The sequence below is a fragment of the Acomys russatus genome, chromosome 5 (genome assembly GCF_903995435.1).
Source record: "Acomys russatus chromosome 5, mAcoRus1.1, whole genome shotgun sequence".
NCBI lineage: Eukaryota > Metazoa > Chordata > Mammalia > Rodentia > Muridae > Acomys > Acomys russatus.
Window position 1 is genome coordinate 64,407,203 of NC_067141.1, and position 285,794 is coordinate 64,692,996.

The 285,794-nt window shown below is 47.0% G+C and overlaps 7 protein-coding genes and 1 long non-coding RNA gene across 22 annotated transcripts in view; 3 read left to right on the top strand and 5 right to left on the bottom strand.

The window, feature by feature from the left end:
* The window catches only part of Btrc (beta-transducin repeat containing E3 ubiquitin protein ligase), a 170,183-nt gene extending 103,498 nt beyond the window's left edge, over positions 1 to 66,685 (top strand). For all 6 annotated transcript variants that reach the window (XM_051146661.1, XM_051146663.1, XM_051146664.1 and 3 more), the window contains 12 exons: positions 2,828 to 2,917; positions 40,956 to 41,187; positions 45,952 to 46,138; positions 51,279 to 51,375; positions 52,199 to 52,336; positions 52,790 to 52,908; positions 54,675 to 54,924; positions 56,242 to 56,360; positions 57,791 to 57,901; positions 58,415 to 58,493; positions 64,320 to 64,512; positions 66,438 to 66,685. In XM_051146661.1, coding sequence (XP_051002618.1) covers positions 2,828 to 2,917; positions 40,956 to 41,187; positions 45,952 to 46,138; positions 51,279 to 51,375; positions 52,199 to 52,336; positions 52,790 to 52,908; positions 54,675 to 54,924; positions 56,242 to 56,360; positions 57,791 to 57,901; positions 58,415 to 58,493; positions 64,320 to 64,481 — 1,584 coding nt within the window. In that variant the 3' untranslated portion in view covers positions 64,482 to 64,512; positions 66,438 to 66,685. The remainder of the gene's footprint in view (positions 1 to 2,827; positions 2,918 to 40,955; positions 41,188 to 45,951; positions 46,139 to 51,278; positions 51,376 to 52,198; positions 52,337 to 52,789; positions 52,909 to 54,674; positions 54,925 to 56,241; positions 56,361 to 57,790; positions 57,902 to 58,414; positions 58,494 to 64,319; positions 64,513 to 66,437) is intronic.
* Positions 66,686 to 89,709: 23,024 nt separating this feature from the next.
* Positions 89,710 to 96,488, bottom strand: Poll (DNA polymerase lambda). The gene is made up of 8 exons (XM_051146668.1): positions 96,255 to 96,488; positions 95,012 to 95,306; positions 94,694 to 94,853; positions 94,068 to 94,385; positions 92,836 to 93,009; positions 92,024 to 92,152; positions 90,470 to 90,638; positions 89,710 to 90,114 (listed from the first exon to the last, which is right to left on the bottom strand). The coding sequence occupies exons 1-8, from the start codon at positions 96,364 to 96,366 to the stop codon at positions 89,750 to 89,752; spliced, it is 1,722 nt and encodes a 573-aa protein (XP_051002625.1). The 5' UTR covers positions 96,367 to 96,488; the 3' UTR covers positions 89,710 to 89,749.
* Positions 96,489 to 97,240: 752 nt separating this feature from the next.
* On the top strand, positions 97,241 to 114,464 carry Dpcd (deleted in primary ciliary dyskinesia homolog (mouse)). 2 transcript variants are annotated; one of them, XM_051146669.1, is made up of 6 exons: positions 97,241 to 97,377; positions 101,243 to 101,323; positions 108,287 to 108,411; positions 108,832 to 108,965; positions 113,900 to 114,002; positions 114,309 to 114,464. In XM_051146669.1, the coding sequence occupies exons 1-6, from the start codon at positions 97,314 to 97,316 to the stop codon at positions 114,411 to 114,413; spliced, it is 612 nt and encodes a 203-aa protein (XP_051002626.1). In that variant the 5' UTR covers positions 97,241 to 97,313; the 3' UTR covers positions 114,414 to 114,464. The 2 variants fall into 2 exon arrangements, with proteins under 2 accessions (XP_051002626.1, XP_051002627.1); XM_051146670.1 differs by having other exon boundaries at positions 97,310 to 97,377; positions 108,287 to 108,400.
* Positions 114,465 to 114,675: 211 nt separating this feature from the next.
* On the top strand, positions 114,676 to 116,407 carry LOC127190100 (uncharacterized). Of its 2 annotated transcripts, none has more exons than XR_007830686.1 (3): positions 114,676 to 114,913; positions 115,256 to 115,530; positions 116,105 to 116,407. It is a non-coding gene; the product is annotated as an uncharacterized LOC127190100 (long non-coding RNA). The 2 variants fall into 2 exon arrangements; XR_007830687.1 differs by having other exon boundaries at positions 115,256 to 115,495; positions 116,140 to 116,407.
* A 621-nt stretch (positions 116,408 to 117,028) lies between these two features.
* Fbxw4 (F-box and WD repeat domain containing 4) lies at positions 117,029 to 197,655 on the bottom strand. The gene is made up of 9 exons (XM_051146671.1): positions 196,960 to 197,655; positions 179,526 to 179,621; positions 176,935 to 177,120; positions 176,187 to 176,319; positions 171,662 to 171,756; positions 129,541 to 129,606; positions 117,953 to 118,093; positions 117,402 to 117,543; positions 117,029 to 117,191 (listed from the first exon to the last, which is right to left on the bottom strand). Exons 1-9 carry the CDS (start codon positions 197,613 to 197,615, stop codon positions 117,072 to 117,074), a joined length of 1,635 nt encoding a protein of 544 aa, XP_051002628.1. The 5' UTR covers positions 197,616 to 197,655; the 3' UTR covers positions 117,029 to 117,071.
* A 68,218-nt stretch (positions 197,656 to 265,873) lies between these two features.
* Fgf8 (fibroblast growth factor 8) lies at positions 265,874 to 271,737 on the bottom strand. 8 transcript variants are annotated; one of them, XM_051147144.1, is made up of 6 exons: positions 271,706 to 271,737; positions 271,570 to 271,606; positions 270,954 to 271,040; positions 270,542 to 270,689; positions 267,015 to 267,121; positions 265,874 to 266,164 (listed from the first exon to the last, which is right to left on the bottom strand). In XM_051147144.1, the coding sequence occupies exons 1-6, from the start codon at positions 271,735 to 271,737 to the stop codon at positions 265,874 to 265,876; spliced, it is 702 nt and encodes a 233-aa protein (XP_051003101.1). The 8 variants fall into 8 exon arrangements, with proteins under 8 accessions (XP_051003101.1, XP_051003100.1, XP_051003096.1 ...); XM_051147143.1 differs by having other exon boundaries at positions 270,542 to 270,722; XM_051147139.1 differs by having other exon boundaries at positions 271,378 to 271,606.
* A 5,266-nt stretch (positions 271,738 to 277,003) lies between these two features.
* Positions 277,004 to 278,886, bottom strand: Npm3 (nucleophosmin/nucleoplasmin 3). Its single transcript, XM_051147147.1, has 6 exons — positions 278,728 to 278,886; positions 278,373 to 278,458; positions 278,041 to 278,160; positions 277,832 to 277,925; positions 277,357 to 277,484; positions 277,004 to 277,255 (listed from the first exon to the last, which is right to left on the bottom strand). The coding sequence occupies exons 1-5, from the start codon at positions 278,846 to 278,848 to the stop codon at positions 277,372 to 277,374; spliced, it is 534 nt and encodes a 177-aa protein (XP_051003104.1). The 5' UTR covers positions 278,849 to 278,886; the 3' UTR covers positions 277,004 to 277,255; positions 277,357 to 277,371.
* Positions 278,887 to 280,391: 1,505 nt separating this feature from the next.
* Positions 280,392 to 285,794, bottom strand: part of Oga (O-GlcNAcase) — a 36,521-nt gene continuing 31,118 nt past the window's right edge. Inside the window, exons 16-17 of the mRNA XM_051146672.1 lie at positions 284,128 to 284,287; positions 280,392 to 281,739 (exon numbers count right to left, since the gene is read on the bottom strand). Coding sequence (XP_051002629.1) covers positions 281,603 to 281,739; positions 284,128 to 284,287 — 297 coding nt within the window. The 3' untranslated portion in view covers positions 280,392 to 281,602. The remainder of the gene's footprint in view (positions 281,740 to 284,127; positions 284,288 to 285,794) is intronic.

Consider the following 285,794-nt stretch of genomic DNA (forward strand, 5'->3'; position numbering starts at 1 on the left):
AAAAGAGAAAACCTAAAACAGCAATGAAAGGCTAAAGAGTACATTATAGTTTTCTCATATATTAATCACTTTTTCTTTTATAAAATTTTTTATTAATTTATTCAGAATTACATCTCAATTGTTATCCCTTCACTTGTATCCTCCCGTTCCTCCCTCCCTCCCTCTTTCACCCTATTTCCCTCCCCTAGGTTTGTGACAGAAGGGGACATCCTCCTCCACACAGCCTATCAGGTCTCATCTTGGTAGCCTGCTTATCCTTTCTCTGAGTGCCACCAGGCCTCCCCACCAAGGGGAAGAGGTCAAATACGGGACACCAGAGTTCATGTCAGAGTCACACCCCGCTCTCCACACAGCTATGGAGAATGTCCTGTCCATTGGGTAGATCCGAGTAGGGGTTCAATGCTTATTGCATGTATTGTCTGTCCTTGGTTGGTGTAGTAGTTTAAGTAGATGCCCCTGGGTCCAGATCTGCTCATCATGATGTTCTTCTTGTAGGTTTCTAGGACCCTCTGGGTCCTTCTATTTCCCCATTCTCCCATACTTCTCTCACCTAGAATCCCAATAGGAGGTTCTCGCTTCTATCCCAACTCCTGGTAAGTGAAGACTTTCATGGGATATCCCTTTTGGGCTAGTGTCCAATTATAAGTGAGTATATACCATGTGAGTCTTTCTGGGTCTGGGTTAACTCACTCAGTATGATCATTTCTAGTTCTATCCATTTATCTGCAAATTTCAGGACTTCCTTGTTTTTAATATCTGAGTAGTGTAAATGTACCATAGTTTCTCTATCCATTCTTCGACTGAGGAACATTTAGGTTGTTTCCAGGTTCTGGCTATTACGAATAAGGCTGCTATGAACATGGCTGAGCATATGTCCTTGTTGCGTGGTGTAGCATTTTCTGGGTATATTCCAAGGAATGGAATAGCTGGATCTTGAGGTAGCTCTATTCCGAGAAAGCGCCAGATTGATTTCCAAAGTGGTTGTATAAGTTTGCACTCCCACCAACAATGGAGGAGTGTTCCCTTTTCTCCATATCCTCATCAGTATATACTGTCATTTGAGTTTTTGATCTTAGCCATTCTGATGGGTGTAAGATGGAATCTCAGAGTTGTTTGGATTTGCATTTCTCTGATGACTGAGGATGTTGAGCATTTCTTTAAGTGTTTCTCAGCCATTCAGTGTTCCTCTGTTGAGAATTCTGTTTAATTCTGAGCCCCATTTCTTAGTTGGGTTATTTGGTTTGGTGGAGTTTAATTTCTTGAGCTCTTTATATATTTTGGATATTAGACCTTTGTCAGATGTGGGGTTGGTGAAGATCTTTTTCCAATCGGTAGGCTGTCACTTTGTTCTGTTGACAGTGTCTCCTGCCTTACAGAAGCTTCTCAGCCTCATGAAGTCCCATTTATTAGTTGTTGACCTTAGAGCCTGGGCTGTTGGAGTTCTGTTCCGGAAGTTGTCTCCTGTGTCAATGAGTCCCAGGCTCTTCCCCACTTTTTCTTCTAACAGATTTAGTGTGTCTGGTTTTATGTTGAAGTCTTTAATCCACTTGGACTTGAGTTTATTAACCACTTATTGATAATGTCTTTCTGGGGCTGGAGAAATGGCGTAGTGTTTAAGAACACTGCTACTCTTCCAGAGGACCTGCGTTTGACTCACAGCTCCCATAGGATGCTCCACAATTATTTATAACTCCAGTCCAAGGGGCATCTGACACCCTCTTCAGGTCTCTGTGAGCATTGCATTCATATGGTACACAGACAGTATACAAGCAGAACACTCAAACACATAAAATAGTTTCTATTTTAGTTCTTAAAAAGAGTGCATTTTAGCCATGTGTGGATTGTGCAAGCCTTTAATCCCAGCACTCAAGAGACAGAGGCAGGTTGGATCTCTGAGTTCCAGGACAGCCAGGGCTACACAGACAAGCCCTGGCTGGGGAGTGAAAAAAGCACTCATCTGTCATAAAGGAAGACTAGTACAACCAATATGATATCCATTTCCTAGAGTTCTCTTTTTAATTGTCTTCTAATTAGGCTCCCAAGTATACTTCAGACCTACTGTTTCTTTCATTCTCTTTTCTGTTGTGGTGGTGGTAGTGGTTGTGGTTGAAAACAAGGTCCAACTATGTGATGCAGGCCTGGGTCTGGTTGTGTAGCCTGGTCTGGCTGTGTAGCCTGGTCTGGCTGTGTAGCCTGGTCTGGCTGTGTAGCCTGGTCTGGCTGTGTAGCCTGGTCTGGTTGTGTAGCCTGGTCTGGCTGTGTAGCCTGGTCTGGCTGTGTAGCCTGGTCTGGCTGTGTAGCCTGGTCTGGCTGTGTAGCCTGGTCTGGCTGTGTAGCCTGGTCTGGCTTCAGTTCGCAGTCCTCCCAGTGACTGGTTTACAGGTGCGTGCCACCATGTCTAGCTGATAATTGCCTTTTTAAATAAAATGTGACTTCTTAAGGTTTACTTTTTTTTTTTAATACAGTATCACTGTAGTTTCAGACTTAAATGCTTCCAACTTTGGCCTCTATAGTGCTGGGGTTATACCATATCTGGTTAAAGTTCGAATTTTAAAATATTTTGTATATCCAATCCTTATCTCCGATTCATACCATGAGTTCACTGCTCACATACTTGCTCATGGGTACACCATTGGCTGTTATGGGCTCTGTCCTTTTCTCCTTCTCTCTACTTGGTCCCTCAACAACTACAAATCTCAGATTTACAAATAGAAGTGCATGTGGATTTAGTGACATAGAAGAGAATTTGACATCTATGTATGTCAGTATTTCAGTATCTCTAAGAAACAAATGGTTTTTTTTTTTTTTCTTGAAATTATCTCTACAGACCTACAACAGCTGTGCCAGGCTCTGCATAAACCAAGAGACAGTATGTCTAACAAGCGCTGCTATGAAGACTGAAAATTGTGTGGCCAAAGTAAGTAATGGTGTTTGCCAGTTAATATTATAGCACATTGCAACACTGCTGCAACTGTAGGATCTCTACCCAGTGCTGTCACTACGGATGATCAGAAGATCATCTATTTATGAAAAGAATGCAAGCAGGCACCACTTTCTACAGAGTGAACTGAAAGTTGGGGTTTCTTTCTCTTCAGCTGCAACAGAGTCTTATTATCCATCACACTGATAAGTAAGATTTGTGTAAAATAATGAACAGTTGTTTTGTAACTTCCTCCTGTCTTGTTTTTGTTGTTCTTTTGGTTGGTTGGTTAGTTTTTGGTTTTGAGACAGGGTCTCTACCTGCCTGTGGCTGTCCTGGAACTCACAATATAGACTGGGCTGGCCTAGAACACAGAAATCTGCTTGCCTCAGCCTCCTGAGTTAAGGACCACCTCCTTTAAGTGCAAGTGCAGTGCACCAGAAATAGACTGATGGTGGCAGTTTGAACAGTGTAAGATCCAGGTCATGTTATACCACTGTTACTTAAGAAATTTCGCATTTGGCCAGGCATGGTGGCACATGGCTTTATATCCAGCACTTGGGAGACAGAGGCTGGCCTGGTCTACAAAGCCAGTTATAGGACAACCAGGGCTACATAGAGAAACCCTATCTCTAAAACCCAAAGCAGAAACCAAAAGAAAAGTCACATTTAGTGATTTGGAATGGAAAAGTGTTTTAAATCTGTCCGTATGGACTAAGTCTTTTCATGTATATATGGGTGTTGTATCTCTATATGCAAAAATAATATTTAAAATTAGAAATCTTCAGAGCTAAAGAGATGGCTTAAGAGCACTGCCTGATCTTGTTACAAGATGCAGGTTCAATTCCCAGCACCCATCTGTGCACCATCAATTCCCTTACAACCATCTGTATCTCCAGTTCCAGGAAAACCAGTGCCCTCTTCTAGCCTTTGTGAGCGCTGCATGCACATGGTGCACAGACATACCTACAGGCAAAACACCCATACGTAGAAAATAAGCCTTACAAAGAAAGAAATTTATTTAGAAATCTTAAATTTTTTTCTTTCAATTTTCTGGATTGAGGGGGGGCTTTGTTTTTTTAATTAGCTTTACCTTCTCAGGGGTAACGTTCAGTATAGGCTGTACCACTAGAGTTTGTCTTCATTTTCCTGAAAGGAAAATAACCTTTATTACCACTTAGGATTTTCTTGTGTTACAATTTTCCCAACTTTCAGCTTAAATCTATTGTCTTTTATTTACCATTGGAAATAGGACTTTGTATCATGTAGACTCCAGCTTATAGAATTCAAGAAGAGCTGCCTTATTTTTGGAGGGGTTATTACAACAAAATATAAACAATAGTTTATGAATAATTTCTTTTTATAGTTCCAGAGGCTGAGAAGATAGTTCTGATAATCAATTCAATGTCTAGTTGAAAGTTTGCTCTTCTTCGTGGAGCCTTGCTATAGCCAAGCTCTCTGGGGTCTCCTACTAATCCACTCCCTTGTCTCTTTACTGCTGAGGACTCTTAAGTTTGTCCTCACACATTAGGTGGTCAGGGAAGAATACAATCATTCAGGACATGGGAGCAATAGTAGTTTTTGTTCTATTTCCTAAAACATATGGTTAACATCTGACCCTGCTTTATTAGCTGAAAACATATTAGAATTAGCCATATGAGAAATATTTTAAATTATAGCTGCAAAAGGTAGGTCCATCAATTGTGTCTTAAGTTCACATCATAATTTGCTAAAAAAAAAAAAAATGAGGATTAATATAAGTTAAATTTAATTTTCAGTTACTTAGGAACAACTTGCAAGTGCCACTTGACCCTGTTTTATATCTAGCATTGGTGTGTGGAGACAGAGGTGTAAAAAGTGTTCTTTTGCTGCTTTTTCTGACATGCTGCTCTCACTTTCATCACACGTGAGTTACTCCTGACTAAACGCGGCATAGTCTTAGCATGAGAACCAGTCCAAGGACAGGGCGATAGTTTTAATGAGTTTCATTGAGAGCTGGCCAACTGAGCATCTGTCCTTTTCTTTTTCTGTACTTGGTACTTGGTAAGCTACACTCTCTAAACTCCTTAGCCATGTTGCTGTGTCTGTACAGTGTGGGGGTGAGTTTCTTTCTTTCTTTTTCCACCCTCTACTTCAGTGGTGCACAGTTAGAGATCTTCTGGCATCTGCACAGTAGTGTAATTTCTCCCATGCTCTTGGGTGAGGAAATAAGTTTGCTCATTGCTGCTCATCAGTCTACTTCACTTGCTCCCAGGTGGTGACCTTTCTCGTCCTGTTCCCGCTTGTTTTAACATTATTCTGACACCTGTTTTCTTTCATTGTCCCCTTAACCACTCTGATTGAATAATGATTTCTATAATTTCCAGTTGGAATACAACCAACTTCCTGGTTCTTTTTATTGGCCCACATCCTGTCTTCTAGTTCATAGCTTCACATTTGAGCCAAATCATCAATTGAAAATATGTAACTGAATAACTGTTTACTGCAGTAGCTTCCACAAGCATGACAACAACAAGAGTTTCCCTTTCTTGTTGCTAAACATATTATATCCGTCTCATGATTTCATGTCTTTCCTGGCCTCATTTACTACTTGACCTTTGGCAGAAATGACTCAAAGTTATTTTTGTGGATCTGGAGGCGTTTCTCTGTTTCTTTCTCCTTACCTTTATTCTTAACAGTAGTTGTATCTGCTGTGCTGCTGTGGCTGTGATGGCTTCTGGTACCAGTGTCTGATACTAATTCAGATTGTGCTCTAGTGTGGCCTGCATGTCCAACTGTCTTCATGTGAGAGCCATTGTAATGCAGTGAAGCCAGCCTCTTTCTTTCCCCTTATAACTGAAAGCAACTGAATTCCAATCAGAGTAATTTTAGTGTGGGTGTTAAGTACTAATTATAGTCTTAGATCATTTTATTAAATATTATTTGTTTGCATTTTACATAAGGCATTGGTCCCCTCTCAAAAGCAGGAGTGACCCTTGTCACTTGTGCTTTGTATGTAGCTCTCCTCTGCCAGTTACAGTAGTCTTGCAGTTCCTCTATGGAGAGGACACTGCCTTTAATTTGCAATAAAATGTAAGAAAGCACAGCTGTTTCATAAGCTACCTGAGGTTGACAGCAGGCTCCTGAATCTTTAGCTTGAAGGAAAGAGATTCAAGAAAACATTTAAAAATAAAGGTGGGCAGGGGGTCCAGGTAATATTTGAAGCCTAAAGTAAGTGTCTTGTACATAGTTTGCCCTTTTGTTTTGTCTGTTTGTCTCATATGTGGACCAGGCTGGCCTTGAACTCACAGAAATCCACCTGCCTCTACCTCTCATGTGCTGGGATTGAAAGGCATGTGCCACCACCCGGCTAGTTTAAAGCATTTCACCTGCTTACTGCGTATGAGACTTGCTTGGGGATGATGAGCTCTATATTTATTGTAGCTTTAAACGGACCGTCATTACTGACTGTCAACTTAGTCTTTGAAATCCATAATCACATTGTACCTAATTGTCAACCTTCATGTTTTTTTAATTATGAAAGAAAACTGAGAACATTAATTTTATGTTGTCTTTTTTATTGACTTTATTGAAATACCACAGAAAAATTTGGTTTGAGGCTTTCCATAATTTACCGTTACACCCCCACACCCCTCCCATAAACATTTACAGTTAAAACTGAGTTGTCCAGATACCTTTGTGTTGATTTCCTGACCTAGACAGAGCAAGTTCTGCCTTTGTTTGGGATAAGCCTATTCAGTGGTCTTATGTGCATTCTGTATTTTTGTTGTTTGTTATTACTGTTTTTTACTTGAGACTAATAATCTGTTTGAAACTGAGACAGAAAAATGTGATGTTCCTTTCCACTCACTCCAGATTTTGATAGAAGACTTGTTTTATTTATTTCCAAAATTATATCCGCAGGAAACAAGCTGTTTAAATTCAGATTATGCTGAAGCAAAATGGTCCTGGTATGAGAAGCAACGTGCTGTTTTACGAGCACAGAGTCCCTTTTCTCATAACTGATTGATAGTAAATATTTTCCTGAAGAATTATTGCCAGCCATGAACAGTGCAACTGTTTCACTTTTTTTCCGTGCTACTTGCTGTACCAGCCATTGTCGGTAATTAAGATCTACAATTCACAATGCAGACGTTTGCACTTCCTCTGGGTCTGTGCTATTTATAAGGCATTTCAGCTGTTCAGAGTTTCTTCTGAGTTTTAAACTACATGTTAACAGGCTTCTTTAATATACTGTTCCACAAGTAGCGAGTCAGATGTCTGTTGTTCACACAGGCCTCTGACAGATCTGCAGTTAGCTTTGTGGTGAACACAGCAAGATGCGATTGTATCTTCAAGGCCAGGGCGATTGGGAAAGCGCAGAAGAATATAATATTGTGTACAGAGGCCAGGAATGAAATTCCAAACTAATCTATTTTCTTTCATTTTTAATACTTCTATGAACTTAATATGTTAATGATTATCAAGGTTTTAAGAAGTACACAATAACGTGACATGTTGGCTAGAATTTGTATATTTGTCAAATAATGTGAAAATATATTCCCTCTAGTTGTGCATGACGTTTTGTCTCAAAAGACTTGGGAGGAAATGGATTAACAGATGGATAACAGATTTATCATATGACAGAGACCTGAAATGGCACATACCACTGAGAAGGAGAATATGTCAACAGAGATCTTGGTCTGTGTTAAAATTCATCAGAATCAAATTGTTCTAAATCCAAAAGAGAATTGATTTTTAAAACGTCCAGAACCATCTAAGAATTTTCATGAATGATGCCCTAGACTCAAGTAACTGTGTAGTCATTTTGCTACAGGCACTCATTGTTAAACATACAAGGAAAAGAAACAAGAAACTGAAAGCTGTCAACAAAATGTGTTTAAAACTTTGCCTGGAGTGGAACTCAGCCTGGTTGTTGTGAAGCCTGGAGTCCAGCTGCATTGATTGTGTGTACTGGCTGCTGGCATCTTCCAGCCACGTAGACGTGTGCAGAAAGGCAGGACAGAGTGCTGCCTCTTGATGGCTTCAGAGGAAGGCGTTCCAAGGCAGTTTGCTTAAAACCCAAAACTTTCTGCCATGCTTTTGAACTCCAGTGCTTGTGTAAATGTCTCTTTCTCAGTGAACTCTCTATGAACGCTTTTTGAGACAGTGTGATTTCAGCTGTTGGGAGCCTCTGATCTATCTGACTGAGGCACTTCAAGATGCTAGAAAGCCCCTGTTCACATTTCTGTCTGGCCAGGGAGCCAATAAGATTGAGTTTGTCTTTGTGAATTGATCTAGATCAGCATGAGATGAGCCCAGTCAGTGTCTTCCTCAGTGAAAAAGGAAAGGTTACAGGGGGAGAGGGGTGAAAGAAGAAAGTTCTTCATCAAGAATTGACTGCAGTATTGCCTACTGATGCATGTCGGATCGCCTGCACAGAGAGATCACATGCCTTCTCCAAAAGTCAAACGATCAATTCGCCTCGTTTTGGCTCTGTACTTAATGCACAAACAGTGCGATCTGCGGGGCTGTAATTGCATTGTTAGGGCCAAGGAACAAGCCTGTGCCTTTTCAGCAGACAGCTGGCAGGGAGAGAGGCATGTTGTTAGGAAAGAGAGAGGCAAGGCAAATAAAATTACTGCTAACGCTCGGAGATCGGCAGGAGTCCTACTTGCCTAATCTTACCGGTGGGAGCAAGCGGCTGTTGTAATCCAATTATAGCAGCATAAGCAATTTGTTAGACACTCCGCATAATGTAACAATTTCCCAATAAACTCTGACTTGTAATAACGTCGGCAAGAGTCCGCATAAATCTGCCCGAATGGTGGGGGCTGGAGCATTCGGCTGGGGGCTTGTAATTGGCGCCATCAGCACGTTTTGCGGAGTGCAGTATGGTGCAGTCTTTTAGTGCAGGAATTTTAAGGAGAAAGGCACGGCACATGTTTCTTAGAAAAAGAAAAGTGGCCATTAAAAGGGGAGCAGCAAGAAGGGCACACTCTTGCTTCACATTACCTAGGAATCTCAGTATAGAAAGAAAGTAGGAGGAAGCCATGTTTCCTGCTAGTTCTAAAGAGGCGACTATATGGATTAGTGAGATTCTTTATTTAAAGGTGTTGGTTTCTATTATTTATACCCACTCTCTGGCTCCTAAAAATGCTATTTGGGTGGCATTAACTAAATGTTCTTAGTTAGGGAAGCCTAGAAATGCCAAATTTAAATGCACTTTCTTTGGAAGTTTAGCATTTTCTTTATAATATGAATATATTATATATTCATATAGTGTGTGTGTGTGTGTGTGTGTGTGTGTGTGTGTGTGTGTGTACGCGCGCCAAGGTAAATCTCTTCAGTGCTATCTTACCGAATAACAATAACCTTTCTGTAGAGTTTGGCCTTTTGTCATAATGAACCATTGCTTACTAAAATGGCTTAAGCTCAGCTTGTTTGCTTGGCTTACTATACTAGACTGTCTATGTAGTATCAAATTCTAAAATGCATCGGGGATATCTGTAATATTAGGACTACCAATTAAGTTTGTTGAAAACTTACATTGATTAAAAGTATAATGGTACTTAAAATATACTTTTATGATTCTTCCAGAAATAGCTCTGGTTCCTAGGTAATAGTATTTCTGTTTTACAAAAATATTATAGCACATATTTGGGCTACACTTACTTATTGATGGGTGTAGTCACAGACTGAGGTTTTTATTTGTACAAGGTAAGGGAGATAAAGAATGCTTTACAGATGTCAGTTAATAGATGCGTTTTCATGCTCCTGAATATATTAAATGTTTCCTACTTCCTTATGCCAACCCATCCCTTCATTGCTACATGATTTGTGTCAAAACCACACTTTCAAAATAGGCCCAGGATTCTCTGGAATACCCTGTTGCTGTGGGTATTATCACAATAAATATTTACTTTCTGTATAAACACTTCCTTCTATTGAAGCAAATGCTGCCCTGTTTGACTGGAGCTACATTAATAAACTGCAGTGCCTCTAATAAAGCCACTCAGTGTCTGGGTTTAACTAATGGCTGATTTTCATGACTTTGACAGTGAGCTGTGTGCGTTATTTTCTCCTGATATTGTAAAAATAATGAGAGCAAATTAGAACAATCAGTTTACACAGATAGCTCCTGATTGGAGGCGATGGGCAATATGGCAGCAGGTAATCCATCTTCGGGCTCCTGTCACATTAACTTCAGCAGTGTGAAAAGATCAGGTGGGTAAGCAGGGATCCTGCCCAATCGGAACACCGAAATTAATGAGAAGAGCATTGTTCTGTGATCAACCTTTTAATTAGCAAGACCAGAAACAGAGGGCGTGATGAAGACGGCACCTCAGCTGCACAGTGCCAGGCACAGTTCTGAGGGGGAGAGGAGGAGAGCTGGAGTTGCCGCCTCTTTCCTGTTGTGCATAGGCATTGTGATTCCTCTCCAGAGCTCTCTCACAGATTTTAAGAAATGCGCCCTCCTTTCCAAAGTAGTGCCACAAATGCAGTCAATGTATTAATAATCTGTGGGTTCTGATTCTGTCAGGGTCATTTAGGATCTGGATTGTACTTACTTTGGTGTTGTATTCTGGGTTTTATATTTTGATTAAAACAAACAAACACAATGAGTAACCATAAGAATGTAGCTCTGTGAATTTCTGCCCTGTCAGCCCCACTACCTCATCCCTTCATTGTGGAGGTTTATGGTTTGGAGTATCCTGTCACGTTGAGTTATGTAAAAGAGGAGCAAACTCCAGGCAGCAAGCCGTGGCAGATTGAAATTGGGTTCCTTTCCTGGTTCTCTTTATTAGGGAATTTGCTGTTTTGTTTATATATTTCTTGTCCCATTGGCTTCTCAACGTTGGCACTGTGTTATTTCAATTTATGTAATTGAGAGTTGAATATCAATCAAGTATAATGTTTATGGAAGGAAGAAGTGGATTTAAAAAAAAAAAAATCTATGAACCTAAAGGCTGATTCATTCATTTAAAGCTCAGTTATACTACCTACCATTGCATTTTTTTGGGGGGGGGTGGAGAGTGGGGTGGGGTGCAAGACAGAGTTTCTCTCTGTAGCCTTGTCTGTCCTGGACTTGCTTTGTAGACCAGGCTGGCCTTGAACTCACAAAGATCCCTCCTGCCTCTGCCTCTCTGAGTGCTGGAATTACAGGCATGTGCCGAGCATGGCTAACATTGTAACCTTGTTAATCATCCTTGTAATAGAAAAGTTGTGTAACACAATGGAAGGTATTGAGAGACAATTTTTAGCCAAATGAGCATACTTTCTTTTTTCTTTTCTCTTTTTTTTTATATTTCTTTTTATTTTATGAGTATTTTCCTACATGTATGTACATGTACCCTGTGTGTGCCTGGTACCCTTGGAGGTTAGAAGGGGGCAGCGGATCTCTTGGAACTGAAGTTATGGATGGTTGTGAATTACCATGTGGCCACTGGAACCAAACCCACCACTGATCCATCTCTCTAGCCCAAGCATGTGCTTTAACTTTGGAAAAGTCTAGGATAACATCACACTTCGCAATGTTGTTGTCTTCATCTTTTAAACATGATGCCATTCAGTGCATGCTATGTGATGGATTCAAATGTATAAAAATTAAACTTTATTTCTTGATATGAACAGTTCATTGGCACAGATATTATTAAATGGATTAATACAATTTGACTCTCATGTACCTGAGTTTAGAATTGGTAAGCAAAAACCTAAACTATAGTATGAAATATACAGTGTAGAAGACAATCTTTTCTCATCATAGCTAATAGGACTTGTTTAATCATTTATAACTAATAACTAACTAGTATAGATTATACCTATCATAATTTACATAACACTCTAGGCCTGTAGCTGTAAGATATATTGATGACTTAAGTTCCCTAGAATTATGCTTTTGTGTAAAACACAAAGCAAAAGCACTTCATGTCTGATCTCCCTGCTCCCTCAGAAAACTTGATGCTTGTCGGAGCTAAATTTTAATTAATGGTAAGCCTTGCCTGAAATTTGTATAAATTAATTTTAGGGTCAATGGCATGATACCAGATAGGGCCCCGGAGTCCACCAGCACATACTTATTGGTACATACATATTGAAGCTAATGTTCATGTTAGTATTCTTAAAGCTGTTGCAGGTTCTTGTGTTTGTCGGCAGTTTCAGAAGCCTGGGTTCATAGGCCCTCTGTGAATAATATGCTCTTGGTCACATGGTGGAAGAAGATCACTTACAAAGCTTATGAAACCCGAGCCCTTCTTTTGAACCTTCCCATGCCCATGAGCTCAGGATCCACACGTAAACTTTTATTCTTGTGTTGTGACTTCAGCTCGTAACTGCTTCCCCAGTCTAGAGAGAGGTTTCTTTAAGAACCTGACACTGTCATCCTCCTTTCTTGAGAATCTGGAGTTCATCTGCCCTGTGGCCATGCCGATATTCTTGTTGTGGGGGCCCTTTTCCAGAAAGATTACTTCTGTGATCAGAGCTAGGGTTCTGGCTTGGGGTTTTTTTTTTACTGTTCATACATTTCATAAATGTACAGTTCTAAATCAATAAGAAGCTCCCTTTGACTTCCTAGAAGAGCAGAGTACCAAGGCAATTCTGCTCACCTGAGCATAAGCCATGGGCTCAGCTTTGAGAAACTGTTCGCAGTTCTTAGGGATTTACCCAGGTCATGCTTGTTTCAGGTTCTTGTGTGGGAGATGGTGGGACCTGTGAGGCTCCCCACACACAGCAGCTCCCTTCATTCCTAGATAAAGTTGGGGTTCTGTTTTCGAAGCTCTCTGGCTATACAGTCCAGGCTAGCTTGGAACTCAGAATCGCCCTTCCTTGGCTTCCAGAGTGCTGGTATCACAGATGTGCACCCCTCATCAAGCACCATGTAAAGAGTTAAGTGTCCGCTTTGTTTCTTGTGCACTTTCAGATGGAGGAAGCCTGTCCCCACCTCCAGTGACCGAGACCTAACTCAGCATGTGCTCGGCAAAGGGCCACCCTCAAAATCTAATGGATTTTGTTTTGTTTCGTTTAATTTCAGTTTTCTACTCAAAAGTGTGAGGAAAAGCAAATCTGCTTTTGAGGCTTTGCATTTAAGTACTGTGTTATCGGTTTCAATGCAAACTTTGAGATGGGCTGTTACCCTTTTCTTGCATGAGCCCTGAAGCTTAGGAGTGCCCCTCCTCCCTTCTTTAAGCTATGGAATCAAGGTTTGAATTGAGATCTCTCTGATCTCAAAATCCTTGCTCACTAGAATGCCTTTCAGTTAGATTTTGGGGACCCCTGTACTCTCCAGCCAATCTGCTCCCCTCTTAAGAGTTTTTTAAAAACCATTTGATTTCTGTAGTGCTTTGACATCTGGTGAAGGTTATTTTCTTGCCTTCCTGCCCCCCCTACCCTTGACTGCTTAAGTATCTATATTCAGAAAAGCTAACCCTTCCAGGTTACCCATTCAGTAACTCTACTGCTTAGTCAGTAGTAATTAATAATCACTTACCCAACAAACAGGATACAGGACTCTTTAAAGGGTCTAGATAGAAAATGAGTGGGACATCGTAAACAGATGGCTCAAATTGGTGACTCATATCTTAGTACTTGTTTTAAAAGTTGTTCTGGGGCTGGAGAGGTGGCACAGTGGTTAAGAGCAGTTGTTCTTGCAGAGGATCCAGGGTCAGTTCCCAGACTCCACATGATGGATCACAACTGTCCACAGCCCCAGGGGATCTGATGCCCACTTCTGACCTCCAAGGGCCTCAGACATGGATGTGGTACCAGACATGCATGCAAGCCCACTTGCTCATATATGCAAACGTAAGATAAATCCTTTCAAAAGTTGTTCTAGAATATAGCTCTTTATAAGCATGCATTGACAGTTATTTTATACCAAAAACTATTTCCCCACTTAAATGTAGTTATTAATTTTGACAATTGAAAACATAACCTGGGCTGCCAAGATGGCTCACCAAGTAAAGAGAGGTGCTTGCTGCCAAGCCTGACAACCTGAGCTGGGTGCCCAGGACGCATATAGGAAAGGAGAGAACTGAGGCTTGTCAATTCTTTTCTGACCTCCACATACAGGCTGTGGCATATTCACACATGGACATGTAAGTGCATGCTTGTTTGTACATGTATACTAAATAAGCTAATATAAAAAGAAGACCAAAAACCAATGCCCTTTAAGGTTTCAAAGCTCTGGATTTTTCCATATTGTTTTTAGTAAGTATTTTTGTTTCTATTCAGGCGTCTAGATTACAAAGGTTGCTGGTTATGTATACATAGTCAGGGCATCAGAATTTAGTTAGACTTTGAAATCTTCTATCTCAAAGAGGAGGTTGGGGTAAAGATGAGTAGTTATAGAGACCATGAAAGGAAACAAAAACAAAAACAAAAAACAAATGACAATCCTAAGACTGTGTGCATGACTATCTGGGCATTCATTCTCTGGGAAAGAATAGAAGCTTTCGACAGGTAATTGTTATATGAATTTCCTGCACAGATTTATAAAACCATGTTAAGACATTCTTGCTCACAAAGGAATTAAGATGATGAGACACAGTGATACTAAAATATTTCTAGAAGATGGAGCATAAATTTAACCATGTTCTATCCTTCTTCAAATATCACTTCAAATTTAAGCCACATGTTCTAGAAATATCTACGAGCATAAGAAATTTAATTATACTATTTTTTTTTCCTTAGACATAGGAGGGAGCCAAAAGGGAAATATAGAGAGGAAGCCATGTTTAAAAAGTAATGTTTCCTACAGTGTTAACTATGGAGTCTGTAGCGTGACTCTGTAATGGAATATCATGGCAGGGGGTATAATACTGTAAATAAGATGAATGTTGCCACTTGTGGATTAATGGGCAACCTAAAGAGTAGCTTTATTTACATCTATGCATGAGCTTCATTTTCAGTTTGGTTCCCCCCCTTCACTCTTGTATTTGGGGTTATTATAAACTTAACAGTTTAATTATAGAATTGAAAAAAAAAAAAATCAGTTTCCTTGGTATTACTGGCATTGCCCATCATACCCCTTACTCCTCCTCCTCCCTCCTTTTTGTTTTTGTTTTCTTTCTGTCTTTCTTTCGTGTGTGTACATGTGCGTGAGTGTGTGTGTGTGTGTGTGTGTGTGGTTTTGGTTTTTGAAGGCAGGGTTTCTCTGTGTAGCTTTGCCTATCCTGGACTCACTTTGTAGACCAGGCTGGCCTCAACTTGTTTTTGTTTCTTTATAACAGATTTCACTCTGTAGCTCAGGCTAGCCTAGATCTTGAAGTGCCTGACTCAGCCTCCCTGATGTGGAGACAGTTTTTGCTTCTGGGGATGTGAACTTGCTTTACTATTCACCCTGTGGTACTAGTGTGTTCTCTTTTGTCACTATTCACTTTGTGGTACTAGCGTGTTCTTTTTGTGTCTTGTTGGTTTGGGTTGGGCTGGGCTTTTGTTTTTATTTTTAGGATTTTGGTTTTTTCCCTGGGTTTCATGCCCCATCACTACCAGGTGGTAGCTTTTTTCCTTCTGTTCATTAGTGCTTTTCAAATTCTTAGTGACCTGCTTGAATTTTTAGATTTTTGAGTGGCAAATTGATAATAAAATGAAAATCTTGGATAAGGAAAAAAAGTTTTCTTTAACTTTGTGTTACATTGTTTCTAAAATTTTATTTTGTGTCATTTTATACTTTAAAACTGATAGATGAGAGAAATTGTCTCTGTATAATAACTTAAGGCAAAAAAAATTATTTCTAAAATATATTAATTCCAGGATGTCGTGGACCGTCTCAGTCGGGCATAGGTGTTTGGGGTCAGGAGTTTTTGAAGTGTTGGTGGGTAAGAGACAGGCGAGTGACACTAAGGCTCACACTTCCCCTGAGTTTGTCTCTGTCACTCGCCTGTCTGAGTGTCATTCGCCTGTCTCTTGCCCACCAACACTTCAAAAACCTCCAACCCCAAAGACCTATACCCAACTGAGACGGTCCATGACACCAGGAGATCTAGCTTTCACTTTATATTTGTTCTGATAAGTCCATATTACAATATTCCATTTGCAGTGATATTCTTTCTTTTTCTTTTTTCTTTTTGAGGCAGGGTTTTTTTCTGTGTAGCGTGGCTGTTTTGGACTTGTTTTGTAAACCAGGCTATCCTCAAACTCACAGAGATCCGCCTGCCTTTGCCTCCCCTGTGCTGGAATTGCAAGCATGCACCACCATGACCGGCAGTTTTCTATATTAAATGAATTTTATTATTACAACCTTTTAGTTGACTGTTTAATTGCCATTATTTAGTGCTCTTGAAACTTGAAAAGTTTGAGACTTACACTGTTAGCTACTCCCTACTTTGCCTCAATTAAAAATGAATAAAACGAGTTATTTCGTTTATGTAATCAGCCTCTCATTTATTATTTTAGTTTTTGTTTGCTTGTTTAAACAAAGTCTCACTCTGTACCCAGGCTGTCTTGGAATTTGCTGTGTAGTCTAGGCTGGACTCAAACTCTGAACACTGTGCCTCTCTCAGCCTCCTGAGTTCTGGGATTGCAAGCATCAGCCATGTGCCCAGCTTCATCTATATTACTTATAGAAGTCTACATAAGGCAAACCATGTACCTTACTTACGGTTATTTTTTAATTGTGCAAAGTAGAATCTTGCATTATTTGTTGAGTTTGATTGACTTGAAATAAAATATCATGAATTATGTTTTTTATATGTGCTTACTCTGTGTTTATTTACACAGAGTATGTTCAGGTATGCATCTGCATTCCTGTGTGTGAAGGTCAGAGAACAGCTTACAGGAATGGGTTGCTCTCTTTCCACGCAGTGGCCCCTGAGACCACACCTGGCTCATGAGGCTTAGCAGCAAGTGCCTTTACCTGCTGAACCACCATGCCATCCTGAAATAGATTTTTAAAGAACTAAATTGGATAACCTTTTATTATTTTTTTTTATTGAACATATAATATATCACACTTTTAATTAAAGATTGTATATACTCGGGGGCTGGAGAGATGGCTCAGTGGTTACGAGCGATGCCTGCTCTTCCAAAGGACCCGGGTTCAATTCCCAGCACCCACATGGCAGCTCACAACTGTCTGTAACTCTAAGATCTGACACCCTCACACCAATGCACATACATTTAAAAAATTTTTTTTTAATTGTATATACTTCCTTTGTCTCTGTTGTACCCAGGTCAACTTTCACTCTGATCAGGCATATAAGGCACTACAGAAATTCAGTCTGGTCCAATCCCATGGCCCTGTGCTTTTGACCACTGCATAGAAAATGAGAGCAGATGCTGCATATAGGAGAATCATCTAAAAAGTTGCCTGTGGTGCCTGTTAAATGTTAACGTAACTGTTGAAACAACAGCATGGAGATCATGGCAGGATGTGAACTGCTTTTAGAAAATCGCTGTAAAGAAATACATCTTAGGTTTCTTATTCTCTGACACTCAGTGTTTCCCTTTTCAGCATCCTGTATCGGATGATAAAAATTTTAAATCCCTCAATTAGCAACCACGAAAAACCACAAGTGTTTATTGAACCTTGTAATCTCCTCTTGTTGTCAGTTAGGATTTTCTTTCAGGCTTTGATTGTGTGTAATAAAACTGTTGCTTAATTAATGCCAGGGTTCTGAAGGCTTTGGTTGCTGCAAAAGAGAAAGAAATGGCTAAACCAAGAGGCCACATCCAGTAGCTTTTCTGTCATGTTAATTTAGACCTGTCATTCTTGTTCTAGCTCATGATACACAGCTCCCAACAGACAGCAGGTGAACTGAAAGAGAAGCTGTACTGAATCCTGTCTGAGGAAGACGCACTCATGAGTGAGGCTCTCAGTAGGTTAATGAAGACCTGTTTCACACCATATTTCACTCCTAGTTTAAGCTGCCCTTGCAACTATTGTTGCCATGTTAACGTGACCAAACTAAGGTGGCAAATTCACAATCTAAGCTTTATGGAATGTGCAAAAAAGACTGATATCTACCATCTACTGTCTTTGGTGCTGGCCCATAACCAGAACATGAGTGAGACATCATTCAGAGTGCTATTCATCTTTTCAAATAATAAAAATAAAATGGTAAAAATGTATTTTAAAAATTGCTGAACTTGGGCTGTGTGAGAGACAGCTCAGTGGTTAAGCGCACCGCCTGCTCTTCCAAAGGTCCTGAGTTCAATTCCTAGCAACCACATGGTGGTTCACAACCATCTATAATGTGATCTGGTGCCCTCTTCTGGCATGCAAGAGTACATGCAAGCAGAACACTGTATACATAATAATAAATAAATCTTTTTAAAAAAAATTGCTGAACTTCCTTAATTACAAATGTACTACTCTCTTACACACACACATACACAAAATACACTTCCTCCAGTTTCCTTACCTGTCCCCGTCCCCACCCATCCCATTCTTTTCTGCCAGGTTCTCAGTGTGTAAGCCTGAGTAGTCTATAAACTGACCAATTTCCTTCCTCAGCCCCCTGAGTGCTGGGATTATATATACAGGGTTATACCACCACATTAGCAGATTATATATACAGATTATACCATCACATTAGCTTAAGTTTCTTTCTTTTTTCCTTTCTGAGACAGGGCTTCTCTTTGTAGCCTTGGCTATCCTTGTAGACCAGGCTAGCTTTGAACTCACAGAAATCCATCTGCCTCTGCTTCCCGAGATCTGGGATTAAAGGCGTGCGCCACCACGCCTGGCAGGTTATTTACTTTCTTTACTCAGTGGGTAAAGAATTTGCCACATAGGCTTGAGGGCTGAAGTTCAGATCCTCAAGACCCACATAAATTCTGGGTGGGTGTGGGGAGCCCACCTGTAATGTGCTAGGAAACAAAGATGGGGTTCTTTGGAGCTAGCTCGGTTTTCCTAGCCAAAGAGGTGAGCTCTGGATTCAAATGAGAGACCCTGCCTCGTAAGTAAGGTGTAAAGTGATAAAAAAAAAAAAGACACCAACATCACCTTCCAGCTTCCACCCACATGTACCTGAATACTTTCACAGGCAGAGAGGGGCAAAAGATTGGGGGGCTGGTGAGATGGCTTTGCAGGTACAGGTACTTGATACAACACCTAATGACCTAAGTCACGTGCCCAGATCCCACATCACAGGAGAGAACTGGCTTCCACAGGTGGCCCTCTGACCTCCATATATGCCCTCTCACACACACAGCAAACAAAGAAGCAAGTTTAAAAGGTCATCTTAATGGCTAAAGCATGTTTCACATTATTATCCTAAAAGCACTGTCTTAATTTCAGAATGTAAGCTACTGAATACTCCCCGCTAGGCTTCCTTCCTTAATGAATTTGCTTTTAAGAAAACTTTTTTTTTTTTTTTCCTTTTCACGTTGAGAGAGGGAAAAAAGGTTTTCTTTTCTGTTTTTTCATTCTTCATGATTTAAGGAATTTATCATCTCATTATATGTGTACTGATTTTAACAAGAATTTTAGTAAGCAGTGTTTTCCTTCAGAATATGTGCGGTTGAAATCCAGCAGTGAACAGTGAAACCCCTTACTTCTGGCTGCTGTCCCAGAATGGTTATATATGTACTGCGATTGTTGAACTTGCAGCATCTGCTCAGGTTCTGTGTAGATGGTGGAGGATTACATATTGTGTCTGAATTATCCTTTGTGGTGACACCCAACCACGAAGTAGACATTGTTGGGCAGAATCATTGGTATAGCCATAGTTTTCAGTAGCTGAGGTACCAGTGAAAAAAAGAGTTGGCAAAGGCATGAGAAAGAATCTAGACTTCAAGTTCAATAGCCATTGTTGTCCAGGGGGTCACTAAATGCTAGCGAATACCTGTCTTGGAATGGGTGGAACTGGGTTAAATGTTTGCAGCCAATCCTTCCAGTGTCCTCCGCCAAAGAGCAAGGTTCTCCCAGCACTGACCTACTTTGCTCCTGCAGCACTGTGGGTGCAGTGGCTCTGCAGCCAGCAGAGAAAGGAGATGACACAAGAAGATGTTCTTAGTAGGAAATTCTTTTAGTAGCATGCTTCTTTGTTGGTAGAACATAATGTTGCTACAAATCATGAATAAATATTCCAAATTCTCTCATATTATAGCAGTTATAACCATTTTTAAGCCTCCTTTGTAAGTAGATATTTCTCTCCTGGCTTTCTGTACTGTGAACTTTACAAAACTGGCATAAGCAGCCTATTAATTATTCATATCATAGCAACAATTAAAGCAAATTAAAAATAAAAATCACCATATTGCATTTAACCGTGGGCAGCACCAAATTGTGTCAACTCTGTAAGAGCCTGTGGTGTTTCCTTAGTTAAAAGTGCTAGAGGGAGCTCTAACCTTGCTCAGAGCAGTAACGTGTGGGAACAATTGTCTGTGTGTGGCCGCAGGGTCACAATAGGAGATAGAATCTCAGGCTCTTTTGTAGTAAAATTTAATTTTTTTTTTTAATTTAATGACTCTTTCCTTTATATCAGAAAATAAAGGTTAGGACAGCTTATCAGTAACCAGACAGATTTCTCTCCTTGTTCTCCCTTGTGTGAATATGATCTAGCAGTGTTAGGAGTTTCTGGATTTTGTAAATTTCCTTAAAGTGACCAGGCCTGTATAACAACAGTCTAGCTATTTAAAAGGGAGAGAGAAAGGGCACATCACAGAGCCCACTCCGGCCCCCATTCAGCCACTGCCCTCTCGGGTAACAGTTGCCCTCACTTCCAGCTCCTTGTGTTAGTTCTGCCTGGTTCTGAACTCATGTAATTAGAACTGTACAGCATTCAGCCCTTATGTATGATGTCATTTGGGCAGAATATATTTAAGAATCATTCACATTGTTGCACATAGTTGCAATCTGCACGTCCTCGTTGGTAATGTTGTCTTACCATTTATACATTTCACTGTGGAGGCAAACATTTGGGTTTCTTTCAGCTTTTGATAATTAAAAAAAACTCACAAGTGTTTTTTCATGAATATGTAGATGAAATGCATTCACATGTATATGAAACTAGGGGGAAAACTGGAAACTGTTGGCCTCAGAAATTCTTTTGTTCCTTTACCCTGCCAGTCAGTGCTTGGTGTTGCCTGGCCTTTTTACTGTACTGTACTGTAGTCTGGTAGAGAATAGCAGCATCCCCTGTCATGTCGTGTAGCTGAGAGAACTGGGGTTTTTATGGTGTTTCTTCGTCCCACACACACCCTTCCACCCCCAACCCAGTGCCTGGGGTTAAATCTAGGATGTTGAGAACATTACCCAAGCATCTACCACTGAGCTATGTGTTATTAGTTTTGGTTTGGTTTGGTTTTGGTTTTTTGTTTTTCAAGACAGGGTTTCTCTGTGTAGCCTTGGCTGTCCTGGAGTCACTTTGTAGACCAGGCTGGCCTTGAACTCAGAAATCTGCCTCCCAAGTGCTGGGATTAAAGGCGTGTACCACCACTGCCTGGCCTAGTTTTGTTTTTATATTGTGTCTCCCCCAACCTTTGTTTGCCTCAAGAAGAATCTTAGAGACTATATAACCATTTCTAAGTATGGAGGTCAGTAACAGTAAGGGCATTAATATTGTTATTCATTTTGTTTTATTTTTAATTTTCATCAGTAGCTACCTTGGTTAAGAATGTATGTACTGTGCCCTGTTCTAAATTTGTTGTTATTAACAACCCTTGGGAACAAACGGTTTTAAGTGTTTGAGGTTAAAAAAGAAGAAAAGGGGGGAGGGAAATGCCTAAGGAAAATAGTGTGTGAGGTGCCGGCCTTGTAGGTGACGCTGGACCTGGTCCTGAGCTGCTGCTGACTCTGATGCTCTTCAGTTCTCCCTTTCAGATGTCCAATCTTTTGCTTCCTCTGTAGTGCACCGTTTCCGTGATGTTATTCTTAAGATTGTCTCCAAACTGTCTTGATCTTTTTTTTTTTTTTTTTTTTTGCTTGGGGTTTTTTGTTTGTTTGCTTGCTTTCTTTTGTTTGTTTGAGCCAGGCAGTCCTGGAACTTGCAGCAATCCTCCTGTCTCAGTCTTCCAGGTGCTGAGATTATAGGCATGAGCCACCATATGTATCTTGATCCTTTGTACTTCCTTAACTGCTGTTCTCATTGCTGCTGTCTGGTCAGCCCACTGCTCAGTCTTTCTTACTTAAAACACAGGCCCAAGGGATCATTAACTACCAAAAAACAGCGTGGTGCTAACCTCTAATTGCCAGCACTCAGGAGGCAGAGGCAGGAGCATGTCTTACGAGTTCAGGACTGCCAAGGATATGTACAGAGACCCTGTCCCAAAATGGTAATAATAGTTTTAAATGCTACTGTTATAAGAAGCAGGTACCACAGATTCAACTTCTGATGTCCAATGAAACTTAATTCTTCCAAACAGAAACCCAGGCCCAGTACTTGTTTGTTTGTTATAGTAGCCAGTATGCCATCTCAACTGTGAGTATTTTGACAGCCTTTGGAATCTGAAAGAAAAAAAAAAAAAAGAAACATCTAATATAGCAAGCTATTACAGGGACAAAGAACAGTAGCTCTCTGACAGGAAGTGTACTCTTTTTTTTTTTTTTTTTTTTTTTTCCCCAAGACAGTTTCTCTGGGTAGCCTTGGCTGTCGTGGACTCGCTTTGTAGACCAGGCTAGCCTTGAACTCACAGCAATCCACCTGCCTCTTCCTCACACGTGATGGGATTAAAGGCGTGAGCCACCACGCCCGGCACAAAGTGTACTCTTGATAATAAAGCGTTTTAGGGGGATTTCAGTAAGATTTCATGCCTGTTTGTAGACTCTGTGTAGTCCTACTATTTGGATTTGGCCAATAAATAAAACCAGTTGGTGTATAGCGTTTCTTTTGTGTGAAGTGAGGGGATTTTTAGTAGAGAAAAACATTCATTTACTGATAGTTTTCTAGAAAACTTTTCCTTAAATCCTGGCAAGAAGAAAGAGGGTGGTACAAAAATACCACAAATACAGTGTAGAAGTGGGGCAAAGTGAAGAGGCAAATTTCACAAAGGCAGTGTAAGGCGGAGCTCCATCCTGAGACCTTCCATAGTGTTGAGTTTTAGGGAAATGTGAAGCTAACATCAGGTATCCTTCTTTTTTGTTGAGTTTAGATTTTTTTTACTTCAGACATTTTTTTTTTTTAAGCTTAAAAAATTACTTTGCTTGTCTTTTTTGAGACAAGTTTTACTATTCAGTCCAGGTGGGTCTCAGACACATTATGTAGCCTAGCCTGGCCTTGAACTCAAATCTTCCTGCATCCACTTCCTAAGTGTTGGAATTATAGGCCTTGAGCCATCATGCCCAGCTGATTGCAATGCTTTAAATATATTACATGCAAATGTTGAAGCCAGTCTTAGAAAGTGGGTTAAGAGCACCAGTTTTTCCTATGGACAAAGCATCAGTATGTGGATAGTGGTAACATTGGCAGCTGCGAAGGGTGTTTCAACTATTTTTGTACCAGTGTGCCCTCAAAAGACAATTACCACTCCTTATATTAGTTTGGATTAAAAATTGGAATTGGGCTTACCACATTTTTTTTTTCTATTGTTATTTTGTTGTAGTTTTTTTATTTGTTTGTTTGTTTGTTTTTCCCCCAAGACAGGGTTTCTCTATGTAGTCTTGGCTATCCTAGACTAACTTTGTAGACTCACTTTGAGGCTGGCCTCAAACTCACAAAGATCCACCTGCCTCTGCCTCATGAGTGCTATTACCACATACTTTTGTGCTGTTACTATGTAGATTCAAAAGCTTTATCTCTGACCTTCAAGGCTTAAAGTCTGCTTTAAAAGTAAAACTTTCTGAATATAGTTGAGAAATCAAAAGAGTCCATTAATAAAGTGGTAAGCTAATTATCACCAACAGTGCATGGGTGGGTTGCTGTCCTTTCAAATTAAAGCTGATTACCGTTAGTCCTTCCTGGGGTCTCACTCCAAGTGCTTCTATGTATGTTACCTCACTTTTATCTTCATGTTAATACTTCCTATGAAGTCCAGAGTGTCAGCATTATAGATGAGGAATTTGAGGCCCAGAAAGGTTAACAGATTTACCCAAGATTATATACCTACTAAGTGGGAGTGAAAGGGGGGTCAGATCAAGGCATAATGGTTGTCTGGTTGTATTTACAACATTCTGATACATAAACATAACTTGTACAGAGGGCCATTGGGACTGGCTTCAGGTGGTGCTCATGGTCGTGGTGTGTATGTAGACCTCTTGGCTACACAAAGACATCTGCAGAGCAGGACTGGTCTCCAGCCCTCCGCCCGGTTATTTACTTGGAGGAGGGGGAAAAGGAGGAGGAAGAGGAAGAGAAAGAGAACTGTGTTCTAGAAACACCACACAGCTTATATAACAACTGCATTTTGAAATTTAGTCTGAACTTTGCTAATTTATGTGAGTCTAAGCAAGTTACTCTGATCACCTCTCCTAAAAAAAAAAGAAAAGAAAAAAAAATGCTGCCTCCAAACTAAGCCTTTCCTGGATAAATTAAGAAAACAATTACCCAAGTATTCCAGAGAGAAATGTGTTTAGTCCCTCGATGCTCCAAGGGTTATTAAAGTTTTACCTGCAGATAACCAAGACTTCCAGAAGTTACAAGTCATTTACCTCATTCACTGCAGCTGAGAGAGGCCTGCACCCTGCCTCATAGGATTATTTCTTGCTGCATTTAACATGCATTAACAAGCGTTAGGAAAGAGTTGAATTTCTTCTAGAAAGCTGAGTTGGCTTCTTGAGAGTCTGTGTTCCCCCCACACATACCCAAAGCCAGGCTTTATATTAAGCTTTCTCTAAGAGCAGGTTAGACCAAGTCACAGGCTTTCATAGATGGAAAAACCCAGATAACCACAGCACACAGATGACAGTCCTCCTGCTTCGTCTGCACTTACTGTGCTTTCTCTGTGGGCTTTTAGATGTGTTTTAAGTGTCTCTGCTTCTTGTGGCCAGCTCACTTCCCTCATTCCACAGAACTTAACCTTCTGATGCTAAATAAGGCAGGGATGTGGGGGTGACGTTGCAAAGAAGACTCCTAGTTTTAAATTTCCAGCATCACCAAGGTTGTATGATATTTGGTGATATTAACATCATTTTACATCCTAAGGAGCAACCTACACCTCAGGAAGTTACGGAGAAGAATCAACCAGATTCCAGACAATTAAACTTTATTACTCTGCCTGAGACATTGAATACCAGTATTCAAAACAAATAGTTCTTCATCTCTCCCTCCTGATGTTTGTTGTTTATTGTGTGGGAGAGGACTTGTTTGTCCACCGAATGTACCGCCTCTCTCGGAACAGGAGTTGGTTATGCTAGATCATTGTACACGGGATTGGACCCATTTTTTCTCCTCATCTGCTTTTATCTCCCTGTCTCCATTTGATCTCTCCCCAAGCTGTTTTCCCTATTTTCCCTGTTTATCACTTCTCTCTCCCTACTCCTCAGGGCTCCTCTCTACCATTCTCTGGTCTCTCACATGTGCACACCCACCCATGCCTTCCAATGACTTGTCACCCCTAGCGCGCGCGCACGCGCGCACACGCGCGCACACACACACACACACACACACCAGTTCTACAGTCCTTTCTCAGCTCTTTCCCTTCGTGCTGCTTCCCTTCTCATTTTCCTCCTTCTTCCCCTCCCCTTCCTGTCATCCACTTCCCTTTTCCCCTCTTCCTTCCCACAGTCACATGACCTATTCTATATATTCCAAGGCCAGATCTAAGGTTGAACTTGTAAGGGTTCAACAAAGGAAATGCATTTTGCTTGTTCTAGTTGGTTTGTTGCTAAGGAGAAAGCATCCTAGATTTCAAAAAACACCCTCCCTTCCTCACTCACTTACATCAAATAATTGACTAACAACTTTTTTTTTTTTAAAGATATGTATTGTGTTTTGCTTACATGCATGTCTGTGCACCATGTGCTTGCATGCTGGTGCCTGCAGGAGTCAGAAGAGAATATCAGAAGCCCTGGAACTGAAATTATGTTGGTTGTAAAACCTCTATGTGGTGATGGGAACCAAACCCAGGTCCTCTGCAAGAGCAGCAAGTGCTGCTACCTGCTGAACCATTGCTGCAGCTCCTAATGTAGACACTGAAATGTAAACATTGTGTATTGATAGTGAAAATCCTGGGCTTTTAAAAACTCTGTGTGTAGGTGCACATGGGTATGCTCATCCTTTGGAGGTCTTGAGGTGTAATCCTCAAGAATGACACTCAGGTCTCTCGTTGGTTTGGATTTAGCCAATTGGCTAGGCCATCTGGCCAAGGAGCTGCAGGAATTTTCCTTTTTCTGCACACTCCCTTCACCCACAGTGATTGGGACTACAAGCACACATGATGCCTGGCTTTTGGTTGGTTGGTTGGTTGGTTGGTGAGTTCTGAAGTCCAGGTCCTCATGGTCACACAGCAGCACTGGGCCGCCTGCTCTTCCCTTTTATTCCTACATAGATTATGTAGTGACAGTGAAAACACAGCAGAAGGAGTAGATTCGGTCCTCTAGCAACGAGGAATTTTGTTTGCTAGTCTAATGTTTGGTTTTCTGGAGCCTGTCAACTTTCAAAATGGTGGGCTTTTGGATTGCAGCATTAAGCCTTCAGTGTATTGGTCTGTTGTAGCACATAATTGGGAGCTAAATACAATTGCAAACATGAGGATTAACCTCTGTCAGTCCTTTGAGACCTTTCCTGATTATCTCCTTCCCAAATTTAGTTCATACTGTTCCCTTTACTGCTTCTATGTTATGAGTGGCCTTGACAATTTATATGCAGGTGTCCTTTCATCCTGTTATTAGGAGGCAGGAACGGACATTAGTGAGTGGTAATTCTGTTGTTTGTTTGCTTGATTTTTTTTTTTTTTTTTTTTTTTTTTTTAAATAGAGTCTGACTCTTAGCACAGGCTGTCCTCAGACTTGCAGTGATTCTCCAGTCTTTGCCTCTCTAGTGCTGGGATTACAGGCCTGAGCCACCACACCTAGTTGCAGTGTTCCCTGACTACTCCTCGTTGTTAGCCCTTGCCTGTTGTCCTTACTAATGCTGGCTGTAGAAACTGTGACTTCTGCTGTGTACCAGCCCTGCCTCAGTCGAACACTAAAGTCCCAAGCTCATACTCAGATTCACTCTAATGTTCATCTAACGGGTCTTCCTGGACTGGCTTGGTGTTGGTGTGGAAGGTGAAGGTAAGCCTAGATGAGAGGCGCAGAGCAGCGATTCCCAGCTGTCCCTCACTCAGAGTTCCCGAGAGTAGCTGGTGTAGTTAGGGAGTGCTTTTCTAGCTGCAGGGGGTTTTGAAGAGATGGAGGGATTCTGTGGTTAATTGAATTCTTCAGGCATGGACCCATGGTCATCGAAAACATGTGAGTGAGTAAAATCCCTGTGCTTTGCTCCTATGGCTCCTATGGTGTTCAGAAGGCCAGAATTATTTTTAAAAGGATTGATTATTCTGCCTGTTTATGCTGCTTGAGCATTTTATATGATAAACATGACATTTACACAATCTATTAAGTCCCTCATCTATTTGGCCATCTCTCTCTCTCTGTCTCTCTCTTTTTTTTTTTTTTTTCCTTCCCTCACTTCCCTAAGTCTGCAACACTTGTGCTGTTTTCCCATCTCATGAGCAAAGTTTTAACAGTACGCAGAAAGTTAACTGCCTGGAGTCTTTTAAATATAAGTAACACGCAACCAGTAATAAGCTGTCGGTTGTTTTTTTGCTGCCTGCAAAGAAACATAAACACAGCGCTCATTTCTGGCAGGTTTTTACTGTCAGAGTTTCTCCTATTATATTTATCTTACAATTTGCCAGGGGGTGAAGTTATTAAGTTTTAGCAGCAGCCATCGATCAAGTTCACAAGTTAACACGATAAAGGCTCTGTGCCGCTCCGATCCGGGGAAATGATGATCCTCACTCGGTAATTAACTAAATGAGAAAGTTAAATCTTACTTGAGAGCTGGGAGAGATGAAAGAGAGGTGTTTGTCAGTTTCTCAGTGGAAATTAGAAGCAGTTTTCTGCAATTCCCTAAGCTGCTGCTCTGTCATATTTTACATAAGCACTGGGAAAACGTCTTGTAATTAGTGCTGTCATGGAGGATTTTTTTTTTCTTTTTTTTTGCTGAAGGATGTTGGAATAATTCATTAGATTATCAAGAAAGGCTTGTGTCCTGAAATGATTAGCACAGTGAAATTTAAACCATTAACGATAACAAGTTTAGAGCTTGCTGCAGTGCAGAGGCACCCGGGGTATGTCTGTGCCTATTTCAATCATTTCTTATAATTAAACATTATGTCCTTTTTCCCCCTCACTAGGACCCATCCAAAAATCCTTTTAAGGTGGCACTGTCTACTTGGAGGTGTGTATTAGCTGTAATAATGATACAGCAGTAAATGAAGCTGCAGTGAGTTCTTTGGGTTAGAACAAAAGAACCTTATCACCCTGGAAGCTACAAAGTCTTATGCCAGAGCCCACCAAAGAAGCAAGAGTCAGGTTTTAAATCTGAAAATATTAAATGGCTGTCTTGTCCCTTTAACTACAGTGAAAACCAGGAAAGCATCAAAATGGCTTTGCTTTGACTTGGGTGAATGTTATGTATGGCCTTTCCTATCATCAGTAAATAGAAGATTGGCAAATGTCTAGACTTTAAATAATCATATATACTGAGACACTGTGAGTTCATTTCCTAGTGAGTTTTATTTAAAAGTGTTAGAATGATCGCAAGCTTTGTCTTGCTGGTTATTAGAAATCAGTCAGATTCATAACGTGAACTTCCTCTCTGCTGACAAATCTGCCCCTTCCTGTCTTCCACATTCACTAATCAGATCTGACATATTTATGAGTTCACCTAATATGTAATCGTATTTAGTAGAAGCTGTTAAAATATTAATATACTAACCCCACTGCGAGATGTGATGTTTACTTCTGTTGGGCTGCATGCCCCATTCTGTACACTCAGCTCTGTGCTGTCATGTGGACTCCCATTCCCAACCCCAATAAAAGAGAAAGGATTATATTTTGGTCACTGAAAATCCTTAAGTCTTTTTAAGAATGTTGAAACGTGTGGCCCTACTTTGTTTGTTTGGTTGGTGTTTTTTGTTTGTTTGTTTGTTTGTTTTTGGGTTTTTTTTTCTGTTTGTTTGTTTGTTTGTTTGTGACAGGGTTTCTCTGTGTAGCCTTAGCTGTCCTGGACTCTGTAGACCAGGCTGGCATCGAACTCACAGCGATCTGCCTGTCTGTGCTTCCCAGAGTGCTGGGATTCGAGGCGTGCTCCACTGAGCCCAGCTGGTGTTCCTACTTTTGAGCATTTGTTACCTTTTCTCTACTTGTTCAATTTGTGCCCAGCTACTTCCAGTTTCTCATGACTTCCCTTCTAGAAACTTGCCCTAATGCTTGGGCTCCTTTCTCTTGCTCCCCATCCGTCCCGCTGGGGCTCGAGAGCTGCTTTGAGCCCCTGTTCCACTGTCTCCTTTCCTAAGAGTGCTCACTTGTCCCTGTCTCTGCAGCCTAATCAAGATGTAGACAGTTCCATTTCCTCCCAATTCAACCAAGACAACACTGACTTTTTTCTAAAAGGTGCTTTAGGAGAAAGCAAGTGAGAGACATTAGGAGTAGAGAAAAATCATTGTTTTTAGATTCTTATTTAACAAAAACCTGGCAGTAGCCTGTAGAGACCATAGTGTGGGCCTCCAAAAAGCTTTTGCCTTTCTCCCTATAACGCTGACAAGCCAGACGTGGTACTGCATGCCTGTATTCCCAGTACTCTGGCAGCTAAGGCAAGAGGATCACAAGTTTAAGTCCAGCTTGGGCTACATAACAAAAGCACAAAAACAGAACAAATAAAAATTCTGGCAAATTTCACTGAGTGTGGTGGCACATGCCTTTAATCCTAGCACTCAGGAGGCAGAGGCAGGTGGATCACCTCGAGTTTGAGGCCACCCTGGTCTACAAAATGAGTCTAGGACAGCCACGGCCACACAGAGAGACCCTGTCTCAAAAAACAAAAAACGAAACAAAAAGCTGGCAAGTTTCTATTTGCTTCTCCTGGCCAGAGGAGCAAAAACCCTGTAGCCCTGGTTCCAATTCTATCCAGGGTAATGTATAAGTTCTTCCTTCAGGGAAGAAATAAATGATTGATATATTCACAGTATTATGTGTGGCTTGTAGTGGTGGCACATTCCTTTAATTCAGACATTTGAGAGGCAGAGGCAAGTGGATCTCTGTGAACTCAAGGCCAGCCTGGTCTACATATTGAGTTCCAGGCTAGCCAGAGCTGCATAGACCCTCTCTTGAGTGAGTGAGTGAGTGAGTGAGTGAGTGAGTGAGTGAGTGAGTGAGTGAGTGAATAATCAATGAATGTTCTAACCTAAACTTCTTTCCTTTTCCCTTTCCCCCTCACCTTCTTTTTCTTTTCTCCCTCTCCTCTTCCTACTTCTGTTCCTCCTCCCCAGCTCCCACCTTCCTTGACCTTCCTATATCTACTTCCTAAGTGCTGTGATGACAGTTCCTGGCCATCACACCCACCCTTCAGACTGGAGACCTCCATTTGTTCTTTGCTCTTTCTCTCTGTGAGAATAAAACACTTTCCCAACACTTCCTAGACAGCCCCTTCCAACCCTAACAATAATCAACCTCTTGCTTGGATTGTTGGGCTTCCTTCCTTCTCACGTCACCTGATCTGTTCTCTAGACTGGAACTTTGTATTTCCAAGGCACATCAGATGGCATCACCCATGTCTGACTACTTCAGAGCCACCCCACACTCTCCTTTACACTTGAATGGATAGCCAGACTCTTTGCCATGACCCAGAGGCCCTTGTGCCAGGCTACCTCATTTGTCACCACTTTACCCTTGGTTGGTAACTCTGCTCCTGCCTGGAGGGCCTTTCACTCTCCACGTCTAGCTTTGCAAATATCCCTCCCTCCTTTTGTTTTAAGATTTTCCTCCAGGTCCAGGAAGGTTTAGTCTTATGCAAATCTCAGTTAGATGCCATCTCCTGCAGTGACTTTCTTACCTCCCTGGCCACTCAACTGCTGTGCCTTGTTCTTACTTCTCTAAATAACCCAAAGCAGTTTCTGAGGTTAGTGTGTTTCTTTTGTTCTGTCCTCACCTTTTCCCTGGTAAGGCAATGTCTGCCCTATGCCTGCCCTTCACAGAGTGGTACTTGACAGCATTCAGGTTCCAGCCTTAATCAGAATTCTTGTTGTCTCTTAGGAGGTTCTAATCCCCAGCACAGCTTTTGCTTACTTCGTTCTTAACTCAGTGCCCTATCTGAATCCTGAGTTCCCTCCACACAGCGTGTCCCCAGTGCCAGACAGGATCCTTAGCTGACTGTCACCATTTGCATCTCACTAGTCACCCGCAGTCTCTTCATTTGCTCTTGTTCACAGTCCTTTATGGTGTCTTTGTCTAAAACGCTCTTTCTCTACTTACCCTGCTCTCCCTGTCGTTTGGTTACAGCAGGGCTTGCATGGAAACTGGAAATGTGTCATTTCAGAGTCCTGTTCTGCCAGTCCATTATGTTATTTTTAAACTCATACATGATACAGTTAGTAAAGTCAACATGTGTCATGTTATTGGGTAGGCCAGTTGATGTCTGAAAGAATATATTTTCTCTTCCTGGCCCAGGCAGCAGCTGGAGTGAAATTCATGGTTATTTTGAGAGTGGTACATGCAATGTGTTTTCAGAGGTGAGGCCCTTAGCCTTTTAGGCCTAAACCGGAAGACAGTGCCACAAACACTTAGCTCCTTTCATTTTGTGTGCTTGTCACCTGACAGCATCATTCGGACTTTGTTTGGAGACAGTTGTTCATTGCAAACAGAAAGGCAGAAGAGATGTGCAGGGCGACAGGAAGTTAGTGTTGTCATTAAGCTGAGGCTGTTTGTCAGCTTTCCTGGACATTTGAACAGGATGGTTGAGTCATCAGGCTTTTGTTGGGAAAGCTGAATCAATTCTACAGCCACCATAACCATTATCATCTCTCTCCCCTGTCGCTCCAATACACAACCTTCTGGTTGTTTTAATAATTGAACTTTTTCACTGTACCCTTGTGGATTTTTCAGAGTTTCTCAAATTGAAATTTTACTTCATTTACTTCAGACATTTGTAGACAAATCTGTATGGGAGAATGGTCAGAGAAGAGACTGAACAGCAAAGACCTTCAGGGTTCTTTGTAAGTGTAGTGTGTTAGTTACAAATAAAATTAATATCACAGTGGCATTAAGTACTATGGGTCAATAAATTTTTGTCAGTTGTATGCTGTATAACAAGATGAAGAAGATTTCCACAGCCATAGTGAATCCCTCGTGCCTTTCTCTAGCTAGTTTCACTCCTACTCTCTACTCAAAGAAACCACTGATCTGTTTTTATAAATAAAATTTAGATTTGTTGTTCCTAGAGTGGCATGTAAGTGGACTCACGGACTGTGTGCTCTCACCCCTGGCTTCTGTAACGTGTGTTCTGGAATCCCGCCTTGTCGTCCTGTGTCCTTCCCTCCCACTGTTACTAAGTGTTCCATTGTGTGCTTACGTTACAATTTATTGTTTATAATTCTTTTCTTGATGGACCTGTGTCTTACTCTACCAAGGGATTATTATGAAAACAGAAACAATGAATAGTAATGTATAGAATTATTTTGTGCTTGGGAGGTAAATATCTACATCATGGTAAAGTCTGTTTTTACCTCTGTAAAACACTGTCTACTTGTTTTCCGAAGTAATTATATCATTCTGCACTACAGCTGTGATGTATGAGAGGCCCGTTGTTCCACATAGTCTTTTCACATTTTAGCCCATGTGTAGTAATGTCGCGTGCTGTAATTTACATTTCCATAATAACTTGAAATGTTGACATCTTGGTTTTGATGGTGTATCCCATCTTTTGCTAGTTTGAAAAGACAAAAACGAAACAAAACAGGTATTTTCTTAGTTAAGAAACAAATAGCATTATTCATTTCCTATCGAGTCCTAAGAGTTCTACATATATTCTAAAGTCTTTTGTTAAAAAAAAATACACACACACACACACACACACACACACACACACACACACACACACACACACCCGGGCCTGGTGGTGTACACCTTTAATCCTAGCACTTGAGAAATGCCAAATATTTCTCCCAGCTTCTTTTTTTTGGGGGGGGGGGGTTGGTTTTTGGTTTTTGGTTTTGGTTTTTTGTTTGTTTGTTTGTTTGGTTGTTGGTTTTTTTTTGTTTTTGTTTGTTTGTTTTTTGAGACAGGGTTTCTCTGTGTAGCCTTGGCTGTCCTGGAGTCACTTTGTAGACCAGGCTGGCCTCAAACTCACAGCGATCCGCCTGCCTCTGCCTCCCGAGTGCTGGGTTAAAGGCATGCGCCACTACTGCCCGGCTCTTCCAGCTTCTTAATGACATGACCCAGCAGATAAAGGTGCTTGCTGCTAACCTTGAAAACCCAAATTAGCTCTTCCAGGAACGGTGCTTAGGGGCACTCAGAATGGTCCAGCGCTTGACATACTGTCACAGGCTCTCCTATAATACAACTTCTAACAAAACTAGGCTGCCTTGAACCCCTGGCAACAGGGTTGTTTACCTACATACCAACAAGGTGGGAAAACACCTAAATCCAAGTTGGTGTGTGCCCAGGCTGACTGCAAGGGATTCTGTGCTGTGAGGCCCAAAGTCCTTATGAGATTGTCTAAGACACACGTAGCAGGCCCTGTGGTGGCTCCATGTGTGCCAAGTGTGTCTGCAACAGGATCAAGCGGCTTTCCTTATTGAGGAGCAGAAAACCATGGTGAAAGAGTTGAAGGCACAAGCACAGGGTCAGAAAGCGAAAGAAAGAGCAGCTGGGGGGAAGCAGAAAAGGCAAAGCGGGTGGGCTACGAAAGAAAGAAAGAAACCAAATTCCATCTCCAAGACTCATGCAGTGGAAGGAAAGAACCAACGCCAAAGCGGGCCGGGACGGCCAGAAACACCAGGCCAAGGACAGTAGACACACAGACAGCAGACACACACACACACACCACCACACACACACACACACAGCAGACCACCCACAGCACACACACACACACAGCAGACACACACACACACAGCACACACACACAGCAGACACACAGCAGACACCCACCACACAGCAGACACACACCACACACACAGCAGACACACACACACACACCACAGCAGACACACACAGCAGACACACCACACAGCAGACACACCACACAGCAGACACACACACACCAGCACCACACACACAGCACACACACACACAGCACACAACACAGCACACACACACACAGCACACACACACAGCAGACACACACACACAGCAGACACACACACACAGCACACACACACACAGCACACACACAGCACACACACACAGCACCACACACACACAGCAGACACACACACACAGCACACACCACACAGCAGACACACACACACACAGCACACACCACACAGCAGACACACACACACACAGCAGACATCACACCACAGCACCACCCACACACACAGCAGACACACCCCACACAGCAGACACACACACCGCAGACCACACACACACACAGCACACACACACACAGCACACACACACACACACAGCACACACACAACGCAGACACACACACACACAGCACACACCAACAAGCAGACACACACACACAGCAGACACACACACAGCACCCCCCACAGCAGCACACACACACACAAGACACACACACACACAGCACACACACAGCACACACAGCAGACACACACACAGCACACACACAAGCCGACACCACCACAGCACACACACAGCACACACACCACACAGCAGACACACCCACCACACAGCCACACACACAGCAGACACACACAGACACACACCACACAGCACACACACACCCACACAGCACACACACCACAGCACACACACACACAGCAGACACACCACACACAGCACACACCACAGCAGACACAACAGCACACACACCACAGCACACAACACAGCACACAACCACACACACCACAGCAGACACACACACACACAGCACACACACCACACACACACACCAGCACACACAGCAGACACACCCACACACACAGCAGACACAACACACACACATCACAACACACATCACACAGCAGACACACACACACAGCCCAAAAGCACACCACACACAGCAGACACACACAGCACACACACACACAGCACACAACACACACAGCACACACATCAGACACACACAGCACACACCACACACACACAGGACACACAGCACACACCACATCACCACACACACATCAGCACACACACACAGACACACACACACACAGCAGACACACCACATCACACACACACATCAGACACACACACACACCACACACACACACACACATCATACAACACCACCCAACATCACACCACACATCACACACCCATACACACACCAACACCCACACACACACCTCACACACACACACATCAACACACACACACACCCACACACACACACACACATATACACACACCACAATCAGACACACACACACACACACACACACACAACACACCACACACACCGCACACACACAATCACACACACACACACATCAGTACACACACAACATCATACACACACAACATCACACACACACCCACACCAACACACATCACACACACACATCATACACACACACACACACCACACACACACACATCACACACACACACACACATCATACACACACACACATCACACACACATCACACACACATCACACACATCACACACACACACATCACACCCCACACATCACACACACACACACACATCACACACACACACACATCACACACACACACACATCATACACACACACACATCACACACACATCACACACACATCATACACACATCACACACACATCACACACACACACACACATCATACACACACACATCACACACACACACACATCACACACATCATACACACACACATCACACACACACACATCACACACACACACACATCACACACACACACAGATTTATTACATTACTTTCTTTTATTAAGTTTGTTGCTTTTGCAACCTCTCTGAAATGTTTTCTCAGCCCAAGGGTACAAAACTACTTTTACACTCTCTTCTAGAAGTTTTACAGTTTATAGTTTTAACTTGAACGAACAAATCCATGATCCACCTTAGTTGATCTTGGATGTGGTGTGTGGTAAGGAACAATGGTCTTGTTTTCCAGTATGAATATTCAGTTGATTAGCGTCACTGCTTTAAAAAGCTGTCCTTGGGGCTAGAGAGATGGCTTGCAGTTAGGAGTACTTACTGCTCTTACAGAGGACCTGGCTTTAGTTCCCAGCTCTTACACCAGGGGTCTCACAACCATCGACACCACCAGTTCCAGGGCCTCTGCTACCACCTTCTGATCTCTGTGGATACCTGCAAGCATTTGGTGTAGATAAACTCTAGAACACACACATGCAGAAAATAAAATATCTAGATCTTTTTTCTGATTTTTATTTATTTTCTCATACAATACAATCACGACCACATCTTCCCCTCCTTCCACTTCTCCCCTCCACTCCCCCCCCCCCCCCAGATCCAATACCACTTACCCCAGTCTCACCCCAGAAAAGAGCAGGCCTCCCAGTGACATCAACCAAGTATGACACAACAAGATAGAATAAGACCAGTCACAAACCTTCACATCAAGGCTGGGTGAGGCAAGCTATTAGGAAGAAAAGGGTCCCAAAAGCAGGCAAAAGAATCAGAGATACCCCCATTCCATTCTCAATGTCAAGAGTTCTCCCAAAAAGCCAAGCCAACAATCATAACATATATGCAGAGGATCTGCCAGACCAAGCCAACAATCATAACATATATGCAGAGGATCTGCCAGACCAAGCCAACAATCATAACATATATGCAGAGGATCTGCCAGACCCATGCAGACTCCATAGCTGCTGCTTCAGTCTCTGAGCCCCACATTTACATTAAAAAAAAAAAAAGAATCCCACTGGGCATAGTGGCACACTATGTGGCGAACTTTAATTCCGGCTCTTAGGAGGCAGAGGCAGGCGGATCTCTTTGAGTTTGAGGCCAGCCTGGTCTACAGAGTGAGTACCAAGACAGCCAGTGCTGCATAGTAAGATCCTGTTTCAAAATAAACAAATATTCCTTTTTAGTTTATAGGTATTATATATTTGTCAACTTTCTTTTTCTAAATGTTGTGTGGGGTTTTCTCATTTTTACTTTTATGTTTTTTAATGCTGTGATAAGTTACTTAAGTGCATGATATTCAAAAATTGTATTTTAGTTGGGTGTGGTGGCATACCATATAATCCCAACAGTCTTGAGACTGAGGCAGAAGGATTGACAGATTTGACGCTAGCCTCAGCTCCATAATTAGATCCTGTCCCAAAAGTGAAACGAAACCAGATATTTACTCTTAGGATGGCAAATGACTGCAAAGGGACACGCAGAGGCTTGTGATTCTCTTGGTGACCTGGTCTGTGGTCTGGGGTTGTCCTGGACATCTGTAACAATGCAGTGCTCTGTGCACTTAGTGCATAATATGCATATCATATTTACCACATCTAAACTCAGAAAGGAAGGTGTGTTTCTAGAAGTAGGAGGGGAAGCCCAGCTCTCACTGTGTTGTCTTAAGCCAGTGTGGAGGAACTTGGTTCGATCATCAGCATGGGGAGTGGGGGGAAGGGCTGCCTCCCTATGTGTGATTTATAAGCAAGCTTGTCGTGGCTTTTTTTTTTTTTTTTTTTTTCCCTCTCACAAAAATCCAGTGAAATGGTTCTTGTTCTTACTCCATTTTATAAATGAGGGAAACAGTTGGGGAAGCTAGTAAGTCTTGTAATTCCAGGGTCACAGCCTTAAGACAGTATAGAGTGGGGTGATGCTCAGGATTGATACCATCTGAAGTAATAGCAGGTCTCAGGTACGTGTGTGCTTCATAAGGAAATAAATAAGTTAGTGACAGGTGGTGACCACAAATTAGGAGCCTCCCCTCCCCAGCAGTCGCCCAAAGCAGCAGGTAAATACGCAGATGTTCACCTCACTCTTCTGTTTCCAACAGCCCAATGTTTTAAGACCTGCTTAGGATTTGATCACTGAAAGCATAAGAAAGCCTTGACTGGAGCTTAGCTCCAACAGGAAGATTACCAGATCCCCTCAGTTCTTAGGTGGCTGTGTCTGATAGCCTGACAGCTGCAGCAGCAAGCAAGGCTCCCTGTGGTTATGGGTATGCTGGTCTAGGCAAAGCAGAGACAGCCATTCCGTCTGCTTGAACTGAGCTTTAAGCAGAAGACTGGTCTAGCCCCCAACTCAGTTTTTTTAAGGGGGAGGGGGAGCTGCCTTATTTGATTTGTTGGTTTTGTAAGATGCAATCTCATTTAGTCCAGGTTGGCCTCCAACTTGCTATGTAAATGTGGATAGCCTTAAATTTTTGCTCTTCCTGTACCATAGCAGCTGTTTTATAGGTGGAACCCAGAGCATAGTCCATATTAAGCAAGTGCTGTAATCATATCCACTCTGTGTGCGAACAATGGTGTCAACACTAGAACCCCCAGCTCTGCGCGCCATACTTGCTGCTTACAGGTATCACTCTTTTGTGTGGACGGGTGCCCTCATGCCTGCTACTCTTGGAAATCCACTGACAACAGCTGCCAATAGGGTGCCTGTAAAACGTGTGAGAAAATAAGACAGGCCCTGCCTTAATGCAGAAGTAGAGTATTGTATCCAAGTGGGGACAGTGTTATGCCACACTCAGCATATGTAAGCATGATGAATTCTATAGCAACATGGGTCTCCATGCCTCATTAGGGTCACCTGAGGCAAATTCACCCATTGTCCATCAAATTACTGTGAAAGGTCTCCAGTTGTGCTCACTTGTGTCATCCGCTATAAAAGTCACTCTCCTCAGAGTAGCTGTCTGCTGCTGTCTGAATCTTCTCCCACTGCTCTGCAACTTCAAGCTGCATCTCCTTTCTCCTGCCCACACCCAGGTCCAATGAGATCTTCTCTGCCCTCAAAATACTAATTCTTTATCTCCACTTCCATAGCCACCACTACAGTTGCCCACTCCTGACCTCCTAGGGCACGCTCCATACAATCAGGAGCATTGTGTGCATGTCACTCTCATACCTGAGTGCTTGTCCCTTCAGCCTCTCATCCTCCATTTCTCTCTTCAGCATGGTGCCTCAGGCTCTAAGAGTAGGTGGAAGTTATCCGGCTTAGCGCATTGGATGTGACTCTTCACACCCCGTTAGCTGGAGTTCTCATGGGAGAGGGAAGGTGGGAGCTGATGAGGACACGTGCATGTTAGTTGTCATCACCTAAATGGGCTGAGTGGCATGGCTCAGACTACTTCTCCAGGGTTCTCTTTGCCTACTCATTTGGAGTCCTTGAGCATGCCGGACAGAATGCGGCCTCTGCTCTTACAATTCCCACCACCTAGGTTACTCTTACCGTATGTAACAGTTGTTCAGCTGTCACCCCCATGAGGAGATCTGTATGGCCAAGTAGAGTTAAGTAATTACGGTTTGTTTGGTTTTTTGTTTTTTTGTTTTTTTAAGTTGCTGTGTTATCATAGACATGGCAGGTTCCAACACACCTCTTTGTTAGTTCATGGCTCTAGAGCTGGGAAGTAGGACCCAGCATGGCTGTATCTTCGGTCCAGGTGTCACAAGGCTCAATTCAGTATGTTGACCAGCCACGTTCTTACCTGGGAAGTGCTCACACCTTACTCTTGGTGGCAGGCCATTCCTTGTCATTACAGTAAAACTCAAGAGTCATGATTTCCTTGATGATTATCAGTGACAGGCCACCTTTCTCTTCTGCACCCATGTGGGGGGGAAAAACAAAACTCTGAAGACCTCATATATTACTGAAAAAATGTATAATTTTTGTATATGGCCAGCTCTTAAATGTGCAGTTCTGCCTGCTGGAATTACAGGTGTGCACTGCCATTTTCAATTTAGTAATTTCTTTTAAGGTCAACTGATTGTGTCCTTATTTTAAGCATAACAGCACCTGCAATAATGTCTGATCTAAGGGAAGGGATGTGTATAAAAGGATTCTTTTCTAAGACCAGGTCTGACTATGTACACTTGGCGGGCCTGAAACTCACTATGGAGATCTGCAAGGCCTGCACAACCTTTAGTGGGGGTCTTCATGACACCATTTTAGAATTTTGCCTGCCATGATAACATACTCCCCCTCTCTGTCCTTTTTACAGTTTTATTTTTATGTTTATTTATGTTGTATGTGTGCAAGTGCACACATATCCACAGAGTATGTGTGGAGGTCAGAGGACAACTTGTAGGTGTCAGTTCACTTCTTCCACCATGTGGGCTCCAGGGCTTAGACTCAAGTCACTAGGCTTGATGGCAAGAGCTGTTAGCTGCTAAGTCATTTCTCCAGTTCTTTTCTATTATTTTATCCTGCTTTTCTCAGCATTACTATTTACATTTTAAGTGATATGTGCCTCTTAAATTAGAGAATATATTCTTGATGATACTCTGCTGTTTTGTTCATTACTGTATTCCTAGCATCTAGACAGCGTTAGATACATTATAGACACTCAGTAAGTACATATTAAGTGACAGTTACTAAAAAGGAGAGCCTTTAATTTTTTGATAACTACAAAGATGGAATTCTTGGAAAGGTAACTTGAGCATATGAGTTATTAGGCTTTATCTGCAAAGATACTACAAGGTCTCTAAATAGTCATTGGTCTTTCTTTGCCTGGAAGACCTCGTATTTGACTATTAAGAAGTAAGTGCGAACAAGTAATTATCTAAATGTCTGATAACTGCTACATACAAGAAAGAACAAATTAACTTTTTTGCTTGCTAGTAGTAAGTATGTACTTCTGGCTTTCAGTTTCTATCTGTATCGCCATAGATTAAGAATGTCTGTGAACTTTCAGAAATGGATGTTTGGTCTTCCCATAGTATACCTGATTTACCACCTTACTCTGGTTTTTTTAGGCTTTCAACATAATTATGGTTCACAAATACTCAATTACAGTACATCTAACAAGAATAACTCAGTTGTAAAGATACAAGGTAGCGTGCCAGACCAGAAAATTAGACTATTTCCCTCATTTTCAGTGCTTACTGTTAAATGTTTCTTTTAATCCCTCCCTTCCTATAGACAAAACTTGCCAATGGCACTTCCAGTATGATTGTGCCCAAGCAGCGGAAACTCTCAGCAAGCTATGAGAAGGAAAAGGAGCTGTGTGTCAAGTATTTTGAGCAGTGGTCAGAGTCTGATCAAGTGGAATTTGTAGAGCACCTTATATCCCAAATGTGTCATTACCAGCATGGGCACATCAACTCCTATCTAAAGCCTATGCTGCAGAGGGATTTCATAACTGCTCTGCCAGGTATGTGTGTGTCCTTGTAAAGTCCTAGTTAATTTGCTATATCAGTAATGGAACTGGATCTTCAGCCTTACTCTCTCCTAACCCCCGTTCCTCCTACATAACCCCTGAAACCCCAAGGTAGCCTCAGATTCACTGTGAAGCTAAGACGTGCCTCAAGCTCAGCAGTCCTTCTGCCTTGGCACTGAAAGTGCTGGGACTACAAAGGTAACACTCCTGGCTAATTTTTTTTTTTTTTTAATTTTGTTTGAGGCCAGGCATGGTAGCACACACCTTTAATCCCAACACTTGGGAGGCAGAAGCAGGCAGATCGCTGTGAGTTTGAGGCCGCCCTGGTCTGCAAAGCAACTCCAGGACAGCCAAGGCTACACAGAGAAACCCTGTCTCAAATAAATAAATAAACAAACAAACAAACATAAAAATAAATAAAAAAAAATTTTAAAATAAAATTTGTTTGGGGACTGGAGAGATGGCCCAGTAGTTAAGAGTACTGGCTGTTCTTCCAGAGGACCTGAACTCAGTTCTCAGCACCCACATGGCCGCTCACAACTGTTTGTAACTCCGGTTTCAGGAGATCCGACACTCCACACAGACATACATGGAGGCAAAACAACAACAACACAAAATAAATAAATTTTTAAAAATCTCCTTTGGTTTGATAGTTATACACCAAGTCTCTAATTACACCTTCAACAAAATAAAAGAAAAGCCAAAGTGCAATATTAAATTCCATTTTACAGGGAGGGCATGGTGGCACACGCCTTTAACCTGAGCACTTGGGAGGCAGGCAGGCAGAGATCTCTGTGAATTCCCAGCCAGCCTCTTCTACAAATTGAGTCCAGGACAGCCAAGAGAAACCCTGTATACAGAGAAACCCTGTCTCAAAAAACCAAACCAAACAAATAAAAAACATTTTACTTTGTTTCCTTGTTTTAAGTCCTTCTGCTCAGCCTTTTTTTGTCTAACCTATCTGCAGTTCCAAATCATTTTTCCCCTTAAGTGTTACCTGATTTGAGGCATGACTTTTATAATATGTTTTACTTTCACTTTCTTTCATGTACTTGGATTTGAAATGGGAATTTTAGCAACAAAAATGTATGTTTATTTGTTTGTTTGAGACAGAGTCTCTCTGCCTAGCTCAGGCTGGCTAAAAAACCACGGCCCCCTGCATCAGCTTCTACTATAACCCATAACAAAATACTTAAATAGTAAGAATTAGTTTAAAAAACATTCCTTAGTATTTTAGAAAGGATATCTCAATCTTTGATGCATGTGTGTCACACATGCACACATGCCTACATGAGAGACACTTGAAAGAATACTATGGTTTTTCTGCGGATCAAACTGGGGTCTTGTTTGTAGAGGGCAGAGCACACTGCTACTGGTGTGCATCCCCAATCCCTGGAGGAGGGAAGTTTGTGTAGACATGAAGTCAACCCTGAATCTTGTATAAACTAGGTAAATACTCTACCACTAAGTAACATCTCCAGAGCATCTGCCCCCTCCCCCCTCTTTAGTGGTGAACCCTGCAAAGCACAGGAAATAGGAAGTTGTTGTATGGGCCTCACATTCCTAGGGTTAACTAGGCTGTCAGGGCTTGTTTGGGGATGTTTTTCTGTTTTGACTGGTTTTGATGGTTCTATAAAATTTGAGGAAATTCAAATATATATGGACTGGAAAGAAAGTATTTGCCATGCTAGCTGAGGGCATGAGTTTGATCCCCTAGGTCCACATAAAAAAGCTGAAGAGGGGGTGCATGATTTGCAGTCCCATCCCTGGGGAGGCATATGTAGACAGATCCCTGGGGCTCAGTGGCTTCCATTCACACATATGTAAACACACATACACACAAAATATAAAATACAAAATTACAGGTGCCCGGAACTCTACCACCCAGAGAGCTCTTTGTCACAGTGTATCTAGTTTTTCTTATAAAGTTCTGATTATATGTTTATTTCCCTATAGATCTGGAGTCTGTTTTTTACAACTTTTTTTGTTTGTTTATATTTTTGTTTTTTGAGACAGGGTTTCTCTGTCTGGCGGTGGCTGTCCTAGACCAGGCAGGCCTCGAACTCACAGCAATCTACCTGCCTCTTCTTCCCTGAGTGCTGGGATTTATAGTGTGCACCACCACACCTGGCTTGAAACTTTTAAAAAATATATCTTCCCAGTATATTTTTATTAAATATGTTAAGATATCTTTTCCTAAGTGTGTGTTCTTTTAAAAGATTTTAGTTCCTATAGTACTTTTTGCAATGGTGAACACTTATTTAACCCCTTCATTAATTTTTCTTCCTTGTAAGTTAAACCATGATGGGCATTTTTATGTATTAATCTTATAGACAGCCTCAGAAGAAAAACACCCAAAGTAGAACTGCTATATTAAGGAGTATGAGAAGACGTTTCAGCGTGGCATGATTTGTTTGTTGGTTGTTGGTTTTGTTTGTTGTTTTATGGGTGCTTTGGTTTTGGTGTTGTATAAGCACTCTGCCACTACCCTCAGCTGCTGCCCTAAAGCATGGGCTGTTTGGCTGTGTAACATAGCTGGCCTTAGACTGTCAGCATCCCCCCTGCCGCATCCCCCAGGGATTGCAACTGTGCACCTCCACAACCAGTGTCACTTTGAAAGGGCATTGGGACATGCTGACAGGCTCCCCTCTGAGAATATGCACTAGCTGATAGCCACTTCAGAACTGCCTCCACTGCCTTTCTTCATCCTTACCAGCTATTTCTTAAAATTTTTGTTTTTCTAAAATTAAAATTATCTTTTAAAATTAAATGTTTATTTGCATGTTCTGAATAACCACTTTAAAAACTGAATTGTGCTGACGTGGTGGGCACGCCTTTAATCCCAGCACTCAGGAGGCAGAGGCAGGCAGATCGCTGTGAGTTCAAGGCCAGCCTGGTCTACAAAGTGAGTCCTGGACAGCAAAGGATACACAGAGAAACCCTGTTGGGGGCGGGAGACCTGAATTGTGCCTATATTCGTTGCTAAATAAAATAGATTTTTGCTCCCTTGTAACATACTGGATTTTTTTTCTAGCCATAGGCAAGCAGTTTTCTTTGTCTAAACCTATTGTTGTTTTCTTCCAGTCGTTGAGACCTGCTACTGTCTCAATCTTAGACACTAAGAATCGAACCGGGGTTGATTGGACCAGTGTATTTTGCCTAATACTGATCCCTAGTGCATATCTGCTGACCAGGCTATGTGGTATTTAATCATGTCTAATGCTTAACAGCCATTTAAATTTCTAAACCTACACCATCTGGCTGCATTTAGTAAACCAAACTACTTCAAAAATTGCCTATAATCCATTAATGTAATGGTTTTGTTAGGAGTGCTAGGTGAAATTACTTCCAGCGACTTATTACTGGTACATTGTAAAGATCAGGAGCAATTTGATGGCAGCCATTAAAAATGTAAGAATGCCTTTTGGAAACTTTAGGTGTTGTAGAAAGTTTAAATATAAAAGATTTAGGAAACGCATCATCATTGTATTTTGTATAAAGAACTGTTTATTATCGTTAATTGGCTTATAGTCATATTCCTTTAATAAGAGTTAGGTGATGGATGCCTCCATCTGCTTATGCTTAAATATGAACATGTGATGCCAGCCAAACAAGATCCATTTAAAGCTTCCTTTCCCAAGTCTGCTGGAAAATGTGACAGATATCCGTACAATTTTTATAATTAGAATAATGTTTAATAAGCATATTTGGATTGTTGCTAATGGCATCCAAGTGTGTCTCCATATGATTCAGGGGAAATACACAAAGTAAAATGCATGTTGTTGGTCCTTTTCAGTTCATGCCTGCAGAAGACAGACTGAATGAATCCTTCTCAACTTTTGAGCCTCCAGAAAACCTCAAAGATAACTAATTTTGAAGGGTTTTCTCTGACCTGTGAACTTAGAACAGCAATGGCAGACGTGCCGTTAGGGTGGCCATCCTGCTTGACAGGCTCTTTTCCACTGAGGCTCTGATGTTTATTTGGTAGTAGAGAGCTTTAACTGGGGGGCACATTGCTTTGCATCACCCAGGAGCCGCTTGCTGGGTTTTCCTTTGAAATGCTACCTTTGTTATTTATTGGTAAGATTTTTTTTTTCCATTTTTGGTCAACTGTCACTTAGGTTTTATAGCAGTAAAATAGTTTTGTTTTAACACGTGCAACCAAACTCATCTTTGAACCTTAATATCCCTGTGTGTCTCTCCTCACAGGATGTTTCTGCACCATATGTTTACTTCTCTACTGTCTGCATGCCCACACTCCATGTCCCAGAACGGCCTGACTTGCAGCCTCTCCCCAGTACATTTAAAGGATATTTCTTTCATTGAATAGCTTTGGAACTACAGCAGTAATAGAACAGAATGAGAAATGGACCTAATATCAGGATTTCGGGGGGTCTGAATCACTGAGTTTGAGATGCCATCCGTAGAACATCCCCTAGTGTGGAAATCCATATAGATAGATGTGAACTGTTTTCTGGACTCCTTTTTATTTTTAATGTCTTGGGAGGTTTGCTAGTTGTTAGCTTTAACTTCCTTATCTAACAGGAGATGGAAAATACTGTTCATTTCTGCAACCTTATGGAAAAATCGTTGACACTCACTTTACCCAAGTCTCTGTCTGAGAAAGAGGCTGAACCACACTAGGGAAGTGGTGTGCCTTCATCTAACAGCATGTGCTGCGCTTTTAGAGGGCTTTCTGTGAAAAATTGCTCAGCACCCCGCTCTGTTCTTTTTCTGTGCTTCCTCCCCTCACCGAAGCACGGGGTCTGGACCATATTGCTGAGAGCATTCTGTCATATTTGGACGCCAAATCACTGTGCGCTGCTGAGCTTGTATGCAAGGAATGGTACCGCGTGACGTCGGACGGCATGCTGTGGAAGAAGCTCATCGAGAGGATGGTCAGGACAGACTCCCTGTGGCGAGGCCTGGCAGAGCGCAGAGGGTGGTGAGCCTTTAACCTTCCTCCTACCGCAGCATCCCAGGCCTGGCCGCTGAACACTGGGGAGTGCTGGTAGCCACTGAGGCTACTTCATCATTTGTAGTCATTGTGCTGATTGATAGCTAAAAATATAAGAGAATTGTTGTGTGTGCTCACTAAGTTTCCGTCTGACCAGTCAGTCATAAGATGGCATATTTTGCAAAAGAAAAGCTGACCACCGACCACCCTCCTAATTCAAGCATTCTGTTTTCTGGACAGAAATTGGAATTTTGCAAAAAGGCTGAGGGGTAATTTTTATGGCAGGAAAGATAGCTTTGAGTCAGGTAGAAATATCTGCTCTTGTTTCCTCCTCTTCTGGGGAAGTGTTCTTTATAAGGCTTTATTTAGTTCCCACTTCTAATGTCTCATCGCCTTTGTAATCAAAAATTAATTTTTAAGCCCAAGTAGAATAAAATTATAGCTACCAGAAAGAATGAATGAAAAGTGGAATTAGTATCAATCATTGTTTCATCTTAAAACTTGTATGTTTCTTTAGATTTGCGTGTTTAATTATGAATTCCCGAAGGCGTTATGTAGTCAGCTGGCCTAAAAGACTTCACCAGTGGTATTCCCCCAAACACAGTGGCATTATTTCATTAAAACTTCTTGAAGATGCTTTTCTTTATAGAATTTTGCCTCAGAGTGTGTCTCTAGACTGTCACTATAAGCAAGTCAGTTATGAATAATTCATTAAGTAAGTTATTAAGTATATTTGGTAAAAATGATAATAGGCAAGTGCGCTCAATGATTGCCTTCAATAGTAACTTTTTTTGGGGGGGGAGGGATCTGTTTGTGTCTGAAGTCACATACAAACAGTTAAGAGTGCTAAAGGAAAGCCCGCCTTGCCACTGTGGGGCCTGGCTTGCTAAGCAGAGGAAGGAGGCTAGCATGAATCAGGCCCCCCCTAACTCTATAGCATGACCCTGTCTCAAGCAAGTTTAAAAAAAAGTTGAGGACTGCAGGTGCCTGCATTGTAAATACAAGGCTTTAGGTTGAGCCGTCAACATTGTAAGCAAAAACAAATCTTCATTTAGCTAGGTGGTCCATCCCTGTAATCCCAGCAAGTAAGGCAACTGAGGCAGGAAGAGAGAGAACTAAATACTCACAGTCAGCCTTCCTTCAGATTTTCATAAAGTTATGCTTGGCTCTCTCGCTTTTGCATCCTTGAAACTCATGGACTCGTGAATAGGTTGACCTGAGTATTCTGGCAAGCGCTTCAGAAGCCTCTGTCGTGTGAGTTGTGAGGAAGACTCAAACACCTGTACCCGCCCACTCAGGCCCGGAATCCAAACGCTAGCAGTGTTCTTGCTATATAACTGTAATCTGGGACTTAGTCTTTTTTCTTTCAGGTGTTTTTCTTCTCCTTTCTGTGTGGGAAAGTAGAAACTGCCTTTGCTTACTTTACTGCTTTCGTACTGTGGTAGCTACTGAGTATGGCTTTCAGGGCCCACCCATCATTTGCTGAGTCCAAGACCAGCTTTAGAAATGAAGCTCACAGCTGTGCACTTAGGGGAAATTTTTAGGGTGTCTGAGAAGATCCTCTATCCTTTAGGAGAGCAAAGAAACTCTCCTCCAGATAATTCAAGCCTTAAGTCTCAGTTTTAAAAACTCAATTCTTAGCTGAAAAGACTTCATGCCCCTGTTAAAATATACTCTGTTTCCGTTTATAGTGTAAGAGAAGAGTAGCTTTCATCATAAAGAGTAGCCTGTCTTGAAGGCAAGGAGAGGCCGACCCGGCCTTTGCGCTGTTTGCATGTGTAAATGCAGATGGAAGCGTAGACTTCTGCTAAGGGTTGGTCCTAAATGGGGCTCTTTTATGCTAGTGATGAAGACAGTAATAAAAAGTAATCCTCATTGAGAGTGGGTGCAGTGGCACATGCCTGTAATTGCAGCATTCTGGAGGCAGAGGCATGTAGATGGCTGTTCCATCTACAAAGTGAGTCCAGGACAGCCAAGGCTACACAGAGAAACCCTGTCTCAAAAAGCAAAACAAAACAAAAAAATCCTAATTGAAAAGATATTTTTATTTTGGCCTCCCCCCACCCAATAAATTTTGTGGTGCCTGGAATCAAACAGGCTTTTACACATGTTAGTCAAGTTTTCTACTCCTGAGTTATATCCCAGTCCAGTTTTTAGCCTTTTAAAAGAGTCCTTGAGGGCTGGAGAGATGGCTCAGAGGTTAGGAGCACTGGCTGCTCTTCCAGAGGTCCTGAGTTCAATTCCCAGCAACCACATGATGGCTCACAGCCATCTATAATGTTTTCTGATACCCTTTTCTGGCATGTAGGCATACATGCAGGCAGAGCATTGTGTTCATAAGAAACAAATAAATCTTAAAAAACAAGTCCTTGAAGATAGAACTGAGATGCACTCATGCAGTTAGCACCACGGTTTCTCTCTCCTCAGCTTCTGAACCCCTCCCGCTCTTGGCAAGTCCTTCGGCTTTATGGCCAGATCCCCATGTCCTTGATCACGTTGATAGAATTTGATATAACTTGGTAAATCCAAGTACTTGTGTGCTTTGGAGTGTCTGTTTAGTGTCCCGTGGTGATAGTTGTGCCTCCCTTTTGTCTGTTGTCTTTGTGTCTGGATGGTAGTAGTGTTGAGACAGGGCCTTGCTTCATAGCCCAGCTTGATCACAGCCCTCCAGCCTCAGCCTTCGGAGTGCTGGGATTACAGGAACGTGCCAAATTCTCCCTTCTTCAGAAAAATAAAGAATTTTATAAGCAGTTTGCCATTCCCTCCCTCTCTTCCTCCCTCTTTCCCTTCCTTTGAAAACAGGCTACAATCCGTGTCGCCCTGATTGTCCTGGAACTCACTTTGTAGACCAGGCTGGCCTCAAACTCAACAAAGACGCTCTTGCCTTTGCCTCCTGAGTGCAAGGATTAAAGGTGTGCGTATCTGTGCTCAGCTCATTATTAGTTTTAGAAGTTACCTTTACAAGCCCTCTGTGTTAAAGCCTTTCTGTGTTATTCTTTTCCCCATATGGGTGTCTTTGAAAATGCCTCCAATTTCTTCTTTTCAAAAGTATACAAGTAAATATAGTCTTCCTAGAACAATTTGAGTCACCAAGATTTAACTTTCACTTTGCTGTTATATTTTATACCTACATGGATTTGACAGTTTGCCCCTAGGACATGAACTTTGCAGTTTTCTCTCTTAAATAACACTAGATAATGCTCTCTATTCAGTAATGGTAACTCTTACAAGGATGATAAAAGACCACTTGGGAAAAGTCCATTTTCTTAATCAGGAGATCACATTTTATGATAACATTCTAAATTTAGTATTTCACATTTATCAGGCACTCACATTCTCCTAGGTACCAGGCGTTTCTCATAGAAGTGGTCCCTGTTGTCAGAGAACAGACACCATAAAAGCTTTTGACTTAAAACAGATACAGACCCAGAAGCCAGTTCTCGGTGCCTAGCCACTCCTCGGTAGCATCTTTTTTATTTGGAGGAATGAATATACCTTTGTAAGGAATGATAAAAAGCAGTGGGATAGAAAACAAGATTAGAAATTCATTCAAGTCCTATTTTCTGAGAATATAGAGAAAGTATCATTGGATGTGAGGAAAATCCTAAAGTGGCCTTCTAGTGGTGGCAGAGACTCAAAGGAAGACAAGAATCTCAGGAATGGTGGGCACTGGAGAAACAATAGTTAAAAGTCTCATCTGCATGCAAAGTATTTACATAATCAAACTGTTCAGAGAAGGATGCCGCTGATCCAGAATTATTTCTCAAAGTAGCTTACTTACCCTTCATGTTGGTGTATCCCATTTCACAGTCATCCTTAAAATGAAACATTGTCTTCTCCCTCCCATTGTAGAGTCTCTTTTTTGTATTAAGACAGGCACCAGAGCCAACTGCCTTCCTGACAGGAGATTTTCTCAACTAATTTTCAAGGTGTATAATAGGGAGAGGGCAGGGGAGAAGCTCTCCTGGAGACATCAAACAATTAATTATATTGTAATGGAGCTATAGAGGCACAAGTGGATGACTGGCCCAGAGAAAACATGATTTCTCTGGTGCCAGGATTACACTCAGAGGCATTTCTGCCTATCTTCACTTTACAAGGCACAGTGCCAGTGAGAACAGCAGTGAGAACACCCAGAGCGGCTTTACTAGCTTCCACACCGTGTTTGGTGGGTTCTTAACTTCAGGATAAGGAATTAAAATTTTTACCCAGCAGGAAGTGATTGCCATTTACCTTTTTTTTTTGGGGGGGGGGGTGTAGCAATTTAGCTTAGGATGTGAGTATTCCGAGATGTGCTGTCATAAGGAAGGAGATGCTACTAACATGCTGCTTGCTGGAGTCAGAGAAAGTCAGGAAATGCATCTGTGTGTGCACATAGGAACACACTGCTGAAAGCCAGCTCCCTACCTCACTCATGATGGCATGCTGTGCTCCGCCTTTGTTCTCACCTCTTCCCTTCCTGCCGACGGACATTCATGCAGTTCTTTGTTTCTCTTACAAGAACTGAATTGCCTCTTTTGGAGAACTGCCACAGTGAGCAGGAATAGCCCTGGTGACTAAGCAGTCGGCTAGCACACCTTACCCGCGATAAGTAATTAGAAGCTTCATCTCCATGACAGAAGCATTGCTGTTACCCAGCATGCTAGGCTTCCTCTGACCCTGACACAACTTGACTCAGCGGCCTGTGTTAGCTCAAAAGCAGCACACTGGTAGAGTGGTAAGCTATTGCACCCTATGTGCTCACAGCTCTGGGTTCAACCCAGTACCAAGGGAGAAAAGTAGTATTAGTATTATTAGCGAGAAGAATGACCGTTATTGTCAAACGATAAAAGCAGTAAATGTGCAGAAGCCTAACAGACCAGTAGATGAATCCCGCGAATACTTGTATCAACATAACATATCTCAGAGGCCTCGGAACTCTGATGTTCTGCACTGGAATCAATGTTGGTCAGGTTCCTTAGACTCCAGGAGGTTAACGTTTGACACAGGGCTCCTAAAACCACCTTGCCATCATGCCTTACCAGGCTAGCTAATCAAGTTATGTGGAGTGGTAACTAAAACACTGAAAAGGTATAAAGCTTCTTTTAAGTGGATTTATGATCTTTATTGGTAAATATTTGTTTTTCAGGGGACAGTACTTATTCAAAAACAAACCTCCTGATGAGAATGCTCCTCCCAACTCCTTTTACAGAGCACTTTACCCTAAAATTATACAAGATATTGAGGTAAGAACCAAAGTGTTTCTGGACTTTTTCTGGGTGGTAGGAAATCACTAGTCTGTTTAAGTTGTAACAGTATTATTACAGAAAACACATTAAAGTTTTCAGTGTGAGTTAAGAATCAGTGTCTTTACTAGAAAAAGGTTGATAAAGTACAGAAAATTCCCAGTCAGTTTTGTGGAGCTTTAAGCCCTTTGTTTACTGATAAATAGATGAGAGGACCAGAGAGAAAGGTTGCCACCTTCCTAAAGCACCAGTGAGGCATGGATACTGCATCTTAAGAAGAGCACCGAGCGGGGCTGGAGAGATGGCTCAGTGGTTAAGAGTATTGCCTGTTCTTCCAAAGGACCCGGGTTCAATTCCCAGCACCCACATGGCAGCTCGCAACTGTCTATAACTCTAAGATCTGGCACCGCTACACCAATGCACATAAATTAAAATTAAATAAAATGTTTAAAAAAAAAAAAAAGAAGAAAAGCACCGAGCACACAGTGCCACATAGTGTCTACCCTTCAGCTTTTAGTTGTGTGTATCCCATAGAGCAGTGGTTCTCAGCCTTCCTAAAGCGGAGCCCCTCAGGGTGTGGTGACCCCCAACCATAAAGTTACTTTTGTTGCTACTTCATAACCGTAGTTTTGCTACTGTTAGAAGTTGGAAATGCCTGTGTTTTCCAGTGGTTTTAAGAGACTCCCGTGAAAGGGTCCTTCACTCCCCTCCCCCAAAGGTGTCTTGATGCACAGGTTGAGAACCATTGCCATAGAGTAACACACTGAGCCACTGGTCTGAGTTCTTTCCTAATTAACTGCTTCTTTGAATCCTCCTTTTTCAGACAATAGAATCCAATTGGAGATGTGGACGACATAGTTTACAGAGAATCCACTGCCGAAGTGAAACAAGCAAAGGAGTTTACTGTTTACAGTATGATGACCAGAAAATAGTAAGCGGCCTTCGAGACAACACAATCAAGGTAAATGAAGTTTCTTCAGTTGAGGAGCATAGTGGGGAGTAGGGGTGACTGCATTCATAAAGCGATCTGAAGCCTAACCCAAGTGTTGTTTTTAGGAAGTAAGAATTTTAGATTGGTTCCAGCACCAAAGCCAAAATCCTTTCCTGAAAGGGCAAGTGTCTGCTTCTCCCCAGGTCTTCATAGGAATAGATAGTCCCAGGGCTGAGTCCCGGCCATAGGTGCACTGACGGAAGCTGGTGATAATTATAGGCTGCTCTCCACCGTAATGAAAAGGATAAAGTTAGCGTTACAACTCCAGTCAGCACACCCAGGTGCTTAGTCTACCTGGAGGACAGAATGCAGTTCTGCCCTCTCTGGGCTTTGATGTTTGGGGGATCATGCATGTAGAGAACAGCAAGTCTCCACAGCACCCCATTATGACAGTGATCAAAAGGATCTCATTTGCCACCCTAGATCTGGGATAAAAGCACATTGGAATGCAAGCGGATTCTCACAGGCCACACAGGCTCGGTCCTGTGTCTCCAGTATGATGAGAGAGTGATCATAACCGGGTCGTCAGATTCCACCGTCAGGTAGGAAATTTCAGCTACTCTTTTTGAACTCCAAAACCCTCCACTTTCTGTCACAGTACTTTTATACATCTTCGTGAACACATTTCTGAAACTAAAGAATAAGCTGTCAGCTTCCGGTCAGTCCCTTGTCACTCTAGAACCAAGCACTTGATTTTGGAACTATTGGGTAGATTTCTACTTTGGCACATTTAAGAAGCTACACACAGATTCTAATTTGGAGAAGCACCTCTCAGAGGAACGTTCTCCAATCTGTGGGAAGCCTTGCATTCCTTATGAGGCCACCTCATGGGAATGGCGGGGAGGGAGTGAGGCCTATCTCAAGTGATTGTAGCTGCAGTGCAGGCATGCATGGGCTCTTCCAAGTGCATACAGGTGAGCAGGCTCACTCCTGCCTGCTGTCCCCACAGTGTTTAATTGCGAGCTTCACTCAGGGAGGGGCCCTCAATTTCCAGAGGCATTGGTGATTTGATGACACAGCCATCGTGCTGCTGGAGTCCAGTGTAGCCCGAGCTCAGGGCACCAGCCACGCTGCTGGAAACCTGCAGGAATCTCACCTTAAGCTAAAGGATTTAGCAAACATAATATATCAAAAGTAACTTTAAAAAAAGAAAACTGGAATAAAGACAGTTAACTGCATGGTTAAATTCTCTAAAGTTATTCCCTGTAAATAGGAAAAGCTGCCTTTTCAAGCAGACCCAGTCCTTGCAGTCGCTGGCAGTTAGCTCTTATCCTTGCTGTGGAGTGGAGTGCCTCACAGGAGCTGGAGCCCTGTGAACGCTTAGGTCATGTAGGGGGTGAGGGAAATGAGGTTTGCTTGTTTGTTGTCTTGGCAGTGTTGGCATTGAACCCAGGGCTTAGCATACTAAGCAGCACTCTACCTCTTAGCAATACTGCAGCGTAAAAAATAACTTTGCAAAAGGAGGAGAAACTGGAAAAGGGAAATAAAATGCTTTAAAAAACAAAATCAGTATGCAAAAATAGAATAATCAAGGTTATTCCATCATGACACAGTTCCCAAGCAACCCATGGGTCCCCATTGCTCTGAAAGCACAGACTTAGAGTGGGAGGGAGGGCCCATCTAGACGACCTTGCCCTAAAAAACACAGAAGTGGAGCCTAGGACTTAAGGTTTCTGTAATCCTGGCCCTGGACCAGGTGGAAAACTAAACGTTTAGGGAAGTCAGAGTCAAGTCCACATTGCTAAGTCTGTGGCAGGACATCTTGGCCACGGTGCAGTCATTGGGACAGATCTTACTGATGTTCCTAATTAAATTCCTAGTTTACAGAGTCTTCTATTGAATATCAAGGTTAGAGTAATAATCCGAAAACCTGGGGCAAGTTACCAGGTGATAGTGAGCACATCCTCAGCCCCGAGCACTATACTGTGACCAGCATTCCCATGTTAAGGTTCTACCCAGGAAGCACCGCTAGGCTCTGCTTTTCCTCTTTGTCTGCACCACCTTCTCTTGCTCCGTGTGTACTCTACCTTGGTGCTTCAAAGAAAGAGCACAACACACTTGCCATGAAATTAGTGGGTGAGCCAGGAATGGTGGTGCACGCCCTTAGTCCCGGCAGAAACAGGCGGATCTCTGTGAGCTCAAGGCTGTCCTGGTCTACAGAGTGAGTTCCAAGACAGCCAAAGCTACACAGAGAAACCCTGCCTCAAATAAAAAAGAAAGTGGGGAGGTAATGATGATAAGCTCCATGGTGAAAAGAGGCCGTGCACTGTAGTCTTAAGTCCTGCCTCACTCCCGGTGTCCTTTTCAGAGTGTGGGATGTAAACGCAGGTGAGATGCTCAACACACTGATTCACCATTGTGAAGCAGTTCTGCACTTACGCTTCAATAATGGCATGATGGTGACCTGCTCCAAAGATCGTTCCATTGCTGTATGGGATATGGCTTCCCCAACTGACATCACCCTCAGGAGGGTGCTGGTGGGACACCGAGCTGCGGTCAATGTTGTAGACTTTGATGACAAGTACATCGTTTCTGCATCTGGAGATAGAACCATAAAGGTAATAGGCTACTTTTCAGTAAGGAGTTTGTGTGAAAGTGTGATTAAGGGCAACTGTATACAGGAGCATTATTGTAGAACAATGTAATATTAAATACAATTTTTATTTCTATAAACAATGGTAATGGAAAGCCGGGCGTGGTGGCGCACGCCTTTAATCCCAGCACTCAGAGGCAGAGGCAGGCTGATGGCTGTGAGTTCTTGGCCAGCCTGGCACACAAAGCAAGTCCTGGACAGCCAAGGCTAACACAGAGAAATCCTGTCTCACAAAAACCAAAACAAAACACAAAAAACAAAATGGTAAATGGAGGCATAACTTAATGGTAGGACCACTTTCCTAGTGTGCATGGAAAGACGATAACACTGACACTGATGACGGCAATTACTGTGAGTGTGAGGAAATCAAGTGCAAGTTTAAGTTCAAGAAAATATACAGGGGGCTGGAGAGATGGCTCAGAGGTTAAAGGGACTGACTGCTCCTCCAGAGGTCCTGAGTTCAATTCCCAGCAACCACATGGTGGCTCACAACCACCTATAATGAGATCTGGTGGCCTCTTCTGGCATGCAGGTGTACAAGCAGCCAGAGTGCTGAATACATAATAATAAATAAATAAATCTTTCTAAAAATACATATAGACATACTGGAGCCAACGAAATGGCCAGGTTGATGAAGTCCTTACCACACTAGCATGAGAACATGCGTTCAGGTTCTTGGCAGCCATGTGATAGCCAGATGTGGCACCATAAGTTTGTGATCTGGAGGCAAAGGCAGCAAATCTCTGGTGCTCACTGGCAGCCATTTTAGCCAGATCAGTCAACTTTGTGCTCAAAGACCCCGTCTCAAAGAATAAGGCTGGGGGCTGGTGAGGTGGCTCAGTGTGTTAAGACAGTGTACTGCTTTTGCAAAGGACCTGAATTTAGTTGTTAGCACGTAAATTGTGTCTCAAAACCACTTCCAGTTCCAAGTGACCCAGCTTCTGGCCTCTGGATTCCTGCATAAAAGTAATAAATACATCTCTAAAAAACGTAAGGTGGGAGGGAGCTCAGGAGGACACTAAGTGTACACATACACGAAAAATACTCCTTAAAGAGACTAACTCTGTAAGAGTAAGTCAGTGTGGCGCATTGTCTGTCACAGTAGCCACCTTCTCATTAGTCCCAGGTTATTAGAGCTCAAACTTGCTCCAGCTCTGTATTGCTGTTTCTTTGAGACATTGGCGGCATCCTCTAATGACTCCTGTTTTCTGCTTACCCAGTACCTCGTTGTTACTGGTAGAAGTACCTGATCAACTGCTCAGTTGTCATTTTTCTGTCTCAGGTGTGGAACACAAGTACTTGTGAATTTGTAAGGACCCTAAATGGACACAAACGTGGCATCGCCTGTTTGCAGTACAGAGACAGGCTGGTGGTGAGTGGCTCGTCTGACAACACCATCAGGTGAGCAGCAGCTGACTTTCCCAGAATGCATCCACATCACCTGCCTAGGTACCATTGTACACAGAGCTCATGGTCTTTAACTAACTGTCTTGTGTTTATAATCATATATGTCTCCTTTCTGTAGCTATTACAGGTCAAAAATTTGCCCTACAAGAGAGGCAGCACAGAAAAGCCTTTTGGTGATGTGTTGCCTGCAGTTGAAAATGCTAATAAATAATGCCGTTTCTCCATGCCACTGTTGTTGAAAACATAAAGAAAAAAAAGATTTGCTTCTCTGCTAGAAATGATAACTTTTTGCTTTAATACAGTACTTGGGCAGAAAGGTGGCTGTCCTTAAATATGAAGGTTGCACAAGTCTGTGTACTTTTTGTATTTTTACCCTTATAAAGATGAATGACAGAGAGATGGTTAGAATTTGGAAATTTTATCTGTCCTCTCTTTTCCTTCAACGCCTGAGGGAAAATGAAAGAAGAGCTAGATGTGCTGTATATGAAACCTGGCATTCGTGGAAATCACTGGGATTGGGCTAAAGCATTAACCCTACCGCAGCCGACTTCCTGTGATCCGTGCTTGCCTTTCTGTTGTATGGTGACTGCAGTGTCCTCCAGCAGAGGTGGAGGTACCATATGAGAGTGAGAGGTCACTGTATAGTGTGTCACGTTCTTGGGGTGACTTCAGAAAGCAGCACTCTCAAGCTACTCATCTCCTTCCTAAGCAACTGTACCTTGAGCTCCTGCCTAGACGAATCTGGTTTCAAGCAAGTGTTGGTGGCGCACACCTTTAATCCCAGCACGCGCAGGAGGCAGAGGCAGGCGGATTGACATGGGTTTTGAAGCCAGCCTGGTCAAAAAGCAAGTTCCAGGACAGCCAAAGCTACACACAGAAACCCTGTCTCAGAAAGAAGGAAAAGAAGGAAGGAAAGAAAGAAAGAAGAGAGAGGGAAGGAAGGAAAGAATATACTTTTATATATGAGTGTCTGATCTTTGTGAATTTTTAAAATATACTTCTATCTTTTGTATATGACTGTTGGCTCTGTGTATATTTACACCACATGTGTGCCTAAGGTCCAAGGAGGTCAAAAGCGTGTGTTTGATCTTCTGGAACTGGAGTTACAAGATTATGAACTACCATGTGGATGCTGGGAATCAGAGCTCTTAACCACTGAGCCATTTTTTCAGACCTCTTTGTGAATTTTTAAAAGATGTTTGAAATACATTGTGATATTCAAGGCTTAAAAAAAGAATCCATGAGCCAGGTGCTCCTTTAATCCCAGAACTGGGCAGAGGCAGGCGGATCTCTGTGAGTTTGAGGCCAGCCTAGTCCACAGAGTAAGATCCAGGACAGCCAGGGCTACACTGAGAAACCCTGTCTCAAAAACAAAACAAAATAAAAATCCATGAAATTTTACTTGACTCAATTTTCTCTTCCAGATTGTGGGACATAGAGTGTGGTGCTTGTTTGCGAGTGTTAGAAGGCCATGAAGAATTGGTACGCTGTATTCGATTTGATAACAAAAGGATAGTGAGTGGGGCCTATGATGGGTGAGTTTGCTAACAATATTACAAAACAAATCTAAGAGCTCAGGTTGTAGTTCAGTGGCAGAGCATGCGCTGAGCATGTGCGAGGCCCTAGGTTCCCTCCCCAGGCCTGTGTCTTCCTTCTTCCTGGTTCGTGGTGTTAAATGTAACACTCCCTTGCCTCAAAAAAGTATATACATTGTTGCTTAGTTGCTATTCATCTCTCTTTTGCTTACTGTTTTCTAAATATTCTTCCCAGTCATTTTTTTTTGTATTTGTATTGATTATTATTTTGGCTATCTGATTATATATTTGTCTGGTTTGCCCTATAAAGCAAAGACCCAGACAAATCCACTGTAGCAGGCCAGGCACATAAGTGGATCTTATAGGAGGGAATGTGAGAACCCAGTCTCCCAGACAGAAAAGTCATCTGATTGCCGTGAGCTGTAGTCACCAGCCATATTTCTTCCCTGACTTCTTCCTTATCTTCACTTAAGTTTGCTTCCAACTAAGATTTTTGTCCCCTTTGATCTTTAGAAAAATTAAAGTGTGGGATCTTATGGCTGCTTTGGACCCCCGTGCTCCTGCAGGGACTCTCTGTCTACGGACGCTTGTGGTAAGAGCCGTATTGTTAAAGGGGGGCTGAAAAGCAGGTAGGGGGAAGAATTAAATGTTAATGAGCTGCAGAATACAGATCTGGATTTTATAGTTAGACTCTCACAAAACCTACTAAGTGGAAAGGCAACCAACACGTGACAATAAACTATGTTTATATAGTGCCTTTCATCCAAAAGTGCTTTAGAGACTATATATGGCAAGGCCTGTGGCAGCTGCTTAACAGCTGCACAGTACCTCTCCCACATGTAGTGCAGGAAGTGAATAAGAGTTCTGTATCCACCAGAAGCAGCAGGAGGTACTGAGGGAGAGAATATAATTACTCAAATTGGAACCTGTCCAGAATCTAAGGACCTGAACGCCTGTACTTGCAAAAAGTACCCTGGGACTCCATGGAACCCCCTGGCCAGCTCTTTCAGTAGGCAATGCCTCCAGCACCTCTTTCCTATCCCTTCCACCCCGTGTTTGAACATCTGACACTTGGGGAGAGAAGTGAGTCAGAAGGAGACATGTCACCTTCAAATTCTTCATTGTAATAGGGCCTCGCTGTGCAGCCCTGGCTGGGTTGAAATTGCAGTCCTTCTGCCTCCATTTCCCTGGCACTGGGGTCATGGGCATGTGTCCGCCACCCGCTGAGAAGTGTTAGATTCTTTGCCATGCTTATAAGCCTAAGGCTCAGATTGACAAATGTCACTTTAGTTAGATGTGTGTGCATCTACAGTAAACATGTCTTTTTGAACAATCCAGGAAAAAGATGAAACATTAAAAGCCCATGTTCTGACTTCTGATTCCACATTCGGGAAGTATCATCTCTGGGGAGAGGGTGCTTTGCCTGTCTTAAGCTGGATATGGTGGCACACACATGTGATCTCAACATACAGAGGCTGGGGCAGGGGAATTGCCACACTTTCCAGACAGTTAAAATCTGATGCATTCTTTCAACAACACATGTGCATTTCCTGCTTTCTTCATGCTTGTCTTTTAAATGTGTACTTTTTGCACTGAGCATTTTGGTATGTGTCTATAGTCCCAGACATTAAAAGTGAGGCAAGGCGCCAGAGAGACGACTTAGAGGTTAAGAGCACCGACTGCTCTTCCAAAGGTCCTGAGTTCAGTTCCCAGCAACCACATGATGGCTCACAACCATCTATAATGTGATCTGATGCTCTCTTCTGTCGTGCAGGCATACATACAGGCAGAGCACAGTATATAAAATAAATTAATAAACTTTTTTTAAAAAGTCAGACAAGACGATTATGAGCTAGTCTAGGTTATAGAGACCTTATGTTTTGTTCTGGGTTTTTTGTTGTTTGTTTGTTTGTTTTCAAGACAGGGTTTCTCTGTGTAGCCTTAGCTGTCCTGGGCTCACTTTGTACACCAAGCTGGCCTCGAACTCACAGAGATCCACCTGCCTCTGCCTCCCTGAGTGATAAGATCACAGGCGTGTGCCACCATGCCCAGCAAGAGGACCTATCTATAAAAGGAAGAAACAAACTTTACAAGTAGGGAACGGTGGTGGGTATCTTTAATTTCAGAACTCAGGGGCCTAAGAGAAGTGGATCTTGAGTTCAAGACGGGCCTAGACTATATAGCAAGGTCTGTTTCCCAAAACGAAACAACAGCAATAACAAAAGAGTATTCAGCTCACAGTTTTGATACAGAGACAGGTGTGGTGGTGCATGCTGTTGACCTAGCTAGCTATAGGGAGGCAGAGGAAGGTGATCTAAATTCAGAGTCAGCCTGGTCAACTTTGCATTCCAAGCCAGCTAGGACTATAGAGTAAGACCACAGATTATTGCCATGAATGTGACAATTCTATCATGCTTCCTATGGGCCCACCTTGTCCCCAACCTCTTATAAAATCCTGGCCTGCTTTATATAACCTTGCTTAGTTGGCGTTTTATGAGTTAGTTGGGTTTTGTGAGAATGAATCATACATTATGTACTTTTTTATCCCTATCTTATATTTTCTTTTCAAACTTAATCTCTTGTGTCCTGAGCTGGTCAGAAATTCAATAATGTATCTAATGGTGACCTGAAACTTGTCATCTTCCTGCCTCTACTTCAGGAATACTGGATTGCAGGTACACACCATCACACCTAGTTTTGTTTTGTTGTTGTTTTGTACAACAAAAGATAAGATGAGAGTGAATATTTAAAGCCCAGTTTTCTAGATTCTGACCCAACATTCAGAAGACTTCAGCTCTGGAGAAGGAGTAAAACAGCTGGATCATACAAAGTACTTATTCAGTATATCTGGAAACAGCCTCTTTTTCAAAGTGGTTCACCATGTAAAGTTACCATGTGTGTGCTGTAATCCACAGCACACTGTCTTTTATTGAGCAATCGCCTGTGTCTTAGTCATTATCATTGCAATGAAGAGACACTGTGACCACAGAAAGTCTTTTGTTTTGTTTTGTTTTGTTTGAGGCAGGGTTTCTCTGTGTAGCCTTGCTGTCCTGGACTCTCTTTGTAGACCAGGCTGGCCTCGAGCTCACATCCATCTGCCTGCCTCTGCGCCTCCTGAGTGCTAGGATTAAAGGCGTGCGCCACCACGCCCAACCCAGAAAGCCTTAAAAGGGAAAGAAAGCAGTTAAGTGAGGCCTTAGTCCATCATCATGGTGGCAGCCTTGGCAGGCAGAGTGCTGGAAAGGCTGAGGGCTACACTTGGACCCATAGGCAGAGAGTGTGACACTATGTCTGGCATGGACTTCTGAAACCTCAAAGCCCACCCTCCCAATGACACATCTTCCTCTAAGGCCACACCTCCTAATCCTTCTAATCTCTTTTCTTTCTTTCTTTCTTTTTTTGTTTGTTTTTCAAGACAGGGTTTCTCTGTGTAGCCTTGGCTGTCCTGAACTCATTTTGTAGACCACGCTGGCCTTGAACTCACAGAGATCTATGTACCTCTGCCTGGGATTAAAGTCATGTGCCACCCCTGCCCAGCCCTTCTAATCTTATTAAGCAGCCCCACTCCCTGTTCCAATATATAAGTCTATGGGGCTATTCTTAATCAAAGCACTACAACACTACAGTGTTTGTTTTTGAGTAAATGACTTTCACTTATTCATCTTTTCCATTGCTCTCCATAAATTTGTACATACCCAAGTTTTTAACTTGAATATCATTTTCTTCTGCTTAAAGAACTTTAACATGCCTGTGTAGGTACACTGGTGACAAGTTCTTTCAAGTGCTATTTGCCTAAGAGTCTTGTTTGCTGTCACTTTTACAGGATGTTTTTGCTGTGAGTTCAAGGCCAGCCTGGTCTACAAAATGTGTCCAGGACAGCCAAGTCTACACAGAGAAACCCTGTCTCAAGAAACTTAAAAAAAGAAAGAAAGAAAGAAAGAATTCTGAGTTGACAACTTATTTCAATGCTTTAGTTCTGTCTTCTGTTTTCTCTCTGAGTGTGGTTTCTACTGAGACTTTTAAAGTCACTGTCCTCATTGCTCTGCCCCATGGATTGTTTTCCTGTAGCTGCTTTAAGATTTTGTTCCTGTCAGGAATTTTCAACAATTTGGTTATATCTTGGTATGGGTATCTTTGTATTTTCTCTTCTTGAGACTAGAAGAAATTATCAGTGAGTCAAAAACAAGACTGCACTAGCTAAATTTTTGCAAGAACCTGCTCTAAGAACTGGAGCTACAGCTCAGCTGCTAGAGTGATTGCTTCTGCACACAGGCGTGGACCAGTCAGCAGCACCATATAATCAAGACACAAGTCTTACCACTTACAAGGTGGAGGCAAGAAGATGAGAAGTTCAGAGTCATTAGTATCAATTATTCATGGAGTTCAAGGCCAGCCTTGGCTACATGAGACCTAGTATCATGTAGTGGGAGGAAGGGCCTGGAAAGATGGCTCAGCAGTTAAGAGCACTTGATGCTCTTCCAGAGGACCTGAGTTCAGTTTTTCAGTTTCTAACATTACATCACGTGCCTTAAAACTACCTATAACTCCAGTTTCCGGGGATTTGATGATGCTTCTGGCCTCCACAGGCCCCTGCATGCATGTGCCACACACACACACAGAGACATAAATTAAATCTATTGTAAATGTAAAGGCATTTATAAATAAACAGTTCAGGCTGTTAAGGTGGTGTGTGCCTGTGATCCTAGCAATTGGGAGGCTAAGACAGGAGGACCATAAGTTTGGAGGCTAGCCTGGGCTGCATAACAAGACCCTGCCTCAGCAATCCAAGGGCTGGGACTGGAAGAGTGTACTAGCATGCACATGACCCTGGGCTGGGTAACTACCACCACCATCCCCAGAAAGGAAAAAAAAAAAAAAAAAAAAGAGTCCATGTGTTATGGACTGAAATCTGTCTTCCTGAAATCCCTATGTGGAAGTATACATCTCCAAACTTCGGGAAAGTACTTGAAGACTGAGCCTTTTAAAGTGGGTGACTAGGATCAGTTGAATGCATTGAGAATAAACCCATGTGGCTGGTTTCCTTAAAAGACAACAAGATCAGGGCACACACAAATGGAAAGCTTGTGAAAGTGGAGAAGTCTGTCTACAACACAAGCCGAGAAAGAGGCCTGAGATTCAAACCAGTATTGGCAACACCTTAGTCTTGTTCTCTAGCCTCCAGACAGTGGGAAACACATCTCCATTTAAGCCAGCCAGTGTGGGGGCTTCGTTATGGAAACTCCTACAAACTATTATCCCATGCTATTACTAGTTTAGAATAGCTGCATTAATTCCATACAGAGCAAACTGCACAACAAGGAAGATTATCAGGATAAAAAGGTGTGTTGCGTCACCATTGACAGAGGCTAGATCAGACCTCAATGCTTCTCTGCCTAATGATGTCATCAGGACATAGAGTTGAAGAGGTCAACATCCAGTCATGGGCAGCATTTTGGAGGCAGAGTTAAGCAGATCTCCATGAGTTCAAGGCCAGTCTGGTCTATAAAGTGAGTACAAGACAGGCAAGGCTACACAGAGAAACCCTGTCAAGAAAAACAAAAACAAAAGTGGCAAGTCGTTGACCATATGTGGATAGCTTCAGATTGATGATGGTACGGCTTTGTGCATCATGAAAATCTGTAAATAGTTCTTCAGATTGAGGAGGTTTGTTTTTGTTTTTGTTTTTTTAAGATTTCTTTTTAGGCCTGGAGAGGTGGCTCAGCAGCTAAGAGCACTGGCTGCTCTTCGACCCTACTTCAGTTCCCAGCACCCACATGGCAGCTCACAACTCTCTGTAACTCCAAGATCTGACACTCCCACACAGAACAGACATGCAGGCAAAACACCAATGCACATTAAATAAATACATTTTTTTAAAAGATTTGTTTTTATTTTTTGTCCATGGTTTTTTGTTTGCTTGGTTGGTTGGTTTTTGGTTTGTTTGGGGGTTTTTTGCCTACATTTATATCTGTACAATGTAGTGCCCTCAGAGGCCAGAGGAGGTAGGGAGGTAGCCAGGCATGGTGCTGCACACACCTGTAATCCTAGCACTTAGGAAGCAGAGGCAGGTGGATCTCTGTGAATTCGAGGCCAGCCTGGTCTACAGAGCAAGTCCAGGACAGCCAAGGCTACACAGAGAAACTCTGTCTCAAAAAACAAAAAAGAAACAAACAAAAAGGCCAAGGAGTACTCTCCTCTAGTCCAGTAGGCTGTGACAAGTCAGCACCCTTTCTGCCATTTTTCCTAAAAGCAGCTTTGTTTGCTGTATTCCTGAGATCAGTTGTTGCACAGTGAAACTGCTTCCTGTCTGTTTCAAACAATGAAGGAGCACACTGTAGCCTCTCTGTAGGGTCCCTCAGACAATGCCGCTTTTGGGTTTGAGTTCCAAGTCTTACTCTTTCTGTCTCTGCATCTTTAGGAGCATTCTGGAAGAGTTTTCCGACTGCAGTTTGATGAGTTCCAGATTGTGAGCAGTTCACATGATGACACGATCCTCATCTGGGACTTCCTGAATGATCCAGCTGCCCACACTGAACCACCCCGCTCCCCTTCTCGGACATACACGTACATCTCCAGATAAACAACCCAACACCAACCTCATTCTTGCCCAGGTATGAAAAGAACTTGGTACTATGCTAGGAGATGGAGTGTTGACTGTGGGGCACTGCTAGCTCCTGGAGGTTTCTCATTCTCAGACCCTTTGTCTCACCCAACCCTGTTCATCAGGAAAGCAGGGTCAGACAGCATGAGATGAGGCAGGGACTGCCCCAGTGAGCACCACCTTCACCAAGGTAGCCAGTCCCAATTCTGGAGGCTGCTGCTTCTGTGGTACTAAGTCCTTCAGTTTAGTTTTTATGAAAGTAAAATGACATTTGAACCTGTTTGAAAACTAATGACCTAGAGCCTGTCATTGTATGGTTTTTAGATCAGGTGCCTGCAGGGGAGACCCTTCAGCCTAGCAACTGGTCCAGCGTGATTGGAAATGTCTCTGGCTGCACTGTGCACTGACATCGCACAGCTCTGCCCTGTTGCTCTCCCTGGGAACAGAAGCTTTCCTGGCTCTGCCTGGCTGGCTGGCTGGCTGGGTTTGTTTAGTCCCAGTAGTAAGTCCAAGTTGGTATATTCTTTTTGCTTTTTCAAGACAGGGTTTCTCTGTGTTAGCCTTGGCTGTCCTGGAACTTGATCTGTAGACCAGGCTAGCCTGGAACTCACAGCAATCCACCTGACTCTGCCTCCTGAGTGCTGGCATTAAAGGTGCGCGCCACCGCGCCCTGTAACGTTGGTTTCTTTCCACATCTCTAGCATGCATCTAAAGCAGGGCCAACCCTAAGATCCCAAGTATTGTGTGTGAGTATGTCTGCAGTCGGCATCTGCTGCCATCACTGGTTCAGATATGTTAGCTCCAGTTTCCAGGGAGCATGGCCTCCAGAAGACTTCCTGTTTCTCTCCCTTGCCTTGGTGGGTACCACAGGTGTGCCTTTCACTGCACTCCTGCACCTGTCAGTCTTCCTGAAGGACTGATCATGCCTTGGGGGCCCCCTCAGTGTCTCTGCTATCACAGAGGACACAGTTGTCCATCATTTCTCAGCTAAGTCACACCGGCTGTGTGCCTGTGGGCTGGTAAATTCACAGGCTGTCAAACCCTGATGAGTGACATGCGGAGTACAGGACCTACGCACAGGCCTGCATGAAGATAAGGTTTGCAAAGTCCTTAGTGCCTCTCACGTTGGAAGGCCTTTGCAACGGTAACCATGGCCCGTGCCCTTGTAGTTACCATGTACCTTGTCTGCCAATGTTTGATTCTTTTTCCAGTGTAATAGCATTTTGCTATTGGGATGGAGGCTCCTGGGTATTGAGTACCTGGCCTGGCTCATGCTGAGCATCTGTGTAACCACGGAAACGCGCCCCTAATCCTCACCCTTGTTCTTCCTCTTTGTTTACATCGCTTTCCTCCTCTCACTGCTGAAACAGACATCCCCCAAGAGTCTGGCTTGGTCTTTTCTGACCCATCGAGGCTCTCTTCTTTGGCTGTCTTATCCTTTCCCATGATCTTTAGCTCTCACTTCTCCAGTGTCATCATCTGCCTTAATGTGTCCTTATCACCAAGCGACATTTCCAGCCGTCACCTACATACACATCTGTCCTTGAAGAGACCAGGAGCACTTTCCGTGTCTCCATACACAGTTCCTTATTAGGCCAGTCAAGCCAGCGCCTCCAGAGCCATCCCTGCCTGCTCTGCTACTCCAGGGAGCAGGGGAAAGCATGTCATTGCCCCAACCATTGGTCACTTTCAATCTCAAGACATCAGGGTCCCCCATACAAAGCCCCTGTGCCCTGAGCACACCACCAAGCCCTGTCCTTTGTGTAAGTCTCAAAGGCGACTGTGACAGGAGCACTTGGTGGGCAGGAACCAGTTCTTGGTGAGGACTCCCACGCCTTTCTCCTGGACAGCCACATGCACATTGTGTTTTTGTCTTAGAGCGAGTAAGAAGTACAAAGAGAGGAGCTAATGGCTGCTGGCTGTGTTTCCGCACAGGACTCGTTAATGTTGCAGTATTTAACATACCTGCCAAGACCAGGATGAACAACAATCAAACTCCTACCCGGATTGCCCGGATGGCTCAGCGAGGAGCAGGGCTATGAGCTTCCTGTTGGGACATAGTCGGTCAGCAGCCGACCAGGACAGTCTGCTCGGCACACCGGCTGCTACACTGCTGCTATCAGAAGATGTCTTTATCTTGTGGGAATGATGGGAACTTTCAAGCCTCCCTCCCCTCCCCTCCCCTCTCCTTCCCTCCCCTTCCCCTCTGCACCTGTTTCTTTCCCATTGGGTTCCAGACAAAGATGACTTATAAATATATTTAGTGTTTTGCCAGAATCTCTCTTGCTTTGCCATTAAGCAGAAGAGCTTGTTTCCCATCTGGCCCACTTCTAGGGGACAAGGGCTGCCTGGCCTCCTCCTGTTAACTGCAGGAGTGTCCAGCACCTGGCCAGAGCAGTCCAGGCCACTGCATGGGAGGAGACAGCTGCCTACACATCCTGGAGGGGAGAGAGAGGGAGAGGAAGGGGGGAGCACACACACTGGAAGCTCTGCACCTGCAGCCTCCTCCCTGCCTGGGTTTCTGTCCTTCTTCCCTCCTCCCTTGCTTCATCTTCAGCCTGAGAAGGAGTGTGAAGAGAGTGACCTCAGCTAGCATGAGGTGGATCACCTAGACACGTGACACTGCAAGAGTTGAGTGTATCCTAATTTCCAGACCAGGCCTCTGCTGCACATGACCAACCTGGGACAGCAGTGGATCCATGAACATGACACGCAACATATTTGCAGCTTTTTCTCTCTCCTCTTTCCCTGTGCCCAGGGGGAGGGACAGAATGTCCTGGGCACCATCAGTGGTTGTGTTTGCTCTGGACTCAGCAGTCTCCTCGGTTCCATGTAGAGTGGAAAGGAGCTGCTGATTGCATTTCCTCTCATTAACAATTAGATGTGTAATAAAAAGCATTGTGCTTCATCTTAAATCACTGGCAGGCTTGGCCTGTGGAAAGGCCTGGAATGGCCAGCGCCAGGCGCCACTGCACTCTGTACCATGACTCACATCTGTTTCGACTGAGCCGAAAAGCACCCAGGCACCCATAACTGCCCACCCTGAGCACAGTAGCTTAAGAGATGGTCAGGAGAGAGCTGGATCTTGGTTCAGGCTAGTAAACGCCAGAGTCGCTGTGAGCATCGCAGCCTTGCACTGCAGACCCTTCCTTCCAGCCCAGTGCTTGCAGAAAGGCAAGGCTGCCAGAGGGAATCAGGGTGAAGCTTGGCACACAGGGTTTACTGATAAGCAAAAGCTGCCTTCTTTTCCTTTTCTTCTCCCAGCCTGATTTGCTGTCCACTTTCCCCAGCCAGTAAACTAGCAACCAGTGAAAACATAAGCGACTAGACTTCCACAAGGACAGTGCTAACCTGGCTACTTGGAAGGTGGCACTGGGCCCCTGCCAGCAGGCTCCAAATGCAGAAACTCATGGGAAGCCTAGGAGCACTTGAACTGAGAACCAACTTGGGCCTGCCCAGGGGTGATTTAGGCATACACCCTTAGGCCCAAGGCCACAGTACAGCCTCCATTTTCCCTCGGAAGCCAAACAGTCAGGCTATCATTGCTGTTCTAACTGCCTTTGAATTTAAGAAAGCCAACTGAACAAGCTGCTAAAACATAGAAATGGGGGCTGGTCACAAGCGCCCTGCAGTTAGGCCACCTTCACCTCAGCAGGAGAGGGAGAAGACAGCACCTTCATTCCCTGGTTTGAAAGTTATCCCCTTGCCCACCGTGTCCTAGTAGCCATTACACACTGAGTGAGGTCATGTGTGCAGGTTGCCTGTCCTGGCTTACTGCAGTCTCAAGTTATATCCAAGAATTAGTTCTCCTTTCCGACCACCCACCCCCATGCCACAGAGAGTTGTGTAGTTAGCCACTCTGAGTTCCTTGTTTGTCATGTTGTCTATTAATGGGGAAAGAGTTTGCTGAAAAACAGGTCAGGCACCGAGACCTAAGCTGCTTCATGGAATGGCCTAATGGCCATAACTCTACTGGCCCTTCTGTTTATGTGCTGCTTTAAGTAGGAGCAGGAGAGCATCTGCCTAGCGTGTGAAGGCCCTGGGCTGGATCCCCAGGAGCAGGGGGAGACGTGGACACTACTGCAGACTCGTCTGTGCCAGGACTGTGCTCTCCTTCCTAGGTTTGAAAGTGTGCTGCTCTGAAGCCAGCTGGGAAGTATGGCCACCCATTGCACTCGGGCTGGGCCCCTGCACGTTCAAGCCGATAGCTCACTTAAATTCTTGCTCCACGCTGTCCTCTCTACTGCTGATGGGAATGGAGTTAAGTGGTCTGAGAAACCTGAATCACTCACATTTCTCAGCTCTGGGGGTCATTTACCAGTTCATTGTAGAAGAAACAATCAGGTAAGTAGAAGTTCATTTCCAGAGAAGGTGAACCCCACTTACCTCTCGGCATGATTTCAGTGGGAATTGATTATCACCGATCCCCAGCCGGGCTAGAATAAATGTAAAGTTTGACCTTTTTAAAAACAAAAGAGACAAAGAACATCTCAACACATTTAAAGGAATAGTAAACAAGAAGCTGCAAGTGTCCTGTGGCTCTGAGATGAGTGTTCCTGTGGTCAGTCTCTCTAACTAAAATCTGCTTTCTAGTGCAAAGCCCAAAAGATCTTTCCTTATGACAGGCTGACATTCTTAGGCAGATGAGTGTGTGCATAGGGTCCCTGCTGGAGAATGTGACCTCTGTGTTACACTGGTGATGTCTGGACAAGGCCAACATGCCTTGCTGCTCTGTGTGTGTGTGTGTGTGTGTGTGTGTGTGTGTGTGTGTGTGTGTGTGTGTGTGTGTGTGTGTTTGTGTGCACGTGCGCACTAGGAGCATCCTTTTCCTTGAAGTGCAGTTAGGAAGTGGATGTGAGTTATGGATGGGAAGCCTTTTACACTTGTCCCTTGGCTAACTTCTTTCAAATTTGTCCTAACTTTAGAGACAGAGACTGTTTGGGACTCTGTTGACAAGTAATAAAGTCTGGCTCTTATAGCTTGTTTTGAAACTGAAAATGACATTGAGGCTCCTAAATCATTCTGTAAGGAAAAAAAAATTTTTTTTTAAGGAATCCAAAACTGCAGAGAAGGCTGTCTACATTCATGGCGCACCTCTCCTTGCTGGCTTCTGGTTTGAGAGGCTTGAGTTGCTCTAGTTGTTTAGCATGGCTAGAGTGGAGAGCACTGAAAGTGGGTAGGGCCATGTGGTGGTAATTGTCCTAGCATCTCCTTTTTGAATTAGTGAAACCGTCCGATCCTGAATCTGAAACAGGCCCACCTGGATTAATGCAGGCCTGCAGGCCAGGCTTGCAAGTGTGTTCTAAAGTGTCCCGGGTACTTTCAGGTAGAAATGAAGCACACAGGTACCCAGCCCCTGTGACTGCACTCTGTGGTGGCCATCAGTTCACAGTGTAACTTTGGTCCACACTAATCTCTATCCCCATTTAATTAAACTCAGCGGTTTCAAGTGCACCAGAGACTTCCAGTAGGGTCAGTCGTAGGACGCACACACACAGATGACCTCTGGCGGTGTAAAGCACTTTTTTTTTTTTTTTTAACCAAAGTGAGCACAGTCAGAACCAGAGAGACAGATATCTTGGGAATAAAGTTGAGTTTTGCCCCTGGCTATCTTGAAGCTATAATTCATGTATTCATGTGTGACGTCAGATTCCTTAAAGCTGAAGAAAGAAACCAAAGCAGTGAGACTATGCCTGCCTGCTTGTAGGTGGAATCGATTGCATTGCTGTCCAGAAACCTAATGCTGGCAGCCTTGTCTCCAAACAAACAAACAAGGCCCAACACCTGTGGTCTGAAATCTTCAAAGGCAGTTGACTTTTCAAATTCGTGCTTCCCAGCAAACCAGGTTATCCAACTTAGCTTCTCAGGGGGGCGTCCATCCTAAGCCTTTCTCTTGGACATTGAAGGAAAAGCCCAATAGGTTAGACTTCTGGGTACCAAGGAAGCTGAGTCCTTCCCAAAGCAGTGATCCTTAAGCCCTGGCAAACTCACCGAGGCCGTTCAATGGGTTTCATCACGGGCACAGCCCTGGCAACAGAGTGTGGGCCAAAGTGCTTCTGGGCGTTTGCTTTTTGTTTCCTACATTGTCCAGTGCTGACTGCTTTAATTTTTGTGATTCTGTTACAGTGATGTGTAGTCAATGTACCAGTATGTTCACAAGCTAGGATCATGGTAATAGAGTGTGTTTTGTTTTTTTAACTGTTCAGGAGAAAAAAAGTAAATAACAAATACAAGATTAAAGCAAATTTTCTAAGTGTCTTCTCTCTTTGACCCAACATCATAAGGATGGTTGAGTTTTTCAGTGTACAGATGAAAGAAGTATATAGTAGATTTGTTCCTTTGATGAAAAAAACCAGATAGAGAGCAGTTGTAAGTGGTATGTCATTAATCCCAGCACGGAGGAGGCAGAGACAAGTGGACCTCTTGAGTTCGAGGCCAGCCTGGTTTATAAAGTTCCAGACCAGCCAAGCCTATATAGTGAGAGCTGTCTAAAAATGGGGGGGAAAATGGCTAAAGTCCAGCCAGTTGTGCATGCTGTACTTGGGTTGTTGAGGTAGGACTTCTAGGGTACATGGCAAGATGGAGGAGGGAAGAAAAAACAAAATCAGGACTGAATGGTGTAAAGACCCTGGCATGCAAGTCGTTCTGTGCCAGGTCATACCAAAACCATAGTGAGGCCTTGTTCATATTGTGATGACACACCACGGGCTGCACCACCTTGAATTGGCACTTTCGTCCACTGCTGTTGGGTGCAGACCACTCCATTCCATCACTTGTTACTCATAAGCCACTTGGAAATGTCAACGCTGCTCCCAGATGACCCCTCTCTCCCACAGACCAGTATACAAAAGTGAACACAAGAAGAGGTCAGCCTCCTCCTGCCCCTTCCCTTTGTGGTGGCCCAAGCAAGACTTGTAGGACCTGATTGGTCTTTGCATTAAAAGACCTATGGGCTTTTAGGGTATTTAGTCCTTCCCTCCCCCACCCAGACTCCCTCTCTTCCCTCAGCTGTGGCCTCATGGTCCATCTTTCCTAGGAACTCATGATGGTCCCTGAGATAGCCTTGGGCTGTGGTAGTGTTACCTGAGCTCCCACTAGAGAATGGTAGTGTAAGGTCACCTGGCTTTGTACGGGTTAAAAGTGCCCACAACCATGTCTGATCCCCTAACAGGCAGCACCCCAGAGAGTACAAGGAGTGTGGTGTGTGTGTGTGTGTGTGTGTGTGCGCGCGCGCGCCCAGAGAGTACAAGCAGTGTGTGTGTGTGTGAGAGAGAGACAGAGAGAGAGAGAGAGAGAGAGGGAGAGAGAGCGCAAAGATGACTCCTGAGCCCAGGACAAAGCCTCAGGCCATGGGCCTAGGCTTCAAACCCAGGTGGGGAGGTACAGGCTGCTTCTTTGGCTGCCTTCCCAAGGCTAAGCTGTGGTCCCTCTTCCCTTTAAACCTAGGGCTGGGCAGCCATCAGCAATGACTAAGAAGAGACTTTGCTTCTTCCTGATTGGCTCTTGCCAATTAAGAGCATTTTATTAGACTGCTAATTAAAGGCACTTCGTTAGCAGCAGGAGAGGCCGGGTGGGTGCCTGGTGAGATGGAGCTGAAGCCAGGAGAAATTGTTTTCCTCCCCCATGGAAGCAGAGCCTCTCGGAACTCTGTCAGTCCCCCAGCCTTTCCTGCTGCGCCTACCACACCCCTTGCTTTCAATTAGTAGCTCTGAGGGGAGTGAGGTCATTACCAAGGCCAGGTCCAGAGCTCTCACCACTGCCTCAGACTACAGGAGGTCCTGAGAAGCTGTCCAGGTCCCCAAGCACATCCTCCATGGAAGGAGAGGCCAAGCAGCCAAAATGAAGGTGGCCCTTTACTCTCCATGCCTCTAGTGAATGTCATATGGTCCCCAAGACTGAGGCTGCCCCAGCAGTCACCTGGTAGCTACAGGATGACAGTGACATAGCTTTCCTTACCAAAAGGCTCATATTGCATAAGGCCTGGCTTTTCTATCAGAAGAGACTGTCCCCATCATTTTCCAAGAGTAGAGCCTCCATAGGCCCTGAGGATCAAGGAGGAGGAGCTGGTGGCTGTGGGAATGCCATGGCGGGGGCGGGGGTGCTCCTTATTTCTAGAACTGGGCTTTGCATGTGCCAGGAAAGTGCTGTAGCTCTGGGCCAATGGCCCTGAGCTCATGTTGAGTTCACTTGAGACATATCCCCTTGCAGGACCTACATAGGTTTCATTCAGGCAGGCCTTTCCTTGCCAGAGAGGAGGGCTTGCCTGTGACCTAGCACTTGAGAGCTGGCACACAGGGCCATCAAGGACATCCCTTCTCCAGAGCTCTCCTCACCTCTTCACTTAACTGCAGAATTAGCACCAGCCCAGGCTGGGAGGGCAGATTTATGGCTGGGCCCGCCTCCCTCCATTTAACCCGAGGCTGGCCCAGGCTCCAGACACTAAATTAAATTTTTGACAATTAGAGAGACTAATGGGCATACAGACATCCCCAGAGCCAGATATCCAGCAAGGCTGGATAATATCCACCGCTGGCTAGTCACCCTCCCCCACTGTCCCTCTGGTCTCCCATGGGTGGCATCTTGCCCTCCAAGCCCTGTTCTGTCTGCACTCTGGAGGGTTACCTGCTTCCCTCCTCCTCCTCTTAGTCCCTGGCCCAGGGCTGGCTGCCTGTGGTCCTTTGCTCTCCTGCACCACCCTTCAGTTTCCTCCTTGCCTTCAGGCCACCTCTTCCATCCATGCCATCCCCACGCCCATCCATCTGAAGCTGTCCCACTACTAAGCAGACGGCAAGCCCCTTGAGGGCAGGGCCTGTGTGCCCTGTCTGCATCCTAAATTTAGTTCAGCACCCCACAGTGCTTGCTAAGAATCGCCTGAGCTCCTGTGTCCTTTGCTCCAAAGCTCCAGGATCTCCATGCCTTCCATGGCCTTAGCCATCCTTGTGGTCCCTGGGCTGGCTTGAGCTGGCTCCCCTTCCCTGCTAGGCCCTGAGCTCTGGCCAGCCTTAAGCTGGGTGGTAATGAGATTGCAGTAAGTGGCGCTGGGGGGAGCTGCTCACACTCACTCAGGCAGACTCATAGCTCTGTCAGGCTGATTGGTCCTGAGTGGAGGCACAAACGGCCCCCCATGGACATGCTGAGATTGGTTATAAAATTACAAGCATTTGTCCTGCTGTCAGTGGCTCCCCTCCCTCCCCTCTGCTTGCCTGCCAGTTCCTGGCTCCCCACCCATCCTCTCTCCCCAGGGGCCAGTCTCCACACCCTAAAGAATGGGCCAGGGGCCACCACAATGTATAGGACCAAGAGTCTGAAGCCACCAACTTTCCATCAGGATGCGCACCCTGCTCTGACTGGTCAGTCACAGATGACCTGGCCCTGTGCTCAGGATGTGGGTGGGACCCTAGACTGACAGGCCGTAGAACCCACAAGAGAAGAAACAGGGTCTCAGTCCACCTCCATGAGACAACCAGTGTCCTAGGCAGAAGGGAGGGATGAGAGGTAGCAAGGGCCTGCTGAACCAAAGGAGGAAGCAGCAGAAACCAGGCTGGTCAGACAAATCAGCTTTCTGGAGACCCCACCACACCACACCCCACCGTGCCCTCAGGAGTCTGTGTCAAAGCGAAGAGTTTTCTGTGCTTTCTTGTGAGTGGGCTTAGTCCACTGGCCTGGCCCCTGCATACACCCCCATTGGCCTTGGCAAGAGCCCAGTATTCCCAACATGTGTGCCCAGAAACTCTAGACAGCTCTTGGGGCCTCCTGTAGCCTCCAGTCTAGGTGGGAACTCTGCTCTTCTGACCACACGGGCCTAAGACCCTGGCCTCAAGATCTACTGACACAGCCTTGATACTCTAACCTAGACTTTGGCCCTTGGCTGTATGCCCAGTTCTAGCCTCAGTCCTTATCTTGGCTCTCCAACTCCAAGGGGGAGCTTAGTGGGAGCAGCAGCTGGGTGCTGGCCACAAGGAACATGCAGCCACTCATCCATTCTCAGCCAGGATGCACTTGCTGTAACTACATCTCTAATGAGAGCAGTGAAGGTTTGTTTACCACCAACGATGATGGAGCAGGGCCTCCTGTTAACCACCATCCCTGTCCAGACCCCTAGATCAACTCCTCCTGCTTTGGGGATGAGATGAGAACCAGAGCACTGACCAGTCTGCTGAGTCCCAGGCCTGGATGAGGCTCAAGGTCTGAAATTTTCTTGGATCCCTATGATCCTTTGGATCCCAAAGGGTTAGGGCACCTATAAAAGGGCTGTATGTCTCCTACTGGCCACTAGGTGTCTCCTTGATCCAAACAGGCCATGCATTGCCTTCTTCAGACTGACTGCCCTGACAGGGGCCACACTACCCTCCCCAAACATAACACAGTAAATCCAGATTCCCAACCTAGTGGCTGGAACTCAAGAGTTCCCTGTGATTCATGGCCTCTGCCTAAAGTGGAGTCCTTCACTGACCGCCGCCCCCCCCCCCCCCCCCCCCCCCCGCCGCCGCCGGACACACACACTTATGGCCACCCAGTCTGGTTCCCAGGCCTAAGGTGGTAGATATGGCCAACAATCAGGTGGTCCTATGAGAGAGAGCTGTACTCCTCGCTACTTAGAGGCCCTGCTGAACAGAAAGGCTGAAAGACCTGGGACAAATTCAGGGCCCCCAAATGTCCAGGAAGCTTGTAGGGTCACAAACTCAATTCTGGGTTAAACCCACAGTTTGGCATTTACTGGCTGTGTGACACTGGGTGACTTCCCTGACCTCAGTTCCCCTCTTATAAAATGGAGGTAAGAAGAACACCCTGCCCAGATCCAAACACACACACACACACACACACACACACACACACTCACCCAGAGGCCTGGAATGGTGGCATATGCCTTTAATCGAAGCACTTGAGAGACAGAGGCAGGTGGATTTCTGTGAGTTTGAGCCAGCCTGGGCTACATAGTAAAACATAGGCTGATAGGCACCAAGAACAAAAGATGGACTCCCCCTTAGTGCATGAATGGCTCTGCCAACTCCAGGCAACATGGGGAACTGGAGGTCTGAGGCATGATGGAGTACCATCCGGACTGCAGAAGTACTTCTGCTCCAGAGGACCAGCTAGTGTGTGCCAGAAGCCTGTGCGTGGCGGGAGGCCAGGCAGAAGCTGGGAGAGAAAGTGGGTCTGTCCTGGCCTGATATCGAGGGTGGGGTCTCAGCAGAAGAGCCTGGTGTCTAGCAGGGGAGCTGGCCTTGGAGATACTGCAGAAAAGGGTGCGACGCTGAAATGGGTGTACCTCTGCCTCCCACTTCCAGTTTAAGTTCTAGAGTCTTCTGCCTTTCCCCAGAGAGCCTCTCTTTTGCCAGGGTGGGGGCCCCCAGTGACCCTCTGCTCTCGGCAGGGCCCCTCTCAGGGTGACTAGGAGGCCCAGGCTAGAGGGAAGAGCTACCTAGCGGTAAGTATGCGCAACATTACATATGTATATTGGAGAGTAAATAACCCCAAAAAGTGCCTTGTAAATAGACTCCGAGTTTATCCTTTATTAATGAGGCACCGAGTGCCCTGCTGTTTTAGAGCAGCGAGACTTTCATAATATCAAAACCTAAATTACACTTGCATCTCTCATCCCAGGGACGACGGGATGTGCAGCGCTGTGGTGGCTGGGGCTTCGCTTACAGAGTGAGTAAGCAGGAATCCCTCCCTCCTCCTGGGACTGGTTGGTACCTTCTGGCTAGAGAGAGGACAGGAGTACATGCGTACATATGTGTATACACACACACACACACACCAGGCCCCAGAGAGCTCCATGGTCAGGCCTCAGGGTGCACAGAGTGGAATGTGTGGTCCCCCTGGCCCTTGTGCCTGGGTTGGACATCACAGGTCACTCCCAGGTTCTGGAGCTTAAGGGACAGAAGACATGTCACTGGGACCACATCATTCCCTATCACTCAGATTGGGCTCACTAGGCGTAAAGTATGGTGACACCCCATCCTCACAAGCAGGTTGTCTGTGATGTCCCTGCATCAGAGGTGATAGAGGTTGGCACAAGACTGTGTGCAGTGCTGTTGAGAGTGACAGTACCCATGACAAGAAGGACTAGTTCCTCTGTAGCAGGGCTCCCAAGCCCTGTAGGGTCAAGTAACTCTCTCGCCGGGGTCACATAGCGGATATCCTGCGTATCAGAAATTTACACTGTGATTTACAGCAGTAGCAAGAAGGCAGCTATGAAGTGGGGCGTCACCACAACATGAGGAGCTGTATTAAGGGGTCACAATGTGAGGAAGGTTGAGAACCGCTGCTCTGTAGGCATGACACCAATGTCTTCTCCACTGTCCTCAGAGCACCAGCCCCTCCTGGCTCTCAGGTTCCGAGCAAGCCAGTGAGTGACACCAGCTCTTCTCTCCTTGCCCTTCACAGCAAGCTTCTGGCACTATTCTGACTCCTGTGGGGTAGGGAACCTGGCTTCTCAGGGTCACCCTATTCCTGAGGCCCCTGAGGGGCTGTGTCTCTCCTATCCCAGGGCAGGCCAATGGGGCCAGGGTGGGCAGGTGGGCAGGCAGGTTCCGTGTGGTAGGATTTACAACCTGGCTGGCCAGGCTTCTGGTGCTCTGGTGGGCGTCGTGTCGAATCTGTCCCATTATATGGACAGTTGAGTTTAATAGTCATTGTGTGATCCCTCTAAGCCCAGCAAACATGGCGGGGCAACACCCCCTCCACGAGAGCCGCCTGCTCCCCAGCCACACGGCCCATCCGTACAGTAAATTAAAAATATGAATCACTTCTCCCCACTGCCTCCCCAAACGCTCATCTTGTCAGCGTCTGTGTTGCCTTCATTTGTATTACCTTAATTTAATGTTAATTATGGTCTTCATTTACAAGGAACAAGCCGGCCCCGCTCTGCCAGGGGACCTTCCCCCTCCCCCTCTGCCCAGGAGGGAGAGGCCTAGGGAGAAGGGGAATTTGGGCGGGGGGGGGGGGGGGGGGGGGCTGCAGAAGAAATAAGGAGGGGAGTCAGAGGGAGGATACAAGATGAGGTCTGGGCCATCAGTGCCTGGTGGCCTTTCTGGGAGGGACTTAGGGGACCCCACCTCCCTATACGCCCTGTCCTCAGTCATTTATCCATTCAGTAGCTACTTACTGAGCACCTAATATGTGCCAGGCAACCAGAGACCAGTGAGATGGGGGAGGTGTCTGCCTAATAAGGGCTAATGGGGTCCCCTCTGCCACCCTGAGGCAAAGGAGCTAGAAAGCAGCATCAGGAAGGCAGGCATAGCTCTTTGGGGAGTGGGCTGGCACCTGGCCCACCGAGGGGGCACAGAACACAATGTTTTTTTCTTCTCCTCCAAGCTCCTCTCCTAGTGACCAGTAGCATCCTTTCACCAGTCAGCCTTATACCTCTTCCAAGTGGGAAGTTCTTTTGGCAGTCTTTACTGAGTCTCTCTTGCTACAGATCAGTCTAGGCTAAAAGCTTGAGTAGAGCCAGGAGTGGAAAGGTGACTCTCAGGCCAATATACTGTTTCTGGGGGGCTTGGAGAAAGGAAGTGGTCCTGGCAACCACTATCAGGCAGTCCTGTCCTTTGCTCTCTCCTCAAGTTCTGACATTTTGGCTGCTGCTTGGCTGCCAGTGGGACAAAGCCACATGCAGGTCAGAAGAGCCTGTGGGGTGTCGCACAAGTGCACAAAGGGAGCTGGCTGGCAGAAGGCCACCTGCACGCCCCCACCCCCACCCCCACCCCCCGCAAAGCTGCAGAAGATTTGCAGCTGGGAACATCTGCTTGACAAAGCCCTTCTGCGGCCTGTTATGTAGCCATCTCTAAGGAGTTCTAGTCCGCATACAGACAAACACATGTACCCCTCCCCGCTCATGTACCCCCCCCCGATTTCATGTGCTAGTGTGTATATGCAAGAACGTGTGTCCAATAGGCCCGTGTGAGTGTGCTCCCCTCCCGCTGTCAGCGGCGCTGATGACATTGGCAGAGGAAAGTGATGACAAATGCCCGTTATCAGCGAACGAGGCCGATGACAAATGGGCGGGCGCCCGAGCAGCCCCATTACGCTGTAATAACAGAAGATGGATGGCCTGGCGCCCCCCCCCCCCCCCCCCCCCCCACCCACCCGCGCCGGTAACGGGAGCCGATCCGGCTCCGCCCGCCGGGGAGGGAGCCGCGCTGCGGCCGCCCGCTGCCAATCCCGGCTTCGGAGACGCCCGAGCCGGGAGCGGGGGAGACCACGCGGCCGCCGGCGGCAGAGGAACAAAGCATCGCGCTCAGCGGGCACATGGGGCACACGGGGCGTCCCGCCTGCCAGGACACGCAGCTGTGCACACACATGGCCTGCACACGCGCCAGCCGCCTGTGTCCTTGCACCCTGCACCTGCGGCTCTTGTCCAGGCACAACCCCAACCTCTAAGGGCCAGGCACACACAAACCCTTTACTGCCTCGAATAGGCTGGCGCAGGGACCCGGGTACACAGCTACCAGAGTAAATTCACGCACAGATCCACGCACCTCGGATTCATGCACATTCCTCCAGGGACCATTTACAAGCTGGGAATGGTGGTACACACCTGTACTACCAGCACTAGAGAACCTGAGGCAGACGGATGGAGAGTTCCAGGCAGCCCGCACTTTGGCCAGACCCAGTCTAAACTAACAAACAAAAAAACCACAAACGGGTCTGGGGATGTGATTTAGTTGGCCTAAAGAATCTTGCCTAGCATACTTGAAGCCCTGAGTTTGAGCTCCAGAACTGCATAGAGCAGGGGTGCTGGCACATTCCTTCAATCCCAGCACTTGGGAAGTAAAGGAGAGAGATCAGAAATTCAAGGTCACCCTCTGTTAACCATCAAGTTCAAGTTCAAGGCCAGCCAGAGATACCGGAGAAACCCTATCTTAAGGGGGCCCGGGGAAGCACTTATATTGTAGTGCATGTGTGCTCCTTGTATGACTGCACATGCACAGTACTGAAATTTGAATGCATACAGCAGAGATGTGTGTGCATGTACACAGGCCTGGCACACTGCTCAGTACACAGGAGTCATAATGTCCAAACATGAACACACAGGCAGAGTATGTCCACAGCGGCATCAACAAATATTAACTGGGCCCCTGCCATGCAGGTGTCAGCTGGCACTGGGGGAAATCTGATGATGAATTGGGCAGCATCGCTGTTGTCTGAAGTGCTAGGTTTGCTGGACGGGGGGGGGGGGGGGGGGGAGGTGTGGGGGGGTGCAGGGGGGGGGGGAGCAGACAAGTGGCTGTGAGCGAAGGTGGAAGTGATTTGTGCTTTGACCCAATGCATAGCTTATTATGTCGAAAATCAAGAGCCTTCCTGGAGGAGGCAGCTGAGGGGGGGGAAGGGGAGAATTTTCTAGAGGAATCGAATTCTGAGCAAAATATGTAGAAACGGGAAAATATAGGAAGTGCAGGGACTACGAGTCCAGGTGACTGATGTTAAAAGCTTGACTAGGGGAAGGTTTTAGCAAGCTCCTCCAGAGCCAGGCAGGCAGCTAGGAGGTAAGAACAGCTCAGGTGACAGACCCAGGAGGGGACTGAGAGACTACACCACCAAGTCACCAGATGGGAAAGTCAGACTGACTTCATTGATGGCTTTGCATTCCCAACAACCCTGAGCTTCCTATATTGTTTCTTCTGTCTCCATATCGGTGCAACTTTTAACATGGAACCCTATGCTTTTATGGATGCTGGAAATTATGCAGCCAGACCCAGGCCTGGGACCCCTTGGATTTGCAGGATAAGGTGACTGGGAGGTCTGGAGGAGAAGGCTGTGCCTGTGGCTCAGAAGAGGGTAGGCAAAAGCTAGGGGTGGAATAAGGAATGGGTGGATATTTAGGGTCTCTGCCCTCACTACTCTGCAAGGAGTTCACTCCCTTTACACACCTGACCTACACACTCCGTAGTGTGGCTCCTGCACCTCCAGCATGTGGCACCCACGTGGTCTTGATCCACTGAAAGAGTCAGTGAATGCATTTGATAAATGTTCATGCGGGAATCCACTCGTGTCACAGACAGCAGCTGGTGCCCTCAGGCATGAGGCCCCTCCCACTGCCCTATGCGTCCAAGGCACTCTGTCACTTGGGCTCAATATAGAATCAGGATGCTCCTTCCCTCTGTGGCCTCCATTAGAGACTTCTTTGGAGTGAGAGCTGACAATAGTTAAGGAGGAGCCAACAGAGGAAGGACCAGGACCCTGGGATGGGAGATTGGTAAAATAATAGTTAAAAGCATTAGGTCAGGCCTCTCTCTGCTGCCTGCCCAGTGAGGGCTCTCCAAGCTTCAGTCACACACACACACACACACACACACACACACACACACACACACACGGACAGAAGGTGGAAAAGCCCACGTTGGCACCCAGGTTCTGACCTGGGCAGGAACCCACACCACACATCTGGGCTGCTTACCTCCATCCAGGGCTCTAAAATAGACTGGGAGCCCAGGCATTTCAAACAGGGACCAGGAAGTTGGCAGACCCAAAGGGAGGAGGCACTGGTCCTTTCCCAGAAGTCCCGGATGGTACAAACCGAAGTGGGAATGCCCCCACTCTCACCCCAATTCGCATGCGAACAGGACCCCTGGGCAAAAGAAGTGTCTGGAAAACGGAAGCAAACGCTGACTTCCTGGTAGCTGGTGATGAGAGAGTGGACTCAGAGAGATGGCCAAAGAAAGAGACAGGGAGAAGCCAGGCCAGCAGACCTGACCACTGCACTAGCCTTCCTCCCTCCTCTCCAAGGGTCCTTTTTGTGCCTGGTAGCAATTCCCAGTGCCAACTTTCCGTTCCCAGAAAGTGACTTCCTCCTGTCTGTATGTAATACGAGACCCATTCAGGTGGCTCTCACCTTCGGATGACCCACTCAGTGTTTCCCAGTATGTTCCCAGTATGTTCCGGTCCTACGCCCAGTCCCATTTCATTTGGCTTAGCCACCAAACCTGTCAAGATCTTGGCCTTGGGGAGCCTCCCACCCTTGCAAGGAGACTTCAGTAATGAAGCCAAGGATGGGGGGCGGGGAGGGGGGTTGGGGGAAGAAGAGATGGGCCTCTGCCGGCTCTCACTTCACTTTTTCTGTAGCGTTATTGACCCGTCATTAGTTATCCGTCCAAGGTCGCCAGACCTGGCCCAGCCATAAATCACCGCCTCTGGGGGCGGGGGTGGTGGCGAGGAGGGGGGCATCATATGAGCGAAGGAGTCAGTGCAGAGCGCAGCCGAAAGGGTCGCAGCAGAAATCCGTCAGGTTCATGGGTGCCCGCCCCTAGCCCTTGTGACCGTCCTTCTCCGCTCTCCCCTGGGCTCCCCCGCGTGCCTGTCCCACTGCCACTCTCTCCAAGTCTCCGTCCATCTCTTCTACCGCCGAGGCTGTGTCTAGACCGGCTGGGACAAGAAAAGGGTAACCAGGGCAGGTGATTGTCCTCAGTCATCTCATTTATACATTTTCCAAGTTATAACTCTCATCAACAAGAACAGTCCTGACGGGGAAACTAAGGCACAGAGTCCTGGCCCGCAACGAGTCTGGGAAGGAGTCTCACTCGATTCCCATCTCGGTCACCATCAGCCTCAGATCCTCAGGTCCTCCCTACGCCCGGCAGGTGCTGCAAGGGTCTCTTCGCCCTCGGAAGAACGTGGATCCGCGTCCTCATCGGATGCCTCCTCTCGAGGAGCAGGACCCTTTCCCCAGTGCCCGGTCCTAGAGGAGCTGGGCCGACTCTCTCACGAGCTTGCCCAATTTAGCCACCGACCTCTTCGCCGGTCCTCGCGCGCCCTCTGCCGGCACCTCTCGGGAAGTGCGCTCGCTCTCCCCGCCCCTGGATACAGCGGTTGGCAGGACAGCCTGGCGCCCAGGACCAAGGCAGCATGGAGCTAGCTCTGCAAGGCCCTGCTTTTGGAACACCCCTCGCACCGAGATCCCAGAAAACTCCTTTGTCTGTTCAAGAATGGAAGGAGCGAGGACAAGAAAGCTAAACTTAAAGCGTACGGATCACCCATCACCTGGCACCTCCTTAGAGATCTTGGCAGGTAGGTCTTTGGGTGAGGACTGTGGGGGGTCCTAAGACAGCAGGACCTTTATTGTCTGAGGCACTGGAGTGGGAAGCTATGGGGAGGAGGGACAGCATGAGGGCTCAAGGTTCTCTTTCTGGAGCCGCTCCCTGAGAGCAGGGATGGCCAAGGCTGATTCCTTCCCAATCTGGTGTTTGGCTGGCAGGCAGTGAGGATGACCTGACTAGATTTAGATTATCTATCTATCTATCTATCTATCTATCTATCTATCTATCTATCTGGTTTTTTGAGACAGGGTTTCTCTGTATAGCCTTGGCTGTCCTGGACTCACTTTGTAGACCAGACTGGCCTCGAACTCACAGCGGTCTGCCTGCCTCTGCCTGTGCGCCACCACTGCACCTGGCCAGATTTCTTAATCAAACTGACCTAAAAGTTCTCTACTCAATGCAGACACAAGGCCAAAGGGATGAGACAGATTCCCCCAGAGGCCATAGGACCTGGGGGCAGGGAGTGTCTCAGGGCATCAGGGCAGAACTCTACGAAGTCCAGGCCAGGCAGAACAGGCATGTACCGGGACTGTGAGGGAAGAACTGGTGCTTGCCAGGATGAGTGCTCAAGCCTGGCAGGCCTCAGGAGTTGGCACTGCCTTCACCCTCACTCCCTCACGATGGCATAGACAACCGGTCGTCCCCTCTCCGAGCAGGAAACTAATGCATCAAACCCCAGGTTAGAGTCAGGCTTGTAGGGGTATCCTGCTGACCCCACAATCAATCAGGAGACTGAGTGGAGAATTTTGAGTTCACATTGTGCAAACCCTGTCTCAGAAGCAAACTGAACCCTTGTGTCAGGGCAGTAAGCATCAGCATCAGCATCAGCAGCTCCCTCTGCAGACTCTGGGGCTCTGGGTGGGAGAGGGGATTGAGGAGGTGGGGCAGGAGACTCGGTTAGATCTGTGCAGGGTAGGACAAGGGAGTCATCTGAGTCAAAAAGCGACATCTATCTCTGATATCTCTGATACTCATGTGTTGCATGACTTGGGACAAGAAAAGACTTGGGCCCTTTTTTTTTTTTTTGCCTTAAGGTTTATTTAGTGTGTGTGTGTGTGTGTGTGTGTGTGTGTGTGTGTTGTACACTTGAGTGCAGGTGCCTGTTGAGGCAGAGGCATTGGATCCCCAGGAACCAGGGTTCCAGGAAGTTGTGAGCTGCCGCTGTGGGTGCTGAGAACTGACCTCAGGTCCAGGGACCTGAAGGAGAAGCGCATGCTCTTGACCCCTGAGCCATCTTTGCAGGCTGGGACTTGGGTTTTTTGAATCTGTAAAATGGAGATACAAATCTTAGCTGGAGAACCCATGTCCACATGAGCTAAACAGGGCTTGGTGAAACTGCTCAAATAAACTGGATGTGTTGTGCATGTAACCCAGGGCACAGCCTTCTACACGTGTGTGTGTGTGTGTGTGTGTGTGTGTGTCTGTGTGTCTGTGTCTTTTCCTGTATCTGTCTTCCTGTGTCTGTCTCTTTTCCTGGTATCCATCCAGGTCCCGTGAATACATGTTTGAAATGTCATGTTGAGAAGGAGAGATGCACTTTGTTGAAAAGGGGGCCACACAATCAGACTGTTCTGCTGTGCACACCGATGAGCTGGGAGTTTGGATAGGAGCCGGTGGCTAGTACTCAGAGGGCTTCACCGTACGGGTCACACACTGAAATGCTTGCAAGGATTTGATCCCATGGAAAGCAACAGAGGAGACTCAGGAGTCTGGAATCCTGGAGCAATTCTTACTCTGAGAAAGTTGAGGGGAGGGGAGCCTTATTAACAGAGTCCTCAGACCTCCCCCAGCTTCAACTCCGCCCCACCTCAGGAGCTTCCTAAGACACCGCCCCTCCTCCTCTAGGCTCTGTGTGTCCTCTGCTGTTGCATAGCACACTTTCACACTTAGCCACTTCAAACCACCAAGGGTGCAGGGTCAGGGCGGCTGAGCTCGCTGCCTAGGGTCCCACCAGCTGACTTAAGAGCGTTGGATAGCCTAGGATCCACTTAGGGCTCTAAAAAGAAAAGTACTTGCACCCTCTTGTTTGTGGCTGACAGGATTTAGTTCGTGGCGGCTGCAGGACTGAAGTCCTGTTTTGTGGGTGGCATCAGCAGACCCTGTTCCTGGGAGATCTGCCCATGCTTCAGATCCCTTCTGCTACCAGCCAGAGACTGTTCTGTTCTTTTTTTTTTTTTTTTTTTTTTTTTTTTAAGATTTATTTATTTATTTATTTTGTACACAGCGCTCTGCCTGCAGGACAGAAGAGGGCATCAGATCTCATTATAGATGGTTGTGAGCCACCATGTGGTTGCCGGGAATTGAACTCAGGACCTCTGGAGGAGCAGTCGGTACTCTTAACCTCTGAGCCATCTCTCCAGCCCTGAGACTGGTTCTACTTTTAAAGGGATTGTATGGTTAAATAACATCCCCTTTGCCACACAATAAAATGTAACCACAGGGGCTGCAGTGATGGCTCAGCAGTTAAGAGCACTGGCTGCTGTTCTACGGGACCCAGGTTCAATTTCCGACACCCACATGGCAGCTCACAAATATGCATAAAATACAAATAAAATCATTTTTAAAAATTTAAAAAGCCCATAACCAGAGAGCTCATGTCCTAAAAGGTCCCTAGGGATCACATCTGCCCTTCCCAGCCTCACAGGTGGGTGGATCCTTCATTCCTAGTTCCAGCCCTCCTGATCTATCTATCTGTCTGATTTTCTGTTTCCTCCCTTGTAAATGAGGCTGAAGGCTGGGTGAAATTGAGAGACCTCTAGTCTTTCAGAACAAGATGGAAGCAGTCGGGGGGCGGGATTGTAAACCCCCTTTTTAAAATTATTTATTTATTTATTTGTGGGTTTTCAAGACAGGGTCTCCCTATGTAGCCTTGGCTGTCCTGGACTTGCTTTGTAGACCAAGCTGGCCTTGAACTCACAGCGATCCACCTGCCTCTGCCTCCCGAGTGCTGGGATTAAAGGCGTGCACCACCACGCCTGGCTGAAATTGTGATCCTTTAGAAGGAAGCTCCTCCATCAAGGGAGGTACAAGATGGTGAGCCTCCTAGCAACCCTCCGCCCAACCTCCACACAGCAGCCTGAAGCTGAGCAGAGCTGCACAGAACAGCACAGTAGGGGGGTGGGGGTGGGGCCAGTGCGTGGGATCCAGCTCCTTTGCTAGTTGCCCTGAGAAAGAGGGGACAGAGACCAGTGGTGCCCACCGGCTCCCTCAGACCATCATGGGACCATCCTGGCAAGGTGGCTTGTGTTTAGTTGAGGGAGTGGGCTGGGACAGAGATCAGTAGGTGACCAACTCTTTCTTTGTTTTAGAGTCCAGCTTCCGGCTCCACCTCCCCAGTTTACCCTGTCTGCCTCGGCTCAGCCTCAGCGGTCTCTAGAAGTTGTCTTGGGTTCTCCTTGTCCTGAGCCAAGCAGCTGGGCCGTGGTAGTTAATGTCAGCTTCCTGAGCCCTCTGAGTTCCTATCAATCTTGGGAGCCCCCCTCTCAAAGGAACACAACCCCATCTTTCTCCCAGGCTCCCTCCTGCTCTCCCCGAGGACCAATTTCAGTTTAGCACACAAGCTCCACTTTGGGGGTGAGCTCCTACCAAGGCAGAGGGGCTGGAAGGAGACCCTCCCAACTCCATCCAAGCGCGGGAGCTGGGTAAGAGGTGGGGAAATGAATATTAATTTATCATGATTAGGCAAATCCGGCAGGGAGAGCCGATTCAGGCGGAGGAGGCTAAAAAGATGAATTTCAGCAATAAAATTAAATAAGGACGGACGGGCAGCCCCTCCTCCCTCCCGCTTTGCTGATCTCTCTCTTTCTTACAATTTATGAGGCCAATTATGAAGATGGGGTTGGAAGTTCCTGGAACTTCACTAAATGCAAACGGCGGTCCCTGCTGTTCCCATCAAATTAATTAACCGCGCGCTATTGATGGCCGCTCAAGGCTGACGCAAGCGGTCCGCCCTGTGGCCCCCTCCATGGACACAAGGACCCAGAGCTCCGAGGCCAGCCAGGACTCTATCACCTTCCTAGTCCCTGACCAGCACCACCAGGGTCCCCTTCCAGCCCATGCACCTGCCTGAGGCCTTGGTGACTTGGGGCCTGTATCCAGAGGCTAGCTAGAGACACTGGACCCATACATGCAATGTAAACATGCACTCACAGCCACAGGGCCCAGAAATGTGTGGTAGGCACACAAATAAGCAGCCACACTGTCAGTTAGTCAAACACCCACACACACCCAGGGAACATGCACACATGCAGTGATGGCTGAGCTGACGCTCTTAGAGCAGGCTAGTCAGGGCGCTGTCTGAGACTACAGGCTTGTTAAGTTAGGGCTAGGCCTGCATCTAGCAGGCTCTACACAGAGGCTCCGTAGCCACTGAGACAAGGATAGTCCATGGATTCAGTTTGTCTTCTGGTAGCCCGTCAATCCCTGGGGCATCTCCTTGTCTTGGGCCCCCAAGGACTTCTTCAAAGATGTTCTTCCACAGAGGAGCAGGGCCGAGGTCACAGTAGGATGAGGCAGGTAAGACCCGGTTCAGTCTCAGACTAGCTTTTCTTGCGGAGGCGGAGGTGAGGGATGGGGGGGGGAGCGGTCTAGCTAGGAGAGCCCCCCAGTCGCAGAGCTTAGAAGCGAGGCTGCCCCAGTGACTTGGGGGATCCTGGGAAAGTGTGTGACTGGTTCTGACTGGAGGGGAGAGTGACACAGGACCTCACTGCAGCCCACTCTAGGCTTAGGCAGCTACAGTCTGTCTGCAGCCTGGAACCAACCACAGCTGCAGCTTCATCACCAGCTCCCTCTCAGAAAACTGCAATGTGTCCCTCCCTGCTGGGAAGAGGGGAAGCAAGGCCACAGTTTTCAAGTTGTGCCCCTTTGTCCTGGCAAGAGAAGTCCCATTCCTACTAAAGGGGCAAGAATCCCTTGATTCTGCAGAAGCTGGCATGCAGAGCCTTCCTATCCTGAGTGTCCCCTCCAGGTGCGGGCGGGGATGCCTACACCTGGTCCACTCCATCCAGGTGTGGGCAGGGATGCCTACACCTGATCCACTCCAGAGCCCCAGATACACGTTTGGTTGACAGCCAGGTTATGGCCATGACCCACATGGTCACCCCAGGCCCTGGGTAAACACAGGTCACTGTCTGGTAGGGCTGGATCATAGCTACCCTAAGAGGACTTGCTTCATCAGAGGGCGGATGGAATGAAGAGATGCCCACAGCAGCCCAAAGGAGGGATGAGGCCTCCCTTTCCTACAGGGACAAGTCACGGGCCTCCTGACTGGTGGCAGGACAGTGAAAGACCGAGACACATGCAGTACTGGCATGCCATTTGTTGCCAGAGAAGATAGAAGACTCAAGTCTTGAAAGAGCACAAAGCTAAGCTGGACAGTGGTGGTGTACGCTTTTAATCCCAGAACTAGGAGGGCAGAGGCAGGCAGATCTCTGAGTTCCATCCAAGCCAGCCTGGTTTACAGAGCCAGTTCCAAGACGGCCAGCGCTACACAGAGAAACCCTGTCTCAAAAAAGAATCAAAACCAAAAAAAAAAAAAAAAAAGAATCAAAACCAAATTAAACAGAGCCACCTTACACAGTACAGGAAGTCTGCAGAAGGAGCGGCACTTCACAGAGGCTTTGGGTCCTTGGATGTGGCCACTTGTTTGGTGAGGGCTGTACAGTGGCTCACGACTCCTTTCCCCAGCGGGATCATGCAGGCCAGGTCCCCCAGCTTTGGTGTCAGGGTCTGGGCTTGAGCTGGAGGTCTGATGTCAAGATGTTAGGGTCCAGGATTGTTTTGTTCTCTTTGGGATGCTTCGAACTTCCTACATAGCTCAGGATGACCTAGAACTTACAATTTTCCTGCCTTCTGCGTATCTGCAACTACAGATACATGTGCCACTGCCCAGATAGAGGCCAGGGCTGAAACTAAGGAGGCAAAAGCTAACTCTGGGATTCTACAAACACACACACACACACACACACACACACACACACACACACACACACACACACAACCTTCCTACTCTACTGACTAATGTGGACTTAAGCTTGCCTCATGCTCCACCTCCGAATATCCCAGTGGGGTCCTGGGGTCTCTCCAGGGAGCTTTCTGACTTTGGACCCATCATTTTTTAAACCTCCTTCCAGATTCCCACCCTTGCCTGCTGTCCATTGTGCAATGCCCCTCAGAAGCCTGCCGTACTGTGCACCTGTGGATTCTCTCTCATCTGTCCCATCAATCAAACCGTGGAGCTAGATCCGCGCCCACCCCCCAGCCCCAGCCCCCTCCCTACAGTTGGTTCATAACTGGCCCTCAAGTCCAGTGACCCCTCTCAGATCGGCCATCTCCCACATCCTGTCCCCCTCCTCTTGCACTTGTCTCCCAGATCTCCCCATTCCTGTCCACGGTGTACAGATCTTGTTTCCTGCAAACAGTGCCACCTTTGCTCATGTCCCACGATAGTCCCGTCTTAGGGCCACACGAGCTGCCAAAGGTAGGACAGAGAGGGCCCCTCGGGGCTGACTCCCATTCTCCTCCTGTCCACGGAGACCCTGCTCTGGGTTCAGGATCTGACTGAGTGAGGCCTGACTAGAAGACAGCTGGTGTTCGTTTCTGATGCTAAGCTCCCATCTTTGTTCTCCTGGAGTGGAGGACAACAGGTGGGGCTGCAGCAGCTCACAGAGACACCAGGCAGGTTGAATGTCAAAAGCACTTTATTAGGCCCCAGGGCCCTCAGAAGCCATCCTCACAGAGTCTGGGTAGGCCGCCCCCAGCAGCTCCAGCTGCACAGGAAGTGAGTGGAGGAGAGGAGGAAGATGCTGAACACATAGCTGCCCCCATCCCACCCCCTCTACTTCCACCCCACCCCCATCCCCAGCTCCCTGCAGCCTTGCTCCCAGCATCTAGATGCAAAGGGAAGCCCAGGCCTTCAGCACAGGAAACCAGCTTGAAACCAGCCAGGATGGGGAAGGAGCTGTGTAAAAAAAACTGCTACCAGGAACAGTGCTGAGGTAGAGGGACAGCAGCCTTGTCCTGTCCAGGAGAGGGCATGCAGGTTCTCAGAATCAGTCTGGCTCTTTCCCATTGGCCCAGACCTCCTGGCCTGGCTCACTAAGCACAGCTGGAGACTGAAGCCGCATGGCGAAGTTAGGCAAAGCTAAGAGGGTGGTAGATGCCGGACAGACGGAGCAGCTCGCCCAGCAGGGCTTCCCTTGCCCAAGCCCTAGGTCACCAGTCCCGCTCAGCTGGCTCTCGGTATGGCAAGCCTAAGAGCCTGAAGACGTCTTTCTCTGTCGGCGTGGGCAGCACCTGTCCAGGCCCCACCTTGACACCTTGGCTGTTCCGGACCACGGCTGCGCTGAGGGCATGCTCTGACAGACTCATGCCCTTGGTCTTGGCCAGAGCTCTCATAGACCGGTTGAAGTGGGCAGAGCCCGTGAAGTAGAGCAGGGCGCAGGCAAACTCACTGTAGGGTACTACAATGATGTCGAGTCTCCGGTGCCGCTGCCCAGGCCCTGGCAGCCGGCACACACCCAGGTACTTTTGCTGCTGGCCGTTCTCCTCCTGGCTCACCAAGTCATCCGTGAGGAACCCTGGCCCAATATAAGAGATGTCTAGTGGGGCAAGGAGCCAGGCCCTGGCTGTCTTACTCTCTCAGGTTGCCTAACAGTCTTTCCTCCCAGCTTACTCATTTCTGCGTTGAGTTGAGCGACCCTGCCCCTCTGGGCCCAATTCCTCACCTATGGAATGTGGACAGTGTCAGCAGGTGTGACCTTCCACCTGCAGGCATGTTGGGCACCTGTTTCACGGTGTCTTTGGCCCCAGGACAGATATGATTCTTGCAAAGCTCTTTCCCCATAGAGCGTGTCTCAAATTGAGAACTTGGAGATGCTAATTCGGAGGTGGCTGCTCCCTTCTAGCCTGCTCACTCAAAGACGGAGTGGATACCTTGCTGCCAAAGGCTGTCGAGGAGGCGGTTGAAGATGCTCTGGTGGGACCGGCCATCTGGGTGAGTGATGAGCACATCCACGTCCCCGCAGGTCATCTTCCCCCTTCGGTAAGAGCCACAGGCCACACACAGCAGCCCGGGGTTGAAGGCCTGGGCTGATCTCCGGACCTGGGGAAGAGCAGGGAGGAGTGACAGGCTGTGGGGCCTTTGCCTCAGCCCTATCCCCATGCCTAATGCTAAGATGAGGGGACACACCTGAGGACACTGACTGCCTCTGCCCCAAGCCACACCCAGTGGCCAGGCTTGTGAAACTCCACAGATGACAAAGGCCACATCCCCGCAGCCCAAGCTGCCTATGAGTCTGGAACCAACGTCTGTGCAAGCTGGGGCTCAGGCCTGAGCAGGTGGCTGGCAGAGAGCCCCCAACCAAGCTTGGGAGAAAATGAAGTAGGAAACACCACTGCACTATGGACAGCAGGGACAGGAGCAGCCCACACCCTTCAAGGAGGGGTGAGGCTGGCCTGTTAGCAGAAGGATCTGAGAGACTGAGAAGGAATAAACCTCTACCAGAGACTGTGGAGGCCTTTCGTATGTATATGTATGCTGCCCCCACTGAGGGCCACTGAGGCTTCAGGGGGCCTGGACACTCACAGCCAGGACACCTCAATTCCTGTGACAAGCAGCTCTGCTAATCCCTTCAATCCCTTCCTGGGCCTCCCAGGAGAATGGCAAGAGGCGGCCTATGTGAGTAATCCCATCAGAATGCCTAGGGCCAGAGCCCCACTTGAGGGCAGGCTGCAGGGGGAAGCTGGTCTCTTCTAATAGGCTAGGGGCTGGTGGCCGACCAGGGCATTCTCTGTGCCTGGACACCGTAGCTGAGTGACAGTGTCAGCATTAGCACCTCAGCTTGGTGATGGGCATACAATAGGGCCTGTTTATGCATCCAGCACAGGGACCATAGCTCCCCGGCAGGGCGACAGGCTGACTCAACTATCATTCATCAAGACCCTAGGCCAAAGTGAAAGACCGTTGCCCCCCCACCAGCCTGATACCTATGCCAGCTGAACAAACAACACAGACATCCCCAGGACACTGTCTCTCTTGACTCAGTACTGTACAGAAACTTAGAAACTCAGTCCCCAGCTCTACACTTTAACTTGGCCACATCTTATTTCTTAGCCAACTAGACTTTCTTTCTTTCTTTCTGTGGTGCTGGCAATGGAAGTAGGGTCTTGGGCATGCTCAGCAATGCTCTTCCTCTAAACCACATACTCAGGCCTTGAGACTGTGCCTGCCTCCAGCCTAGGCTACTAGTGCCCAATGCTCCTGCTCTCTGACCCTGACACCACTCACCCATAGGGCTGGCATGGCGGTGCCACCCCTCACCCTCAACCCCACCCCCACCTGATGTCCTCTGGGCCTGCAGCTCTGGTCTCAACTTGGTATTTACATCTCTGGTGATCCCCTTAACTTCCTCAACCTGTGGAGCCTCCCAGCTAGGGGCTCAGAGCTCTTGGCTTCACTCTCCTTAGTGCTCCAGGGGCCATGCCTACCATCTGCTCAATTTCTGCAGCCTCCTCCCTGGGCATGCGGTCCAGGAAATCATCATAGTGCTTCAAGCCAATGGCCTGCTGAGCCGTCAGGGAGCCCAGGCTTCGAATGTCTTCTAGGTTTCGGAAGCCCTGGGAAAAGGCAGCCAGAGAGGAGGCTGTAAGGACCCAGGACTAATGAAGTGTCTGGACCAGAGGACACAGGTAGCTCTGTCACAACAGCTGTCATGGAAGAACATACGGCAGGAGCGACCAAGTCCAGCCTCTATTCAGTGGGATGTGCCATAATCTTGGGGTGCTAGTCCCTCATTCCTTGGTCTAAAATGGGTCTGGGCTGCACTCTCACCAACTCGTAAGATCATTCTTGGCACGGCCAAGTTCGGCAGCCACTTTTCTAGACACGAAGCCTAAACCCTAGGCTCCTTGGAAATCCCTTGCTGGAGCCAGGCAGACGTCTATGAGTTCAAGGCCAGCCTGGTCTACACCTCAAGTTCTAGGCCAGCCAGGGCTATATATAGTGAGACACTGTCTCAGAAAACTAAAACTTGAAAATCCCTCGCTAGTCTGTGGGACAGAGTGATGGAGTTATTGTTTCTGTTCCACACGTTAAGGACACTAAGCCACACAGCTGTTCTGGGGACAGGACAAGGACCAATGTGAACTCTGCAGTCCTTATATTTGGATTTCATTCCTGTGGGGATACGGGGTGGGAAAACACAGGGACCCGGGTTCCTGCAGGTGAGCAGGAAGGCATGTGGGGCGGGGAAGCTCTGCAACAGAGCAATACAGAAGTGGCAGATGGGCTGGGTTATGACCTGATGGTACCACATCTGGGCAGTCTTAGTCCCAGCTCCCCAGATGTTGGAGAAGAGCTCCAAGACAGGCACACTGTCACTGATGTGGTCTAGCTTCCTCAGATGCCCACTCTCCAGGATCTCTGTGATCTTCTCAGCCATCCGCCTACCGATTCCCGGGATGCTACAAGCCTCCTAGGGAAGATGTGGCACAGAGGAGGATGCATAAGACGCTAGAAGGGGAGAGCCAGAGGAGGGGGATCCGTCCGAAAGCCAGACCAGAAACCATAAGGAACTTGTCCTTTGGTGGTTAGAGGTCAGCAATAGGAAGTAGAGAAGATGCTTTAACTCCCAGATGCCTTAAGATGGGAGTACATGCCTTAACTCCCAGAACTCCCGGAGGCAGAGCACAGGCAGATCTCTGTGAGATCCAGACCAGTCAGGGCTATACCACACTGACTGACTGGGGCTCACTGTACCACACTGACTGACTGGGGCTCACTGTACCACACTGACTGACTGGGGCTCACTGTACCACACTGACTGACTGGGGCTCACTATACCACACTGACTGACTGGGGGCTCACTGTACCATACTGACTGACTGGGGGGCTACTTACTGTATGTTATTCTGTGCTACTGGGACCATCTTTCCACCTAGCAAAAACACTGTAAATGGCCTATTGTTTTTAATTTCTTTCAAGTGATTGGAAAACTGACAAAAAGTAAGATAACTTGTCTAGAGTTCACAATTAATGGGCGCCAGAGTCTAACACAGGTACCATCATGCCTGGCTTTAAATTTATCATATAAAATACTCAGAAGTAGAGGGAAACAGTGTAGTGAACCCCTAAGTTTACCCATTTCCGAGTCTTAACAATTTTGCTGGTCTGTTTTCGATTATCTCTTTTTGTTTGTTTTTTTCCTTTTATTAATGTGTCTCTACGTATAAATCCCAACCATTATACAATCTTTTTCTTTCTTTCTTTCTTTTCTTTTTTCTTTTTTCGGTTTTTCAAGACAAGGGTTTCTCTGTAGCCCTTGTTATCCTGGACTCACTTTGTAGACCAGCCTAGTCTGCAGCTTACAGAGATCCCCACCCCCACCCCCTACCTCTGCTGGGATTAAAGGTGTGCACCACCAAGCCTGGCCATTATAAAATCTTAACCACTAAATGTATGCCCATTGGTGATGAGTGCTGCCATTAACCACTAGTTAGTGAAGAGGAGACCTCTTCCCCAACTCCCAAGTACCTGGTAGGAGCTGACAGGCTTGTGGAAGCTTTTGAGGGCGTTGATGGCCTTGGCATAGCCCAGGGCCCTCCACTTGTCTCCCTGGACACTGTAGGCTTTAGCCAGCACTTCTAGCTTCTCTGTGATGTACAGGTTATAATTAGTTGCCTTTTGGCTTGAAGGCTGTGCACAGACCCACTTGCCCAAGGTTTCTGGGGCTGCGTCAGGCGCACCATCTTGCTCAGGGGGAGTGGGGGAGTGCCCACTGATCAAGGCTTCCAGATCTGCTGGGCTAACCTGGGGCCCTTCCCCATCGCTGGTTTCATCATCTGAGCTGAGCTGTAAATAGAAGAAATAATGAATCTGTGTCCTCCTCAAAAGTGAGGGCTGTTTGGTGGGTAGGTGTCTCCTGCTTTGACTCAAGGAAGAGACTGCAACTACTACGCTGGGCTTGTGATTTCTTCAGTGTGAGGGCACGTTCCACGGGGCTTCCCAGTGGAATCTGGTGGACAGAGCTTGGCGAATGCAGAAACAAGGAATGCTGGGAAAAGCTGAACTGCTGCGTAATCGAGAGAGACCTAGAACTTCCTTCAGCCTCCAGGCCTTTCCACTCTGTGCTCAGGGCCTAGAGCTGGGAGGCTCCTCACCTGGGTTTGGGTTCTTGGTGGCTTTTCTGCCTTGAGGGGAAGAGCTCCAGCTCCAATGTGAGGAGGGGACAGGGAGCCGGTTGTCCCAGGTAGGACGCCATGGGTGCCCGGAACAGAAGCATCTTGACCTGCCTTGCCAGGCTGTGGTTGGTCCAAGGACCTAAAGGGCAGGGGGAGGTCACAGGCCGTTAGGATATCAAAAGTCTCACCTGCCTCTGTCTCCAATCTTTCTTCACACTGAAACCTTGGTTTCCAAGTTATGTTGAGTTAAAAAAAATGTCCCCAACAACCCCTTGAGGAAGGCTAGGGGCAGCCCACCTATTGGGGACGGAGAGGCTGAATCCATGTGTGTCCATCAGCCTCCTCTCCTGCAGGCACAAGCTCAGCCAGGCTGACTTTACCAGCTGAGCACCAGCGGGTAACTGGGGCAGTCTAAGGAGCCTGAGAGCCCGCTCACAGTCCATGCCTTCATCCACCACAATGTGGGTGACTCCTGGGGCTTGGGCAGAGCATATCTGGCCACCATGATGGACAATCTGCTTCTCAAAGAGTTCAGCCCGGGCTCGTCCAATGCCAGCGGGCATAACGTGGGCCCTCAGAGAGCTCAGCCATTCTGTGGAGTGGACATCCAAATGCTGTTACTAAAACAATTCATTATTATTAATTTGTTGCTATTAACTATTATTTGAGGCAGGGACTCATGTAGCCCAGGCTGGTCCCAAACTCGCTATGTAGCAGAGGATAGCCTTGAGCTTCTTATTCTCCTGTCCCCACCTGCAAGTGCTGGGATTACAGGTTTTCTGTCACTGAGCAAACTTTTAGATATACTCTCAATGAACAGTTTGAAGTCACCTCCTTTCAAAGTAATCGTTTTCTTGCTACCCAAAGAACGAAATGCCTTCAAGGAACTCTACCACAAACATACAGCAAACTTCCTTGTTTTGTTTTTGTTTTGTTTCCCAAGGCAGGATTTCTCAGGTTTTTTGTTTGTTTGGTTTTGGTTTTTTGTTTTATTTTGCTTTGTTTTTCGAGACAGGGTTTCTCAGTGTAGCCTTGGCTGTCCTGGGCTTGCTTTATAGACCAGGCTGGCCTCAAACTCACAGAGATCCGCCTGCCTCAAAAAACACACTCAGGAGGCAGAGGCAGGCAGACTGCTGTGAGTTCGAGGCCAGCCTGGTCTACAAAGCGAGTCCAGGACTACACAGAGAAACCCTGTCTCGAAAAAACAAAAACCAAAACAAAACCAAAAACCAAAACAAACAAAGGCAGAATCAGAAGACAAAGCACCAGCTGCATGTGGTGGGCACACCTGTGATCCCAGCCCTTGGGAGACTGAGGCAGGAGGATCAGGAGTTTAAAGTCAAGCTCAACTATAAGGCAAGGTCAAGGTTACAATGAGACTCTAAACAAGAGAAAAGGACAGAAACAAAGCTAGTACAAAGTAGGTACAAGGAGACTGTGTCCCCTCCACGGGTAGGGCCACTTCCATTATCTGACTGCATGAAAACAGCTGGAAGGCTGAAGGATCGCGCGCATGCGTTCTGAGGGTGGGCTGGCTCACCTCCACCATCTCCGGCCTCCCTTTTGGGGATCTTTGCAAGTGCTTTTGATGATGGATCTGCATGAATTTTCTTTCGCTTGGGAAATGCCTTCACGATGCCCTGGGAGTCCATTGAAGTACGCTGGATCCCGAACCTTCTGTTTAAGGACAGATACCATGCAAAAATCCAAGACTGAGGGCCGCCCCTAGACCAAATGGAGGTTAACAGACCCCCTTCACAAGGGTCTCGGAAACCCTAGTTAAACTTCAGTGACGTAATCCAAGCGCCACACACGGCAGCCTTTCAATGTTAACAATACTGAGGGAAAGCAGAAAAGGGCTGGGACTACTGCAGAGATGATTGGGGATGGCTTTTGACCAAGGGAAACAACCTTGGAGGGAGTTGGGTGCTCTGAAGATCCAGCGCAGAGTCGGCCGGCCTCGCTTCAACTTCCAAGAAGCTTTTCCAAAATGATAACGGGCTAGGAAACGGGACTACATCTGTACGGGAGTCTTCTTCTCCCCTAAAGAAGTGGAGGCTGAAGGACAGGTGCACTTAAACTCCTGTCAGCCTTCTCCAACCTCACTGTGCATCCGCAGAGAAAAACCTGGGGAGCGAGGCTTCAGGGAAAGCTGTGGACACAGGGTGCACCTGCCCCTGTCGCAGGCTCTTCGTGGAGGTCTGAGCCCCACAGCTGCAGGGAGGTGGGGGGAGGAGGGGGTGTGCAGTCACAGCAGGTGTAGGGTGCCCTCACAGCTGGGGGTGGGCAAGACTGGGGCAGACGTGCCACATCCACTGCACGCGCAGCTGGCGTGAACCAGGGACTCGCAGCTGCTGTCCTAGGAGCATACCCACCCTACCCGGCCCCAGGACGGCCCACAGTAGTTCAGAATCTCCAGGCAAAGAGAAATAAACTCACCATGGGAGCCAATGAAAACGGATGAAGGGGATGGGGGGGGGGTGGGGTGGGGAGGGATTGAAAAGTAAGTTCCCAGAATACCTTCCAGGTCATCCGGAAGTGATCGTCGGCCAGGCAGTTGCCATGGTAGCGGCCCGGCGCGTTGCTGGGAGGAGGGAAGATGGCGGTGACTAGCTGGCTGGAGACTCTGCGGTCGGCCGAGAAGACGGCGCTGCTGCAGGATGGTAACTCGAGCCCCCTCGTGCTCCCCTCCCCCAGGGCGGGCTTTACGCGCCTGCTCCCCCAGGGTGGGCCTCAGCCTGGGTGGGCAGAGCTGGAATTGTCGCAGCCAAGCAGCCACGCCCTCTTCCTGCATTTGCAGTGGAGGAAACTGAGGCCCAGGGAGATGGCCCGAGTGGAACCAAGTCTCTGGTCACCCACCTCTGGTTTTCCTTACATCATCCCGTGGCGCTCAGAGTTTTGTTGGTGATTCCCAGTCTTTTACACTCACCACCGTTCCTCTGGGCTGTACCCAGAGGCTATTTCCCACCCCATTTTACTGACGAGGAAACGGAAATCCAGGAAGGGTTTAGAGCAGACCCAGGAGTAACGTATCCTGACCTAGGACCCCATGCACCTCAGTTTGGGCGGTCCTGTTGATTATGGCAGCCTAGCGGCATAGAAAGGAGGGACACCAGGGTTTTAGATCAACTCTACCATTCATTCCTGTGGCCTCTTTCTTTTCTTTTCTTTTTTTTCTTTGGTGGCCTCTTTCTTAATCTGTTAGGACCCCATTTTCTTCAGCTATAAAATGAAGCCAGTGGGCTGTCCCTAATGTCCCAAGGTACTTTCCAACTGTGGGGTTTTTTTTGTTTTGGGGTGTGTGTGTGTGTATGTGTTTTATAAAGTGGGTTTCTAAATGTTCTCTGGTCTTCAGGGACAACAGAACAAGTCCCAAGGTCTAAATGACTTGAAACACGAGTTTGAGATCTCAGCTTTTCCCCCATGCTGCAATTGGCCAGTGTAAGTCCACAGTACTTAAGCAGTCTTTCCTGGAAAACACACACACACACACACACACACACACACACACACACACACACACAATGGAATAAAGAAGGATGATGTTGGGGAGAGCTTGCCACTCAAGCCTGACAACCTGACTGGTTGTCCTTTGATTACACATATATGCTATGGTAGGTGTATGAATACACACACACACACACACACACACACACACACACACACACACACACGAATGCTCACAAATAAATACTTAAAATAAAATAAAACCGCAAACCACTGTGGTTAATTGTAAGGAAACACACGGACAGTTAACCTCTGGCCTCCACACAAAAAGAGGAAATTCTGACACAAGTGACAACATAGATGAACCTTGAAAGCCTTTTGCTATGTGAAATAATTAAATGTTATTTGATACCATTTACATAATTAAATATTATTTTATTCCATTTACATGAGGCTCTTACATTAGACAAATTAAGTGAAACAGTGGTTGCCAGGGACTGGGGAGAAAGGAGGGTGGAGTCATGTTTTCTGGGTGTGAGTGTCGGTTTTGAGAATGAAAAGTTTTAGACTGGATGGCGGTGACAGTTGCAAACCAATGTGAATGTTTTTTTGTTTTTTGTTTTTTGTTTTGAGACAGGGTTTCTCTGTGTAGCCTTGGCTGTCTTGGACTCACTTTGTAGACCAGGCTGGCCTCGAACTCACAGCGATCCGCTTGCCTCTGCCTCCCGAGTGCTGGGATTAAAGGCGTGCGCCACCACACACCTGTTTCTTGTTCTTGTTTGGGTTTCTAACACAGAACTTAGCACGTGGTGAAGGCCTCCCTAACTGCTGCAATTAGAGACAAATGACACCTGATTTTAATTCCCATAAACTTCAGGCTGTTAGCTTTAAAGCCTCAGGAACTCAGACCTAATTCACCCTGACTGCCACCCTTGTGTCTGTTCATCAGCTGCTGGGTACTTAGGTTGCGTCTGCCTTTTGATTGTTGTGACTAATGCTGCTCTGAACAAGTGCATGTTAAAGTCTGCTTTTGTTGTTTTTGGTCACAGGGCAGTACTTGGGGGAGTATGGTGTGTGTGAGTGTGATGCTTGAGTGCATGTGTGCGTGAGCACACCCGTGTGTATGTACACAGTGGCTGGAGCAGGGCCAGGCTTCCACTTCAGTCCTCTGTACGCTGCCTAGTGCAGCCTCTCACTGAAGCACGGCCGGGGTTGCAGCTATGCACTGCCATGCCTAGCTGTTTATGTAGGGTGCTGAGAGGAGCTGCCTGTCTCTGCCCTGCAAGTGCTGGGGTTGCAGCTATGCACTGCCATGCCTTAGCTATTTATGTAGGATGCTGAGGACTCAGCCTCAGTTCCTCATGCTGCAGAGCAAATGCTTTCATCTGTGAACCATTCAGATTATTAAGGGTGTTGACACCGCGGGCCTGCCAGGAGGCCTTGCAAATTTGGAGGTAAGTTGCTTGACATACCCACTAGGAATGAGTCAGGGAAAGTGCTAGAGAAAGAAGCCAGACAGCAGAAAGCCACCTTAGGGCTCTAATTTGTTTGTTTGATTGTTTGTTTTTGTTTCAAGACAGGGTTTCTCTGTATAGCCTTGGCTGTCCTGGACTGGCCTCAAACTCAGAGAGATCCTCCCTGCCTCTGCCTCCCAAGTGCTGCGATTGGCTAGGGCTCTCATTCTTGAGGTTAATAGAGGGTATAAAACCTTTACCAGAGCCGGGCGTGGTGGCACACGCCTTTAATCCCAGCACTCGGGAGGCAGAGGCAGGTGGATCGCTGTGAGTTTGAGGCCAGCCTGGTCTACAGAGAGAGTCCGGAACAGCCATGGCTACACAGAGAAACCCTGTCTCAAAAACAGAAAACAAAAAACAAAAAAAACCTTTACCAGTCTTCCTGAGGAGGCTCCCTGTATCTGCTCACCTGCCTGTGAGAAAAAGGAGAAATTACAAAGCTCTCCCCTTGAGCAAGTGCTTGTGGGCCAGGAGGCTCCCTTGAGTTCTTTTATGCCCCGTCACTCCCGCCCTCCACCCTCTATCCCTCCCCCAACAGGGTTTTTCTGTGTAGCCTTGGCTGACCTAGACTTGGTTTGTAGACCAAGCTGGCCTCGAACTCACAGAGATCCGCCTGCCTCTGTCTCCCTGAGCACAGTGACTACAGGCATGTGCCACCACACCCAGCTTCTTTTACCTTTTTTTTTTTTTTTCCGAGACAGGGTTTCTCTGTGTAGCCTTGGCTGTCTTGGAACTCACAGGGACTCACCTGCCTCTGTCTCCTGAGTGCTGGGATTAAAGGTGTGCGCCACCACCGCCCGGCTTCTTTTATCTTTTTAATGAATGGTACATCAATGTTTTTTCATTCTTTCCTTCTGAGTTCCTGTTATGTACCAGATACTGTGGCTGATCTCAGGGAAATCCCGAGGGGGACATCCCCCCTCCCAAGCCAACAGAAGAGACAAGCAATAACCAAAGACTCACCAAAGAGATGTAAAACCCATAAACCAAGTGTGTGCCAGGAAGAAAATACTAGATCTAGCATCCTGGGCTGTGTGCTGGGGTTGGCCTAGAGATGTGTGGGTGAAGGCAGAGTGCCAGTGTGGCTGGGAAGAAGTGCCTGTTAGGAGGCCCAGCTCACATCAGAGCAGATCGCCCAGGTTGTAAGATGTGGGAAGAGAAAGACTGATGCTATCTATCGCTTACGTCAGATGCTTGTATGACTGTCCTGCTGTGGTAGATGTGAAGAGCATAGAGGCGGAGGTGACTCTTCCTGCCACAGTGGCTGCAGGTGATGGGTAACGGAGACTTCCCCATGAAGTGACATTTGAACTCAGTTTCGAAGAATGAGCAAAGTTCTGCGGTTGGAAAGCATGGCTTTGGTGGTGGTGGAAGCAAAGGCGTGTTCAGAGAAAGGAAGGGAGCCTGGAGCACATCTAAAAGCAATGGTGGCCATGAGTTGGCCTCTGGCGGAGGCTTGGGGAGCTGTTGCTGTTTCGGGGAGGGAGAGGAGTGTGGCTGTCTGTGTCTGCAGGGGGCAAGGTAAAGGGAGGTTTTGAGGTGAGGTGCTCTCCTGCTTTGTCTGTAGGGAAGAGGATGGTGCACTATTTGTTCCCAGACGGGAAGGAAATGGCGGAAGAATACGATGAGAAGACAAGCGAACTACTGGGTAAGTGTGGGGCTCCCAGGGGACCCTCAGCAGCTCTTGGGCCTGATTGAGATCCAGTTGGATGCTTGAGGGGGGGCTCTCAGCAGACAGCGTGGACGGTAGGGGAGTTGGAGGTCCTTGGGGGCGAGACTATTCCCGAAGAACATCACAAGCAGAGTGGAGTGCTTTGCCTGGCACAGCCCCACCCCCACCTGCAGATAAAAGAGGGCTGTGAGCCTCTGAGTCAGGAATAGCTTTACAAGAAACAGCTGGAAAAGCGTATCACTGGAGGCTGTGTTAAATAGTGGGAAAGGCAAGGCTTGCACTTCAAGCTTTTTGCTTGCTTGTTCTTTTATTTCCTGAAGCTACACCACAAGGGCAAGCTTCAGACCTCGCCTCCTAGATGGCACCGTGACCCCACATTAAATAGGACCCTTATGTTGAAGGGTATCGCGAAGTGGGTAGGAATGGTGATTTTGCAGAGTGGGTAGGAATGGTGGATTTTGCAGCACCATTGCTTTTATTCCCGAAGGGTCCCCCTCCTTAAGAATGGGCTCAGAGCCCGGCGTGGTGGCACACGCCTTTAATCCCAGCACTCGGGAGTCACAGGCAGGCGGGTCTCTGAATTCAAGTCCAGCCTGGTCTACAAAGCGAGTCCTGGACAGCCAGGGCTGTTACATATAGAAACCCTGTCTCGAAAACCTAAAAGGGGGGGAAAAAAAAGAATGGGTTCATAAATAGGAGTTCCAGCTCAGATTTCAGGGGATCATTTGATTTGCTGTTCTCTGCTCCTGAGTATGCATGGCGGGCGGCATTAACTGGCTTCCCAGAGCTGGGTGACTGGCCCTGTGACCCCGGGCCTGAAGCTGGCCGCCATGGGAGCTGGGCTCTTTATTAAGTTGCACCTGAAATGCTAAGACCAATGATGGATTCACGGGCTGGGTTATTTTCTTTGCTTTATTCTTGACTTTCATTTCTCCCTGGGTCTGATGGACAGGCACTATTGGTGAGGGAATTTCTCTTTCCCTTTTCCTGGCAGCTCATAAATGTCTCGAACTGACAACATGGGTTACACCGGTTTGCATATTCTCTCAGTCTCCAGTCTTAAAATGTGTGTGTGTGTCCTGCGCATGCTCAGTTACAGTGGGGGTGTTGATCCCTGCTTATTATGAGCTGCTTGGGCTCCAGTCCCAATTGGTTTAGTCTGGCGCTATTAAAAATCTTGATGTGTTTAGCATATGACACCGATTCGTTGGAAACCAATACAGTAGTAATGTCCTCACAATGCATTGTAATTTATAGTGCTCCCAGGGGTGACAGCCTTGGAATGCCTAACAGGGAGAACTTATGAAAGCAGAGGTCACGTGAGGCAGCCACCACCATCGCCCGCCAGTCCAGCCACGGCGGCCGGCCCAGCCCCTTGTGTCATTCTTTTCTCCACACAGCAAATAAAACAGGTAGAGCTGCAGAGACTATAAAAGTAGACAGGCCCCGCCCCTTTGCCGTGCTTGGGTGTGATGCTAAACTCAAGAACAAGGCCAGCTTCCTTTCTGTAGCACCGTGTGCCCACACTGACCTTGCTCCTCTGGTGGTGGCAGGCTAGACCATGGTGCCTTCATCCTCCTCCTCGGTTAACAGTAAGAATGGAGGAGGGACATGGTTCGCCACTTGGCTGGTCTCCCCAACAATGACACCGACACACTAACTGGGCATTATTCCAGCGGCTTTACGTGAGTTATTTCATGTAATCATCTTCATTAAGCTCTGTGACATAGGTGCTGTGGTCCAGGAGTAGGCTCAGGGGGATTGAGCACCGTGTTGAAAATCAGAGCTGGATGCTGCCTGAGCCAGCCTTGGCTTCAGTGCGCAGTGGTGTGCTGTTAGAGCTGGGTGTGGTTAAACCCTGCATGCTTTATTTCATCTTTGTCCTATATGGTCCTTCTGTGTAGTCTGGAACTCACTGTGCAGCCCAGGCCTGGCAAGCCTCCCATCTGGGCCTCTTAGAGCTGAGGTTAAAAGTATATGCCATCAGGTCCGGCTCTGAGACCCGCTTCTTATTTTTTAATCTCCCCTAGCCTCCACCCAGCTGCCTTGCAAAATACTGTCCAATATTAGGTTTTTGTTTGTTTGTTTTCGAGACAAGGTCTCTGTGCAGCGCCTAGGCTGGCCTCAAACTCATGGGCTCACGTACTGCTCTGGCCTCATTTCCCAAGAAGTGGCGCTGCAGCACCTGCCGCTGTGCGTGGTTATCAGTGGATAATGACCACCTCAGGAAGCTTGTGCTTGTGCATATTGGGAAGTAAAACATGGGTATAGTTTTTGTGGCAGTAAGTGAAATGGTTTCCATGTTTTTCCCCAGCTAATATACAAATTTGATAATTGGTCAAATAGGTTTTTTTCTGTTAGGAAAAAAAAAGCTCAGAAAGTAATTTACAGAGGAAGAATTGCCAGTAGGTGCGCATCTGTCGGGACAAAGTTCCTCCAGTCGGTGTTAATAGGCATGTTAGTGTCATCTTTTTTCCTCCCCTCTCAGGGCTGTTCATCCCCACCCCCCACCGTGACCGCTGTATGTATTCATAGAGGAGGCTGAAGGGCCTTGTAACAATGATCGGAACATCAAACCAACCCCCAGAAGAACACAGCGCATCCAGGGGGCCGAGGCTGGAGGGCAGACCGGCCCCCAGCGATTACATTTGGATTACCTCTTAATCTGCTTTGGTATTTGACCGCCAGCCTAACCACCACAGGCCGCATTTGGAGGATGTTGAGTACTTTCATCCCCAGGCACTTCAGCGGCTTTATAAATGACCCACTCGATTCCCTTCAGCCTCCTCTGGGATGGGCCACGGCAGCTGTTTAATAGCCACATAGCAATGTTGCCGTGTTTTAGGGCAGAAAAGAAGAATCCTGCATCCAGTTTAAGCTGCAGGGAGTATTTAGGAAGGGGAATGTAATTATCCGTGTTGGAAGTGGGCCAGGCTGTGGAGCTTTGGGGAAAGAGGCCTTTAGGACCTCCACTTTGCAGCCCACCTGAAAGATGGGGTGCTTTCAGCAGTCTGGGGTGTCAGCCCGCTTCCTGCTGACTTGGGTACAGGCCCCCAGGCGGCGCCGCCTTCATACATTCTCCTTATGGGGTCATTGGAAGTTTCCTATCCAAAGACTGGCCCTGACGGCTGACAGCGGCCCAGGGAGCTGCCTTGTGCTCACACCAGTGCACACCAGTTTGGGTTTAACGTATAATCAAATCAGAGTGATGGCAGGTGGAAACCGTCCTCTGTTGCCTCTGGAGCTGTCCTTGAGCTCAGGAACAAAGACCAGAAAGCCCAAGACTGGTTTTTTGCACATGTGCCTTCATGCCCACACGCATAGGAAAAGTAAGGCCCTCAAAATCTTTCACTGAAGCTTGCCTCTAGAAGGGTTGGAGAGGGAAGCTTCTGGGTTACACTCTAACGAAGAATATAATTCCCCAAAGTGTTTTTGGGTTTTTGGTTTTTGGTTTTTTAAAGTGAGACAGCCAAGAATGCCAAGCTCCCATGAACCCGAGAAGAACAGAGGCCATCAGGGCTGTGAATTTTCCTTCTAGGGAAGCTGTCATCCTCCCCTTATCAAGTGGTCCTTGCCTCTAGGGACCATATTGGGGATGGCCTTGGGGCAGCAAGTTTAACAGCGCTCTTGAGTACAGGCCGTCGTATGCCAAGCCCAGCCTTTAAAATCTGGAGTGGCCAAGAGAGAGAGAAGCCAGCAGGTGATGCACACCTTTAATCCCTGCACCCAGGAGGCAGAGGCTAGAGGCTCTCTGAATTTGAGGCTAGCCTTGTCTACATAGCGTGTTCTGGGACAATCAAGACTGCATAGAGAGACCCTGTCTCAAAAAACAAAAAAGAAAGTGCTGAGGAGGCCTTTGGAAATGTCACATCTGCTTAGAAGACTTAAAGGCTAGAGTTTACCTGTTTATTTATGATTGAGTTCTGGGTATGGGGTACTAAGACCCAAATTCTTTTTGTTTTAAGGCAAGAGTTTGTTATTTAGCCCAGGATAACCTATAGCCTCCATCCTACCACCCTCCTAAATTTGTGGCACCTTGACCAGTAGACTGAATTTTATTTTACTTAAAAAAAATTTTTTTTTCATGTGCCAATTGCTTTGCCTGCATGTATGTCTGTGTGACGTGTCGGATCCCCTAGGACTGGAGTTACAGACAGTTGGGAGCTGCCACGTGGGTGCTGGGAATTGAACCCAAGTGTTCTGGTGGAGCAGCCAGTGTTCCTAACTGCTGAGCCATCTCTTCAACCCCCCCCCCCGAGACCTGAATTTTAACTGTTACTTTTGCAAACGGAGCTCACCGTTTCTCAGTAATTCTTTATACTCGGTCCCCTGGAGAATAGAGATACAGGGGTTGAAGGTGAGCATGTGGGGAAGAAAAGCTTTCTCCTCAGTAAACACAAATAAAAATAGAGCTGGTAGACTAAGTGAATTTGCTCCCTGTACAGCTGATGATGCTATGAGACACAGGTGGTTGCTTGTTCTCACGGCTCAGTGGTTTGGCCAGGTGCAGTGGCGCCCGAAGCACTTGGAAGGCAGAAGCAGGCTGATCTCTGCGAGTTCATGGACATCCGGGTCCACACAGTGAGTTCTAGGACAGCCAATGTTATATAGTAAGACTCTAACTTGAAAAACACTAGACGGGCTAGGGTGTTGGGTAGCTGTGCCCGGCACTACTGTGGGTCCTGCCTTATTTTCCCCCTCTATAGCTGCTGCTGGCTTTCCCTGCCCCGTTTCCTTTCTAGTGCTAAGGATCAAACCTGCAGTCTCTCACGCCTGCGAGGCATAGGCTCTCCAGCAGGTTCTGTGGGCAGGACTGGGAAACTGCTAGCATTTCAGTAATCTACACCGCAGTCTGAGCATAGCATTTGATACATGGTTTGAGGATGCAGGCTGACCTTTGCTGTAGGAGGGACTAGGCTCTCATCATCTTGTCATAGTAAGCTGCTGCCAGGAGGTGTCACTTGTTTGCACCCGTAACAGAGACCCCACGGCTGGCTTCAAGGTAAGTGGGGTAGCCAGGTGGCTAGGTTTGCATTTGCTCCTGGTCACACTCCATTCACTTAGGCAAGTGTTTGTGGGCATGAGAAGTTGCCTAGAAAGCATATTTCCAAGTTTTACTCTTCCTTATTAATTTTCATTATAAACTTGCAAATGTGTTTCTAGGGAGAATTTTGGCCCTAAGATGTAATAAAACCACACTGCAGAATGCAGCAGACCTTATAAAAAGCGCATATTCAAGGGAAAGTTCTAATTTTACATCATGCTTTTGTGTTCGGCTTTTGTGCTCACAGCAGTGAGCATGTGCAGGATTGGCCCAGCTGCTCCGAAGCCCCCAGGCCCGATGCTGCCACCCTTCTGCCCCACCCTGAAAAGAGACCCACCCCTGGCAACAGCTGCGGTAGCCCACCAGGCCTTTCAGAGTTGTTTTAGCTGCAGGGGGCTGCAGGATTTCAGCACCGCAGTGACTGCTCAGCTCTGTGCAGTAGGATGCTCCAACTCGGCAGCCCTGGGCTTCTTCCTCCAGCGGGAAGGGAAGGGTGGAGAGTGCACCGCCCCTAACACCTCCACCACTGCTGTACTGCTCAGCAGCAGCAGCAGTCAGCACAGAGCTGAGTGGGGCGCATTGAATCCTAGCAGTTTCCCAATCCTGCCCACAGAACTCGCGTCTGGATTTATGATTTGCGTAATACATGGGCCTTATTTTAAAAGATAAAGAGCAACAACAAAACCCAGGCCCTGTTGCACAGGTCTGTAAGCCCAGCACCCATGGTGCTGAGCCAGGAAGGTCACCCTGAGATTAGAAGCACTGTAGGCTACAGAGTGAGTTTTCATCACAAAACAAACCTAAAGGGGAGCAGGGCAGGGGCTAAAAACATCGTCAACAACAACAAAATCTTTCACAAATATCTGAGTTGTAAAACATGGGAAAGGAAAGATTTTTATTTGTATTATCAAGTTATAAATGTAACGATGCATTTTATTTTTTAAAAATGACATAATTATTGCATTTAAAATGTGTATAAGTGCAAGTCAAACAAAAATAAATAACTCTCAAAAAATACGATGCCTAAGATTTTGTTAATTGCGATGCTATTGGCTGATCCTCATATTTGGGGAAACTATGGCAGAGTTACACCCTAGCTCAAGACTGTATTCAAATACAATGTTGGGCTGTGGGGGGGTGTTCTTTGTTGTTTTAAGCCAGGTGAGCCTGAACTAATGTCTTTATTTGGGCTTTCTGTTTTGCCTGAATGTACCTCTACATGCCAGAAGAGGGCACCAGATCTCGTTATAGATGGTTATGAGCCACCATGTGGTTGCTGGGGATTGAACTCAGGACCTCTGGAAGAACAGCTGCTCTTAACCTCTGAGCCATCTCTCCAGCCCCTATTTGGACTTTCTGAATCATGAGACAAATTGGACATCAACTTTCCCTACATTCATTTTTCTTTTGCTTAGTGTTTTAGAGGGGAAAATGAATTCAAAGGTGGGTGTGCTGGCACACTTGCCATCCTAACCCTTGAGGCCAAGGCAGAGGGAATGGTCTGAAAACAGCCTGGGCTATCTAGTAAGACTGTCTTGAGAAACGACAACAAACCACCGCTAAACTGGCATTTGGAGAGCTAGTTTTCTCATTTGCAGAAATGGCCTTTGTTGGCTCTCTGCCTTCTGCTGGGTGCCACACCCCATGACTCCTCTCAGAGCGCATCCCAGTTACACTTGTCTGCCTACCTTTAAAGTGGGCTTTGTAAGCTGTCTGCTGCTGAAGTTCCCCCAGTTTAATTTCCCAGATTATGCAATTTCTGGCTCAAGATTCCAGGGCTCAAGTCGAGGCCCAGTGTTAAGACCAAAGTCCTGGCTTGTCCTGCCCCAGTTATCCAGTGTCTTGTCAGATTTGGCAGGAAAGAGCTTTAATCCGTTCCTTGTTTCTCTCCCCAGTGAGAAAGTGGCGAGTAAAAAATGCCCTGGGAGCCTTGGGCCAATGGCAGCTTGAAGTGGGAGAGCCAGTGCTCTCAGGAGCTGGAAGCCTGGGATCCGACCTCATCAAGGAAAGTAATGCCAATGTATGTCTGTTTGTCCAGTGTCCTGTGGGAATTTGGGGGGGGCCTTCTGACCCCTAAGGGCAGGGGCCACAACTTGCTAACCGCCTGTGTCTACGATGCTGACCCTGCCACACTAGGTCTCTGTGACCATCCAGAAGGTTTATCTTAGCTACTCCAGGACAAGGCCTGCAGTCCTGATGTGTCACAGCAAGATCAACTCTCAGAGAAGCCGTGGACAAGAGCAGAGGGTTTCCTAGCTGGCTCTGGGTAGAGCCCGGGGGAAGGGGAGGAGCTAACCCTTTGTACCTTTCCCCAAGAATGGTCCTTGATAAACTAGGCATGATAGCCCATGTGGAGGTGGAGGCAGGAGAATCAGAAGTTCAAGGTCATCCTACTGCACAGCAAGTCCAAGGCCGACCTGGGTTGATTTGTTTTTCACAGCCCATCTTCATGCGCAAGGACACCAAAACTAGTTTCCAGTGGCGGATTCGCAATCTCCCCTACCCAAAGGATGTCTACAGTGTCTCTGTGGCTCAGAAGGAGCGCTGTGTCATTGTTAGGACGACAAACAAAAAGTGAGTCAGCTGCTGGGCACCTGTTTCCTTGTGTATGAGTTGGGCTAGAGTGGAGTACGGTCTCAGGCTGCCCTTTGTCTGGAAGGGAGGTCACACTTAAGCTTTGGGGTGCTGAGGGTGGACAAGGTAACTACAGCGGCTCCGTCAAGGTAGGAGAACTCGAGCCAGTGTCTGCTTTGGCACCTGGCATACACTGGAGCTCGCATTTGTTGGATGAATGAATGAGGGCTTAAGGGAACCACATAACCACTAACTTGTGATCTCTGGCAGTTTTACTGTAAGGTAAAACTTGACCTGGTGAACTTGCCTTGATGCCATCACTGCATTGACAGGGAGCCATGCCCTGGAAGGCACACCTGCCTGAGCGCCACTTTGAGACTTTAAAGTGGTAGGCTGGGCAGTAGTGCACTCCCTGGACTACGGCAAAGTGGACCAATGTTTGGCTTTCAGACGTCTCTGGAATTCTGTTTCAGATTCCCTTTGTGCTCTGCTGGGTGAAGGCAGTGAGTGGGGAGGTTTGAGTGAAGGCGGCCAAAGTGTGATCGCAGCTGGGTCTCTGGCGCCCTGGCTGATCACAGTTGAAGAACCTAAACATGAATCCGTTTCAGCCTGCGCTGGAGAGAGTATGGGGCCAATGCTCAACTGCAGCTTCATTTGGAGGGATTTTTTTTTGGTGGGGGGGGGTTGTTTTATCTCCTCGTCCACAAGCTGCCAAACCACCCAACCTGCTGCTAGGGTACAGAGCCAGACCCCTGGTGCGTCCATAGCATTTGCCACTTTATATAGGAGAGCTCCCTGCCCTCTGCTCTACTTGGGGTGGTGAGGGACAATCGCCCTCACTCTAAGATGCCTACCTACAGGGAAGCAGAGAACTCCAGCCACCTCAAGTGCAGCCATGGGTCCTGTCCTCCTCTTAGCAGCCCCCTAGCCTGCCACTTTGGCAGGGTTAAGGGACAAGGGAAAGAGTAGAGATGAATGAATTAATTTCAGGATTATTGCTGTACATGCAGCCAGCAGCCCCTGTAGTGGACCTTGTCTATAAATATAAAGTCATAATAATAAGGGTTTGCGTTTATAAAGCGCACTGAAGCCTCAGACAAAAGGCAGTTTATTCCCCTTATTGTTCTCATCATTAACAGGAGTCAGTGCCTAAAGTGGAATTTAGCAATTTCAGACAATAGAGAAATTGCCTGTAGGAAAACAAACTCTGTGCTTCAGCAAGGGCTCCCTGGTGTAAGAGGCCCCGGGTCCAAACTGGGAACAAAAGTGCTTCTGATAGCACTTGAATCTGCAGCTTAGCACTTTGTGGAGCTGGCTGCTGCCTCCTTTTTGTCCCCCAGAGGTCACTGTCGAATACAGATATCAGGCAGAAATGTGATTACAAGCAAGTGCTAGAAGAGAGGCTAGCTAGCTCACCAAAAAAATCCATCTGCAAGCCAACCCTTTGGGTCCATCTCCTGCATACATATACCATGTAATGCCATAGGTGGCGCTGTTGGCCAGGGGCTCCGTGGCTACTGGGGCATTCCAGGACCCAGTGGCAGGAGTTGGGGACATTGCTGAGATGCTAGTGGAGGCAAAGTAGGATGGGAATGGCACCCTCAGAAGAGGGGTTCCCACTAAGGGGGAAAAAAGCTCACTTTGAAACTGAGTTTCTGAGTCCTAACTGCGCTCAGCCCTGCCCCCCTGCAGGCCCATCAATTAGGAAGCTGGAGAGGCTGTCAAACTTGCTTAGCCCTTTCCTGTGCCGGTCTGTCAAATAAAACATGAGAGCGCTTTATATCCACAGGGTTTATTTTCAGAATACTTTAAAAATCTCTTTCCTGATCTTCATACAATGCAAAGGTAGAGAGGAAACACATTTCTTCTCATCTATACATTAATGGTTGTAGAAACACATATAAAATGTGATCTGTGCAGAGTACAGTGTGGCCTTCTGGCTCAGCGCCCAGGTGTCTGCAGTGCATCCCACCATGGCACTTTTCTTGGGTTCTGCTTTTTTTGTTTTATTTTGTTTTTGTTTTTCGAGACAGTTTTGTAAATGAGGCTGGCCTCGGAACTCACAGCGATCCGCCTGCCTCTGCCTCCCGAGTGCTGGGATTAAAGGCGTGCGCCACCACACCTGGCTGGGTTCTGCCTTTCTTCACTTGGAGGTGTGCCCTCATCTTAATATCCTAGAATGTGGTTCCAGCTAAAGCTACACAGTTGGTTGCCTTGTTGGTATCTGCCTGGCCCCTGCAAATGTGGTTGGTTATTTTGTTTGAAGAATTGATTCCACTGTCTTGTGGTCCTTGGCCTCAGGTGTTAATTTGTTGAGTCGGGAAAGGAAGAAACTGTTTCTACAGGATCCAGTGTGATACCATCTGGTTTTGATAAGAATATTTGTATAAAGACAGTCCCATACCTCAGGCTGTAAGCTGGCAGCTCTGAGTGAAAAGATGGACTGTGTGCTGGACTGGGAAGACACTGGCTTGAGTCTAGCCTCTGCCATGTGTCAACTGTAGTATTTCAGCTCACTGCTCACTGATGAGAAGTGGGCTTATATTACTTCATGGATTCTTTGAGGAATTGGATGTCACATCCGTGCACGCGCCCTGTACCATGGCCATGGTGCCAAAGCAAGGGATCTGAAGAGGAACTGGCTACCTTGACACTGATGACGCTGTAACCCTGGGTTGTATCGGTAGGCATCTCTGGAAGACAGGAAGACAGGACTCAGGTCAGATGGATTCAGTGGGATTCCCTTTGACAAGAACCCTGAGTCTGGGCCTGTGCTCTGTGATCTAGGGCAGCAGAAAGCAGGGACGTGGTGTGCCCAGTGCCTGAGGTGGAGCTTTGCCTGCTGCCACTCTCAGGGCAGGACTGGCTTGTGACCTCTCTGGATACCTGCCAAGCCAGTGTGCAGGCTAGGAGCTCGTGGGGGCAACTGTCCACAGCAGCCTGGCTCCTGCCTCAGCTCTCCTTCAGGGAGTTTGGCTGAGCCCGCTCTGCACCGCATTCCATTCACAGAGCGAGAAAATGGGTGAGGGCTCACAGGGAATTGGGCAGGGGATACAACAGAACAGGGCGAGAAGGCAGAAGAAGCACAGTGGGTTTAATACTTCAGAGGGGCCTGGCTCTTACAGTGCTGGCGAAAACTTCAAGTTCAGTCACTGTCACAGCAAACCCCAAGATGAGTAGGTGAGTAGGGAGGGGGTGGCTGTGCAGAGGGGACACTCTGATGTCAGGAGTCTCTAGGGAGAGGTTGTTTAACTTCACCCAGTAAACAAAATTGGTCCTAGACGCAACTAAGCCGCTCAGGCCTGTGCTTCCTGGCACTGGCAGGGGTGGGGTGAGCAGAGTAAGCCATACAAACACCTTAAGTTCCCGGTGATCCCAAAGTTGCGGTGGGGGGTACAGGGGTGGGGACAAACCCTGGGCTGCTTCTCCTCCATTGGCCCTGCCAGGGAGTGGATGTGGGAGGTGCTTCTCTGCAGCCTCTGCTTTCTGTGTATATTTGCAAGGAAGATGTTAACACTTCCTAACCAGCCTTTGTGTTCACCTAATCTCTGCTGTTTAACCTTTGACCCCCTGCTATTATCAGCGTCTGCCACCTTTGCCGGCCAGACCAGGGCCCCAGGAAAAGCCCTCCCTCAGCCTGTTGGCTGGGAAGAGGGTGAAGTAGGCATTCCACCCTGTTGCAGGCAGATGGATCGCCTTTCCCTGGGGCAGAGCTTTGGAAAAGAAAGCCACTCGCAGCACCATTAGGATCCCCAGCCCCCACTCCTTTTGATCTGTCAGTCTTTAAATAAACATTCTTTTCCTGCTGTTGGGTCCCAGCACCTTGGTGGGGAGAGGGGAACCTGGGAAGAGAGCCCCCCCCCCCCCCCCCAGCCTCTTCTGAACTGAGGGATTTGGGCAGGAGGACAGGCCAGAAGCACTGCATTGATGTCAACTCTCTTGAGTCCCTAGGGCATCAGGGCTTTTGAAGTGGACTCAGTGTAGCTGTCACCACAAGGGCCACGTCCCTCTGAAGTATTAAAAGCTATTCTCTGGGCTCTTCTCTTGAGTTTGTTTGTACCTGCCTGAGGCATTTCCCTCCTCAGCCCACACAGCCGCTCACCCTGCTGAAAGGGATGCCTGTCCAGGTGAGGGCTCCAGCAGCCCCTGGCCTGTGCCCAGCCCACACGCCACCAAGGAAACTGCCAAGTGAGGCTGTTAGAGAGGGAAGGCCTTTCTTTTCTTTTCTCCCGCCCCCCCCCCACCCCCCAGGCAGGGTTTCTCTGTGTAGTCTTGGCTGTCCTGGACTCATTTTGTAGACCAGGCTGGCCTTGAACTCACAGTGATCCACCTGCCTCTGCCTCTGCCTCTCCCTCCGGAGTACTGGGATTAAAGGTGTGCACCACCACGCCTGGTAGAAGGGTCTTTTTTTTAGGCCTTGCTCTAATAAGCATCAGGTGAGGTAAGGAAATCTCTGAACCTGATTCTTATGGTACTGACAGCTGACCAGGAAGGCAGGCAGGAGCACCTGACTTTCCTCTCAGCTGCCTTCCCTTGAGGCAGAGCCTGGGAACCTGCCATCTGGTTGGTTCTATTCTTAGTATCTATGTGAAAACAGAGAAGTGGGATCCTGAGGCCAGGAAGCAGGTCCAGAGTCTGAGATCCAGGTTCCTTTGGTCTCACGGCCTGTCCTTCCAGGGAGATGGCTTTTGTGGTGTACTTTGCTGTCTGGTTTTAGGGCTCATTCTAATGAGGCCTTGAAAGATAGATACATCATTATAGTCCCCTGGGGCGGAGGCGGGGGGACAGCTTTTTGCTTCTAGAGCCACAAACTCAGAGAGGCCATTCTTGTGGGTTTCCCTGCTTCCTCTCCAGTTGTATAGAAAGTGGAGGAGAGCTGTGTACTGTTGGGGTTACCACACTGGTTCCCCAGTAGCCTCTTGGTGTTCCCACAGATATTACAAGAAGTTCTCCATTCCTGACCTAGACAGACACCAGCTTCCTCTGGACGACTCTGCACTGAGCTTTGCTCACGCCAACTGCACCCTGATAATCTCTGTAAGACTTGCCCAGTCCTGGCATCAGGAAGAGTTTTCTCTCCCCTCACACACTTCCCTGCCTCCGGGCGTCTCAAGCCCTTGTTGTGCTTGTTAGAGAATAGGCATCTCCTACTCATCTGGGGGAAAGGAGTGGAAACCAAGAGAGAACCACACCCCAAAGTTCACGGGGTGGGGGTGGGACAGAGCATGATGGGGACCTGTCCACTTAGGTTCATCAAGTATGGGGAGGGTCGTGAAGAGCCAGAGTGAATGTGTGCAGGAGGCTCCTGACTGAGTTTCGTTTTCTCTCTGGTCCCCTCCACAGTACCAGAAGCCAAAGGAGGTCATGGCAACTGAGTCAGAGCTACAGAAGGAGTTAAAGAAGGTAAAGACGGCCCACAGCAGTGATGGGGACTGTAAGACCCAGTAAGCCCTGAGCCTTGCAGCCTCCAGTGTGGAGGAAGCTGGCAGACTTCCAGGCTTGGGCTTTTCTGGCAGTGAGCAGCCTCTTGTCTTCTAAGAACTACACAGAGTCCACAGACAGGGCACAGCTCCATTCTTCTGTGGTTTTGTTCCTGAGTAAAGTCATTTGGAGTTGCTCTAAAAGGACTGTCCTTTATCCATTTGTCCATATGTCCCTGGGCACCCTGGCCCCTCTAGGGAAGGTGCTAGTGTGACAGCCTACACCACCCTCCCATCCTGGGGACCTTCCATACAACCCTTCCGGCTAAAGAGAGAGAAAAGTGGGGCGAGGGCTGGGCACCTTGTAAACTCCCTTGTGTTGGCTTGCCTTACATAAGCGGCTCAGGAAAAACTCCCTCGAGGGAGGTGTGGGCAAAGGAGAAGTTTAATAATGCAGCTGTCTTGGAAACAGCACAGGGTGTTAAGTCATGATGGCTATAAAGAGTGAGGGTCACAGCATTGTCAAAGGTGTGTGTGGGTGAGGGTCACAGTATTGTCAAAGGTGTGTGGGGGTGAGGGTCACAGTATTGTCAAAGGTGTGTGGTGGGTGAGAGTCACAGTATTGTCAAAGGTGTGTGTGGGTGAGGGTCACAGCACTGTCAAAGGTGTGTGTGGGTGAGGGTCACAGCACTGTCAAAGGTGTGTGGTGGGTGAGGGTCACAGCATTGTCAAAGGTGTGTGTGGGTGAGGGTCACAGCATTGCCAAAGGTGTGTGTGGGTGAGGGTCACAGTATTGTCAAAGGTGTGTGTGGGTGAGGGTCACAGCATTGCCAAAGGTGTGTGTGGGTGAGGGTCACAGTATTGTCAAAGGTGTGTGTGGGTGAGGGTCACAGCATTGTCAAAGGTGTGTGTGGGTGAGGGTCACAGCATTGTCAAAGGTGTGTGTGGGTGAGGGTCACAGCACTGTCAAAGGTGTGTGGTGGGTGAGGGTCACAGCATTGTCAAAGGTGTGTGTGGGTGAGGGTCACAGCACTGTCAAAGGTGTGTGGTGGGTGAGGGTCACAGCATTGTCAAAGGTGTGTGTGGGTGAGGGTCACAGCATTGTCAAAGGTGTGTGGTGGGTGAGGGTCACAGCATTGTCAAAGGTGTGTGGTGGGTGAGGGTTACAGTATTGTCAAAGGTGTGTGGGGGTGAGGGTCACAGCATTGTCAAAGGTGTGTGTGGGTGAGAGTCACAGTATTGTCAAAGGTGTGTGTGGGTGAGGGTCACAGCATTGTCAAAGGTGTGTGTGGGTGAGGGTCACAGCATTGTCAAAGGTGTGTGGTGGGTGAGGGTCACAGCATTGTCAAAGGGTATGTGGGGGAGGGTTACAGTATTGTCAAAGGGGTGTGTGAGGGTCACAGCATTGTCAAAGGTGTGTGGTGGGTGAGGGTCACAGCATTGTCAAAGGTGTGTGTGGGTGAGGGTCACAGCATTGTCAAAGGGGTATGTGGGTGAGGGTTACAGTATTGTCAAAGGGGTGTGTGAGGGTCACAGCATTGTCAAAGGTGTGTGTGGGTGAGGGTTACAGTATTGTCAAAGGTGTGTGGTGGGTGAGGGTCACAGCATTGTCAAAGGTGTGTGGTGGGTGAGGGTTACAGTATTGTCAAAGGTGTGTGGGGGTGAGGGTCACAGCATTGTCAAAGGTGTGTGTGGGTGAGGGTCACAGTATTGTCAAAGGTGTGTGGTGGGTGAGGGTCACAGCATTGTCAAAGGTGTGTGTGGGTGAGGGTCACAGCATTGTCAAAGGTGTGTGGTGGGTGAGGGTCACAGCATTGTCAAAGGTGTGTGGTGGGTGAGGGTCACAGCATTGTCAAAGGTGTGTGTGGGTGAGGGTCACAGCATTGTCAAAGGTGTGTGTGGGTGAGGGTCACAGCATTGTCAAAGGTGTGTGGTGGAACAGAGTGAAAGGCACCATCGCTGCTAGGAGAGCAGCTCAATAGCCTGGAGCCCTTCCTCATCCCCTTGTCCTCAGAGAAGTAGAAGAAACAGTTTTGTTCTTGGGGACACAGTCATGGTTTCGTCCTTCCCCCGTACGTATTCCTGAGTTTAAATTTGATGTTCTGCCTCCCTGGAGCCTCTTAGAATGACCTAACCACTAAAGAACCAGATATGTGAACAATCAAATTTTATTTTTATAAAAATGAAAATCATAACAGCTAGCCTAAGGAAAGGGCTAGCCCAGAACCCCGGATGAACAGGTTTCCTTGGTCTTTTCTTAGTTTCAAAACAAAACCAGACGAGTGCCAACCTTCACGTGTCAGCTCCCTGACACTGGCCAAAGTTAAGATTTGACTAAGGAGATGGCTGGTACCAGCACGTGTTCTAGCAACTGCACCCCGCTCTCTAGCTGGGATGGTGGGAGCCCCTCACTGCACTCTGTAGGCTGCATGGTGCTGTGAAGGTTTGGGGACAGGATTGGCCCTACTATAAATACTTGAGTTCAGGGACATTCTCCTAAGACCACAGGTCCCGGGAGGCCACATCGGAGTCAGCTGCAGTGTCCAAGAGTCAGTGCTTCAGGCACCCGGGCATGGTGGTCACAGGTCGAGAGCACAGCAGGGCTGGGAAGGAGTGAGGTAAAACCTGCCAAGCAAGAGAGGTCCCTGAGTAGCTGAGTTGCCCAGCCCATAGGCAGGGGTGTCGGTCACGGGTTTTCAAAGTCTAGGACGTGGAGGTTGTAGGACAGGGCAGCATAGAGGTGCCTGGTGGTGAATCGCAGGCAGTACACAGGACTGCTGAGTGGGGTCGATGTCAGAGGGAAGGCCTGTAAGGAAGCGCAGAGAAAGAAATGAGTTTTTTAAATATTAAATGGGGTGCCCCAACTCAGGAGTTCCAGACCCAGTGAAACAGGACTTGTACCACTCTAGGCTGCTTGCAGACTGCTTTCGGTACAACCTTGGCCACACCACCCACTCAGATGCAGCCCAAAAGGAGTCTTGACATACCAGAGGCATGCACTGGGTGAGACACTTACATGCAGGCAAGCCCTTTGGCGCCGGTCCCACAGCCGCACAACCCCGTAGTAGGAGGAGCCTGTGGCCAGCAGGTGGTTGCCATCAGTCTGCAGGCAGTATAAGGTACTGTCATGGGGCTCCTCCCACTCCATGACACATTTCCTGTCCAGGGAGAGAGAGGGATATAAGTAGGTTTGGTGCCCTCCAGCCCAGCCTCTTCAGGGGTGGGGACTCGTAGGGAGCATTCCTTAACAACAAACCTAACAGGAGGGCTTCTCTGCCGAGGCAAGACATCCTCATCTGTGTTCTCCTGGCAGACTACCTGACATGGGACCCATGAGAGATGCATACAGGTCTCAGCAAGGTCTAGGAGATGATGCCAAGGAACGATTTCCTGCTGACTTGTAGAGGCGCTGAGAAATGTCTGCCTTCCCTCAGTCTCCCAGGCTGTAATGACCAGAGCTGCCTAAGGGTGCAGAAGCTGAACTTGATATGACCGTGCTGACAGGGACTAAAAGGAGCCTGCACTGGTCCAGAGCTCCGTCAAGTCCTACCCATCCGGCATACTTACCGGGTACTTGTGCGGAGGTCCCAGAAGCGAACGTAGGTGTCATAACCACAGGACAACAGTGTAGACGGGGACTCATACATGACATCCAGCACCCCAGCCCCTGGAGGAAAGTTACTGCCAAGATGTGTGATCAGCTGCCCACTGGAGGAGAAAAGAGGGACAGGAAGTGGAAGGCTGTCTACCTTGGCCATGCTGGCATCGGACCTTGGGGGATACATAGCTCTCCATCACAGGGGGAGGGGGGTGGGCTTTGGGGGATGGGTGCTCCCTGAAGAAGAGCGCTATAGGAGGATATGCCTAGCCACTAGACCTCCACATAGCAACACTGCCCACCCCTCCCCCCACTATCCCAGCCCCCAGCTGAAGCCTCAGTGGGGCAAATGCAATAGCCCTCCTCCATCACACCTGCATGCCGCCTGCCTGCTCACTCTGGGGCAATGAATGGGTCTTGCTGAAGGGGTCGGCCCCCCTCAGAAGCACACACTTGGTTACTTTATACTCCTTGATCTGGCAGGTCATGCAGTTCTGAGCTGCCTGAGTCCAGTGCCTTAATTCCTGCCTGTAATCTGGGGCTCAAACCTTATTGGGGATAAAGACCACACAAAGGGAGAAAGGGGAGTCCTAGGAGATGTTAAAACAAGTAAACACCTTTGTGTTCAGGGACAGAAATAGCTGAGAAAGCAGCTTAGTGTGCTGGTCCCTGGTGTTCTCGGTCTCTGGCCCCCAGCCCAGGGCTAACACGCCTCTGTGATCACAGCCCCCAGCCTGCTGGGCTCCAGCCTGCTCCCCCACCCACACCCACCCGGTGGCCGAGAACAGATTACTGAGAAGAACAATTTCTTTGTGACTGTGTAATTCCCTCCGTGACCGCGGCAGTGGGCAGACCTCTCACCCCATGCCAGACCCCTAGCAACCACATAGGGGGGCCTCTTGGCCCTAGCAACTGCCCCTCAACATCAAGTGCACCAGCTAATCCTTGTGGCCTGGGGACCGGTGGATGTATTGAGCTTCTGCAGAATGTTTGGAGGGAATGAAGGCGAAGCGGCACCCTCTGGGCCCAGTGCCTCAGCCTCCTTTACAAGGCCCTCCTTCATGGCACGACAGACAGGAGAAACAAAGCCATGGACATGTCATGGGGGATGCTCAGGTAAGAGGCCCAGGCCCAGGGCAGAGGGGACTTCACTGACTCAGTGGCCTAAGCAGTGACTGGGCTACCAGGTTGTCCCCAGCCTACTCCCCAAAAAGCCCCCATCCTAAAGGGGGCCTGAAGACAGTCCGAGGTGCTCTCTCTACCTACTTGACTTTTCACTGTGAACACTGACAGCCTCTAAGGATCCCTGCTGCTGTTCACACAATGGTTAAGTCCCAAATTGGCACCTCTGTGCCCACCCACATTCCCGGGACATTTTTTATATGTGTATGCAGTGTTCCAGAGTTGGCCTGGGGAGATAAAGATAGGCTGGGTGGTGGTGGTGGCACACACTTTTAATCCCAGCACTCAGGAGGCAGAGGCAGGTTGATCTCTGTAAGTTCAAGGCCAGCCTGGGCTACAAAGTAAGTTCCAGGATAGCCAGGGATACTCACAGAGAAACCCTGTCTTGAAAAACCAAACCAAGCCAAAAACCCAGGCTTGTCTTGTCTTCCTGAGGGAACAGTAGACATCTTCTCTCCATGTCAGTATCTGATACAGACCAGTGGGCCTTGCTTCCCTGCCTTTCTAGACCAGCCACCAAACATGACAGCCATGGGAGGGGGGCAGGGTCTCCATCTCAGAGGTACGCTTGTGTATGTGTACACCAGGTGGGAGCTGTTGCACGCTACAATCCTTCCTCCTCTTTCCAGATTTTGGGGCCCTGCCCACTCCATTAGTGAGGCTGTAAGGAATGATTGAGGAGCTCTCCCCTTTAATCTATGGAAGTAATTTCATGTTTGTTTGAAATAGAAGATGAAAGACTGGGGGTAGGGGTGGAGCCCAGTGGAGCCCCATCTGCCCACCCTGTTGCTGGGATTCTGAGAGAATGAGGGCTGGGCACCCACTGCGCGTGGGGTCAGAAGTGAGAGAGAGGACACATCCAGATAGAGCCACTAATCTGGGTCTTGTCCACTTCCCAAGAAGCCACCAATACAGCACAGCCCAAGGCATCTAGGAGATCCCCAGAGGCCCAGCCCGTCATCTGCTTGCCCTGGCCTGAGAGGTTTCTGCTTTACCTTCTCTGGGTCTCTCAAGTGGCCACACACACTTTAAACCACCAATAAAAAGATACAATTTCTTTGGCCTTGAGGCTCAGGACTCTCAAAGCTCTGTTGTATAGCACTGCAAGGTTAAGTTCAGAGCATCAGCTGACGCACCAGGCTCTGGGGAATGGCCGGTCTCTTCTAATAGGAGCCCTGCTGGGGCTTTGATTTGAGAAAACAAACAGAAATGGCACCGTGGGCCCTTTGGAATCCCATCCCAGCCCCAATTTAAGTTGAAAACTGTAGCTTAACTGTTGTGATGGAGGGAGAAACTGGTCAACAATAGCTCTAAACAGTCTGTCTTCAGCTTTTCTGTGCCGCTTTTCTCACTGCAAGTGTGTTCTTGCAAAAACGATTAGATTGCAATTTGTATAACGTGGTGACCCCCAAATTCAGACGTTTCACCCCTTTTCTCTGGAAAGAATGTTAAGAATGCTTCTCAGCCTCTCACTGTAGGGGGCAAATGGGGTGGTGTGTGCAGAGCCTTGGCTGTCCCACAACTTGTGTGGGAACAGGGCTGCTGTTCTGAGCCCCAGGCCAAGACAGGAGCAAAAACTGGGCTTGTCACTATGGAGAATCAGACAAAAAGTCCCTTCCCTTCCAGATCTTGTAGACAAAGCCGAGGCCTCTAGGAACTGCTGAGGGCTGGGGGGACCTGCACACCCTAGCCTCCCCAAGCTGACTCCAGCAATTCTCTCTCCACCCAGGGAAAGATAAAGACAGATGGGGCAGCCTGCAGGGAGAGCCTGATGAACAAGACAGGCTAAGCAGGAGTGCTGAAGGAGGCCCGTTCCCCTGGCACAGCCTCTACGGCCTCCCCTAGGGAGGCTCTAGTGCCTGGGCAGGAACAAGCCCAATGGGACCTGGCTCACCCTGCTGAGGACAAGGAAGAGAAAAATGCTGTCATGCCATCAGCCACTATGGCCACCACGGTCCTGTTGACAGAGGCCTTCTCCCCATTCCCCCTCCCCCTCTGTTTCTTTTCTTTCTTTTTTCTTTTTTTCTTTTTTGGAGACAGGGTTTCTTCTGTGTAGCCTTGGCTGTCCTCACACTCACTCTGTAGAAGACCGGGCTGGCCTCAAACTCAGGTTCACCATGCTCTGCGGATTAAGAGTGTGCGCCACCAATACCATTCAGCAACCCTGCTTCACTCTTTACACCTCGCCTGGCCCAGACACTCACCACAGGCCTCTTGTACTAGAATATTCTGAGGCTCCCAGTCCATAGTGATGCATGCTGTGGCTCTCACACCATTTTCCTGGTGCCTGGTGGTGCTTCCCTTTGGGTAAAGCAAGGACACCTCACCTGAGCCGTAACAGTAGTTTGGAGGGAAGAAACCACTGAGGTATGACAAGCAGCTTATTTCCTCTCTACAAGGCCAAAAGGCCTGATGGTTATATCAGGCCAGGGTCACTAAAGAGTGAGTGATTTCCCCTCTTCTCTCTCCTCCCTTACCCACTAATGGAGCACCTTCCACATGCAAGGTCCTGTGCCTTAACAGAAACTGCAGGAAGATGGGCCTGCGCTATGAAGGAGGCGCTGTCCCTCATTAAGGAGTGTTCGTCTAGTGGGGGGAGAGAAGTCTACATTTATACTCAACTAGTAATTCAAAGAAAAAAGTGTTCTCGAGGGCTGGAGAGATGGCTCAGTGTTTAAGAGCGCCACCTACTCTTCCAGAGGTCCTGAGATCAATTCCCAGCAACCACACGGTGGCTCATAACCATCTATAATGAGATCTGCTGCCCTCTTCTGTTAAGCACTCACATGCAATAAATAAAGTAAATAAATCTTTTTTTAAAAAGTGTTCTAGAATGGAAAATAGACATTTATGGGTGAGAGGAATAAGTGCTTCTTCAGTTAGTGATGGATGGTGACAGACAGAAGGAATGACAATGAGAAGGTGAGGCTGAGCCTTTGGTTGGGCATGAGGCATGGACTGTGTGAGGGGACGTGTGGCAGTCTCCGGCATCCAGACCACAGGGGCAGAGTCCCAGATCAGCCTATAGATCATGAATAAATAAGCCAAAGCTACAGAGGAAATACTTTTAAGCCACATACTAAGAAAACAAAATCCAGGAGGTGGACCAAGCTGCAAAATCACCCTAGTATTATCACTCCAGGAATGGAGACGGCCTGAGTAGCTGCTACCTTTGGAGCAGCTCACATGGTGGACTCCCCATGTCTGGCAGGCACCAAGCTGAGTGCTTCCCACATACTGGCTCATGTGGTCCTTAGAATAGGCTCGAGCTCTCTTAACCCCACTTTACAGATGAATAAGCCAAGGCTCAGGCTGTACCTGATAAACAGAAGTCAAGACCGTAGAATCAGATTTGCACGTTCCAATGCCCAGTCTTGGTGGTGGCTCTCCCCACCACTCTCATACACACAGTACCTTAGACACCATCTGACCAGTTGCCCAGCTGGCCTTGCCCCAGTAGATCCAGGGTCCATGGCCAGGTCCTTATTTGTACTCTGCAAGCCTCTGTACCTCATAGGTGCCTAAGGGGGAAGTCCTCAATGGGAGTAAGAGAATCTAGGGAACATACCCCAAATTAAAAGTTTTTTCCAAATGTTTCTTGGAAAGGTTGCGGGTGCCATGGTGTGCTTCTGGAAGTCAGGGGGCAATTTAAAGGAGGCAGTTCCTTCCTCCCATGTAGGTTCTGGGGATCAAACACAAGTTGTCAGCCTCAGTGACAAGAATCTTTGCCGACTGAACCACCTGCCCCAGATTCCAATTGTAACAGTGGAGATGTGGGGGCTGAAGATGCTGCAGAAGTTACAGTCCCTGCTACCTCAGGTGTGAGGAGAAGGCGCACAGTGTCTGTCACAGGTGTGTGAGCATGCATTCCCTCCAGCACCCACCAGAGCACACGTGTTCAGACACAATGGCTCAAAGGCCAGGCAGCCCACTTTGTACTGCTAACAAGGCGATGTAATTACAGGAAAGGGCAGCGGGCAGATAAAAGGATACAAAATTTCAACATCTGTTGCCATAAAGGGATAAGGAGAAGTGAAACGCAAAGTATCAGTTTGGTGTCAGCAGGCAGAGAGCGGATTTCAAAGAGTTCAGGGGGACAGAGGGGACAAGAAAGCAAAAGCAAAGGGGGAGAAAGAATAAGAAATTACAGGGTTCCTTCAAGAAGTAAAGAAGAAGAAAAAAAAAAAAAGAATGAAAAAGCTGTCAGTAATACTTTCAAAGGAGAAGGCAGGTACTTTCAAGAGGGGCAGTCCCGTAATCACCCTGACTGAAGGCCAGGCCCCTGCACAGGGCGGGGGAGAGAAAGGCCAGGCAGACAAAGCCACATCTGGATGGGATGGGCGTTCATGATGTCCTCACTGCATCAGCCTGGGCTGATCACAGTTTCCGTCTCCATCCCTGTGCCTCTGCATTTGTTGTTAGCAAATGCCCCCTGGTCGCAGACCGCCCTCCCAAGGTGACGCTAGATCGCCAGCATATCTGGGGCTGACCAGGTAGCCCTTACAAGTAGGCTAACTCAGTACTCAATAGAAGAGGCCATGGGGACAGAGCAAGGAGAGAGTCATGAGGGGACACCGATAGTGCTGACATGGGAGGTTCCCTAAGGCAGAGATGGTTTCCAGCCACGGGGCTGACCTGACCATTCCCTGGTTGAGAAGAGACTTAATAGCTTCAAGATAGAAATGAAAGCAAATCAGAGAACAGAGATGACCCTGGCCTTAGGGGACAGGGAAGTAAAGGTTTTTGTGTAGAGACCCGTGAACACACAACCTGTATGGTGGCAGTACCCAGAGGGCTCAATGCCTTAGGAACAGTGAAGTCACCAAAAGCCCCCGACATGCTTCCCTTCCCTACTTCATAGTCCCCAGGATGGCTTAGGGCCAATGGCTGGACCCCCTGTGACACGTTCAGATCTGGAGTCATAGGCTTCTCTACCCTGCAGCTTACCCATCCCCAGCCACAGGGGTACCCTGAGTGTTCTGCTCTAAGGAACCAATGCTAGAACCAGGCAGCTCAAATGCCTGCTGGTAGAAAATGCAAGTCCTATATATAGCAACAGCAGGCTCACAGTGGCGGAAGGTGATGTCAGGCACTGAGACCTACTAGGCCTTCCAGTAGCTGGGAGCTGTGTGCAGGCGCCAACGCTGGCACTCCTGGGCCTATGCAAGTGCCTTGTTGAAATGCAGAGGATACGAAGTATACTCTGATTCCTCAGGCCTCACATTAAGGAACAGGATAGCTCTGGCACAGTCGCTCAGAGCCTGACAAGACTACTTCAGTGGCTGGCTGTCACTAGAGAACTGAACACTGAGCCTGAAGACCGTCAGCTGTCAGACACTGAGTCTTGTGCACCTTGCAACTGAATGTGGGGCCCATCCTCCTCATTGGAAATCCCCTCTCCTTGGACTTAATCTACTGTACTGTTCCAACAGAAGAAAAAACTGAAAAGGAGATAGGACAGGCAACCTCTAGCCAGTACCTTCCTCACCTCTCTTCCCTGCTTAGCCCCTGGTACCCTGAAAGGACTGTCCGGATATTCTGACGACAGTATAGGCTGCTAGGAATGGGTACCTGAGAGATGAATTGTGGCACTAGCTCTAAAGGTGGCACAAATGGTGCCCAGTGGGATAACTGCACCTCCTGGGTGTCCCAACCCCCACTATCACCTAAGGGTAGCCCAGATGCCGAGAGCCACCCCCACCCCAAGTCAGCACACACATAAAAGAAAATTCAGGCTGCGCTCAGGTTTCGGCGGTGACAGGTTAAAAGCAAAGCATCCAGCCAGTGCATTCCGCCCAGCCAGCGTCCTGCCGGCAACACCACTCCACCTTGCAGATTGCCTGTCAGTCAGGCTTTGGTGTTATTGAAAGATCAAACTTGGTCCTGCCTGTTCATTACCTTAATCCTGTTTTCTACATGGCTTTATTATCTGCTTGGGCTTCTTTAGGAAAGACAGCTCCAGAGTTGTCCTGGCCACCTATTTCCTCCCACCAGGGCATCTCTTCACCCTGCCCTGCTCAGTTGCCTCTTCCCATGATGAGTAGGGCATTCTGGAGCTAGAGAGGAGGCAACACCATGTGATACCTAGGGTGGCCCTGTTACATGCAGAACCCAGAAGTGACCAGAAAATACACTGACAATAACCTATTTGATTCCAGTGCAACCCAAGGCCTCAGCTGTCTTGTGCCCATTCTTTTTGTTTGTTTGTTGGTTGGTTTTTTTGTTTTTGTTTTTTCAAGACAGGGTTTCTCTGTGTAGCCTTGGCTGTCCTGGACTCTTTGTAGACCAGGCTGGCCTCAAACTCACAGCGATCTGCCTGCCTCAGCCTCCTGAGTGTTGGGATTAAAGGCGTGTGTCACCACACCCGGCAGCTTGTGTCCCATTCTTACTTAGGTTCATTGTGAATTCAGTAAAGTGTCAGTGCTTGGAGCTGACGAGGGTTAGGGATTTCATGAGAATGATGTTCAAAGAGCCAGTCCAGTAGAACTGCATCTTGATCTTAAATCCCCTTCAAAGTAACCACAGGCTATCCAACCTTTGTCTGTTTCTTTGGTTTAGTTTGTTGAGACAGGGTCTCTCTCTATAGTACTGGCTTGTCCTAGAACTCACGATGTAGACCAGGCTGGCTTTGAATGCAGAGATCCACCTGCCTCAGTCTCCCAAGTGCTAGGATTAAAGGCCACTACCGCCCACAGATCATCCCACCTTTGAGATGCTGCTAGGCTATGGTGATGTACCCAGGCCACCCTCTCTGAGAAGGGCCCAGGCAAAGGGAATGGTGGTACATGAGCCTCAGCTGTGTGAAACTGAAACTGTTGGCACAAATGCCCATCCATGGACCACAGCCCTATTGGCAAGACCCTTCTCTGTGCTGTGAGGCCAGTGGTTTCCTCTCCTACTATTGGCCTCTACTACTGGTATTCTAGAAACTGAGAGGTGAGGTCCCCACAAGCTCTTTGGTACTGTAGAAGAAGGCAAAGGATGCAGGTGTCAGACAGTGGGGAGCATTTTCATAATTATTTAATAATAATCACTTATGTTATCGGGAACAATGAATTCCCATTTTTCAGTCCCTAATATGAAAAGCAAAGTCCAGAGAGGCCCAGAGGAGGTTGGTATGTGCAGTGCAGATCTGGAGTGGGACCCTGTAAGGCCACACAGTCAGAGCTTCTGAACTCCTACTGCTTGCAGCACACAGCTCCATGAGAGAGGGCCCCTCCTGCCTCAGCCTTACAAGGGGCAAGGACTGGTGGCAGTTCTACAGAATGAATTCAGGAGAACAAATCCACAGTGTGCAAGATGCCAACAACCCTGGGACATGAGATCACAGGAGCCCTAGATTAGCTAAGCTGGCATGGGGTGATGTGACCACTTACTGCATTAACAAAAGTAGTAGATCTAAAGTGAGGGAGGTGACAGCACTCATCTCACATGAGACCACACGTGGACTGGTCACTGCTCAAAGAACTGAATCGGAAACATTAAGGTAAAATGGTCCTGAAGCCGGTGTGAGGCTGCTCCATAGGACGCCACTGTCCCACTGCTCATGTTCTTTCCTGTTAACCAAACCCAGATTCTGCAACACCTGCCTTTTTCTGCCAGTCTAGGAGAAGCTGGCTCTTCTCGCAGGCCAAAGAGGCAAAGCACAATGGTGCCTTCCTTGCCCCTTGCCAGGGTTTGGCTTAGGATGAGACCTTCAACGTAGTTTTGACAATCGGATGTGAGGAAAATTCTGTTAAGTGTTCCTGGGAAAGGCTTTTTCATTGTAAGATGGCCCCAAAAACAGACAAATCTTCCCTCTACCTTTGAATGTTGCCTAATGAGTTGGTGGCCCTGTTCTAAACAAGCCACCCTGACTGGGATGGCCGGGGAAAGCTGAGTTGATATGGGCCCTCATGGTCTGGAGCTACTGAACCCATCAGCCCTTCCACCCAACTGCTGGGTTCTTTGTCATCTTCGATCGTAATTCTATTCTTATTTGAGCTGTGTGAATTAGATTTTCATTACTTAGAGCCCAAAGCTATGTAACCGATTAACAACATTTATGAAGAACAAGCAAGGAACTAAAATGCACATAAATGTTGAAATTTTTTCTTAATTTAAAATTAATTCATGGAGGCACACACCTTTAATAGCAACACTCTGGGAGGCTGAGGCAGGTGGATTTCTGTTGAGTTCAAGGCCAGCCTGGTCTACAGAATGAGTACCCTGTCTCAGGGAAAAAAGAAAAAAGTAGGTAACGTACCCTATGATTCCATTTATATCATATCTTCAAAATAACAAAATTAGAGGTAGAGAGCATCTAAGTGCTTCTGGGAGTTAGAGGATGGCAAGCATGACCATGAAGGGTGTTGAGGAATCTCTATCTTTTTTTTTTTTTTTTTTCTAGACAGGGTTTTTCTGTGTAGCCTTGGCTGTCCTGGACTCGCTTTGTAGACCAGGCTAACTCCCAAGTGCTGGGATTAAAGGCGTGGGCCACCACGCCCGGCAGGAATCTGTATCTTGACTGAGGTGGTAGGTACAGAAGAAAGGCCTTTGGGTGTACCCCGTCGGTCTGCTTTGGACACCCTACTACAGTGCATGAGATGTTGTACAAGCAACATCCTATAAATATAGAATTATTTCAAAATAAAAGTTTTTGGTTAAAAATAACAAAACCACCCTATATCTGACAAAAGTCTAATATCTAAAATATTAGATATCTAAAATATCTAAAGAACTCAAGAAATTAAACACCACCAAACCAAATAACCCAATTGAGAAACAGAGCTCGGAACTAAACAGAGAATTCTCAACAGAGGAATATCAAATGGCTGAGAAACACTTAAAGAAATGCTCAACCTCCTTAGTCATCAGGGAAATGCAAATCAAAACAACTCTGAGATTCCATCTTACACCCATCAGAATGGCTAAGATCAAAAATTCAAGTGACACTACATGCTGGCAAGGATGTGGGGAGAGAGGAACAGTGCTTCATTGCTGGTGGGAATGCAAACTAGTACAGCCACTTTGGAAATCTATCTGGCGCTATATCAGAAAACTGGGAATAAGACCCAGCTATTCCACTCCTTGGAATATACCAGAAGATGCTCCAGCACACAACAAGAACATTTGCTCAACCATGTTCATAGCAGCCTTATTCATAATAGCCAGAACATGGAAACAGCCTAAGTGTCCATCAGTAGAAGGATGGGTAAAGAAACTGTGGTACATATACACTATGGAATACTACTCAGCTATTAAAAACAAGAAATTCCAGAAATCTGTGGACAAATGGATTTAACTAGAAATGATAATAATGAGTGAGTTAACCCAGAAGCAGAAAGAGTCAAATGGTATAGACTCACTTAAATCTGCACACTAGCCCAAGGGGCATGTCCCATGAAAGTCGTCACTTATCAGGAAAGTGGGACAGAGGGGAGGACATCCTATTGGGACTCTAGGTGAGAGAAGCAAGGAAGAATGGGGAAATAGAAGGATCCAGAAGGTCCTAGAAACCTACAAGAAGAACATTATGATGGGCAGATCTGGACCTGCTCAAACTATGGCACCAGCCAAGGACAATATGTGCAGTAAACTTTCAACCCCTACCCATATTTAGCCAATGGACAGGACATTCTCCACAGTTGAGTGGAGAGTGGGGTCTGACTTTCACACGAACTCTGGTGCCCCATATTTGACCACGTCCCCTGGATGGGGAGGCCTGGCGGCACTCAGGAAGGATAGAAGGCTACCAAGAAGAGACTTGATACCCTATGAGTATATACAGGGGGAGGAGGTCCCCCTCAGTCACAGTCATAGGGGAGGAGAGTAAGGGGAAAATAGGAGGGAGGGAGGAATGGGAGGATACAAGGGATGGGATAACAATTGAGATGTAATATGAATAAATTAATAAAATAGATTTTTAAAAATAACAAAACCAAAACAGAACAGCAGACAATCAAATGAGACCATGTTAAGCTTGCCAGCTGGAGATTATGAAGAAAGCCTGGTTAGATTTTAGTAGCTCTACACAGTTATCTTCTAGGCTCTGCGGGCCTCTTCTGAGCTTTTTTACGTTCTAACGATCCCCGGCTGAGGACAGATTACATAGCCAGGCACTCCTGACAGGATGTATTCAGTCCAAGTAGAGAGTCCTGATTCTATGCCATTACTCAACTGTTCCAGGTGATTCTATATCTCTTCACCCTACCCTCAGGTACCTCCCCAAGAAGGCACTGCAGCTGTCAGTGGGTGGCAGGGCAGGATTTCTCCCCAGCCTCCTCTGGTACCAGGAGGCTAACTGAGGCAGGAGCTGCTTAGTTAGCTCTTTTGTCTCCCAGCTGCCCCAGCCCTGCCCTCAGGGAGTGTTACTATGGGGCTAGGAATCTCTTACCTGTTGAGGTCCCAGATTCTCAGAGGTGAGAAGTGCCCACAACAAGCTGTTCCTGTCACAAAAGAGCTGCCAAACAAAAGGAGAGCAGAGTTAAAGCTGGCTTGTCAGAACTTGTGGCGGAAATGGCTACACATTAGAAATGCTGGGCTCTTTCCCCAGGGATCATGGGGTCAAGCCAGAAAAAGAAACATTGAGAGAGAAATGAGGAAGCACCACAGAAGTCTTGAAAGACAGCTTGGTGTGTGGAGAGGGGTGCAACCTCCCAAAGCTGTGAGCAAGCAGCCCATTGGCCTGCACTGCGCAGCACCTGGCTTGGACAGTGCAGCAGCTGAGGAGCTAGCTGTCAGTTGCTGATGAGAGAGATGTCTGCGTAGGCACTGGCTACTTTAACTACCAAAACTGTAGACTAGTGCCCACCTGTCATCTCCAAACTGAAACAAGGTCAGGGAAGAAGACATCCAGGGGCTCTCCTGTCCTAAGCCAAGGCCTCTCCAGGAACAGGCAGCATCCAACTTCCTCTTCATCTACCAGGCTGGCAGACCACTGGACACCAAGCAACCAAACTACAAAGTCCAGAGGTGTTACTGTCACCCAGCTCCTCCTCTGTTTTTTTCTTTAGCGTAAACCATTAAAAACTGGTCAAACCTTGGGTTAGAAACATAATAGCCACTTGGAAATCATTGGAGCAGGCAATTGGGCTCTCCAGACTGTGAGGAGTTGGGGCCAGGTGAAGGGGCGCCAGCACAGACACACTGGCATCTCTTTTGTTTTTGTTTTTTGTTTTTTCGAGACAGGATTTCTCTGTGTAGCCTTGACTGTCCTGGACTCCCTTTGTAGACCAGGCTGGCCTTGAACTCACAGCGATCCACCTGCCTCTGTCTCCTGAGTGCTGGGATTAAAGGCATGCACCACCACTGCCACCACCAGCCGGCCCACACAGGCATCTCTTAAGGAAGTCTCTCAAGGCCTCTAGGCCACAGGCCTAAATCAGCCTCAAGGTAATTCAATAGAGAGTGGTGGGGAAGGAGCCTGGAAGTTAATCCCCGCCACTCCTGTAGCTCTGACCTCCCAGCAGGTGGGGTAGAGGTACAGGAGAAGGGGGTGGGGAGTACAAACCCTTCCCAGGAACTCTTGTCCTTTGCTTGACCCCACCCACTCCTGGCTTTGACCATCTGCCACCAAGAAGAGGGCCTCTCACCTCTTTGATTGCTTGGACAGGACACCTAGGTTCCTTAACCAAAGCTGTCTTTTCCCTTTGCCCAAGTGCCATGAAGTTAGAATCCCTTTCTGGAGCTTAGGAGGGCCTAAGAGTTTAATCAAGCCATGTGAGCTTGTACAGAGATATTGATCAACCGGGCAGCATGCCGAATCCAAGGGACTGCCTGGGTATCAGGGAGTCAAGCTAGCCACAGATATAGTCCTGCCCTCTCCCCAAGGCCTATGGCCATTACAAAGAATGTGGCCAAAGGCACAGACCAGCCATATTTGAAGGTAGGTGCTAAAAGTGCATGAGCCTGGCCAATCCCTCCAGGACTACCAACATTCAGTTTGAATGCTTTGAAAGGACAACAGGGTCCGGGTTGTGTCCACTGGCAGCTTCACCCTCGGTTCTCTAATCTCCACAGCCCTAGCTTCCACCTGCTTGTGGTCAGCATGACATCTACCGCTCCATAGTTTCACTATGGTGGGTCCTATGCTGAGCCTGTTCCCATTGATTCCTCCCATGGCTTCCCCTAAGAATACTCCAGTCTAGTACAGTGCCGAGCCCAAAGGGTACTCAGTACAGATCCATGAACCTGACCAGAAAGGAAGGGCCTCCGGAGCTCAAAGGCAGTGAAGATGGGCCTTTGCTTCCTAAAGAAGCATGCTTCAAATCACCAAAGACTCAAACCTGAACAGGAACAGTGACAGTGATCCATGGGTGGGGAAGTAACAAGTCTCTCTGACTCCAAAACCTATACTTGCTAACTACAAAGCCCTAGCCAGAAGTTAGCCTAAATTTTCTTGACCTTTCTCAGCTCTTGTTCAGACCCTCAACTTGCCACTGACGACCTATCTCTGGCAAGACTGGCTTCATATAGGTCATAAGGTGCAAGATGGACATACAAGCCCTAGAATCAAGAAAGATACTAGGAAAGTTAGGGGTCCTATATGCAAGATGAAAAATCAAAGGGTAAGAGAGTTCAGAAAAATGGAGGCTGAGAAGGGACATTAACCTTTGTGGTAGTTTGAAAAAAAAAAAAAAAAAAAACCCCAGCTCCATAGGCTCCTAGGGGCTGGCACTATGGGGAGGTGTGGCCTTGGAGGACGTGTGTCACTGGGATGGGCTCTGAGGTCTCAGAAGCTCCAGCTGGGCCCAGTGGGTCTCACTCTTCCTGCTGCCTGCAGATCAGTATGTAGTACTCTTAGCTCCTCTCCAGCACCATGTGTGCCTGCACACTGCCATGCTTCCCGCCATGATGATAATGAACTAAACTTACTCCGTGCTGAAAGCCAGCCCCAATTAAAGGTTTCCCTTTTATAAGAGCTGCCGTCATGGTGTCTCTTCACAGCAATAGAAACCCCAACTAAGACAACCCTGGAGCCAGTGGTGGCGCACGCCTTTAATCCTAGCACTCGGGAGGCAGAGGCAGGCCAATCTCTGTGAGGTCAAGGCCAGCCTGGTCTACAAAGGGAGTCCAGGACAGTCAAGGCTACACAGAGAAACCCTGTCTCAAAAAACCAAAACCAAAACCAAAACCAAAAACAAAAACAAAACCAAAAACAAAAACAAAAAAAAGAAAGAAAGAAAAGAAAAAAAGACAGCCCTGGAGCTAGAGTTTCAGACAGTTGTAAGCTGTCCTTTATGGGACAGCCAAACTCTGACACCCTACAAAAGTAAAATGTGCTGTTAATCACTGAGTCATCTTTCCAGCCCCTTTATTTTGGTATGGCTTGGTTTTGAGAGCTGCCTGGGGATTCACTATGAAGCTCCAACTTGTGCTTTGAGTCAGAGGACTCTTCTGTGCTGGGATGACAGGTGTGCACCACCTGCTGGCGAAGGTGCATTTATTTAAGAAGGGACTTGGACATGTGAAGACTTTGGTATTGATTAGGGAATGGTATTTGATCTAATCCTTCAGACATGGGGCAATGGCTGTCGTTTACTTACTATTTGTTTAGAGATAAGGTCTTTGTATGTGGCCCAAACTAGCCTCGAACTCTCATCCTCCTCCCACAGCCTTCCAAGTGCACATTTACAAGCATGCATCACCATACCAAGAAACTGTAATTTATTGGGCACCTACTATGTGTCAGGTGCTGAGCAAGTACTTTACTAGCATTTCCCCACAGATTAGGAAGCTTAGGGAGGGGCGTTCCCAGCGTGGAGTGCAATGTATGCCTGAAGTCTCTAAAGCTTAATGAACAACTGAGTGAATGAATCAACAAGTTGAACAAATGATTCTACCTCAAGGAGGAAAGAAAGGCTTGGCCCCAGCCATGCAGCGGGAGTGCTGTGCTCAGCAGCTGTGCCTGGGGCTGGCCAGGGCCGCCCAGCTGGACTGGGCCCCAGCAGCCTGAGCCCAGGCTGACACACTTTGGCAAGGGAGGCCACCAGAGCTGTCACATCATTCACCAACATGCCCATCAAGTGTATTCAGTTCTCTTCAACCCGCATTGGCATTTTAATTACTGTTGGGTAAACTAATTTGTACAAATGAAGGCCAGGCTGCCTAATAGAATATGCAAGCTCTCTGACCTCTGACAGGCACTGACACAAGATACAAAAGAAGCCGAGGAAGGCTTTTTATCTGAGCCTTATTACTCTCTATTACTCCAATTAGTCAGGCTCCAGTGCTCCTAATTGGAGGAAAAATTGCAATTAAATCAATTTTTGATGGGCTGCAAGTGGGCTCCTGAACCGCCCTGCTTGTGAAACACTGATATTATAGCAGCAAAGGTCACAGGCCTCCTCAGCACCTGGGCCCCACCCCTAGTTTCCCTTGGCCCCCTGCTTAAATGCTTCAAAGGACACCCCTGGCCCTTCACTGGCTTTGCCAGTGAGAGTGGGAAGGAGGGAGGCATCAGAACATGTCGGGTCTCACTCTTTGCTGCCATCTGCTAACCCCCACCGCTGACATCATTATGGTGTGTAAATCCCAAAGCATGACTACAGTGCGAAGGTCACACAAACTCACTCAGCAAGGGGAAGAAGGAGCTACAGTGACAGCATCGTATGGACAGGACCAGTGAAGTGGCCACAGCAGGTCAACAGAAGTCAAGAAGGGGAAAGACGGAGGAGACAACAGGTGACAGTGAGGCGCCTGAGACACAATCAACAGAGCACCCTAAGAAACAGATGTGTCTGGGAAAGGCAAACAGAGCGAGGGGGGGGGGGCTGTAGTTCTCTCTCTAGCACACATGTCTACCTGGAGCTACGGACGCAATCACTGCCGGCTGCTTCATGTCCATGGTGAGGTCAGGTGCACTCTAACAACCCTACTGTCCAGAGAAGCACGTCTAGAAGGGAAGGGGGGGGGGCAGGGTCGAAAGAAGAAAATACAACTTTGTTCATCAAATGAAAGAAAAGAGAATGAAAGGGAATGTCTGAAGATTCAGTAAAGTTTCAAGCAAATAAACTTAAGTTCTGTTTCGTACAGGAACTGGGATAACTACTTCAAAAAGAGGGGCAGAAAAATTCACATGAGCGTTTAGCCGATTTGGGCTAGCCAGATGGCTGTGCACGCCTGACAACCTGAGTTCTGTGCCTGGAACCAACTAAAAATCTGGATGCAATGCCATACACCTCTAATCCCAGCACTCCTATGGAGAGGTGGAGACAGGAGACTCAGCAGGGTGTTCATGGGTCAGCCAGTGTAAAGCACACAGAACAGGAGAAATAATAGAGACCCTGACTAACAATGTGGGAGGAGAGAACTAACTCCTGAAAGGTGTTCTGACCTCTACATGCGCGCCATGACATTTGCACACTTGCACACAGACACATACACACACAACAATAACATCAACAATAATAATATTTTTAAAAAGAGGTTTAGCCAACTTCATGGATGGTTGAATAACTGGAAAAGAGGATGCCTTGCCTTCAAGGGGTCACAACCAATAATGTGAGCTAAATCTGATATTCCCAAAGAGAACAGGTAGATGCTTATAATAAGAGAAAAAATAAGAGAAAAAGCAGGGTAAATAGCATTACTACAAGTACTAAAAAAGGCAAGAATAAGAGAAAACTAAAGAGACTGTACTTGGGCAATACAGCAGTAAGCAAGTCTTCCTATGTTTTCTTTATTTTTCAGATATTCTTTAACAAATGCTACTTTTTTTTTTTTTTTTTTTTTTTTTTTTTTTTTTTAAGACAGGGTTTCTCTGTGTAGCCTTAGCTGTCCTGGACTTCCTTTGTAGACCAGGCTGGCCTTAATCTCACATTGATCCACCTGCCTCTGCCTCCCAAGTGCTGGGATTAAAGGTGTGCACCACCATACCTTGCCCCAAATGTTACTTTTAAAAGAGGAAAACACATGTAGGAGTGCTAGCTCACCCCTTTAATCCCAGCACTTGGGAGGCAGAGGCAGGGAAATCTCAGTGAGTTTAAGACCAGCCTGGTCTAGATAGTGAGTTCCAGTAGATACATGGGGAGGTACTGCTTCAAGAATGAATGAATGAATAAAATTAAAAAGGGAAAAATACATTAGCTTTTGTAAGAATGAACCACACTTAGATGCTCCTGTCCCAGCTTTATGGCCAAAAGCTGTGGGCCTGGTAGTGAGCTGCCTGCTGGAGCTGGTGTCTGCAACAGCAGCCTCATTCACTTTAGCTGAACCATCAAGACTAACCAATACCCAAAGTCAGGCAAGAAAGCCCTAGCAAGATGGGCATGGTAGTGCACACCCTTATTCTCAGCACTTGGGAGGAAGATCCAGGTAGATCTCTGTGTTTGAGGTCAGCTTGGTCTAAATAGTGAATCCCGGGCTGGCCAGGGATACGCAGCAAGACCCTACCTCAAGAACAAAGCAAAGCAGGTCAGGTCAAGAGTAGCTCCATCAGCCTCTTCTCTCAACTTGGCCCTGGCTAGCAGGAGGCAAGACCGACTCCTGATGCCTACGGCTGCAGAGGTCTGGAACACTGCCCTAGTCACTCTCACACAGGCACACACCTCTCTAGCCTTGTGAAACAGGTCAGGATAGGGTCTAGAGGGTCAAGCCTAGATAAAGTGGCAACTTCATTTCTGGGTGATCTTGGATATATTTAACCTCTTGAAACAAATTCTGACATGGTTTGTCTCAAAAAGGGGTCATGTGTTGAAATTTAAATTCCACTGTGAGGTATTAGGAGAGTAGAAACTTAACCCAAATACAGTGTTTAGAGGTAGAACTTAAAAAAGATTAGGATTCGGTCATTAGTGTGGAGCCCCCAAGATGGAAGCCTGGAGGTGTCATCATGAAGGCTGACATCAGACATGGCCTCAACCCTGGAGCTCCGAATCGGAATCAAAACCGATTTTTCCCTATGGAGCTATCGCAGCTAAGCTTGTCCATGGTAATATTGAACACAAACAAGCAAACCTAGTTTCTTTACCTGTGAAAGAGGAACAGTAAGAGAACACAGGCTTGTTGCATGGATTCCTTGAGATAAGTATTTGGCACATATAACAGAGAAGCAGCAACGAATGTTAGTTACTGTTATGCCCTAGCAGTAACCAATGGGAAATATTACTAAATATGCATCACAAAAAATATGAAAAACTATGGAATATCTAAGAACAAGCCTAATAAAAAACCAACAGAAAATGAACAAGAACAAAACCCAGAGGTCCATACACAAACCAATGTAAAACTTTACTAAAGGATACAGAAGAGCTGAGTAAGCACAGAAATGTATCATATTCCTGAACAGAAAAATGTTAAAAGGTGCCGGGCAGTGGTGGTGCACGCCTTTAATCCTAGCACTCGTGAGGCAGAGGCAGGCAGTTTAAGGCCAGCCTGGTCTACAAAGTGAGTCCGGGACAGTCAAGGCTATAGAGAGAAACCCTGTCTTGAAGAAAAAAAAAAGTTAAAGTTATAATGTTTTAAAATTCCCATTTTCATCTAATTAATATGTAAGTGTAATATAGTCCCATCAAAACAAGATGTTTTCTTCATCTGGAAGAGGAAATAACTGTATAAGAATAACAAAAGTATTTGAAAAATGGTTAAAGTTCAGAGCAAGTGCATGTGAGCCTATACAATGCAAAACTCTGATTTGCATATGTACCACATTACAGGATCTGCTATTTGCTTCAAATAAAACAATATGGAGTGATACATGCCAGACTTACTTAATATAAAAAAGAGAGAAGGGGCCATGGGTAGCTGATAGGACTTTTAAATAGCCCACTTTGAATTTGAATTATTTATATATATTTAAATTAGAAAATATTTATATGTTACTTATATTAAAATAGAAAAAGTTTGAGAATCTGGAGAGATGGTGCCATGGTTAAGAGAGCTTGCTGTTCTTCCAGGTAGTGTGGCGCACGACTGTAATCCCAGCACTCCAGAGGCAGAGGCAGGTGGATCTCTGTGAGATTGAGACCAGCCTGGTCTACAGAGCTAGTTCCAGGACAGCTAGGGTGACACAGAGAAATCCTGTCTCAAAAAACAAAAAAGAGAAAAAGAGAATCCAATATTCTCTGTTGGTTTCCAAGGGCATCTGCACTCATGTGTACACACACACACACACAATCTTAAAGTTAAAAAAATACTTTAAAAAAACCCTGAGAATTATGAAAAAGATGATATGAAAAACATTTAGTTTAAACTGCCTGAAAGATGGTTTGCTTATTGGTAAAACATCACATTAAATGTGGTTCTGAATATCACAGGAGCCATATGGCCTTGGCTCCATGCCAGACTGGACAGAGACCCTTTCTGTGGCTGGCTCTGGGAGTGGTGGAGGCCTGGGAAGAGATGACTGAGTGCGGGAAGCCCCAAGCGAATACATAAGGACAGGATCAAGTCCCAAGTGAGCGTGTATTATTAGCAAGCACCCCAGGGCCCCCGATAACTGGGAAACCTTCCTCTGGTCCATATGAATGTTGACAGAGTGTTCAGAAAGCATCAGTACTCACAGCCTGAGACTGCTCCCCTGCAGAGACCTCCTCCTTGTGCTGTGCATTAACACGGGGTCTGTGCAGTTGCTTAGTTGATGTACTCCAGCACAGTGTGTCTGTGCTGTCTTCATTCCCTGTCACCCTAGTCAGGACGCCAGGACATACGGGGGTGGGTGTGGGTGGAGGGCTGGAGAGAAAGCTTGTTCAGTGCTTAAGAGCACTTGCTGCACACACATGAGACCAGAGTTTAGATTGCAGTTTAGTGATCTCGCCTACACCTGTAACCCCTAGCTTAAAAATGTGACCTCCAGGTTCAGCAAGAGACCCTGCCCCAAGGAAACAAGATAGTAAGTGATAGAGGAAGACACCCAAAGCCTTCCTTTAGCTCCTGCAGCATGCGCGCGCGCGCGCACACACACACACACACACCACACAAACAAAGTAAAAGTTAAAAATTCTAGAAAGACCAGGCATGGTAGCACATGTCTTTAATCATAAATACTCAGAAGGCAGAGACAGGTGGCTCTCTGTGAGTTTGAGGCCAGCCTGGTCTATATCGCAAGTTACAGGCAATCCACAACTGCATAATGAGATCCTATCTCAAAAATATAATAAAATGACAAAGGAAACGTCTTCTGACTCCTTGGTGTGCCTGTTGAAGGCTAGCTAATACCAATGCCCTTCACAGCAATACCCCACATGGCACTACTGTTCAAATGCTTGTTATACTCTGGCTAGCTAAGCCAGGAACACAAGAAAAGATTTCCAACTCTAGCACTGGACATTTTTCTGTTTAGACGGGTCCACTTAGCATTTGGTGTCAATCATCAAGCCTAAGTACAAGGCTGCTAAGACCTCCTGGTACCAGTGGCCCACAGTCTGCTGATATTTTGAGAACTAAGCACCAACGAACTCTGGTGTTTTCTCAGGTTTATGGGTAAATATAAATGCCTGGCATTTAAATGGAGGCATGGGATGAGGGGGTAACAAGAACCACTAGGGTCAGCCGGGCATGGTGGCGCACACCTTTAATCCCAGCACTCGGGAGGCAGAAGCAGGCGGATTGCTGTGAGTTCGAGGCCAGCCTGGTCTACAAAGTGAGTCCAGGACAGTCAAGGCTACACAGAGAAACCCTGTATCAAAAAAGAACCACTAGGGTCAACTGTGGCTCCATAAACAAGTAGAAAGGAAAGCAGATCTACTCAAAACAAGTTTACCTGAAATTTTGATCCTTTTTAATACACATCTAACAAACCATAGAGGGACTTCAACTCTCAGGCTTGATTTAAATTTGATTAGTAGCACTAAGTTGCTTTAAGGCCAAAAGTAAAAAGAAATGGGGACAAGTCAAAGTCAACTCCAAGGTCCGATATCCCTGACCAGTTAGGTCCAGAGCCTACCAAGTCCCAAGAGATGAGCTGGCTTTTATTTGCATTCTCATTATTTCACCGAATATCAACCTCAGGCAATCATTTTCCCTGGAGGAAAAGAGTCATCAATGGTCTTACCTAGTGACATGTTACCGTATTGACCTACTGGGCAAGATGCACTAGAGTGAGACCCTAACTACAGAAAGGAAAAAGAAGAGACTGTGAAAGCAGGAGGAGCACATGCTGGGGGCTCTGCAGAGAAGTAGGATAGGGGGTTAAGTTAGCATATGACCAAGATATTTTGTGTATGTGTAAGAAAATTGTAAAAGAATTCTTAAATCCTTTAAAAAAAAAAAAAAAAGAGTAGAAAGGAAAGTGAAGCCTATTTATTCATTTATTTATTTTTGAGACTGGGTCTCATTACATGATTGAACTTACTATGAAGATCAGGCTGCTCTCTCTCTCTCTCTCTCTCTCTCTCTCTCTCTCTCTCTCTCTCTCTCTCTCTCTTTTATTATTTCATGTGCCTTGACGTGAGGATGTCAGCTCCTCTAGAACTGGAGTCACAGACAGTTGTGAGCTGCCATGTGGGTGCTGGGAATTGAACCCAGGTCTTCTGGAAGAGTGGTTTTTAGCCACTGAGCCATCTCTCCAGCCCAAAAACCCTATACTTTTTAACCTGGAGTAAAAATTGTTCAACCTCTTCCTCCATTGTACTCTTAAGTATTATGTATATTTTGGTGTGGTATCACAGAGGCTGATAGGACAGAAGTGCCTGCCATGCATCCTAAATTATATTCAGCAGAGCTACAGAGATAGGACACACACACACACACACACACACACACACACACACACACACACACACACACAATATATACCTAGTAGGTAAAACCTATTCCTCAAAAACAAAACCAACCAACCAAACAAACAAAAAACAAGAGAACTCCACTTGTAAAGGAGTGCACCATTTATAGGGAAATGCTCTTTGGTAGATGACAGTGTTTCTTGGTAGGCACGTGCATGTTTGTTGGGGTGTTCATTGCTAGGACTGCTCATTTCTAGACAAGTGCTCTGTTTGTAGAGGAGTGCTTGTTGTTGGAGAACTGTTCTGCAAGAGTGTACTCTGTGTTCCATTTGTAGAGAAGTACATATTTGTAAAATGTCAAATGCAAATCTTGGTGTGCAAGTCCAACCAATATGTACATATCAACCCCTCTGTGCTGAGTCCTTCTATAGTCCAAAACAATTGGGACGTACACATCAGAAAGTAGGAGAAAATCGTGAGGCTGAACCTAGGAGAAGAGAGCCTTTCCTATCAGACCCCATTACATGATTTTTCAAGAAAGACAATTCCAAGAATTTCCTTGTTTCCAGAACACTTATCTTGATCTGGAACTATGTTCCTTCCCAAGATTCCTTTCCCTCTTGAACGGCACTACAGAGAGGAAAGCAGGAGTCCTTGTTTTCTGCCTGTTTTAGAAGGTAAAGTACGGCATCTAATTCCACACCCTGCTGCCTTCTAGTTACCTTCTTTTGGAGGAGGCCTGGCCAGGTTAGGCCTGTGACATGCCAGGACTTGGTTCTAGTCTCTGCCCCTAGCACCAAACTGTGCTGGCCACTATTCACTCATTCAATAGTTACATGCCAGCAGTCAAATTCTTTCCCCTGTACATGTCACTTTAAGAAGATGGCAGGTTTTTCTGAGTGCCCCATCAATGACATGCAGAAGAAGAAATCTCTATTCACTGTTTTAACTAGTAATGAAGAGAGAATGAGGGGGTTAAGGAATGTGACCACTCCTTCCAGACTCTTACTTGGTTTGAGAGTTGGGCGCCAAAGTCTGAGTTGAGACATCCTTCACACAGACCCACTGGGGCTAGATATCACAGGCTAATTTGATCCTTACAAAGCCAGCACATAGCATATGCTATTGTTCTGCCACCTTGAGTTCTCTCTCCAAAACTGGGAGTGACCTGCCATACTTGGATGTGACTTTTCCTCTTGACTAGTTAGATGATCAAGGGCTAGCAAACTGGCCCAAGCTCTCTACGCCAGATTCTCTGCCTAGGAGTTTTGGAAGCCATTCATTCTCTGTGACACAAGCAATGGGTTCCCAGACTTAAGAGTTCTTGGCAGTCTCACAGAATAAGCTGGTCAGCTTGGAAAAAAGGAAGGAACCAAGATCCAAGAAGACACAAAGAAAGGCTCCCAGAAGGACCAAGTGGCAGGCAGTATTCTGGCCTCTGGGTCCAGTCATTTCTGAGGTCTGCTGCCTTGGAGCACATCTTAATCTACGTTTACTCTGAATTGACCATTTACAGCCCACTGGTCCTCACTAATATAGTGCCTCTGCTAGAGATAAGCAATGCACTTTGACAGGCATCTAGACACACCACAGGTGCCCCAGAACAGACACCCCAGCTTTGAAAGGGGTAGTCAGCAGTCTGCTAGAGGAGCAGATAAAACCAGTAACACAAGCTAGCCTGCAACTTCAGAACGAAGAGAAGAGGTTCTCTCCCACACAGGTCCAAGAAGAGCACCAGGAAACAAGATCTAACCGCCCACTCGAAACTCTGGAGTCTAGCAGGTATCAAGAGCAGCTCAAGGATGGAAGTACAGTTTTCAAAGGTCAAAGCCCTGGGCAGAGGTTTTACCCCTTCCTTGGATCCCTTTTCATGAACTGACAAGACTGAATGTTCCTGGAAATAGTTTGCTCTACCACCCTCACTACAGAATCAAGCCATTTCCTAGGTCCTGAATGAAAATCATACATAAAAGAATTGAGATGGTTAGGGCCAGTTTTATTCATTTCTGAGTGTTTTAATTTTTTTGAATTAGGAGTTTAAAAACACATGTACATAACTGAAACCAAATGACTACAATCTTGTGTGTCAGCAATTCCCTTGTTACAACTTATTTTTTCCTCTTCTTGACTCAGATACAAAACCAAGGGAAAACGTAAACCTATGTAAACAAACACAAATATTCTCATTAATTCATTCTCTCTCTCTCTCTCTCTCTCTCTCTCTCTCTCTCTCTCTCTCTCTCTCTCTCTCTCTCTCTCTCTCTCTCTGCAACTCCTATCTTTAACCCCAGTGTGTTTGAGAGGATGAGGTAGGAGGATTGCCATAAGTATGAGGTCTACCTTGGGCAACATCGTGAGTTCCAGGGCAGCCTAGAATACACAATTCAATCCTGTCTTGAAAGGCAGTGGGGCAGGGAGGTACAAGAGATGACTTAGTGGCTAAGTGTGCATCCTGCTCTTCCAGAGGACCTGGGTCCAATTCCAGCACCCATGTCAGAAGGCTCATAACTACCTATAACTCCAGCTCTAAGGGGATCAAATATATCATTAGCCACAGGGAAGCACTAGGGACAAGATCAGGACTGACTCAGTGCCATGTGCACCATCAGCACCATCTGCCCTCAGTAGAAGCACTAAGATACAGAGCCAGGTAGGGTGTGAGGCATCCGTCACCTGGGATCTGAGATACAGACATACATACACACTAGGAAATAAGTCTCCTGGCTCACAGGCCTCCCTCCCTCCCTGGTAGCTTCCTTGACCTGTGCTTCTCAATAGTTGCAGAGGGCAAGACTCTGCAAACCAGAGTTTCCTGTACATACATTGTATCAGCCAAGCCAGGTACCAACATAATGCCCAAACCTCTACTTTCTCACCTGCTCAATCTCCTCTCACCTTATTTCTACCCAAGTAACATGGGAACAATGCTAAAGAGTAGCTTGTCTACACACCAATCCCAGGAAGCCCTTCCCAGCCCAGGGCCAGCAGGTGGGAACTGGCATTCTGCCCTCTATTGCCAACTGTCTGAGGTAGACAGCTATGCTGTGGCTCAATTCCTAGGTGCTGGTGTTTGGCTCCTGGAAGGAGAGAAAACATGAGCTCAGTCACAGCCTTGGGAAGAGCTACACGGCTATATGGGTTGTCCTGGCCCACCATCTTTCACTGTAAAGACACATGTAAGTGCATATTTATAATCACACACCACACACACATGTGCACGTGCGTGCATACATACACACACATATACACACGTGTGCTCTAATGCACACACAGGTGAGCAGCTTTGTTTACTTAACCCTTTGGTAAGGAGGTGCCCTGGCTGCTGCACACACACATGCAGTTCTTGGTGTTCACTGGTGTCTGTGGACAAATGCATATCCCCCCACAGGAGCAAACTCTACCCATACTCTGTAGACACCCTGTGCCCATAGGCATCTCTATGGCCAAAGTCACCAGGCAGTTGTGATTTTTGCACCAGCCCAGGTGTTAAGCCCCAGCTCCTCCCCCACTTTGGTCTGTCTCTGTCCCTCCCTTTGCCCTCCCAGGGTAAGTGCTTTCAGGCCACACAATGAGTAGAAGGAGGAGAAACACTTCTATTGAGGAAGGCGTTTTGTTGTTTCATCCCTAAAGGGGGTTGGAGTAGGAAAGGAGGGGGTGCCCACAAAATTTCTAATAAGCAGTTTCTGTCCTCAAAGCTAAAATGATTTTCTTTAATTGGTGGTGAGAACAGTTTATTGTGGGGGTCTTTGCCCTCCCCATCCCAGCCTAATTGACTTACTGAAGTTTAACTGAGGCTTTCACCTGGAGAGATTGCAATTATTCCCCACATCCCATATTCGTACCTGGGCTTTCCCCACAGGAGGCCTTTGTTCCCCCTAAAGACAGCAGTGACACAAATGTCCTCAGCAGCAGGGGACACAGGGAAGTGGTAATTTTCAGCCCAACGCAATTAGCTGAGGGCTTTTCAGTCCTGCCAGTGAATGGTGGGGAGACTGTGGCATGTGAGAACAGTGAGCCGGGCCTGCTCTGTGCAAGCCAAACAAAAGAGGTCTCTGAATTGGGCCCCGTAGTGAGCTTTGCCAGGGCTGGTGGGGCCAGCTGGGACTACGGCTTGGACAAGGGAGGAGAGGTGCTACCATGCACTGCTTCCAAGGGTGCCCATGCAGTCTGCTTCCCTTAGGCTCAGAGCTCCAAGGAGCTTTCAAGGAGGGATTATATACTTAGCACCATGTCTGCACTAGGAAGCAAACAGGGCTTGGCTGGGCAACCTGGGCTGAGGAGGAGGAGCTCCTCTAGGCAGTCAGTGTTTATCTGCAGAGCTTTCCCCAGCCAACCCAGGGTTGGAGCACACATCATGGAGGGGGGCGGGTAGTGGGATGGAGGGGGTGCTTTCAGAAACACCAGTCAGGAGCTGTACAGAGAAACTCTCCTAAGAGCTGAGAACTAGGAAGATCGGGGTCTGAGACCCTGAACTCTACCTCTGCCTCCATGGTTGTTTCAAATCCACTGAACAGGGAAATGGTTCTGGTAGGCCAGGGTCTCAAGGCTGAGGACACAAGGTAGAGCAGCACAAGGCTTGCTTGGGTGGAGAGCCAGAGAACGCAAAGGCTGGCAGACAGGCCTCAGGAGGGGTGCTGCTGCAGAGTCGGTAGCATGCTGACTGCTGGTCCTAGGTGTGCTCCTTGTAAAAATGCAAAATTTAAAGACAGAAACAGATGAGCTACAGATGAACTACTCGTGGGCAAGAGAGACAACAAAGACACCAGCCGCTGGCCAAGGAAACCGGAGGCCAGTGGCCCAGAAGAGTACCATATGGCTCCAAGCCTACTGAGAGGCTGGCTTGTCCTGCCAGTCAGGCAGTACCCAAGCTGCCCAGCCTTAGACAAGCATGCAGCTTCCTGGGGCCTCAGCTTTCTTGTTTGGAAAATAGGAACCAGCTATACTAGAACAATGTTTTTTGTTTGTTTGTTTGTTTCCAACTTAAAAAAAGGCAAACAGCAGTAGATGTTGTAAGGCAGGAGCTAAAAGCAGAGCAGAAGTTGGGATGTGTGCTCAGCCTCACTGGAGACCCCAAGCCTGCCACCTTGGTCAAACCTTCAAAGCCCAGGATGGGAGGAGCAACAGACTTTCTAAGGCTACCCCACTCACAGCACTCTGACCTGGAACTAGTGCAGAGTACAGCTGTTTCCCACGGCATAGTCACTGCTGACAGATTCCTCCCAGGCTGGCCTCTTGTTATATCAACAGAGTGGGGTCAAGCCCCATTTGCTATCAGAACCTCACCACACACCACGCAGTTTCTGAGAGCCTAGGTGAGCTCATGCTACTCAGGACAGCCACAGCCATGAGCACTCGGCTCACTTTGGTACACAGTTCATTGGAAGTGGTCAGGTCAAATGTTGTGGGATTGTTTGTTTTTGTTTCGTTTTTCAGTTTGTTTGCCTATTCTTGCCAGAAAACTGACTGCTCTGTCATGTGTTAAGCCTGCCCTGTCCTGCTCCTTTCCCAGCCTACCTGCTAGGATCTGCAGATCTCATCCCACCTCAAGCCCTGCCAGTCGAGCTTCCCTAGGGAAGAATGTAGAAAGTGAAAAGTGGCTAGTGCAGAATTCAAAGTTCAGAGGCGTGAAAACAGGCCTTGCCTTCCTATGGCTGCCATCCATGCGCAGCCCAGTCTGACAACCTGCAGGAGACACGCACCCTGGCAGGTCCATGGAGACTCATGGAACAGGGCCCCCAGTCACATCTGGCCTACCTTCCATTCTTCCTGCTACGCTTATAAAGGACACTCTCAGTCACACTGGAACACCTGCCTGGGACAACAGAAGTCTCTGCTCTGGAACCCATTTCTCCCACAGGCCTTGTTCAGGAGTTCCTGAGCTAGAAGCAGGCAGACAGGGGCTTCCTTCCTAAGCAGATACTGTCTGAGTTCACCAAGCTGTGCTTGAGTGCCCCAGAAAAATAAACTTCAAATTAGCTTGCCTTTAAGCAATGAATAGCCCAGCCAAAGAAGCAAGGCAAGAATTCATTGTTTAAAATTGGAAATAATTTCAAGACAATCAACAAGTTCTAATCCCAACTGAAAGTGCTGAGCATGAGGCAGGGCCATTAACAGACAGGAGAGCAGCTACCAGCCTCAACTGTGGATTCAAACCAGTGCTCAAGCTCTGTGTGTCTGTGTACCTGAACGCTGGAACATTAAACTGCTCTCATGCCTCAGTTTCCTTACTTGTAACTGAGGATGATAGCAATACCTCTCTGGAAGGGTAAAATGAGGTACAGTGTTCAGCATGGTCCTTGGCAGTTAGTGCTAGTGACTCTCACCACCACCACCACCATCATCAATTACTAAGCAACTGGTGTCTATCAGTGAGAACCCTGAAGCACTAAGAAGTAGGATTAAAAAGTGAAATCTTGTCCCTATTTTAAAGGCCACTTCAGAAAGCCACTGTCAATGTGTGACAGATAGGACCAATTAAGCCTGGCCTGGGACTTTGGAGATCCTGAGCCAAGCAGGGGCCTTAAGAGACAAATTGAAATCTTGAGGCTCCCTTAAGCTGACCACAGCCCCCTTAGCTGTCTCCCAGCCTACCTTCTCTACCTCTTCTGCTGGCTAGAAGACAGGAAACTGGTGCCAGAAGGCACAGGCCAGGCAGGAGCCTGGGAGGCACAGGTGGCTCTTAGATGAGGCCCAGTGCTCCAGAATACACTTCCCTTACATGCTGAACAAAGCTGAGGCTTGTTGCTGGTCAACCTACCTTTGCTTGCTTGGGCTGTGGCCCAGACTGTGTGGTAGCTGCAGTAGGCCTGGGCTGCAAACTTGGGAGGGGCCAGGACCAGCCCATTTGGCACAGCCTCCTCCTTCCCTGGGTTTCTCACACAACCCAAGGAGGTTAAGGAAAGCACTTTTCACTACCCAGCAAATAAAGTCACAGGGAAAGGGTTAGGGTTTTAAGATTTGATTTGGAGCTGGGCAGTGGTGGTGTACACCTTTAATCCCAGTACTCTGGAGGCAGAGGCAAGAGTTCAAACCCAGCCTGATCTACACAGTGAATTTCAGGATAGCCAGGACTACACAGAGAAACCTTGTCTCAAAAAAATCAAGGGGGGGGGTGGGGAGAGACAGAGACAGAGATAGAGAGACAGACACAGAGAGAAAGAGAGAGAGAGAGAGACAGACAGACAGAGAGAGACAGACAGAGACAGACAGAGAGATTTGAGATTGGTTTGGGAGTTGTCTTGTTGGTTTAAATAAATAAAGAAAATGCCTTTCATGGTGGTGCACTCCTTTCATCTCAGCACTTGGTAGGCAGAGGCAGGTGGGTCTCTGTAAGTTAGAGGCCAGCCTGGTCTACAAAGTCCAGGACAGCCAAGATAACACAGAGAAACCCTGTCTCAAAAAATTAATTAATTAAAAAATAATGCTGATGATAACAATAAAATAAAGTATAGCCGGTATGTGATCCACTGGATTTAATCCCTTTAATTGCAGCACTAGAGGCAGAAAGGCAGGCAGTGGAACCAGATTGAGGTCCCAAGAAGCCAAGAAACAAGTTCTGTATCTTCTGGCAGGTGTAGACAAAGTGCTTCTTGGGACTCATCCCAGTTCCATTGGGAATATAAATCTCCAAAGAGTTCTAATAGGCATGAGGGGTTGAGGATCAGGATTGGCTGTTTATGATCTGAGTCCTACGTCTAGAGTTCACTGAAGTGCAGAAACAACTTCCTTCCTTCCTTCCTTTCTTCCTCTTCTTCTTCTTCTTCTTCTTTTTTTTTTTTTTTTTTTTTTTTTTTTTTTTTGTTGTTGTTGTTGTTGTTTCGCTCTTCTGAGACAGGGTCCCCCTAAATCCTTAAATAGCCCTGGTTTCCACTACATAGATCAGGCTGGCTTCAAACTCACACAGATCCGCCTGCCTCTCCACTCAAGTGCTGGAGCCCTACCCCAAAATCCTGAGACTGAGATGGCAATCTCCTGTGTACACATAGCCACACAGCATAGCTCTGCATGGCTTTCCACACTGAATGTGTAACTCCCACTGCCAGAGCAACTTGGTCCAAGTCCTGACTCCTGTGTGCCCCATCCCCAACCTGTGCAAGGACTTCTACAACATGGAGATTCCAACAGAGACCTTAGCTTATCTGTGTCCCTACTGTTTCTGCCTCTGTTGTCTCCTCTGCAGCATGCACAGAGTATTGATGCCACGCCTTCTTGAGTGACAGAATGAGGGATGCGCTCTCCTCATGACTCTCTGAACAAAGACAACAGGTTCTTAAATGGTAGTGTTAGGGGTTGCTAAGCTTGGGAACCAAGGGGCCACGTGCCATCCCATCTAGTTCTAGTTTAGTTCAACCTGTTCCCTACACCAACCCTTAAACTCAAGGACACACTGCCCTAGTCCCAAGACATGTTGTCATGCGCTTCTAAAATTGTGAGTTATAAAGCTATGTTTTGTTTTGTTTCTTTGTGAAAACAAAAGGAGGCTTCGGGTGGGATAACAACCTTACAGAAGAATGAAACGCACAAATTAGCAAGCCATTTGTTAGGGGTATGGAAACCTGATATACTAGCTGGCTAGCCCACTTCACTCCAGGCTTTCACTTCTACACAGCCCAAGAACACCGCCGGCTGCTGGCTTGAGTAACCTCAAGTCTAAAGTTTCTAGGGAAAGCTAATCTACCTATCCTGAGAAAGTGCTATACAAAAACTCAGGAATTTAGATTCTGCATGGAATCCACAGGTCACCTACAAGGTGGATACAGGAGAAATATGTGGAAATGTGTCTACAATCAAAATTGCAGTGCTGACCACCTAGCACTCAGCTAGCTTCATGGGAAGCTTCTTTTGACCACCTCTTCTCCTCTGCTCTGGGATTGTAGGACCAGCACACAGCATACCTCTCCCTCACTGTGGAAGGACAGGGGAAGGGAAGAAGAAGATTAAATAAGCTACCTCAGCTATGAAATGAGCTTTTAAAAAATGTTTATGAGAGCCAGGCACGGTGGCGCACACCTTTAATCCCAGCACTTGGAGAGGCAGAGACAAACAGATCTCTGTGAGTTCGAGGCCAGCCTGGTCTACAAAATGAGTCCAGGACAGCCCAGGCTACACAGAGAAACCCTGTCTCAAAATAAAGAAAAGAAATGTTTATGAGTGTTTTGATTGCAAGTATATATGTGCACCATCTACACCCTGAGGTCAGAAGAAGACATCAGATCCTCTAGAACTGGAGTTACAGATGGTCGTGAGCCACCATGTGGGTACTGGGGCTATAAACCAGGTCCTCTATAAGAGCAACACGTGCTTTAAACACTAAGCCAGCTCTCCACTCTCAATGAGCTCTTTTTTTTTCTTTCTTTCTTTTTTAAAGATTTATTTATTGGGGCTAGAGAGATGGCTCAGTGGTTAAGAGCACTGCCTACTCTTGCAAAGGTCCTGAGATCAATTCCCAACAACCATATGGTGGCTGACAACCATCTATGTAATCTGAAGCCCTCTTCTGCAGATAAAGCACTCATATAAAATAAATAAATAAGTCTTAAAAATTTTATTTATTAAGTATACAGTGTTTTGCCTGCATGTCAGAAGAGGGCAACAGCAGGGAGGAGCAAGCTGCACACATCTTCCTGTACCTTGAGGAGGAGGAGAACGTGGGCATGGATTGTCTCTCTACCAGAACCTACCCATTCAACTTGGAGGGCTGCACCATCTTCGGGTTGAGTGTGGAGTGTGCCTTAAAGGGGCAGTGTAGGCTGGCACTGGCTGTCTGCTGGCATTTAATAAAGTGCCTGGCTGTCTGTGCCCTACTTGCAAATAGACACATACCTGAGTCTACTGCACAGGGTGTGCATTGGAAAAAGGGTAGTCTTATACGGCAAGTATATTCCAAACTCTATGTTTTAACTGGAAAAGTTGGGGTCATCTTATATATCAGAAAATATGGTAAATATACTTGTAATTAAAAAAAGGGGGGGTAGGGTAGGGGAGAGTTTCTGGGCTTCTGAAGTCACAAGCAACGAGACAAAAGGATTTGAGCTGCTGCTCATGAGCACAAGTTCTCTATCAGCAATACCTTCTCTTATCCTTCCTGAGAACACTGAACACCAGATAACGGGAAGAATTTGCAGAATTTCACCTATCACTTCTTTGACCTAGAACAGACTTCTGGGAACTCAGTGCACTTCAGACAGGAATCTATGACAGCTGCAATGTCATAGCTCATTATCTGAGTCAGATAGATCATCTTCCATGGACAGCTCAGGTTGCTCCTGCCTAGATGAAGGTTACTATGTACTCAATCAGGAACCCCCCAGCCCATTCCTTTTCTAGCCCGTAAATGGAAGATCTTGTGAAGACTGCACAAGGACAGCCTTGCCATGCTGCATTTGTATAGCACTATATGGTCTGAATACAGAAGTTATCATGGCCAAGCATATACATGGGTACAGCTTGGTAGTAGAGTGCTTGCTAGGTACATGCAAAACCATGGTTCAACCCTAGCACCCCTCCCCTAAAAATTCAAATATAAGGCTCCCAAGAAGACAAGTTTTGTGCTTAACATTGTTCCTCTGGCACCAAATTCTTCAGCTTTGACTCCAGATGTAAAGATGACACCAGAAGTCCCCCCTCTCTCCTTCCTTCCTTCCGTCCCTTCCCTTCCTTCCTTCTTTCCTTTTTTATTCCCTCCCTCCTTTCTTTCTTCTTCTTCTTCTTCTTTTTTGTTTGTTTGTTTGTTTGTTTTTGGTTTTGTTTTGAGACAGGGTTTCTCTGTGTAGCCTTGGCTGTCCTGGACTCACTTTGTAGACCAGGCTGGCCTGGAACTGACAGCAATCCACCTGCCTCTGCCTCCCAAGTGCTGGGATTAAAGGCGTGCACCACCACACCCAGCCCCTCTTTCTTTCTTCTTTTTTTTTGGGGGGGGGTTGGCTCTTTTGATTGTTGTCCCCGACCCCCCCCCCCCGAGATAGGGCTTCTCTGCATAGCCCTGGCTGTCATGGAACTCAGTCTGTAGACCAAGCTGGTCTTGACACTCAGAGATCTGCTTGCCTCTGCCTTCCAAGTGCTACTACTACCCAACACCTTTCTTTCTATTGTCCTGGAGTAAAACCTCTAAGCAAGCTCCTTCTAGGGGAACCAACCCCTTTCAACCTCTACCTCAATCCAAACTCTGCTTTAAAACCCCTACAGTTCCCAAGAGCAATTCCTACTTCATCCTTCACCCTGAAATCAGCTCAGGGCATCCCCAAAGAGGCCCAGTGCACACTTCTACTGGTAATGAAGCTTAATAACGAAATGTCTTGCACTCTAATTAATCAGAAGTGCTCGTTTTTTCCAGTTGGACATTTCCATGGATCTATCTAATTTGCCTCTGTGCTTGTGTTTATCTCCTCCACTACCTTTGTCATTTATAGGTTGGGATGTGTTTGTGCCCTCTCAGCCAGATGCTGGCAGGGTACACACCCCATGGGGAGGAACAGTTCAGCCTTGGAGCTCCCAGTTGAGCCAGGAGCCAAGCCAACCATCCCTGACATTGTCATCCACATTACACCACCTACACATTAGTGCTCTCTTGTCCAGGCTTTCTGAAAAGTGGAAGAAAGGAAGGGAGAAACAGCCCTTGGGAAGACTAAAGAAAAAGAAGAGCAAGAGGGACCACGCACTATTGGGGGAGCCTATTCCTCAGTGAAAAAAAATATCCTCCAAAACAGTGACCCAAACCTCTTCTTGATGGGCCCCTTTAGGACTTGGACCCCCAAAAGCTTTGGAGGTCTAGCATCTTTGCCCTCAAGAGGCCTGGCAGAGTAACTGGCACCAATGTCCAAGAAGTCTGAAGGGTGCCAACAGCCGCACAGAGGAGCCACTGTGTTTGGAGGATCCTAGCCGGATGCCTTTCCAGGGCCATCTCGTCTCTACCTTCTGATCCCTATGAGCAGTGAAGACATAGCCCAGTTCTGAAAACCCATGCTTCAGAAGCCCTCAGCCCCAAGATCACAGCCATGCTAGCCTAGCCCTGTCTGGAGGGCATGTCCCACCCACTGACTCCCTGAGGCCAGGTTCTCAGAGGCTTCACTCTGCCTAGAGGCAGAGTAGCTCATACCCGGGCCTCAGGCTTCCTTACCTCATGCATGTGGACCTTCTCAGGGTTCACACAAGGAACAGAGCCTGCCCTCTCAGCTCCTGACAACCCTCAATGCTTTCCAAACAGCCTCTACTTCCAAGGCTCTGTGGTTGAAGGAGATAAGCATTTGTGACTTCCAGAAATACTCCCGGCCACTCTGACCACTCTGCCACTCCACACTTTCCTGCCTGGACCTACTGGCTCTTGCCCCTTACTACAGCACTGCTACAGTCCCTGCAGCTAACTGGAGCTCCCCTCTCACCCCTCCTGCCTGCCCTCTGCAAATATGACCCTGCCCTGTCTCCCTGCCTCTCACGGTCTGTACCCCTGCCAGACTCAGTCACCAGGAGGGTTTAACTCACTTGAAGTTGGCAGCCTACAGGATAGAACTAACTGCCCCCATCTCAAGGGGTGGGTGGGAGGTGCCAGGCAAGCATGGTCTGGAGCATCCCAAGGTGCTCTTGTTTCTCGGCACCCTGCAGTGATCAGTGACAGCCACATGGATGGGGGAATCCTCTGCCAGCCAGAGTTGGCAACTCACCCTACTCCTCAGATCTGCCACTGGCCTCTAGGGCAGAAGACCCTCCAAGAAGAAGAGGCCCTGAAGACAAAGCCCTGAGGTCCCCAGCCTGGCCTCCCAGACCTACACTGGCCCGCATTAAAATCAACACCCCGTGAACACACAAAACTGACAGGGCAGAGGGGGAGTCACATTGGATACAAAGATCAGGCTCTCAAGAGACGTGGCCTGTCGGTCTCCCATGTTAGCTCCAAGTGACTAAGCGCAGGGCAGAAATAGCGCCACTCCAGTGGCACGGGCTCCGCCTGGGCTCTGACTTCGGCACCCTTTCATGAAAGATACTTCTACCTGGGGAAAATGCAAGCATTGTGTGGAGACCATTACTGCATGTGCCTGTGCATTCCTTTGAGAAGCACACCACTCCCTGAACCCCTCACACTACCCCCCAGGGATTGCACAGGCCTGGAACACACTGCACATGCCACCTGGTACTTCCCGCAGACCCCTCGCTCTGTGAGTGGTGGGAAGGGGCCCGACAGACACCCTGGCTTCATTGTGCCCCAGCAAGTGGGGACTAATTACTTGTCTACACTCTGGAGCGCCCAGGGAGAAAACAGAGGCCAGTGGGGTAGAGAGGGTGGGAAACTGGGAGGTGGGGGGAAGAAGGGAGAGAGAAAGCCACAGGATATATTTCAAAGTTTCTCTAGCAATTTGGAGGCGGGGCACGAAAGCCCTGTCCTGACGTGAAATCATACAGAGGTCAGGACTGGGTCTCCCACCCTTGTGAGAAAGTGGTGAATCGGGACGGTTTATCAAACGATCATTTTTTTCTTTTGAAACTGGGAGGCAGCAGCTTGGACAATTCTGCAGATGTGCTTGATGAGTTAGGGACAAAAATGGCCCTTCTTTGCCCCCCTCCCCTCCCTCTTTAAGGGCTCCCATCAGGGTTGCTTCTCCCTCCACTGCCTCCCGGGCCCTCCCTTCCCTTCTTCAGTGGTCAGCTGAGACCCCCACCCACTGCTTGCTTTTGTATTCTTGGCCTTTAGACATACTGACAGGGGCCTTTATGAGACCCCAATCAAGACCCCCATGTCACAGGTACCTAGTAGAGACACCAGACCTTTTCAAACAAGGGACAACAAGGAAAATCGGCTGGCCCATTGTCTCTCCTCTGTGCTAAGTGAGATGAAAGGGGCCCGCAGCCTCCTCCCCATAGCCCGCCTGCCAATCACCTCTAGTTATTAAGGTCACAATGTGTAAATTCTTTTGACCTGCACCTAATCAAAGATGCACCGGCCCTTTCAAACCCGAATGGGGAGGAGGGGAGAGATTCCCTCCCATAAACCCAGCAAACTCCCTCAATAAAATTTCTCTCTGATTCCTTCTTTGCTTCCCATCTCCACCCCCTCACTTCTCTCCATTCCACCCTCTTCAGCACCAGCTTCAAACGCAAATGACAAGCCCTGTGGAATTACTACCCGAGGGAATCCAAAGAGGGCTAGAAAGTTTTTATTCAATTCTCTTTAAAGAAAAGGTTTCCAGAGAGACATAGTTTTGGCCAACAAGCCCAGAACCTAGGCAGCCCTGTGGCTCCCGTGCCAGATCATTCCAAATGCCAATGTGGTCACTGGCTCTTTCCTGGGTCCTAACCCAGCCTCTCTTGCAGTGGACACCAGAATAACATGGACTCTGAGCCTCATCCATCCCTCATGTTGTCACTGAGTATCTCCATCTCAGACCTGGCTCCTGAAACTGACAAGTGGCTTCACAGACTAAGGGAAAATCTCATCAACTCAGAAGAGTCACTTGGAATGTATACTGCACTAATAAACTGCAGTTTGAGCTGCAGAGAAGCTGACTCTGAAAGTGAGGGTGGCCCTCCCCTGCATTTCAGACCAAAGCATGTCTGTCTTAAGGCCCCTTATCTAGGGTGCCTTGATCTCACTAACGAGGAAAGCCAACAGCTGAACAAAACAGGAGTAAAAATATAGTATCTTTGAAAAGCATTTCCAAAGAGGTTTCTATTGCTTATTCCATAACATAAAATGTGCAGTGGGGAAAAAAAAAATGTGCAGTGGGAGAAGAGGGAAGTGCAGCCCTAGGAAGCTCGCCCAGCTGACTGCTCAATGGGGCCTCCCGACTCCATATCTGCTGTGTGTCTGAGCATCTGGCTTGATGATGCTCCTGTTCTGCTATTGTTCCTTTACTTGACAGCCTCGCCCGAGGGTACACTACCTCCCCCAGCACTCTCTCTACCAGGAGGTCCAGCCGGCTGCCTCAATGGTCACCTCATTTCCTGGGTGTTTGATTGGATGATGCCTTGCTACCTATCTGCTGCTTCTCTGTTATCTACTTTTATTTACAACTTATTCTTTTACCATGCAGAGCAGCACCTCTCAAGGAGAAATATATAAATAACCACAGGGCAGACAGCAGAGACAGGAACAAGGGCCAGTGGGAACTTTCCACAGTTGGGAAAGAGAATGCTGCGATCAATGACGTGAAAAACAAAATGTGTGAGACTCTCCAGGCACCAACACAAAGGCCCTGACTTCACCAGTAGTGTCCACTGCCCAGCATGCAAGGCGGGGCGCTGTTTCTGAGAGCTGCACACAAAGTGCTTGCTTCCTCACTCTCCTTCCCAGCCCTCAGCTTTCCTGTTTTCCTCCGTGTCTCTGGAATAGTCCTTGTCCTGCTGTCTTTTGCTGCAGGTCTTACGCCTACTGCTTCTCCTTAAGCTGAGGCCTTCCACATCTCAATCCCATATCCGAGCTCCAGGACACCTTTCCCAGCCATCTCCAGCTGTTACCCGCTGGCTGTCATGGAAACCAGAACTGGGTCTGCTCAGACAGCCCCACCCATCTTTGGGCACACAGAGGTCTCTGCTAGCCTCTTCCCTTCCATTCTGCATGCAGCTGGGACTGAACTCAGGACTGTATTTTAGCAGCCAGGCCTCTCTGCTAGTAAAGTGAGCTCTGGAAAGGGTCTGAAAAATCTCGGTCTCTCCACCCCACCACTTCAATCTACTCAAAAACTATCTATAGTTCCTTATTTTCCTCAGGCTAAAGTCAAATCAGCTCTTCAATCCACCCCCAAACTTGACGTTCAAATTCCCCTCCAGGGAGCCAAACTTGCCCAACCTGAACCCCAAACCTACTTTTGAACTGAGAGCTTGCCATTTTGATGAGCAAGGCTTTGGGATCTGCCTGTCTCAATCCTCCTGGTATTGGGGTTACATATGTGTCGTATGCCTGGATTTTACAGGAGTGCTGGGGAACTAAACACAGGTCCTCATGCTTGTCCATCAAATACTTTACCTAGTGAGTTATTTCCCCAACCCCTGCTTGGGACCTTTCATGGAGAAAGACATATAAGTAAAAATATTGAAATTTAAAAAGTAAAACATATAAACTCAAATGTTTTCACTGTCCTGTGACTCTCTGAGAACCCATCTTCTAGAAGTCTGAACGTTGCTTTGCTGGAGGTCACGTGTCACATGGAATATATGAAGCTAAGAGCCAGTTTTTTAACCTCCCAAGGCTTTAGCAGAGTTGAGGAACAGCACAGACACTCCACAACCACATGGCCTGCTGTGTATACAGTTTGAAGGTTACCAGCTGTTAGAGGAGAGAGCAGTCAGTTAGCTGCCTTGCTGAAGAGGAGCTTCATGGGTGATGTGTAGTTTGAAGTGGGGCTACCCTGGTGCCTGGTTATACTCAAGAAGGGCACTAGAGGCAAGAGTACCAGTGTGGGCAAAGATGTTTGTTTGTTTGTTTGTTTGTTTGAGATAGGGTTTCTCAGCATAGCCCTGTAGTCCTGGAACTCACTCAGTAAACCAGGCTGGCCCCAAACTCACAGAGATCCTCCTGCCTCTGCCTCCTGAGTGCTGGGATTAAAACTGTGTGTCACCATCATCTGGTACCTAGTCCAGATTTTGACTTGGCACTAAAGGCCTTCCTCAAGGGGAAGACGTGAACTAACTTCTTTTGAAATTCCTTACTCAAAAGAGCTATGCATATTGTTCAGTGTAGATCACTTGTTTAGAATGTGTTTGGTCTCCAGCACGGAAAAAAACAAAATCCATATTCTCAAAATTTCTTAATTGAACCAGAAATGGTGGTTATGGTGGTAAGAATAAAAACGGGCCCCATAAGCTCACAAAGAATGACACTATTTGACATGTGGCCTTGTTGAGGTAGGTATGGCCTTGTTGGAAGAAGCGTGTCACTAGAGGTGGGCGATGAGGTTTCAAATGTTCAAGCCAGGCCCAATATTACTCTTTTCCTGCTGCCTACAGACCTAGATGTACAAGTCTTGGCTCGTTCTCCTGCACCATGTCTGCCTGCACGGCGCCATGCCTCCCACCATGAGAGTAATGGGATACACCTCTCAACTGTAAGCCAGCCCCAATTAAAGGTTTTTCTTTATAAGAGTTGCCATGGTTATGCTATCCCCTCACAGCGATAAAACGCTAACTAAAATGGTGGCATGTGACTGTAATCCCAGCACTCGTGAGACAGAAACGAGAATCAAGAGTTCAAGGTCATCCTCAGGTACATCGCAAGTTTGAAAACAGCCTGGGCTGTGTGAGAGCCTACCTCAAAAAAAAAAAAAAAAAAAAAAAAAAAAAAAAAAAAATCCCTTGTTTTCAGGTTTGTGGTAAGACACTGGCCTAGCGTATAGACCCTGTTTTTCATCCTTAGTATTACAAAAAAATTAAAAATAAAATTCTTAATCTGCCAGGTGTGGTGGCACATGCCTGTAAGCCCAGCACTGGGGAGGCAGAGGCAGGTGGATCGCTGTGAGTTTGAGGCCAGCCTGGTTTATAAAATGAGTCCAGGACAGCCAAGGCTGTTCTATGAAGAGAAAGGAAGGAACATTTGTGACAGCAACAGGTAGAAAGAGGTAAGTATCACTTTAGAGGCAGAAAGGGCCATAGCTTAGCCTGCCCTTCAACTAATTTAATACAAATTTATACACATAAGCCCCACACAAAGAAGGAAAAGAGAGCTCCTATACGTATGTGGTGTTTTCTGTTACTGAGGTATATTTATACTCAAAACCCACCCTCTCCTCCTTCATGCTTCTCCCCGTCTTCCTATTTCTTTCCTTTTTTTCTTTTAAGATCATTTATTTATTATTATATACACAGGGCTCTGCCTGCATGTACACCTGCAGGCCAGAAGAGGGCAACAGATCATATTATAGAGAGTCATGAACCACCATGTGGTTGCTGGGAATTGAACTCAGGACCTCTGGAAGAGTAGAGAGTGTTCTTAACCTCTGAGCCACCTCTCCAGCCCTGCCTTCCTATTTCTTGCCTGGCTCATGAGCAAGGGAAAAAGAGAGGCCGGTATGAAGCATCTCACCAGCTCTCCTGCTGTGCCAGTGCAACAGGTGTGGTCACTATCCCGACCCCCAGCATCACAAAGCACTCAGGCTGCTCAGACTAAATGTCACTAGCCACAGAGGGGCAGAAGAAGCAAGGACAGTGGGGGGGGGGGGCCTGGTGCCGATCCAGCCCGCCCACTGGAGTTAGGAGGACCACATGAATGACGCACACTAGGAAGAGGACTGACTGTAACAGCATCTCCGAGAAGACAAGTTCTTGCCTTGGTTCAGCACTAAGCCGGAAGCTGCAGTTCCCAGGGTGTGTTGCATGTTTCATGCGTGTACTGACTATAGACAGTGCTTCTGTTCTCATCCCAGGGCCATGTGCTAGAAGCTGGATCATGGCTTTACCACAGGAAAGAACAAAGAAAACAAGACAGGACAAAAAGAGCCAGGAACAAGTCTGAATATAAGAACACAGAAAAAGGAAAGAATCACAGAAAATTATGGTTTAAAACGATGCATATGCATGTGTGTTTTTGTGTGAGGTGACATGTGTGTATACAGTCTTGAGATGTCACTATCAGTTACCACCACCTTGCTTTTTGAGATGGGTTTCTCAATAGCCCAGAGCTCCACTAGGCCCGGCTAGCCAGTAAGTTAGCCCAGGTGACCCACCTGTCTCCACCTCCTCAGTGTTGGTGCCACAAAAACATGCTACCACACCCGAACATCCCCTCCCTCTCCCCCTTTCTTCTGACATGTGTCCTAGATTCAAACTCTGGTCCAAACCAACTGAGTTCTGTCTCCAGGCCTGTGGTTTTTAAAACATTCTTATCTTGTGTGTGCTTCTGTGTACTGGCATATGTGCCACAGCGTGCATATGGAAGTCAGAGAACACTTTGTAGGACTAGTCAGTTTTCTCCTACTGCATGGGTTCTAGGGATTGCTCTCAGGTACCAGACTAGATGAAAAGCACCCATACCCACTGAGTCATACTGCTGGCCCCAGACCTGTGATTTTTGTTTGTCTTGTTTTTTGTTTTTCCGCGACAGGGTTTCTCTGTGTAGCCTTGGCTGTCCTGGACTCGCATTGTAGACCAGGCTGCCCTCGAACTCACAGAGATCCACTTGCCTCTGCCTTCTGAGTGCTGGGATTAAAGGTGTGCACCACCACCACCCGGCAGCCCTGTGATTTTTAATTCTTTCAGTCTCCTAAAAGGTTCTCTCTCATTACTTGAAGTTCTCTCCTGCAAAGTAAGACAACGGTAATGATTTTGATATTAGCACACTTCACCTGGCACCCCATGTATCTTTCCTAGACGTCTTGGATCGCATTCATGTTTTTATTTTTTGTTTGTTCGGTTGGTTGGTTTTTGGTTTTCTAAGACAGGGTTTCTCTATGTAGTCTTGACTGTCTGGACTCACTTTGTAGACCAGGCTGGCCTCGAACTCACAGAGATCTACCTGCCTCTGCCTCCCAAGTTCTGGGATTAAAGGCGGGCACCACCACTGCCCAGCCATGTTTTCATTTGTAATAAAAAGAAAACTATGAAAAAGTAAATATGCAGAAAGCAATTTCCTGGGCCAGTAACTCCTGGTCTTTACTCCCCCCCTCCCATTCCTTCTGCCCTTGTCCCAGCCTCCGATGGGCCTTAACTAAGTCTTTCTGACAGGGTGTCACAGACCAGGTCAGACAATGTGACTATGAAGATGTCCTGGCTGGAAAGAGGAGCAAGAGCAATCTTAGAAAAGCGACAAGGCTGGGCTGGTGAGCTGGCTCAGTCAGTAAGGGGCTCGCCACCAAGCCTGATGACCTGAGTTCCATCCCCAAGGACCCACACAGTAGGAAAGAAGCAACTTTCACAAGTTGTTCTATGATTCCTACACATGCAACAGTCACAAGTTAATTAATTAATTAGTTAGTTAAAAGAAAAAAGGCAAGAATATTGGGTGCTCTGCATTAACAGGGCACTCCAGAGGCAGAGTCTACAGCTGCGGCTACAGGCATGCGTTTTTCTTACACAAGAGCGGAAGGAGAACCCCCTCTTCCCAAAAACTCATAATCTGACATTTCTAGAGAAAAATGTCTAATAGTTCAAGAAAGTACTAGAAAGGCACAAGGTTGGCTGACAGCCAGTCCATTTACAGAATGCATCTGAAGGAGGGGCCAAATAAATAGTTTCTTAAAGTACATACATTTTTTTTTCTGTCATCTTGCATAGAAATTCTAGTCAACACAGAAAAATTCAGACTCAACTGTAACTCACAGCACCTGTTTACACAGCTCCCATTACCATCCCGGTAATGATAAATACATGGATGCTCCTTTTCCTTCAAGGTGTGAGAGGAATGTCCCAGGTCTTGGGCCTCAAGCCACAACTGCCACATGATCATAAAAATACTGAGATTCACAGACACGGGGAAACTGTCATGTCAGCAGAATTCCTATTCTGGGGCCCTAAGCTCATGACCAGAGCCATGTTTGCCTTTCCTGAACCTAGAGAAGGGAAGACAAACAACTGCTCCATGAACAGCCAGCAGGAGGGCACAGAGACTAGCACTTAGCAAGAGGGAAATTAGTAGTGAGGATGGTGGTAAGCAGAAGCCCCTTTAAACAAAGAAAGTAGAGGTGCCGGGCATGGTGGCGCACACCTTTAATCCCAGCGCTCTGGAAGCAGAGGCATGCAGATCACTGTGAGTTCAAGGCCAGCCTGGTTTACAAAGCAAGTCCAGGACAGCCAAGGCTAACAAAGAGAGACCCTGTCTCAAAAAACAAACAAAAAGAAAGAAAGAAAAGAAAGGAAATGTAAAATGAACTGAAGTGCAAAGAACCTAAGACTTCTAGAGTAAAATACTACAATCTGCCTGAAATGGCCTGAGAACCACCTTAAATGCAGACGGCTAGGGTGACCTTCCCCAAATATATTCTGCTCCTGATCCAGCCATAGCCTCACTGTTGCCTTTTCCACCTAGCCCCAGCCCCCAGTCCACGTGTAAGAGTAAGCTCCCCTGGCTCAAGAAACTGAAAGCACACCTCTTTCATGAAGGGTCCTATTTTGACTGATCTGAGTGCTACAGCTACGGCTACGGCTAACAGGTGGAGAAACCTTAAATATATGAGCTCTATGGTGACAAGACCACTGGAACGGATCAGTGCCATAAGTCAGGCAGGGCTAGAAGCTTCCGCTCCACCAGCAGGTTCCTCTTTAGCCTTGACAGATCAAACCCCAGGCCGAAGCAAGCTGCAGAGATCAGTTCTGTGTCTAAGCCAAAGGTCTTCACAGTGAGGGACCAAAGCTGCCCTGCCTAGCCTCTGCTGACTGAGCCTCAGATTAATCACCAGCAGGCAAGGGCTGAGCACTAGCCTGCAATCTGAGCCTGGGCACCACCTGCAGAGGGGTCTTCCCAGTACCCCCTTAGGTCCTTCGGGGAGGATCCCAGGGCATGAGGGTGTCCACCTGTTGGCAAGACTACCTGAGACAGCCATATGTGACATTCAGCTATCTTTCACTTGACAGATAAGTCATAAGTGATCTGAGTAGCTTAGTGAGACAAGGAGAAATTAGTGACTCACAGTGAAGCCAGTGCCCCAAATGAAAGAAAATCCACAGCTTCTCAACAGAAAGACGAAGTCCACTGTCTCTTTCACTCCTGTCCAATGAAGAAATCTAGCTGAGACAAGAAGTGGGGGAAGGATGCCTAACAGTTGTGAACTCACTGGATGCCTGCTTCATGCATGGCGTACACATCCTTGCTATTTCCATATAAAGAGGAAACAGATGGAAAAGAAAGAGACAGACAGGGATGTCTTTACATGGCTAGATGTTTTGGTGAAAGGTGCTGCCCTCCCTTGAAGATGAGAGGCACTTGCCCTGAGCACCAAGCTCTGTAAGAACAGTTTCCTCGATGGCCTCACAGAAGCATGGAGAACTGAGTGTGCCGGGCATGCACTGTCTGTCTATGCAGGCAGGTGCTTTTTAGGATCAAAAGACTCTGTCACATTATAAATTCTTTGCAAATGGTAACCCCTGGGTAAAGTATCATAATGCTAAAAGAGCTAAAGGAGGAAAAGACTAGAATGGAGAGTCACATCGTACAAAGACTGCTTCCTGGCCCAAAGGGTTAGAGGTTTCCTTCCCACCTGCCCATAGCCCAAGGGAACCATGGGTGGCAGAGGTCACTCAGGTTGAAGTATGTTCCTTCAAGGGCAAAGAAAAGTACAGGTCAGAGAAAAGGTGCTGGAGTCCTGTGAGCACCTTCATCTGAGGAATAACAGCCCTGGCCTGACTGTCACAGCTTGTTCCGCCACAGCTTCATCCCCAACAAGTCCCTTTGAACCTCCGGCTTCAACCCAGAGTTAGGATAGAGGCATGGCTACAATTACACACTTGCTTGGGGAAGGGGGTGGGTGCTGCATGTGACAGGCCATGAAAGGTCCCAGCCTATAAAACAACCTGAAAAACAAACCCTTAATTTAAATGTTAATGAAAGTGCTGTGGAGACATCAGAGGCTTCCTGGCTGCTCAGAGAACAGCTACACAAGCCTCAGAATTTATGGCTCCCCTTTACCCTCCTACCTCCCTCTCTGCCTCATCACCCACTGAAGTTTAAAGAGGAGAAAGAGAGAGAGAGAGACAGAGAGAGAGAGAGAGAGAGAGAGACAGACAGAGAGAGAGACAGACAGACAGACAGAGAGACAGAGAGAGACAGAGACAGAGAGAACAGCCCTAACTTTAACATTAACACCATGCTCCATCTTGGGATGTGGCTGCTCAGTTATCTGTCAGTAGAACATCATCAAAGGAGGATAAGCACCAGCACACTGTGTGCAGCAGCCAGGGAAAAGGACATGAGCAGAGGACAGAAAAGGTGGCACAGGTGGGACTTCAGACGGCAGGTGCTGCGGAGAGTGAGAGAGAGGACACTGACCCCTTTACAGCTTGTCATTTTGGTTTTTAGCTGACACATCAGAGTTGAACAGATCTATAGTCTGTTGGGGCAGGACAATAATCTCATGTGTTTATACGTGTATAGTGATCAGGCCTGATCATTCCCATGTGTTAGAAACCTTCTGGTGCCACAGCACACCTTTAACCCCAGCACTCGGGGAGGCAGGGGCAGGTGGATCTCTGAGTTTGAGGTCAGCCTGGTCTACACAGAGAGTTCCAAGACAGCCTGGGCTATACGGTGAGACCCTAGCTCAAACAATAAAATAAAGAAAACATGTGACTCTTCAGTTAGTTTGAAGCACATCATAAGTCATCGTGGCCTCCTGCTCCTTCTCTGTAACATTAGTCACATTCCTGCTTTCCACTGTGTCCCTCTGGCCCTACTGCGCTTCTCTTGAGTGGTGACCACACTGCACTACTTACAGCTGACCCTCCCATCAGTCATGCACAGGCCATCTTGTGCATGGTGTTTTCTCTAGTGACAATAAGACAATAGCTTTTTGGTTGGTTGGTTGGTTACTTTTGTGAGACAGGGTTTCACTGTGTAGTCCAGGCTGTCTTGGAATTCACTATACAGACTAGGATGGCCTTGAACTCTTAAGAGATCCTCCTGCCTCTGTGTAAGCCACCACACTCGGTGAGAGCAGCAATTCTGTTTGGTTTGGTTGGTTTTTTGAGACAAGTTTTCTCTGTGTAGCCTTGACTGTCCTGGGCTTTGTAGACCAAGCTGGCCTCCCTAGAACTCACGGCGATCCTCCTGCCTCTGCCTTCCTGAGTGCTGGGATCATAGGCGTGCGCCACCACACCCAGCTGATAATAGCAATTCTTAAGTAGTACCTGGAAAAAGAATAAGAGAGCAGAGGAGTAAAAGAAGGAGGAATGAACTGAAGTTGGAGAGGAAAGGGAAATATCAGAGACAGAGAATCAATATCAGGGAGCTGGAGAAGTGGCTCAGCAGATAAGAGCACACATAACTCTTCCAGAGGTTTGATTCCCAATACCCATGTTAGGTGGCTCACAACTACCTGTAACTCCAGCTCCAGGGCGGCTAGTGTCTCTGGGCTTCTCAGACACCCCCTACACATGGCAGTCTCTGTCTCTCTGTGTGTCTCTGTATCTCTCCCTTCCCCTTTCCCCTTCCCCCTCCCTCTCTCTTCTCAAAGGAAAAAACAAAAAACCAACACCGAGACAATATATCTACTCTCTGCACGCTAATTTCCTGTAGTAGCCCTTTTCAGTTTGTAGCATTTTACTTAAGTCAGGTCTTGACAAGTGAGCCAACCACATTTGCCTGGCAGAAATATACTCCTAAAAACGGGTTCTGAGCTAGCCAAGCATGGGGGGTGCTGTTTTCAGACCAGCAGATCAACATATGAGCTTCTTTGTGCCATCCTGCCCTGGTTAATAGTGAAACCGAGAGTCTTGAGGAACTGAAAACAACTCTGGCACTAGGCTCTGCTACTGAGGGCTATAACCTCCGAGAGCCTTGAATTTGCATAGACAGTGGACACCAAGGTAAAGGGCACAGCACTAAGCTTCATCAGGACCTGACCCAGTGCAATGCTCCCACAACACCTATTAGTGATGTCTCACAATTTGAGCACATTTCCAGATGAATTAGTGGGTCCACCTAGTATTACCCAAAGATCCTATCTTTCTCCAGGTATTGTGATGCCTCTTCCAGGCACACCAGACCTTGGCCCCTGTGGTACCTTTGTATAAACTCTGACTCTCACCACTGAGGGGCATCATATACACATATATACACATATACACATACAGATGCGCACACACATACATATCTGGCTGTCACATACATACACATACATACACACATACATATCTGGCTGTCTTACAGAGCAGGACAAGAAGACATTCTTGCCTCACTCAACAGGCCTTCGTTCCTCAAGCCCCAAAGGAATCTTCCCTCTGTCCCAACTCTAGGATGGGAGGAGAAAGACAGAGAAAGATCCTTAAGCCACCATGGTCCACCTGAGGCAGCAGGAGGCTCAGTTACAGATGGAGCACTACAGTCCTTTGTTCCTCTTTCTTCAGCCTATCCAAGGCTGGAGACCCTCTTCATATATAGCAGCTCATCACCAACCAGAAAGTCAAACCCACAGACAAACGCCTTCTACCTGACTTTTCTTCCCCTCAGTGAGTCATGACGCCCAGGGCCAGAAGACAGCAGCAGCACAGAGAACCAATGGAACCCATGCTGACACTGCCTCTTTTTCCAACTCTCAAACCTGTCAGAGCACACTCCACACGCAATCGCCCTCCAGTAAAGAAAGATGCACTTCAGCAGGCTGGAGGATGGCATCCACCACACACAGCACACAGTAAACCCTGTAGCTGCTGGAACAAACACCCTGCTCTCCTAGTGCCACCATCCACTGCCAAACAGTGCACAGTGCTGGCCTTCCTTCCAGACTCAGCTGCACCTCTGGGAGAAATGAAGCCAGAAGGAGAACTTCTCCATCAACCCCACACACACACCAGAGGCCGCAACTCACTTTATAGATTTGAATTGGTCCATTTCATGCAGACTTGGACTAATCCCCCCAAAACAAACAGGCCACCACAGCACACAAAATGATATTGTATACTTAATAACACAGCTAAGTCAAGCTTCTACACCTATACCACTCATATATTTCCCTGATGACAGAAGCAGGAGAGAAGGGATTAAAGCCCAAGAGTGTGGGGAAGCCTTCCTGACCACACTTGCCCACATGACAGCAGCAGTGCTCACAGAGGCAAGGGCTCTACTCAGTACCTTTTTCCCCTTTCAGAGAAATAGATACGGGGTCTGCAGAGAAAGGGGGAGCTGCATGTCTCTCTACCTTTTCCCTCAAGGCAAACAGATTCATTTCACCACAGATGCCAAGTGCAGGATAAAGGATCCAGAAAACCAAAGACCTATGTGCATGTCTGCAGAAGCATTTCCCTGAGTGAAAGCAGGTCTCTCGCGTATGTGGCCTTCCCCTACTGTGCCCTATGTCAGCTCTGGACACCAAAGAGTGTTGTAAGGCCCTCATGGAGGCTTTCAGAGGGCCTGGAACTGGAATCATGATGGTTGTGAGCCACCATGTTGGTGCTGGGACTGAACCTAGGTCCTCTGGAGGATCAGCCAGTGTTCTTAACTGCTAAGCTATCTCTCTATCCCACTTTTAATGGGGAATGAAGTCTTGTAAATATTTTTGTAGGAGTGGGTGTAGTGATGCAGGTCTTTAATGCCAGTACCTGGGAGGCAGAAGTAGGTGGATTTCTGTTAGTTTGAGGCCAGCCTGGTCTACATAGTGAGTTTCAGGCCAGCCAGATCTATATAACAAAACTCTGTCTCAAAAACATCAAACAATTAAAAAAAAAATTTTAGGGGTTGGAGAGATGGCTCAGTGGTTAAGAGAACCGCCTGCTCTTCCAAAGGTACTAGTTCAATTCCCAGCAACCACATGGTGGTTCACAACCACTTGGAATGTAATCTGATGCCCTCTTCTGGCCTACAGGTGTACATGCAGGCAGAACACTGTATGCATAATAATAAAGAAAATAAATATTTTTTTTTAATTAAAAAAAACTTTTAAAGGAAAAAAAAGGTTTTGTATTATTCTTGAGTAATTACTAACTTCAATCAGGTAGAAATAACTTTTAAATAGCAATAAAATATGTTAATCTTATTAACTCATAGGAAAATATTCAGAATTCACAGTGACCTTAGGAGCTATATCTGAGATCATATATGTTTTTCTGCGAAACAACTTTAAAAGACACAGACCATTCTGTTTCAAGAACACTGTGTGCCTTCTTTACCTCTTCTGGCTCGCCCAGCAGAGGTGGGAGCCTCCTATATCGAGCAGGGCTTCACTCCATAAAGCCAGGTGTTGACAGCAGGATAAAAAGGTGGGAGGGCCACAGAAAGCAAAGGAAAGACTGCTTGCATGCCGCCTTACTTTGAAGCCTACTATTTCTTTTAGTTTTAGTTTTGTTCACTTTTTTTTTTTTTTTTTTTAAATAACCATAGCTTTGAGATGAGGAGTGATGGTGTATGCCCTCAATCCCACCACTCAGGAGGCAGAGGCAGACAGATCTCTGAGTGTGAGACTGGCCTGGTCTATAGAGTAAGTTCCAGGACAGACAGGGCTACACAGAGAAACCATATCTAAGAAAATAAAAAAAATAAAACAAACATAGCTTTGAGCACATAACTGGTATTAAAAATCACTTTCTAGCCAGGCATGGTGGTGCATGCCTTTAATCCCAGCACTCGGAAGTCAGAGACAGGTGGGTCGCTGTGAGTTGGAGGCCAGCCTGGTCTACAAAGTGAGTCCAGGATAGCCAAGATTACACAGAGAAACCTTGTCTCGAGAAAAAAACAAAACAAAAAACCAACCTTCTGGGCTGGAGAGATGGCTCAGTGGTTAAGAGCGCCACCTGCTCTTCCAAAGGTCCTAAGTTCAATTCCCAGCAACCACATGGTGGCTCATAACTATCTGTGATGTGATATGGCGCCCTCTACTGGCTTGCTGGAGTACATGCAAACAGAGCACTGTATACATAATAATAAATAAATAAATCTTAAAAACAAAACAAAACAAAAACAACCTTCTAAAACTGTTTACAAATTAAAAAATCCAAAGTCACAGAAAGAAGGAAAAGTGGTACCTAGACAGACCCAGGTCAGATTTCTTGCTTTCTCTTGGTCAAAAGTACCTTATATTAAGTCTAGAGTTTGAGGGTCCATATTTCATGTTAAAAGGGAAAAAAACTAACAAATGAAGAGCATCAACAACAGAGTGCACAAGACTAACTGTTTTTAATGGAGAAAGACATTAATTGAGAAAAGACTAGTGCAAGGCCTGTGTCTTCACTGTCCAGGTTCCTTCTAACTACTCAAGGAAGGAGCAAGGGGAGTTTAGGGCAGTGGCTGCTCATAATCCCTCGTGCTGTTAAGGGTCCAGGACCATGTCACTCAGTGATTGACAAACACATTCAACAGGAATAGTGGCAGGGAGGTGACAGAAGGCAGCCATTGAGAATGACTTCAAAAGGAAGAGAAAAGGAAGAGAGATTCCTGTGGAGACTACCTCAAGAAGACTACAAAAGAGCAGTGTGGCTCCTGGGGCAAGAGACGCCTGGGGCGCCTAGGAAATAGGCTTGAAAGCAACTAAGCACCAAGCAGCTGCTGTATTAGGTGAGATGGTGAGGGAGTTGGCATACTATTATAGGACTTTTAGCTTTTCAGTCTTTATATACATTCTTTCAGGTCATTTCTTACTATAATCTAGTCATGTCTGTACTGAGTAAAGAAGAGGAAACAGATTTGCCTACAGTCACCCTACTAGGAGCAGGCAAAGAAGAACTTATCTCCCAGACTGCTCTGAAGAACAGGCCTTGAGGCTGAAAGTTGGTGCCTGCCAGGGTTAAAAGAATAGATGAGTTTCATTTTGATTCAGGCTATCACTATGAGGAATCCACCTGCCTTTTCCTTTAGAGTGCTAGGAAGAAAAACAGACTCCATCATGCCCCCAGGTAGAGAGCTTTCTTTTTTTTTTTTTTTTTAAAGGCTCAAAGTCATGGATGAAGTAGACAGAGATGAACCTAACAATACAATATAAAGACCCTAGCCCAATATAGTCTTTGAGTATAAAAAAAAGAGGGGGGAGGCAATAAAACCCCAGCACGTGCCCTGGATGTCTAGTGTAAAGTCAGAATCCCCAACACATGCTTTTTAAGAGAGAAGTCAACCCAAGTTCTATCCCTAAGTCCTATAGGACAGAAGGGCAGAAGTAACTCCCGAAAGTTGTCCTCCAACTTGTACGTGTGCACCATGACACAAGTACACTTGAACACATATACACCATGCATACATAGACACACACACACACACAAAATAAATAAATAAATAAATAAATAAATAAATGCAAATTTTAAGATTTATTTACTTATTATGTATACAGCATTCTGCCTGCATGTATGCCTGTGGCCAGAAGAGGGCATCATATTCCAGTATAGATGGTTGTAAACCACCATGTGGTTGCTGGAAATGGAACTTAGGACATTTGAAAGCTTAGCCAGTGCTCTTAACCTCTGAGCCATCTCTCCAGCCCCTTTTTTTGTTTTCTATTGTTTGTTTGTTTGTTTGAGATAAGGTTTCTCTGTGTAACCTTGGCTGTCCTGGACTAGCTTTGTAGACCAGGCTGGCCTCGAACTCACAGAGATTGGCCTGCCTCTGCCTCCCCGAGTGCTGGGATTACAGGCATGTGTCACCACACCAGGCTTTTGTTTGTTTGTTTGAGTTTTGGGGGTTTTTTGTTGTTGTTGTTTTTTGGTTTTGGTTTTTCGAGACAGGGTTTCTCCGTGTAGCCTTGACTGTCCTGGACTCTTTTTGTAGACCAGGCTGGCCTCGAACTCACAACAATCCTCCTGCCTCTGCCTCCCAAGTGCTAAGATTAAAGGCATACGCCACCACACTCAGCCCAGGCTTTGTTTTGTTTTGCTTTATGTTTCAAGACATGGTTTTTCTATGTAGCCTTGTCTGTCCTGGACTCACTTTGTAGACCAGGTTGGCCTCAAACTCACATCAGTCTGCCTGCCTCTGTCTCCCTGAAGGCTGGGATTAAAGGCATGCACCACCACTGCGCAGTTTTGCAATATTTTTTAAACCAGAGTCTACCACGCACGGTGGCACACATCTTTAATGTCAGACCTGGGGAGGCACATATAGACAGATCTCTGTGAGTTCCAGGCCAGTCAGGGTTACAGAGTGAGACCCTGTCTCAAACAAACAAACAAACAAACAAACAAACAAACAAACAGTTCCAGACCTCATTTGTGAAATTAAAGAAAAAGTCATATCAAATAACTTCACAGTCAACACAAAACAGGTAGACAACAGTGAGCAAAAGAGTCATCCAGGACTAGGAAAATACACAAGGAAACTGAAGAAGAACGTAAAGAAGCACAGAGGGACCCAAAAGGGATGTAGCAGAGGGTCTGCACAGGGAGAACAGCTGGCTAGCAGGACTAACTGCTACCAGTGTGGTGCTCATAGCACAGTGATCCCAATATTAAAAAGTCATGTCCTTACCCCCAGTCAGGCTCTAAAATTATGGCCAAAACCCTGCAACTTGGTTTACTGTGATCTCAAATGCCTCTTAATGAGGAGAGAAAATTCCATTCTCAATTTCTTTTGACGCCGTCTGCAATGGTGTTGTATGGTCTTTTCTGCAGAGATGTAGCTAGGGTAGAAGAGGCTCAGGCTGGGCTCAGGCGGACAGCCTGTCCATACCTCAGCGAGCACATAGTGAGCACATGGAGAGGCTCAGGCTGGGCTCAGGCGGACAGCCTGTCCATACCTCAGCGAGCACATAGTGAGCACATGGAGAGGCTCAGGCTGGGCTCAGGCGGACAGCCTGTCCATACCTCAGCGAGCACATAGTGAGCACATGGAGAGGCTATCTCTAGCCCCAGAGTCCAGTCTCCTGAAGCCAACCGTAATCACTACGACTAAGTCACCACCATACTTGTCCCTCTCACTCACTTACTCTAGCCCACAGACACACAAGCCTGGCTACTAAGCTTCAGAAGGGTGGCATTAGGAAGAAACTGCCTAGGGGACAAAGCCAGTCGACTCCATTTTCCTACTTAGAGCTCCCACACACTTGGTTTCCCCACTCCCCACTCTCTTCCTTTCCTCTTTCCTAAGATGCTGGAATGATTTGTTCTGAAAAGCGACAGGTTTATAGGTTAGCCGACACTTCTGCTCTGTGGAATTTTAATTAACTTCTCCCATCGTCAATATGCTAAGGAATGGGGTCTCCATTCTCTGGGGTCAGCAATGTGTTTCAGGTCCTGCTATATCAGCCGTCAAATTGAAGAATTAATGACGTGGCTAATCGGCTCTAATTCTTAGGAAGGAAAAAAATTGAAAGGGAGTTGTGGAAGAGAGCAAGAGGAAAGCTACAGGCTCCATGAGGTGAGGAGAAAGAGGGTGAAGGGGGCTGAGCAAAAGGGCCACCAACTTGCTTTTAAGAACAAGTGACTGATTTAATCAGGCGGTGGAGTAGGCAGCCGTATAGCCTGCCCAATTCCATTCAGGTGAGATGAGACGCGTCAAGGAAAATCCAAGAAGACAAATGCTACTAACTTCAGATAGTTTGGGTATAGGTAAGTGTCTAAACCCTACTGGGGAGGGAGAGGCCTGCCTTGGTTAAAGATAGCCTAGATAGGGGCTGGAGCAATGGCTTATCAGCTAAGAGCACTGGCTGCTCTTCCACAGAACCTGGATTTGACTGCTGATACCCACATGGTAGCTCAGAACCATCTGTAACTGCAGTTCTAAATCCAACACCCTCTTCTGGTCTCCATGGGCACCAGACACTCAAGGAGTGCACAGGCCAAAGTACCATACAGATAAAATGATAAAGCAGAGTTGCCCTTCCACTACAACTGTCATGTCTCTACTCCTCTGCATATGTGGATGATGGCTCCGTGGGCAGGCCCCACACCTCTCTTCCTCCCCTGATATCCAGAGCCTGTAAGGGATACTCCAGAAGACATCTTCAGGGAATAAAGCAGAGATGAGTCACGACAGCAGGCTAGCTGCTGCTATCCCCTCTCGGGTACACTGAGAAGCCTCTGTTTTGGGGCAACCACAAAGGACATCTGCTCCAGAAAGGTGAGCAGTACTTAATTTACATCCAGAATGGTTATCTTTTCCTTAACATTTCCCATCAGTTGTCAAGGAAAGGTTATCTCAATTCCCAAGTATGTGAAAAGACCTAAAGACCTCAAGTCTCCGGAAAATGTTACATCTCCAGGAGAGTGGTTCATAGCAACCTAGAATATACTACTGAAAAACTCTACCTTATCTGACCTAATAAACTGAAAACACTCTTGTATGAGATTTTAAAAACCCAAACATATCTCCCTTACCTGAGTAATGGGCTGATAGCAATGGACCAGACTCGGTCTTCGGTCTGTATGGTGTGTAAGCAGTGCCCCAGCCGGCCCGTGGCCAGAGGCCATACCTGGAAACAGGAGAGTAAATGCTCTTGTTGGCATTGCCTGGAATTCGGAGGAAGAAATGTATAGCAGGCGGGAGGAGGAATAATGGACTGCCCTGAAGACAGAGCTCAGGGTGTCAGCAGAGAGGCCTCTCCAGCATCTGCTTCACCTACCACAGAGACAGACCTTGCTTCAGCCCCCACTCACCCACCTTTCCTTCCATCTGAGAGCCCTTATTATTAGTCCACTTTGTACCACAGTGAGGAGCCCCACATCCCCACTGTGAGATGTAAGGGCGAAGGGCGAAGGGCGAAGACAGAAGCAGCTTGCCTCTCAGAAACCTCAAGTCTGTGGACCTTCCTTTCTAGCCTTCACCAAAACTTTGCTTTTGGCTATAGGGAGAGGAAGGAAAATCAAGGTGCAGTGAGGGGAGACATGTACACTGTTAGAAGAGGAAAGAAAAAAAAAAAAAAAAAAAAAAAAACACAAAACCCTGCAAAACAAGGAAAGAATGGGAAGGAGACTTCAAAGTGAGGAGGTGGTGTGCTGTTGTTTGTTTGTTCATAATGCCCAGGATCCGAAGCTATTCATGTCAGCAGGGAATTTAGCACCTAGTGTCACCAAAAGTAGCAGAAAAGCTTAACTCTTTTAAGCTTCCATATCTCCACAGGTTAAAAATATTGCTTGGAGCACACTATCTGGTCCCTATCAGTCAGGAATGTACATTAGCAGCCACTCTGGGCTTAACTCTAATCAACACTCCCAGAGCCTCTCGGCAGTCAGTGCATTTACAAATCTCCCATTAAGCACAAGGCTCCCCTCACCTCACCCCACCCCAGATGACACACACAGGACCGTAAGCCTCTAGCCAAACAGAAAGGAAACCTCAAATGTACAGGGCTCTCCCCAGAGCAGCCACAGAGGGATCCTTTGGCAGCTAGATGGATCAATGACCTCTCAAGGTCCCCGCAGAGCTATAAGGGGAACACAGCAAACTCAGGCAGGACCTTAGATGGAAGAACTTAAGAAAACATTCCTTCACTGTAAGGGGCAGATGATGGAATGGGGGTGGTCTTGCTTCTTAGGGTCACATGGTATCTCTTCCCTATAAAAGGAGAAAGCGTTTCTTAGACTTTGTGGGTATGATGGAGTGGGGGATGGGATGATAGTACGGCTAACTTTTCCCAAAACTAAGAAAAGAAATTTAACAAGAATATTCTGGATGAGGGGGGACAAACAAAACAAAACAAAACACATTTAAAAAAAAAAAAAAAGCCCAAGGGCAAATACCTCAATGCTTCCTGTAAGCCAGGATTCTGGCATCTGCTTTGCACCTGACAGCCAAACCCTTTGGTAATAACTAGATGTCCCTTTGGTGTCTTCCTTTAGACTGCCCAGCTTGGACGAGACCTTTGCCTTTTCTGAACTCCCTCAGAGTCAGGTTCTTGCTTGCAAGATAAAGAAGGTACTCCTGATTTACAAAATCTCCAGGACAGCATAAACCTGAGTTTTCTAGTAGCTTCCACAGAGATAAGTGGTAGAATCTGAGAGCCTACAAACCACAGAACAAGGTTCCTGATCTTTGCGAGTAACTCAGGAAGTGCACTGCCAACTCCAAGTATCAGTAGGAGAGCCTGTCCAATAGCAGAGCCCCCTGGCACCTGAGGGACAAGAGTTGACATAATAAAGATCTAGTCAGATTTTTACTATCAATTCAAAACAGACCCACCTGGAAAATATCCAGTCAAAGTATCATTTATACAGCCCTTTTAGAAGGCAGACTGGAGGTGGTGAAGCTCCTACAATGATCTTTGACTCAGGTATTCCAAGGCTGAGAATTCATCCTAAAAAAAAATTCTACAACAAGGAAAACCTAAATTGTAAAATATTTCCTACAGCCTATTATCACAGAACAAGCAACAGTCTTTGGAACCTAACCAGTATGGCTTTGAGCCTCTGCCTACGACTTGTTATCTTTGACCATGGAGATGTCTCCTAAGTCTTCCTGGTCTCAGTTTCAGCTCATCAGATGGGGGAAATGCCTGTGTCTCAGGATCACAGTGTAAGAAAGGGAGGGTAAATACAAAGTACTAGCACACCGTGGGGTACAGAATGTACAGACTTAAGAAAGGATTATTTTCGAGGTCTTGTATTCAGCAAGAAACTAGCTACAAACTTTCATCTACTAGAGAATTTTTTTTTTACTAGAGAAAATTTTAATAATGGTTAAGTTCATTTTGAAGCTATTGACAATAACATGAGGGTTAGAGATGCAGCTCAATTGGCAGAGTATTTACCTAGCTTCACAGAGCCTGGGCTTGATCTCTAGCTCTACACAGACTGGGAGACCTACAAGCACACAAGTAATCCCAGCACTCAATAGACGAGGGAAAATTAGATGCTTATGGTCATCCTTAGCTACCTACTAAGTCCAAGGACAGCTATCTAAACACACACATACATACACACACACATCTTGTAAGAATAATAGAAAACCTTATAGAGCAGATACCACAGAATATACTATATATCCAAAATATATCACAATTATTCAGGGAACGTATTTACCCAAAAAAAGATAAAATGAGAAAATGAATACAATACTTAGCCCACTGCCTGGTTACAGTCTACGTTGTTAGAAGATAATCCTAGCATGAATGTGGTGGCGCATACCTATGATCTCAAGAGGCAGAAAAATTCCAAGTTCAAGGTTAGCCTGTGCTACATAGCCAGACATTGTCTGGAAAAAGAGAGACTGATCTGAGACTCTAGAGAAGAACCTAAGGCTATTCCTTAGCTGAATCAACATAGCACCAAAGCACCTTCAGAAGACCTGCGCGCATCCACAGACAAAGGCTACTCTTAGCTGTAAAGAGAGAAGCCTCTTCTTGCAGTGAACAGAAGTGAATGCAAATACCCATGGCTTTAAGCTGATTTTAGAACTGTTGGAAGCTCAGCCCTAATCAGGGCATTTATACCACCCTCTTCAGACTCAGGGAATACTGTGGAAGAAGGGAAGGAGAGAATGCTAAGAGCCAGAAGATAGGGGGAGGGACTTCAAAATGCTATCTTCTAAGCACAAGGTGGCCATGGCAGTCATGAACTCAGTAACTATTGCAACTGACACTGGGCCCTCCTAACAGTCAGCTATGAAGAAAGAAGGTTTAAGCCAGGCATGGTGCATGCCTTTAATTCCAGCACTCGGGAAGCAGAGGCAGGCGGATTGATGTGAGTTCGAGGCCAGCCTGGTCTACAAAGCAAGTCTAGGACAGCCAAGGCTAAAACAAGGAAACCTTGCTTAAAAAAAAAAAAAAAAAAAAAAAAGATGAAGAAGAAGGAGGAGGAGGAGGAGAGAGGTTTATAGGCATTTGCATCTATTGGCAACTAACAGACTCTGAGAGAGGAAGAGGCATAGTATCCTGTCATACACCTGCTCATAAAGTCAACCCTAGTCAAACTCTGTCAGACACTAATGAAAACAAAAGCTAGCAAATATACTTAAGAGATCTGTAAGGAAGATGGGGGTTTGAGAGGGGTGGGAAGAAAACAACAGAAAGGCAAGGATAACAAGGATGTAATACAAACATGTATGAAATTATCAAAAAACAAAAGTTGCTTTTTAAAAAGCTCTAGAGATTAACCTGTCCGTGTCTCTCTCTGTGGCTTAGAGGTCCATTTGCTGATATCAATAAGCGTTGCTACAGTAGAACCTCTAGATGCTAGAAAAGAGTAAGCAAGCCTTGCTAGCATGGTCCTGAACTGTCAGCAGAGTTCCCACTGCAGCCCCAAAGCCTGGTTCCTGACTAGTCTGCTGCACCCAAGACTGGAAAATACTTCTGTTTCTCAGAAGCAAGCGTTTCACAAAGACTGGATGGATTGGATCCACAAAGCAAGGATGACAACTGTTTATCAGTTTCACTTCTTATGTCTTGGTGGCTGTCTGTGGACCAGGCAACCTGACAGTGACACAACCAATAGCAGCCTTCCTGTCCTTTCCACTGCCAGTGACCACATCACTCTCCAGAGAAGCAGTAAAAACACGTTTTAATTATCAGCCTGATTGCTTATAAACAAGGTGGTGAAAAATTAACTTCTCTAAATGGAGAGCAAGCAAAAGGAGGAGATTTTAAAATAAAATATTGGGGTTAGAACTCAACCCACAAATTTGAGGAAACTCAGCTCAGGGAGGAAAAGCTGGCCAGGCCCTCTGTTTTTGCATTCATACCACATTTCAAGTGAGTGGCAAGAGTCCCGGCCACTGTCCACTGCTCTCCCAGTCCAGCTGGCAGGAACACAGCCTGGCATGGCAAGCTGCATGCCAAGGGTGCATAAGTAAGTTATTTATTGTGTGCCCTCACCCAGTGGTCTCAGCCAGTCCTGGGACTCCAGGCTCTACCCACCCTCTCACCTCAGGCCCTACAGACAGCAGGACATAAGGGGGACAACGCCTCACCTTGGCTGTCCTGTCCCTGGAGCCACTCACAATGATGCCCCCTTTGCAGTCCACACAGTTCACCTCCTGTTCATGAGCCGAGTACTTGACAGTGAAGGTGCTGTGGATCTTATGAACACCAATCTTCCCATCTCTACAAGAGAATAAAGAGCCCACCCCAAGAGTTAACTACTCTCTCTGGAGAAAGAAGACCGTCTACTGAAACAGCCCAGTGTCCAATGACGTCCAGATGTGCTAAGCATTCTGCAATGTGGTCCACGAGGCACTGAGATTTTAAGTATTTTTACTTCTTCAGCACACTTGGGCTAACAGAGCTGAAGAGAAATAAGCTTCCCCTTGAATGATATCAAAACTGCTCCACTTTGCATTAAAGGCTCTTCCTGTTTTCTTCTCTGGCTAACTATTAACAGCTTTGGTAAATCTCTGCTTTAAGTGTTATGAGGAGTGCAACACCAAAAAAGCCCACCTTTTTTGTTTGTTTGTTTGTTTGTTTGTTTTTCTGAGACAGGGTTTCTCTATGTAACCACCCTGGCTGCTCCGGACTTGCTTTATAGACCAGGTTGGTCTCAAACTCACAGAGGTCTGTCTTTCTCAGCCTCCTGGGATTACAGGCATGCACCACCATGCCCAGCTCAAAGACCACCTTTTTAAAGTCTCCTTCTTTAATCCTCTGTTGTTGGGACAGAAAAGTTCGAGGCAGACAGAGACCCCTGAAGAACAGAAGGGAAGATAAGAATCCAGCACTTACCCTCCTGCACTGACGATATGTGAGTTGGACAGCACAAAGCGACAAACATCCTCATCATGCCCAGCGAAGACTCTGAAGGGCCGACGGTTCACACTGGCACCATCTGGACGGAACTGGTAGGCCAGGATGAAATTAGCCTGAGATATATACAGAGAGGCATCCTCCAGCTGCATCCAGGGCATCTGACTAGAAAAGGAAAAAAAAAAAAGGTAAAACTGCTGCCTGTACTTTTATAGATAAGAACTTAAAAAATTAAGTTGAAGAGGAGTATGGGAAGTCAAAGGAAACTTCCATCCAGGTAAAGTGACCTCTGCATTCTAGCTAAGTCCAACTGGTAAGTTTCAAGGTACCAAGACTCCAACATATACGCCTTGCTCAACAGGTCAGTTAAGGGGTGATAGAGAAAAGGTAAGTTTTAGGAAATTCCATTCCTTTGCTATTGGAGCAAAGATACATTTATAAGTGAAAAGAATCTAGCCATTAGGAAAGTATGCAAACCTGCTCAAGGGATGCCTAGATCCTCCCAAGAACAGCAACATTTCTGTACTGTACCGGAGGGTAAGTGTGGTGATATAAAGTAACTCCAAAGCAGCATGCTGCAGTTCAGGAGCTAGAAAGAGCTCAGCTCTCACAGCACCTGATAGGAGACATCCAGAGACAGCTATAGATCCTCTCTCCAAAAAAGAAAAGCTTAAAAGCCAGTCCAGTCCCATGGCATGAGACTAAAGCTGGGAGATCGGCACGCACCTGTACTTCTAGCACTCTCCTGAGGGCTAAAGCAGGAGGAGCAGGAGCTCAAGGCCATCTTTAGACACATATGCAGGTCAAGCCCGTTATAGAGTACATTAACATCTCAATAAACAAGGGGGGAGAAGGAAGAGGACAAGGGAGATGAGGTAAGAGAAGAGGAGGACAGGGAAGGACACTCAACTTGACAACTAGGTTCTGTGGTGGGGACAGAGACAGGCCTCCACCTGTGCCTATCCTACCTAACACTCCTGCAGCTACCAAGTCTCAGGAATGCAAGAGAAAGCTGACTCATCCCGTGTACCATGTCCCACTGCCAAGCCTGTCTGAGCAAACTGGGCTGTGTTCCTTCTCCAGGCTTCTTAGAACAAGCGTCATGGGAATGTGGAAAAGCTCTGTAAATTGACTTGCCGGGCCATTAAATGCAGCTTGGACTCTGTAGTAACTGGATTCTGCTCATGCAGTTTTCACAAGTGTGTGCATATGTTATATAGAACATGTGTGGAGCACATACAGTCCCCTGCATCCTTGTTCATCATCCACATTGCTCTTCCACATCTTTTTCACAATTATGTGGAGCACTCCGACGGGCAGCAAATAGAGGAGGCTGGAGTTCGTGTACTTACAGCCACGCGGTAAACAGACATTCACCCAGGACAAGAAACCAGGTTCATGCCAGGTGAACAGTGGAGAATCCTGGGGCAGCCTGGTAACTGTTCTGTGTTTATTTGCCAGGCTGCCTTAAATTAATGCCCTAAAGACAACACCAGGAGCAAAAGGCTGACAGAGACATTTTCTTTGACATTAAAAGGCACAAACGGCCAGGTCCAACGGCGCTTGCTCGCGGTCCAGCACTGAGGAGCCTGAAGCATGAGGGCGGCAGGCTTGAGGCCAACCTGGGCTACAAGGGAGGCCTTGTTTTGTAAGAAAACCACTCCAAGGTGCAAACGGAAATCAGAAGGTAAAGCCTTTCATCATAAAAATCCATCTTTTTCTTTTATACCTTCTCTATCATAATACTGCCACATAATTCGTAGCAACTGACATCAGCCGAACCAGTGGAAACAACACAAGCAGGACAGATGTGCTGGTCTGACTGAGACTGGCCCCCATGGGCTCATATATTAGGATGTTTCGTCACCAGAGAGTGGAACTGTTTGAGAAGGATTAGGAAGACAAGGAGGTGTGGCCTTGTTGGAAGTGTGCCATGGGAGTGGACTTTGAGGTTTCAAAAGCTCATCCCAGGTCCTGTGTGTGTGTGTGTGTGTGCGCGCGCGCGCGCGCCTCTGTCTCTGTCTCTGTCTCTCTCCTGTTACCTGTGGATCAGGGTGTAAAGCTACTGATCCAGTGCCACGCCTATCTGCTTGTGGTGTCTGAAGAATCAATAGGAGTTACCCTACCATAGATAGCCACTATGATCTAATGTCTATTGTGCTCTTCTGTCTTGGGAAGCCTTAAAAGAATCAAGAAGGCTAAAAGATGGTGTAGATGTTAACAGTACTTGCTGCTCTATCAAAGGATCCAGGTTCAATTCCCAGCACCTACATGGTAGCTCACAATCATCTGTAAACTCCAGTTCCAGGGGATCTGATGTCTTTTCTAGAACTTCCAAAAGCACTAGGAATACACATGGTAGATAGACATACACACAGACAAAATGCTCATACAATAAGCCAGGCTTAGTGGTGCACACTTTTAATCCCAGATTTTGGGAGGCAGAGACAGGTAGATCTCTGTGAGTTCAAGGACAGCTAGAGCTACATATTGAGACCCCACCCCAAAAAACAAATAAAAATTAAACACATAAAATAAAAACAACTTTAAAAAAACAAGATGCTACTTACCTACATCTCCACTTCAGTAGAATCCCCTCTCGGCAGCGCCCCAGCCGCCAGTTCTGAGAAACCTTCACCCGTTCCTTTACTGGGATGCTGGCCATCCTAGGCGCAAACAGAACAAAGAACTCAGTCACTACAACTCACTGCAAATAAGAGAAGATTCTATGGACTTACTGAGTCAGGACTTGGAGACATCCAGAATAGAACCAAATATAAGTTTTAAAGGAATTATGAGATCAAGAAGGAAAAACTCTATCTGCATACTCGGCTAATCAAGAAATACAAGCAGAAGTCTTTAAACTACTTCAAACCCTTTAAACTACTAGAAGTATCTATAGTGATGTCAAAACAATCTCCTGAAAAACATGACAAAAAAAAAGTGGTAGAGCCACTGAGACAACTCCATGACTAAGAGGCACTTGCCACAAAAGCCTCACAGCATGAGTTTGATCCCCACGGTACAAAGAGCTGACTCCCAGAAGTTGTCCTGTGACCTCCACACATGTGCTTGCACCTGCCTACACTAATACTGTGAGCATACTCACACACCATAAAAATATGATATGAGACTGACATATTGCCTATTGACTAAGAGGGTGACATAATAATAAATCCTTTTTTTTTTTTTTTAAATTTCAAGTTCTGAAACTCCTGGATATTCATCTTGAAAAAGATGGACCCTGCCTGACTCCTACCTCGCACCAAACAGGAAAAGGTTTATATATAATAAATCTACATATAAAATCTACAATATAAAGCGATTAGAATAAATTATATAAACCCATCTATCTGGACAAAAAAAAAAGGGTGGGTGGAACTTGTGTCTGTTGGGGGTAGGCAAAGTTCTTAGGACAGCTAGCGAATTAGACTTTATCAAAATTAAAAACTATCCCACAAAAATGAACAGAATAAGCCAGTCTGGGAAAAACATTACACACACACACACACACACACACACACACACACACACGGTAAAGGACTTGAACTCAAATGAAGAGACATTTCTCTTTCCACACTTAGGTTAGCCTTGATTCATTCTGCCTCAAGCCTCCCAAGTGAGAGGATTACAGACACACACCACCATGCTCAGCCTCTGGGTCTGTATATTTTTAAAAGGCCAGTAAGGAAGTTTCCTGTTTGAAAACAAGAAAGAAAAATAGCATAGCCGTTGCAGCAAAAGGCCCAGCAGAGGATTATTTTATACTTTTATGGGTATGAGTGGTTTTCCGTATCCATGTATGTGTACCATGTTCATGTCTGGTGCCTGAAGGGCCAGAAGAGGACATGAGAGCCCCTGGAACTGGGGTTATAGACAGCTGTAAGCCACCAAGTGGGTGCTGAGAACCAAACTCTGTGTTTTTAATAGCTGAACCATCTCTCTGCCTGCCTCCAACTTTAAAAAGAAGAAAAGATTATCCTGAATGAAGGCAATATTATACATACTATATTTCATTTACATGAACTTGAGAAAAGGGCTAGTTAACCAAAAATGAAAAAAAACCTCATAGTAATGAATAACCAACAAGGCAGGGTGGAAACGTTCTGAGGTTCTATGTCCTACACCCAGATGTTGAAGGGCTTTGCATATATCTATGAAAAGGCATCAATCGGGCCAGATGTGGGGCTGCAGGCCTGTAGCCCTAGTGCTCAGGAAGCTGAGACAGGAGGATCGTAAATTCAAAGCCAGCTGGTCTACACAGCAAGACAGCCTGAGCTACACAGCAAGACAGCCTGAGCTACACAGCAAGACAGTGTCTCAGGAAAACAGCTGGGAGGTGGTGCACACCTTTAATCCCAGCGCTCAGGAGGCAGAGGCAGGTGGATTTTTGTGAGTTGGAGGCCAGCCTGGTCTACAGAGTGAGTCCAGGACAGAGGTGGGGTGGGGGTCATCTCTTATTCCTCATCAAAATTCCCTTCTTCCCTTTGCCCTTCACTCGGCTCCCTCTAATCTTAATATCTTATTTAAGCACGAGACATTTGTACTTTTATATATTTCCCAATCCTTCTACAATGTAATATTTGATAAATGAAAAAATGTTCCTTAAAATTATAGAAGCTTGGAGGCAGTGTGGGGTGGGGTGGGGTAGCTCAGCAGTAGAAGATATGTGCTTTTGTAAGGCTCTGGGTTGAACTCTTAGCATAAATAAACAAAAATAGATGATAGTGTTGACCAAACTGAACAAGTACCAATAAAGCCAAAGACAAGAAACTGGCTTAGATGGCCACCTCACACTACCATACAGTGCATTCAAAGACAGAGAAGCTGAGCTGGATGTGAGAGCACAAACCTGTATGACCTTAACACTCAAAGGGCTGAGGCAGAAAGATCCATTGTGAGTTCACAGCTAGCCTGGGTCACACAGTGAGTTCCAGGGCAGCCTCGCCTATATGCAAGATCTTGTCTCATTTTTTTAAAAAAAGGCAAAACAAACAAAGTCAATTTAAGATAGGGAAAAAAAGAAATATATGCACACTCCCCCCCAAAAAAAGGAGAAACAGAAACATATGAATTGTAAGGTATGTAAGTTCAATTCTATTAAATATGAAATGCTAACAGGGGTGGGAAAGGGGGACTAAAAGGTAACAACAGAGTCAGGGAGCCTAACATTGTAAATACAAGTTTCATCCCCAAAACTTTTAGGGAACTGATAAAAATCTATTCAAACAATACCCTGTCTCTAGTATCCAGCCGTCCATGTCCAACAGCACGTGGGATTCACACAAAGAAACCCCGGGAAAAACATTCCTGAACACTAGTTTACAGAAATGTACCTTAAAATAATTATTAAATACTGACTCGCATCTATTAAGGGGAAAACCTGGCAAGCTTCTGACTTTATAAGCACATGGGTTTAGTTACACTTTGCTGGTACTGTTTTCTGCTCTCATATTTCCACTATGAGCACTGTATCACAGACAACTCAAATGAGAAATATGTTGTACAGTGTATGAGCTGGAAACAGCCCACATGCCTGCCTGTGGGAGGGAACAGCACACAAACGCAATGGAATAGAGCATGTGGGACCACTAAAAACGACACACGTGAGGGATCCGAGCATGAAAACTGTTGTACAGTAAGCAATAACAACTGCAAGACTAAGTCAAAGACACTGTACAATGTGTTTCTATAGATATCAGGTTGGAAGTTTATATTAATGATGCTTTGGGTCATGAGCAAGTTCTTTAAATAAACCACATAGTTGATAATGTCTCTGCTTATTTTTAACTGCTAGATTAAATAAAGTTCTAAGAAGCACAGAAAGCACACTCAGAAAACTAGACTCGCCCCCAGGGGGCATCACGTAACTCCAGGTAACTTTGTCTATTTCTACACCTTTGAAATGAGGATAATATTTTACACAGGGCCAGAGACGGCTCTATCAAAGTGCTTGCCACACAAGCCTGACGACCTGCGTTTGATCCCCTGAACCCACAGTGGGAAGGAAGCACCAACTCCCAGAAGCTGTCCTCTGAGCCTCACTAGTGCACAGCGGCACATGCTTCAATACTGACGCATGCATCGTGCATACACAAATGATTCAAGCATAACAAAATAAAATATTATTATTAAGCATAATTCACACAAGTGTGGTCCTTTTAAAGATGACACCTAAAACAAATTTATAATTTATAAAGTGATTATATGTTATCATGAAATATTTTCTTATAAACACAAAATCTAAAGTAAGAACTATTTCTTTTTCTTCTAATCAATTTAGTTATAACTTTTCAAAGTGACTCCTCTAATATCAAACATTTTGTCTCTTAGGCTGAAGGCTGCTGGGGAGATGGGTATGCTAATACTTACTGGTCCCTGGTATCACATTACTAGAGAGCAACCTGTACCACAGGGAGGGAGAACTGAGACAGGAAAAGAGCTGACTGGAACTAAAAAAGTATACACTGGTTCAGCCAACACTTTCCTGCAAACCCCCCTCCCCACGCCAGCAGTGAGGGTTTAGAGTTCCACCTCTCCTAAGTTAGGTCTAACTTAACAGGCACAAGTAAGCTACAAACAAAACATTGTGGATCACAGAAGGAGAAGCTGAAGAGAGAAAAGATCTGAACAGTTCCCGATTAGGATAAAGATGTTTCTCTCATCTTCCTGATCACTTAACAGCAACTGGGTGACACTTTACTGAGGAGTCTGAGACTCCCTTGAGGAGTCTCACCAGAAAGAAACTTTCAAAGTTGAGCTTTAAACACTGCTATCAAACAGCAGGTGCAGGTGTCTTCTCTTAAGGTGAACACTATAATCATACACTTGCTGTGGTCCCCAGCTTTTAAAAGAGCACTCCATGTGGCTTTGACTTGACTTGAAAAGGCACCATTTTGTTAGAAGCAACAGCTTTTTCAGGCCCTTCACCAGTCCTCTCTAAGAGCTTCCCTGGTTGCCAAACTATATGTTAATCGTTATTGACTTCAATACTTGAAAAATCAGGGTTCCCCCCCCCCCAAATCTGCTCTCTCTGACACCTGTCAACAGTGATCCAATCAAAGAAAGAGGGTAGGACCAAGCAGAAAAGTACCCGAGAGGACAGAGGCTGGAGCCCCTTGGGAATCAGTAAAGGCCTTGCTCTCACCCTTGAAACTGCCTCTGCCTAAGCATTTCTCCCGTTGCTGATATAAGGAAGGGTGGTCCTCTTAGACAGCAGGCTTAGTGCCACTATACAGCTCTCCCTATGGCTGTTAATGCAAGGAAAAAAACCTCTAAGTTTACCCATGGCCTGGCTGAACTGCCGTTTTCCCAGTCCTCCTTCCCTCGCCTCAGCATAATCTTTCCACTTGTCCCAGCCTCCCAATCTCAGCTTTCAGGCACTTAGTCACCATTAGAGTTTGAATGCATTCCTGGGTGCATGAACTTTTTTTGTTTGTTTGTTTGTTTTGTTTTTGGAGACATGTTTCTCTATGTAGCCTTGGCTCTCCTGGACTCACTTTGTAGACCAGGCTGGCCTTGAACTCACAGCGATCCACCTGCCTCTGCCTCCCAAGTGCTGGGATTAAAGGTGTGCGCCACCATGCACACCACCTGCATGAACTATTTTAAACAAATAAATACATCATACACCTACCCTAAGTTACCTGGCCCCTTGAAATCTTGACAAGTAAATCCAGAGGAGCAGAAATCATCTAGGAGAGCATCTAGCATGACCGTTCATTTCCCCCTCTCCAACCTCACACCCCAAACCCAAAAATAATGAAATAAAGCTGGTCTGAAGAGAAATGGCTGGGAATAGGGGTGTGCGTGTGCGTGGGGGCGTGGGTGCGGGGAGGGGGGTGAGAGATGCTAGGGCTACAGAATCTCCAGGATCAGAAGACTCTGATCCCTTCCCTCTCCTGTCCCATCTGAAGCATCACTCCCTGCGATAACCAACATTGCTCCTGAAGTAGCAGGGAAGAGTACTGTTTTGGAACTTGGGAAGAAGGGACAAGTGCGGAACAAAGCCATGGGGCACTGAGCCAATGAGGGGGGCACAGACTTATGTAAAATGAAGTCTGGGGCTTCGGTTTTACCTTAACACCACCTCTCCTTTTCTTTGATTTTTTTTTCCCCTCTTCAGAAAGCAGATCTTCCCCATATTGCCTGTGCCCACCAGTCCTCCCATTCTAAGCGTGCAAGCAGCCCAATGAGAAACTTGGTTTTTGTTTTGTTTTCTTGCTTTTTCGATACTGGGTTTCTCTGTGTAGCCCTGGCTGTCCCAGACTCACTTTGTAGACTAAGCTGGCCTCGAACGCACAGCGATCCGCCTACCTCTGCCTCCCGGGTGCTGGGATTAAAGGTGTGCACCACCATGCCAGGCCCCCAATGAGAAACTTGTAATCTTCATCTGGACTTGCGTCCAACAGCAGATGGCTACAATTAAGGTTCTGAAAAGCTCAATGAAATATTAGTAAACCATGTTAAATTACCCCAAAATCTAAAGTGAAGCAAAAACAGAGGAAACATGCCCACATGAGGAAAGACCATACACAGGTGAGCATAGAGCTGACACGACTGCCCCTGCCTTCCTTCAAAGGGCCCCTAATGTCAGCTCACTTATCTATCTCATGTCCATGTCCCACATTTGCTCCTTCACACTTCACCCGGTGCCCGTGACCGACATTACAGCTTTCTAAACTGTGTGTTGCAACTCTATGTGGGTGTGATAAAAAATCCCCTAACAGTGAAAGGTTTCTAAGTGTGAAACAACCAAATGCATAAAAAAATCAGAAGTAGTTCTGATAAGTTTATCCATGTTGCATTGCATCTTCACTGCAGCCTTGCTCTGAACACACAACATGTACACTTTGTAATATGTGTGTCTTTGTGCCATAACACCGACCACTGCTGCCCGAAACAAGTATTTTATGTTATAAACTGCAGTATTTTGTCAAGCATGGTGGTGCACACCTTTAATCCCAGCACTCAGGGTGCAGAGGCAGTTAGATCTCTGTGAGTTCAAGGCCAGCCTGGTCTACAATGTGAGTCTAAGACAGACAGGGTTCTGTGCCACATTCCTCAGCATGTAAGTATTAAATTAGTCTTGGATTATATTGTGTTAGAATGCTTGACTTAAAATCTGCTGTTTGAGTTGCCAACTTGAGTTCATTTCTTTAAAAAAAAAAAAAATCAATAAACTGGGCTAGGGAGATGGCAGCTTAACTGGCAAATTTCTTGACACACAGGCATGGGGCCGGAGTTCAGATCTCCAGACCTACATAAAAGCCAGGCATGGCAGCAAGTACCCTTAATGCCAGCACAGGCATGGGGATGGCTCAGCAAGTGAAACGTTTGCTGTACGAGCACAAGAATCTAAGCTCAGGGTCCCCAAAACCCCCATAAAATCCTGGCACTGCTTGGGCAAAGACAGGTAGATCCCAGGGGCTTAAGAGCATCCAGTCTAACTCAAATACTAAGTTCAGTGAAAGACCCTGTCTATAAATAAATAAAATAAGAAAAAGAAAGATGAGACACAGTGTCGACCCCGATCTCTATATGAGCACACATACACACTCATATACATATCCACATGTACAACAAAATGCACTCACACACGTATGTACACACACACACAATCATTAAATAAATTTTAGCTTGAGATTATGGTAACATTTCCATCAATTTCTAAAATGGCCCGAAACAATCGTTTGCCATTTTGTATTACAAACTGATGCAAGAAAGGGGTCTCAGCATGGTACTCACATACCAAAGCACCACTCAGCTAGGAAAACACTAAAGGGACTCTACATGATTGTACATCAAATATGCAGCCACCACCCAAGTCCTCCTGCAAATCCATCCATGCACCTCATCTTCATTAAATGGTAAAGTTATGTATAACAAAGACCTGTTTTACTGTACATTTCATTATGACTTAGTATCAGTGAACTTTTTATTTGTATACCTATTTTATATACTTTTATACCCCAGGTTTTACTTAAAATATTATCCGGCAAAGAGGGATCACAAGTAGAAAAAACTTAAGCCCCACTCTTTCTATGTTGCCAGCAGCAGTCTATCTCTGTCCTTGACAATGCTTGTTTCTCTTCAAGAGACCAGTCTAACTAACTACCACCACCCCACCAGGCTAGGTGGGTAAAGCCCACTAGCCTTGAACCATAGAGCCACCTGCCTCTCAGCATCCACTCAGCACTAAACTGAAAAACTAGGCCACCACACCCAGATCTTCTCACTCTCACTGGCCTGGGGCTCACTGATTAGGTTAGTCTGAGTGAACACAGGGATCTGCGTGTCTCCCCTCCCCAGCCTAAGTAACACAGCAAGACCCTATCTCAAAACAAGAGGGAGGGAGGGAGAAAGAGGGTTTCTTTTTAATTTGTTTATTTTTATTTTATGTGCATTAGTGTTTTGTCTACATGTGTCTGTGTGAGGGAGTCAGATTCCCTGGAACTGGATCACAGACAGTTGTGAGCTAGCTGCCATGTAGATTTTTTTAAAGAGCTCTCCAGAGTACCATTCTCCCTCTGGCAAGTTGCCCTTCCAACAACACCTGTAGGCTCAGGTCTTCCTGGAGCTGAGGAAACAGCAGCAGTTAAGACCACTTGTTCTGCCCATTGATGGTGGCACACACCTTTAATGCCAGTATTCAGGAGGCAAAGGCAGGTGGATCTCTGTGAGTTCAAGGCCAGCCTGGTCTACAGAGTGAGTTCCAGAACAGCCAGGGCAACACAGAGAAACCGTGTCTCAAAAAGACTATTTATTCTTGCTGAGGACACAAGTTCAGTTCCCAACACCCACATGATGACTCACATCTGTCCATAACCCCAGTTCCAGGGAATCTGACACCCTCTTCTGCTCTCTACAGATGCCCAGCACACACACAGTATACATACACACATGCAGGAAAATCACTCTTTTTGTTTGTTTGGTTTTTTGTTTTTTTGAGACAGGGTTTCTCTGTGTAGCCTTGGTTGTCCCAGGCTCACTTTGTAGACCAGGCTGGCCTCGAACTCAAATCGATCCACCTGCCACTGCCTCCCAAGTGCTGGGATTAAAGGTGTGCACCACCACGCCCGGCGCAAATCACTCTTATACATAAAAAATAAACCTAAAAAATTTTAAACTCTTCCTACCAATGCATATGCATTATATCACATATTTAAGAATTCATCGTAAGTATCCAACTTCTATACCGAGTGTCAAAGCCGTCCAAAGCAGTTTCAGAAGCGCTGGACATAACCCTGTCCTTACCTATGTGGGCGCAGCATTTGGGCTGTGCTCACGTCTATCTCTCCTGTTTATAATTTGCAAGGCACTTGTCCAATATGTGCTCAGCAAAATGTTAACAGATATTAACCAAGAAAAAAATTTTATGTTCAAAGTATTTTGGACAATGAAGGATAAAATTAAACAGGCTTCTCTGTTATAGGACTTCCCAATGCCTTTAATTTACCATTGGGCATTGTGATCCCCAAGAGCAAGAGGGGATGTGGCACACAGCATTTCTGACATTCATTTGATTACAGAATTAGTTTTCTAAGACTCCTACAATACAGCTTTCAGAAAGGCTGATCTAGCACTTTCTGAGAATGAACGACAGTAAAAACGAAGCCACTATTTGTGTGCATGTGTGCGGACAGGCCTCCCCTCTGAGTCATGAATTAGGCACAGGCTGACTTAGAGGGATACTTTGTTCTCTTGACTTCTTTTCCCTCGACTCCCCATCTGAAATGTGAGGAATAATTACACCACTCTGCTTCCCAGGGTTACTTTTTATTGTTTTTAATCTTAGAACTGTGTTCCATATTAATCACCCCAAGTAGCCAGGGTTTAAAATCCCTAGTGTCCCACGAGCCTGGACAAAGGGATGGAGAAAACGTGAACCATACACCAGCAGCCAGTTCTTGGGTCTCCAGTTTCTAGGCTGCTGTGGTAAGTCAAACTGCAGGCAAGTAAGGGATGAGCAAGGCTCTCCCCAACACATCGCTGCAGGGAGCCCTGACTTGAGCGCATACCACCCACGTCTGAATCTTGGTGCATCTTTTCAGAGGAAATCCAAAGAGATAGGAGGTCAATGCTAGAACTGCAAGAAAGAAAAATATTAAAAGCTATTTCCTCTTTTCTAAAGAAAGGAACTCATTAAGTTCGTGAACAGGGGAAATATACTATTCCTTTCAGTGAAACAGCTCTCCGGGAAAAATATCTCGACATATTTACTATAAAACAATTTAATTTCCCTGTCCCATCACCTGCCACCTGTCCCCTCCCTACCCCCCAAACTCCACAGACTGTGGATTTCCTCTCATTCTTGGCAGAGTTACCAGAAGAAACATAATACCCCCTTCGGACTGCTCCCAACAGCTGCTGGAACAAGAAGTGGGAGTTAGGGATAGCCCTCAAAAGCTGCCTCTAAAAATGACTCTTCTCTTTCCAAACCACGGAGCCAATGAACGTGACTTCTCTTTTTTCTGATCCCTTAAAGCAAAAGGAAGGGTTTGCAAGGTGGCTCAGCAAGTAAGGACACTCGCCACCAAACCTGACACCCTGAGTTCAATCTTTAGAACATTTGTGGTAGAGGGAGGGAGAAAAGCAATTCCCGTGGGTTGTCCTCTGAACTCCACACATCATTGCATGCATGCCCACACACATGTGCACGTACACAAATACTAAAATCTCTTCTAGCAAAGGCACCGCAAAGACAGCAATGTCCCCTGTCCCAGATGTCTATCTCCATTGCTCTGTTCTCTGCCTTAAAGTTGAAGCTTCACCTCAGAAAGGCAATTCCTTCTTTCCTAACTTGTATTTCCAGAAACAGTGTCCAACTACTCCACAGGCTTAGTATTTTTGTATTTTTTAGTTTTTAGTTTTCCAAGACAGGGTTTCTCTGTGTAGCCTTGATTATCCTGGACTCACTTTGTAGACCAGGCTGGCCTTGAACTTATAGAGATCTCTCTGCCTCTGCTTCCCTGAGTGCTGGGACTACAAGCATGTAGTCTGAGCTTGGCAGGCTTAGGTTTTGTTTGTTTGTTTAGTTGGTTGGTTGGTTGGTTGGGTTTTTGTTTGTTTGTTTTAGTATTTTTTTATGTTTATTTAATCACATTTTTTATATTTAGTGTGCAGAAGGGGAGCTGCAGAAGAGAGGTAAAGCGAGAACAAGTATGGCTGTCCATGTGCCACGGCACGTATGCAGAGGGCAGAGAACAGCTTGTGAGCCATGGTTCTCCTCCTAGTGGACTCCGGGAGTTAGATTCAGGTTCTCGGGCTTGGCAGCAAGCACCTTCTCCAGTGAAGTCTTTTTTTCTTGTCTGTCTGTCTATCTGTCTGTCTGTCTGTCTTTCTTTCCCCCCTTTTATTTTGAGACAAGGTCTCTGGCTGTCTTGGAACTCACTATATAAAACAGGCTGTCCTCGAATTCACAAAGATCCACCTGCTGCTGTCTTCCAATTTCTGGGATTAAAGGTGTATGTCACTGTGCCTGGCAAATCCACCAATTCTTAGTTACATTTCTTATCAAACACCAATTTAATATACTTCCATTATTACTAGCCACCTGTCCCTCACTATCTATTTCCCTTCAGGTCAAGAGATTTTAAAAAGCAAAAATCCAAGACTAAATCAACAATGACCCCTCTTTCCTGGTGTCATCACACACTAGTGTTCTTCAAACTCAATCAGGAAAAGCCCCATTACCAGGCATCAGAGAGCCAGGCAGTGAGCTTCAGCATTTCAGCTGAGACCACCAACAAAGAAGCTCATGAATGTCAGCCGGGGCAGGGGCAATCTCTCTCTCCACCAAGGAGAAACCGCACAGAACCTCCAACATCATCCCCCAAAGGTGCTGGCTGGGGCTGAGTGAAGACCGTGAAAACTGTACAAGAGCCGAGGGGGGAAATATACTGTAAGGACTGATTTGGAATAAGGGGTGGGAGAAGACAGAGGGATGAACTAGCTGACCTCAAATGTCTTTTCCATCTCTAACTCCTATGATTCTTTGACCTCCAATTTTGTGCTGTGAACAAGGAATGGAAAGTCAACAGACATGGTAATGTTTTGAAAGAGCCTGGCAGCCTGCTCTTGTCATTTAATGGCCTTTACGTGTATTTTTTAAGGTGTCTCCAAGCCCTGTCTTCATTTCACAGTTGTCACCTTTCTCAGCAACTTGAGCTCATGTCAAATACCAAAAAAGAAAGAGAAAAAGAAAGAATGTGCAGGCAATTAATTGTAGGCTAAAGAGGGGCAGGCAGAGGGGCCCATTGGGTGGCCCATTCTTCCAGGGAGGGCGATGTCCACAGTCTGAAGAAAATGAAGAACTGACTCAAAGCTGAGACAGGCAGCCAACCCTCTAACAAGGGTCAAGTCTTTTTCCAGATAGTCTCATTCTGTTTTAGATGACTGTTCCCAGGGCTAGGACTCATATGTACATTCTTTGGGGTTTTTTTGTTTGTTTGTTTGTTTTATTTTGTTTTCCAGACAGGGTTTCTCTGTGTAGCCTTGGCTGTCCTGGACTCGCTTTGTAGACCAGGCTGGCCTGGAACGCACAGAGATCCACCTGCCTCTGCCTCCCCAGGGCTGGGATTAAAGGCGTGCGCACCACACCCACACCCAGCTGCACATTCTTAACTAGTACAGCCATCTTGCTTCTAACGCCCATCCATCTGAACAAGACTGTGGACTAGAAAAGACTGCCTCAGAAGCGAACCATCCCTTTTCTTTCTCAACCTCATCTGACTGTTGATACACCAGAAAATTTTTCTGAAAAATCAGTTTCTGTGGATAGGGGTGGGCAGGGAAATCAATTTTCCCTCTAAAGCTCATAATCCATTTTTTTTTTCCTTTATTCCTTCTCATGTTTAATTTTCAAAATTTGCCAGGCGTTGGTGGCAGACACCTTTAATCCCAGCACTTGGGAGGCAGAGGCAGGCAGATTGCTGTGAGTTCGAGGCCAGCCTGGTCTACAAAGCGAGTCCAGGACAGTGAAGGATACATAGAGAGACCTTGTCTCAAAAAACCAAAACAAGAAAAAAAATTTTTTTTTCAAGATTTACCAGAATTTGACCTCAAGGAAAGTCACCTTGAATTTCTCCCTGTTTCATGGTTAGGAGTCAGTACCATACACTAATCCAATGCCAAGGTCAAGCCAGAGTAAAGGATAAGTTGTCACACAAAGGAGATTCTTTTCTATGTCAAGGACTGGAAAATAATTATTTAAAAATCTGTATGCTTCCTCAGTAACCTCACAGCACCTAAATTTCAGAAGCTCAGCCCAGATTTTACTTCTAGTGAAGAATCTAGATTTCCAAAAGAACTCACATTGCAGACTGTGGAGTCTGGGTTTCTCTGTGATTATGCCTTGCAAGTTAGAGAAGTCACTGCTATGGTTCAAAGGCCAGGTGACTAGGAAAGGCAGGAGCTATTCCAGCCCCACAGCCTTGGAGGCCTCCTTTCTCCCAGTGTGTTTCTGAAGGTAGGGTCTGCACCAAACCATTTCCTGCTTCTGCAGGTGTATTTACTGTGAGCATGTAAACTGAACCCTCCTTTTATTAACTCAGAAACCATTAAAAAATAATAATAATAAGGCCTGGGGCTGGAGAGATGGCTCGGTGGTTAAGAGCACAGACAGCTCTTGCACAGGACCTGGGTTCAGTCTCAGCACCCTTGTCTGGCACCAGGGATCCAATGTCCCCAACCTCCCCAAGCACTGCATCCATGTGCACAGATCAATACACGTCATAATTAAGAATAAAATAAATATTGAAAAGAAAAGAAGATAAGGCCTTTCCAAAACAACTACAACAACACAGCCCTACAGGCAACATCTGTGGGCTGAGGAGAGGGTGATTCTCCCCAGATAAAACAGAAAATATAAGAAGAAAGCCTAGACTACTTTTGAGTTCCTAAGCATTTTCTAAAAATCATAGCTTAGACCTTAAAGAGACCAATCAACAACACACTCCATTCAGTTAGGAAAGTAAATTTCATGCCCCACCACCACCACCACAATGGTGGGGGACTCTCAGGCACAACCATTTTAAAACAAACAAACACACTCTGCTTATCTGCATCTATCTCACCACCCTGGATGTTAATCATCACTGAAATAGATACCCTCATCCTCAAGCCTCAAAGAGCTCCAAGGCTGCAGGATGGCCAAAGGAATGAGGCTGCATGCCAGGGCAAACACCTCAGGACCTCCACTCCCCAGACTCCCATTGTTAGTTCCAGGCAAATCTATCACAGGCTGATATAAAAGAGCACCCAGGTAACTGTCCACAGGACATCTAAAGGCAATTCCTATTTGAAAATATGCAACACTGACATAAAGAAGGGAATCTACTAAGCTTTCTTGAACATAGAACTTGCAAATATTATCTAAACAGGTTCCTATGCAGATTTTCCCCTTTCTTTGCTCTCAATAATTATCAATATCAGAATTTGCCGCTTCTTGCACATAGCCTGCATCATATATGGACAGAGCTGAAGTCTGCTGCTCTGTTCTTACACACTGAATTAGGTTAGTGCCCACCTCACTCTTTACTCAGAAGATTGCTGTATGAAGCACTGCCTTGATTTTTATTATTGTAACCAAGATATTTCTATTCCCTTTGGCTTCATAAAGCTTTCAAACAAAACTAATTTGAAATCAGATGACTGGTTCAAACTACCTTTTGTTTCCTAAGGGGGAAAAAAGAGGGGGAGGAGAGAAGAAAAAAAAAACCACTTAGGATACTTCTTAGTGTTCACTGTTTGGGCAAGAGGCCTAAAGGGAAGCAAATTATTTGTTTGTGGTTTTTAAGTGGCTCAAATGCCTTCAAGCACAAGCATAAGACCATTAACAAATCACAAGGAACCCAAGCAGTTCATCTTACTCAACAAAGCTATGATCAGTTAGGAACAGCTAAACTGAACAGGGCTTGCCCTGGGCCGGAAGGTCAGTAAAACCTTAGAAGTTAGTGTTTCTGAAAATCAGAAGGCCCTTAAAACAGCAAGCGCGATCTCTAAGCCCACAGTTTCTGCTGTCATGTTTGTGAAAACATTCAAGATGGTGTCTGTGTGTGTTCCCTCCTGTAATTAGACAGCACTTCTAAATCACATCATGCCCACTTCTGACATATGCAGAATAAAGGGGAAACCAAGCAATGAGAAAGCTCTCCTGGAAGGCCTCCTAGCACTGAACACAATCATAGCTGCTAGGCCTCATTTTACTAAGCACTGTTATTCCTGGTCTTTAAAGAGATAAAACTCAGAAGCTGTGGGATTATGTGCCTTCTGAGAAAGTCGAGTTTTGTACTATGCTTATAAGGACAAACTTGCTTATCCATTCTGCAATGAATCAGTCCAAAGCTGAACAGCCCACATTATGCTAGGAGCTGTGTTCTGCACTCAGAGAGCAGGCTCCCTGATGCTCTGAACAAACTGAGTTGCACGCCCTATCTCTTCAGGGATGACAACTACTTCTCTTGATGGTTTATTAAGCTCTGCAGCTGTCCAGCAGCAGGCCACGCTGGCAAATGATCCCCACCTGCACCCAGAAAACAGAGCAGTGACCCTGCTCTTCATCAACTGCCACAGCAAAACAACCTCTCTGGAAGGACAATGTTTCATGCTAGGACACATGCAAAAAAATTAAAACACACATATCTAATAATAGTAAAGCCATAAGAAATATCATTTGAGCAGGGGCGCACAACTCTAATCCTAGCACTTAGGAGGCAGAGGCAGGAAGACTGCTGTGAGTTCGAGGCCAGCCTGGTCTACAGAGTGAGTCCAGGACAGCCAAGGCTACACAGAGAAACCCTGTCTTGAGAAACAAAAAAACAAGAGGGGCGGGGGAGAGACAAAAGCATATAAAATGTCTACAACTCTACTATAGATTACTAGAGACTGAAATATATATAATTTGGATTGTCTTCCCTTTGGCTTAAAAAAGTTATTCAGATAAAAAAGGGGGGGTCAACTCATGTTTATGGGTGATTAGACTGAACATGCACCTAAGATCCAAAGGAATCATCATCAACAAATTGTTCTAGAATAGGATTAGTTAAACAAGAGTCAGGTAAAAACTTACTAAAGTATGATACCTTAGAAATCATGCAGAAAAGAGTGCATTTGTAGTAAACACAAGCACATAGGAACAAACCAATAGTAAATAAAAAGCGACTTCTTAGGGCATTATAGTGAAAACCACAAAAATCCTTGAAAAAGCATAGAATGTTTCTGGCCATGAACTGAGTAGAATTGGAGCACTGACACTGACATTTCAGCGCAGCAAATACAACCTAACCCTAGCAGACATCACTCTAGCAAGAAGCAGCATACTCAGAATATGATGGAAAAGAGTGAGAGCTCAGACATTGAATACACAAATTCATATATAGTGTGTGTGTTTAAACTTCCCAAAACACAGTGAAAGAGAATTGCTTAACCAAAGGTGTACCAATAACTGAGTAACCATTTAGAGAAAAGCATAGTAAAAGAATATTACTCCTCCCACCAAAACAAGTGCTAATGATAAAAATGCCATTAAAAAAATCAAGTTATAAAAAAATTAGTTAGCAATCAAATTTGTCAGGCCTGTGGAAGAATTAGAAATTTCTCAGGTTAAGGGGGAGGAGCAGATTCTAATGAAGTATAAAATTTTCTAATAAGAATACAATAAAAACCGACTGGAAAATGTATCTCCATCAAAGATGATAGGTGAAAGTCAAACATTTATGACCCAGAAAAATTCCAAATTTATAACCAAAACACTAAGACCCCAGTAACAAAGAGTAGAAAGAGACAGTCTCACAGGTGAAACAGACACATGGCAAAATATTTATCCTGGCCAGTGATGAGAGATACAAAGTAACACAGCTTTGGCATACTCTCCCTCACTCACTGACATAGCAAAGGTTTTGTTTCTGGTTTAATTTTCTCATAAAATTGGTTCACTCATTCTTTGCTGGTATACTGTGACTTGGTCCAAAACCTTTGCCTATCAAACCCTTTGATTCAATAATACCTATCTTGAGATTTTTTTTTTTTTTCCTAAGTAACTAATTCAAGACAAATGTATGTCAGGGTATGTGGCATACTTTAAAATCCATTACAGTATTGTTATTACTTTAGCACTCATTCTGTTAGGATGGGGAAGGGAGCAAGTGCAGGGTAGACAATTAGGGGGTGTGCAACTGAAAAACTTTTAAAATGGAAATAGTTGTGCAGAAATGATTTCTTAAGGTTTTCTCCTTTAAAAAAAATAAATAAATAAAACTGCTATTCTCCTATCTTACAACTGAGCAAGGGCAGGGTGCAATCTGAAAGCTTTTGTCTTCACCAGTTCTGTTTAACAGTCTTTTTTTTTTCCCCCTGTTTAACAGTCTTAAGTGTTTAAGGAATGTTTTACATTCATGGGGCTCAGACATTACTCGGTCAAGCTGCAATATCTTGGAAGACATCATTTGTGGGTCCTTCTGCATGAATCACGTCCTAAAATGTTGACAATGAGGCAAAAGCTTTTTTTTTTTTTTTTAAAGGATCTAAGCCCCTTTCTGCATATTTGACTTTATCTGAGCTCTGAAGCCTACCTAACCTTTGAGAGAGTGGACTGGGTGAAAGGCCACAAAAACACCTAGTGGTTCTGGGTCGTCGTCCTTCAGGGGCCTGGCACTCAGGACACAGAGCAACCTGGCCAGGGAGTGAGACCTTTGGGGAAAGACACACTGGGGCTCAAGAGTACTTTTAGGATGGCTAATTGTGAGTAGCCGCCCACCAGGGAGGGCGCTGACTAAGGGATGCTCTCCGGAAGCTTTCCCGGGTGTGGGATTCTTGAAGAGGGGTGACATCAGGATTCCCCGAGGGTGCTGGGGGCGGGGTGGGGGCGGGGGTGGGGGGGCCGAATCTGGGTTTCGGTATTCACGGTACTACACGGCCCCGAGCCGAGCAGGCCTCGGCGCCCCGCCCTTTCCCAGGACGCTGGCCGGCCCGGGGCGGGGAGCGGGCGGGCGAGCGGGCGCTTACAGGTCGGTGCCGAGCCGCGTGAAGCCGGAGTTGAGCGAGGCCCGGGCTATCCGGCGCCAGAGCAGGTCGCAGCTGGTGAAGCGCCGCAGCCAACGGCACACCTGGGCCAGGCGGCCGAGGGCTCGCATGTCGAGGTAGGAGCAGATGAGCAGCAGCAGCTCCTCCGGCAGGCGCCAGAGCGCGGGCCCCGCGGCCGGACGGCTGGCCAGCTCCGCAGCCGCCGCGTCCTCCGCTGCCGCCGCCGCCATGGCCGTCCGGGTTCCCGGGATGCCGCCCCACGCCGGACGCCCTCGCTCCTGTCCTCTCTCCAGGCTGCCGTCCTCCCGCCGCCCGGTCCCGACCCTCCGTTCCTCCTCCTCCTCCTGCTCTGCGCTCTCTTCATCCCGCTTCCCGGAGCTTCTCGGCTCTCCCTCCACGCCTCCGCCTCCGGCTCCTTCCTGCCCCCGGGCGGCCTCAGCCCCGGGCCCCGCTGCCTTTCTCGTCCGCTGCAGGCCCGGCTTCCCTTCCGTCCCGCTTCCTCTTCCGCTGTGCCCGGTGCCCGCTTTCCCTTTCCCTCTCCCTTTCCCTCGCTTTCCCCGCGCGGCCTGCAGTTTCCTCGCCTCCCCGCCCTCGCTTTCCCTGGGCCCGGGGGAACCCGAGCGGCCCTGGCTGCCCATGAACGGCCGCGGGGCCCGCTCGACGCGCAGCGGAGCCGAAGACGACGACGCCGTCGCCGCCAACGCCTCCTCGAGAGGAGGCGACACCATGTCGGACCGGGTCACATGGGGCGGCGCGGGCCCAAGCCGGGACCCGCCCCTCACGCCCTCATTTCGGGGTGCAAACCCCAACCTGGGTGCTGACACCCCCATCTTCTGGAGCACCAGGAACATCTGGTTGAAACAGACATCTTCAAGACTGCACGGAGGAACCAAACTTGCTGGCTCACGTCTGTGATCTCAGCATGAGCCTAAGGCAGGAGGATGGCCATGAGTTCAAGGCTGGCCTGGCCTACAGAGAAAGAGCCTACCCAAATTTTTAAAAAGAAAGAAAAGGGTTGTTGAAAGGTTCACAGAACGTTTCCATCCTAGGCCACATACAGGAGCCTGTGGCTTCAGGAATCAAGGTGAAACCTCTGCCCTCAAGAGGCCTTTTGCTTCTAGAAGCCTTTCCTCTTTCTTTCCACAAGCCACATACCAGATTCTTTAAAAAACTGCAACCCAGAAGTTAGAAAGGGCCCTTGCTCTTGGTCTCTCGATGGCTATGAACCATAATCCTGGAGGTGTACCAATATAATTAGACAATATTTGGGGGAAGTAAAAACAGCCTATACATCCTGAGGCCATAGCTCCCAAACCAAGCAGCATATCGGAACATGGCCGGTCACGGTTTTTTTTAATTAGTCCTTACTTAGGGCAAGTTGATTCTCCGGGATTCCGTCAGATTTATTTCCCGTACCACCCCTGGATTTACTAAACCCTTCAGAGCTTCGGAAGTTTAGACCTATGCTGCCCCACGTGGTCTGTGAGGCCACTTTAATCACACGTGGTATCTGTGTGTGTGAAAAGCAGCCTGTTCAGGCTCAACGATGCGATAAGCATCAGTGAAATACACAGCCAGTTTTGAAAGACTAGACGGGGAAAAGAATATGAACTATCTTACATAACTTTATATTACATGTTCATTGTTAGTAATTTGGACATGCTGGACTGAATTCAGTATATTTAAGTGTAATTGTTAGAAAGCTCAAAATTATTTTCTTTTGTTTTGTTTTGTTTTGATTTTTTGAGTTTTCGAGACAGGGTTTCTCTGTATAGCCTTGGGTATCCTAGACTCACTATGTAGACCAGGCTGGCCTCTGCCTCCTGAGTGCTGGGATTAAAGGCGTGTGCCACCACGCCCGGCTGCTCAAAATTATTTTCATGACTAATTTTGTGGCTCATGTTATTTCTCTGTTAGACATAGTAAGACTTGGAAGAACCAAATGGTGGAGCATGCTAATAAACATGGAACTGGGAAACCAGAGGCGGGCAGATCTCTGAGCTCAGGCCAGCCAGGGCTACACACTGAGACGTTGTCTTAAAAAAAAAAAAAAAAAAAAGGGAAGCCAAGTGTGGTGGCGCACGCCTTTGATCCCAGCACTCGGGAGGCAGAGGCAGGCGGATCGCTGTGAGTTCGAGGTCAGCCTGGTCAACAAAGCGAGTCCAGGACCACTAAGATAACATAGAGAAACCTTGTCTCAAAAAACCAAAAAAAAAAAAAAAAAGAAAAGGAAGATAAGTTTTCTTTTTCCTGAATCTATATAAGAAGCAAGGTGTAGAGGCACACACCTGTAACCCAGCAGTTGGGGACACAGTGAAATCACAATTTTAAGGCCATCCTGGTCTACAAAGCAAATCCCCCACCAACCAAGGGTCCATAGTAAGACTCAAAAAGCCATATAAGAATGACTGGAGAATTTTCTTTTGTACTTCTACCTTAACAGCCATTCTTGAGGATCAGGAACAAACAAGACTTTAACTTGCTGGAAACCTGGCATAGCGGAGGGGAGAGCAGGGGAAGCCCCTGCATTGTACTGCAGAGCTGCCAAGGCACCACGCAACAAGGTCAGACCGGAATCTGGAATCGCCCTAGAATTACTTTTTGATCTTAACAAAACAACAACAAAAAACCCTGCCTACCCTGGCCTTTTGGTGTTCTGAGTCTGTAGCGGAGATAAACGCCTCTGCTTTACTTTCAAAGGATAAATGAGTTGATCCCTGTAAAATGCTTTGAACTCCTCTAAGAAAGTTCTCAGTGATACCTACAGCTCAAATCCTGTTACCAAAAAAAAAAAAAAAAAAAAAAAAGCAAAAGCCGCATATGCATACATTCCCTTTAAAAAAAATACAACAAAGGCTTTGTTCAGAAAACAATGTCCAAACTTCAGGCCACAGTTAAAAAGAATATTTGGGTATATTAATGTTTGGTATGTAAATGAAATGGCAAAAGGCACATCTCAATACAACCAAAGAATTTTTAGACTGTCTCTTTAGAGATCATTATAGTAAATTGGCTTAGTCTCAGGTCTGATGCTGTTAGAAGTCTGTTAAGGTACATTGTAAATTGAAGTGATCGGATCATTAGGTCAGCATTTGTGCATCCTGCTGCATCTGTGTGCTGTGAACCACTCTGACAAGAAGGCAGTGATGGATATTATGTATGGGTTCAGAGCCCTACTTAAATTTAAGGAACTTTGGGCTAGAGAGATGGCTCAGTGGTTAAGAGCACCGCCTGCTTTTCCAAAGGTCCTGAGTTCAATTCCCAGCAACCACATAGTGGCTCACAACCATCTATAATGTAATTTGATGCCTTCTTCTAGCCTGCGGACAAAACACTGTATACATAATAGTAAATAAATCTTTTTTTAAATTTAAGTAATTTTAACCTGTTGTTTGCATATAACATGGTTTGTCCTTGTTAATTATATCTAGTGTTTAGTAGGAGACTTAGAGACAATTTTTTTTTTAAAATAACTAGCTCAGTAAAACAGCAGGGTTAACATGCACAGCTAAACGAGCACATCTTACCTGTTATTCCATATTGCCTTCATCCATTGTTTGAAAACATCAAAGTCCAGGGGCTGAGGGGATGGTTTCCTCACTAAAGCGCAGACCCAGACTGAGCCTCAGCCCTGCGACCCCAGCACCACATACGTACAACATGAGGAGAGCTGGTGTTTAGTGACCAGCGATTGTGCAAGCCCTGGATTCCGTGAGAGACCCTGTCTCAGAAATAAAGTAGGAAGACATCTGACATCGACCTCTGGCCTCCACACCTGTGCGCGCACACACACACGTACACAGGAACATGTGCACAAAGACACATAAATCAAGTTGCCATTGATTGCCAGTCAGATGTGGTACTACACACCTATAATCACATTACCCTGGAGGTGGAGGCAGGAGAGTTGGAGAGTTCGAATCCAGCCTGGCCTACTCTTTCAGTTTTGTTTTGTTTCAGTTTTGTTTAGTACCAGGGATTGAGCCCAGTGTTTCACAGGTGGTAAGCAGGTACTTTGCTACTGTGCTATATCCTAAGCTTTTAATTAACACATGAACTGTTATTCCTCTACAATAATAACAACTTACACTTTGTCGGCCATCGTCAGAAGAACTGTCTATATATTGTCCTGAATATTCCTCTTTTTTTTTTAAGCTGTTTTTTATTTTGTTTGTTTGTTTGTTTTTTCTTTTTCTCACCCCTGCCTCGCACCCCCCCCCCACCCACCCCGAGACTGGGTTTCTCTGTGTAGCCTTGGCTGTCCTGGACTCACTTTGCAGACCAGCTGACCTTGAACTCACAGAGATCTGCCTGCTTCTGCCTCCGAGTGCTGGGATTAAAGGTGGGTGCCACCATGCCAGGCTCTCAGTTGCTTCTTTAAAGGAATTTATAGGAACTCATATGTTCTTGCTGAAGAAAACTTAACTGAAGTTTGGCAACTCCTTCATTGTGTATCCACTGTACTTTTTTCCTTTAATTTGGTAACAGTCTGGACTGATGAAATGGCTCAGTGGATGAAATTCCTACCACCTACCTCCAGTCCTCATGACCTGCATTGGATCCCAGAGACCCATATGGTAGAAGGAGACAGTTGATCCTGAATGCTGTCCTCTGACCTCCGCACACAGGCACAAATAACCTTAGACACTAATCAATTTAATATTATTACATGAACTTTTTACTTAATTATCTGGTGGGTGGGGTCATGAATGGCACAGTACATGTGTGAAGGTCAAAGGACAAATTGCAGGAGTCAGTTCTGTCCTACCATGTAGATCCCAGGCTAGAACTCACGCCATTCCTCGTGCTCAGAGGCGGCCACCTTTACTCACTGAGTCATATATGCAGAAGGGGGGTGTTTGAGGATAAAGCTGATTATGATTTTTTTCCTGGTGGTCTAATTTTTCAATTTTTTTTTTTTTACTTTAAGATTTTTCTATATTTCTTGGGTTTTGTTTCTTTTGTACTGTAAGCATGAATCAACCTTTTAAAAATCAATAAAATATTTTGAAGAGAAAAATTAAGTCATTGTGAGTCCAAACACACTTTGTACAGAGGAGGCTGGAGATTTGAAGCCTAGATCAGTGCCAAAACAGGTTTCTTTGCTCTTCTTGGATTTGTCTGTTGTTGTTTTGGTTATTTGTGTTGTTTTTTTTTGTAGAGGCAGAGTCTCACTGTATAGCTCTGACTAGCCAGGAACTTGCTATTTAGACCTGCCTGCCTCTGCCATGCAGCACTCAGATTAAAGGCATATGCCTCAGGGGCTGGAGAGATGGCACAGCAGTTAAGAGCATTGGCTGCTCTTCTAGAGGTCTTGAGTTCAATTCCCAGCAACCATATGGTGGCTCACAACCATCTATAATGGAATCTGATTCCCTCTTCTGATGTACATGAAAACAGAGCACTCATATACATAAAATAAATAAATAAACAAACAAACAAATAAATAAATAAATAAATGCCTGCTTACTTGGTTTTGTATTTGGAGGAGGATTGTTTTAGTGATCTCTCTTCCTACGCCTGTGTGTGTGTGTGTGTGTGTGTGTGTCTATATTAGTGTTTATGTGTACACACATATGGTCATGTGGTATGTGTACACATGTGTGCTCATGTGTCTAGAGGCCAGAAATAGATGACAGGTTCCCAGTTTCCCTCCACTTTGCTTCTTTGAGTCTCTCAGTGAACCTGGAGCTCACTAACTGACAAGGTGTGCTGCTCAGTGAACTCGGAGGATTGAACTGCCTCTGCTTACAGAAGCACATGAACCATCACACCTGACATTTACGTGGGTGCTGGGCATTGAACTCAGCTCCTCGTGTGAGCGTGACAAACATCTTACCCACAGAGACACCGCCTAAGCGTCTAGGGGTTGTATTTGTTTTTTGGTTTTGAAACAGGATCTCATTGTGTAACTCAGACTGACTCCAAACTTGAGGACCTCTGGTTCTGTCTCCCTGCTCAACTACTGACAGAATTCTTAACTAGCCACCCAATTTTCTTCAAACCTTATTTATCTTTTCCAGTCCAGCACTGGAACGGTGGAAACAGGAGAATCAGAAGTTTAACTACATTGTCAATGTGAAGCCAGCCTTGAGGTACATGAGATTCTGTCTCAAAGAGATCAGAGATAAATGTGTCATGAAAGAATAAAATAAAGAACAAAGTTTAATATAAGAAAGAAGAGAGCCTGGAAAGATGGCTCAATGATCCATACTGCCCTGGCAGACCCAGGTTCAGTTCTCAGCACCCACATGGTGGCTGACAACTGTCTGTAATTCCAGTTCCAGAACAACCAATGTCTTCCTCTGACCTCCATGGGCACCAGGCACACATGTGGTGCACAAACATATATGCAGGCAAAATAATCATGCATGTAAATTAAAAACTTTTTTTTTTAAAAAGAGGGGAAATAAAAGTCCTCACAGTGAGCCAGGTGGTGGTGGCACACCCCTTTAATCCGAGCACTTGGGAGGCAGAGGCAGGCAGATCACTGTGAGTTCGAGGCCAGCCTGGTCTACAAAGCAAGTCTAGGACAGTCAAGGCTACACAGAGAAACCCTGTCTTAAAAAACCAAAAAAGAGTCCTCACCGTAAATGTTTTTTGTAAACAAGCTTCTCATAAATACAGGAAACATCTAAAAGTCTTTTAGGAACGTCACTGCTATATGGATCTATGATCTACCTTCTTTACCATACTTACAGAGAAAAAAATTCTTTTTCTTGAAACAGGGTTCCTGGCTGTCTTGAAACTCAGTCTGTAGACCAGGCTAGCCTCAAACTCACAGAAATCCACCTGCCTCTGTCTCCTGAGTGGAGTGCATTACCACCACCCAGGAAAAAAACATTTTTTATTTCATATGAAACAATTTCAAGCAAGTACTGACTTGAAATAATTACTTTATCCAAAAAAGCCCGGAAGGGACTTATAACAAATGCTAGAAATGACTGTGGAGTTGTGCCTTGTTCTGTTTGACAATACTTCACACTGTGCTGTGTTTTCTAGGTTTTCTGCAGTGAGCATGTGTTACATTGGTAGTCATGTCTAAAGGAAAAGGGCCCAAGAGGTATTTACAAATGTAAAATAATAATGAAATTGGGCTTTGTTTGTTTGTGTGCACTCGGGCCTCTGAGCTACACTGTCAGCCTATGTTGTACTGTTTAGAAGTTCATTTTACACCTCTCCCGTGCACAAGAATTCCAAGTGATTTCACAGATCATAGCCCTCTAGCTGTGTGTTTGTGGTTCTCTCTAAAAACTCCAGGGGGGAGGGGTGGTCATAATGGTCAGGCCCTGAACACAAAATTGTGTTGATTTGGTCTCTACAGTACTGGAGAACAGCACTGAGAAGGTAGAGGCAGGTGGATCAGCTCAAGGTCATTCAGCTACAGCGAGTTGGAAGCTACCTGGACTATGTGAGACTTTATCTTTCAAGAAAAAGCAAGAGGGCAGTGGTGGCACACGCCTCTAATCCCAGCACTCGGGAGGCAGAGACATGCGGATCTCTGTGAGTTCAAGGCGAAGCCTGGTCTGCAAAGCAAGTTCAAGATGGCCAGGGCTACACAGAGAAGCCTCGTCTCAAAAACCAAATAAACAAACAAACAAGCTAAAAATTTTCCAGGACCGCCAAGGCTAACACAGAGAGACCTTGTCTCGAAAAACCAAAAAGGAAAAAAAAAAAAAAGAAAGAGCTGCGGTGGTGTCACACTCCTTTAATCCCAGCACTCAGGAGGCAGAGGCAGGCGTTTGGAGGCCAGCCTGGTCTACAGAGCTAGTTCCAGGACAGTCAGGGCTACCCAGAGAAACCATGTCGCCAAAAAGAAAACAAACAACCAAACCCCCAAAAAATAAGCAAGAAAGGCAGGCACTATTTCAAGATACAATTCTGACTTTGCAGCTTTTCTTGTGTGTGTGTGTGTGTGTGTGTGTGTGTGTGTGTGTGTGTGTGTGTGTGTGTGTGTGTGTGTTTTGGTTTTTCAAGACAGAGTTTCTCTGTGTAGCCTTGGCTGTCCTGAACTCACTTTGTAGACCAGGCTGGCCTTGATCCGCCTGCCTCTGCATCCAGAATGCTGGGATTAAAGGCATGTGGCACCGCACCCAGCTGAGAAAACACATTTTCAATTACTGATTTTTAAATAAATTAAATTCAGGAAATGTCCCAGGTAAGTAACACTGACAAGAATGGGCCTATGACAGGCTACTTTTTGTCAACAGCTAATGCCAGCCTATCTTTAGTATCAAGCATATTTGGCTGGAGGAAATTAAAGAAATAAATATAGAACCATCAACATGAGGCTGTGGACAAATTCCTACACTACCACATGGCATCAGATTTTGTGGACTTTCTGATCTTTACCTGCTGGAATACCAACTCTCTTGACAACAATGGAAGATACAAAACCTGAAGAGACAGAAATCTGTATGGCCCTGTGGAAGTTTCACAATTACTGGAGATTTCTTACCATCCCTTTCAGATTTTGTTATGTTTAAAGAGGATCAGTAAAATCAGTCATCTACTAGTCATAAACACAAATATGATCTCATGAGTTCTTTCCCAAGAAACGCCAGGTTACTCTGTGTATATCCCTGGCTGTCCTGGCCTCACTTTGTAGACCAGGATGGTCTCGGACTCACAGCGATCTGCCTGCCTCTGCCTCCCGAGTGCTGGGATTAAAGGCATGCGCCACCATGCCCGGCTACATACAAAAATCTTAAACTGGGCGTGGTGATTCTTATCCCAGCACTAGAGGCTGACTCGAGAATAATTCTGCAAGCTTCAGGCCAACCTGAGCTGTAGTGTGAGGCTCTGTCTCGATAAAAAAGAAAAAAGAAAAAAGAAAGAGCTCTAGGCATAATGGGACACTTGGGAGGCAGAGGCGAGTGCACCTTTTGAATTACAGGCCAGCCTAGTCTACATAAAGAGTTCCATACCAGCTTGGGCTACAAAACGAGACCCCAAATCAAAATAAAACAACCGAATAAATTAAGATAAAATTCCTTTTCTCGGTTCTACCGTTATTATTAATATCATGTAATGGTGCTTAACTTAAGACATTCATGCCAATGAATGGCGCCTCAGGTTGTCATTTATTTATCAGCTATTAGGTTTCAGTTCCTGTTTAAAATGTGTGTGGGGAAATACAGTGGGCAGTTTTGTTTCCTTTTCATTTATTTAGTTGGCAGTCACAGGTGCCAAGGCATATATGTGGAGGCCAAGGACAACTCACTGGAGTCATGGAAACTTGGTGGGTGCAGCACCACTCAGCACATTTTACCCATACCCACACAGGTCAAAAATCTTCCTCCAGCAGCAGGCGAGCAGTCAGAAGGGTCAGTCCTCAAACTAGTCTACTCCTTAAGACAATAGAGATCAATTAGACCTTCCAAGTTTCCTGACTGAGATGTAGTCACAAATGAGATGGCCCACTGAATCAGAGTTTAATTAAAGGCTCCTAACTTAATAATATTTTGTAGAGTTAAGAAAGTTAAAGCTGAGCTGGAGAGATGGCTCAGAGGTCAAGAGCACTGTCTGTTCTTCCATAGGTCCTGAGTTCAATTCCCAGCAACCACATGGTGACTCACAACCATCTATAATGTGATCTAATACCTTTTTCTGTCATGTAGGTGTACACACAGGCAGAGCACTGTATACATAATAATAAATAAATTTTTAAAAAGTTAAAGCTAGCCAGACATGACCACACATGTGTTTAATCCTAGAACTTGGGAGGCAAAGGAAAACCTATCTCTGTGAATTCCAGACCTGCCAGAGCTAAATTGTGAGCTCTTTCTCTCTCTCAAAAAAAAAAAAAAAAAAAAAAAAAAAAAAAAAAAAAAAAAGGGCAGGGAGATGGGTATGGGGGGAATACAGCCCTTGTTACTTTTGCAGAGGGCCCTGGTCTAGCTCTCAGCATCCACATGATGGCTCACAGCTATCCCAACCCAATAGGATCCACGACTCTCTTCTAACAGTCATCTGCACCAGACATGGCATGGTATACATATATACACGTACACAAAACATTCGTACTCATAAAATGATAATCCCAGTCCTCAGGAAGAAAAGGCAGGCCCAGCCTGGGCTACACAAAGAGTTGCTTGCATGCACACACACACATACACACACACAAAATATCAACTATTAAGAGAAACCTCTCAGTGGAATGTCCCATCAGCTCTCCTAAGAAGTTAATGAACAGAGACTCCAAGAACTTGAGGGTAGAGACAGGAGTTCAGTGCCACTCTTGAGATTAGCAAGCTTGAGATTAGCCTGGGTTAAATGAGACTGTCTCAAAATAAAGCAACAAAAAAAGAAATCAGTGAACAATGGAATTTTTAAACTTTTTATCTATTTTTATTTTTTTATTTTTTTGGTTTCTTGAGACAGGGCTTCTCTGTGTAACAGCCCTAGCTGTCCTGGGCTCGCTTTGTAGAACAGGCTGGCCTCAAACTCAGAGATCCGCCTGCCTCTGCCTCCCAAGTGCTGGGATTAAAGGCGTGCACCACCATGCCTGGCTGGAATTTTTTATTTTAATGTTTGTTTAATGTGCATTGGTGTTTGTGTTGCATGTATGTCCATGAGGGAGTCAGATCTACTGGAGCTGGAGTTACAGACAGTTATGAGCTGCCACGTGGATGCTGGGAATTGAACCTGAGTCCTTTGGAAAAGGGGCTGGTACTCTTAACTGCTGAGCCGTCTCTCCAGCCCCCAAACAATGGGATTTTAAATGTTGAAGCATCATGATAGTCTAGGCAAGATCCATGAGGTAAAAGGAAGTAACATGCTCTCATATAATTCCACAACACTGGTGTCTCTCTCTCTCTCTCTCTCTCTCTCTCTCTCTCTCTCTCTCTGTGTGTGTGTGTGTGTGTGTGTGTGTGTATGTGTATGTGTGTGTACATGTTCACACCATGACACATGTTGTATAGGTTTGAGGACAGCTTGCAGGACTCAGTTCTCTCCTTTCACTGTGTGAGTCTTAGGGTTTTAACTCAGAAAGTCAGGCTTGGAAGCAAACACGTTAGCTCAAAGAGCACTTCCCTTGCCCCATTTGATATCTTTTGAATTTTTACCCATTAACTATATTATTCACAAAAATAATTTTTAGCACCAGACGTCATGGCCCAAGTCTTTACTCTGAGCATCAGGAAGCAGAGGCAGGCAGTTCAAGGCCATGGTCTATCATGACTTCACTCTATAGAGAGCTACATATGAAGACCCTTTCTCAAAAATAAAACAAAACCCACAAGAAAAAGGCAGTTTCCTCTTTAAGAGAGAAGTCTAAGGAATGGAAGGGAAATTTTTGTACATATTTGAGTAAATGGAAGGAGCCCTAGTGAGGGGAGTTGTTACCTCTCAATAGAGAGCCAGTAAGCAGGGGGGATTTGCAGTGTGTTAACTAAGCTATCTGAAGGGAGGCCAGACATCGTACATTGTGTGGATACTATAGCTGCAGACAGAAGAGGGGAAAGTAGAGTATATCCCCTGGGCCTGAATGAGCAATAGTGCATTAAGGAAAAACAACTAAGCTAGGAAAGATTACTGACCCCAACTAAAAGTTAGAAAAAAGAGAGTTGTTATGGAGCAAAGTCAGAATGCTGTAACATCACGGTGACACACGTTCCAATAAAATGCATCACACTGAGAAGTCAATTTCAATTTTTAAAAAGTGTTGTCCATCTCCTTTTCCAAACACAGCCCCACACATCCCATTAGAAGCCAGCCAAGAAACCATTCGGATAGTTTGGACTCTCCCAGCTCTCTTTTGGGGCGGGGGGGGGGGGGGGGGGGCATTCTTTGCATTTTTACTGCTCTAAATTTACCTCCTCGAGTCATGGCGATGCCAGCTGAGTTTCTTTTTCTTTTTTAGCTTTCTTTCCAACCAAATCTTTTGTACATTTCTGGAATTTAGGCCACCTCTGTTCCGGCTGCTTCTCTGATACAGCACAGCTTTGAGAGATTAAGGCAGGGGTTGGCTTGTTTTGTTTTTTTGTGTTTTGTAGTACATATTAGCTGAGTTGAGAAGAATACACTGTTTGAGTTGGGGATGAGCAATCTTTTCTTACTTTTTATTTTCATTTTTTCCCCTTGTGTTGTTTTGAGCAGTAATCTTCAGCAAATGATTTTTTTTTTTTTTAAGAAGCCCCAAACACACCACAAAACATCTCAAGTGATTTTAACTTCTGAATGACATTGGGCTACCTGAGCGATTCTCTTCTCTTCAGCAGAAAGGATTAGAAACCTCCACAGAACTCACTGTCTGTTAAAGTGGAGTGCTATGCGTTTATTGACTAGAGATGAATTGGTTTCTGATTACATGCGAAAGTGTGTGTGTGTGTGTGTGTGTGTGTGTGTGTGTGTGTTTCTTTCCCACATCAAAGACTTGGATGGAGGCACTTCTGAGTATTGCCAGGGATGCAAGAAGTGGTGCTAAAGTGATTAACAAAATTGCTTTTCTGCAAAAAAAAAAAAAAAAAAAAAAAGCACCAAACATTACCTAGGACTTAGAGGAGGAGAGGGCAAGATTAAAGGTGATATTGAATTTTGAGTAGAATATCTTATTCATCTTTTTCAAATCATGCTGCAAGGATTCTGCTGTTCCTCCCTGAGGAAACCTGAACTAACCAAAGCTCTGATTTCACAAGTTTTGTGTACAGGGGCACTAACGACGGAATATTAAAACTGCTCTAAGCAGCATCAGCCAAGTGTCCACCATGGCCTTATCTTTTCCTGCGATACATCTGGGAATATTGATTCTGTGCACACCAACGACTCCTCCAAGCAAAGGCACTTTCATTTGTGTCTTTTGGTTCGCACATCTGCCTGTTGGGTTTAAGTGGCATGATGTTTTATAGATTCCAGGGTAGTTGCTTCTTAGAAAAGCTTGCTTCAATTGGTTTAGCATCTTTTTTTTTTTTTTTTTTAATCTATCTCTTACAAACAAAATCTTCATCTTGACTTTAGTGCTTTTTGGTTGTTTGGGTTTTCAAGACAGGGTTTCTCTGTCCTGGAACTGTCTCTGTAGACCAGGCTGGCCTCCAACTCAGGGATCTACCTGCCTCTGCCTCCAGGGTGCTGGGATTTAAGGTATGTGCCACCACATCTGGATAGACCAAATATTTTTTTTTTTAAGCCACCGGGAGAGGGCTGAGGGTATAGCATAGTGGTAGACTGCCTGCCTATGAAATACAAGGCCTCAGGTTCAATGCCTAGCTTCCCAACCCTCCTACCAGCCGACCGATACAGTTCCTGAGTTAGGGCATTACTTTAAGGAGTATCTCTGCAATGCCCTGTGTTCTCCTGTCACTCTGGGTGCTTTGTCAATCTTTTTGAAAACCCAAATCAGTTGCTTGCTCCTTCCATGAACTGTTCCTAAGTTAGACAGGCAGAAACATGCAAGTATACGTACAACTTTCCTGTGAATAAACTTCTTTTCCTCTTTTAAAACACTGTCAAAAAAAAAAAAAAGAAAGAAAGAAAGAAAGAAAAGAAAAGAAATAATACATCTATATGGATAAGTGTCAAAAATTGTAATGCTGAGTAAAATAAGCAAGATAGTCTTGGAGCAGTGTGTACAGTATGGTGACATTTAGCAGAGTTATCACAAAGCTATCATACTTCTTTAAGGATCAATACATGTAAACAAACACATACAAAAGAGAGAACAGGGTTATATGCATGTCAGACTCATAGCAGAGGCTGGTCCTGGGAAAGGGGCCTGATGAAAGGGCCTTTCAGTCCCATCTCTAATGCTTCTTTTCTTTTAAGGAGGGGGAGCCATTAAGCTAAGATGCTTCACTTAAGGCAAAGTTAAAGGACATGAAGTGTCATTGAAATACTTGTCTAAAATACAGACAGAGGTTTGAGAGCTCATCTTTGTTCTCCTAAATTGTCCTGTATTGTTCTTTCACTTAGCGTATAGACTTTTCCCTCCCTCAGACTCTAGCCTGTCTCATTTTCTTTCAACATCAGGAAAAGCAGTTTCAAATTGGTTAGATATTTCAGACTAGTTGTTACCTCCTGCTTCTTCCCCCATAATAACCTCCCCCCCCCCCCATTCCCCTCCCCTCTCCCCCACTTCCCCCTCCCAAGTTCTTGGACTATTGAGAAGGAACTCGATCTCTGTGTATATTAGATAAAGACCGAGCCACACCGTGAGTCCTGTGCAGCGCAGGTGAATGAATAAATAAATAAACAAACAAGTGAGCAAGCGAGTGCCCAGGGCTCTGGCTGCCACCGGGCAGGGCGGGCGCACCCGCAACAGCTGTACGAGCTGTTTCTTTTTTTTCACTCCGCCGCAGACCGTAGGTTCTGAAGGTCCGCCTATTTGACTTCTTCGCTTTGAGGAACTTGTTGAGAACAATCATTTTCGATCTGTCTTTCCCTCGGGGTCCCGTAAGGTCACTGGACATAAGATAGCTGTGAAATTTGACATTGTTCCCATTTAAATGCTTTCCCCAGCAAGTGCAAGAGTGCGGCGGCTCGCTCGGGTGTGGGGCTCGCGGCCCGGCGCTCTGAGCCTCGCCGGCCCTCCAGGCTTCAAAGCCTGCCATCCTTGATCTCCCCAAAGAATGTTTTTGAATTCTACGTCCATCTAGTGGTTGCCGGCAAGGATCTACTTGGCTTTTTCTTTCTTCCTTTTCTTTCACACTTGAGCAGTGAGATTCTGTTTGTGATGGGGGTTTTGCCCCCCTCGGGTCTTTAATTCGTTCACAGGTGGTTTCAAAGTGTCTGTCCTCGGCCACTGCCTTCTATAAACAAGCAGGAATTCGCGGGCTGCCGTGGGCCCAGGCGCCCCTCTCCTCCCAGCGCCCTCCTGCTCTCACTTTGAAAATAGACTGTTTTGTGGACAGTAAAGTACAGTTCCTTTTCAGAGATGAGATTAGAGGCTTGAGGGGAGTCTGGAGGGAGGGGAGTGTTTTTCTTTTTTTCTTCTGCTTTTTGCTTTTCTTTTTCTCACCGGAAAGCCTTTGTGTGGTAAGTCGTTTTAGCCAAGCGCAAGAACTTTACTTATTTTACACTCAGTTGCGCCTTTGGTTAAGGATGAGCGCAAGGTGCTGGGAATTTGATGATTTTTCCCCCCTTCTTGATTCAGTCTCTGGCATCCTAAGCTCGTGGGTAAAAAGATCAGGTGGTGACAGGCGCTAACAGGGCCGCAGGTCCAGAGGATCAAGTTCTCTAAGTTCTCTAAGGATGAAGGACTGGGATGCCTTAGTCTCTCTTATCGCTCTCCCCTTTCAGTGAGTCCCAAAACCCGGCTCCCCAGGGAGACCGCTGCAGCAGTTTTGGTCCTGGCAGTTGAAGAGTTCATAGAAGGAGTTCACACGCTGTTCTGAATTCTGAGGAAAAAACAAAAAGGGATGTGGAGTCCCTGCCATCTTTCAGCTCCCAAGTCCAGCAGCAGCTCTGAAACAGTATGTCCGGGGCCACCGTGGCTCTAGGAATATAGACTGGCACGGGTTTAGCGTCTAGAAGTCTGCGGTCGTTCTAACTCAGTTAAAACAAATCCTTTTTTTTTTTCCCTTTCTTTCTTCCTTTCTTTTTTCTTTCTTTCTTTCTTTTTTGTTTGTTTGTTTTTCGAGATAAGGTTTCACTGCGTAGCCTTAGCGGTCTTGAACTCGGTTTGTAGACCAGGCTGGCCTCGAACTCAAAGCTCTCCGCCTGCCTCTGCCTCCCGATTGTTGGGGGGAAAAAAAATCCTTTCAATAGTTAGAAATACCTTCTCTCCGAGGCCTGAAGAAAAGGCTCAGCGGTTAAAAGCACTTACTGCCCTTGTAGAGGACTAGAGCTCAGATCCCATCCCCCACCTACCCCAGCCCCTACTCACCACTCCAGCACCCCTCCATCCCACCCATGTGTCCGGCGGTGGCTCACAGCTGTCTGTAAGTTCAGCACCAAGCCTTTGGCTTCCTCAGGCACCTGCATTCACGTGCATGTGGCACACATACACAAACTTAATTTGTAAAATATAAATAAACAAAACATATTTTTGAAATGAATTTATTTTTTTTTAATGTACATTAGTCTTTTCCCTGCAATGAATGTATGTGTGATGGTGTCAGGTCCCTAGAACAGGAGTTACAGACAGTTGAGAGATGCTGTACGAATGCTGGGAATTGAACCCTGGTCCTCTGGAAGAACAGCCAGTGCTCTCAGCCACTGAGCCATCCCTCCAGATATATATATCTTGAACTCACAGCGATCCACCTGCCTCTGCCTCCCGAGTGCTGGGATTAAAGGTGTGCACCACCACGCCCAGCACACATCTGGATATTAACAACAACGTTTCAGTCATTGTTTTTAAAAGCAAATGGATGGGCTAGGCATGTAACTCAGGTGGTAGAATGGTTGCTTACTTAGTACGCTCAAAGTCCTGCGTTCAATCCCCAGTACCACAGAAAACCGGACAAGACAGAGTGTGCCTGTAATCCCAACACTGAGGAGGCAGAAACAGGGGCATCAAGCGTTCAAAGTCCTCCTTCACCACATACAGAGTTCGAGGCCAGCCTGAACCACATGAGACTCGTTCCTAAATACACAAAGAATTACACCAGAAATCCAGCACCCAGGAAACTGAAAGAGTTTGCCATGAGTTAGAGGGCCAGCCTTGGCTACAGAGGTTCTGTCTCAAAAAGAAAACAAAAGACCAACACACATAATTAAAAAGAAATAAAAATCACCATGGCCTTTGTTTTGGATTTTTTTTTTTTTTTTTTTTTTTGTTTTTTTTTTTTTGTTTGTTTTTTTTTTTTTTTTTTTTTTGGTTTTTTGAGACAGAGCTTCTCTGTGTAGCCTGAGCTGTTCTTAGCTCACTTTGTAGACCTGGCTAACTTTGAACTCACAGAGATCTGCCTGCCTCTGCCTCCCAGAGTGCTGGGATCACAGGCGTGTGCCACCACTGCCCAGCTTCACTGGTGGCTTTTGTATTAGTCTGGCTTCTCTAGAGGTACAGAACTGACAGAATACATCTTTATGTAAGTAGGAAGGGCGATTATTAGAATAAAGGCTGTGGTCTGGCTAGTCCAACAATAACTGTTTCTCTGCTAGTGGAAAGTCCAAAAATCCAGTAATTGTTCCGTCTATAGGCTGAGACAGTCACAGTCACAGAGGGAGTCAGAGAGAGACAGAGACAGAGAGAGGGAGGGCACAAGCAGGCACAGAGAGAAAGTTTTCTTCCATGACCTCTATGTAGGCCGCCACTGGAAAGTGTGGCCCAGATGAAAGGTAGGTCTTCCCACGTCAAAAGATCTGGTTAAAAGCCAGTCTTACACTTCAAATGATTTAATAAGAACAAACCCATCACAGGTGTGCCCAGCTGCTTAAGTTTTGTTCATTCCAGATGTAGTCAACTTGACAACTAAGAGCAGCCATCCCAGCCTTCAATAAAGTTTTTTATATACTTGCTTCTCTGTATTTGTTTTGATTGACAAGTAAGATGCATATACATATATATATATACATATATGATGTAAACTATAGTGACATGTGCGTACTTTGCAAGCTATTTAACATATGCCCCACTTCATGTACTTAATGTGGAGAAAATTCTTGGAATTTACTCTCAGCAATTTTTAAGTATATAATACTTATATATATATACCATGACCCAGTCCATCTATCTAACTGTAGTTTTATGTCATTTGACCAGCGTCACCTCCGTGCCCCTGTCATAGCCACCAATTCACTGTTTATTTTTGACTTCAACATTTTGAGATAAGTGAGACCATGTAATATCTGACTTTTTGCCCCTGGCTTATTTCACATAGTGTAATATCTCCCAGGTACATACACACACTATGGGCTTTCCACTTTTTTCTTTTAATGGCTGAATAGTGCTTCTTTGTGATATATATGATGTACGTGAACACACACACACACACACACACACACGCACACACGCACACACACGCACACACACACGCACACACACACACACGCACACACACACACACACACACGCACACACGCACGCACACACGCACACACACACATACACACACACGCACACACACGCACACACGCACACACACACACATACACACGCACGCATGATTTTCCTTATCTGGTGATCCTATGATGGACTCTTATGCTGACTCCACATCTGGGTTTTTGCAAATAGTGCTGTAATGACTGTGGGGTGCAGGTACCTCCTAAACATACTGATTTCATATCTTTTGGACATGTGCCCAGTAGTTGGCTTTCTAGATCATATGGCAGTTCTATTTTTAAGGTTTTGCAAGTTCACACTCCTACCAAGGGTCTTTAAGGGTTCCCGTACCCCACTCTTATCCCCGGCTTTTTGATAATGACCATTCTGATAGGCACGAGCTGATGCTTCGTTGTAATTTAATTGGCATTGCCCTGGTCTCGGCATCTCGGGCTCCTCCTGTGTGCTCCATTCCTGCTGCCTACATTTTAATCAAGCTATTTGTTTCCTCGCTGTTGAGAAATGTGAGTTCCTTACATAGTTTGGAGATTAACCCCTTGTCAGACGTATGGTTTTCAAACATTTTCTCCCAGTTCATAGGTTGCCCCTCTCATTTGCTGTGCAAAGCATTTTACTTTTTTGGTTTGATTTGATTAGCTTTTGCTTTTGCTTTGTTTATTACCAAGTATGCTTAAAGTTTTGTGTTAGCTCATATTAATTATACATAGTAATGTATTTTGTGATATGTTCAGACATGCAGGTAATGTATTTTAGTCTTATTCACCCCGTTACCCTCAATTTTCTTTTCTTTTTTTTTTAAAGATTTATTTATTTATTGTGTATGAGTGCTCTATCTGTAGAAGAGAGAATCAGATCCCATTATAGATGGTTGTGAGCCACCATGTGGCTGCTGGGAACTGAACTCAGGACCTCTGGAAGAGCAGGTGGAGCTCTTAGCCACTGAGCCATCTCCCCAGCCCCTACCCTCAATTTTCTTGCTCCCACTGCCAACGATCCTTTCTCTTCTCAGCTAGTTTCCCTTCCTTCTTATATCATGTGTGTGTGTGTGTGTGTGTGTGTGTGTGTGTGAATGTGTGTGAATGTATGTACGTGTGTGTGTAAATCTGTGAATGTATGTGTGTGTGTCTGTGTAAATGTGTGTGAATATTAGTATTACCTGAGTGTGTGTGTACATGTGTGTGAGTGTGGGAATGTGCATGTGAGTTGATTGTGTGAGTGTGTGCCTATGTTTGTGGGAATGTGTGGATATGTGTGTGACAGAGTTTAGTTAGGGTAACATACAGGAGCATAATGAGGGATTATTTCCAGGGCCGTGGAACATTTACAGCAGCTGCATCGCTGAGGAACCCATCCTTCCATGTTTATTTCTGTTTCCAGGGATAGAGCGTCTCACAGCCAAGTTAGCCTCAGACTTACTATGTAGCTGAGAATGACCTTGGGATGATCCTCCTGCCTCCACCTCCAAATTCTGGGATTAGAGATGCACAGCCTCATTTTTTTTTTTTTTTTAAGTTTTTGTTTTTGTTTCTAGAGGTTTTGGTTATCTCAGAAAGAAACGTGTTTTACTGTGCCGCTTTCATACACATATACTGTTAGACTTTGCTATTGGCCCCACTCTCTCTCACCGTCTCTCCTGCTCCTGTGAGCCCTTTCCTCCCTGCTAAAACCCTCCCCTTCTGCTATCACGCTGTGTCTCCCACACTCTGAAGCTCTTTATTTCGATGCAAGTCGTTTGTCTATTTCACGGTTGGACGTGTGCCTTTTGAATCATATAAAAGCCACCATTGCCCACGCCAATGTCACAGAGTTTCTGTCCTGCATCCCTTAAAGCAAGTCCAGAGTCCAGGGTCTTACGTCTTTAATGACTTGTGACTTGTACATTGATGACATGAGAATCTAACTTCATCCCTCTGCATGCATATCCAGTTCCCCGGTGTCATTTATTGAGGATACATTTCTCCATTGTGTGTTCTTAGAATCTTTGACAAAAGTTGACTCTCTGCTATCCACCCCAGCACAAGAACGAGGAGGGAGGAGGAGGAGGAGGAGGAGGAGGAGGAGGAGAGAGGAAAAACTTGCTTTAGCTCTTCATAATCTTTGTAGTATTCATAGTTTTGTATAACACTTAGGACACTATTTTCTATTTCTATAAAGTTTCATAAGGATCACATTGAATCTGAAGATTGCTTTGTAGAGTCTAGACATTATGCCTTTCCCTTCCTCCTTTCTTCCTTTTTGTTTTGTTTTGTTTTGTTTTGTTTTTTTGGGTTTGTTTTGTTTGTTTGTTTGTTTTTGCTCATGTGTTGGTTTCTAAGCCAGGATGCCACTCTCCAGCCCATGCTGGCTTAGGACTCTAGAGCTCTGGCCGGCCTCAGACTCATGGTGATCCTCCTGCCTTAGTGCCCAAAGAATTGGGATTAAAGGCATGAGCCTCCACACCCATCTCATTGTATCTTCTTCAATTTATTTCATCAATGTTGTCAGTGTTCTATATATGCTTAAATTATTTCTTTTTGTTTTTTGTTTTTTGGGACAGGGTTCCTCTGTGCAGCCTTGGCTGTCCTGGACTCGCTTGGTAGACCAGTCTGACCTCGAACTCACAGCGATCTGTCTGCCTCTGCTTGCCAAGTGCTGGGATTAAAGGCGTGCGCCCCCACTGCCTGGCAAATTATTTCTATTGTGATAAAGTATTACTACATAAAATGTATCTTTTAACCACTTTAAGCATAGCTCAGTAGAATTAAGTGCACAGTGTTGTACAGCTGTGATCACTAGCCATCTCCAGGACTTTTCCATCTTTATATACCCATTAGACAGTAACTCCCGCTGCTCCTGACTCCTCAGCCCCTGGGACCACAGCTTTCCTCTCTGTACTCAGATCTACGACCAATCCATGTACTTCTTTTGAGGGGAGTCACTCAGTACTTGTCCTGTCATCTCAGATCGTTTCACACAGCAGAATGTCTTTGAGGTTAACCTACATTGTAGCTGCATCTAAATTTCCTTTTAAGTATGTCTCATACTCCATCCACTGTGCACATATAGCGTATTGTGCTCAGTGGACACTTGGGGAGCTTCTCCCCCTGTGCTATTGTGAAGGGTGCCACTGTGGACATGGGTGTTCACAGAGTGACACAGCGGCTACATCCTGCTCTGTGTGTACACAAAGAGGAAGTGCTGGACCATCTGTGACATTTAACAGTCTAAGAAACTGCTGTGCTTGTCTCCACAGCAGGTGCACCGTTTGATGTCTCATCAACATGTATGACAGTTCCAGACAGACCGAGAGTTCAAGGTCATCCTCAGCTATATAAAGTGGAGAGAAGCCTGAGTTACTTGAGATCCTGTTTAAAAAAAAAAAAAAAAAAAAAAAAAAAAGACAAGATTTCTAATTTCTCTGTACCCAAGCCAATACTTGTTTTATGGAAATATATACGTTCATATGTGCACATAGATGAAATAACCATCCTAATGGATGTGAAATGATGACTATGGTTTGTTTGTTTGTTTGTTTGTTTTTTAATTGCAGTGCAGGGAATCTACCACTGAGACATATCTATATCCTGTATCTATATTTCCAGCCTAATTACATTTTTCTTTTTTAAAAATATATTTTATTAATTTATTCATGTTACATCTCAATTGTTATCCCATCCCTTGTATCCTCCCATTCCTCCCTCTGTCCCATTTTCCCCTTACTACCCTCCCCTATGACTGTGACTGAGGAGGACCTCCTCCCCCTGTATATGCTCTTAGGGTATCAAGTCTCTTCTTGGTAGCCTGCTATCCTTCCTTTGAGTGCTGCCAGGCCACCCCATCCAGGGGATGTTACATATTTTTTTTAAGGGAAAAAAATCTAAGCTGGTTCAGCAGTTAGAGTACTTGCTACTCTTACAAAAGACCTGGATTCAGTTCCCAGCACCCATGTCAGGCAGTTCACAACTACCTGTAACCCTAGTTCTAAGAGATTCAGCGCCCTCTTCTGGCCTCCCTGGATACCTGCATACATGTGGTGCACAAATATGCATGTATGCACACACACAAAATAGATTTTAAAAATATGTTTTAATATTTAAAATGGATCTCAGTCCTGGCATGGTGGCACATGCCTTTCATCCCAGCACTTCAGAGGCAGAGGCAGGTGGATCTCTGTGAGTTTGAGGCCAGCCTGGTCTACAAAAGGGAGTCCAGGACAGCCAAGGCTACACAAAGAAACCCTGTCTCGAAAAACAAAAAATAAATAAAAATAAAAAAATAAAATGGATCTCAGGAGGCAGATGTAGAGCACATCTGTCCTCTCAGTAGTTGGAAAGCAAAGGAAGGAGGATTATGAATTTGATACAAGCCTTGGCTACAAATGAGAGCCTGTCTAAAAAAAAAAAAAAAAAAAAGGCCTCATCTAGGGTCTGCGGATGCTGTTCAGTTGGTAGGCATGGTGAGACACGCCTGTAATGCCAGCACCCGGTGAGTGGAGGCAGGAGGAACAGAAGGTGCAGGTGAGCTACAGTGAGTTCAAGGCAACCTGAGATATGCAGGACACTGTCTGAAGGGGGAAAGCCATGGCTGGGAGGACTAAAGCATAGCCCTGACCCCACACCTGGAACCCACCTCACCTCCAACATCCTGCTGTCTAATCAGTTGAGAAATTCCTGCTCCTAATGTGGAGTGGCTGTTAGTCCTCCCGTCTGTCAGTCCTCTAGCAATTTGTCTTTCACCATTGATAACCTGTGCCCTGCACAAAGCCTTAGACCTGAGAATTCAAGACAGACTGGGTATACTTCTCTTCTCACAGAGACGTTTACCTTCCAGTCTAGGACCCCTTGCACCAACACTCTAATGCCGCCTCACTCCATCCCTATTGCTCTGTCAGGAAAGTCACCACCCAAACCCGCCTAACAAATATCCTGAACAACGTGCTACATCCTGAGCGCATTGTAGAAAGACCTCAGAACTTAAGCGCCTGACAGAGTGGAGCTGAACCGTAGGTCTGCGATCACTGTATTATGTGGCCTTGGACAAAATAGTTAATCTTGCTGAGTGCAGGGTTTTCTCATCTGTAAAATAGGAATAGCAAAGCCCTTACACAGAGAGGGAGAGAGAAAGGGGGAGGGGCAGATGGAGAAGGAGGGAGGGAGAGAGGAGTTTTTGTTTTGTTTTGTTTTGTTTTGTTTTGGAGCTGCAGAGATGTACATAACATGTCACTTGTTGAGGTGAGAAAGTTCTATAAGCCAGGTGCAGTGGTGCATGCCTGTAATCCCAGCTCTCAGAGAGGCAGAGGCAAGTGGATCTCGGTGAGTTCGAGGCCAGCCTGGTCTACAAAGAGAGTCCAGGACAGCCAAGGCTACACAGAGAGACCCTGTCTTGAAAAACCAAGAAAAGAAAAAAAAAGAAAGGAAGGAAGGAAGGAAAGAAAGAAGCAGTGGGGCGTGGTGGCGCACGCCTTTTATCCCAGCACTCGGGAGGCAGAGGCAGATGGATCCCTGTGAGTTTGAGGCCAGCCTGGTCTACAAAGCCAGTCCAGGACAGCCAAGGCTAACAGAAAAACCTTGTTTTGAAAAAAAACAAAAAACAAAAAAAGAAAGAAAGAAGCTACACACAGAGAAACCCTGTCTCAAAAACCTGAGGGAGAGAGGAAAAGTTTTGCTTGGGCCCCATACTGAAATCTGGCCTTTGATAGAATGATATCATTTCCCTTACTTCTTTTGTTTGTGTTTTTTGTTATGTTTTGTTTTGTTTTTTTGACACAGGGTTTCTCTGTCTAGCCCTGGCTGTCCTAGACTTGCTTCGTGGACCAGGCTGGCCTCAAACTCACAGTGATCCACCTGCCTCTGCCTCTAGAGTGCTGGGATTAAAGGCATGCACCACACACCCGGCTTCCTCTTACTTTTTTTTTTTTTTTAATATTTTTTATTTAATTTTAACTTATATGTGTTGGTGTGAGAATGTCAGATCTTGGAGTTACAGACAGGGGTGAGCTGCCATGTGGTTGCTGGGAATTGAACCCGGGTCCTTTAGAAGAGCAGGCAGTGCTCTTAACCACTGAGCCATCTCTCCAGCCCATCCTCTTACTTCTTAACTGATTGCTGTCCTCCTACCATTTGGTCTGTCCACATTTGTTACTGTTGGGGATCTTCTGCCCTATCTTTCAAAGCTCAGAGAATTTCGCTCCATCTAAGGCCCTGGCTCTGCTTCCCAGGGGTACTTGCCTGAAGCTACCCCACAGGAACTCCAGTTCTAACAAAGGTCATGCTCTCCCCATAACTCACAGGCATCTTGGAGTATATAGCACAAAAGAACCCGACAGGAATGGATCCCAAGCTACATCCTGCCACTGCTCAGTCTCCCAGCACACCTGCCAGCTCCGCAATCACGACTCAGACCTTGAGCAGGAGCGAGGTCACAGAATTCACCCACTGTTCAAGGCAGAGCTGTGGCTCCTGGCTACTACCTTGGTCACTGAGCTTCTCTGTCCTAAGTGTAGGCCTACCCTGTGTCACAGTAAAAATATCGCAGAGGCTAAAGGATTTTTTTTTTTTTTTTTTTTTTTTGAGACAGGGTTTCTCTGTGTAGCCTTGACTGTCCTGGACTCGCTTTATAGACCAGGCTGGCCTTGAACTCACAGTGATCCACCTGCCTCTGCCTCCCAAGCACTGGGATTAAAGGCATGAGCCACCACCGCCCGGCAACCAAATGATTCTTAACGTAGCTGTTTCCCTAGATGCTATCAGTAACAACTATCTTTGTCTTTTGAGTTGTACCCCATCCTTGTCCCCACCCCACCCCACCCCCGGGTCCCCTCAGCAAGGACCCCCCCAACCGGGACCCCTAGCTCTGGCCATTGGGCACTGAGAACTGATCTTGTGAAATTGCTCACAGATTCCTCAATATACTAGACATTTATTGAGCACTGCTTCAGAGAGCCTGACAGGCGCTACGGAGTTGAGGGTTGGACACAGGATCCTCCCCTTTTCCTTTGAAATCAGCAAAGAGCAGCTGCAAAGCCCACATTTCACAGACACATTTTTGACCCTGTTGTTTTTGCATTAGAATGACAGTAGAACGGCAGGGATTTAATTCTGGGTCCCAAAGGAAACTGATCTTAAATTGTATGTTACTCTGGTAGATTGTCCCATGTAAGTGAACACAGACTATGCCTTGCTCTCCTAACTTAGGCCCTCCCTCCCTTGTTGCTAACTCTGCACCCACAGCATCCCACCTCAATCCAGTGCCTCTCCTCCAAAGATCTTAACCTTGGGGTTTCAACATTCCCTTCTTTCTCCATAGCTCCCTCCCTCCCTCCCCTTTGCTCTTTCTTCTTCAGAATAACACCAGTCCAGTCAAACGAAATAAACAAACATTTACAGAGGGAGGGAGGGAGAAGAGATGGGGTAGGAGATGCTGTGATTGCTGACCCATCCTGCCCCAGCTTTCAGCTTCACTAGGGCAAATGCAGAGTGGCAGCTAAGAAAAGCCTTTTCTCTCATTCTTTCCTAAGTGGGCAAGCGAATTTCGATTTTATTTATTTATTTATTTTAAGTACCATTTGCAACAGCACCATAAAAGAAAAGAAAAATACTTAAGTATAAATCTAGCAAAATAAATACAGGATTAGAAAAAATGTATTTAACACCCGTGAAAGAAAGAAAAAGAAATTGAACCAAGGTCAAGCACCGGGCTGTACTCCTGTGATTTCAAGCACTGCGAGACAGAGCAGCAGGATTGTGAGCTTGAGGCCTGCCTGGTCTCCACAGTGAACTCCACACCAGCCAGGGATGCGCAACACAATGAGAATCTGTCTCAGAAAGCAACAATAAAAACAAACAAACGAAAGGAGGAGAAAAGGAAAAGAGAGGAATTCTAAATGAACCAAGAGGGATTCCATTTCACAAGGTCAGTACTCAGGTCAGTTGCTTTCCTGTGCCACAGCTTCGAATAACAACAGGCATGTGAAATGTACGAAATGTACTTGCCTTGTAGACCCCACCCCTGAGCTGCATTCCCAGGACTCTGCTTTACTTCTTAGAGTCACTCACGAGTTAGCTTAGCAACCTTAGCTTGCTGGTTAGCAATTTCAACTCCACTCTGCCCCTTAGCCAGAACTCCTGGGGCTGTTGAGACCTCTCCATGCTCAGATCTGAGGCACAATTTACGTCAAAAACAGTGCTTTGAGTTGCAGCAAGATGGCTCAGCGGCTAAGGCCTGGCAACCTGAATTTGATGCCTGGGACCCATATGGTAAAAGAGAGACGAACTGCTCTAAGTTGTTCTCTTATCACCACACATGTACCATGATACCTGCAGGTATGTGTACATATGTGTGTACATGTGTGTGACATATATACATGAAAAATTGTAACAAAATAAATAAACAGTAACTACAAGAGGCTCCTGTCCCTATATTCTATTTGGGTTTTTGTGTGTGTGTGTGTGTGTGTTTGTTTTTGTTTTTTTTTCCTCCTGGTGTCTTCCATTTAGACAGGGTATTTCCCCCAGAGGCCTCTGATGTCATTTTTAAATGAGCCCTCTTTGTGCTAGCTGGTCACAAGGCATTCTCCTTCCATTTCCAAAGCACTTCTATCTTCCAGAAACTTCTCAGGCCTCTCCCACCTGAGGGGTCCGTTGGGCCTGTTTCTCAGCTACTCTGTTCTCCTTTCCCCTTTGCCTCTACTCCTCGTTCCTCCCAGCACACAGGCCAGCCTTCTAGACTATACTTAACATGGATGACTTATTTAAAGCATTTTCTCTGAAGCAAATATTCGCATATGTGAACCCCATATTTGCCATATGGCTTTCCCTCCATCTCAGCCAGAGGCACTCTCAGATTCGTATGTATTTGGGGAAATGAAGTGTTTCCCAAATGATCTCTCCAAAGCCTGAGAGCAAGGTCGGGGCCATGCTTTTCCTTCAGAGGCTCTGGGCCGAGGTTAGATTCCCTCCTGTTTTCTTGTTCCCATCAGCAGTTATTTCATCAGTGCACACGATGACGGGACACAACCTGCCTTAGCTAAAAACACTCCAGAGGTGGAGGGAGATGTTGAGCCATAAACTAGCATCCCCAGGGAAGGGGGAGGGACTTGCCCTACTGCTCCATAACACAAGCCAAAGCTCCTAAGAACGCCTCCAGCGGGAGAGAAAGGGGAGAGATGTTAGAAAGAGGATGAGGCAGGTGTGCCAAATTCTTTTCTCAGCCATTCTGAGCTATAGAAGGGGATGGGGGGGGGGCGGGGCAGACCCAGTCTCTACTGGGAACCATATTTTCCCTTTTAAATCAGAAAAGAAAAGAAAGAAGAAGAAGAAACAACAACAACAACATGGCCCCAAATAGAGAATGTTTCCTTTTGTAACTGGAAGCAAACACCACTGATGGCTTTAGCAGCTGCTTGCCAACATAGCCAGAGCAGGCAAGCTCAAACTTTTTTTTTAATTTTTTTTTTTTTGGAGAGATCAACACATCTACAAACATACAGTATATTAGGTCAAATTATAAATCCAGGAATAAAAGAACAAATAAACAAGTTTCAGCTTTTTCTAGGCTTCTGCGTCCAACACCAGCTAAATTAGAGTCTAAAGCAGAGACATCTGGATTCCAAGAAGGCAGGTCTCCCGGGAGCTCAAGTCAAAACCTTCCTCTGGTAGGAAAAGAAGGTGTCATTGTAGATTAGCTGGCTGAAGCTGACCAGGCCTGGGCTGCTGGTCCCAGTCTAGCTGGAGCTCCCTGAACTTTGCCTGTGTAGACTCAGAGGATGGGTGGCGGGCTGGGGTAAGGTCTGCCATTGATCTTTGACCCTAGTAAATCATTTAATATGCCATGTGCCTTTGTCCATATGTTCAGTTGGCTGTTATTCGGATGGGGATTCCAGCAAGCCTAACTGTGCCACCCATTAGAGCTAAACCTTTCCCTTTGGAGCCTCTAGGAAGAACCTTCTGGAATGTTGCATTGCAGAGAGCTGAAGTATCTGGGTGAGCCAGGCAGAAATGCCTTCAAAAGGTAAGGCAGCCTCGCCTTGACTGTGCCACAGAAGGGCACAGGTGGGCTTGTTTTCAGCTACCAAAACTGTCACCAAGCTTGGGGGATAGTTTTGCCTTTGTAGGAGTAGCCAGCCTTTTGACATCACCGCTGTTTACAAATCTTCTGGCTACCTTCATAACTACCCAGGGATGCATGAGACCTGTAGGCCATGCTGTCGATTCAACACACCTGATAGATGGGAGGAGGCCAAGACTCTCATTAGGTGAACAGAGTAGTAGATATCAGTGGTTAATCCAAACCAAGAGCAAGTGCACACATGTATGTCTGCTTCCTGCTGACCTAGAAAGAAGAGCAGGGTGAGGGCAACAAGAAAGTGTAAGACCCCTTCCACCCCCGAGAACAGCAAGTGGGAGAAGAGCCATGGAAGCATTGCCAGGCCTCCTCCAACGTTGTCATGAAGAAGGAGTGAGAGACAAACAGCTACTCAAATGTGACACGTTAGTGTTAAACCACATGCATGCCTGAACCATGAAGTCATTTAGTGACTAAAGTCAGGCACTGACACTGTCCTAGGTTCTGGGGACACAACTGTCAATAGGACAGGTCTCCTCTTTCAGGGAGACCGAGGACAAAACCACAACAAAGAACCATGATGTCAGTGTGATAACTGTCGTGGAAAACCAAAAGGGCCTAGGAAGAGAGAAGAGAGCGGGGTACGAGTGCCCTAGGTGGGAGAGGAGGGCAGGCTTCCTGAAAGAGTGACAGCCAGATCAAAGTGAAATACCTCCACCCTGACAGGTACATCACCTGCCTTCTGACACTCTGTTCCTGGGCTGGCAAAATGACTCAGTAGTGCCTGACACCAGGTCCTTGAGAAGCAGACTCTGGATGATAAGGTGTGATAGTGCACACTTTCTTTTCTAGTGCTCATGAAGCAGAGGCAGACAGATCTCTGTGTTTTAAGGCTGATCTGGACCACATTGTAAGATCCTATCTAAAAACAGAGAGAGAGAGAGAGAGAGAGAGAGAGAGAGAGAGAGAGAGAGAGAGAGAGAGAGATGAGAGGGAGGTGTGGAGGATGCAAATTTGAACAGAAAACGCCTCAGACCGTTCCTCTGTAACTCCTAAGTCAGAAAGTCCTTTTTGGATTGGTTACAGTAGCGCGCAGGTCTGTAATTACAGTGCTTGGGAGGCAGAAACTGGCCCCAGGCTGGCTTTGAGTTTACAGTGGTATGTGAGTGGAGGTCAGAGAAAAAATTACAAAAGCCCATCCACCCGCCACCCCCCTCCACCATTGGACACTGGGAATTGAACTTAGGTCATTAGGCTTCGTGGCAAGGACCTTTACCCACTGGACTATCTCACCAGGCCCCTCATGTGTGACTTCTCAGAGGTCAGAAGCTCAGTCTATGAAGCTAACCTAGACTAACCCCAGCTAACCTCAGCCCACTTGCTAACCTAGAGTAAAAGGTGGCCAGTCAGGCAAAATTTGGATCTGCCATCAAAGGCTACATCAAGTCCTTTACATGTGTATCATCCTGGGTTTTTTGTTTGTTTGTTTGTTTGTTTTTTGTTGTTGTTGTTGTTTTTAGCCCTAAGTATCTCCTAAAAGGCCAACTAGACCAGTGAACACTAAGCTAAAAAGAAATCAAAGAAGGAATGGAAAGAAGGCTCGGCTGGTAAGAATGCAAGCAGGTAGACTTTGAGTTTGAATCCCCAACAAACAGCAACAACTAACGGTTTATGTGTGATATCACTTGATTTAGCCCCAAGAACTTGGTGAGGTTTGGGCTCTATGTCTTTCCCATTTCACAGATAACAAGGCAAAGCTTGGGGCTGGGGAGAGGGCTAAGCAGCTAAGAGCACTTTCTGATCTTCCAGAAGCCTGGGGTTCAGTTCCCAGCACCCACTTCAGGTAGCTTACAAGTGCCTGCCATTCCTCTCCAAGGGATCTGACAGCTTTTGGTTTCTGAAGGCCCATGTGCACACGTGTGCGTACGAAGGCACACTCATGAATAAAAGTAAAAATAAATCTAAGAAAGAGAAGAAGGCGTGACACAGAAAGGTTTAAGTAGTTGGACATGATGTGCACACCTGTGGTCCCGATATCAAGAGGCTGATGCAGGGGGATCGTGCGTTGGAGGCCAGCCAGGGGTAATTGTCAAGACTCTGTCTCTAAAGAAAAAGTAATGATAGAAATTTTTGAGAGAGATCAAGGCCAAAGAAGAGAGCGGTTGTTTCTAGAAGCCTGGAATTATGAAGTAGAGCAAAATGGTGCCTCTGGAATGGAGGCCAAGTTTTTCAGACCCCCTGAGGCTGAGCTCCTCATCTTCTAGATGAGGGCTATTGCTCATCCAATTGGCATTTAGGGTCACTATTTTGTGCCAGTCATTGTCTCAGGAAACAGAGATCTGTTGCTAAGTAAGATGTAGGGCTCCATGTTCACAAAATGTACATCCCTGCACATCTTCGTGGGGCTGATGGGCCTGGGACAGTCTCTGCCTCTCACTCCTGGTCTTTCTTGCCCTCATAGGAGTCTCTCTCAGCCAGTTTCTGTAGGATGCCATCAGGTGATTGATTTTTGTTTGGTTGGTTTGGATTTTGTTGTTGTTGTTGTTGTGGTGGTGGTTGTTTTTTGTTTTGTTTTGTTTTGTTTTGTTTTTTTGAGACAGGGTTTCTCTGTGTAGCTCTGACTGTTGTGGAACTTGCTCTGTAGATCAGGCTGGCCTCGAACTCAGAGATCTGCCTGCCTCTGACTCCCAAGTGCTGGAATTAAAGGTGTATACTGCCACCCGGCTGCATGTTAATCTTGGACAGTATTTGACATCAAGAAAAAATTTAAAAGCTGGCAAACACTTTACACTGGAAAAAAATAAAGCCAATATAAACTGTTACCACAGCCCAGTAGGTACAAAAACTATATAATGCTTTTTTTCCCCCTTTAGATGGAGACGGGCAGGCTTCAGTGACCAGCTTTGTCTTCCTTCAGAATGCACTGTGTGGCGTATGCATGTCACTCTGTCTACTTTTAAAGCTGAGGCGGGAGGGGTAGCTTGAAGCCAGGAATTTAGGGCCAGCCTGGGCAACATAGTCAAACTCTCATTCTTTGAAAGTTAACTAATCAATCAGTTAAGTACTATCAGCAACACCGCCCTTGGCCACAGCCTCTGGTGGAAGAAAGGAGTTAGCTAGTAGAAGGGTTGCCAAAGGCTCCATGCTGCCTCTGCCCAGGCCATGCCAGATGTCCTCTTCCAGTTTTCTTCCCATCCCTCCCTCCCCACTCCAAACCCTGGGGGCCGGGGGGGGGGGGGGGCGGCGGCGGGGGAGGGAATGAAGACCAGCGGCCCTGACCAAGAAGGCTTTTCACTTCATTGTGTTTTCCAGCCAGACCTGAACAGACGACCAGCCCTCTCTCTCACCCTCCCTCCTCTCCAGTCCTCTTTGTGGTTTTGTTCCCTCTCTCTCTCCTGTATCTTCAAGCAGCTCAGGGGAAGGCAGTTATTGGCCCACAGCATGAGAAGTTGCCGTCCTCCGTTGTGAAGCCAATATGACTGCAGCAGGCCTCGCAGGTTTGGTGTGGCTGCTGGCCCTGGGAAGGGCTGACCAGCCTGGCCATCTCCCCCAGTTCTCTGGGAAACCTCTCAGCTTGGCCATCAGCATCCCACCGCAGGCTGTTCTGGGGCAAGATGCAGAGAAACGTCACCCTCTGACTTTCTCTGGCCAGGAAACTTCTGGAGTTCTCTTCATCCCCAGGCCAGGGGCTTTCAGTCCAAGTCTGAGCAAACCCAGCCAGTCTGGCTGGAAGTCAGTGAGGGTGACAGAGGAATACACCTTTTCTATCTTCAAAGAAGCCTAGTGGGTTTTGGTTTTTCTCCACAAATTGGCAGGGTTTTCGCGGCTACAAACTTCCCTGTCCCCACTGCTCACTGAAGAAAACGTTCCCGGTGAGGTCGGCATGTGTGGAGACTTGAGGCGCACACGTGAGACATAGTTAACAAGTAGTTAAATTGAGCCATGAATCAGATTTGTCCAAACAAGTCCTCCCGCATCGCATGCCTGGCAACTTGGCCTCCTCCATTCCGCCCCAAACACAGATTCAAAAATAACTCATATTTATCAAGTGCCCGGTGAGTACCAGGAACTGAACTATGCTTCTGTTTCCTCACATAGGCTAAGTTTTATCTTCTTAACTATGCAAGGTAGAAATTGTTTTCTCTCTAAGGCACAGGCAAGGAAGGTGATTTTCCCAAAGTCACCCAGTTAGCAGGGGGCTGAACACGACTTGTGATGTTACCCTCAAGACAGTAACACAGGTGAATATCCAAATCGTCATGCAGAGTAAAAGGAACTAGGCAGAGACAGAGAGGGTCTGTTATACTCCATCCCATGTATATAAAGTGATAAACATTGCCAATTAATCTCTTGGCAATTACCTGGGGATAGAGCAGGAGGACAGGAGATTTGCAAAGAAACTGACCAAATTGAACAGTCAAAGGGGAACAGGGTGAAAGTGGAAGGGAGGGAGGAACAGGAGGATACAAGGGATGGGATAACAACTGAGATTTAATCTGAATAAATTAATTTAAAGAAATTGAATACTCAAAATTATGTACACAGTAGTGCACTTCAAATAAATATCAATAAAGTCGAGAACAAAGGACATTAAAACCACCCCTGCGTGCGTGGCTCATCCAGTAAAGAAAGGCGCCATAAAGCTTGACAGCCACAGGCAGATCATAGGGTAGAAAGAGAGATTCCGTCTCCCGCCAAGTTGTCCTCTGACCGCCACATGGCATGAGGACGCGTGTGCACACACATAATTGAAAAACAAAACTCCAGCAGGGCATGGTGGTTGCACGCCTTTAATCTCAGCATTTGGGTGGCAGAGGCAGGTGTTTCTTCGTGAATCGGGGGGGCAGCCTGGTCTATAAAGCAAGTTCCAGAAGAGCCAAAGATGCATAAATAGACATTGTTTCAAAAATGTTTTTAAATAATAATGACAGATGAAAAAGAAACTCCTCTATTTGGAGCTGATGAGGTGGTACATCACATAAGGGCTGCCAAGCCCGATGACCTCAAGCCCGATGACCTCAAACCTGATGACCTCAAACCTGATGACCTCAAACATGATGACCTCAAAACATGATGACCTCAAACCTGATGACCTCCACATTCACACTGTGACACCGTGTGCACACACAGAAAGTCAAAACAAGCAAAGGTTTAGAAAGAAAGAAAGAAAGAAAGAAAGAAAGAAAGAAAGAAAGAAAGAGAGAGAGAGAAAGAAAACGAAAATTGTAAAGGGACGCTAAAATCCCCAGCCCTAACGATGTCCACAAAGGCATTTCCTCTGTTCTGTTGGTACCTTGGGGCCACCAGGACTCAGGTTCCGACTCTCAGGATGTTGTTGTTGCCTCTGGGTTACTGGCCCTTCTCAGTGGAAACTCCGTTAGTCAGGCCTGTGGCTCTAGGCATCTTTTGTGCCACTCACAGGCTCGTCGCTACAGTGTCAGTGTGATGTGAGTGGTGACGTAAAGCAGTAGTTCTCAGCAGGTTTTTGTGGGGTGCTAGGGATTGAACCCAGGACCTCACAAATGCTAAACATGTGCTCTACCCCTGGAGCCAATCCCCCAGGCCCCAGTGCTCGGCTTCCTGGTCTCAGGACTCTTTTCATACTTTTGAAAAGTCTGTATGGGAGATACCCATCGACAGTCACAAAATTAGGAATGAAAATCGAGAGCTTTTAAAGACAGTTAATTTGTTTAAAAACAAAACAAAAAAAACCCTCTTACACATGACATAAATAACTAGACTGCTTTTTGCTGTTTTGAGACTGCATCTTATTGTTTGGAGACTGGCCTGGAATTGGCTGTGTAGCCCAGGCTGGCACTGAAGTTAAAAATCTTCCTGTCTAAGACTCCTAAAAGCTGTGGTTACAGGCATGTCCCTGCATACCTGGCTAAATAACATTTTTATTAAGCATAAACTTTCCCCCCAAAAGAGAGCAGTGGCACACGCCTGTAATCCCAGCACTCAGGAAGCAGAAGCAGACAGATCTCTGTAAGTTTGAGGCCAGCCTGGTCTACAAATCCAGTCCAGGACAGCCAAGGCTACACAGAGATACCTGTCTCAAAAATCAAACAAACAAAGGTGAGAAGAGTAGCATTGGTACGCAATCTTTTAGTCTGTGGAATTTTTGACTTCCTGTAAATTATTCTCATATTTGGTGCTCTGGTCAATCTGTTGCAATATCACATATTCTATAGCTTTTTAAAAAGTCTACCAGCTGGGCGGTGGTGGCACACGCCTTTGATCCCAGCACTCGGGAGGCAGAGGCAGGTGGATCCCTGTGAGTTCGAGGCCAGCCTGGTCTACAAAGTGAGTCCAGGACAGCCAAGGCTACACAGAGAAACCCTGTCTCAAAAAACCAAAAAATAAAAAATTAAATTAAATTAAAAGTCCACCATATGCTTTTGAGAGAAAAAAAGAGAGGGAACAAGGCAAAGAAAGTCTTAGATTTCTTTGGTAGGTGTTTGGTTTGGTTTAGACAGTCCCACCTTCAGCCTAGCTTGCTGGGAACTCACAGCAATCCCCCTGCCTCAGCCTTCCAAGAGGAGGAATGGGGTACCATGTCCAACTTTGTATGATTACAAAGGCCTTACTTACATATGCGGCGGGTGTTTTGCCTGTATGTGTGTTGAGCGCTACATCCATACCGATTATCCAAAGATGTCAGAAGAAGGTGTCGCATACACCAGAACTGGAGTTAACAGATGTTTGTGAACCACCATGTGCTTACTAGGAATTGAACCTGGGTTCTTTGGAGGAGCAGCCAGTACTCTGAACCCAGGAGCCAACTCTCTGGCCAACATTAGGAAGATTTTCTTGACTGCAGACCCTAGAAAGGACTGTAGGATGCTCAGGGGTCCACACACCACACTTTAAGGACAACTGACGCAAAAATCTCAGAACAAGAAACTGACTCCAGTTCTTTTTTTGTTTTTGTTTTTTTGGTTTTTTTTTTTAAAGATTTATTATTATGTATACAGTATTCTGCCTGCATATACACCTGTACACCAGAAGAGGGCACCAGATCACATTATGGATGGTTGTGAACCACCATGTGGTTGCTGGGACTTGAACTCAGGACCTTTGGAAGAGCAGGCGGCGCTCTTAACCACTGAGCCATCTCTCCAGCCCTGACCTCAGTTCTTAAACTACCTACTGCCTTTATCATTTTCCTTCTCCCAAGACCTTATGACATCTTGAAGGATGGAAAGGGCCTGACCAGAGAAATGGACTCTGCACTAACACCTTGCCCTGTGCGTGGTGCATTTTTTACTTGTACACAATCAAGCTAGCCAGAGAGGCTCAACAGAACCTAGGTACTAGGACCCAGGACAAAGAAAATCAATCCAGATGGAAAACTATTGCATCAGGGAGCCAACAGGACATGAGCTCATGAATCGAGCACCAGCGTGAAAGAAGTGAGTGAATGAGTGAGTATGTGTGTGTGTGTGTCTGTGTGTCTGTGTGGTTCTGGGGGTGAAACTCAGCACCCCACACATGCTAGGCAAGCATGCAACCACTGCCCTACACCCTAGCCCCTCTGTTTCTGTAGTCTATGTAATCTTGTTTAACTACTGAAGTTTTTTCAAATTTCAGCTTCTTTACCCATAAGAGTGAGCTCCTAAGATCATGCAGAAAGGATTTCTGCACAAATCCAACAAGATAAAGTGTGCTTGAGAACCCAAGTAGCATACCTGGACTGTACCAGTGTCACTTTCAGCGTTTATTCTATTTCTACAGAGAAGCTAAGGGCAGAACAGGGAACAGTAACATCTCTGGCATCACACAGGATGATGAGCTTGAAGTGAACAGCTCTGGCTTTGGGCAAAGCCCATCACCCATCCTGAACAGATATCAGCCGGGCATGGGTGGTGGAGCACGCCTTTAATCCCAGCTTTTGGGAGGCAGAGGCAGGCAGATTGCTGTGAGTTCGAGGCCAGCCTGGTCTACAAGCGAGTCCGAGACAGCCAAGATAACATAGAGAAACCCTGTCTTGAAAAATAAAAAAATAAAAAGAAATACTGTCTATCGCCTGGCATCCAGCCGATGCCCTACAATGATCAATAGCGTTATTACCAAGCATTGCTGACTGAGACTGCTGAGACTGCAGGGTGCTGATTCCCAGGGAACTTCTCTCCAGGGGCAACCTCTTGGTGGTCTGGCTTTTGGTATCCCTGGAGATGGGATAGGATGGCCAGCTCTCAGGCTCCTTCCTCTCTCAGGGGAGTGCCTTCTGCACATGAGACGCACTCCATGCCGTGGAGAGACTGCAGCCTGGCTCTGTAGTTATTTGCACTCACATTCAAAACCTGACTCATAGCCAGACACGATAGCTCATGTCTGTAATTCCAGCACTTGGGAGGCAGAGGCAGGAGGATCATCACATGTTCAGGGCCAGCCTGAGCTACATGATCTTTAAAAACAAAAACAAAAACAAAACACAAAACCTTGCACACTGAGTACCTGGTAACTTAAGACTTGTGACACACAGCTTCTGCAAACCTATTTCCTCACTTAAACCCGGTAATGACAGCACCAGTGCTAAATGCCAAGAGCACTGTCCCAAAGAAAACATCAATACTTTTACTTGTTCTTACCACTGCTTCCTCCCTCAGTGTTTTGTCATAGTATGTGGTGAGCTTGCTGTCCCACCTGAGCGCAAAGCCACTTGTGTGTCTGTGTGTATGTACTTTCTTTGTTTCTTCAGTAAGGACTAGTGACTAATATTATATGGAAAAGCTTAAGGAAGGGGCCTATGAGTAGCTAAGAGGGACAAAGCTCTTGCTGTGCATGGCTCACAACCTGAGTTTGACCCCTGAAACCTGTGTGTTATGTTTGGTTTGGTTTGGGTTTGGGTTTTCAAGACAGGGTTTCTCTGTGTAACCCTGGCTGTCCTGGAACTCACTATGTAGACAAGGATGGCCTTGAACTCACAGAGATCCATCTGCCTCTGCCTCTGTCTCCTGAGAGGCATATACCACCACTGCCCAGCTCCATATTTTTGTTTTAAAAAACAGCAAACAAGGGGCTGGAGTGATGGCTCAGCGGTTAAGAGCACTGTCCGCTCTTCCAGAGGTCCTGAGTTCAATTCCCAGCAACCACATGGTCGCTCACAACCATCTGTAATGAGATCTGGTGCCCTCTTCTGGTGTGCAGGTGTACATTCAGATAAAGCACTCATATACATAAAATAAAACAGCAAACAAAGAAAAACAGATTTGAGCTGGCAAGATGCCTCGGTGGATGAAGGGCACTTGCTGCTAAGCCTGATGGGTAAGCCTGTTCCCTGAGGGCCTATGTGGTAGAAGCAGAGAACTGACTTCTGCAAGTTATCTTCTGACTTTCACACATGCTCCGTGGCACTAACACCGTGCATATGCACACACACACACACACACACACACACACACACACACACACACTTTTTTTTAAAAAAGAAACTTATTTCCAGGTGTGGTGGCACATGCCTTTAATCCCAGCACTCAGCAGGCAGATCTCTGTGGGTTCGAGACCAGCCTGGCCTACATAATGAGTTCCAGGACAGCCAGGGATACACAGTAAGACCCTGTATTCAAAAACCAAAAACCAAAACCAAAACAAACAAAAACACCTTTAAAAAGAAGTGGAAATGAAGAGACATAAGAGGAGAGGGGAGAAAAGGAAAAGCTGCAGAAGAGGCAAAAGTGGAGAGAATTCTAGCCCGAAGGTTTCAGCCCAATTCCTGAGTTCTCATACTTCGTGACCAGTATGCTTGCACCACAGGGAACGGCAGGTGCACAGAGCTCCGTGTAAGGAAACAAGCTAATTAGAAAGCACTTGGGTGTGTTTCTCTGTTACTGTCCTTTAAACCCAGTTTGAGGCCAACCTGGTCTACAAAGCGAGTCCAGGATAGCCAGGGCACAACACAGAGAAACTCTGTCTCAAAACAACAACAACAACAACAACAAAGATTTTGGTGCACGCACTTCACCAGCTGAGCTGGATGCCCAGCCCTTCCAACTCTGCCCCTGACAAGTGCCACCTTGAAATGGATGAAGGACAATGTGGGCTTCCTGTGCCGCCAGCAGAGGATCTGCTCTTGGGGAAAGTTGGAGATGGTTCCCAGGCTCAGTTGTCTCTTGTGAGGCAGGTCTCCCTCACTCCCTCCGCACACATACACAGACATGTTTGTGGAACCTTCTGAGACGTGAAGGAGGAGAGCAGTGACAGTGTGAGGAGATGAGGAAGGTAGGGAGAGAGCAAGAGAGCAAAACACAGCCGGGCGGTGGTGGCGCACACCTTTAATCCCAGCACTCGGGAGGCAGAGGCAGGTGGATCGCTGTGAGTTCATGGCCAGCCTGGTCTACCAAGACAGTCAAGGCTACACAGCTACACAGAGAAACCCTGTCTCGGAAGAGAGAGAGAGAGAGAGAGAGAGAGAGAGAGAGAGAGAGAGAGAGAGAGAGAGAGAACAGAACACAGGGAAGGGAAGAGTTAGACAATTAGGAGAGTGCAGGAATGGCCAAGAGACAGAAAAGATGGAGAATGAGGAGGAGGAGGAATAGGAACGGAGGAATCTATTAGAAGAAATGACAGAGCTGTGTGGCAAGGCAGGTGGTGCACACGCAGGTACAAAAACACACATGCAGATAAATACAATACAACACAATACAATCAAGTCACGATGGAGCTGGGAGTATAGTTTAACTGCAGAGTGCTTGCCTGTCTTCGATCCCCAGCATGACAAACAAATGAAGAAATAGTCCAACGGTGAACACTTCAGGGTCAAGCGCCACACTTCCTCTGTCGGAGGAATGTGACTCTTCTGTTTATCAAACAAGCAGCTATGTAGCTGAGCCGACCTTGAACTTCTGCTTGCTTGCCTCTACTCCTCCAGCGTTGGGATCACTCGCTTGTGCTACCACATGTGTTTATGTGGGGCTAGGAATCAATGCTCAGCCCTCAGGCATGCCACGTGAACACCCTAAACTGAGCTACATCCTTAGGCGTCAGATAACTTTTTTACACCGTGAAGTAAGTATTCTTCCTCGTTTTTTTCTCCCAATCATTTAAAATGGAAACACCCTTCCCTCTGAGCTTCTGTTCTATACAAAACAAGTGACAGGTGGAATTAGGCTCTCGGGTCACAGTTTCTCAAACTCCAAGGGAATTGGGCTAGACCCTGAAAACCTTTTCCAACACCAGCACCGCTGACGCTGTCTCCCAACAGAAGCACGAGACGCCTGGAAAATTCCTTCACCTTTGCAGACGGCGTGAGTTCACGTATCATTTGATCTAGAAGGGATTCAGTGCTCCTGCCTTCTCATGTTACCGTTGAGGAGACTGAGCCCCATCACAGAGCTTCCAAATAATGGGAGTAATTACAAGACTATCAGGCAGCAGCTGGCAAAAAAAGGAAGGGCACAGGGCGAGGCTGAGCAGGAGGCCCTGCACAGGGCTCTGAATTCTAGCTCACCCATTATGTGTCCCCCGCCCCCCTTTCTGAAGCAGGGTCTCACATATACCACAGGCTGCCTCTTGTCTCCACCTCCCAATCACGGGGCACACTTGGGAGGTGCAGTGCACAAACCACACCCAGTTTGTGGGGTGCTAAAGATAGACTCCATTGCATCACCAGCGCTAGATGATCAGCAGGGCCCAGAGCCGAAGACTGTCTGTTTGAAGTTAAGAAACGCTGTCTTGCTCACATTTAGACGGTGAGGAAACACAGAGAGATTTCAAGAGCAGAGCAACAGTCGGATTGAGTTTGGGGGAAGTCACCTTGGCAGTTTGCCAGGCAGGGGGAAGAGGGGGAAAAAAAGATCCCATAGGGAGAGAGTAGCTTTCACAAAGGCTTGAAGGATGTGGGGGCCAATGACGGTGAGAGGGTGAGAGGCACGGTGTGACTCGGGCCTGGGACGGAGCAGGAGGGGCTTGGAAGGAACTCAGGGCGCAGTGTCTTAAATTCCAGGTTGAAGACTTCAGATCTGACTTACCCGACAGGGGCGCCTATGGAAGGAGGCGTCCAATGAGGTACCTGGTTCTGATTTAAGGTTCAGTATCCTCAGAGACCCAGAGAAGGCACCAGCGATGAGAAGTGGGGGAAAGTCATGGAGAAAAGCAGCCAGCACTGTTTGAGAGCCCAATGTACAAGACGGCACGCATTCAAAATGGCAGTTCTGGAACCGGGCGTGATGGCGCATGTGGGCTCCAGAATTGCCATTCCCCCCCCCCACCCCCCCCCACCGAGACAGGGTCTCTCTGTGTAGCCTTAACTGTCCTGTACTCACTCTGTAGACCAGGCTGGCCTCGAACTCACAGCGATCCGCCTGCTTCTGCCTCCCAAGTGCTGGGATTAAAGGCATACGCCAGACCTTCTATTTCTTAATTTGAAAAGTAACTGTAAGGGAGGCTGGAGAGATGGCTCAGCAGTTAAAAGTGAATACTGATTTTGCAGTTCAGTTCCAAACACCCACTCTGGGTTTTTTATAATTGCCTGTAACTCTAGCTCCTGGGTCTCTGATAACCATTTTTGGCCTCCATGGACACTTGTATATATGTGCATGTATCCACATGCAAATACACTCATACAAATAATCAAAGATAAATATTTTTAGAAAGAAAAGCAAGCCAGGTGGTAGTGGCGCACGCCTTAATTCCCAGCACTTGGGAGGCAGAGGCAGATGGATCTCCATGAGTTTGAGGCCAGCCTAGACTACAAAGTGAGTTCTAGGACAGCCAGAGCTGTTACACAGAGAAACCCTGTCTCAAAAAACAAAAAAGAAAGAAAGAAAGAAAAAAAGAAAGAAAGAAAGAAAAGGATCTAAGAAAAAAAATCAGGTGTGAGTCTGATAATCCTCTCATTTAAGGTGTTTCTCTGTGGCAGTTTCTACACCATGGCCCTGGTGTCGTGCACAATTTCCTCTGGAGCAGAGTCTAGAAAGCCAGCAGCTTAGGTAGGCTAGATGCTGTGGGACAGGCCTGTAATCCCAAGGCTTGGGAGGCTGAGTCAGAGCCAGCCTGGGCCACAAGTGAAATACTGCCTCAAAACAAACAACATAAAGGAAAGCTAACAGCTCGATTGGGGCATGGGTATTGGCTCCCTTCCCAGGACCTGGGGCTCCAGAGGGTCTCCCCAACCCTAAGTTTTCATCCATTACATAGTCACCTTCGTAAAAATGTTCTGTGCTCGCAGAATATACATAATGTGCACATGTAATGTGTGTAAGCAGCAGGAATATCATCGCTTGTGCTTTTAAGGATGTAGGCAAGGGGGCTGGAGAGATGGCTTAGTGGTTAAGAGCACTGCCTGCTCTTCCAGAGGTCCTGAGTTCAATTCCCAGCAACCACATGGTGGCTCACAACCATTATAATGAGACCTGGTGTCTCTTTCTGGTACATGCAGATAGAACACTGTATACATAATAAATAAATAAATCTTTCTTTTAAAAAAGACTACAGGCGGGGTTGGGGATTTAGCTCAGTGGTAGAGCGCTTGCCTAGCAAGCGCAAGGCCCTGGGTTCGGTCCTCAGGTCTGGGGGGAAAAAAAAAAAGACAAAATAACAAAAAGACAAAAAACAAAAACAAAACAAAACAAACAAACAAACAAACAAAAACAAGGTAACTGGCACACATAAAAAAGACTACAGGCTAGATGTAAAGATCTGGCTACTGGTTTCTCTAGGGTTTGCAGTGGTGTGCAGAGTCAGGCATGGTGTGCAGCGGTGTGCAGAGACAGGCATGGTGTGCAGCGGTGTGCAGAGACAGGCATGGTGTGCAGCGGTGTGCAGAGACAGGCATGGTGTGCAGAGACAGGCATGGTGTGCAGAGACAGGCATGGTGAGCAGTGGTGTGCAGAGACACACATGGTGAGCAGTGGTGTGTAGAGACAGGCATGGTGTGCAGCGGTGTGCAGAGACAGGCATAGTGTGCAGTGGTGTGTAGAGACAGGCATGGTGAGCAGCGGTGTGTAGAGACAGGCATAGTGTGCAGCGGTGTGTAGAGACAGGCATGGTGTGCAGCGGTGTGCAGAGTCAGGCATAGTGTGCAGTGGTGTGTAGAGACAGGCATGGTGTGCAGCGGTGTGCACAGACAGGCATGGTGTGCAGCGGTGTGCAGAGACAGGCATGGTGAGCAGTGGTGTGCAGAGACACACATGGTGAGCAGTGGTGTGTAGAGACAGGCATGGTGTGCAGCGGTGTGCACAGACAGGCATGGTGTGCAGCGGTGTGTAGAGACAGGCATGGTGAGCAGTGGTGTGCAGAGACACACATGGTGAGCAGTGGTGTGTAGAGACAGGCATGGTGTGCAGCGGTGTGCAGAGACAGGCATAGTGTGCAGCGGTGTGTAGAGACAGGCATGGTGTGCAGCGGTGTGCAGAGACAGGCATAGTGTGCAGCGGTGTGTAGAGACAGGCATAGTGTGCAGCGGTGTGCACAGACAGGCATGGTTTGTAGCGGTGTGCACAGACAGGCATGGTGTGCAGCGGTGTGTAGAGTCAGGCATGGTGTGCAGCGGTGTGCACAGACAGGCATGGTTTGTAGCGGTGTGCAGAGTCAGGCATGGAGAAGAAACCTGTTCTGTGTTCTGCTTGTTCTTTCTTTCTTTTTGGGGGCGGGGGAGTGAGACACGGCTTCTCTGTGTAGCCTTGACTGTACTGGACTCACTCTGTAGACCAGGCTGGCCTGGAACCCACCTGCCTCTGCCTCACTGAGTGCTAGAATTAAAGTGTATGCCACACGCCCCGCTTTTCTTCCTTCCTTCCTTCCTTCCTTTCTTTCTTTCTTTTCTTCTTCTTTTGAGACAGGATTTCTCTGTGTAGCCCTGGCTGTCCTGGGACTTGCTACGTAGACCAGGCTGGCCTGGAATTCATAGAGATCCACCTACCTCTGCCTCCTAAGTACAGGGACTAAAAGGGTGTGCCACCACACCCAGCTTGCTTGTATGCTTTCTTTCTTTCTTTTGAAAGGCGTTTCAAAGGTGCTTCATTTTACTTTTCAATATGCCATATTTTAATGAACACACGGCTATTTTCCTTGGCATGGTTTTGAAAGAACTCATTGGTTATGATACCAACTGGCATGGCCATTGACCTCTCCTTTCCTTTGCAGGGCCCAACAGGGGCTAGGTTCCATTCTTTTGCAATTTACATTGCTGTGTATGTCCATACAGCAATACAAAAAAAAAAAATTCTTCCACATTTTAACACCATATTTGTCTTGGAAATCGAATGTCCATAGCTAGTGTCTCTGTCCAGTTACTGCTTCCCGGATTTGTCAACCTTGGGACTGGTTCCCTGCACTTTGGCCAAGGGGGCGGGGGAGACACAGAGAAGCTGAGCATGGAAGCTGCATGGCAGAGGCTGCTTTGTGCACAACACAGCTGGCCTCACGTGGGAAAGGACCAGCTGGGGCCTCATGTGGGGCCCTGAAGGAAAGGACCAGCTGGGGTGTTCTTCTTGAGACAGGCTTTATCCAACTGGACTCAAACTTAGGGTTCTACTGCCTCAGCCTTCTGAGTGCTATAATTACTGCCACACACCACCATGCCTGACTCTTTTGTGGTACGTGTGTGTGTGTGTGTATGTGTGTGTGTGTGTGTGTGTGTGTGTGTGTGTGTGTGAATGTGTGTCAAAGCCAGAAGTCGATATCAAGTGTCTTCTTCAGTCATTCTCTTCACCTTATTTTCTGAGGCAGTCTCTTGGGTAAATACAACCTCAGCAATCTGGCTAGTCAGAAAGCCCTAAGGATGCTCCTAGCTCTTCCTCCCCAGTCCTAGGACTACAGTACAACTGTTGTGCTTCCTGTTTACCTGGATGCTTGGGATAAAACTTGGCTTTTTATGTTTATTTTTAATTGTGTGTGTATGGAGTTTGCCTGCATGAGAGTCTGTGCACCATGTATGTGTGTGTATTGCCCATGGAGGCCAGAAGAGGGCACTAGAGCCCCCTAAAACTGGAATTACAGACAATTTGTTAGCTGCCATGTGGGTGCTAAGAGTGGAATCTGGGTCTTCTCAAAGACTAGTCAATGTCCTAACTGCTGAGCCTGTGTTCCAGGCCCGTAAGGGATGGGTTTATCGCTAGCACCTAAGGTCATGTGGGTCTATTCCCAGACCAAAGGAAGTGGGGTGAGAGGGTGGATACCACAAGCATTATCTATTAAAACAAGTGAGATGGCACAGTACATAGAGGAACTTGCTGTCCAGCCTGATGACTCAAGTTTGATCCTTGGGACTCACGTGGTAGGAGAAAAACCTGGGGCTAGAGAAAGAGAGAGCTCAGCAGTTCAAGAACACTTGTTCTTGCAGAGGACCCTGGTTCAATTCCTACAAGACAGCACCCATAAAATATATAAAATCAATAAATATTAAAAAAAAACTGAGCCTGGTGGCGCACACCTTTAATCCCAGCACTTGGGAGGCAGAGGCAGGCAGATCTCTATGAGTTCTAGGCCAGTATGGTCTACAGAGCAACTTCCAGGACAGTCAGGGCTGCACAGAGAAACTCTGTCTCAAAACAAAACAAAAACCAAAACAACAACAAAAAAAACCAAATAAATAAGTAAAAAGAGAACAAAAGAGAGAGAACTAACTCCCACAAGTTGCCCTCTGACCTCCACACTTGTTACAGCACTCACATGTTAGTACACATTAAACAAACAAACAAACAAATGTAACAAAAACAACAAACACAATGTAACCCAATGTGAGGCTCTGAGAATCTTGCTTTTGTGTAAAGAGCTAAGCCAGGGGTGGGGTCTCCACGTGTTGCTTTTCAGACCCTGGTTCTTTAGTTTCAAAGCCGAGAAGCAGTAAAGAGGAAGGCAGCAGTCTTGATTTTCACGTGCACTGCACTGCTCAGGGCCCTTCTGTGCTTCAGGCCGCCCAGATGGACAAGGGAGGGGCAGCGGCACTCGCCGTGTCCCCCCTCAGGGGCAGTACTGAGAGCTGCCTGTCTCTGAACAGGTAAAGGGTTTCAGGGTCTAAGGATGAAAGAGAATATACTAGCCGAAAGTACCCCCACTTTTTAACCCCACATAGTTCTAAGGAAATGCAATACAACGGCATCAGATCCGCTTACAGAGACTGCACCCAAGGTAAATGTCAATTAAGTGACTAGCAGTTGTCATTGTCTTTGTAACCCTACTTGATGGCTGGCCGCTTCAGGAGTCTTGCTGTACTGAGCTTTCTGTCTCTGAACAACGAAACCTCATCTCACTTGCCAGAAACAGAAGAAGAACCCGCCCACCTTGAGGCAGGGACTCAGCCACGATCAGGATCGGAGTCATGTGGCTTTAGCTGATAGTGTTTGCCTACGGGGATCTCGTGACTGTGCCCTTTAGAGCAGCTAAGGTTTGTTCTGACAAGTGTCATTACCCGGGGTGGGACCCACTGACGATATTTTAAAACTTGAGGCTCAATGGCTGTCTGTTTGCCTGTCATCGGGGCGGCGCTTTCCAGCCCACTTCAGAGATTGGGAAAGAGAGGCACACACAAGAGGGGTGCCTGAGTCCCTGAGTCAGGCGGGTGCCCCTGTTTACATCCCTAAAGCTCATCTCTTCCCGCTCTGAACAGAATGCTGGGGGAGTACTGTGACTCCATCTTCAAAGTCAGGGAAATGAGAGGAGCCATCATTAACGTCATTAACGCTACTCTAGTCAATAAAACCAGCAGACCACCACTACAGCCCCAGGCTTCAGCAGCCCTAGCCTTTGAAAGCAATGACTTGGGTGGGCATAGTGGCACCCACTTGTTAAATCTCAACACTTGGGAACCATAGACAAGAGGATTGCTACAAACTCTAGGCCAACCTGGTTAACATAGTAAATGCCCTGACTGCAAGACCCGGATCACAAGAGAAATAAAAAAGAGAGGAGAGGAAGGAAGAAGAGAAAAAGGAAGAAGGAGGAGGAGGAGGAGAAGAAGAAGAAGAAGAAAAGGGAAGGGAGGAAGGAGGAGGGGCAAGGGGAGGTGAGCACTGCAACTTGGTCCCTTCTTTCTCTTTGCTCTGTGTACACAGGCCACCCAGGCCACCTTTGCCTCACGCTTGCCTTTCTTTAATCCCAAGCTGCCAAGGGGGCGCTGTGAAGCCACGGGCTCTTCTCCCTGCAGAGCCGGTAACCAAGCCTGGTCCGCCTTCCTAGCATCCAGCATTGTTGCAGTTTCCACTTGCTCCTTTTATTCTCCAGGTTCTCCTTGACTCTGATGTTCTTTCCCCCTGCTGCACAACAAGCCCTTCTGATCTCTGTGAAAGGCAAACCCGTGTCATTCTTCCAAATCATCATTGTATGACATGTTTTTATATGAGCCGGACAAAAGAGCTATTTGATCGGGGGGTATGGTGTGTGAATGTAAGAAATTCAGCTAGCCGGTGGTAACCATTGTTCCCCCAAGCGGCTCTCTGACCCCATTCTGTTCCTGGAAAAACTCCCTGAGAGTGGCCTCTATTCACAGAGTAACCCCAGTCCCCAGCCGCTCCGGGAGCATGCTCAGTTTGGAGCCCTGTCACCGATAGCTGCCTACAGGCACTCTTTAACTCCTTCATCAGCATTAGGTTTCCAACCCCACAGCTGTTATCACGGCCCGGAGCTCAGGGGGTTAGAGATATAGGCATGCTCTCTGCTCTCCCTCTTATCTTGAAGAAATTTAACCTTCCTTTGAAATGGTCATTTGGAAATTACCGTCTGTGGCTTTCAGCCAGAGCAGGCCCTGCCCTCCTCGCTTTTCCCTTGAGGACAGGCTCCCTGGTTCTGCCAGTCCACATGCCCTGCCTCTGGCATGTGGTCTGGTTGCCATTCAACACTGTTTCTGATTGCCTGAGTCAGGAGCTGTGGAGCCCCCTCACGATGGCTCCAAAGCCTTGGGCAAGATCACTGTACTGGTCCCCTGAAGAGGAAATACTTCCATGCGAGGCTCCATATTGCTTGTTCACCCTTTTGTTCTCCTCCCTACAGGAGTGCACACTGAGCCCCCACATATTTAAGAATTGTGTTGGAATTTTAGGAGGGATAGCACTTTAAAAACAAAAATGAGAGTCAGGCACTCAGGGAGGCAGAGGCAGGCAGATCTCTGAGTTTGAGGCCAGCATGATTTCCAAAACAAGTCCAGGACAGCCAAGGCTACCCAGACAAAACCTGTCTTGAAAAACAAAACAAAAAGAATACAAATAAAAAATGAGGGGCCTGAAGAGATGGCTCAGTGCTTAAGAGCACTGACTCCTCTTCCAGAAGACCTGGGTTCAATTCCCAGCAACCATATGGTAGCTCACAATTGTCTGCAGCTAGATATATATGCAAGCAAACACCAATGTCCATAAACTAAACTAAACTAAAATAAAGATGAAAAACAAACAAAAACATTTTCCTAGCTGGGCGTGGTGGCGCACACCTCCCAGCACTCAGGAGGCAGAGGCCAGCCTAGTCTACAAAGTGAGTCCAAGACAGCCAAGGCTACACAGAGAAACCCTGTCTCGAAAACCAAAACAAAAACCAAAACATTTTCCTTAAAGATCCTTAGCCCTGAGAACTCAGCCCCTCAGGGGAATTTAAATAAGTGGTCACGGGTCTCTAGAAACGTCCTTACCATTCTCTCATCCGTGACCTCATGCCACTAACACAGTGTGACAGACACCCAAACTATTCTGGTCTAAGTGCTCAGTACATCACCTACTCAGGTCATTGAGTGCTTAGACCACACACAGTGCTGAACCATCTCGCTTTCCCAAGGTCCAGCCTGCCCCAGAGTGTGAATCTTAGCACTGAGATTGTTCAATAGAACAATGCAGAGGGTACTGGAAAACTCTTTGAAGTGTGTTAAAATCAGAAAGCTTGCCAGGCGTGATGGTGCATGCCTTTAATCCCAGCACTCGGGAGGCAGAGACAAGTGGGTCTCTGTGAGTTCAAGGCCAGCCTGGTCCACAGAGCGAGTTCCAGGGCAGCCAGGGCACAGAAACAAAAACAGGTAGATTTGGGATTCCTTATGGTCACTGCTCTTATTTTGTAGAGACTAGAAAGAAAAGTAGGAAGGTCTATCAAGACCCCTCAAAGCCAGGGGTTGAAGGAAGCTCAGATCTGGAGCCTGCAGGTTACATTTCCCCTGGTCTGTTTTGTAATTAAGTGTTTACTCTGTTTCGATAAGACGCCAGCATTAAGTTAGACTACTGACATTTGTCTGTAACTGTTATTCAGAAGCCAAGGCCTCAAAGCCAGTAAAAGTGACAACTGGAATGTCCCAAGCCACACACACAGACCCTCTTCTGCCTCGATCGTCACCCAGCTAACTGCAGCTCCTGTCTCTTACTTCATCTCTGGCCCCATGAGAATGGCTCGCAATGCAACAGCCAAGATGCAAAGATTACACAGAGGGCCAATGAAAACATTAGCACCATCTAAAGTACCGATTCCCGCTGCGGCGTAGGTGAGCCTCATTCCACCCACGTATCTGGAGCAGGCAGGTCTATGCTGACAGTGGATCAGCATTTTTCTGGGGATGAGGGAAAGGAGAGGTGGGAAGGGGCTGCTCACTGGCCGTGTGTGTGTGTGTGTGTGTGTGTGTGTGTGTGTGTGTGTGAGAGAGAGAGAGAGAGAGAGAAAAATGTTACAGGGTTAGATGGTGATAACGCTGTGCAGCTCTGCCTATATACTAAAAGCACTTATGTCCTCGAAAGTAATCAGTTTTAGTGGTCTTCTAGCTCTTCTGCTGCTAGATTCTCCTGAGCCATTTGGGATCCTACTTTAAAAAAAAAAGTGTGTGTGTGTGTGTGTGTGTGTGTGTTCATCTGTGTGCAGGTGCATGTGTTTTCACAGGTGTGTAGGACATGGGACAGCCTTGGGTGTCATCCTCAGTAACACCACCTATTTCCTGAAGGCAGGATTTTAAAAAAATATTTATTTATTATATATATAGTATTCTGCCTACATGTGTGCCTGCATGCTGGAAAAGGCACCAGATCACATCATAGATGGTTGTGAGCCACCACGTGGTTGCTGGGAATTGAACTCAGGACCTTTGGAAGAACAGCCAGTGCTCTTAACCTCTGAGCCATCTCTCCAGCCCAAAGACAAGATTTCTTATCAGCTCAGAACTCTCTAGTTAGGCTAAGCCAACTGGTCAACCAGAGAACCTCAGGGACCTTCCTGCTGCTAACTCCCCAGTGCTGGGATTACATATGCTACCACCCAACACTTTTATGTAGGCTCTGGGGACTAGATCAGGTGCTCTTGCTTGCATGACAAGAGCTTTACCACCCGAGTGAGTGCTCACCCCACCCCACCCCACTCCACCCTCACCCCAGTCCTGGTATTCTATTTTTAATGTACCTCTTCTTTTATAAATTTCCTAATCGCCTTGGAGACGCCCACACACGCCCCTTATTGCTTTGGTTATTGTCTAGCATTTTGAGCTAGGATCTCATGGACAACCTTGAGCTTGTGATACTTTTGCTTCTTCCTCTTGAGTATCGGTTTCTATGTCTTTGTCACCATACCTGCTTTGTGTACTGGGGATTGGACCCATGACTTCATGCGTGCAGGGCAAGCACTCTATGCACTGAGCTACCTCCCCAGACCTCACCCCTCCATCCATCCTTCACTCATTTACCAGACGATGATGAGGTCTCTGCTGCTGCTACATGGGCAGAACAGCAGCGGCTGACAGATGTGGCTTTTTCTTTTCTCAAGAAGATGATTCTCAGCCAGGTATGATAGCTTCCGCCTGTAATCCTAGCACCTGGGAGGCTGAGCAGGAAGATTGCTGTGAGTTCAAGGCCAGCCTAAGCTACTTAATAAGTCCCAGATCTGCTTGAGATACCGTGTGAGACATCACCGCAAATGGGAAGAGGAAAATGTTGATTTTTTTTGACTAGGAAGCTGGCATTTAAGCATAAGGTGGTAAGACCACTCCTAAACAGAAGTATGCACTCTGCCCAGGGAGGCCCAAGGAGAGAAGGAGGTGCCTCCTCCTAAAGGTTGGGATTTCTACATGCCCGCCACTTTATGGTCCAGGAGGAACTGCGTTGGCACCAACTTTCTTTTGGTCTGCCTCTAGTACCTTCTTCCGTTTTCATGCCCCTCCAACTACACATGGGGATCCTAGCAATGGCAGCTTGGGAGCCTCGTTGCTGTAGTGATCCTCCTACTTTCGAATGCTACCTGGCCCTTCCCTTCCACCTGACTCTGTGCTCTTGCCCACATCCTTGGCCTCTGAGGAAGGCCTGTAAGAGTAATCTGCTTCCCAAGGCTGCACAGCTGATCGCTAACCAAAGGCAGGCTCGAATCCCGAATCCCGGCTCCATTTGCAAGATGAAGTCCTTTGGGGTTATTGTTGCCATGGTGACGGGAAGCATGGAAAGTGACTGGTAATAGATATGGAACTTTTTGTAGGTGTTGAAAATGTTCAAGAAAACGCTGACATTTCCTCACAAAGTTCCCATGATCGAACGAGGGAGACCCGGCCAGTCCTAGGTGAGCCTGGTTTGGTTTTGTTATTTTAAATTGTTCTTGAATTCTTAGCCTAAGCCATTACAGGCTGGGCAGTAGCAGAGGCAGCAATGAGCAAGGGATTAATGATGCCTCCGTCGTCCTCCCCATCCCCCACCCCGTACCCCCATGAGGTATTGGTACGTGTCAGGCTGGAACTCTGATCTCACCCAGCCTGCCTGTGTGGCCCCAGACTGTGTACCCTGCAGCTCCAAACCCAGAGGCCAACGGTGTTGCTGAGACGAGGCAACGTGGTCTGGCCCTTCTTCTGTGATGCAGATCTGGAGGAATCAGAGGCCACAGAGATGGCTCCGCAGTGAAGAGCACTGGATGTTCTTGCAGAGGGCTCAAGATCCATCCCCAGCACCCATGTGATGACAGCTCACAACTGTCTGTAATTCCAGGTCCAGTTCCACACTCTCTTCTGACCTCCTCTGGCACCAGACACCCAGGTGGTGCCCAGACATGTATAGGCAAAACACCTATACACATACAAAATAAATAATTTTTAAGAGCTTAGGTTTGACAAACCAACAGATGTGTATTTAAATCCCAGCTGTACAGCTCTGAAAGGAAGAAAATCTGCTCACTTTTCTGAACCTGTTTCCTCAGTTGCAAACTGGAGCTAATGGCTTATTTGGGAGAAAATATCCTCAAGAGGGTAGTAACAGCCACAATAGTACTGAGCAGCTCAACAAGATGGTGTATAAGGGCTCAGCATAGTTCCTAATAGACAGAGAGCCCTTTAAAAAGTCAAATGGGGGCTGGAAAGATGGCTCAGAGGTTAAGAGCACTGATGCTCTTTCAGAGGTCCTGAGTTCAATTCCCAGCAACCACATAGTGGCTCCCAACCATCTGTAATGAGATCTGGTACCCTCTTCTGCCTTGCAGGCACACATGCAAGCAAAACATTATATAATAAATACATATTTTTTTTAAAAAGTAAATAGGGCCAGTGAGATGGCTCAGTGGGTGAAGGTGCTTCGCGGCCAAGCCTGACAATGAACTCAATGTCTGAGACCCACGTGATGAGAGGAGAGAACCCAGTCCTGCCTGTTCCCCTCTGACATTTGCTAGTGTGCTGCGCCGTGTGTACACCCACAAACAAATGGCATGCAGTTTGCATTTTAAAGAAGGAAATGGTAGTTCCTGTTTCTGCTCTCTTCTCCAAAAGTACCTCTAAATCTATACCTGAGGACTGTGATCAAGTCCACAGATCATATCTGCCACCCTTTCAATGGCCCCACAGTGCTGGGACCAAGCACTAAGGCTACACCATACTGGATTTCATTCATTCATGAAAATGTAGGAGCATCAACTAAAGTCCAAGGCTGCTTGCAGAACTGTGCTCCAGGTAAGGAATTACAAGTGGGAATTTCAAGGGAGGAATGTTCCAGAGTACAATGAGGCCTTGAAGAAGGCCCAGGAGTTCGCAGAGGCAGAGGCACATGGAAAGGCAAACACATGGGAAAGCATGGGGTAATTTGGAAGATAGGGAAAGAGATATATGAATTACTAGAACCTTCCACAGAAATGGAAGATGTCAGACCAGTGAGATGGCTCAGCAAGTAAAGATGAAGTCCTGATGTGACCCCTGGACCCCATGGTGGGAGGCGAGAAGCAGCTCTGGAAGTTGGCCTGCATGCGCGCACACACAAACACACACACACACACACACACACACATACACGAGATAGATGATAGATGATTGATAGGTAGGTAGTAGATAGATAGATAGATAGATAGATGGATAGATAGATAGATAGATAGATAGATGGATAGATAGATAGATAGATGATAGATTGATGATTGATGGTAGATAGATGATAGATAGGTTGTGTTTTTGTTTTGGTTTTTTTCAAGACAGAGTTTCTCTGTGTAGCTTTGACTGTCTTGGACTCGTTTTGTAGACCAGGCTGGCCTCGAACTCACAGAGATCCACCTGCCTCTGGTTCCCAAGTGCTGGGATTAAAGGTGTGCACCACCACTGCCTGGCTTTGTTCTGCTTTGTTTTAAGCAGAAAGACATTAGTCTAGAAAGGCCTCACAACCCCATGCCTGCTGAGGGATTTGACTTCTATCCTGGAGGCGGGGTGAGCAAGCGGTGCAGATCTCTGAGCCTGCAGGAGGTCTCATGATGTCTTGGTTTTGTTTGGAAGTTTTGGTTCTAGCTGCTTCGAGCACGATGATCACAGCAGGAGCCCAACTTTCAGAACAGAGAACGGTGTCCCGGCCACTGGAGAAACATCTCTGAAGGAGATGGCAACCCCGGGAGAAAAGTTTCCGTTCTTCTTTTCACAAAAGCTTTAAATTGTTATTTACCTTTATTTAGTATGTATGTGTTTTGCCTGCATGTATGTCTGGGCACCACCTTCAAGTCTAGTGCCTGAAGAGGCCGGAAGAGGGCATCAGATCCAAGGAACCAGAGTTATAGGCAGTTGTGAGCAGCCCTGTAACTCTAGGAATTGAACCTGGGTCCTCTGGCTGAGCCATCACTCTAGCCCCAGCATATGCATTGTTTGTTTGTTTTTGTTTTTGTTTTTTCAAGACAAGGTTTCTCTGTGTAGCCCTGGCTGTCCTGGAACTCACTTTGTAGACCAGGCTGGCCTTGAACTCATAGAGATCCACCTGCCTCTGCCTCCTGAATGTTGGGATTAAAACGCGTGCCCCACCATGCCCGGCCCAGCATATGCTTTTAATTCTCCCAATTTTCACAGACGTTCTGGGGGCTCTAAAACTTTCAGAATTTCTGCTTTGACAAAGCAGCTGAGGCGAGGTCTGTCGGGTTCGTTATTTCAGTACCACTCGGAACCTGTGTTGAGTTTAGACTGAAAAACCTGAATTTCACCTCTAAGTCCTGACTCAGAACAGGGAAGGCTCTGTTCGTTCATGTTTCTTTTTTCTGACCAGGTGGAACATTCCCATACAAAAACTCCCCAGCCTGAAGGGGGCCCTGCCGTAGGCCACTCTCCCGTTAGATTTTGCTTAGCGTTGTTAGCTACTGGTATGCGTTACAGAGTGGAACAAGTCAACGGATTTGGCTTCAAATTCTAGTTTGACCACTTAGTTAACCTTGCTGAACTGACTTTCTCCTCTGTAAGTGGACTGTCCATGTGTCCGCGTCCCGAGAGGCAGATGGGCAGTGTCTTCCTCCAATTTATTGTTCACAACTCACAGAAAACGGATCCTAGCAGGCTGACGCTCTGGCACTGAGTGACGGCGCGCATGAGTGGCCCTCCACCCAGTGGGAACTCAGGCTGTCAGGCTGGGCAGCAAATGCCTTCACCTCCTGAGCCATCTTGCTGGCTCACGTGCTTGTGACTTTTGCACCTTGAGATGCAACAGCTGAAGAAACACAAATTTTTCCTTCCTTCATAATTTCGTGCACAGACAACTTACTCTTTCTCTAAGTCTTAGCCACCTCGGCATAAAACATCTTCCTGTCCTTATTAATTAATCCATGAGAGTCTACCCTTTTGCTCACGGAGAGAATGTCATGGCTTTTCTGTGACCTACAGAACCTTCCAGCACCACTCTCTTTGTGTGCTAGACCATTAGTGGGTTACATGAGAGCCACCTGGACACAGACACCTCGATACCACAACAGGACAGCTAAGTAACTAATGGGCAGGTAGTCCATACAGTGTGGATGCTCTGGACAAACCATGACCCATGTTCTAGGCAGGGCTGAGTAGGAGGGCATGAGGCTCTGTCATGCTACGCAAAACAGTATATGTAACTTAACATTTAGAGACTGGGGCTGGAGGGCTGGCTCAGCTGTTAAGACCAGGTTTGATTCCCAGCACCTACATGGAGGTCCACGGCCATCCATAACTTTGGTTCCAAGGCCTTCATAGGAACCCCATGTATGTGGTGTACAGACATATGTGCAGGCAAGATACCAATACACATCAGATAATAAAATAATTTAAAAGTAAATAAAACTTGGGAAAACTTGGTGGCACAAGCCTTTTAATCCCAGCACTCAGGGAGGCAGAGGCAGGCAGAGCTCTGTGAGTTCGAAGCCAGCCTAGTCTATAAAGACAGTTCCAGGACAGCCAAGACTACACAGAGAAACCCTATCTCAGGAAAAACAAAACAAAACAAAAGACCTTGGGAATGGTCTGTTTCAGAAATGTTTCTACTTGATACTTTTCCACTGCAATACGTAACAGAACTTAAAACGATGGTCTCTCATCCTTGATACAAGATCCCTGAGAACAAGAACAAATCATTGGCTTCCGTGCATGGAAAGTGGAATGGACCAGTCCCTCACAAACCCCACACTCTGTCAGCTATGCCCACTCTGTGGTTTGTGGGCCACCTGCAGCCAAGGATGCCGCCCAACACAAAATCCCAACCTTACTTAAATCTTCTGAGTGTGTGTGTTGTGTGTCTCTCAAGCATAAGCTGTGTAGATGACAATGTCATATTGAAGCATCAAAAGGTTAAACATACTCACTAGAGCTGGTCCCCAAGGTGGCCGTTGTCTCCATGCTCAGAGGTCTACCCCCTGTGAGTCAGCGTCTTCTACCTAGGACAGCAGTTCAAACACAGTTGTGGTGAAAGTCTCCTCTAAGGATGGCTTGAAGATAGCATCCTGAGAGCTTTAACCCAAGCCCGAAGTCACCGGTGGCAGCAGCCACACTCCAGTCCTTAAGAAACGGAGGAAGGGCTGGAGAGATGGCTCAGAGGTTAAGAGCACTGTCTGCTCTTCCAAAGGTTCTGAGTTCAATTCCCAGCAACCACATGGTGGCTCATAACCATCTATAAGGAGATCTGGTGCCCTCTCCTGGTGTGCAGGCACATATACAGACAGGACATTGTATACATAATAAATAAACCTTTAAAAAAAAAAAAAAAAAAAAAAAAAAAAGAAAGAAAGAAAGGGAAGAAATGGTATTCAGTGTGGTGGCGGTACACCTTTGATTCCAGCACTCAGTAGGCAGGGACAAACAGATCTCTGAGTGAAGGTCAACCCGGACTATAGTGAGTTCAAAGCCAGCTGGAGCTACATAGTAAGACCCTGTCCAAAAAAAAAAAAGGAGGAGGGCTTGGGGGGAGGCAGTGATGAAGTGAGCAAAGGCCAACAGTATTCTCTCTTCTTGCCAAGTAGAGGTGGCTTCTGTCATTCTAGGAAGCCTGAGCTTAGATGGATGCCAGAGAGAGGCTAGAGAGCCCACAGCATCAGAAGTTCCTGGCCAGGCTTCCTTGTTAAGAACCCAAAGTTAAGCAGGGCCCGGTGGCACACAGCTGGTAGTCCCAGCACTCAGGGAGGCAGAGGCAGGCAGATCTCTCTGAGTTCGAAGCCAGCCTGGTCTACAAAGCGAGTCCAGACCAGCTACTGTGCAGGAGCCTGGGACTTCCTTCTCCTGTGCATATGATGCTTGGTTCTAAGAATCCTCCCACAGGGATTGGCAATCCCACTCAGCCTTCAGAGACATGCCAGGGGCAATGCAATGCCCAGTAAGCACATTATTTATATGGCAAGATTCAGAGGCTCAGGCACAGGGAAAAGTCCCTGCTGGCTTCCTGACTGCTAAAGTACCTCTGCTGTCTTTACACACAGCAGGGAGGGGGTTGAGGCTGATCCCTTCAGCTTGCTGCAGGTTTTTCCTTGGGACTCTGGACTGCCTGGGAAAAGGCAAGAGGAATTCTTCACATCTCACATTAGTGGGCCCCACTGAACCCCGTTCCAAGCATTTTATACATGATATGTTCTCTTTCTGTCACTCCACCTGTGAGTAGATACTATGGTGACCCCCCCCCCCACTTCACACATAAGGAGACTGAGCCCCACTGGGTGAAATAACTTTGACAAGGCCATCACATCCAAGTAAAGAAATGAATTCTTTGAGATTCCTTTGTTATCATAATTTGAAAGGTAAGAAAGACCTTACGTTGATGTTAAGCAGGGCTCTTGGGCTCTAGAGCAGGAGTTTACCATGGCAGAAGAGACATTAGTCTTCAGTACTCAACAGTCCTGCTCTGAGATGCCAGGTCAGTCATTACCCAGCTAGCTGTCACTTGTGGCCAACTGCCTAAGTCCCCTGGGCCTCAGATTCCCTGTCAGCAAAATGAGCTAGGATCACAGACGGAGAGCCACGTGCCTGGCACTTGTTGGGTGTTTGGTAAACTAGATGCTGCTCTTTGCTCCCTCCCCTCATGTCCTACCACCACAGGACCCCAGGCTCCTGGCAGGCCCTTCCCTGCTGGCTAACAGCAGCCCATTATAGTAAGTGGAAGCAGCTGGAAAGGATGGGGGTGGGAACCAGGGAGGAGAGGGGACAGCTTGAGTGACTGCAGGCCAACCCTGAAGGCCTCCTGGGGGAGATTGGCTGTGGCCACAGGTGCACCAATTACCCTCCCCTAGAAGCAAGCCGACCTTGGTTCTACAGGAGGCAGGGGCAGCGACTGCCTGGTCGTTTGTCTTCGGGGGGTGGGGTTGGGGTTTCATGGCCTCCCTGAGGCTTCCAGTGCATTGCACGATTTCTCCCCCTTTCCAGCCACTTCCCAGCTAAGGAGCCTCTTCTTGGCAGCTCCGGTTTCATTCCTGGGAGCTTTGTTCCAAGTGGAAGTCTGTGGTTAGGATAATACCTAGGTGCAAGCGGGTCAGTGCAGGAAGAGACAGGGGCTGCCCCGGGGGACTGTGGGAACATTTCTGCTAGCCCAGGTGCTCTGAGGAAAGCTGGGCCTTGGCTTCCCATCCTGAAGGCACCCTCTCCTTTGGGATCCAAGGGTGCCCCTGAACAGCAAAGCCAGAGCCCACCCACCTCCGCCTCCCTGGACAGTCCTCATCACCATTGCCTGGATGGCCAGGAGAACCCCACAGGGATCAGTCTTGCCTCCTCTTGCCACAACTGTACCTCAAGAACACCAGAAGAACATCCGCACCACCAAGCAGACATTTGCAACAATTTTACAAGATGCTTTTCCCATCTAGGTTTGTCTGGGGGTGAGGGGGAGCAGGGGAGTAGGGGCTATTCCAATTGCTGGAAAAGAAAAAAACACAACAAAACTCTTTTAACTTTTTGTTTGTTTGTTTTTCGAGACAGGGTTTCTCTGTGTAGCCCTGGCTGTCCTAGACTCACTTTGTAGACCAGGCTGGCCTCGAACTCACAGTAGTCTGCCTGCCTCTGCCTCCCGAGTGCTGGGATTAAAAGCATGCGCCACCACACCTGGCTTCTTTTAACTTTTAAAAGTATGCTTATTTACTTCATGTGCACACAGGTGCAGCATGGCACATGTAGAAGTCAAGGAGTTGGCTCTCCTACCACGTGGGGCCTGGAATTGGTCACAGGTGGTCAGGCTTGATGACAAAGCGCCTTTACCTGCTGAACCAGCTCACTGGTCCTCCCTATTTCTGGTCTATTGGCACAGGTTGGTCCCTGAGTCACTATCTATAGTCAAGGATAACCATGCTATTTGGAGCCTCCATTGCCTACCTCCCAGGTGCTGGGATTACCAGCTGTGTGTCACCTTGCCCAGTTGTATCCAGTATAGGGACTCAATGCCCAAACTTCACACATGCTGGGCAGGCTCTACTCACTGAGATACAGACCTGGCCAAACCCTTCCCTTTCCAGGTGAGAAAACCAAGGTTCAGAAAAGATGCGAACTGCCAAGCTATGATAACGCACACCTGTAACCCCAGAGTTCAGGCAGCTGAGGTCAAAGGGTCTCAAGTTTGAGGCCATCTTGGGTTGTACGGTGAGTTGCAGGCCTGTAGAGTAAGAACCTGCCTCATCGAAACAAAACAAAAAATAGAAAAAGGAAGGAGGGAAAAAGAGATGAGTGTCCCTGAGACCCTAGCAGCTCCTGTCTTCCCTTTAGTGCGTCAGACGGGCAGGGTACCTGGTGCTGGGGCATAAGCTACCCAGACCATGTCACACGACAACTGCAGGTTTGCCAGCTTGGAAGCCCAGAGTGTGGCAACAGGAAAGTAGAGACCTTGCCTCAGCGACCCCTTTATAGCTGTGAACATTGAATTGAACTTGAGCTGAGTGGGGCAGCCTCCAGCCAAGCCACCCAAAGCTTCCTTCTTCCCCTGTCTCAGAAAGAGAGAGAGAGAGAGAGAGAGAGAGAGAGAGAGAGAGAGAGAGAGAGAGAGAGAGAGAGAGAGAGAAATTAAAGGTGCTAGGGAGTAGAAAAGGTGAGCATCGGTTTGCCTTCTTGTTTGACAAGAAGCCCGGAAAGCCAAATCTGGTCCTCCGTGTTTTTCTCCTCTTTATTCTAGGCAACTCAGACTTAACTTCTCCATCTTGCCTGGGCTTCTTTGAGAGCTGGAGGGAGTATCAGTAAGATTGGCTCGGAGGAGCAAGGTGTAAGGACTGACCCTGCTCCCTAAGAACTTCTCCATCTTGCCTGGGCTTCTTTGAGAGTTGGAGGGAGTATCAGTAAGATTGGCTCGGAGGAGCAAGGTGTAAGGACTGACCCTGCTCCCTAAGAACTTCTCCATCTTGCCTGGGCTTCTTTGAGAGTTGGAGGGAGTATCAGTAAGATTGGCTCGGAGGAGCAAGGTGTAAGGACTGACCCTGCTCCCTGAGAGTTGGAGGGAGTATCAGTAAGATTGGCTCGGAGGAGCAAGGTGTAAGGACTGACCCTGCTCCCTGAGAGTTGGAGGGAGTATCAGTAAGATTGGCTCGGAGGAGCAAGGTGTAAGGACTGACCCTGCTCCCTGAGAGTTGGAGGGAGTATCAGTAAGATTGGCTCGGAGGAGCAAGGTGTAAGGACTGACCCGCTCCCTAAGAACTTCTCCATCTTGCCTGGGCTTCTTTGAGAGTTGGAGGGAGTATCAGTAAGATTGGCTCGGAGGAGCAAGGTGTAAGGACTGACCCGCTCCCTAAGAACGAGCAGGGAGAGCCTCTCCCATCCAGACGACCACCACTCCCGCATCTCTCAGTTCTGCTGGGTCTTCAGGGTCCAGGCCTGAGGCAGCCACGCCTGCTTGAGGAAATGGAAGGTTGAGAGAGAGGCTAGGCATTGTGGGTACACAGGAACCTGCCCTTGATCTTCACCAGCTTCTGGGTGACCTCAGGCCCTCGAGCTGCTGAACTGTTTCCCAGGAAAGCAGCCTCCTTGGCGTCTCCAATGCTTCTTACTGTCCCATTGAGAGGTATCGATTGCAAACCTGCGCCCAGAGTCCCTACTCAGGTGGTCCGACTCCTTCCCTCCGATCCCTCCCACAGAAGCCAGGTTGATCCCACCAACTCTCATCTGATCCCAGATCCTTGAATCACCCATCACCTGTTCACACACCTGTCGTCTCTCAAGCTAGCTCTTCTCAACCGCTTTAGGAGTCAAAGGACTCTTTCCCCTGGCTCATTTTGTCAGACCCTCAACTACCAATCACACCTCACTAACGGGTAGCCATTAAACCATTCTCCCACCCACATACCCACATCCCTTCTCAGGAGCCTCTGCTGCCAGCTTCTCCCTGGGAGGATCAGGACCAGTTTCATGGAAGCCTAAGCACAAGACCAGCCAGCCGCCAGCGACCTGCCTGTTCTATCAGGACAGCCATCAGCAGGTCCTACGCAGTGGATTCCCCAGCATGAATGTTTCATGGGCTTGCCCTTCAGCCCTGTGTAGAAGGCAGCGAGTCCAGGGAAGGCTGGAGAAGAAGCCGGAGGAGGCAGGGAAGGAGGCAAGTGGAAGGCCGCAGTACAGCCCAGGTGTTAGGATGGGACACAGCATTTGTTTTGTGAAGAAAGATTTTGTGGAATTTGATGGTGTTTGTCAAATCGAAATGGTTGAAGCTGGCCGGCCAGGTGTGGTGGCACACACCTTTAAACCCAGCACTCAGGAGACAGAGGCAGGTGGATCTCTGTAAGTTTGAAGCCAGCCTGGTTTACAACATGAGTCCAGGACAGCTAGGGCTACACAGAGGAACCCTGTCTGGAGAAACAAAAACAAAAACAAAACAAAAATGGTTGAAGCTGGAGCCTTTATCCAGCTTACACAAGGCCAAGAGATCCATTCCAGAACTGGAAAAGAAGACATTAGATGATCGATCATACACACGTACATACGTACAGGCTGGGCATGGTGTATGCCTTTAAACCTAGCACTCAGGAAGCAGAGGCAGGTGGGTCTCTGTGAGTTTGAGGCCAATGTGGAATACATGGAGTTCAAGGCCAGCTGGAGCTACACAGTGAGACCCTTTTTTTAAAAAAAGAAAGAGAAGAAAGAAAAGAAAAAATTGAAATGATTAAATCAGAGAGTGGACATAAGGTGGAGTCCATGACATCGGAGATATTTGAGGATGTGGGTTTTTAGGCGACTACTCTATCTTGGGAACAGGTTCTAGCCAATTCCATGAAGTCTGTGTAGAGGCGAGCAGAGGGACAGATGTAATCTGGTGGCGAGCCTGGCCACTCCTCCCCTCGAAAGTCACTGACCTGCTCTCCAAGGAGTTGCCTGGCTCTCAGGACAAGGTGTCAAGGCTGTTGACAGGTGTTAGAGCCCCTCCAGGCTCCTTGCAGGCTGACAGGGCTCCTGTATTTCCCAGCCCTCTGGGTTTAAGGGAGGGCAGGCTGCCCCCTCCAGAAGACCTTCCTTCAGGCTTCCTCTGTCTCTCTAAAGCAGTACCCAGGCTTGGCCTCTAGTCTGGCCACTTCCAGGCAGGTCTCTACACCTGAACTGTCTGATGTTTAACCACTGGGAGCCTGGCCATGATACCCAAATGTCAGTGCAAAGGACCGTGTTCAGCTGGGCATAGGGCCATTATGGTCCTTCCTATCTGCGCCCTACGTACAGCCAAGGAAAGGAGGGGAGAGAAGTGTTTCCTGCATCAGCCCAGGGCTCCCTCTTGTTTCTTGCTGAGGAATAGAGCCCAGGCCTTGCTTGGTTTCTGCCAACCAGTGGGAGGGGGGCTCACAAGTGCTCAGCTCTGGGTCTACCCAGATGAGCAGTTGTTTCTTAAGGTGCAGAGAGAGACCCAGATGGGAAGGAGAGCAACCAAAAGGACCTTCTTGGCACAACCTTCCAGAATAAGATGGGACTTGGGGATCCCCCTGGAGTTCCTGCCAGCTCCCCATCTGTCTCCCTACCACTTACCCCTCCTCTCTTCTCTGCTCTCTTTGGCTTTTAATTCCCCATTCCCCATCTTTATGGAGGCCCCTTGGTTGCTATGGAAACCCAATGCAACCAAAAAAGCAGAATTTGGAGGGGTTTTGAGATCCTGCTTTGATCTCCATTTGACCAGGTTTGTGGAACATTTATCCTAACTTCAGAAAATGGGTTGGTGGTCTCCTTTACTTATACGGTACAGGTGTGAGCTAGGTGTGCTGGGTCACACTTATAACCCCAACTTTCAGTGAGCTGAGATAGGAAAATTGTCAAGAGTTCAAGGCTAGTCTGGGCTACTTTGTAAATTCCAGGTCAGCCCAATCTTGTCGATAGATAGATAGATAGATAGATAGATAGATAGATAGACAGATAGATAGCTTAGGTTTAGATGAGCTAACAGAAGTCTCCTAGGCTAGAGCATTCTGTGTCTCCTTGGATACAAGGTACTCCGAACAACGCCTCTCCACTCAGCAGTTTCAGGGGCAAACACTCATGTCAGCCATGTAGTGCCTGACATTGCCTTAGGCAATGAGCAAATTATACCAAACTTCTTTGCTCTTCTGGAAAGTACAGCTAGGCAGACCATTATCTAGTAAATAAACAGAAACCAAGAAAATATCAGAGAGCTGGGCGGTGGTGGCACACGCCTTTAATCCCAGCACTTGGGAGGCAGAGGCAGGCAGATCTCTGTGAGTTCGAGACCAGCCTGGTCTACAAAGCAAGTCCAGGATGTCAAGGCTACACAGAGAAACCTTGTCTTGAAAAACAGAACTAAAACCAAAAACCAAAGGACTAAAAAACACCTCCCCCCCCCCAAAAAAAAAGCAAGAAAATACCAGAGAGTGGGAGAATGACATAGAAAATGTGACAGAAGTTGGTAGGGCCAGCCAGGCCTGTTGCTGGCTAATATTTATCGACTTGACAGAAGCTATAGTCACCAGGAAAGATGGAAGGAACCTCCATCCTTCTTCTTTCCTTCTTTCCTTCCCTCCTTTCTCCCTCCCTTCTTTCCTTCTTTCCTTCTTTCCTTTGGAATTGTCTCCATCAGACTGCCCTTGTCGGCCTATCTGACATTTCTTGATTGATGACTGACTGATGTGGAAGGCCCAGCTCAATGTGGCCCTCAGGCAGGTGCTCCTGAGTTGTATATAAAAGCGAACTGAGCCAGCCATGGAGAGCAAACCAGTCCAAGGCATTCCTCTATGGTCTCTGCTTCAGTTCCTGCCTCCAGGTTTCTGGCTTGAGCCCTTCCTTGTCTTGTCTTCCCTCAAGGATAGATTGGAACCTGTAAACACCCCTCCCAACTCCAAGCGGCTTTTATCGCAGTGTTTTATCACAGCAACAGAGGAGTAAAGTAGGACAGTTTGAAAGCTGAAGCAGGGGGCTTGTGAGCTCAAGGCCTTCCTGGGCTACAGAGTGAGTTCAAGACCAGGCCAGGCACCTTAGTGAGATTTTTTTTTTCCAAATAAAAAGTAAGGCTGGTGACATGGCTCAGTTGACAGCGTGCACAAAGCCCTGGGTTTGCTCTCTAATACCACATAAGCCAAGCATGGTATAATTGTATGCCATCACAGCACTAGGGAGGAGGGTCAGGGGTTCCAGACCAGCCTGGGTGGTATAAGACTGTCTTAATTAATTAATTAATTAATTAATTAAGGGGCCAATGAGATAAAATAAAATAAGGAGCCAGTGGGTAAAAGCACTTTCCACCAAGCCTGATGATCTGAGTTCAATCCCTAAGAGTGACATAGTGGAAAGAGAAAATTGACTTCCATTAGTTGTCATCTGACCTCCATATGCATGCCATAGTACGTAAACTCCCATCTCCAAACAAGCAAACAAACAAAAATGTGTAAAATAAAAAGCAAAAAGAAGGCTTGCCCAGTATATGTGAGGCCCTAGGCTCTATCTTCAGTATTGCACAAGAGAACAAATAAAGTGGAACATTGTCTACCACACAGCCATCCATCCCATGACCCCAGCAGAGCAGGCAGCACGCTCAGAGGTTCTGATGCCTGGACTGGCAAGTACCCACTTAGGTTGTGTGAGAAGCTGAGACTGAAGAGACAGGATTGGAATGCAGCAGGTGATGGGGAAAGCCATGGGATTAGGGAGGCTCATCAGGGCCCAGGCGCATAGGACACTGCAGGCCAGAGGCAGGCCTGGGACACTGCAGGCCATGGGCAGGGCTGGGACACTTGCAGGCCACAGGCAGGCCTGGGACACGGCAGGCCTGGGACACTGCAGGCCAAGGGCAGGGCTGGGACACCGCAGACCATGAGCAGGCCTGGGACACTGCAGGCCACGGCCAGGGCTGGGACACTGCAGGCCAAGGGCAGGGCTGGGACACTGCAGACCATGGGCAGGCCTGGGACACTGCAGGCCACGGCCAGGGCTGGGAGTCCAGTGGTATGTTGGGGGTAAGGCAATCAGATCTGGCTTTTGAAAATGCCAGTAACTGAGAGCAGAGGGGGTGGTTGGGGTCCGAGAGAGAGAACAGAGAAAAGCAGCTGTGTGCAGAGAGGCTATTGCTAGGGAAGACCTGAGGATGGAAACCTGGTGATGGCTCGGTGAGAAAAGTACTCACTGCTCAGACCCCCAGCACCCATGTGAAGGTCAGGTACAGCAGCATACACCTGTAACCCTGGCACACAGGATGTGGGTGGTGGCAGGATAAGTAGATTCTGGGAGCTCAGTGACCAGCTGGCTTATCTAAAACAGCAAGCTGGTTCAGGGAGGGGCCCTGTCTCAAAATAAAGAAATAAATAAGGCCAGGTATGGTGCCATTTGCCTTTAATCCCAGCACATGAGAGGCAGAGACAGAGACAGAGAGAGATAGAGACCCTCTGTGAGTTCAAGGCCAGCTTGGTCTACATAGTGAATCACATGACAGGGTAAGACATGGTCTCAAACCAGCAAGCAGGGCTTTGGATGGACTGGATGAGAGAATGCTCTGGAAGGGAAGGCAGCAGGACCTACTGAGTGAGGCAGAACTCTATTTGTCGCAAGAATCCAGGAGGTTCCAGATGAAACAGTTGTTGGTTTTGGTCACTTCCTGGCTTGGGTCTGGGTTTTGTAAGGGTAGAAAAAGCTGACAAGACAATAAAACTCCTGACCACACTTAAAGTGCAGGTCCTGTGCTGCTCTTTCAGTCTCCTGGGGTTCCTACCACCCTTCAGACCACACCCCCTCTGTCCATGTCCCCTCTCCCCTCAAACCGGATGGAACACTCTGAGGCTGAAGACTCAAGCACAGACATCTTTACTCTTTTCAGCTCCCCTATTGCCCAGGACTCCCTCCTGTCTCCAGGCTTTGACCATCACCTATGCGTTCAGCATTCCTCCTCTATCACAAGAGAGAGACCTCACCAGGGAATTGCAGGTCCACTTACGGCTTCCAACCTGGAACCTTCTCAACAAAGGGCACCTCCTCTCTTTCAGTTGCTCAAGCCTTCATGCACTCCTAGCCACCTTCCCTTCACCATACCCAAACCCACCTGTAGATCCCGCCTTCTCTGCCTGCTCCTCCCCAAACAAAAAGACAACAACACACACACACACACACACACACACACACACACACACACACACACACACAAACCACCAAATTCCAATTGATTCTCACCTCTCCCAATCCACTATTATCAATCACTTAGCTTCTCCCTGTCGCTTTGTAACTTTGTCTCCCTTGCCCCCCACTGTCTCTCTTAACACACAGCAGCCAAAGCAATCTTGTTAAAACTTGCCTTCGCATCACGTTGCTCTGTGGCTCTAGCCTCACAACGGGGTGCCAGCTCACCTCAGGAGGCTAAGCTAAAGTCGGTCCAGTGGCCCTGCTTTGCCATCTCTCCAGTCACTGCTCAGTATTCTAGCCCCCTTTAACACACTCCTCCAGCGTCAGCTCCCCCTCTCCATTCTCATTCCCCCCTCCCTCCTATATCTCCCCCTTCCCTAACCTTCATTCTAGTCACACTGGTCTCCTCTCTGAGTTCCCTCTATTTTTTTTTTGAGCTAGCTGTTCCTCTACCTGGGTGTCCCTCTCCTCCTCCCCCCCCCCACCTGAGCGCCTCGCCCCAACAGGTGTCTGTTCAAACACGAAGTTATCAGTGAGTCCCTCTTTGATCATGCTGGTTTTGCCAGCCACCACCCTTCACACTCATTGCCTTCTCTGAATCTGTCTGATAATTGTCCTGTTCCTTGTGCCCCCTCCTGCCTCCCTCTACAAGCTGAGCACATGTAACAATGGGAATTTTTTTTTTTTTTTTTTTTTTTTTTTTTTTTAATTTCCTGCTCTGTCCCCTCTGGCCAGAGTAGACTCAGGCATCTAATAGGCACTCAGTAAATATTTGTTGAATGAATGGTATAAGGCTGAGACCTACAGTCCTCAAGAGGCAGCCTAGGCCTAGAATTGGTCTAGCTTTGACACTCTGCTGAGCCGCGGGTTGTCCTGTCTGTAGCAAGTGAAGCCCTAAGGTCCTTGGCACAGCAGCATTCTAGAATGTGTGGTGTCGTGTGGGGCCCAGGATGAGCGACCAGGACTGTAGTAGCTGTGGGAAGAGAGAGCACCCATTCCTTGCAGCCAAGTTCTGGGTTTGGGTCTTTGGTGGCTTTGAAATGAAAAACAAACAAGTTTCTGATTTGGACTTGGCATGGCTCTGGGGAGCCCCAGGTGAGAGAATGAGTGAGGGGTCTAGCCCTCCCTGCTGAGTGGAGACCTAGCCGCCAGGCTGGGCTTCCCTCTGTGAGGGCATCACGGGAGAGACACAATGTCTGAGATGCCCATGGAAGAGAATCAGGAGGTTCGAGGCTCGGAGGCTACCCAATGAGACACCGCCAGCCCAGGTTACATGAGGCCTCATTTTAGAAAGAAGATGGACAAGTGACAAAATAAGAGTCAAGGCAGGACTTGTTAAGGACAGACCGGAGAGAGCCCGAGTAACTAGCCTGTGCTGCATGGTTAAGCAAGCCTCCACACAGACCTCTGCCATCCCATAGGGCCCTGCTGTAGCTGACCCAGGGACGGAGTGGTCTGCCTTTTGGCTGAGCACAGCCCAGTCCTCTTCCCTTTTCTGGGCCTTGCCACAGCTCCCTGCTTGTTTTCCCCAAAATAAATGGCTAAGCATATTGGGCCGGCAATAACCCCTTGAAATCAGTTGTTATCACGGTTTAACAACCAGTTTGGCTTCAGTTCAGGCTGTTAACTATCAAACCACTAAGTGCGGTAATGATTGATTCTTGGCCAGTTGCAGCTTGAGTGGGCTGTAAAACCCCATTAGTGAGGGCTCTGTGGAGGCAGCAGCTCAAAGATAAACAAATTGCTGGGTGCTCCAGCCTGGCTTCACCCTACTGCTCTGTGCTCAGCTCCCATGGGTGCCTGGCCTGGGGGCCTACTGGAATCTACTCCTTCCCAAAGCCTCAGGCAGCCTCCCAGCCCCCTGCCCACCTCTCTGGCCTCTGCCCTGGAGGGCTTCTCTTCCCTCTGTACTGCTCAGACTTGCCTCTCTACCTGGATGCAGACGACGTAGTAGCCCAGTTCCACCAGGTACCTCGGAGACTCAGGTGCTCCCAATCCCCTAGGCTTGAGGCTTAGCTTTGGCCTAACCACTGACCACCCTTGGCCCAGCCAGGCCTCACTTTGTAGCCAGGATCACAGGCAGAGAGCCTGACATTCCATCGTGTCCCCCCCCCCCCCAACCTAGACTCCCTCCCACCCTGTGGCTTTCCCCAGGAATTGCTCTCAAACAAATGAAATGTGGGTAATTACTGGGCTGGGGGCTGGACAGGCGACCGTGCAGATGAAAGCGCTTCCTGGACGCTCTCTTCAATTTGCATGGCATCAGAAGCTGCTCAAGAGGTGTGACTTTTCCCACAGTGAGACCCCAGCTCCTCGCACAATAAAGCCAGGCTGCTCACCCAGAATTAATTAAAGGGGGAGGGGAGCAGAGGACCAGCCACTGGGAGTTGGGGGAGCTGGAAGAGAGTGAGCTGGAGCCCCTTCCCTCTTTTCCCCCCCAACCCCCCCACATCCATGCACCTGAGGATCCCCAGAACCCCGGGCCCAGGTAGACAGGGACTCAGGACCTCCACCTCTGCTTCAGGCTTTCCACCTGGAGTGCTACCATGGTTAGGAGGCCTTTGGCTGCCCCAACTCATGCCAAGTGAGGTGCCAGAAAGAGGCCTACAGGGAAGACGTTTCCAGATTGTCCTAGAAGCTGGGCTAGAGGAACAGCCCAGACGGAAGGCGTGAGTTGTGAAGAGTGAGCCAGCGCTGGACACAGGAATTGTGCTTCTGAGCTTCCTTTGGTGTAGCAGGGTACTCACCCCCAAGGGCTTGCTTCCACTCCTGCCTATGCCCAGCTCTTCTTCCTGAAGGCCCAGGTCCTCCAGGCTGGCCTCAAGGACACCTGGCACCCTAGGCTTTTCAGTAGTCCCCTGAGCATGGCACACTCTGCCCAGAGCTCTGGCTTGGAGCACCCAAAGTTAACTTAGCTCCATGTCACATTTGTCAACACCAGTCTTGGCGGTGTCTCCCCCCACCCCCCACCCCCCACCCACACCTTGGATACTGGGCAGTTGCTCTTTTTCAATTTCTGGTGTCAGATTCTATAGACCATAGCAGCTGTATAAGCTACGCATACAGACTAGACCTACAGAGGCAAAAGGGCGCGCAGTCTGCCAACCAGCCAGGACTGCTGGGCTTTGGAAGTGTTTGCAGAGCAAGGGGGGGGGGGGGGGCGGCATCTGAGAGCTTCAAGGCCAGCTCAGAATCTTTCTGTCCCCCTACCCCTGTCTTCCTCTCAAAATCCCTCTAGTGGAGTAAAGGGGAAGGCTGGGGCAAACAGGAGGTTCTTGGAGGGTGGCTTTGGACCTGCCGTTGGGACAGTACTGGCTATTCCTGGCAGGACTCAATCTCCAACACACATTTCTAATATGCAAGTTAAATAAACATTTCAGTCATTTAACAGTAACTAGAACACAACCACCCTCACTGACTCCCACCCCTAAGGGACTGACCTAGGCCTAATCTTTTTTCTTTTCCTTCCCCCTCCCCCTTTTTTTTCTCTCCCGCTGGCTGGCTTGGCCAAGTGCCTTGCCAGTGCTGGGAGCTCAGTAGGGCCCTCTACCCCAGGGAGTTCCACAGGAACCCAGTCTTAGGTCACCAGTAGGCTTCCCTGAGAGGTAAGAAGACAAGACACCACAGCCAGTGGAATACAAAAATAGAGCCTCTCTTTTGTTTAAAAAAACAAACAAACAAACAACAACAACAAAAAAAAAACCCCAACAGCAAACAATATCCACAACTAGAAGGCAGCTTCCCCAGCTCCTCCCCTTCGCAGCACCGCCGATCTCTCTCGCGGAGGCGGGTGGTGCGGGGAGGGGCTGGGCGGGCGCCTATCGGGGCTCCGGGGCCCAAGTCCTCTGGCTGCCTCGCAGGCTGCGCGTGAAGGGCGGGTAGTTGAGGAACTCGAAGCGCAGACTCTGCTCGGTGGTGTGGTGACCCCGCGGCAGGCGCTTCATGAAGTGCACCTCGCGCTGGTGCTGGCGCGTCTTGGAGCCCTTGCGGGGCCTGCCCTTGCGGGTGAAGGCCATGTACCAGCCCTCGTACTTGGCATTCTGCAGGGCCGTGTAGTTGTTCTCCAGCACGATCTCCGTGAACACGCAGTCCTTGCCTTTGCCGTTGCTCTGCAGGTAGTTGGGGTGGAAAGGGGGGAGGGTTGGGGGGGGGGGAAGAGACGTGATGCTACGGAGCCTCTCTCTATGTGAGGCAGAGGGCCAGCGGCCCCAGACAGCAGGTGGGCACCCCAGCAGATGGCGAGGGGAGCCAGAGCCCGGCCCCACGCCCTTCCCCCCCACCCGGGGCACCCGCTCTCTAATCCCTCACAACCCGCAGCCCACCCGGCAGCTTCCTGTCCTCCTGGGCAGCAGTGACACATGGCTGTCTACGGAGGGGCTGGCCCCGAGGCAGAGGGGCCCAAAGCCTGCCTGTTCTGGCCTACTGCCCACCAGTCTGGCCTGGGCTGCTGGGCGTTTCTCCACCTGGCCCCCTTCAGCATCTCTGGGACTCAGGATCAGCCCCTAAGACAGCCACCCTATGCGGGGGAGGGGAAGCCTGGGAGAGACTCTGAGGCCCAAGCCCTGAAGCCTAGGAAGCAGAGGAGCTTGAGGCTGGAGAGGAGCCGTGACTAATGGGGCCATTTCAGAGCTAGGCCGAGGGGGCTGGGCCTGCGGCTTACTGAACATTCCAAATGCTGGTACCATGTAATTGGACATAATAGCAAAGCAATTTGGCGATTTGTTAAAAAGATATATGGAATTTGCCATCACCACCCCCAACCCCTTTCCTTGGCCTTCCTCCTTCATCTTCATAGGTTTTCCTCTCTCTGGTTGTTTCATTCTCTTACCCCTCCATCTAAACCCTAGTGTAACCGAGGCACCGTGGCTCTCCACCCACCTTGTTGAGATTAAAGTGTACTAGAGGCTCAGGCAGTCCAGACGGCCTCCTGGAGCCCCGACTTCCCTCCTGGAGCCTCACCTTGGCAATTAGCTTTCCCTTCTTGTTCATGCAGATGTAGAGACCTGTCTCTGCTCCACGAACTCGAACTCTGCTTCCAAAAGTATCTGTCTCCACAATGAGCTTTGCTGTCGGGGAAGTTATGGGATGCTCATCAGGTCTGCGACCTCTGTGTTCCACAGCTTTACCCCAGTTGACTGGCCCAAGCATAAGTCCTGTCCCTGGACTCCCTGCTCCAAGGGCTGGGGACACAGTACAGGCTCTAGCCCCAGCCCGCCTGCTGATGCACTGGGTAGTCCTAGGAAAGACGGACTGGGGGTGGGGGTGGGGGAGCTGGAGAGATGGCTCAGCAGTTAAGAGCACTTGCTGCTCTTCCAAAGGACCCAGGTTCAAATCCTAGCATCCACATGGCAGTTCACAACTGTCTCTGTAATTCCAGTTCCAGGGGTTTGACACACACACAGGCATACACTGAGGCAAAACACCAATGTAAATGAAATTTAAAAAGAAAGATAGATGGCCTCTCTTTTTTTCAGGACCTGAAACTCCACCTCTGGGCTTACAAAGGCTCCAGGACAGATCACAGTTTACAAGCTAAGTTTCCTAGAAATGTTTGGATGCGGCAAAGTGAGAAGCCAGAATCCCCACTATTTTAGCTCTGTTTCCAAGCTAGAAGCCTTTTGTATGGTTTCGGAACTTAGAATATCATGAGCTTATTAGGAACATCTGGGAACAGTGGTGACCTCCCCATCATGAGGCTAAAGGAAAAAATGCCCTGTTCTGTTCCTGCCCCTTCAATTCTAATTGGCAGCCCTGGCCATCCCTGCTTGTGACAGCAGGGGCTGGAGAGATGGCTCAGCGGTACTGTTCTTGCAGAGGACCAGAGCTCAGTTCTCAGGACCCACATAGGGTAGCTCACAACTGCTTTCTGACCTCTGTGGGTGTGCGCGCGCGCGCGCGCGCGCGCGCGCGCGCGCGCACACACACACACACACACACACACACACCACATATACATAATTTAAAATAAGATGAATCTTAGAAGAAGAGGATGTTCCTTCCTACACACACTGACTTTTGAAGACTGCTTCCTGGGACCAGACACTGATCCTGTTCCTCCCTCAGCTTCCCTAGCCATCAGAGCCCAACTCCAACTTGCAGACATGGACAACTCAATTGTCTCTTCTTTCTCCATTACAGTATTAGCCAAAAACTTTCATAGGTGATGTAAGCCTGGACTGAATTCTGTGCCCTTCTCTACTTCCTGTTCACATGGACAGCCAACTTGCCCCGGAAGCTGGTCCCGACCACCTCTTTATGCAATTGCTCTCTGTGAGGCTGTTCCCAAGAAGAGAGGGAAGGCTGAGTTAGATGGTGTTTGCCCTACTACAGAGCCCAGCCCTTTTCCTCCTTGAGAAAGCAATTCTGTCTTGACATGTGGCCCTTTCTCTAAAACCAGAACCAGGCTTAGGGGACACAGGGATCATCTGTGAGGTCCTCCTGCTGCCTAGCCTCTGACTGCCCCTTTCTTCTTATAGTCATAAAAGTAGGACCCAGAAGCCAAAGTCCCTAGTCTTTACCCAAGTCAGCTGGGAGATGCAACTGTTTACCTCTCCTCGGACCCAGGCAATCTGGCCGTCCCTCGGATGCCTGCCTGCTTTGTACAGCAAGAAGCAGTTGCTTCATGGCCAAGGAAGGATGCTGGCTATAGAAAGGATGAGAGGACCTTGACTAGAAGATACCAGCCCAATATCATATGACACAGTGGGCATCTCTGCCCCTGTCTTCAGTCCCAGCACAGCACCTGGGACCTTTCCATTGCTCTCTCCAGTCTAGACACCTCATGCCTCACTGATGGGCTTTTTGAGAGGCAGACCCAAATTTCTGCCTCCACCCCACCCCACCCCCCCCCCGCAAGGCAGAGACCCAGCAACCCTGGAAGCCTCCTCAGCATCCAAAAGCAGCAAGTGGGCATCTGACCTCTCCAAGGCCTGAAGACCAATTCCCATCACTACCAGCTTGGTTTCTCCTTTCCACTCTAAAACTCAAGGATGCTAGGCCATTTGCTCCAGTAGAGTAAACTCTGGAGGAGCCAGGCATTCCTCCCTTTTTCTTGTTGGGAAGCTGAGAAGTGCAGCAAGCAGCCAATTTGGAGGGACAAAGGGCCTGAAGGCCGGCTCTGCCAGCCCAGTGGGGGAGCTCGGCCACCAGGCAGGCTAGGCCCCCACCCCCACGCAAAGAGCCCCCACTCTCCTCGGATCAATCTGGGGAGCCTGGCCCCACAGTTTACAGCGGCTTTCCCGACCAGGCTTTTGGAAAGCTTAACATTTTCAAACCTATTCTTCCACCCCAGTGACAGATTTATCCCAGGAAAATTATGTCTCCTCCTCTGGCTTTGAAGGGAAGTCGGCTACGTCGATGCTGAAAAAATGCAGCGAGACATACTGGATCCCCCAAACTGGCTCGAGAAGAGGAGAAAGTATTCAGGAAATGTTAAAAAAGGTGAACGTAAGAAGAGTTTTAATCGCTCTGCCAGACGCGGGGGTCTCTCCAGAGATTCCAAGAGAACAATCTGAGCCTCTTTTTTTTCTTTTTTCTTTTTTTCTTTCTTTCTTTCTTTCTTTTTTTCTTTTTTTTTTTTAACATTTACAGACTTGCAACTCCTTTCAAACTCTACATCTGAAAAAAGAAAAGCCTGGTTCTTTTTCTGTTTTATATCATTCTTCATTTTTCTTCTTAGCTCTTAAAATGCCTCACCTTTTTATTACATTTTAATAGAGTCTTCCTTTCTGCTTTCATGCTTGTTTAAGTTGGTCGTTATTTTAAGGTTTTTAAACTCACAATAATCGCTCTCTAAAAACACCGCCGCCGCCCAGAGGGCCTGCCTTCCCTGTGGCACAGCTAGGACTCTGGAAATTGGCCCCATTTCAAGACAGGAATATTGAATGGTTTAGAAATCAATCAGTTCTCAGCCCTTGCCCCAGGATCCCCCTGTACTCGGCAACCCTTACGGGGAGCCACCAGCTAACTGGGGTATCCATAGTAGATCAGAGTCTAACTTACTCCCAGGCCTAGCTTCCCCATGCAACTGCCTCTTCTGATCAGTTAACAGTACCCCCCGCCCCCCCTTTTTCAAGCTCGGGGAAACTGGGGCTAGCTCTACCTTCTTTTTTCCCACTCTCCTTTTGTGGGCCCTGGCGACATATCCTCTTTCAAGAACTTCCCTTAAATCTGCCCCCTCCCCAACCCTCTGCCTCCACCTGCAGCTGGGAAGACGGGTGTGTGTGGGGGGGGTGGGGGGAGGACTGTAAGGGAGCCTCCTGGATTCATTCATTTGCGGAGCAGGGAAGAGAGGGCACCTGTGGGCCACGTCCTCCCCGGGGTCCCTTCCCCACCATTCTCTCCAGCTGACCCTCAAGGCACCTTTCAGCTTTCCCTTCTCAGCTGGGGAGTCCGCAGGCCTCTCTGGCCAATGCGTGTGGGCCTGGCAGGGAGCAGCGAGGTCCACAGCTACCTTTCCTCTCCAGGGTCCGGGGAAGGCGCCTTACCGAAGGGGTCTCCGTCTTCTGCCATGGCGTTGATGCGCTTGTTGGCCAGGACCTGCACGTGCTTCCCGCTGGTGCGGCTGTAGAGCTGGTAGGTCCGGATGAGGCGGCGGCTGAGCTGATCCGTCACCAGGCTCTGCTCCCTCACATGCTGTGTAAAATTAGGTGAGGACTGAACAGTTACCTTTAGGAAATTGAAAAATACACAGCACGCCATTATAACGCTACTCCGCCCAGGGGCCCCCGAATGGTCCCCCATTACCCTTGTACCCCGCTCCCGCCACGCCAGGCAGCCAGCAGGGAGTGGGGGTTTCCCCCCAACATGCCGGCTCAGGCCACCAACCCCCCGCGGGGAAGTCGCGTAGACCCAGCCCAGGATAGATGAAACCCCGGATGAGGGAGAATCTGGACCCACCTGTTGGGAAACACCCTGGGGCTCCCGGCCAGCTCGGAGCAGGGAAGCGGGCTCCCTGCCCAGCGCAGGCCCCCCGCCCGGGCCTTCCTAGAGGAGCAGGGTGCTTTTAAGTAGCGAGGCAACGCTACCCGACCCGTGACATTTATAAAGACAAATTTACGGAGCAAATGTTGAGAGTGCAAAGGGCCTAAACTAACATCGTTGGCTCAAACCGGCCACAAGTCTCCCCAGAGAGCAGCGGAGAGGATCTTTGCTGCTACTACAACCCAACTTCCCTTGACAAGGAACACCCGCTGGCTCCAGCTCCCACCTTCCTAGGAGGCCAGGTGTGGCTACAGGTAAAGTTCCCAACCTCCCGAACTGACTAGCGCGCGTTTGAGATTCGCTGGGCCAAAGACCCTTGGGTTCTAGTCTCTGCACTCACTCGCTGTGTGACTTTAGGCAGGACACTGTCTCTCTGTTCCTTAGATCCCTCCACGGGGTAGTTTGGGGCTGGATTTGTAAGGTTCTTTCCAGCCCTGCTGCGCTGGCCGAAGGGTCGGTCCTCGTGTCCCTGCCCGACAGTGTCAGCTGGGTCCCCCGCGCCCGGCCCCCGCCTCTGTGCAGCGCTCCTTACCTGGGCTTGGAGGCAGAGAACCAGCAAGTGCAACAGCCTGTGGGAGACAAAAGCGGGCAGGAGAGAGGCGCGGGGTGAGCGGACAGGGCGCTGCGGGCGCGGGCCGACGGGGACGCGGGGCGACCGCGGTACTCACAGGCAGCTCAGCGCGGAGCGGGGGCTGCCCATGGCGCGCGGCCCCGGGAGCACCGAGAGCCCGGGCGAGGTCACGCCGTCCCGCAGGAGACCGCGGGAGGACGAGCCGAAAGAGCGGAGGCCGAGGAAGGTCAGGGTGCGGGAGCCCAGCGGCTATCCCGACGCGACTCGGCGGGTCCCGTGGAATGTCGTGCTCGCCGCGCGCGCCGATCAGCTCTGTGCCGCTGCTGGAGCCGGTGGCCGCTAGCTGCTTAGGAGCCCGAGCAGGCGGGAGGGTAACGGGCCTGTGGGGTGGGTGAGGAGGTGGGGAGGGAGGGGGTGGGCAGGGGCGGGGGGCGCCGCACCGGCCGCGAGGGGGGAGCGCGGGGCGGGCGGCCGGAGCCCGCACCCCCGGCTGGGCTCTGGGGCCAGGTCGCCGCCCGGGGCGGGGGCGGGGCGGCCTGGGGCGGGGCAGCGGGCAGGGCTGGGATTGGGGGTCTGGCCCAGGGGAGGGGTCTGGGGACCTGCGGTAAGGGCGGGGGCGGCTGGTGTGGGCGCCTCCCACTACCCTTGCCTGTCTCCTCTAGAGCTCCTGGGACCTGATCGCCCAGGGATGGGGACGCCTGGGACAGCATGTTTGGTGGAGTTCGGGATGCTTGAGTCAGGAAGGGCTGTTTCTCTGAGTGGGACCGGGGTTTGCTTATTTCTGGCCTCCTGGAAGGTCTTTGAGGCGCCTACTGTGTGCTTCGTTTCCATTGCCCACCCCCCTCCCCAGGAAGCTGCAGCTAACCGTGGAGTAAATAAATGGTTGTGCTCTGCGCCCAGGTACTGAGCGTCCCTTGTGCGACGCTGAAACCCTGCTCCTCCAGCTTTCGGAGAACCCAACCGTGATGGTTTCGTGTCTCACAGTCTGTCCAAAGAGTCTCCGGGAGGGAGAAATGCCTCCTGTCACCCCATTATCACCGTCAACCTTGCCCCAGTCCGTCCCCACTGGCCTCCCACTAGTCTGAAGCTTGAGAGAAACCTTGAGGCAACTGTGGTAGGAGCCTAAGAGGTCCCTGCAGCACCCACAGCCATTGCCCCCCACCTAAAAGTGAGCAATTAGCAGGGGAAAGCCTAATTACGTTCGGCAGCTCTTCCTGAGCAGCGAGGTGGACTTGGACCGAAACTATCTAGCCTTTCCCCTCTTGAGTCCCGTGATGTTTCCCTTGAGCAGGTGTCTGGTGTCTTGCGGCAGTTGGAAGCTGGTGAGAAGGAAGACACTTAGCTAAGCCTTTCCCAGCCCCTCACTCCATTGATTCTGTGGACACAACCTGGCTAGGCAGAGATTTCCCAGGCCAGGTGTTTTGAGAAACAGGTGGAGCCAGAGTCGTTGATGTAGCACCCAGCTGCTGCCTTCCTCCACAGTCTTCCTCCCTGACGACCTTCTGTGCCTCTGGGTAGAGCTAGAGGTTTGATGCGACCCTAGGAAGCCTTTGGAGGCCAGAGAGAGAGGCAAGCAGGTCCTTGTCAGTCAACACACTCCAGTTCTGCCTGCCCGCCCCCTTTCTGCATCCCGTCTTTCCATACTCTCTGCTGCAAACGCAAGCACTGAGCAATGTTATAGAAGGGGGCGTATGGAAGGGGGCGTCCCAGCGACTCCACCTGACCCCGCAAGTGAGTACTATCTGGAAGAATGGAGTCCAGACCTCCTCAGAAACGTCTGTGACTCTCCTCACGGATTTGCTTCCCCCTGAACCGGCACAGACCCGAAGACAAGGTATCTGTCTTAACCAGCTCAGGAACTGCAGCTCATGGCAGAGCTGGGTAGAGTTGGATGGATAGGGGTAGTCTGGCTGAGCATTTAGGCTGTGTTCCACCCCGTGGTAACTTCCCAAGGAGACCTGCCAACCGATGGTTGCCAGATGGACCAGTCATTGCACGCTTGTATCTGTCAATGATTGGGCAGGTAATCGCTCCTATGTTCTAAAGGAGACGATGGGGCAGAGGGGCTCCGGTGCCCATGACAAAGACCAATCCCTGTGTTTTGCGGGGGGGGGGGGGCTTCTGTATGACTTGTTTGCCTCTTCCTCCCCCCCCCCAATGTAGACTTGGCTGGCCTGGACTCGCTAAGTAGACCAGCTGGCCTCGAACTCACAGCCTGCCTCTGCCTCCATGTGCATGTGCCACCATGCCCAGTGGACTTGTCTGCCTTTTTATTTTATTTTATTTTTTCATTGCTCCAATCTGGCAAAGGTGATGTCTATTTACTCACAGAATTTACTCCATGAGCTGAGGATAAGAGGCACTCGAGAGTGTTTATTTTTGGATGCCTAAACAAATGGTAAGGAAAGGTTGGTCTCCTCCTGAAAAGGAGGGGTCCTCTCCCCATATGGACACGGCACTCTGAAAAGAAACTTGAAGAACAAAATACAAGTAGGGATCAGGGAACCTCCGTGGAGCCTGGGTTCCAGTTCCTCCTAGGGGTGTGGATGTTTAGCATGGAGTACCTGAGGTGCACCAGGAGGGTTGTGTGTTCTCCATCTGCAATGTCACACCAACACCCCCCCACACACACATACAGACCCCACCCCCACCCCGTCGGAGAAGGGTCCAAGGTGAGGGTTTTACTCTTGTGTTTGGTTTCTGTCTCCCAACTCTGAGAGACCAAATTCTTTTACATGTGGAAACTCCCACGAACTAAGTGGAATTTCGCATAGATCTTCGGGATCCTTTTTGGCTCCTCAAAATTCCCTGTCTTTGCAGGGGGCGGGAAGGATAGATGGGTCTCCCCCACAGTAGGTACCCAGAGCAGGCGGTGACTGACAGATGCTCCCGCAGGCCACTCTCCCTCCCTCCCTTGCTAGCCTGCCTCCTGGCCAGCTCCTTCCTTTCTTTATCTTATCAAAGCCCCGTAATTACAATTGCTATTTTGTTTCCTCGAATCTGCAATCAGAGCTCCCGCGCCTAGATGAGGGAGTGCTTGTCATCCTGATCTCTGAGTGACAGCCTGGCCACCTTGCTCCGCCGCCCCCACACTCCACAAACACAAACACACACAAGCACACACTCCCTCCAGCAAACACAAACACACTCTGCCAACACAAACGGCCTTCTCTGCAAATATGCAGTCGACAGGACCCAAATGCACCCCTCACCCAGTCCCAGGTCCCTAAAATCCACACCCAGGCCACCACGCCTGCAGGTCACAGCGACTCGGAGCCTTCAGCGTTCAAAGCGTCAGACTCTAAGCGGACGGTTCAAAGGCAAATCTCCGCGACTGCCGCGACCAAGAGCTCCCCTCACCCCACACACACCAATACCTGGTTGCCCCTCTTTCAGCGTTCTCCAGACACTATCCTATGCCTACCTACATCTCGCAAGCTCTCTAAGGCCAGAGAACTGGCAGCACTCCTGTTGTGTGCTGAGATTGCTGAAAAGGGCTATCCTGAAAAGGTGCGATCTGGGAAGGAGGAAAAACAATTGCCAAGTCTGTCTGAGCCTCGCTGCAAGGAACCGGGAAACTCCTGAACTAGACGGCAAATGTGGATTGGGCTCCCACTGCGGGCGGGGCTGTGCTCCTAGTCCACCAGGCAGGAACCCACCAGGAAAACAGGCGAGAAATACAATGGGCGATCACTGGAGTCACAGGGGGTAAACACTGATGGTGGGGCAATGGGGTGAGCGTGGGGTAGGCGGAGAGTTTGGAAGGCTTCGGGAGAGGTCTCTGCACTTCCGCACGGCCTAGGGGGTTGGAGGCAGGAGCCGAAAGGAGGTAGGAAAAGGGAATGCCGCCAACTAGCCCCTCTCCTCTAGCACGGGCGCTTCGTGCGAACGAAAACATATACGCACCCAAAACTTAGTGACGTACTCCCTCCTATTCTGCCTTAAATTTAGTTATCGTTTGTCCCTGTGGTGTTACGGCCACAAGCATTTTAAAACACGCCCACAAGAGGGCGCTAGTTCCTCCTTCCCCCTCCAGTTCGAGACTCCCGACCAATGGCTCCTAGCAGGGCCAGAGGTGGTGGAAACACCTTGAGGTAAGGTCCTGGACTGAAGCGAGCCTGATCTCGGAAACACAGAAGGGCACCATTTGTCTTCCACTTGAGAAAGGGAGGTTGAAAACCTAGCCCTAACTCCTCACATAGATGGGGAAAGACTTCTAAGGCCAAGAGGTACCACTTCCCCCTCTCCCCTCCTTAGCCCTACCCTGTTGAGGCCAAGCTGGCCTCCAATTCCCAATTTTCTTGCCTTGTACTCCCACACCTGAGTTAGGTATCCTTTCTATATTGTGGGGGACACCCTGCCTAGGCCCCCTTCTTTGTACTGAGAGGCCCCCTACTTGTTTGTCAGCTGCTATGACTTGGCCTGATTCTCTTAGGCCCTGTTCTCTGTCCATCTTCAGCCTGTCTGTGGAAGTAACCTTTTGTTTGTTTGTAGGACACTGATCCTCAGCCGCCCCAACCCATCAACACAGCTGAACTGCTGACCCCAGAGCTGGGTGCCTGTAGTCCTCACACAAGCCACCCCCTTTCTCTTCTGGCATAGCAGTAGCCAGCCTCCCCCCCCCCCCCCAGCCACCTGATTCTAATGATGAGACAGTACAGCAGAGTGCTGGGGGTAAGGGGGGAGCAGTAACCCCTCAGCAGAGGAGGTCGATTCCCATGGGCTCCTTTCTGCCCCCATATGCCAGGCCACCCGGATTCTGGTTTCCCTGTCACCCAATCTGGCCAGTTCCCTCCATCTGGCCCTAGGAATCAGGTTTCTAAGGGCCTTGCTCTCCTCAACCTGCCTCAAAAGAGCAGAGCAGCAAAGGCTGGGCCCCACCCCTCACAGGCTCTTTCCCCTGGGCTGAGCCCCTCATGGGGCAAAGGATGCACATTCCTCAGGTTTCTTAAGCCCACTTATCTGTCCCCCTGCCCATCAGCCTGAGTGCTGACAGAGGCCCAGACCCCTTGTTTGGAAGCTGATAACCTCCTGCCATCGACGGCCCTCCCCCACCTGCAGGAACATGGAATAGGCTGGAATGGGAGGGCCCTCTGCAGCAAGGCAGAAGAAACTGAGGCCTGCTTTTGGCCCAAGGCCCTAGGAAATAGTAGCCCCCATCTCACCAACTCAAGACCCAGGACCACCCTCTGTGCTGCCACAGTGCCACCTGGTGGTCCCTAGGGAAATGTCAACTCAGCGCTGGAAAAAGTCACAGGAGAATTAGAAAAAACAGAAACAAAATGGTATACCACTTTATTATATATTTATCTAAAAATGTAAAAAGTGTTACAAATGTGTTATTTGAACTTCTGATCCTTTTTTTCCTTCCGTGCTGGAAATTGAACCTGGGTTCGCAAAACTTTCAATCTGGGCAGGTGGGTCAGGAGAGGTGTTCAAAATCATCGCACCCCAATAGAAAAGGATTTTAAACACCTCCTGAAACACGGGGGACCAAACAGAGGGCCCTGTGGAGAATGCAGGCTCTCTCAGCACCAGCCCAAGTCCCTCCCACCTTCCCAAACGATCCTCTTCAGCAAGTAAAACGTTCTTGAAACTTGTCCAGGAGCGTATGGAGCATGGTGCTTGTAGCAAGCAGCCACCTGACCTGAGAAAAACAAACAAACAAACAAAAGAATCAGTACCTAGGGCCTCTCCTGCTCCCTGAACTTCCCAGGTCGGGCCGGGATCCCCTCCTCTCCCACTCACCAGAAACAGAGACCGCTACGGCCGGCCCCCACGCTTTTTGGCAGGAAGGATGCCACACACCTTAACCTCCTCCTCTTCACTCTCCTCATCCTCACTTTCTTCTTCAGAAAAATCATTGTTTATACAAACTGGTGGATACACACGTAGTACAAACAGAAGGTTAACGCCAAAGGTCTTTAAACACCACATGTCACCTACTCAATGCCCTGTGGTGCTAGGCTGACAGGGAACCTCATCCCTGAGTCCAGATGGGAAGAACCTCAGATACTGAACTGGAAAAAACAAAACCCGAAAGCCCCAAAGAGCCCACCCACATCATTGGCGCTGGACACCTGGAGCAGGGTATGGACGTTCATAGACTTGAGAGGCCAGTGAAAGGCACCTAATACTGGGGTGCATGAGACACTGGGTGATGAGGCTTAAGGCGGTAGTGGACAGTGAAAGGAGGCCCGAGGAGAGGGCCCACTCTTCTCACCGATCTGATGCCGACCAGTGATGCGCACAGGCCCAGAACCGGACTTCAGGCGGAAGGTTACAGGTGGTTGGAGCTGGAAATCATCCAGACTGAGCTGGAAGGTAAGAAGGAAGGCCTGACCCACCCTGGCCCACCGATCTTCGGATTTAATACTGAAACTCTCTCTCAATCCCCGATCTTACGCCAACAAATGGCTGGCTTCAACTCACCATGGGCTGGCAAGATAACCTGAGGTTGGCCACAGGAACTGCAATCTCCTGGTTGTCGTGATCCCGGGCCACAACTTCCACCACATTACACTCGTCCTTTGCCCCCTCGGTAAGGCACAGCTGAAAGGCATGTGGAACCTGAGTCTAAAGTGGGGGCTGACACCAAAGCGAAGGGATCTTACCCTAAAACCTGCCCAGACAAGGGGGGTACCGGTGAGGGGACCAGGGAAGCAGCCTGGTGAGGTTAGCCACGAGAGACTCCCAAACGGGGGCGGGGATGGGGGAAGTGTCCGCTAGCCCATACGCCCCCAAGCCCTTCTCCATCCGCTTACCATGTTCAAGGCCAGCACGTGTTCCGTATCCTCCTCTTCCTCAACCTTGAAAGTGAAGGAGCGGGTGTGGCCGGAGAGCTCACAACCTGCAAGAGACAGAGCGTTCGCTCGAAGGGAGGGCGGGAGGGGTTTCAAACTCCGCTGTCCCCTCCCACCCCGTCATGTGCTGGCGCGGGGTGACCGGTCATTTACGCGCCTAACATCTCTTAAGACACCTGGGCGGGCGTCCCTCTCTGGCCGTACAGGCCGCGAAGGGTTAGGGGAGGCGAGGAACCCTCGGCCCACACCCACGTCGTTCCTCAGCCTAACATCTCACCCGCCCAGTCCCCACCCTCTGCTGCTCCGTCTTCAATACCAAAAAAGAAACTATCCATTGTGACCGGAGCCGGGACCCCAAGGCCGCCGACACCCCCAGCGCGGGCTCGGCTCTCTTGATTCAAGAACGCTAAAGCAGCAGCAGCGGCGCCGGCGGCCATGCTGAAACGGCCGTGGAGGCCCCGCCCCCCACGCACCGAACGCAGCACTTCGGCCAGTTCCGGCCCCGCCCATTAAAGGAGACGCGCGCATCAAGGCGCGAAGCGAATGAACGGCCGCACTCGCCAAGAGCGGCCGTCATCACTTCCTCAAGGACAGGTAGCAGAAAGGCCTCGGAAAAAAAATTTCAAGAAGTACATAATGGGGGCTTTATGTCAGCATCTATTCTTTCGGACGGTTCTGAGGACTCTTTCCCCAGTTCGTATTTCCAACCCAGAGATCTGTACAGATGTTAGGGTAAACTTTGGAGTTCAGGGCAGTTAACTTTCCTTTCCCAGTAATTCCCACCCACACCCTTGCTACATTAACTGTCCCTTAGATAAGCTTCCTGGTCGTGATGGAAGCTTGACAGCAAAGAACCAACGCTCACTTGTGGGAGTCAACTGCTGTCCACCCCCCTGAGCTCCTACTTGCCATCAGCCTAGGCACACCCTTGTGCTGTGGATCCTCCTCTCAGCTGAGGTGACGCCCTCCCCACCAACACCCCCCCATTTAAGGAGACCAACCCACGCGCCCCCCTCCTTTTCCATAGAAAAGCTCAGTGACACCTCTCAACTTCAAATTTTAACTGTATTAAGAGGGCAACTTACTTAAAAACAAATTGTACTTTTCTGAGAAAAATCTGGAAGTTAACATCTTTTCTGGGGAAGGCAGGAAGGCAGGGCTGGCTATAAAATCCAGTTTACATTCAAACAGCTGGCTTTGGCTACCTGCTTTAGGTGAAGGACCAAATGATGAGAAAGTAGAGAAAAGGCAGCACACCACCACACATATTCACGTCAAGTTTTATTTTGCCTCTTGCATGGACTGCAGATAGTTTTACAGTTCGTTTTCTACAGGAACTGAGCTGTGATCCAAACAATGAAATGTTACTCCAACCTTTATGTTCATAGCCATGAAGATGCATTGCGCGTTATCCTAGAGCAACAGCGGGCAGCACAGACCTGGGCAGCACAGACCTGGACACGCCAGCTATGGCCAGAAGATCATCCCAAGTGATTATTGAAAGCCAACATAAAACAAAAAGCAACTTGTTTAAATTCCTGATTCCACATGAAGCTGGCTCTGAAATCCTCAAAACAAAACATTCTAAGTCAAACTCAAATCGTGGGACGTGTTCAGAGCGAGCTGAGCGCACTGACCTGTCTTAATTATCTATCGACATGTTTGCCCTTCACTTCAGCCTTCAAAACCAAACTTGATTGCAGTTTTCCAACACCACCTACCACAGGTTTTTCCTCTAATGAGGTGGTTTACTTCAGTATACTCCTGGCCTCAAGTGGAAGTCACTAGGTACATTAGATATAGTGCTAAAGGTAAAAGCTCACATGGGAGTTCTATAAAAGAAAAATGTTTCAAGTTTCCTTTTCTCTTTCCCCCTGCCCCTCAGCTCAAAGTTCAAAAGCTGATGCAAAACTGGAGGGAAGCAAGATAACAAAATACTGCTGAAAATCTATGAAGAAGTTACTAGGTAGCTAGCCATGATTTAAAAAAAAAAAAAAAAAAAATCCTGCAGAGACTATCTGCCAGCTTCATGCTCAAAACCCTTAAATTGACCAAATCTAAATTAAAATACATGAAGTTTTCAGGGTCTCTGATTAAAAGAAAAAGTATACTTATGGGTAACATATACTTATTCTTTCTTTTAAAAATTAGATACAAACATGCAAGAATTAAAGACTGATTCAATTAAACCAGTAGCTAACCAGGTCTTGAGATTAAATGACAACTGTCCTAAGGGCAATGAGAGCACCATTCGGTCCTCTTGCCCTCACCTGGCAACAATGTCAAAACATTTCACATGCGGATCTGCTAATAAGGTTAATTTCCAGAAGTAACTGCACTTCTCAACAGATTTGAGTCATATGAAGTTAGGTGTTCATACCCCAAATAGTCACGGCCTATCCCTATGTGGGAGGCACTTTAAGCATAAAACTTCTTAGGAAGAAAATGACAAATGTAAAAGGAAATCTACCATTCACTGGTTTACATCATTGAAAGTGCCATCCAAAACCAACACCTTTCATTTTCAAAGGAAAAAAACAAACAAACAAAAAAAACCCCATAACATATAAAAACAGTAAACAAAAAGAATAGTCAGGTTACAGCTAGTCTATATACAAAGAAATTTACAAGTTTGTCAACTTAGGCCTTTGCCACAAACAAATGCACATTTGTCCCTACAAAGCACAACTGCCTGAACCAACAGTAACAGGAGACAGTTGGCCAGAGCTTTACAAAAAGCAGAAAAATTGCCCCAAATTGAAACTCACTAAACCTCCCTCATTCCTGCCATCTCTCCAAACAAAGGAGACGCTGCACTCAGCACAGCAAGGCGAATGCAGAGAGTGATCTTCGTTGCTCTTAGGTGAGAAATGCAACCACACTGGATGCAGAAAATAGTGCTGACTGCATTTATTTAAGAACCTCTCCCTCTAGAGCCTCACACAAGAGGCCCTGGCACTAACACAAGACCCAAAGGAACACACCACATCTGTCTCACACAGGACAAGCAGCAGTACTATTCTCCCAACCAGTGAGCAGGGAGAATGTGAGGGGTGAGTTTTCACAGTCATCTTTGTTTCCAATACAAGGCTGATCTGCTGCCGCTCCAGAGACTGAGCTGTGTGAAGACCTCAACCACCAACCACACGGTGGTGTTAAGAGACTTGGACAGTTCACAGTGCAAACAAATGTCACAGGCTTCGACCAAGTATAACCACATCCTTTGGAAATCCTTCCATCTTTGCAATTTCAAAACAGCCTAATTTGCTGTAAAATTCCAGAATCCTTTTATCATCTGGTCTTACTTCACAGAAAGCCCCCCGGGAGCCTAGAAATAAAACAAATATTTTAAATGTAAGTAAGTATATTATATATGTGTGTGTGTGTGTGTGAATTATAATACAGATAACAGCTTTATTTCTAAACTTTATATTACAATTTTTATTATTATTATTTTTTTTTTTTTTTTGTGGCACTGGAGTACTCTGAGCTATAGTCCCAGCCTAGCAATCTTTTGCTTTTATTTTTGAGAAAGGGTCTGCCTCCCGAGTGCTGGGATTACAGGCATGTGCCACCACGCCCGATTTAAAATTATTACTTAGCCAACAATGAGTGAGCAAAATTCTTCTCACAGGCTGGGCACAGTGGCGCACGCCTGTAATCCCAGCACTCGGGAGGCAGAGGCAGGTGGATCGCTGTGAGTTCAAGGCCACCCTGGTCTACAAAGCAAGTGCAAGACAGCCAAGGCTACACAGAGAAGCCTTGTCTTGAAAAACCAAAAAATTCCCACAAAAGAAAGTTCTTGCTGGGGGTGGAGTGTGGTGGTGGTGAAGCACACTTATTAATCCCAGCACTCAGGAGGCAGATCTCTGAGTTTGGGGCAAGCCTGGTCTACTGAGTGAATTCCAGGACAGCCATGGCTACACAAGAGAGCTGTCTCAGAAAAAAAACCAAACTAAAAACCGAAAAAGGGGGGAAAAGGCTGGAGCTAGAGCTCTGTGGTGTCTAGATTCAGTATCCTATGGTCCAGAATGTGAACAAAACCACTTGGGGGTTGAGTGGGCAGTGCTGAGGCTAGAACCCAGCACCGTGTGCATGCTAGGTGCTACACTGGCTTCTCAAATTCTGGGATTGTGTAGCCACAAGTTTAGCTTTAAAATTTGTTCTTACATTTTTAAAGGGTTGCCTAAAAAATATCTGTGGCCCTTAAGAGCCTAAAACATCATTTTGACCTCAACAGCTTTCTTCCCCCACAACATTAATGGTCAAGCAAGCAATTTTTGAAAGCTCCTTTCAGGTAATATACTCCAACAAGAGTTATACAAAGTTTCTTCATTAGGTTAATTTAATGTTTAAGCATTTATGGGCCTGAGCAAAATAAACGTAATAGTTCATGTTCATTTCTCATTCAATTGAGGCTCAAAATTATTTATGCTTTACAACAGTAGCACTTTTCTTTTTTTTTTTTTTTTTTTTTTTTTGGTTTTTTCGAGGCAGGGTTTCTCTGTGTAGCCTTGGCCATCCTGGACTCACTTTGTAGACCAGGCTGGCCTCGAACTCACAGCGATCCGCCTGCCTCTGCCTCCTGAGTGCTGGGATTAAAGGCGTGCGCCACCACGCCCGGCTAACAGTAGCACTTTTCATAACTCAAAATAAGCAGCAAGCCAGACACAGTAGGCAGACACAGCAGGCAGAGAGATGGCTTGAGCCCAACATGTTGAGGACAATGTGGACAACATAGTGAGATCCCACACTGCTCCTAAAACACACACACACACCAATGAAACTTAAAAAACAAACAAACAAAAAAACCAAACCAGCCTGGAGAGATGGCTCAGAGGTTGAAGGCACTGACTGACTGCTCTTCCAGAGGTCCTGAATTCAATTCCCAGCAACCACATGGTGGTGCACAACCATCTATAATGTGATCTGATGCCCTCTTCTGGCCTGCAGGTGCAGGCAGAGTGCTGTATACATAATAAATAAATCTTAAAAAAAAAAAAAAAAGTTACCAGTGTGTATGCCACGGCATAATGTGGAGGCCAGAGGACAGCTTTGTATATAGCTGGTTTCTTTTACCATACAAGGGTTCTGAAGACTGAACTGAAGCCACCAGGCCCTTTTTAGAGATCTGTGTGGTATGACACATTGGTGGAAGTCAAAAGAACAGCTCTGTGAAGTCAGTTCTCACCTTCCACCTTAATGTGGGTTCTGGGAATCGAATTCAGGTTAACAGGCTTGCCTCTTTATGCAGCAAGGGCCTTCACCCAATAAACCTTCTTCCCCTGTCCTGTGCCACTGTCATACTCACTCCACCCCTGCTTTTCTGGAGAGGATTTCACTAGGATGTCCAGGCCTTAGCTTCTTTCTTGAGTGCTGGGATTCTTTTATGTTCAATCTTAAGCTATAGCTCTAAGGGCAGACACGGTAGCACAAACCTGTCTGTGAAGCTGAAATAGAACATTGGGGGATTCTAGGCCAGCCTGAGTGACACACATAAGGCCAAAACTAAATGAAATACTTAAAGCACAGGGCTGGTGAGGTGGCTCAGTGAATAAAGCTACCACGCCTGCCAACTGAGTTTGACCTCCAGGGTCCACACATAAAAGGAGAGAATCAATCCCCAGAAGGGTTCCTGGTTTCCACACGCACACCCACAGAATAAGTAAAAATAGTCTTACTCAAATAATGCAACAACACAACAACTGGTACTCACCATTAGCCTTCAGTGAAGACAGGAGGCAGGCCATCATGCTTTTGGCAACACTTGGGTCAGTGACTTTTTTGTGAATATCCATCTTTATCAGAGAAGGGAAGTTGGCAAGGAAAGTTTCTGGCAACACCTCCTGCTCTTCATGGAAACTCAACATTATTTTCTGCAAAAACCAGAATCTATTTGACTTTCAGGTTACTTTTATATTATCAGTATTTTAGACTCAGGAAAAGCAAAGCAGTAATTATTAACTTTTCCAGCTGAGAGAGAATGATTAGCTTACAATTCTAAAAGGTGTGGTGGTGCTCACCTTTACTTTAATTCCAGCACTCAGGAGTCAAAAACAGGCAGATCTGAGTTTGAGGCCAGCTGGTCTACACAATGAAATGAAGACCACCTATGGATAAAGGGCAAGACCCCATCTCCAAAAATGAAAGAGACACATACACCCCCAAGACCAAGTTACCAACCATCTAGAGGGCTTGACAGATCAGCAATGAAGAACACTTGCTGCAGTTATGAGGCTGTAGTTCAGGATCCCAGCACCCATGTAAGCTGCCAGGCACCTGACCCGTGTCTATCACCCTGCTTTGAAGGGAACAGATATAAGGCTGCTGGGCCCTGCTGGCATGAGAAAATGTGAGCCCTAGGTTCAACCCTGCCTCAGGGAAATATGCAGAAGTGATAGCGGGCACACTCTCAGTGCTCATCCCTGGCCTCCATGCATGCACACACGTGCACATGTGCACATAGACTCAAGATACATACAAAAATAAAACAGTTTAAAAATGGTTGGTTTAAATTAAAAAAAAAAAAAAAAAAAAAAGGTTGGTTTAGAGCAGTCACGGCTGTTCATGCCTGTAACCCTAGAGTCCTGTGAGTTTAAAGACAGCCTGGTCTGCCATCATAAGCTCCAGGAGTGCTAGGCGACACAGAAGACTAGACTGTCTCTGTAGATTCGATTCTCAGCAACATAGACTTTAAAATAAAAATCAAAGTACTGGCAATGAGGGCACACATCTTTAATCCCAGCACTCAGGAGACAGACCAAGGTGGATCACTGTTGAGTTCAAAGCCAGCCTGGTCTACAAAGTGAGTCCCAGGACAGCAAGGGCTACATGGTGAAACCCTGTCTTGAAAGAACTACAATAAATAAAAATTTAAAAACAAAAACAAACAAACAAAACAAAACAACAAAAAAAAAAAAAAAAAGGAAGGGGGGCTGGAGAGATGGCTCAGAGGTTAAGAGCAATGGCTGCTCTTTCCAAACTGGCTGAGCTCAGGTTCCCAACCACAGGGTGGCTCACAGCCATCTGTACTGAGATCTGATGCCCTCTTCTGGCCTGTAGGCATACATTCAGGCAGAGCACTGTATACATAACTCAATCTTAAAAAAGAAAATCTGCAAGGAAGAGCTTAGCCAGGGCAATATGACATAATAAAACCCTATTTCTAAGAAGATAGACAAATATTCATGTGGTATTCTATACTAGGCATTGGAACAAGAAAGATCATTCGTAGGAAAGTTGGTGCTTATTTTAAATTTGGTTAATAATGATGTGCCAGCAGTGGTTTTATAAGCTTAAGAAATGTTGAAAACAAACATGAGACAGACTGGAACTCTATACTACCTCAATTTTTTCTGGAAATCTACAAATTAAATTACACTA

Coding starts and splice junctions, on each gene's coding strand:
- Fbxw4 (XM_051146671.1), bottom strand. CDS start 197,615: ATGGGCAGCCAGGGCCGCTCGGGTTCCCCCGGGCCCAGGGAAAGCGAG. Junction 118,094..129,540: donor AGAATCTGGGACCTCAACAG/GTAAGAGATTCC, acceptor TTTCTCCTCCAG/TGGGCAGCTGATCACACATC. Junction 117,544..117,952: donor GACCTCCGCACAAGTACCCG/GTAAGTATGCCG, acceptor CTCCCTGGACAG/GAAATGTGTCATGGAGTGGG.
- Dpcd (XM_051146669.1), top strand. CDS start 97,314: ATGGCGGTGACTAGCTGGCTGGAGACTCTGCGGTCGGCCGAGAAGACG. Junction 108,412..108,831: donor TCAAGGAAAGTAATGCCAAT/GTATGTCTGTTT, acceptor TGTTTTTCACAG/CCCATCTTCATGCGCAAGGA. Junction 108,966..113,899: donor GTTAGGACGACAAACAAAAA/GTGAGTCAGCTG, acceptor GTGTTCCCACAG/ATATTACAAGAAGTTCTCCA.
- Npm3 (XM_051147147.1), bottom strand. CDS start 278,848: ATGGCCGCCGGCGCCGCTGCTGCTGCTTTAGCGTTCTTGAATCAAGAG. Junction 278,161..278,372: donor ACGTGCTGGCCTTGAACATG/GTAAGCGGATGG, acceptor CATGCCTTTCAG/CTGTGCCTTACCGAGGGGGC. Junction 277,926..278,040: donor GGTTATCTTGCCAGCCCATG/GTGAGTTGAAGC, acceptor CTTACCTTCCAG/CTCAGTCTGGATGATTTCCA.
- Fgf8 (XM_051147138.1), bottom strand. CDS start 271,737: ATGGGCAGCCCCCGCTCCGCGCTGAGCTGCCT. Junction 271,041..271,377: donor TGCCTAAAGTCACACAGCGA/GTGAGTGCAGAG, acceptor CTGCTCCTCTAG/GAAGGCCCGGGCGGGGGGCC. Junction 267,122..270,541: donor AGAAGACGGAGACCCCTTCG/GTAAGGCGCCTT, acceptor CTTCCCCGACAG/CAAAGCTCATTGTGGAGACA.
- Poll (XM_051146668.1), bottom strand. CDS start 96,366: ATGGACTCCCAGGGCATCGTGAAGGCATTTCCCAAGCGAAAGAAAATT. Junction 94,854..95,011: donor AGCCTCTCCGTCCCCAATAG/GTGGGCTGCCCC, acceptor CCTGCCCTTTAG/GTCCTTGGACCAACCACAGC. Junction 94,386..94,693: donor CACCAAGAACCCAAACCCAG/GTGAGGAGCCTC, acceptor TTCTATTTACAG/CTCAGCTCAGATGATGAAAC.